Consider the following 220,450-nt stretch of genomic DNA (forward strand, 5'->3'; position numbering starts at 1 on the left):
CGATGTGCAAAACTGATAGAGACATACCCCAAGCGACTTACAGCTGTAATCGCAGCAAAAGGTGGCGCTACAAAGTATTAACTTAAGGGGGCTGAATAATTTTGCACGCCCAATTTTTCAGTTTTTGATTTGTTAAAAAAGTTTGAAATATCCAATAAATGTCGTTCCACTTCATGATTGTGTCCCACTTGTTGTTGATTCTTCACAAAAAAATACAGTTTTATATCTTTATGTTTGAAGCCTGAAATGTGGCAAAAGGTCGCAAAGTTCAAGGGGGCCGAATACTTTCGCAAGGCACTGTATATACTATCTTGTTAAGAATACTTAAATGAAAATAAAATAAAAGCAGTGATCCACTATACCGATAGCAACGCTAGCTTCAAATCAAATTTTTTATTTGTCACATACACATGGTTAGCAGATGTTAATGCGAGTGTAGCGAAATGCTTGTGCTTCTAGTTCCGACAATGCAGTAATAACGAGCAAGTAATCTAACTAACAATTCCAAAAAAAACTACTGTCTTATACACAGTGTAAGGGGGTAAAGAATATGTACATAAGGATATATGAATGAGTGATGGTACAGAGCAGCATAGGCAAGATACAGTAGATGATATCGAGTACAGTATATACATATGAGATAAGTATGTAAACCAAGTGGCATAGTTAAAGTGGCTAGTGATACATGTATTACATAAGGATGCAGTCGATGATATAGAGTACAGTATCAACGTATGCATATGAGATGAACAATGTAGGGTAAGTAACATTATATAAGGTAGCATTGTTTAAAGTGGCTAGTGATATATTTACATCATTTCCCATCAATTCCCATGATTAAAGTGGCTGGAGTAGAGTCAGTGTCATTGACAGTGTGTTGGCAGTAGCCACTCAATGTTAGTGGTGGCTGTTTAACAGTCTGATGGCCTTGAGATAGAAGCTGTTTTTCAGTCTCTCGGTCCCAGCTTTGATGCACCTGTACTGACCTCGCCTTCTGGATGACAGCGGGGTGAACAGGCAGTGGCTCGGGTGGTTGATGTCCTTGATGATCTTTATGGCCTTCCTGTAGCATCGGGTGGTGTAGGTGTCCTGGAGGGCAGGTAGTTTGCCCCCGGTGATGCGTTGTGCAGACCTCACTACCCTCTGGAGAGCCTTACGGTTGAGGGCGGTGCAGTTGCCATACCAGGCGGTGATACAGCCCGCCAGGATGCTCTCGATTGTGCATCTGTAGAAGTTTGTGAGTGCTTTTGGTGACAAGCCGAATTTCTTCAGCCTCCTGAGGTTGAAGAGGCGCTGCTGCGCCTTCCTCACGATGCTGTCTGTGTGAGTGGACCAATTCAGTTTGTCTGTGATGTGTATGCCGAGGAACTTAAAACTTGCTACCCTCTCCACTACTGTTCCATCGATGTGGATGGGGGTGTTCCCTCTGCTGTTTCCTGAAGTCCACAATCATCTCCTTAGTTTTGTTGACGTTGAGTGTGAGGTTATTTTCCTGACACCACACTCCGAGGGGCCCTCACCTCCTCCCTGTAGGCCGTCTCGTCGTTGTTGGTAATCAAGCCTACCACTGTTGTGTCGTCCGCAAACTTGATGATTGAGTTGGAGGCGTGCATGGCCACGCAGTCGTGGGTGAACAGGGAGTACAGGAGGGGCTCAGAACGCACCCTTGTGGGGCCCCAGTGTTGAGGATCAGCGGGGAGGAGATGTTGTTGCCTACCCTCACCACCTGGGGCGGCCCGTCAGGAAGTCCAGTACCCAGTTGCACAGGGCGGGGTCGAGACCCAGGGTCTCGAGCTTGATGACGAGCTTGGAGGGTACTATGGTGTTGAATGCCGAGCTGTAGTCGATGAACAGCATTCTCACATAGGTATTCCTCTTGTCCAGATGGGTTAGGGCAGTGTGCAGTGTGGTTGAGATTGCATCGTCTGTGGACCTATTTGGGCGGTAAGCAAATTGGAGTGGGTCAAGGGTGTCAGGTAGGGTGGAGGTGATATGGTCCTTGACTAGTCTCTCAAAGCACTTCATGATGACGGATGTGAGTGCTACGGGGCGGTAGTCGTTCACATCCGTCATCATGAAGTGCTTTGAGAGACTAGTCAAGGACCATATCACCTCCACCCTACCTGACACCCTTGACCCACTCCAATCATCATGTTGGTGCTAGCAAGCAGGCTAAAGAGTGCTAGGTATCAACAACCAATCCAGTAGGGGCTGGAAACAGTGAGCTTTGATTGGTCAATAGCAACGCGATCTTGTGGAGTACACAACAAAAGTTCAGCTTTCCCCAACTTTGGTCCCGCCCTGTTCACACTACTGCCCAACTGCCCCCAGCCTGCTTTACTTCCCTTCTTTGAAAATCAATGGGGCTCCGTTGTTTCATCTCCTCCAACGTGCTAAATGGATTTCTGCCGTAACTTTTGGAACGTGCCATTGAACTTTGACTGGTGCCGGACATTTAACACTGAGGACACAGCAAACAAACACATTGGATGAAAAATGTATATTGCGAATGTTCTTGTGCACTATAAATATTGCTCACACTCAGAGGAGAGGAAATTATATATTTATTTAATGAGGCAAGTCAGTTAAGAACAAATTCTTATTTTCAATGACGGTCTAAGAACACTGGGTTAACTGCCTGTTCAGGGGCAGAGCAACAGATTTGTACCTTGTCAGCTCAGGGATTTGAACTTGCAAATTTTCAGTTACTAGTCCAACGTTCTAACCACTAGGCTACCCCTAACTTACAACAACATAGTGTTGGCCTACCAAACATGAAACAAAAATGTCTAAAATGTTGTAGTAAACAGTAAGGGAATGCGATGGTTTAATGCTAGCGATTATTGTAATATTATATGGAATATTTAACAAACAGCATAAAACATTTTCAATACAGAAACAAAGCACTCTCAATTGGCGGGAGATCGGAGAGTGCACTAGTGGAGAGACTAGTGTAGTGAGTCTTCACCACACTCCAGTGATGCAGTAGGCTATGGTTGTGCCTGTGTATGTGAAGAGAGAGTTTATTGAAGTGTGTGTGTGTGTGTGTGTGTGTGTGTGTGTGTGTGTGTGTTACTGCACAATGATTAGTGTGTCTTTGTTTGTTGAAGAGCATTATTTAGTCACCCATGTAAATCCTGATGGGTAATTACATGGATTAGAATGGCTCTTTCAGAGTGCTGGTGGAGATGGGCCTTAAAGGTAAGGTAGCATAAATGTAACAACATGTAACATATGGAGTTGCATTAGAATACTCATCAAAAGTCCCAATGCAAAGTTACACCTCACTTTTCTATTTTTCGAAGAATGTCGAAGTCATGCCGGAAAAAACATTTGCGGGGTGTAATGTAGTATGGAGGACCCAGCAAGCCAGCGTATTCGCTATAATGTAAACTCGGACAAAAATAACTTCAAACGTATAACTTCAAATTAAACCAAATCATTTGCACTCATGACTACTGGTTTCAATGACATTTTCTGACAACTTACAAGCAAACCAGAAGCTAGCCAGAAGCTAGCCAGAAGCTAGCCAGTTTACTGGCTAACGTTAGTATTCAGCTAACCACAGATTGTGGTCATCAGCTATCCTTTAGCTCGAAAATCTATCGCCAGTTTTGTACAACGCGACTCAGACCAGAACATACCGACCCTATTTTTCTCTCCATATCCCTGGATTTCAATCGCAAGCTCTGGACATTTACACCTGGATCTCGCAGCTAGCTAGCTGCAATTCCGTGTGACTATTGGCTTACGTCGTTCCCGGAGCAAACATCAATTATTCCAGAGCTAGCCAGCTGAAGAGTTCCATCAGCCACTCCTGGGCTACAATGACCTATCCGGACCCGTTTTACAGCCGATACGGAGCCCCACCGGGCCTTCAGGCCTGGACTACCGACGTTATTGTCACGAATCCCGCTTCCTGAGTCTGTGTTTGCCTGTGTTTCTGTCCTGGAGTTTGTTTCCGGTGTCCTGGAACGCACCTTGTCTGGTTGCCGGGCGAATTAGCTTGTTGGGAGATCGATGTTCACCCGCACCTGTATCCCATCAGTAATCTGCACACCTGTCCTGATCATCACCTCTCCCCTTCAAAAGCTCTGACCTGACATCCATTCCCTGCCGGATCGTTAGCCATGAATAGTATGTTGTGCCATAGTATCAGCCTCAAGTTGGATAGAATTTGTTTTGTTGTTTTTTACGTATTGCTTGCCTTAAACTTACCTCCGTTTGTTCTGTCTTCAGTTACTCACCCGGATCATTCCCGCCTGGTCGTCGGAGGATTCCGCTACCCCATTGGATCCACCTATTTACTCCCATCAACTCACCACCGCTGCCCGCTACGCCACCTGGATATATCTACCCATTCACATTCACTTGTAAATAAATACTCACCTTCTTCCTACTCTCCTTGTCCTGGTCTGCTTCTGGGTTCAATTTTGAAAGAACGTGACAGTTATCTGCCCGAGGGAGTTATCCAACTGGCCCCTCCGTCGCGACGTTACCTGAAAGCCCATATATCTATTGGACAATTTTTCTTGGGTCACTATAACTATATCTATTTTGCCAATTGGATTGATCCCCTCTCCCACACGGAACCGCACTAATCTACCGATGGAAACGCACGAGGTGGCTAAAAACAGACCTCCATCCTATGCTAGCTTGCTACCGATGGCCCGACTAGCTGTCTGAACCGCCGTGACCCCAACCAACCTCACAACTCACTGGACCCTTATGATCACTAGGCTAAGCATGCCTCTCCTTGATGTCAATATGCCTTGTCCATTGCTGTTCTGGTTAGTGTTTATTGGCTTATTTCACTGTTGAGCCTCTAGCCCTGCTCATTATACCTTATCCAACCTTTCAGTTCCACCACCCACACATGCGATGACATCACCTGGTTTCAATGATGTTTCTAGAGACACTATCTCTCTCATCATCACTCAATACCTAGGTTTACCTCCACTGTATTCACATCCTACCATACCTTTGTCTGTACATTATACCTTCAAGCTATTTTATTGCCCCCAGAAACCTCCTTTTACTCTCTGTTCCGGACGTTCTAGACGACCAATTCTCATAGCTTTTAGCCGTACCCTTATCCTACTCCTCCCCTGTTCCTCTGGTGATGGAGAGGTGAATCCAGGCACTCCTATTCCCCAGGCGCTCTCTTTTGATGACTTCTGTAACTGTAATAGCCTTGGTTTCATGCATGTTAACATTAGAAGCCTCCTCCCTAAGTTAGATTTATTCACTGCTTTAGCACACTCTGCCAACCCGGATGTTCTAGCCGTGTCTGAATCCTGGCTCAGAAAGACCAGCCAAAATTCTGAAATCTTCATCCCTAACTACAACATTTTCAGACAAGATAGAACGGCCAAAGGGGGCAGTGTTTCAATCTACTGCAGAGATAGCCTGCAGAGTTGTGTCCTACTATCCAGGTCTGTACCCAAACAATTTGAACTTCTACTTTTAAAAATCCACCTCTCTAAAAACAAGTGTCTCACTGTTGCCGACTGCTGTAGACCACCCTCTGCCCCCAGCTGTGCTCTGGACACCATATGTGAACTGATTGCCCCTCATCTATCTTCAGAGCTCGTGCTGCTAGGCGACCTAAACTGGGATATGCTTAACACCCCAGCCATCCTACAATCTAAGCTTGATGCCCTAAATCTCACACAAATTATCAATGAACCTACCAGGTACCACCCCGAAGCCGTAAACACGGGCACCCTCATAGATATCATCCTAACCAACTTGCTCCCTAAATACACCTCTGCTGTTTTCAACCAAGATCTCAGCGATCACTGCCTCATTGCCTGCATCCGTAATGGGTCAGCGGTCAAGCGACCTCCACTCATCACTATCAAATGCTCCCTGAAACACTTCAGCGGCCTTTCTAATCGATCTGGCCGTGGTACCCTGGAAGGATATTGACCTCATCCCGTCAGTAGAGGATGCCTAGTTTTTAAATGCCTTCCTCACCATAAATAAGCATGCCCCATTCTCTCCAGACCTGACTGCCCTTAACCAACACAAAAACATCATATGGCATTCTGCATTAGCATCGACCAGCCCCCGTGATATGCAACTTTTCAAGGAAGCTAGAAACCAATATACACAGGCAGTTAGAAAAGCCAAGTCTACCTTTTCAAGCAGAAATTTGCTTCCTGCAACACAAACTCAAAAAAGTTCCGGGACACTGTAAAGTCCATGGAGAATAAGAACATCTCCTCCCAGCTGCCCACTGCACTGAGGATAGGAAACACTAACACTACCGATAAATCCACTATAATTGAGAATTTCAATAAGCATTTTTCTACGGCTGGCCATGCTTTCCACCTGGCTACCCCTACCCCGGTCAACAGCACTGCACCCCCCACAGCAACTCGCCCAAGCCTTCCCCATTTCTCCTTCTCCCAAATCCAGTCAGCTGATGTTCTGAAAGAGCTGCAGAATCTGGACCCCTACAAATCAGCTGGGCTAGACAATCTGGACCCTTTCTTTCTAAAATGATCTGCCGAAATTGTTGCAACCCCTATTACTAGTCTGTTCAACTTCTCTTTCGTGTCGTCTGAGATTCCCAAAGATTGGAAAGCAGCTGTGGTCATCCCCCTCTTCAAAGGGGGACACACTCTTGACCCAAACTGCTACAGACCTATATCTATCCTACGCTGCCTTTCTAAGGTCTTCGAAAGCCAAGGCAACAAACAGATTACCGATCATTTCGAATCCCACCATACCTTCTTCGCTATGCAATCTGGTTTCCGAGCTGGTCATTGGTGCACCTCAGCCACACTCAAGGTCCTAAATGATATCTTAACCACCATCGATAAGAAACAATACTGTGCAGCCGTGGCCAAGGCTTTCGACTGTGTCAATCATCATATCCTCATCGGCAGACTTGATAGCCTTGGTTTCTCAAATGATTGCCTCGCCTGGTTCACCAACTACTTCTCTGATAGAGTTCAGTGTTTCAAATCAGAGGGCCTGTTGTCCGGGCCTCTGGCAGTCTCTATGGGGGTGCCTCAGGGTTCAATTCTTGGACCGACTCTCATCAATGATGTCGCTCTTGCTGCTGGTGAGTCTCTGATCCACCTCTACATGGACAACATCATTCTGTATACTTTTGGCCCTTCTTTGGACACTGTGTTAACAACCCTGCAGACGAGCTTCAATGCCATACAACTCTCCTTCCGTGGCCTCCAATGGCTCTTAAATACAAGTAAAACTAAATGCATGCTCTTCAACCGATCGCTGCCTGCACCTGCCCGCCCATCCAACATCACTACTCTGGACGGTTCTGACTTAGAATATGTGGACAACTACAAATACCTAGGTGTCTGGTTATACTGTAAACTCTCCTTCCAGACTCACAAAAAACATCTCCAATCCAAAGTTAAATCTAGAATTGGCTTCCTATTTCACAACACAGCATCCTTCACTCATGCTGCCAAACATACCCTTGTAAAATTGACCATCCTACCGATCCTCGACTTCGGCGATGTCATTTACAAAATAGCCTCCAATACCCTACTCAATAAATTTGATGCAGTCTATCACAGTGCCATCCGTTTTGTCACCAAAGCCCCATATACTACCCACCACTGCAACCTGTACGCTCTCGTTGGCTGGCCCTCACGTCATACTCGGCGCCAAACCCACTGGCTCCAGGTCATCTACAAGACCTTGCTAGGTAAAGTCCCCCCTTATCTCAGCTCGCTGGTCACCATAGCAGCACCCACCTGTAGCACGCGCTCCAGCAGGTATATCTCTCTGGTCACCCCCAAAACCAATTCTTCCTTTGGCCGCCTCTCCTTCCAGTTCTCTGCTGCCAATGACTGGAACGAACTACAAAAATCTCCCTCACTAGCTTTAAGCATCAGCTGTCAGAGCAGCTCACAGATTACTGCACCTGTACATAGCCCATCTATAATTTAGCCCAAAAAACTATCTCCCCCCTACTGTATTTATTTATTTATTTTGCTCCTTTGCACCCGATTATTTCTATCTCTACCTTGCACATTCTTCCACTGCAAATCTACCATTCCAGTGTTTTACTTGCTATATTGTATTTCCTTCACCACCATGGCTTTTTTTTGCCTTTACCTCCCTTATCTCACCTCATTTGCTCACATTGTATATAGACTTATTTTTCTACTGTATTATTGACTGTATGTTTGTGTCATGACGTTGGCCTGGGAGTAGGTTTATGACAGTCATAAATACCTCTTCCCCCCTTTTTCCTCTCTCTACTCTACTGATGTTACATTTGCAAAACCCTTGGTTAACATAGCGATTCTGGGAACATCAGAAGGTGGGGGGAAATGAACTATATTCTGGTAATCCGACCAATTGAACATATGCGGTGGTACTTAATGAATATGATGTCAGTTCAGTTGTCATCTGAGACATTCTCATCAATGATAAGATGTCATAAACTCTACAGTGGAAAGTCTACACATCAGAGTTATCAGATTCACATGGATTTGTTGTTCAAATTAAATGTTTGAATATGAAACTATTCGTGATGGGATGAAATGTGATTTTAGCTTCTAAAATGTGAGATTTGGGTTTTCATAAGGTAGGGCTCTGCTCAATCAGTGGCCCGCCCCTGTGAAGGGACATGGGCTATAAAACTTTTCAAGCACGCCCTCCTCTCCCTTCCTATATAAAGCCTTGACGACAATATAACCTCCTGTTCCGAGGATGTGAGGATGACGGTCCGATGTCAGAATGGTTCAGATAATAACTACAGAACGAAGTCAACATCAGCGTGAGCTTTGGTTGCGAATGGTATGAACTTTGAACTCTTATTCACTACAGAAGTGATACCTCCTAGCCGTTAGCAACAGCAGCTGCAAACGCAGGTTAGGAAGGAACAGACGATATTACTACAACATATCCAATTTACCAGTAGAGACATTGTTCAAAGGACAAAGGACTCGGTTGGGCAACACAGCCTTCCATCTACCACCAACCTACCGAAGCGCAGCTCAGAGTAAATATTTATTGCATTTTCCTTTTCCAAATGGGCGGTAATTTAGAATGCATAAGATACTGTATTTACGATAGCACAGCTTCACCCTTTGTTCCTCAGTCTTCCCGCTCTTTCACTCAAACCCGCCCCTTTTACTTTGTGTAACAAGCTGTCATATCTGTTCCGCCCACTAGGGACGTTTTCCTTTATGACGTAATTTGTAATCAAGTTATGATTTAATTATGTGTATGTGTAATTCTGTGTGATTAGTTAGGTATTTAGTAAATAAATAATTAAACCCCATTTTGTATTGCTGATTCAACTTGTTAGCCAGGTTTCGTGCAGATAACCAAGAATTTACAACTTTCAGATGAGACTGAATTAAGATGACGATTAATATTGACTGCTATTGATGTAAAATATTACTAGGTCTTTAAGAGTTTATTCGGAAGATAACAGCTCTATAAATATTATTTTGTGGTGCCCCGACTCTCTAGTTAAATACATTTACATGAATAGCTCAATCGGGTAATATTAATTACGTAGAAATTATTTTATAGAATAGCATGTCATATCACTTAATCCGGCATAGCCAAAGACACAACATTTGTTTTACTCCATGTGTAACTCTGTGTTGTTGTATGTGTCGAACTGCTTTACTGTATCTTGGCCAGGTTGCAATTGTAAATGAGAACTTGTTCTCAACTTGCCTACCTGGTTAAATAAAGGTGAAATACATTATTATTATTTTTTAAATACTTTATTAATTTATTGTTACAAATCAGCTTGGAACGTTGCTAGCTAACTAGTCTGCCAGTGTTAGCCCTATTAGCTTAGCACTGTGTGAGTCAGCCAGTTGCTATCAACACCTAGCTTACAGCTACATTAAAGTAAGTTTTTAAGTTTTGAAAATAAATTAATGCCATGGTGGTTTATCTCCGTCACTGCTGACACTCACAATGTATTGGTAGGTCTGTAGGATATAGAGGTTACAGGCTTCACATTCGTGATCGGCACAGCACCTGGTTTCAGTCAGAGTCTAATTCCGAATCCTGCCTTCCACTGGTTATACTAAGCCATCGAAAGTCCTCCGGGGTGAAATGAGCATTGCATACAGTAGATTTGTGCATGGTTCCCATTCTCCAATCTGCTCGTTTCAACCGGACAAACCATTCCGACTTCAAAGCTTGCTACTCGTTTTTGGGCCACAAATAAGTAGTAACCCAGTCCTTGTGGGTATAACTGCACTATGTGGGTATTACTGCACTAGTTACAAACAACAAAACTACTACAACACTCACTCGCTCTTCTTCCACTATCAAATGCACAGGAGAGAAAGTTGCAGTTTTTCCGCATTCATTTATATGGTTTCTTCTTTGTGGATGTACATTGTAGTTCACCAGCGCCAACACTTGGTTTGGAATGTAATTACATGCTAGCATGGCTAGTAGTGAACATTAGCCAGCTGGGATTAGCTAGTTAGCAACGGTTCTTCATATGACTTTGAGAATGAGTTATTTGTGGGTAGTTCCAACAATATCTACTAGGTAACTATATAGATTGTGACTACAAATAAGTTACTAAGTCTTTGACCAAACTGTGTTGTTACGTTGGTGAGTAAAAACTCATGCTTCCTACTCTTCAATACCTGTGTGTCTGTGTGTGTTTACCACTTCCCTCCCAAACCACAACCCCAAGTCATGAGCAAACAAACCCAACTGTTATCATACGGATCAGTAGAAATCAGAGGTTTTCTTACGGCTTTACAAAGTGTTATTTAGTGTTGACACCAACAGCCTCTCTGCCTAAAGTCAGTCTACTCTGTGTTGACTTTTTAATAGACTAATTAAATACCTAGATGAAAGCCTCTACCCTGGGACCATCAGCGCTACATTCTACAGGCCTGTATACACAACAGTACACTAAACAAAGGAACAACTATTAACAATGCTGATGGTTACAGATGGATTCAGTTGATTTTGGTGTTAATGGTTATGATGATTGTAAACACAGGCCTAAGTGATATTAATGATGCAGGGAGCTACAGCAGAAGTATTTATCCTAGGCTCAGCCTCCATGGATTGATTTATACAGTATATGTGTGTGTGTGTGTGTGTATGTGTGTGTGTGTGTGTATGTGTGTGTGTGTGTGTGTGTGCGTGCGTGTGTGTGTTTGTGCACGTGTGCAAGATTGCTTGCCTATATCTGCATGGATGCATGTACATACAGTGCCTTCAGAAGGTATTTACACCCCTTGACTTTTTCCATATTTTGTTGTGTTACAAATTGGGATTAAAATGGATTTAATTGTGTATTTTTTTAAATGATCTACACAAAATACTCTGTAATGTCAAAGTGGAAGAAAAATTATATATATTTTTTAAGATGAATGAAACTGAAACACTAATATATCTTGATTAGATAAATATTCAACCTCCTCAGTCAATACATGTTAGAATTACCTTTGACAGCGATTACAGCTGTGAGTCTTTTTGTGTAAGTCTCTAAGAGCTTTGCACATCTCGATTGTACAATATTTGTCTATTGTTTTTTAAAATTCTTCAAGGTCTGTCAAGTTGGTTGTTGATCATTGCTAGACAGTCTTGCCATATATTTTCAAGATTTTAAGTCAAAACTGTAACTAGGCCACGCAGGAACATTCAATGTCGTCTTGGTAAGCAACTCCGGTCTATATTTGATCTTGTGTTTTAGGTTATTGTCCAACTGGTTGTCCTAGTGGTACTCAGTGATGTGTTGTGTTAGATTTGCCCTGAACATAATGCTTTGCATTCAGGATAAAAGTGTATTTCTTTGCCATATTTTTTGCAGTATTGCTTTAGTGCCTTATTGCAAACAGGATGCATGTTTTAAAATATTTTTTATTCTGTACATCCTCAGTTTTCTCTTATCACAGCCATTCAACTCTGTAACTGTTTTAATGTCACCATTGGCCTCATGCTGAAATCCCTGAGCGGTTTCCTTCCTCTCCGGCAACTGAGTTAAGAAGGACACCTGTATCTTTGTAGTAACTGGGTGTATTGATACATCAAGTCTAATTAATAACCTCACCATGCTCAAAGGGATATTCAATGTCTGCTTTTTTACCCATCTACCAATAGGTTCTCTTCTTTGTGAAAACCTCCCTGGTCTTTGTGCGTGAATCTTGAAATTCACTACTCGACTGAGGGACCTTACAGATAATTGTATACGTGGGGTACAGTGATGGGGTAATCATTCAAAAATCATGTTAACCACTATTATTTCACACAGAGCAGTAGGGGTGTGTGGGTAAAATCACTGGGGAAGACAAGCCAAGCCAGTAAAAAGGCCATATTACAACCTCTGTTGTGATAATTGTGTTGTTTGCTCTATAACCCATTCGTTCATACGCCACTGTGATACACCAAGGCCGAGACAACAAAAAGACAGTCACACAGAGGAGGAATAGATGTGTTTCTTCACAAAACCGGAGAGCAACATCTGTCCGGGGATGTCCACAAAGCAAATATTGCCTGTAACAAACAGTTACAGTGGGGCAAAAAAGTATTTAGTCAGCCACCAATTGTGCAAGTTCTTCCACTTAAAAAGATGAGAGAGGCCTGTAATTTTCATCATAGGTACACTTCAACTATGACAGACAAAATGAGAAAAAAAATCCAGAAAATCACATTGTAGGATTTTTAATGAATTTATTTGCAAATTATGGTGGAGAATAAGTATTTAGTCTGCCACCAATTGTGCAAGTTCTCCCACAAGACATGGAGCGGTGGGCCACCAGAAAGCCGGTGATGTCCATCGCCGAATGCCGCCCGAACAAGGAGAGGAGCCGACTTTGATGGAAGTCATGACAGTACCCCCCCTTGACACGCGGCTCCAGCGGCGCGCCGACACCGGCCTCGAGGACACCCCAGAGGACGAGGCGCAGGGCGATCCGGCCGGCGACGGTGAAACTCCCATAGCAGTTCAGGATCCAAAACATCTGCAACCAGAACCCAGCACCTCTCCTCCGGACCATACCCCTCCCACTCCACAAGGTACTGAAGGCCCCCCACCCGACGCCTCGAATCCAGGATGGAATGAATGATGTACGTCCAGGGCCCTTCGATGTCCAAATGGGGTGGAGGAACCTCCCGCACCTCAGATTCCTGCAGCAGACAAGCCACCAAGGCCTGAGGAGAGACACATGGAACGAGGGGTTAATGCGATAATCAGAGGGCAGCTGTAATCTGTAACATACCTCGTTCCCCTCCTCAGGACTTTAAATGGCCCCACAAACCGCGGACCCAGCGTCCGGCAGGGCAGGTGGAGGGGCAGGTTACAGGTCGAGAGCCAGACCCGGTCCCCCGGTGCAAACACTGGGGTCTCAATGCGGTGACGGTCCCCGCTGGCTTTCTGGAGGAGTCTCGGTCTGATGCTGATGCCATAGTGCCAGAACCGGCTGGTACCCCAATACGTACTGAAAGGGGGAGAGGTTAGTGGAGGAGTGGCGAAGCGAGGTCTGTGCCATCTTGGCCCAGGGCACGAACGCTGCCCACTCCCCCAGCCGATCCTGGCAATAGGACCCAGAAACCTGCCCACATCCTGGTTGACTCTCTCTACCTGCCCGTTGCTCTCGGGGTGAAAACCTGAGGTAAGGCTGATTGAGAACCCCAGACGTTCCATGAACGCCTTCCAAACTCTCGACGTGAACTGGGGACCCCGATCTGACACTATATCCTCAGGCACCCCGTAGTGCCGGAAGATGTGTTTAAACAGGGCCTCCACAATCTGTAGGGCTGTAGGGAGACCAGGCAGAGGGAGGAGACGGCAGGACTTAGAAAAACGATCCACAACGACCAGGATCGTGGTGTTTCCCTGTGAAGGAGGAAGATCTGTTAGCAAATCCACTGACAGACGTGACCAAGGTTGTTGTGGAGCGGGTAAGAGATGTAACTTACCTCTGGGCAGGTGTCTCGGAGCCTTACACTGGGCACACACCTTGCAGGAGAGACATAAACCCTCCCTTCCTTAGCCAAAGTGGGCCACCAGTACTTCCCAGTCAGACAGTGCATCGCCCGACCAATCCCTGAATGACCAGAGGAGGGAGACATGTGGGCCCAATAGATCAACTGGTCACGGACAGCAGACGGAACATACATACGCCAAACGGGACACTGGAGGGGGCGGGCTCTGTACCCAACGCCTGCTCAATGTTCTCATCCAGATCCCACACGACCGGCGCTACCAGGCAGGAGGCCGGGAGTATGGGAGTCTGATCCATGGGCTGCTCCTCTTATTCTGGGAACCTGGTCTGTAGGACAGGGTAAACACAAAATGGGTAAAGAACATGGCCCACCTTGCCTGACGAGGATTCAGTCTCCTCGCTACCCGGATGTACTCCAGGTTGCGGTGGTCAGTTCAGATGAGGAAAGGGTATTTAGCCCCCTCAAGCCAAGGTCTCTACGCTTTCAATGCCTTAACCACAGCCAACAACTCCTGGTCCCCCACATCATAGTTACGCTCCACTGGGCTGAACTTCTTCGAGAAGAAAGCACAGGGGCAGAGTTTCGATGGCGTGCCAGAGCGCTGTGAGAGCACGGCTCCTATCCCAGCCTCGGATGCGTCCACCTCCACTATGAATGCCAAAGAGGGATCCGGATGGGCCAGCACAGGAGCCGAAGTAAACAGATCTCTTAGCTGCCCAAAAGCCCTGTCCGCCTCAGCTGACCACTGCAACCTTACAGGACCCCCTTTCAGCAGTGAGATAATGGGCGCAGCCACCTGGCCAAAACCCCAGATAAATCTCCGGTAGTAATTGACAAACCCTAAAAATCGCTGCACCTCCTTAACCGTGGTGGGAGTTGGTCAATTACGCATGGCTGCAATGCGGTCACTCTCCATCTCTACCCCTGATGTGGAAATGCGATACCCTAGGAAGGAGATGGCCTGCTGAAAGAACAGGCATTTCTCAGCCTTGACATACATGTCATGCTCCATCAGTCGTCCAAGTACCTTGCGCACCAAGGACACATGCTCGGCGCGTGTAGCGGAGTAAATCAGAATATCATCGATATACACCACTACACCCTGCCCGTGCAGGTCCCTGAAAATCTCGTCTACAAAGGATTGGAAGACTGATGGAGCATTCATCAACCCGTACTCATAATGCCCTGTGGTGGTACTGAACGCTGTCTTCCACTCGTTTCCCTCCCTGATACGCACCAGTTATAATTCTACGTTAAATGTATACATAATTTAGTCATTATTCCTAAAAAATCCCATAACAATCCACACTTTGACTAAATATTATACTCACAAGCACATCTATTTTTATTAGATAACAATCCACACTTTGATTAAATATTAAAAATCACACCTATTTTTATTAGAAATATCTATTGTTATCCAAAATCAAACTAATAGCTACCAATATATGTAATTACATTGACTGTTCTAGGCCTAAATCAGAATCATAACTCTTCTTATCAGGATTTTTGTTATAATCTTCATCAAAGAAACAGTCTAAACATCAAAACAAGGAAACCTAAACATCAAAAATGGTCTCATCAAACATAGGCTCCTCGTAATTAAAAGACACAGAGCCTTCTCCTAGGCCTGGAAGTCTGTATTCTTCATCCCACTGGTCAGAGCTCGGAATCGGTCCGTATCTCACCATCTATTTCGTCATCGATTTCTTCAGAGTCCTAGAAATGAGAAGCTTTCTTACAACATCTGCACTAAACTAACACAGTCACACAGGTGAAGGTTGTGCAAAACACAGTGATCATGAAATGTTGTCATTTCCCAGACACACTATCAAACCTATTTGTTAGAGCATAATCTACTCCAGTTCTCTGCCAGGGCCCTGGTCACTGATCCGTCTGGAGTTGTGTTATCAGGGATGAAATTACAACATTCTGCTCCGAACCTCATACACCCCCCAACCTTTTCAGCCAGTAACATATCCAAGGCTATTCTGTCATCCCATCAACCTAGTTGCAGCTGTTATCACCAGAAGATGCTTGATTCCAATCCAGAACCAATCAACCATCCAACCCCCTTGGAACTCCAATGCTATCAATGTAAACTCTAGGGTCAAAAGATCCTGACGGAGCACTCCTTCTCTCTCTTCTACCTGGCTCTGGGTAAGGGTGAAGGGCATGCCTAACTGCACTAGTGCACAACTACCGGTCCAATTGGTGGGCAGGTTAGGCCAAAGCTTCATACCTCCACACTTTAAGCCTTTTCATCTGCCCGTCAAGTCCTTCATTGTCTTGTCGGTTGTAACATTCTCTGTCCTATTGCATGTTCTTACTTCCCCTACATCCCATCCGTGTGTGATGTAGCGAGCCATACAATAATAATGTCCTCCTGTAACTGTGAAATGGGGAATCTGGATCTCCTGGGTACATGGGGATATAGATAAAGCAGATCAATGCAACTGTCATTGTCAGGCTTCCCTGCCTTCATGAACAGCTTTACCATTCAGGCCATTCCCCTCAGTGTATCAATTCCATCAGATGGAAAGGGAATGGTTATCAACTGAGGTTTTGCTGTGGCGCAGGCCTAACATTCTTCTTTCGCTACTGATCTGGCTGTATACTGAATCCATTCTAACAATAGGTTAGATTCCCAATAACCCGTTTCCACCTCAATCACTTCCTTCAGATCTTTTGTCTGCACTATCCGCACCGGCCCTTGGCTTTGGACGACTCTGCTGTCAGTATCTGTTTTGTCTGGGACTCTGCTTGTATTCTGGCTGACTATAGTGCTATCATCTGCCTAACTTCTTCTACCCGGAATGGCACTAGGGTGTTAACTGAAACCTTTACCTTCACTACACTCCCTGTTTATTCAAATCAAGTGATCTTTTATGCTGTGTCCTATCCTAGGCCCCCCTAGGCCCCGTCCTATCCTAGACCACAACTTACCCATCGCCCCTTTGATACCTGGCTCTGCCCAGGTAACAACCTTGCCGCATCTCTAAACAATGAATTAGGTAAAATTAGTAAATATCCTTATGTCTGACATTATCATGTAGGAGCGCCCCTTTCACTCTCCACATGTCCAATTCTTCCTTCTTCCTTGTTCATGTCTATCCTGTATCAATTCTTTGTCACTCCTATCTAGCTCATTTCCTGGCCCCCCTTCTCCACCTTCTCCTCTCTGCTCTTAAACCTTCAAGGTCTCAGCAGTTCAGGGGAGGGCGCCTCCGTCTGCCTTTTCCCCTATCTGTCTGTAGCTCTTTCTCATAACAGTCAGTAACAACTATGTGTTGTTTCCAAATATTAACTAAGTGTCTCACTGTTTGGCTTTATCTGAACTCATGGATTTATAAAAAAACATGTCTTTGGTGGTAATTTCTAAATCCTTACATAGGTTATTTCAGGTTATTTCGATCCTATCAATAATCCTGAATCACCACAGATGTCATATATCCCTGCCCATTTAAATAAAAATCTTCTAATGATCAAATGAAGCCAAAACGAATGCTAACCATATCATATCCTTTCTGTACTAATGAAATCTCTCCTTCAGGAGTCCACTGTATTTTATCTAACAATAACATCAATAATTTAATATATGTTGCATAGTGTGGGATACAGTATCTACAGTAATTTACCATCCCTAAGAACAGCAACTTATTTATTTTCATTAATAATTTTAATACTTATAAAATCACTATTTTTCTATCTCAATGTATTTTCCTGCCCCATTGGCTTAAAGTATGTCCTGTCCAAACCTCAAAAGGACCATATCTTTCCTATTTATTATCGATTATAAATAGGATTTCTGTTCCTGTTGTAATACCAAATCAACCGTAGCCAATTCGAAACCTTCACAGTCAGTGTTTACAACAGAATCCTGAACCTCTTCCTCTTCCTCACTAGAGTTTATTCCCCCGCTCCCCATAATTTGTCCTGCCTCAATTCCACTTTCTCCTCTGTGTTTCAAACTACAATTATGTCAAAGAGCTATAAACTCCATCATAATTAAGTTACCTTAAAACCAGTATCACAAATTCATTATCCAAATGGCCCTCCCCTGAGGCTGATCAGAACACAAGGGAAAGCCATGATAAAGGTCAAAGGTTATACTACCCTTTTATAGTCTTGTTCCATACTATATTAGACATATTAACCTTTTGCGTGTAGGGGGCAGTATTTTCGTTTTTGGCTAAAAAACGTACCCATTTGAAACTGCCTATTTCTCAGCCCCAGAAACGAGAATGTGCATATAATTGTCAGATTAGGATAGAAAACACTCTAAAGTTTCCAAAACTGTCAAAATATTGTCTGTGAGTATAATAGAACTGATATGAAAATGCAATCAGGAAGTGCCTCTTATTTTGAAACCTCTCTGTTCCTATGCATGCCTATCCTCAATTTCAAGGGATATCAACCAGATTCCTTTTTCTCTGGCTTCCCTAAGGTGTCAACAGTCTTTAGACATAGTTTCAGGCTTTTATTTTGAAAAATGAGCGAGAAAGATCACATTGCGTAAGTGGGTAGGTGGGGGCTCTCAGAGTGAGTTTTGCGCAACAGAGTAAAGCGGCCATTGTTTCTCCCTGTCCTATTGAAAAACCTACACTCCCGGTTGATATATTATCGAATATATATTTTAAAAACAACCTGAGGATTGATTATAAAAAACGTTTGACATGCTTCTGTGGACATTATGGATATTATTTGGAATTTTCGTCTGCGTTGTCATGACCGCTCTTTCCTGTGGATTTCTGAACATAAAGCGACAAACAAACAGAGGTATTTTGGATATAAAAAAATATTTATGGAACAAAAGGAACATTTGTTGTGTAACTGGGAGTCTCGTGAGTGAAAACATCCGAAGATCATCAAAGGTAAACAATTCATTTGATTGCTTTTCTGATTTTCGTGACCTGATGCTCAGTGTACTTAATGTTTTGTCATGCGATCGATAAACTTACACAAACGCTTGGATTGCTTTCGAGGTAAAACATAATTTCAAAATCTGAGATGACAGGTGGATTAACAAAAGGCTAAGATGTGTTTTGCAATATTGCACTTGTGATTTCATGAATATGAATATTTTTAGTAATATTATTTGACCGGGACGCTATGCTATTCAGCGGTTGCTGATGACAATTATCCCGCTTAAGGGATGGGTAGCGTCAAGAAGTTAAAGAACCCTTTATCTAAAGAATTCACGTGTTTAATTAAAACTCAGGAAACAAAACTTCTAATATTTCCTATGTGAGTGTACCCCTTTAAGATATCATGTCTCTTGGAAAATGGAAATGTACTCCCTTCAATCATTAGTTTTAAATTTCCTCAATGTTTCATGTAACTCATTCAGGCTTTCTCCAAATAGTCTCCCCAAAATGCTTGATAGGAATACCCTGCCATTAGACACACACAACTGTGATTAATGTGCACTGTCCCTTTAAAATAAAATAAACTCAGCCTGCAATCCACTTTGCGGACCTTTCATTGTTCCCTCAGAGTGAATGGAAACAGATTATAATGTTAGTATACCTTAACTTCCTGTTAAATTTCACTGGTGTTACCTGAACAATCAAACCAAAATCAATAACCGGGAACTATTACAAAACTTTTACGATACATCTATTCAGACCTCCCTCTCTTATAGCCAAATATAGCACAGTGAGCGCCACCAACCAGTGATGCCCAGCTAGCAATTTTTTTGCTAAATTTAGCATCTTTTCAGACTACCCCGACAAATGTAGCTACTTTTAAAAATGTGTTTGGAACTTTTAGCAACTTTTGAAACGTGACTCAAAGCTATAATGCACGCATTTTCCATCTAAATGACACAAACAATTTTGTCTGTCACCCTCAGTCACAACATCATTCATTGCCTGGCTGCAAAAGTGCATTGTTAGTGATGTCAGCAACAGGCGCTCAGCCGGTGCCCAAGCCGCAGCAACTTCAGTGAATTGCAAATCATTGTTGGCTGACTGCAGCAGCAGAAGTACGGGTTCGACAAGCCAAACCCAATGAATATAGTTGGTCACATATGTTTGATCTTGAACAGAACTTAGAACATCAACCAACATCTCTCCATCTAAATTGTACTGCCAAAAGTACAGAAAAGAGTGAGAGTCTGTACCTGAACAACTGTCAAATCCATTTGACTAACGTTATTGTATATTCTATGTAATGACGCAGTTTTACGTTATCAAGCAATGTTATCACAACGTCATTTAGCAACAAATCAACCTTCCTCCAGCAATTTACCCTGAAAATTAGTTGACAACACTGCAACCAACCCTCTTGTTCCTGCCTCTAGGCAAAAATATACCCCCTACTCCAACTGAGTTCTGCTTTAATTCTATCGTAAGAGTAAAACCAAACTTTCCAACTTTCTCTACTCCAAAATTGAAAAGTACCATGTACTTCACTAAATGTATAATGTATGTGTCACGTTCTGACCTTAGTTCTTTTGTTATGTCTTTGTTTTAGTATGGTCAGGGCGTGAGGTGGGTGGGTTGTCTATGTCCTGAGCTGCCAGAGTCTCCCGCCTGTCCTGAGCTGCCAGAGTCTCCCGGCTGTCCTGAGCTGCCAGAGTCTCCCGCCTGTCCTGAGCTGCCAGAGTCTCCCACCTGTCCTGAGCTGCCAGAGTCGCCCGTCTGTCCTGAGCTGCCAGAGTCGCCTGTCTGGCCTGAGCTGCCAGAGTCGCCCGCTAGTCAGGAGCTGCCAGAGCCGCCCGCTAGTCAGGAGCTGCCAGATTCTCCCACCTGTCCTGAGATGCCAGAGTCTCCCGCATGTCCTGAGCTGCCAGAGTCACCCGTCTGTCCTGAGCTGCCAGAGTCTCCCACCTGTCCTGAGCTGCCAGAGTCGCCCGTCCGTCCTGAGATGCCAGAGTCTCCCGCCTGTACTGAGCTGCCAGAGTCACCCGTCTGTCCTGAGCTGCCAGAGTCTCCCGCCTGTCCTGAGCTGCCAGAGTCGCCCGTCTGTCCTGAGCTGCCAGAGTTGCCCGTCTGTCCTGAGCTGCCAGAGCCACCGGTCAGTCAGGAGCTGCCAGAGCCAGCCGCCGGTCAGTCAGGAGCTGCCAGAGCCGTCCGTTACTCCGGTGCTGCCGGAATGCCCTTCACTCCGGCGCTGCCGGAATCGCCCTTCACTCCGGAGCTGCAGGAGTCTCCCGCCTGTCCGGTGCTGCCGGAATCTCCCGTCCATTCGGGACCCGTTGCTAGGGTCCCCAGTCCGAGGTCGGCGGCGAGGGTCGCCGCTCTAAAGAGGCCACGGAGGCAGGTAAAGAGGCGGGCAATGACTATGGTGGAGTGTAGTCCATGTCCCGAGCCAGAGCCGCCACCGCGGACAGACACCCACCCAGACCCTTCCCATATAGTTTCAGGTTTTGCAGCCGGAGTCCGCACCTTTGGGGGGGGAGGATTACTGTTACGTTCTGACCTTAGTTCTTTTGTTATGTCTTTGTTTTAGTATGGTCAGGGCGTGAGTTGGGTGTGTTGTCTATGTTCTTTCTTCTGTGTTTGGCCTGGTATGGTTCTCAATCAGAGACAGCTGTCAATCGTTGTCCCTGATTGAGAACCATACTTAGGTAGCCTGGTTTCACCTTTGAGTTGTGGGTGATTATTTTTCCGTTTCAGTGTTTGCACCATTCGGGACTGTTTCAGTTTTCATTTGGATTATTTTGTTCTTCTGTATTTTGTATTCATTTTCCATTAAATCCCATTATGGATACATACCACGCTGCATTTTGGTCCTCCGATCCTTCCTTACTACTCCTCCTCAGAGGAGGAAGAAGAAACCCGTTACAGTATGTCAGTCAATCCATAACAATAAAAAACATTTGATGGGCACAACTCTATTGTAATTATCTCTCTGTTATTATTTAGAATTCATTAGATTTAGGTAACTGTCTCTTCTATGATTCAGTATTTTAAATACGACTCCATTCCCAATATGTTATTCCAGTGGACCATTTAGGCATGAACGTATTCCATCGAAATCGACTCGCTATTATTTAGAATGAATTAGTCTTTCAATTGAACCCAAACAAGCTATTACAACGTTCAGTTTATATCTTAAACAAACCCTAACAACCGTATCTCTCCCGGCAAAACATATTAATATTTGAATTACAATCAGAATTCATTTTAGTCTATCGGTGCCTAGGCTGAGATACGAACCCGAGTAGTAGGCAAGAGTTCCACCCCTCGACCACCATCACTATTGGAATGACGGAGCCTCCCCGCAATCCACCCTATTATTATAATTGTCTGTAGTTGCAAACTCCGGCACCGAGACAATTCCCAGAAAATAGCCCTAACTTAAAGGTCAAGGCATCTCTCCGGCGATGATTCTCCTTACTTTCTCTCTCTTCTATCAGAATTTAGGAGTAGTTACTATTGTGACTTTTGATTGAGTTATTATTGAGTTATTAGGTCTGACACGTGAGCGAATTATCGTTTCGACTCTCGACTGATTAATATATCTATCGCCACTTTTCATAGTCTCATACTACTTCCCATATACAATAGACTATTTAGGTCTCACACGTAAACGAGTTACCGCTTCTTATGACTCTTGACTTGTTAATAAACCTATCTCACACGCACCTCATTTTTCCCTTGCTGATATCCTTCTTTAAACTTACTCTCACCCTTTCTCTACTCAGTAATTTCGGTGGTTGCCTCCTACTCGGTCATAATGTTTACAGGGAGCCTTACACTCCCGGGCAACATGTCCTGTCTCATCGCAATTAAAACATTTTCTATCGTCTGATCCTGTCCTCTCTCTCAAATCAAATCAAATTTTATTTGTCACATACACATGGTTAGCAGATGTTAATGCGAGTGTAGCGAAATGCTTGTGCTTCTAGTTCCGACAATGCAGTAATAACGAACAAGTAATCTAACTAACAATTCCAAAAAAACTACTGTCTTATACACAGTGTAAGGGGATAAAGAATATGTACATAAGGATATATGAATGAGTGATGGTACAGAGCAGCATAGGCAAGATACAGTAGATGATATCGAGTACAGTATATACATATGAGATGAGTATGTAAACCAAGTGGCATAGTTAAAGTGGCTAGTGATACATGTATTACATAAGGATGCAGTCGATGATATAGAGTACAGTATCTACGTATGCATATGAGATGAATAATGTAGGGTAAGTAACATTATATAAGGTAGCATTGTTTAAAGTGGCTAGTGATATATTTACATCATTTCCCATCAATTCCCATTATTAAAGTGGCTGGAGTAGAGTCAGTGTCATTGACAGTGTGTTGGCAGTAGCCACTCAATGTTAGTTGTGGCTGTTTAACAGTCTGATGGCCTTGAGATAGAAGCTGTTTTTCAGTCTCTCGGTCCCAGCTTTGATGCACCTGTACTGACCTCGCCTTCTGGATGACAGCGGGGTGAACAGGCAGTGGCTCGGGTGGTTGATGTCCTTGATGATCTTTATGGCCTTCCTGTAGCATCGGGTGGTGTAGGTGTCCTGGAGGGCAGGTAGTTTGCCCCCGGTGATGCGTTGTGCAGACCTCACTACCCTCTGGAGAGCCTTACGGTTGAGGGCGGTGCAGTTGCCATACCAGGCGGTGATACAGCCCGCCAGGATGCTCTCGATTGTGCATCTGTAGAAGTTTGTGAGTGCTTTTGGTGACAAGCCGAATTTCTTCAGCCTCCTGAGGTTGAAGAGGCGCTGCTGCGCCTTCCTCACGATGCTGTCTGTGTGAGTGGACCAATTCAGTTTGTCTGTGATGTGTATGCCGAGGAACTTAAAACTTGCTACCCTCTCCACTACTGTTCCATCGATGTGGATGGGGGTGTTCCCTCTGCTGTTTCCTGAAGTCCACAATCATCTCCTTAGTTTTGTTGACGTTGAGTGTGAGGTTATTTTCCTGACACCACACTCCGAGGGCCCTCACCTCCTCCCTGTAGGCCGTCTCGTCGTTGTTGGTAATCAAGCCTACCACTGTTGTGTCGTCCGCAAACTTGATGATTGAGTTGGAGGCGTGCATGGCCACGCAGTCGTGGGTGAACAGGGAGTACAGGAGAGGGCTCAGAACGCACCCTTGTGGGGCCCCAGTGTTGAGGATCAGCGGGGAGGAGATGTTGTTGCCTACCCTCACCACCTGGGGGCGGCCCGTCAGGAAGTCCAGAACCCAGTTGCACAGGGCGGGGTCGAGACCCAGGGTCTCGAGCTTGATGATGAGCTTGGAGGGTACTATGGTGTTGAATGCCGAGCTGTAGTCGATGAACAGCATTCTCACATAGGTATTCCTCTTGTCCAGATGGGTTAGGGCAGTGTGCAGTGTGGTTGAGATTGCATCGTCTGTGGACCTATTTGGGCGGTAAGCAAATTGGAGTGGGTCTAGGGTGTCAGGTAGGGTGGAGGTGATATGGTCCTTGACTAGTCTCTCAAAGCACTTCATGATGACGGATGTGAGTGCTACGGGGCGGTAGTCGTTTAGCTCAGTTACCTTAGCTTTCTTGGAAACAGGAACAATGGTGGCCCTCTTGAAGCATGTGGGAACAGCAGACTGGTATAGGGATTGATTGAATATGTCCGTAAACACACCGGCCAGCTGGTCTGCGCATGCTCTGAGGGCGCGGCTGGGGATGCCGTCTGGGCCTGCAGCCTTGCGAGGGTTAACACGTTTAAATGTCTTACTCACTTCGGCTGCAGTGAAGGAGAGACCGCATGTTTTCGTTGCAGGCCGTGTCAGTGGCACTGTATTGTCCTCAAAGCGGGCAAAAAGTTATTTAGTCTGCCTGGGAGCAAGACATCCTGGTCCGTGACTGGGCTGGGTTTCTTCCTGTAGTCCGTGATTGACTGTAGACCCTGCCACATGCCTCTTGTGTCTGAGCCGTTGAATTGAGATTCTACTTTGTCTCTGTACTGGCGCTTAGCTTGTTTGATAGCCTTGCGGAGGGAATAGCTGCACTGTTTGTATTCAGCCATGTTACCAGACACCTTGCCCTGATTAAAAGCAGTGGTTCGTGCCTTCAGTTTCACACGAATGCTGCCATCAATCCGGGGTTTCTGGTTAGGGAATGTTTTAATCGTTGCTATGGGAACGACATCTTCAACGCACGTTCTAATGAACTCGCACACCGAATCAGCGTATTCGTCAATGTTGTTGTCAGAAACATCTCCCAGTCCACGTGATGGAAGCAGTCTTGGAGTGTGGAGTCAGCTTGGTCGGACCAGCGTTGGACAGACCTCAGCGTGGGAGCCTCTTGTTTTAGTTTCTGTCTGTAGGCAGGGATCAACAAAATGGAGTCGTGGTCAGCTTTTCCGAAAGGGGGGCGGGGCAGGGCCTTATATGCGTCGCGGAAGTTAGAGTAACAATGATCCAGGGTCTTTCCACCCCTGGTTGCGCAATCGATATGCTGATAGGTATGCTTAGGTCCCTTCCTCGCTTCGGTTAACCACATACGAGCGGTGTCGAGCCCTTCTGTCCGTTGCTTCTCTACCTTGTCCCAACAAACCCTATTTATTTGTTTTTCATTGATGTCAGTTTTTCTATATTTAACAGTCAGTCAAATTCGTACTTTATCCTCCAAATCGGGCCAAAATAGTTGTTCCTCTTATCTTTTCCCTGCATTATTTCTCATCTCCCGTTAATTCCGGGACCTCCTTTGAGGATTTACTGCCCAATGCTAGTTAACTTTGTAGTTACTATGCTTATTCTCCCTAACTAGGTGTATGTGCTTCTATGATTTATGTGTGTGCTTTTCACCGTTATCCAATTACTATAGTTTTGTCCTACGGTATATTCTCACAATCTACATATATATCTCCTTCCCGTTAGTTTCCCTAGGTTCACAAATAGTTTACATTCCTTTGCAATAGGCCCCTACATCTCATCTCTTTACTGACCCACTAATATACTCTTGATCAGGTTCCAACTTAGATCTCAATATTAATTAGTTTACATTGGTAGTGCAGATACCCTAACTCGTTTCGGACCTAAGTCACTGAAGACTTCTCCATTCCAAGGTGGCTTCTAAATCCAATTCCTGTCTTCCAATTGCATAGAATACTACCTATATCAGGGTTCTCTACACACAATTCTAAAGACAGGTCACCAGATTAGAATGCCCCATGGATTTTAAAAATCAACGTCTAAACCACACAAGAGTCATAAAACATATTTCTCCAAATGTAGCCCAAATGTCAATTCCCCAAATCCGCAAATAAAGTTTTACTGACCTTGTTTGTAGGCTGGGAAAAGCAATGTTCGTGAGATTCCGTCACCATCTCTGTCGGCCTTAGATATATACCGGCCTGTTCTTTGAACCCCAATTTCAGGGGCCAGGTCTTTAATTTACAGGTCAACGACCCGCCCGTGCACGGTTTTCGGCGTGCTATCTTCGGACGACAGGGACAGATTTTAGAAATCCGCTCGAAGGACCAAATTGTTCAGTAATTTTGCAATCAATGTTCATAAATTCCAATTATCTTTATCTGTCTGATACCCAGAGGTTGTACATTTCTGGTCTTAAATAAAACAGACAGAATTCCCAGCTCACAATTGATCAGATCCAGGTTTATTTGTGAGACCTCTCCCGTACATACACAAATACGTTCCTTTTATTAACATTCTAACCTATGCACATACATACACACCAACATAGGGATTTTCTCATGAGTCTCACCACAGTTTATAACCACTCAGCTAACAGTTCCAGTCTCCTCCAGATACTAGAGCTCTGGAGGGGCTCTCCCTGTCCTATCTTATCTCTCCAGAGTTACAGCCAGGTCGGTTCAAACGTAGGTTAATGCTACCCTTCATTCTCTTTCTACACCCACAAACATTCCTTTCTTCCTAGATCTATGCTATATAACCCCTTCCTAATGAACAAACATTATTTAACACTACTAGAAAGACAGGTTGGAATTCTGTTAGTTATAATTCTACGTTAAATGTATACATCATTTAGTCATTATTCATTAAAAAAATCCCTTAACACGAGCTCAAAACACGGAACATAACAAAAGTAAAGCGCGTAATAAAACACCACAAAAACATGAAACAATTACACACAAACATGATGGGAAACAGAGGGTTAAATACAAGTAGATTGATTGGGGAAATGAAAACCAGGTGTGTATGGGACAAGACAAAACAAATGGATATCTGAAAAATGGAGCGGTGATGGCTAGAAAGCCAGTGATGTCCATCGCTGAACGCCGCCCGAACAAGGAGAGGAGCCGACTTCGGCGGAAGTCATGACAATCACTCCAGTGTTAATTTGCTAAATTGTAATTACTTCACTACTGTTGGCCTATTTATTTATTGCCTTACCTCCTTACTCCATTTGCAGACACTGTATATAGATTTATATATAGATTGTGTTATTGACAGTACTTTTGTTGATCCCATGTGTAACTCTGTGTTGTTGTTTTTTGTCACACTGCTTTGCTTTATCTTGGCCAGGTCGCAGTTGTAAATGAGAACTTGTTCACAACTGGCCTATCTGGTTAAATAAATGTGAAATATTTGTTTTATTTGATTAAATTGTGTTTCTGTTGTTGAGTAAATGACTGGTTAATCAAGTGGAGGGAAACAAACACCAGAGGTCTGCTATACCTGTCTGTAATCTCTATCTCCTCACCCTAATCACATTGCACTCGAGGGACACTGCCTGTGTTTATACTGTGTGTGTGTGAGTCTGTGTTCAGCATTTGATTGTGTGCATGTGTGTGTGTGTGTGTGTGTCTTAGCCTCAGTAGAATGACTCTGTCTTAGATAAGGCTTAATTAACGTTGCTTTCTCCACAACAGGGAGGTGAGTCCCCCCCCTCTCTCTATCACTCTCTCTCCCGCCCTCTCTCCCTCCCTCTTTCCCCCCGTACTCAAGGATCTCCACTGTTAACTCATCCAGTTGTCACCCACAACACCCACATTCTCTGAATGATGTGTGTGTGTTTGGTGCATGTGCGTGCCTGTGTATAATGCCATCCCTGTGTGATATGAGGTCAGTGGTGAGCTCCTCTCGTCATCTCTGTATTTGGCTCTGCTGTGTCCTCAGATTCATGCTCCTCTCTTAGACCCCTGCCCTCCCCTGTCCCCCCTTCACTCCCTTAGCCCCTGGCTGTGGATAGAGTAACCCTCTCTTCACCACCCACACACACACACACACACACACGCACACACACACACACACACACACACACACACACACACACACACACACACACACACACACACACACACACACACACACACACACTTCTTAGCAGCTCTCTCTTTGCCTGGGCAGACTCTATAAGCCCTGAGCCCCAGCCAGGCTCTTGTTGCTGTGAAAAATAAATTGACACACTCACACTAAACCCCCCTCCCCCCTGCCTGCTGGAGCTAATGGGCTAACCCAGTGCTTCCTCTCTCCACCCCCGCTGCAGAGGGACAGATGGTACATACTGTTGGTGCTGCTCTAACTGCTCTGTCATTGATTCAGTAGTAACACAGTCGTCAGTCCACAGCCTGCCTGCCTGCAGAGAGAGAGCCAAAACAGGAAGAGAGAAAGAGAGGACACAAGGAGAGAAGTGAAGAGAGTGATTGTGAGAGAGAGAAGCAGGGAAAGCGTCCAGCCATCTTTCTGTCTCCAGTCTGAAAGCCACAGACGCCCTCTTTGTTTGGCGTCCCTGATATGACCCTGTTCAAAAGTGAGCACCACCGCAGCCCACGATGTGAGTATGCCAGGCTATAGATACCACTCTATGTGTCTGTGTCTGTATGTTTCAGTGTGTATGTATGCATCTCCTACTCAATCTCTTTCTGCTTATACCTCCCTTCTACCTCCCTCCCTGTTTTCGTCTCTCCCCGTCTATCCCTTTCTTCACCCCCCTTTTTCTACTTTTCACTCCCCTTTCTTTCACATCTCTTTTCTCCTTCCTCTCTACTTTCTCTTGGTTTCTCTCCCACTGCCTCTCTATTCCCTAAATCATCCGTCCTTATTTCCCCTCTCCTTACTCTATCCCCCCTTTCTCTCTCCCTCTGGTATTTCCTCATGCCGACCCATACGCCTGGCCAGGGATAACCCTGTCTAATGGAACGAGAGACAGAAAAAGAGAGAGAGAAGGAGTGAGTGAGGTAGTGAAAGGATCCCGAGTTGAGGTGACAGGAACTCGGCTGTTTACTCTCCAAACACAGCTGAGCTTAGCCAAGGACTGGAGAGGTGTGTTTGAGAGGACGTGGGCGTGATGACAGCGTGTTATGGGTCTGTCATTTATCTGGGTGTGGGTGCTTGCGAGAGAGAGAGAGATCGACAGAGAGGTAGAAAGAGATCACTTATGTGTGTCCACATACATGTTATAATAATATGAGCATGGGTACATGAGATTGCATTATGACAGATGTCCGCAACTGTGATAGTGTGTTGGCCAACAGAGTGGTGTTGGATTTAGACTCTCTGAGGTATCCGGCTGTGTGCTTGACAGGCTCTCCTGCAGTGCTAGACTGTGTGAATCGATCCTGTGGTTCAGCCAAGACTAGAGCAGCCCAGTAGGAAGAATAAGGGCACAGGGTCAGCTCTCTCTCACTGGAGCAGAGAGGACAGAGCGAGAGAGTCTTCAGGACGCGAGGACTAGAGCTGAACCTTCTACCCAGCTGAGCCTTCACTAGGGTTGTCAATAACTGTGGAGAGTGGGATTACATCGGTGCACAGGGAAAGATGCTATTTCTATTGCACGTCTTAGTAACTGCATGCGTATATGTAAAAAGAGAGAAAGGGCGAGGGGGGAGAAGACATTAAAAGCCCACTGCAGTCAAAAACATGATTTACCTGTGTTTTATCCAGAAAATTATGTCATGGCTTTAGAAGCGTCTGATAGGCTAATTGACATAATTTGAGTCAATTAGAGGTGTAGCTGTGGATGTATTTCAAGGCCTACCTTCAAACTCTGTGCCTCTTTACTTGACATCATGGGAAAATCAAAAGAAATCAGCCAAGACCTCAGAAAAACAATTGTAAACCTTCACAAGTCTGGTTCATCCTTGGTAGCAATTTCCAAACGCCTGATAGTACCACATTCATCTGTACAAACAATAGTACACAGGTACAAACTCCATGGGACCACACAGCCATCATACCGCTCAGGAAAAAGACGCGTTCTGTCTCCTATAGATGAACGTACTTTGGTGTGAAAATTGCAAATCAATCCCATAACAACAGCAAAGGACCATTTTCTATTTAACTAGGCAAATCAGTGAAGAACAAATACTTATTTTCAATAACAACCTAGGAACAGTGGGTTTAACTGCCTTGTTCAGGGGCAGAGTGACAGATTTTTACCTTGTCAGCTTGGGGATTCAATCTAGCAACCTTCCAGTTACTAGTCCAATGCTCTAACCACTAGGCTACCCTGCTGACCTTGTGAATATGCTGGAGGAAACAAGTACAAAAGTATCTATATCCACAGTAAAACGAGTCCTATATCGACATAACCTGAAAGGTTGCTCAGCAAGGAAAAAGTCACTGCTCCAAACCCGCCATAAAAAAGCCAGACAACAGTTTGCAACTGCACATGGGGACAAAGATCATACTTTTTGGAGAAGTGTCCTCTGGTCTGATGAAACAAAAATATAACTGTTTGGCCATAATGACCATCATTATGTTTGGAGGAAAAACTGGGAGGCTTGCAAGCTTAAGAACACCATCCCAACCGTGAAGCACGGGGGTGGCAGCATCATGTTGTGGGGGTGCTTTGCTGCAGGAGGTGCACTTCACAAAACAGATGGCATCATGAGGGATGGAAAATTATGTGGATATATTGAAGCAACATTTCAAGACATCAGTCAGGAAGTTAAAGCTTGGTCGCAAATGGGTCTTTCAAATGGACAATGACCCCAAGCATACTTCCAAAGTTGTGGCAAAATGGCTCAAGGACAATAAAGTCAAGGTATTGGAGTGGCCATCACAAAGCCCTGACCTCAATCCTATAGAAAATTTGTGGGCAGAACTGAAAAAGCATGTGCGAGCAAGGAGGCCTACAAACCTGACTCAGTTACACCAGCTCTGTCAGGAGGAATGGACCAAAAATCACCCAACATATTGTGGGAAGCTTGTGGAAGGCTACCCGAAACGTTTGACCTAAATTAAACAATTTAAATGCAATGCTACCAAATACTAATTGTAAACTTCTGACCCACTGGGAATGTGATGAAAGAAATAAAAGCTGAAATAAATCAATTTCTCTACTATTATTCTGACATTTCACATTCTTAAAATAAAGTGGTGAACCTAACTGTCATAAACATGGACTTTTAACAAGGATTAAATGTCCGGAATTATGACAAACTGAGTTTAAATGTATTTGGCTAAGGTGTATGTAAACTTCCGACTTCAACTGTATATATTTCCACACTATGATGTTGGAATGATACTGTGAAATTGTTAAAAATGATGATAATGCCATTCTAGTGTAAGAGCTGTTTGAAAAGACAGCCTGCAATTTCAGCCTGTTTATGTGGGATGGATTTTTGGCCTTCCATGGTGACATCACGATGTGGTAAATTAGTTAATAGACCAATAAAAAAGAGAATTCCAAACCTCTCTGCCAATAACAGCTAATTGTCAGTTTTCCCTTCCCCACTCAGACCATTCCCAGACAGTCCTAGAAAGATTCTTGCTTGAGAAATTGCCCTTTGCTAAGAAGCTATCTTTCTTTTTCACAATTTTAATTGAAAACCATCACAGTAACCAGGTTTCCATCTAACCATTTCATGCAGATGAATGACCTGATGCATAAATTCACGACAGGGATTATGGAAACAGCTCATTTCTGTGTAAAACTTCCAATGTCAACTAAACAAAATACGCTAGACAACGTGGGATATTTTTTTTGTCTGTAATATAGATTATGGACAGTTGCAGTGGAAAAGCTTTTATGCGCAAATATTGACAGAAAAGCCATAATGTCTCAGTAAACGTGCAGTCACGTGATGATGTTGTCGCCTACTACCACCACGACATGGAAAACAATGCAGTTTATAGGCAGATGAAATAATGAACATCAGAACTTCTTTCAGAACTTCGTAACTTATGGTGGTTAAGTGCCCTGATGAGCTTCGTGTAAATTTCCAAGAGATATTGAGGATAGGCTATCATTTAAATGATGCTGATGTCATGATGATCGGTGCTTGGCTGACAATTCTAAAAATAAAAAAGGATCTTGCTTTTATCCATATCATCATATTACCTACTCTGTCAAATTTATCAGCTAACTTTTGTCCATAGAGCCTGCACCAAAACCAGATTGAGCAAGTATGCTATTTTATCGCAACAAGTTTTTGTGACAAAACCATATGTAGTGTTAAAAATGCAATGGAAACACATTCAACTAGTTTTTTAATCAGGACATGAAAACTTCAATCAGATCCGCTTCTACAAATTTGTCTTGGCTGATTGCTTTTGATTTTCCCATGATGTCAAGCAAAGAGGCACTCCAAGCTGTTTAAAGGCACAGTCAACTTAGAGTCTGTGAACTTCTGATCCACTGGAATTGTGATACAGTGAATTATAAGTGAAATAATCTGTCTGTAAACAATTGTTGGAAAAATTACTTGTTTCATGCACAAAGTAGATGTCCTAACCGACTTGCCAAAACTATAGTTTGTTCCAAGAAATTTGTGGAGTGGTTGAAACATGAGTTTTCATGACTACAACCTAAGTGTATGTAAACTTCAGACTTCACATGTATTTGGCTAAGGTGTATGTTAACTTCCCGAATTCAACTGTATATACACTACCATTCAAAAGTTTGGGGTCACTTAGAAATGTCCTTGTTTTTGAAAGAGATGCATATTTTTTGTCCATTAAAATTACAGACGCCTCACTAGTCCTGAACTGGCATCTTCATTAAATTGTACCTGCAAAACACCAGTCTCAAAACTCCGGGATGCTGGCCTTCTAGGCAGAGTTGCAAAGAAGAATACATATCTCAGACTTGCCAATAAAAATAAAAGATTAAGATGGCCGAAATAACACAGACACTGGACAGAGGAACAGCACCCCTTAGTTGCCTCTTCACTGTTGACGTTGAGACTGGTGTTTTGCGCGTACTATTTAATGAAGCTACCAGTTCAGGACTTGTGAGGCATCTCTTTCTCAAACTAGACACTCTAATGTACTTGTCCTCTTGCTCAATTGTGCACCGGGGCCTCCCACTCTTCTTTCTATTCTGGTTATTCTATTCTAGAATATTCTATTCTGTTCTGTTATTCTGGTTCTATTCTGGCTATTCTGGCCATTTTGCGCTGTTCTGTGAAGGGAATTGTAGAGCTTGGATTGAATTGTAGAGCTCGGAACAGAGAAATACAATTGTTTAGTAAAATAACCAGAAAGCTAGAGAGAGACAGAGTGAGAGAATGAGGGAGGGAGGAAGAGTCCTCGGAGAGCGAGAAAGATAGAGAGAGACAGAGTGAGAGGATGAGGGAGGGAGGAAGAGTCCTCGGAGAGCGAGAAAGAGAGAGAGAGATCCGGAATACCTTCGTATACTAAGCACATGAATTTAGGACCCACTGGTCACAAACTGGTTGAAACAGCAATGTAATTTGTCAACATATTTTGACGTGGGATCTACTTGGATAATACATTGGATTTTTTTTTTTAAACATCAAGTTAAACTTGTTTTGAGGGCGATATTTCAACCACACCATTATACCATCATTGTAACCAATTTTCAACATAGACCAGCCTTGTGTAAAATATGTTGAACCTTTGAAACAACATTAGATCTTCAATGTTATATCCACTATCAGAAAAAAAAACTGTAGGCTGGGCAGCATCTCCTACTGGAGAGTTGATCTAAACCTATTCATTTGTTCTCCCATTCAGGGTTTTAACCAAATCCATATTTTCTATTTATCACTGACTACTACAAATGTGCTAACGTGAAAATGATTATGGCGAGATCTCTTAATAGCTAAATACATTCACTGTTTGTCTATAAATTAATAATTGATATGTTAGATTCATGTCTCCACTAGAACAATGAATTAATTGACATGTTTGATTCACATCCCCATCTCAACCCAAAATCCCCAAAGTTAAAGAAAAGGACTAAATTAAATCCAATCAAACTTTAAATGCAATTTAAATTAATTTAGTCATATTCTTTAACTTTGATTATTAGTTGAGATGGAAACATGAATCCAACAAATAATTATTAATTAGTAGACAAACTGGAATTAAAGCCAGAATAAGTCAGTGGTACAAAATACAAATCTCCTTCAAATGTTTATTTATAACCAAAAGCAATTCAATTACACTTTGAAATACTGTAAGTAGCCTATTAACATATCAACAAGTTAACAAATAGGCCTATGTTGGATTCACATCTCCAACTAAACCAAAAATAAAAGTTAAAGAATAGGATTAAGCCAGTGGCTCAGAATAAACTATCCAAGCATTAGATATAATTCAAATGTTGATGTTTGGTTGCTTTGTCATCCAAACACAATTCAATATGACTTTTGTAATACAGTAAATAGTCTAAAGTTAAGACATCTTACAAACTAATGTAACAGTATTTATTCAACCTTAAAATTAGTAACACATCCATGGTCTCATTTTAAAGTTACTGTAACTATAAATGTCTTCTTATGTCATCATAGAACGTGTGCATGTTCAAGATCGCATGCAAAGGTCGCAGGTCTGTTGAGATCTTCACAATTTCTATAATAATCTGTGCAGAGTCTTGAACAGCATTGATCACTGGCGCTAGGCCTATGTACTTTTAATGTAATCTCAACTACAATCCAGGTCATTTGGTTGTGCTGTTAGATGAAGCACAGTGATGACACATTAAGTTGTTGTACAAATACAAAACACCTGACATTATATTCCCATTTGAACTGTGTTGTGCTTTTAAATGGTTGAAAGCGCAGTGATAACACATTTTGATAACAAGTAAACAAAAAGCCTGTTTTTCCTTTGGAATTTGGTTGTGCTTTTAGATCAGGGGTAGGCAACCCTGTTCCTTGATTGCCGCAGGTACTGCAGGATTCTGTTCCAACTAGTCACCACACCAGACCAACTGAGCTAATTGATCAGTTCAGTGATTGCCTAAATTCAACACACCTTGTTGTCCAGGTCAGTTAAATCAAAAACATGAAGTGCCTGCAGAACTCCAGGACCAGGGTTGCCTACCTGTGTTTTAGATGGTTGAAAGCATAGTGATAACACATGGGGAATTCAACAAACTTCAGCCTGTCTTTTTGAGTGGGTGAATAAAGGTTGAAATCTCATTGATCAACGTCTCAACCAAATATTACCCAAATGTTGACGTTGAAATGACGTGGTGTGCCCAGTGGGGATACCACATATTCTATTCTCTCCTCTTCTAATAATTTATGTTCAATGAGGTTTTCTTCCATTTTTAAGTTTTGGCATATTCATTCCAGCACCATACATCTCACTGCTGGTTTGCTTCTGAAGGTAAGCACGGTCAGTCCAGATGAAGCTGAAAATAAACGTGGGAAAGTAAGTCACGTTTGTGGAAAAAAAATCATGAGGAAAAAATACATGAAAATGAACATGAAAATGAACGTTAACATTACTGGGCCATTTGAATAAAAGTTCACTGTAATGTGATACTCTTTGTAGTCTATTTGCAACATTAAGTCTTGTAATGTGTTTGACACTTCTTTTTTTTTGTGTGCCATGTTCATTTTTACACCACTTCCAGTCTCCCATCCAGGGACCAACCAGGACCAACTGTATAGCTTCAGAAGCAAACCAGCAGTGGGATGCAGGGTGCTCTGTTGCTGGAATGAATGTGCCAAAACTGAAAAATTGAAAAAAAGCAGCAACTGAAAAAAGGCAGCAAAAGCGAAGGCCAGGGCAACATGACCAAACATAGGGAAAATTGTCAGGAAAAAGGGAGCCGTTTTATTGAATTGCGTTATCATAACAAATGTTTCACTGCTACTGTTTTTTTTGTATCCATTTACAATTCATTTTTTATTATTTCCTTGTAAAATTTTGTTTTGCTCTCAATATCATTGTTTGTGTTTGCATAACTAAGAATGTTGTTGTCGACTTCAGAAGTTTTGCTTGATATTAATGACACAAACGTAACTCACTCACTATAGTATTATACCATATAATAACACCATTAGTCTATTAAAGGTGTTTAAAGTGGCAGTCCTTAATTGAAACCTTAACAAAGTGTTCTCCCCCGCACAATTTCAGTGAAAGCAGAGGGATGGGGCTGGAGAAATGCAACCACTCTGAAATCCATAGAATACACTGTTGGGCGCAAGGACTGACCATCCATGATATCAACATATATTATTTTTAGGCTATACAGTGGTTGTTTACATGTACTTTGTTTACAAACGTTGAAGTATATCAAGGTTATATTTTGGGTTCAAATGGGGTACGATAGCTGAACTAAGAATGAATTTACAGTGCCTTCAAAAAGTATTCAAACCCCTTGACTTATTCCACATTTTGTTGTGTAACAGCCTGAATTCAAAATGGATTCAATGTTTTAAAAAAGATCTGGCATATAATAACCTATGTCCATAATGACAAAGTGAAAACATGTTTTTAGAAATATTTGCAAATGTATTGAAAATGAAATATAGAAATATCTAACTTACATAAGTATTCACACCCCATAATTATTCACACTGAGCCGATCCATGTCAAAATCAAATTCGGCAGTGATTACAGCTGTGAATTTTTCTGGGTAAGTCTCTAAGAGCTTTGCACACCTGGATTGTACCATTTTTGCACATTCTTCTTTTTGAAGTTCTTCAAGATCTGTCAAGTTGGGTGTTGATCTTTGCTAGACAGCCAAGTCTTGTCAGATATTTTCAAACCGATTTAAGTCAAGACTGTAACTACGCCACTCAGGAACATTCAATGCCGTCTTGGTAAGCAACTCCTGCGTATATTTGACCTTGTGTTTAAGGTTATTTTCCTGCTGAAAGGTGAATTTGTCTCTCAGTGTCTGTTGGAAAGCAGACTGAGACAGTTTTTCATCTACGATTCTGCTTAACTCTATTCCATTTCTTTTCATTCCCCCACAAAACTCCCTAATCATTGCTGATGACAAGCATACCCATAACAGGATGCAACCACCACCATGCTTGAAAATATGAAGAGTTGTACTCAGTCATGTGTCGTGTTGCATTTGCCCAAAACATAACACTTTGTATTCAGGACATGAAGTTAATTTCTTTGCCACAGTTTTTGAAGTTTTACTTTAGTGCCTTATTGCTAACAGAATGTATGTTTTGGAATATTTTCATTCTGTACAGGCTTCATTCTTTTCACTCTGTCATTTAGGTTAGTATTGTGGAGTTACTACAATGTTGTTGATCCATCCTCAGTTTTCTACTATCACAGCCATTCAACTCTGTAACTGTTTTAAAGTCACCATTGACCTAATGCTGAAATCCCTGAGCAGTTTTCTTCCTCTCCCGGCAACTGAGTTAGGAAGGACGCATGTATCTTTGTAGTGACTGGGTGTATTGACACACCATCTAAAGTGTCATTTATAACTTCACCATGTTCAAAGGGATGTTCAATGTCTGCTTTAAAATGTTTTACCCATTTACCAATAGGTGCCCTTCTTTATGAGGCATTGGACAACCTCCCTGGTCTTTGTTGGTGACCTTATAGATAATTGTATGTGTGCGGTACAGAGAAGCGGTAGTCATTCAAAGGTCATGTTAAACACTATTATTGCACAAAGCGGGAGTCCATGCAACTTATTATGTGCCTTGTTAAGCACATTTTTAGTCCTGAACTTTATTTAGGCTTGCCATAACCAGTGGTGTAAAGTACTTAAGTAAAAAGACTTTAAAGTACTAATTAAGCAGTTGTTGGGTGGTATCTGTCTGTACTTTTCTTTACTATTAATATTTTTTACAACTTTTATTTTACTACATTCCTAAAGAAGATAATGTACTTTTACTCCATACATTTTCCCTGACACCCAAAAGTACTAGTTAATATTTGAATGCTTAGCAGGACAGGATGGTCCAATTCACACACTTATCAAGAGAATATCCCTGGCCATCTCTACTGCCTCTGATCTGACGGACTCACTAAATAAAAAAGTACTATGTTTGTAAATGATGTCTGAGTGTTAGAGTGTGCCCCTGGCTATCCGTAAATACAAATGAATTTTCAAAATCATGCCATCTGTTTTGCTTAATATAAGGAATTTGAAATGTGATACTTAATTCAATTTGAGCAATTACATTTACTTTTGATACTTAGGTATATTTAAAACCAAATACTTTTAGACTTTTACTCAAGTAGTATTTTACTGGATAACTTTCGCTTTCGATTAAGGTATCTTTACCTTTACTTAAGTATTTTTCCACAACTGGCTATAACAACGGGGTTGAAAGCTTATTGACTAAAGACATTTCAGCTTTAAATTAAAGCACATTTTTAAACATAATTCCACTGACATTATGGGGTATTGTGTGAAGGCCAGTGACAAAAAGAATCTCAATTGAATCCATTTTAAATTCAGGCTGCAACACAACAAGATGTGGAAAAAGTCAAGGGATGTGAATACTTTCTGAAGGCTCTGTATACTCCTATATTCTTCAGGAATCAATGGGTACATATCATTCATTTATAAGTCCAAAAATGTATGTAGCAACTGTGGATTGCCCCTTTAATAGGAAGTGACCTTCATACAGCAGAACCATGGCGCAATTTCAATGTGATCCATTAACCTGAAGCTCTCAGAGGGCAGAGTGTGCGGTGTCCTTACAGCATACAGTATACATGTATATTACTAGAAAAAGTCATATGGAATGTTGAATGAAGTATGTCTAAGAATGCGGTGAGAGAGGTACGGCCAGGCAGCTTGTATCAGAAACTCAGCCGCTCCAGTGGTTCTGCTCTTTGTGTATGCTGCGCTGCTATGCCCCTGAGCCAATGTGTGTGTGTGTGTGTGTGTGTGTGTGTGTGTGTGTGTGTGTGTGTGTGTGTGTGTGTGTGTGTGTGTGTGTGTGTGTGTGCGTGTGTGTGTGTGTGTGTGCGCCCATGGCTCCCTGTCTCTTTGTGAGCTGACTGACAGACTAACTGACTGATTGACTGACTGACTAATTGACTGACTGACTGACTCACTGACTGATTGATTGATTGACTGACTGATTGATTGACTGATTGACTGACTGATTGACTACGTTCAACACTAGGGTTAATAGCTGGGGCTATTCTATGGAAAAATGGAAGTGTTATTTATTGAATCTCAATTAACATAAATGATTAAAAGAGGAGACAATAGAATAGAGGCTGTGGTACATCCCCACTGGGCACACCACGTCATATTTGGTTGAGACGTTGATCAATGAAATTTCAACCTTTATTTACCCACGAAAAAGACAGGCTGAAGTTTGTTGAATTACATGTGTTATTACTATGCTTTCAACCATCTAAAGGCTCAACCAAATTCCAATGTAAAAAGAATGTCATATTCCTGGTTTAGTTGTCATCTAAATGTGTTATCACTGCGCTTTCAACCATTTAAAAGCACAACACAGTTCAAATGGGAATATAATGTCATGTCTTTGCATGCTATCTTGAACATGCACACTTTCTTTGATGACATAAGAAGACATTTATAGTTACATTAGGCTAACCTGAAAATGTGGCCATCAATGTGTTACTCATGTCCGAAAACCATGAAAATGTCAAAATAATAAGCAATTTATGTGATTTGTTCACACATGTCTGAAAATCATGTGTTTTTTTAATGTGATTTTTTAATGTGATGTTTTGTAAGGGCAATAATGCAACTGTCAGGATCGCTGTGATATACCTTTCTAACCTATACTATACTATCGCTCTCTCTCTCTCTCTCGCCCCCTTTCTCTCTCTTTTAACTGTCAGGATTGCTGTGATGTACCTTCTCTACTGTCGTTCTACCCTATACTCTCTCTCTCTCTCTCTCCCTCTACTCCCCTTTCTCTCTCTTTCAACTGTCTCTCCCCCGTATTTTTCTCCATCCTCTCTCTCCCTCTCTCACGCCCACTCCCCGTCATGCTGCTTTGTTAGGCCTATTTTTATGACAGTGATGTTGGTGGTTGCTCAGCTTGTGATATCGTCAGTAAGAAACCTGTCAGCAGACTCTGATCTGAGATCAAATGGACCAGGACTCCTGTCAGAGAAAGCAGATGGGAGTGATCCAGGAAGTCAGATCTGAGAACAGCACGATGGTAGAGACTTTGCATTGTGTGTCAGCATGATGTGAACAGGCAGGCAGGTGGGCTGTGCTTTAACAGTCCCGTTTGACAAACTACCCACTCTGCCACTGCAGAATGCCAGCCTCGTGTGTGTGATAGACGGTGCCACTTGCCAAAAACACACAGGGCTCCACGCTGTGCAGGATCCCCCACAATTCATCTGTTCCTGGAGTGCACAAAACTGCCAAAATGTCACTCCACTCCACAGAGTTCTCATTGCTCTCGTTACATCATATTTTCCACATCAGGGGCTTGACTCCGGGTTTAAGAAGTCACAGTATTTGCCTGAGTAAAATACTAATAAAAAACAAAGCCTAATTCCAAGTAAGATGTTTTTGCTTATGCATATCCTCCTCTCTTCCAGGTAATGTGATTAAGCTGGCTTTAGATATGAGCATTTACCATAGCTGGTGGTGAGGCAGAGTAGAGGTCGGTGGGAGAGGCAGGAGCCAACAGTCAGTCAGAACACGGTAGTAGGGATTATGGATTTATAATCCTGTGGTTATGATTACAACTCATTTCATGTGACCTTGGTTTTGGTCACACTGACAGAGTCACTGTCTGCAGCCGCTTGTTTGATGACGCATCTCTGTTTTAGTTTCCTGGTTTCGTGGTTGATTGGATTCTATACCGAGTCCTCCACCCTTTCTGGCCTCTTTGTCATCATGTTCACAGACTTCAACACAGAGATTGTGGAGATAAACTCATGAACAAGGGATCATCAGAATCGAGGTCAATGCATTGTTCATTTTGTCAGATTAGGAACTGAATTGGAATTTGTGTGTTTTCCATGTTACATCAATAGTGGGGTTGAAAAAGTGGAGTTAGTGTTTCTTACAATAGTTCATTCCTACCCCTGCTGTTGTACTTTAATCAGAAATTCCATAAGGAATTAAATAGAAAAATATGCATAGAACATCTTGTCGATGACTGTTTGTTTTTTACTGTAGACCTGTGTTCATGTTATGAAGTACCATCTCTTGTAGGCTTGAAAAATCCTAGGAACTTTGCAAAAATTCACTGTTTTTTTAGAAATCATGGTTGGAGGTTTCCGGAATTTCTGCTTATTCTCTCCTGATTTCAGGAATCTTTCAACCGGAATTTCTGCAAAACCACAGAATTTTGGGAAAGTTAGCGTAATTTTGCAACCCTACACGTGTTTGTGTGTCCATCCCACATCCTGACTCTGGGTTGATTAATCTGCTCAGGGTGCCTGGGCAACTCGTGTGTGCACTGGCTGCACTGTGGTGACGGTCCTATAGCCTCATCCATGTATGTGTATGTGATCACTTTGAGTCCCTTTGAGTCTGTTAGCATCCTCCCTGGTTTTTCCTTAATAGACTCTCAATCTGTGTATGTCCTCTGTGCAGGTGGGTCCTCTGTTCACAGACCCCTCAACACAAAATGCTCTTCCACCCCCATAGTGCTAATGCCCCCTCTGGAAGCCTGCCATTTAGACAACAACAACAGAACACATACATGTCAAAAATGGTCACTCTTGTCACTCTAGTCCTGTTCTATCCCCAGCAAACATTAAAAGCTTTGTGGTAGTGTTTTAGATGTTTTTAGTGTTGAGAGGCATCCTGGAATGTGTTTGGATTGAGATCACAGTGGGAAAGCTAATTGCATTGTATTGCTTTTGTTTCCTTTCATCTCTCCCTGTCATTGTTGTTGTTCCTTGAAACCAATTGAGTTTTATTGTCATATTGCATTTGACTGTGTTACAAGCCATTTATATATAGTACATGTTCTCATCGTAGCATTGGTTATGGAAGGCAAAATTACTCACATCATGTTTGACAAGCACACTTTGCATAACACCATTGTAGGTTGCCATCAGCTGAAAACATTGCAATGTCTGTTCTTACAAAATCAATAAAGATACAGAATATCTGAATAGCTAAATGCAGAGACGGAAGTGAGAAGGCGATCAGGGGCAACTTTTATCTTCAACAGGAAAAGTAAAATAAATCACTGGAGGACGTATTTTAAGAGACATGGTTTTTCTACAGTCAAAATATTACAACAGCCACAAGGCTGTTGACAACCAAAGCAGCCATGACTGCAGTTGTTTAACATAGCAGTCAATCAATTTCCTGTAGTTTTAAAATGATTAAATATTTAGTTTTATGTAATAAAGTTTTATGTAAAAAATTATTTCTACTTCAAATGGAGCACACTTTGTTAAAATGCAGTGGGCTAAATCAGGCTCACAGTGTTTCTTGGCAAATCTACTTTGAAACAAAAGTATACACCTCACACAGATGGTTATGGTCTTAAACAAAATAACACACCTGTACCATGTCAGATATACAGTTGAAGTGTATTACATTTTGAGATGCATCCCAATATTAGACTTTATATGCATCACAGAAGACTGAAATATAACAAAAGTGTTTGATATAGAAACACCATATTAATTATGGATTTATGAAAAATATTAATAATATTCCACCCATGAAGCCGCTAGAGGGCGATTTGGTCATTTGACTGCAGGAAAGGGAAATAATGTCATTCAAATAAGTTGACTCACCCACATAAGTACACCTGGATGCACATACATTTTAAAGACATCCTCCAGAAATGTAGGAACGTTTACTGTTAAAGTGATATCCCTAGTATAAATACTGTAAAGTGCAGACACTAAAGGGTAAAACATTTTTTGAGTAAAATTGTGCTTTTTAGACACAACTGTGAACTTCAAGGAGTAGGGCATTCAATGAGTTGTTCTGATGGGAACCCGTGATGTCATCGGCCTACCCCTTGCTTGAGGAGCAGTAGAGACAAAAGAGGAATGCCCCACCCCACCACTGCAATGTCATGACTTACCTGGACCACCTATTGATATGTGCATTTTGTTTTGTAAACAGTGGTGCGTATTAATGGATGCCAAGGGAAGCCAGGCTTCCCCTAAAAAAAAATGTATCAAGAAAAAAAGATAGATCTTTCGTCTCTCTGTGTTTCATAATTTTCCTTCAATTCGCAAGAGGCTGAATGTATATCACAGGAGAAAGCGCGCCTATGTCTCTATATGTGTAGGCCATCTATCTGATGCTGTCTGGTCCAAACAAGTATGACATTGTTGCCTTCCTCAGCATTGAAGGCAAGGGAAGCCAGCGAGCGTCTGGCCCCCCCATGACAAAAATAGTATACAAAATTTGCCAAACCGCATTGAGCTATACTGAGCGAGCTCAACTGTGAATGGTTCTGGCACACCAAAAAAAGTGTCAAGGGAAGCCAGCTTGGATTTGGCTTCCCTCCTATCAAATCCCATTGAAAGTAATTGACAGAAAATTGTTGTGTTTTTTAAAATCTTCCAGTGGCTAGCTATCCAGCTAGCTAAATTTGTCTCTTTCCTAAATCAGCCTTGGATGGAGATAGGGATATGGACTTGTGGTTTTCATTAATTCTCCATACTGGCCAATGATTATAATGGTGATTCTGATCCAACCATTAATTCATACATTGTTGTGCCCCTGGCCTGAGAGAATGGAAGTTCAACATGTAGCTAGTTGTAGAAGGTTAATGTTAACTAGCTAAAGTTGCCCATGAAAGGAAGTTAGGCTAGTGAGCAAGCATTTTAGCCAGGTAGCCTAGGACAACAAAAAATAAAAGCATGTACAGTCGTGGCCAAAAGTTTAGAGAATGACACAAATATTAATTTTCACAAAGTCTGCTGCCTCAGTTTGCATGATGGCAATTTGCATATACTCCAGAATGTTATGAAGAGTAATCAGATGAATTGCAATTAATTGCAAAGTCCCTCTTTGTCATGCAAATTAACTGAATCTCAAAAAAACATTTCCACTGCATTTCAGCCCTGCCACAAAAGGACCAGCTGACATCATGTCAGTGATTCTCTCGTTAACACAGGTGTGAGTGTTGACGAGGCTGGAGATCACTCTGTCATGCTGATTGAGTTTGAATAACAAACTGGAAGCTTCCAAAGGAGGGTGGTGCTTGGAATCATTGTTCTTCCTCTGTCAACCAAGGTTGCCTGCAAGGAAACACGTGCCATCATCATTGCTTTGCACAAAAAGGGATTCACAGGCAAGGATATTGCTGCCAGTAAGATTGCACCTAAATCAACCATTTATCGGATCATCAAGAACTTCAAGGAGAGTGGTTCAATTGTTGTGAAGAAGGCTTCAGGGCGCCCAAGAAAGTCCAGCAAGCGCCAGGACCATCTCCTAAAGTTGATTCAGCTGCGGGATCGGGGCACCACCAGTACAGAGCTTGCTCAGGAATGGCAGCAGGCAGGTGTTGAGTGTATCTGTACGCATAGTGTGGCGAAGACTTTTGGAGGATGGCCTGGTGTCAAGAAGGACAGCAAAGAAGCCATTTCTCTCAAGGAAAAACATCAGGGACAGACTGATATTCTGAAAAAGGTACAGGGATTGGAATGCTGAGGACTGGGGTAAAGTCATTTTCTCTGATTAATCCCCTTTCCGATTGTTTGGGGCATCTGGAAAAAAGCTTGTCCGGAGAAGACAAGGTGAGCGCTACCATCAGTCCTGTGTCATGCCAACAGTAAAGCATCCTGAGACCATTCATGTGTGGGGTTGCTTCTCAGCCAAGGGAGTGGACTCACTCACAATTTTGCCTAAGAACACAGCCATGAATAAAGAATGGTACCAACACATCCTCCGAGAGCAACTTCTCCCAACCATCCAGGAACAGTTTGGTTACGAACAATGCCTTTTCCAGCATGATGGAGCACCTTGCCATAAGGCAAAAGTGATAACTAAGTGGCTCGGGGTACAAAACATCAATATTTTGGGTCCATGGCCAGGAAACTCCCCAGACCTTAATCTCATTGAGAACATGTGGTCAATCCTCAAGAGGCGGGTGGACAAGCACAAACCCACAAATTCTGACAAACTCCAAGCATTGATTATGCAAGAATGGGCTGCCATCAGTCAGGATGTGGCCCAGAAGTTAATTGACAGGATGCCAGGGCGGATTGCAGAGGTCTTGAAAAAGAAGGGTCAACACTGCAAATATTGACTCTTTGCATCAACTTCATGTAATTGTCAATAAAAGCCTTTGACACTTATGAAATGCTTGTAATTATACTTCAGTATTCCATAGTAACATCTGACAAAAATATCTGAAGACACTGAAGCAGCAAACGTTGTGAAAATTAATATTTGTGTCATTCTCAAAACTTTTGGCCACGACTGTACTGCATGACAGTCATAGACCATTTCTTCAACATGAAAGAGAGGAGGATGGCATTGGCGTTTCTCTACAAGTAAGGTGAGTCAACATGTTTCTCTACTTGCACGGATGCTCATGCACACAAACACACATGCACAGAAATCAGAACCATGGACAGCCACATCATATTTAGCTTATGTTGATTGGACAAAATTATTTTTGGTATCTTTTTGTTGTCACTGTATTAGGCTAAGCATACTGTAGGTGATTTGATGATGTTGAAATGTTGAAGTTGAAATGGTGCAGGAATAGGGGAGGCAGCTTCTGTTTTCCTTGCGGCTTGCAGTAACTCTCTGTGGTTCTAAATCAATAGTTATTTAGTGGTCCGAAAATGTGGGAAACATTAACTTGCTTGACCATGCTGTAGATCATGCAACTGTCTGTTACTGTACATGCAATATGCTTTGTGGACTTCACTTGTCTTCTTATTGTCTCGGCCTTTAGGCCTATATATCACAGTCGCAAGGCATATGAATTAACAGGTTATGGGGGGGTGTGGCTTCCATAGTTATTTTACCCTGGCACCACTGCTGTTTGTAAATCAGGTGATAAATGAGGTGAAAAGCTGACTGGAGTGCCACTTTAAAACATGGTTTTGTTTGTTTGGGCTAATAGCTACGGTTTCTATCTGAGCACATGGCACGTGGTAATTGTCTGCAATTCACACCTCCCGTGTAGATGCCGATTATTAGCACAACACCCCCCAAACATTTATTTGTTCAATTTGAAGCCTTTTCCACTTCAGTCGGCAGTGTCCTTTTTTTTGTGGACAACTGTAACACTTTTGTTTAACCTAGCGTGAACTGGCAGGAATTCATCATTTGTTGATGCAATTTACCGACTTGGCAGCAGAACGCGCCCAGATAGTGCTCCCACTGATTGGCAGCTCCTGATGAGTGACAGTTGGTCTCGCTCGGAGGGAGGCGCATGCAGTGTGGTCAGCTGTATATGGCTCAGGAGTGTGGAAGACTTTTGGTATCTCAATTCAGATCCCCCCCCCCCTAATTGCTCTCTGGACTAATCAGATCAGCTCTGCAAAAGATCTGATATGAGAAGATCTGATGTGATTGGTCAAAAGACCAACCCCCAAAAATATCAGAACTGGGCTGCCTATGTAAGCACAGCCTTTTTGGTATTTTTGAGATGGCTGAGGAGTGGGTAAGATGGTTTGGTTGTCTGTAGATTGCTCAGGGGCGGGGAATATGGTTTGGTAATCTGTTAATGGTTCAGGAGCTGGGAATATAATAATATATGCCATTTTAGCAGACACTTTTATCCAAAGCGACTTACAGTTACACGTGTATTCACCCAGTTCAGAGCCTGTCTCATTCCCCCAGCTCAGAGCCTGTCTCATTCCCCCAGCTCAGAGCCTGTCTCGTTCCCCCAGCTCAGAGCCTGTCTCATTCCCCCAGTTCAGAGCCTGTCTAATTCCCCCATTTCAGAGCCTGTCTCATTCACCCAGTTCAGAGCCTGTCTCATTCACCCAGCTCAGAGCCTGTCTCATTCCCCCAGTTCAGAGCCTGTCTCATTCCCCCAGCTCAGAGCCTGTCTCATTCACCCAGTTCAGAGCCTGTCTCATCACCCAGCTCAGAGCCTGTCTCATTCCCCCAGTTCAGAGCCTGTCTCATTCCCCCAGCTCAGAGCCTGTCTCATTCACCCAGTTCAGAGCCTGTCTCATTCACCCAGCTCAGAGCCTGTCTCATTCCCCAGTTCAGAGCCTGTCTCATTCACCCAGCTCGGAGCCTGTCTCATTCCCCCAGTTCAGAGCCTGTCTCATTCCCCCAGCCCAGAGCCTGTCTCATTCCCCAAGCTCAGAGCCTGTCTCATTCCCCCAGCTCAGAGCCTGTCTCATTCACCCAGTTCAGAGCCTGTCTCATTCACCCAGCTCAGAGCCTGTCTCATTCCCCAAGCTCAGAGCCTGTCTCATTCCCCCAGCTCAGAGCCTGTCTCATTCCCCCAGCTCAGAGCCTGTCTCATTCCCCCAGTTCAGAGCCTGTCTCATTCACCCAGCTCAGAGCCTGTCTCATTCACCCAGCTCAGAGCCTGTCTCATTCACCCAGCTCAGAGCCTGTCTCATTCCCCAGCTCAGAGCCTGTCTCATTCCCTCAGCTCAGAGCCTGTCTCATTCACCCAGCTCAGAGCCTGTCTCATTCACCCAGTTCAGAGCCTGTCTCATTCACCCAGTTCAGAGCCTGTCTCATTCCCCAAGCTCAGAGCCTGTCTCATTCCCCCAGCTCAGAGCCTGTCTCATTCCCCAAGCTCAGAGCCTGTCTCATTCCCCAGCTCAGAGCCTGTCTCATTCCCCCAGCTCAGAGCCTGTCTCATTCCCCAGCTCAGAGCCTGTCTCATTCACCCAGTTCAGAGCCTGTCTCATTCACCCAGCTCAGAGCCTGTCTCATTCCCCAAGCTCAGAGCCTGTCTCATTCCCCCAGCTCAGAGCCTGTCTCATTCCCCAAGCTCAGAGCCTGTCTCATTCCCCCAGCTCAGAGCCTGTCTCATTCCCCAGCTCAGAGCCTGTCTCAATCACCCAGCTTAGAGCCTGTCTCATTCCCCCAGTTCAGAGCCTGTCTCATTCCCCCAGCTCAGAGCCTGTCTCATTCCCCAAGCTCAGAGCCTGTCTCATTCCCCCAGTTCAGAGCCTGTCTCATTCACCCAGTTCAGAGCCTGTCTCATTCACCCAGCTCAGAGCCTGTCTCATTCCCCCAGCTCAGAGCCTGTCTCATTCACCCAGCTCAGAGCCTGTCTCATTCCCCAAGCTCAGAGCCTGTCTCATTCCCCAAGCTCAGAGCCTGTCTCATTCCCCCAGCTCAGAGCCTGTCTCATTCCCCAAGCTCAGAGCCTGTCTCATTCCCCAAGCTCAGAGCCTGTCTCATTACCCAAGCTCAGAGCCTGTCATACTGCTGGTTATTTGAACTTATACAACCAGGTTCATGAGAGTGATAGGTTTCCTCTAGGCTCCATGTTGGTCTACTGTACTTCAAACCACCCACTCACCACTGGTCAGGTTGCTTACGAGTTGAAAAGTATCTCAAACAGCCAAACAAAAGAACACATCAACAGCAAAGTCAAAATTATTGGTACGCTAATCATGTTCTGTCCCCTGCAGACATTGAAAGCTTTGTAGTTGTATTTTTTAGCGTTGAGAGGCATCCTGCTTTGTGTTCCAATGGAGAAGGCAGTAGGGAAATCGAATTGCCATCCCTCTCTCCTGAGGCTGGTCCCCTGTAGAGCAGGATGCGTGGGCTCTGTCTGTCTGTCTGTAAAGACTTTATCGTGTAATCGATTAGCTCAGTAAACAAAACATGAGGTACACTATTCCCACAGCCTTGTTGTAGTCACTACTGAAGCCTGTGGGGTTAATGTTATAGTGATGCATCTCAATGCTACTAATGGCTTATTCTGACTTCGTTTTGATAGGGTATAGCTGTGGGCTTGGGGGGTGGTTTCAAATGCTCTTCTAAATGTCTCTTCAGAAGACATGAAATAGTTAGAAATGTCGTTCACCAAGGCATATTCCTACCAGCAGTGTGTATACTTTACTTGTTTGTGCATACTGTATCTGTCTGTAGGTGGTTGTTGACCCATGTGTGCCACTGGATGTGGACAGGAGGCAGCGGACGGCGGGGTACGTTGTCAAAATTCTGCAGACTGAGAGCCCATACATTTCCCTGTGACAGACGGAGGGCAATTAGGCAACACAGCTCCGTTTATCAGACATGCTGTCACTGTGGGAGGCGAGGCCGGCCCTGGGCCTGAGCTCCAGAGTACTGCCACTTTGCCAGCCTGACCCACCCTGCCAACCCCACCAGGGAGAGCCTGATCCGGGCCATGAAGGTGGAGGAGACCTAGGTCACACCCAGACCCTGGAGGACAGGCAAATAGGCTTGGTCAGGATATAAAAAAGGGGAGGGCAAACCTACACAAATGCACACACACACACACACACACACACACACACACACACACACACACACACACACACACACACACACACACACACACACCATATGTTTCACTATCCTTGTGGGGACCTAAAATGTATTTTAATTTAAAATCCTAACCCTAAACCTTACCCCAAACCTAACCCTAACTACTAACCATAAACCTAACCCCTAACCATGATTCTAACCCTAATTGTAATCCTAACCCTAAATCTAAAATAGCCTTTGTCCTCATGGGGACCTGGGAATTTTCCTTGTTTTACCATCCTTGTGGGTACTTTTGGGGTTTTCCAGTACCCACAATGATAATAATACAAGCCCACCACACACACAAAGATGCACACTCCCCCATCACATCTCTCTCTCTGCAGCCGGCTCAGTCATGCTTTAGTCCCCTCTCCCATCTGTCCATATTAGAATGGCCTCTCTTCTCTTCCCTCTTCTCTGAACCACCATCCCCTCTCACACGCCATAGAGGGAGAGCTGCTCTGGCATGTGCAATAATCAAGATGGCTCCTGTATAATTGAGCCACGGGGATGGTGTGTTTTTGTGTGATTTGTTTGTATTTGTTTGTTTGTGTGTGTGTGTGTGTGTGTGTGTGTGTGTGTGTGTGTGTGTGTGTGTGTGTGTGTGTGTGTGTGTGTGTGTGTGCGTGCGTGCGTGCGTGCGTGCGTGCGTGCGTGCGTGCGTGCGCAAATATGTGTGCAAGTCGGAATGACCAGTGCCATGTGTCTCAACGCCAGTGAGCTAATGTGCTGTGACAAGAGTCTCTTGATGTACAGACATGTTTGTTTCTGATGCTAAGTTGGTGCCAACAGAGACACAGTTAGTGTCAGTGTGTAGATAGACGGCATCGGTGCCAGTCTGTTTCTGCCAACCACTGTCGTTTTCATGCCACATGAAGACAACAACCAAGTCAATTGCTAGAGTAAAAACAGAAAAGATATGGTTGGTTAAAGCAGAAACAGCCTGGTATTCGTAGTGCTGGTGCGAGTTATGCCATACTGTGCCATGCCTTTTCACACCTGACTATGGTTGTGTTATTCTTTACAGACATTAGCATGAGTGGAGAGCTGAAGTCCAGCCGTTCCAAGACCGGCAGCAAGAGACCCAGCAGCAATCCATATGGGTGAGTCTCATATCAGTTTATACACGTTCACATCACTTTAGACTGCCAACCTGCGTGTCACACACACACCCACTCTTCTCTCTGTTATGTGTGCCCTACAGCAGCACCCCTGTTGCCGTGGTAAATATCCCAGCTGGTGATTGGTTGTGGGTAAAGCATTAAGGTTGCTGCTGGGTGTGTTTGCCCCTGTTGAAAAATGGGGATAAACCAGAGAAACACACACACACACACATATTTGCCAATGCAATATCTGTTACCCTATATAATCATTTATACCACTCGTTTCTGATTGGCTTGAAGGATATTTTAGAGCGTGCATTATTTCCCTATAAGGCACGGTATATTTGCACGGTAGAATTAAATGGCTTTAGTTCATTCTTACATGTTCTATGTTTGAAAGCAAAAGTCGCTTTGAAAACATTATTGGCATTGTTGATTTCGATTTTCCCGATAGCAAGCTAGGACTGATGGTTTAGTTGTAGCAGAATTTGGGGTGAGCTGTTGTAACTTCTCAAGGAACATTTTCTGTTTTGAACTGTGATGTTATGCCTTGCGTAGACTCCTGTTATGTCGACACCCTAACACAAGGCCATTGTGTTCTGGAACTGTTGCTCTTAGAAAATATCTGTTGCGTAAACAGTATGATTGTATTATGACCTCCTATTAAGAGACATGTAGCCATTTATTCTTTGAGTTGTTCCCTGTGGAATCAGAGATGGATCTCCAATGCAGCTGCTTGATTGAAGATTTTTCTATTATACAATTAAATAGTCTCTACCTTAATCTTTGGATCAAATTTTCCACAAAAGTTTAGTTCGATAAACTAGCAAGTCTGTTTGTTTGGTTACCAAGGCAACTACTGTAGCTATCTAGTAAACTTTCTACCTACTGCAGTGGAGATTGAACACATTTCTACCTGCAAATGAACACATTTTTAGCAGCAAATGTGTTAAATTATAGTCATGGTATAAAAGAGATAATCAAAGAGGGGCTATGCGTTCTCTGGAAAAGCATGCAACTCTGTGGAAGGTCAGTTCCACTCCGCTAACATGTTGTGGAGCATACCTTCTATCTGGGCTGTCTTAATCAATCTGTTGATAAAGTGCATGCATGTGATTGGATCTGATTATGGTTAACTGTTAGCCATTGGATAGGCAGCGCTGCAGCTACACTAGAGTTACTGTGCTGAGATAGCTGGAGGAATATACAGGTATGTCATATCAGGACAGCAATAGTATACAGTCATGGTCAAATACTGTATATTGCCACCCTTCACAATAGAGTGAAATGAAGCAGGATGTTCTGTTTTCTCTTTTTAAAACTGTCTGGATACTATGGTGATGCCAGTATTCCCTGTCCATCCCAGGGAGCTCCAGGGATCCCCCCAAGGATGGAAATCACCCTGGTGTATCGTTTGTGGTTATAGCAGGAATGTTCCGCCCACACCCTGCCCTTCAGGTGCCTTTAATCTGCATCACACCTCCCTCTTTCCGCTCTCTACCACACCCTCTCTGTCTGACCAGCCCTGTCCCCTAACCGCTAACACTAGATTCAAGTCCACATCCCAGTTCAACCCAAGCCTCAACCACAACTCTAACCGTAACCGTAGCTTCTTGTCCAACTCCCCGTGCAACCTTAACCCTCAACCAAAACCCTTACCCTAGCTTCATGTCCACATCCTGGATTCAACCCTAACCATAGCCTCAATCACAACCCTAACCCTCAACCCGCTGTCCTCTCATACCAAAGGAGCCCCTTTTCTTCCCATGCCCACCCCCTCCCACACTACCCCAGTCCCCTCCCCCCTGCACATGTCACCCTCACCTCTCTCCAACAGAGTGGTCTCCATTGATATGGACAAGACATGTAACACACCTGGGATAACAGACATAGACATGGCTTTGAACACAGCAAATGCACACTTCAGTGATGAAATGTAGAAGAGAGTAAGATAGCAGAGAGACACCTGACATTCAGGCAGGCAGCATTCCCACCATGACACAGCTCATACATGTAGTCCAGTGTGACACTTCAAATAGAATGGACATCAAACACCTAGCAACACACCTGGTCACACACATCACATCATATTATAGCCTCTATCTTTTTCTCTCTCTCTCCATCTCTCTCTTTTAATTAAATTCAAGGGCTGTATTGGCAAAGCAATGGCTCTCTGTCTCTCTCTCTCTTGCTCTCCCTCGCTCTCTCTCATCTGTCTCACTGAAGACAGTGCTCTTGAATGACCCTGACAGTGGATGGGTTTTGTCATCGTTTGTTTCCTCCAGGACTGCAGGCGGTGGCAGGGGCTATGTGGCTCTGCGTGGCCCAGCTGTGGGATGAGGGATGGGGGCACAGTTTCACACTGTTTGAGGCAGAGATACAGCTGCCATTGCACGTTCGCTCCAGTGCACCGCTACAAAAGCTCACGTTACTGTTTGTCCTGTACACAGAGACTCAGGTGCTATGAAAGGCCAACAGTCTCTCTCTCTCTCACACACACACACACACACACACACACACACACACACACACACACACACACACACACACACACACACACACACACACACACACACACACACACACACACGCACACACACACACACACATTCCCATGGCACACTGAGCTGGAAGTTTGAGGCAGCGCAGGGAGCATGTAAGCAGTAAATTATTGTATGAGCATACAGCTCTTCTCTCTAATTGTGCTTTTATGGAACAGCAGATGATTTAGTTAGTGAATTTATAAAGGTTGAGGAATATGGAGAGTATATTAAGACATAGTTCAGAGCCCTGAATCACTAGGATGAAACAACTGCCCAGGGGAGTGAAGACGAACTACACTCCAAATGTGTCCTTGTTTTTTGCATAGAGCCACAAATGTTGCTTATTACCTCTCCCTACTGGAAATTCACAAAATGAACATTTTCCATTTGCAATTCTAACATGTTCCATGGCATGTAACATGACTTGATAACTTGTTTCCAATACATTTGTAACGTCTTTAGGAACCACAAATGCTCCAAACTATAGCTTCTCATGTGTTTGTGAAAGCAAAGAAATGTAGAATCAATTTGTATTACAATCACATTTGTTATTGTGTAATTATTGTATATGCTATGAGTTTTAACATGGACATTTACAGTAATAATTCCCTGCCTTTTCATCTGAGCCCATAGGGAGTCACTGCAACTCTAAACCCTCAACACTCATCAGCACTCTTCTGTGGCCATGTAAGCATTCATTTGTAAATATGAAGGTCCAGCTTGGACCCTGGAATTACACCGGCCATTACTGTCTGCTCCATTTTCCCTCAGTGGGGAGAATGAGATGAGGCAGGAGAGGAGGGTCTGACTGAATGCAGGGCAGTGTGTGCTAGGCATCTGGTCATATATATTTTCACTCTGCTCTCCCTCTATGCGTTCCATTCCTCTACTGTGGCATCATCTGTGTTCATTACTAGGGGGGCTGGCCTTTGGATGGGGGGGGTAGTAATAGATCAGACCCATCTTTCACAGGCTCGGAAAGGGGAAGGGGTCAGGGGGTGGGCGCAAGGAGGGCATAGGGGCAGCTGCTGGGGCCGATGGCCCACTAAAATACTACACCGCCCTATTAGACTGGCTTGTTAGGGCCAGAGCTCTCTGGGAGGGCAGGGAGGGGGCACGGGGTAGGAAGGTGCCATGGGGGATTAGCGAGTGTGTTATTTGGGGATGAGGGTGGCCAAAAAAGGGAAGTAGAGGGGGCAGAGGAGGGTAGGCATGTGGTGGGTATAATATAATATAATATCTAGTGTGATATTAGGGAGGTGAGGGTGGTCACTCCCGGGATGAGAGAGAATAAAACCTTTAGTGTAATGAGGTGTCACATAGCGCTGGGTCCTGTTACTGTTCAGCCCAGGCCTGGTGTCCAGGTTACAGTCTGATTAATAGAGTGGTGACAGGCTCTTATAGAGGCACCCAGGTGTCGAGGTTCCATTTCCCTGCAGGGACTCTGGCTGCATGGGCAACCCAGCCAAGGGCACACGCACTGGGCTACGGCTCATGACATCAGCCCCATTCCCTGGTGGTTCACAAGCCAGGGGTGTAAGGTTAATCTCTGGGATTTGTTGTCTCACTTCTCTCCCTGTGTTTGTCTAGATTATGTATGGTCCTGACTGCTAACAGGGTTAGGTTAATGGGTAAATGAGGGCTCTCTGAGATCAGACAAGTGAACCATATCAGGTGGCCCAAACATTGTACACTACACTGCTCGGACACTCGTCTTCCTCCTCCTCTGTTCCATAAATGCAGCCTTCCTACTGTAATGTTCCACATCCTTAGACTGAGGGTAAAGGTCAGTGTTGTCTACAGTAACAGTCCCAGTCAGTTTTGTGGGTACCAGAGGTGGTATGGAGATAAGGTCAGATAGAGGGTCTAGTTAGAGATAAGGTCAGGGTCTAGTTAGAGATACGGTCAGGGTCTAGTTAGAGATAAGGTCAGGGTCTAGATAGAGATAAGGTCAGGGTCTAGTTAGAGATAAGGTCAGGGTCTAGTTAGAGATAAGGTCAGGGTCTAGATAGAGATAAGGTCAGGGTCAAGTTAGAGATAAGGTCAGGGTCTAGTTGGAGATAAGGTGAGGGTCTAGTTAGAGATACGGTCAGGGTCTATTTAGAGATACGGTCAGGGTCTAGTTAGAGATAAGGTCAGGGTCTAGATAGAGATAAGGTCAGGATGTAGATAGAGATAAGATGTGGTTCTAGTTAGAGATAAGGTGAGGGTCTAGATAGAGATAAGGTGAGGGTCTAGATAGAGATAAGGCCAGGGTCTAGATAGAGATAAGGTCAGGGTCTAGTTAGAGATAGGGTCAGGGTCTAGATAGAGATAAGGTCAGGATGTAGATATAGGTAAGATGTTAGTCTAGTTAGAGATAAGGTCAGGGTCTAGATAGAGATAAGGTCAGGATCTAGTTAGAGATAAGGTTGGGGTCTAGTTAGAGATAAGGTCATGGTCTAGATAGAGATAAGGTCCGGATGTAGATATAGATACGATGTGGGTCTAGTTAGAGATAAGGTCAGGGTCTAGATAGAGATAAGGTCAGGGTCTAGTTAGAGATAAGGTCAGAGTCTAGTTAGAGATAAGGTCAGGGTCTAGTTAGAGATAAGGTCAGGGTCTAGATAGAGATAAGGTCAGGGTCTAGATAGAGATAAGGTCAGGATGTAGATAGAGATAAGGTCAGGGTAAAGTTAGAGATAAGGTCAGGGTCTAGTTAGAGATAAGGTCAGGGTCTAGTTAGAGATAAGGTCAGGGTCTAGATAGAGATAAGGTCAGGGTCTAGATAGTGATAAGGTCAGGGTCTAGTTAGAGATAAGGTCAGGGTCTAGATAGAGATAAGGTCAGGGTCTAGATAGTGATAAGGTCAGGGTCTATATAGTGATCAGGTCAGGGTCTATATAGTGCTCAGGTCAGGGTCTAGATAGAGATACGGTCAGGGTCTAGTTAGAGATAGAGGAAGAAGGTTTCCATATGGTAATAACACTGGCCACTGGGCCAGAGAGTAGAGGCAGAGAGAGGGAATTAGAGGAACAGATGGGGTGAATGGATGGTGGGGTGGTAGGATGCAGAGATGGATGGGATGTATTGGTGGAAAGGATGGAGGAGTGGATATGGGGTGAAGGGAAGGAGGGATAAAGGGATGGAGATGGGTCTGTCCTGGGCCTGATGACTTAAGATAAGTTCAGAATGTAGTTGGGGTGACAGGCTAGGAGGTTGGCTGACCATGGTCACTTGGCTGGAGAGAATGGAACTGGCCTAAGCTATGTGTGTGTGTTTCTTTGTGCGTGTGTTTGTGAGGCCAGGGGGGTATCCATTCGTATTCTCTGTGGTCTGTGTGTGTGTACATTACCAAGCCAGATGAGTTATCTGTGGTGGCCTGAGGCTTATCACTCCACAGGAGCTGGCCCTGAGCTAATGGAGTCATTCCTACCCCTACTGCTCCTCAGTCTGCCTGACACACACATACACACCCCGGAAGAGGGAGAGGGGGGAGAGGAGAGAGAGAGAGAGAGCGAGAGAGAGAGAGAGAGAGAGATAGAGAGAAAAGAGCAATGTAGGAAATGGGGAGAGTGATAGAGGATGAGAAAAAGATAGATCAGAAGGGAGGGAGAGAGGGATGAGGAGAAAGGGGGGAGTGTGACGGGAGGTAAAGAAAGCAAGTAAGGGAGAGAGAGAGAGAGAGAGAGAGAGAGAGAGAGAGAGAGAGAGGTGTGTGCCGTTTGCCCCCTGGCGTGAACAATCCATCTCAAATTGATCTCCCAGCTCGGCCCAGCAGGGCATTCCGAATCAATCTCAAATTGATCTCTGTGCCAGAGGTCTGGAAAACTGTCAGCGGAGCTTATCAGAAATATAGTGGTGCTGGGAGGATCTGACAGAGAAACTTATCACACTGCACAATGGGAAATGGGCTCTGAAGCCCCAGGGCGGCAAGGGGACCCAACCAGCTCCCTGCTACACACACACACACTACACTGCATGCACACACACACACACACTTAAGTCAACGCGAGCGCACACACACATGATACACGTTGCTAAATGTTTCTCCATACATACAGATGTATATCTTGGCCCCTAATACAAACACAAACACACACACAAACACACAGTACACTACACACTATAACCCAAAAACGCACACACCCAGGCGAAACAGACATAGAATCTCTCTCACGCACACTCCCTTTCCAACTCCACAAACCAACAGGCACATACACAACCCTGTCATCTGTACCCAACCAAAGACTACTTCCTGACAAGTTAGCAGGAGCGCTACATATGGATTTATGATGAGTCAGACAGGTGTGATTTGAGACCTGCGGGCCTTAGTGTTGCTCTGAGAGAGGCCCCGGGTGCTTCTATTGTAGTATAACATGGAATATCAAGGGAAGGCATTGCACATAAAAGCCTGAAGATGAATACGTTCATACATCTCTCATTCATCGTTATGTCAAGGACAAGAAAAGGAGAGAAAAGACAGTCTAAACTTCCTGGGTTATAACAGCTTCGGGAGACTACTTCTGCTCCTGTTTGAACACTGTGGCAACAGCACCAGAGGAGGCTGGAGGAGCTAGAGGAGGAGGAGGAGCTAGAGCTTGTTTTGTCTTTGTTGTCAGATGTGCTTAGGTCACCAGAGTGGAGCTGACATGCTTTTTAAGAGTGCATGATCAGAAACGATAACACACTGAAAATAATGTCCAGTTCAATCCAGTGAGGGAGAGAGTGATGGAGGAATTGAGTAAAAGGGCAATAGAGGGAGGGAGAGAGTGAGACAGAGGGAGTTTGAGTGTGTCAGCGTTTGAGCAGCCTGTCCTGTAAAAGCTCCCAGTCAGCACAGTGGGGTAATGGGGGTGAATGTATGTGTGTGTGTTGTTGTGTGGTGCCAGTGACCCCATCAGAGATGCCAGGACTACAGTACTGACACCAGGGAAAAATCTAACCCTACAGGCAGGCACACACACACTCACACGCACACACACACACACACACACACACACACACACACACTGTCTTCTTTAATTACCAGATGCACACACAATTACCAGACGTGTGTGTGTGTGTGTGTGTGTGTGCATCTGGTAATTAATTCTGCAGGAAAATTAGGTTTGACCCCAGGTGATCTTTGGCCACCACAAAGGACACACACACACACTCTGTCTTCTCAAAGTCCCCCCCCTCCGCTCTCCTGCTTCACACTCCATTTATTCCCACTTACAGACCTGAGGTGCCTACCAATGAACACATAGATGTCCTTCAGACAACACACACACACTATGCACACTATCTGTATACCACTTGTACCCCCCGCAAAACCCCAAACAAACACTCATACACTCATATTTCTTCACAGTACATTTCCATATACAAAGGAAGAGCTGCAGTAGGGGTGGGCCATATCTGTGCCTTTAGTTCTGCTGCATTAGCCCTGAGACACTGTGCAGCTCTCTGTTAATGGCTGTTATTTGTTATCTGGCTCTGATAGCAGCAGGCCTCCTTGCTCCTCTGTATTCACAGCAGCTCTGTCTTTAAACCCACCCACCCCTTCTCTCTGTTGCTTTTTAGTCAGACTTCTCAGTGAAGGTGTGTTAGGACGTTTTGGCATTCAGTGGGTTTCTCTTAGCTCTAGGACTGCTTTTTATCTTAGTTCTAGGACAGACTTGTGGTGTGTGGTGTGTGTGTGTGTGTGTGTTCTGTGCTGTGCTGTGCGAAAGTGTATATGTATAAGACAGACGGACGGACGGACGGACAGACAGACAGACAGATGCAGCTTAAGACCCACCCTATCAACGAATTGGGACGGACGGACAGACAGACAGACAGACAGACAGACAGACAGACAGACAGACAGACAGACAGACAGACAGACAGACAGACAGACAGACAGACAGACAGACAGACAGACAGACAGACAGACAGACAGACAGACAAACAGACAGATGCAGCTTAAGACCCACCCTATCAACGAATTGGCGCGGGCACTAGAACAGTCTGCTGCACCCAGACTCAACCTACTAGAATCTGAAGTCAAATGTCTGCTGTTTGCTGATGATCTGGTGCTTCTGTCTCCAACCAAGGAGGGCCTACAACAGCACCTAGATCTTCTGCACAGATTCTGTCAGACCTGGGCCCTGACAGTAAATCTCAGTCAGACCAAAATAATGGTGTTCCAAAAAAGGTTTAGTTCCCAGGACCACATACAAATTCCATCTAGACACCATTGCCCTAGAACACACAAACATCAGCGCCACAGGTAACTTCCACAAAGCTGTGAACGACCTGAGAGACAAGGCAAAAAGGGCCTCCTATGCCGTCAAAGGAACATAGAATTCGACATAACAATTAGGATCTGGCAAAAAATACTTGAATCAGTTATAGAACCCAGTGCCCTTTATGGTTGTGAGATCTGTGGTCCACTCAACAGAATTCTGCACAAATATCCTCTATGTACAGTGTAAAACACCAAATAATGCATGCAGAGCAGAATTAGGCCGATACCCGCTAATTATCAAAATCCAGAAAAGAGACGTTAAATTCTTGACACATTGGAAAGAATTTGCAAAAAAACAGAGCAAACTAAAATGTTATTTTGCCCTAAACAGAGAGTACACAGCGGCAGAATACCTGACCACTGTGACTGACCCAAAATTAAGGAAACCTTTGACTATGTATAGACTCAGTGAGCATAACCTTGCTACTGAGAAAGGCCGCCAAAGGCAGACTTGGCTCTCAAGAGAAGACAGGTTATGTGCACACTGCCCATAAAATGAGGTGGAATCTGAGCTGCACTTCCTAACCTCCTGTCAAATCTATGACCATATTAGAGACACATATTTCCCTCAGATTACACAGACCCACAAAGACTTTGAAAACAAATCCAGCCTTGATAAAGTCCCATATCTATTAGGTGAAATACAACAGTGTGCCATCACCGCAACAAGATTTGTGACCTGTTGCCACAAGAAAAGAGCAACCAGTGAAGAACAAACGTCATTGTAAATACAGCCTGTATTTCTGTTTATTTATTTTCCTTTTTTTACTTGAACTATTTGCACATCCTTCCAACACTGTATATAGACATAACATGTCATTATTCTTTTGGAACTGTATAATGTTTACTGTGCATTTTTTATTGTTTATTTCACTTTTGTTTATTATGTATTTCACTTGTTTAGGAAATGTAAACATATGTTTCCCAAGCCAATAAAGCCCCTGAAATTAAATTAGAGATAGAGAGAGAGAGAGAGAGAGAGAGAGAGAGAGAGAGTGTCAATAAGTTTTGGGGAGCTCTTGGCCCAGGTGGATGTCTCCTCCTGTGAGGATCTCAGACTGCAGTGTGGGGTCGACTCAGCAAATGTCACACCTGTCAATCACAGCTAAACCCCTGACAGCTCTCCTGAGGTTGCTCTGATTGACAGCTTATTATTTGCCCTAGATGTTTTTTCCCCCCTTTTTCTCCTCTAGTGTTGAGCTGATGCTTTACTGTCCTTCTTAAAGGGTCAGGAACGGAAGGAGCCGGGCTGGTTTCTGTCTTAAATAGGATGTGTCCTGTGTAGAGGGGTTCACAGATGGGCTCTCACCCTCAGCAGTTCACAGTTTTCATTCTGTGTGTGGTTAGTAAGTCAAGTTAGGAAGAGTTTTTCACTTTTCAAGTAGTGCTTTCACATTTTTGACTTGTAGTTCACTGTGACAGATTTGGACATGGTCATAGACTAGGGTTGCTAGATCATTTGAGAACAATTTAGAGTGACATGAAAAAGATAAACTCTCCTTTGTCTGGGTATGCCATATTAAAAGGGCTAGTTGGATTAATTACAGACGCCAGTTTCTGACTACCTTTTAATTTAGCGTTTTTACTTTTACAGTGACATTTTAAGGTATCTCTAACAGAGAACATCCTGATCTCCCTGAACAGTATCCTCTGCTAGAGACAGAGATGTGGTGGGGGGGAAGGACACACACACACACACACACACACACCCTCCACTGCCACCCCCACTGTCACTCGTCACCTTACTACTGTCTAATGCTCCTAATTAACACTAACCATCCTAATGAATGCTGTTCATCTTTGAAATGTCCAATTACTGTTCTGCCCCTTGTTCCTGGGCTCAGACAGACGATAAAGGGACAAAGCTGTGACTGGGACTGGAGAGGAGGCTCACACACACACACACACTCATAATCTTCGCTGAAAATTATGAGGGTCATGTGTCACCATGGTTACAGCGGGGTCATACTATACCTGATTATTAAAAGTCAGTTGAATGTATGATGGTTTTGGACTGAGAATGTGGTGGTTAGGAGAGAGAGGTGGGTTGTGGGGGGGTTCTCGAGAACAAAGACCTTTAGGATGCCATCTGAGGTACATTGTTTAGGACAGACAAGCAGTCAGAGATGTTGTAGACTGTGCTCCTCTTCCAGACATAGGGGGTGTTTTAGTGAGATGAATCTGGGGCTATATCATTGTCAAATACAGTAATCATTCCACTTTCTCTCTCAGTGGAAGAGGGTACCGAAGCTCTGAGTGGCCAAAAAGCTCTCCTTCTTTGAATAAAGACGTCAACAAAGAGACTATAACTGGTCCCTCATTCGCTCTCTAGATTTAACTGTCCCTCTTCTGTGGCAATGAGCAAAAAATATTGGATTCTTTGCCAAAGTTAGATGAAATTTAGCTCAAAGTTAGATGAAATTTAGCTCAAAGTTAGATGAAATTTAGCTCAAAGTTAGCCCGAGGATGTTGTGGGTTCTGTCTGCAGATGTCCAGATGGTCTCTAGCCATGCAGTCTATACTGGCCCATCCCACACCAAACGGCCCTCCGCCTCCAGAAAGATGAATCTAGTCTGTGAAAAACCAAAAGAGGAATGTCTCTGATACAAACACACACACACACACACACACACATACACATACACACATGTCTTAAGATGTACTTCCTTTGTTGCGAGTGTTTAGAGTAAAGCACCCTCTTGTTTGCAGCCTCCTGTCGTCCTCTCCTGTTTCACAAAGAGATTAGTTCAATCTATCATTTAATCTGATTACCTGCAGGTGTTTCCACCAGGAAAAGGCAGGATGGTATGCATATATCCCCCCCTCTCTCTCTCTTTCTCTTCTCTCTCTCTCCCCCCCCCTCTCTCTCTCTCTCTCTCTCTCTCTCTGCCAGGAGCCTAAGTGAGTAATTATAATAATAGCGTTTGGTTGGTAATCACAGTAAACACCTGTAACCTGGGCTGATTTGAAAGGCAGATTAATGCTAATCTGTTGTTTAAACATGCCAGAGCTGTTGTTGCCCAGCATTCGTTCTCTCTCTCTAAAATATACTGTCATACACTGGACCACACTACTGCTTTGATACACACTATGGAGGGAGTCATTTGGACCTCTTGTTACCTCTTCTTCTCTCCTTTTTGATTTAATTGTTTCTCTCTTTTCTTCTCTTATGTCCTCCTCTCTTCCTCATCTCCTGTTTTCTTTTTCTATTCCCCGTTCTCTTAATATTTTACCTCTGTAAAAAGCATTTGTTACATTGATATCTCACAAATCATATTTTATTCTAATACAATTGCTCAGAGGAAGAGATTTTGTCAAACAAGTAATATGTTTTTTTCCTCAAAAAGATATGGGTCAAAATTATTGCCACCCCTCTTCCAATACCTTTCAATACCTCACCTTGCGGGGATAACGATACTGTTGTATGAGATTGGAGAACACATTGGGAGGGATCTTAGGCCATTCCTCCATACAGAATCTTTACACATCCTTCATATCCTTTGCTCTTATGGACTGCCAGTTCAAACCACAGGTTTTCAATGGGGTTCATGTCCGGAGACTGAGATGGCCATTGTAAAATGTTGATTTTACTTGGTAAAGTTCATGATATACCGTTGACCTTAACAGGGGCCCCAGGACCAGTGGAAGCAAAATAGTCCCATAACATCAAATATGAACCACCATATTTTACAGTAGGTACTGGTGTACATGGCCAAAGTGATTTATTTTTATGTCGTCTGACCATAGCACCGGTTCCAAGTGCCAATCCCGTTTAGCAAACTCTAGGCATTTACATTTGTTTGATTACATGAAAATAGAGCCCTTTGGCCACGCACACCAGTGGTGGGTTTTACGTGGAAATAAGGATACATAAGCAGTAATAGTCCTGCTCCCTCACAACACAGTAGAGCACAGCAGTGAACGGGGAGTGACTGGTGAGATAGTAGCAGGTGAATGTCAGAGGAGCAGGGGGCAGGGGCTACCACTATTAACCATCAATACTCAGACAGAGAGAGTGGACAACCTGACTCTCTGCACAAACACACACCCACACCACACTGGATGGTCAATCTCAGTTGGTTTGTCAGCTCATTCTCAGGAAACAGCAATAACCCCCCAGGGGGAGGTGTGTGTGCATGTGTGCGCGTGTGCGCGTGTGCGTAGGTGTGTCATGTGTCCGTGCTTGCTTACCTGTATTCTATGTTTAAGACCAAAACCCTACAGACAATCTCTTATCCTAAACTCTTTCCTTTGTTCCTATGTGTTCTGTCTGTCTTTCTGTCCCAGTCTCCTGTGTTCCAGTGCACAGCTGTCGGCCCTATCTGTGCTGCTCCAGGCCCAGCGTTTACTCTAGCTCCAATGCCTTATCAATGCAGCACACTCCCATTCCACTCTATCAACCTCTTTAACTTCTCTTTTAGTTGTGCTCTTCTAGTCAAACTGTGAAGGGGCATCAGTCAGGCCTACTCAGTACAGAGCAGTAGACACAGGGTGCCTTGAGGTTTCATTTCATTCACTCAGTCTGGCTCTGAGTAGCTAATGATGAATACTGCATTTATCCTGAATTAATACATCACTTGCCTCTTGTGGTGCACTCCCTTACTCTCTCAGGGATAAATCGTCTCTTCAGATCCATATCCGTGTCTCAGTCTTTTGCATCAATCATGCACTGATGTAACAGGGAGATTTGCACCATGTACTAGAAGATGCTGCTGTGATCGTCCAGAGCCGATGTTCAGCAGCCAGACCACCCTGTATCCCTCTGCTGCTGACCAGTGGGTCGGTCAGTAATGGATGTTGAGCACTAGATTACACGGCTCCCAAGTGGCGCAGCGGTCTAAGGCACCGCATCTCAGTGCTAGAGGCATCATCACAGACCCTGGTTCGATTCCAGGCTGTATCACAACCGGCCATGATTGGGAGTCCCATAGGGCGGCGCACAATTGGCCCAGCGTCTTCCGGGTTAGGGTTTGGCTGGGGTAGGCCGTCATTGTAAATAAGTATTTGTTCTTAACTGACTTGTCTAGTTAAACAAGGTTAAATAAATAAAAACATTGTGGCGTGTTCCATTGCTGATAGCTGTTTGTTCAAGTAGTGCCTCTCTCACTGGGAGTGGCTCAGACAGAGAGATTGAAAGATTTAAGGTTATGTCTCTCTCAGGACCCAATGTCTAGAATTGTAGACGTGCTGTGTCTCTGACTGTTCTCCTCAATATGGTGGGAAAATGTGTGTCTGGAGGAGGGAGGGATGAGAGAGAGTAAAGGAGAGAAGATGAGAGTGGGAGAGAGAGAGTGATTGAATGAGGGAGAGAGTAGATTAGCCTTGTCCGGAGGGTCTCCCCAGAGTGTGTCTGAAATCCCTTGCCTCACTGCTCTTTCCCTCCTCCTCCACCTATGTCTGGGTCATACTGACCTGTAGCTACCAGTATTTCATTTTCAGTATTTAGTTTTTTCTTCCTTCTTTCTTTCGTGTTTAGTTCACATAATGTACCAGCCTTTCTGCAGCAGCATGTTTAGTTCACATAATGTACCAGCCTTTCTCCAGCAGCATGTTTAGTTTACATAATGTACCAGCCTTTCTCCAGCAGCATGTTTAGTTTACATAATGTACCAGCCTTTCTCCAGCAGCATGTTTACTTCACATAATGTACCAGCCTTTCTCCAGCTGCATGTTTAGTTCACATCATGTACCAGCCTTTCTCCAGCAGCATGTTTACTTCACATAATGTACCAGCCTTTCTCCAGCAGCATGTTTACCTCACATAATGTACCAGCCTTTCTCCAGCAGCATGTTTACTTCACATAATGTACCAGCCTTTCTCCAGCAGCATGTTTACTTCACATAATGTACCAGCCTTTCTCCAGCAGCATGTTTACTTCACATAATGTACCAGCCTTTCTCCAGCAGCATGTTTAGTTCACATAATGTACCAGCCTTTCTCCAGCAGCATGTTTACTTCACATAATGTACCAGCCTTTCTCCAGCAGCATGTTTAGTTCACATAATGTACCAGCCTTTCTCCAGCAGCATGTTTAGTTCACATAATGTACCAGCCTTTCTCCAGCAGCATGTTTAGTTCACATAATGTACCAGCCTTTCTCCAGCAGCATGTTTACTTCACATAATGTACCAGCCTTTCTCCAGCAGCATGTTTACTTCACATAATGTACCAGCCTTTCTCCAGCAGCATGTTTAGTTCCATCTCCTTTTACCCATTTCATTCTTCATTCTATTTCATCCTTCATTCTATTTCATCCTTCATTGAAATAAATATCTAATTATTTTCTAAAGAGGGGACATTTATGTTCGCTTTGAGCAGGGACATCTCTTGGGTTGTGTCCACAATCCGTACTTGCATTCTCAATAGTAGGGTGATTCGGTGTTTGAAAATATTATGTTTTATTCTATGTCACATTTCGATTGAATATGCTTTAAATACAAGGATACCATACTCCTTTCAGGTTTGTATCTAGAATGAATTGCCTGCATGTTATTTGGGAATAGAATCGTCTTTTCAGACCCACGTGTGTTTGACAACAGCTGATGATCAGGTAAGGGGAGTGGCTGTACCAAAATGAACATATGGCGATAAAACAATGTAATTGTACATTAGAATACACATTCTCGGTATAGATGAAGCTAGTAAGTTGATATTTGTTGCTTACTACATATATTTTTACTAAAAAGTACATTCTAAACACTATTTAGTACGATTAGTACAGTTTTAGTAAGTACAGTAGTAGGCAAGACAGATTTTGGACACGGACTGAAGTCACTCTGTAACTCAGACACAGTCAGACAGAAGCATTGAGGTTAGTGTAGTATTTAAGGAGGGATTCTTTATCCCTTAGCATGCACAGTGCCCACTGATGTTCAACTTTCTGTCTATGTTAGAGAAAGACACTGTGAGAGAGACTCCGTGAGAGAGACTCAGTGAAAGAGACTGTGAGAGAGACTCTGTGAGAGAGACTCTGTGAGAGAGACTCAGTGAGACTCAGTGAGAAAGACTCAGGGAGAGAGACTCTGTGAGAGAGACAGTGCATATTACTATGATGACTGTATGAGATACAGAGCCTCTCTGGGAGGTTTTTCTCTCTTACCATTATCAGTCCATTTCCCTTGTGGTTTGATGTATGGTGTTGGACGAGATGATGGAGATGGATAGAGGCTGAGGATATGACTGATAGAGAGAGAGCCAGGGGCAGATATACCATCTGAAAGAAGGCAGGAGAAATTGTAAGCTGCACTGGCAGCGCATGGATTCCTTTTGGCTTTTTCTCTGAAATGGCAAAATAAGAGAGATATAGAGATAGAACGATTCAAACAGAGATTGGAGGAAAGCCGAGAGAAAGGGGCATATGAGGTGGGGTGGGGGAGGGTGGGGTGGGGTGGGGGGTGGGGTGGGGGAGAAAGTGGTAGAGTTTAGAGAAAAACATTGAGTTGTTAAGAGGGAGAAAAATGGAGGGCATGACAAAAAGGAGAGAATTACACAGAAAGCCCAGACTGAAAACACCTTGCCTTGTATAGCTCTGTAGCTGCATGCTTAGTTTAGTTGCAGCATGGTACTGATAATAATAGTGCTGGGCAGGGTGCACAGCCAGCACCACACAGAGCACTACCAGCTTGGGCCGGTCTCTTTCCCAGGGCTCACAGTGGGGGATCAGGGGCTTACGAGGGACCATTCTTGGGCACATGGTGCAAAGTTGGAAAGGCCACAGCAGCAAAACAACAACTTAGTCCTCTGGCTGTGGCTGATGATGCGGAAATGCCCTCCCCTCCACGTTTGCTGTATCTCTGCAGCTGTCTATCTCTGTGTGTGTTTGCCTGGAGTCTCTGGCTAGAATCAACAGATTATCAGATGAGTCAGTGTGAAATAGTTTGACTCTATTAAATGTTCTGCTAATCCAACTAGAGTCCATTAGGCCTGTCCCACAGAAAGATATGCTGCAGGGACCATACTTGGGGAGAGGACAGGAGCAGAGGAGAGGGGGACGGAATGAAAGGTGGATAGGAGAGGGAAAAGTAGGGAGAGAATAGGAAAGGGGAGGATTGAGAGGAGATCATAGAGAAGGGATAAGAGAGGGGAGATTCGTGGATGGGGGGCGGTGTTGGAGAGAGACGGGTAGGGAGAAACAAACAGAGTGGAGAGCTCTTATCTTTGAGCCCAACTCCGTATAGCTCTCACTGTGCTAAATTTGGCTTTTATCATACACAGAAAATGTGTGGGTGTTAAAAAATCTTGGTTTTAAAAAAAGTGGTCAAAAGTGTTGTGAGTGTTATATATGAGGGTGTTGATTCTAGTGAGGTTAACACCAGTGGGATTGAAATTGACACCACCTGCAGTGAATAAATTAAGTGTTATTTGAATCACAGTGGAATCAACACCACGTTACTTGAATGTGTTTACTTAATTTCCATTAACTCTCTGAGTGAAAAAGACATTGGAAGGGCCTCATTATCTTAATTCCCAGCATGCTTTGTTGCAGATAGATTTTTTTGAATATTTTGTCTTAACATCAATGTTTCTGCATGCACATTGATTGATTAGTTGATCTTATACTACACAAACATAAATAATATACATTTTTATAAACTTTTCCAATCTGTAAGCGGTTGGATTTATTTAACCTGTTATTGAGATGGTTCTTCCAGTTTCGATAGTTTAGGTAGTTGTCATGATGTTGGCCTGGGGGTTGGTTTATGACAGTCATAAAAACCTCTTCCCCCTTTTTCCTCTCTCTACCCTACTAAGGTTACATTTGCAAAACCCTTGGTTAACATAGAGATTCTGGGAACATCAGAATGTGGGGTGAAATGAACTATATTCTGGTAATCTGAACAATTGAACATATGCAGTGGTACTTAATGAATATGATGTCAGTTCGGTTGTCATCTGAGACATTCTCATCAATGATAAGATGACATAAACACAGGGGAAAGTCTATACATCAGAGTTATCAGATTCACATTGTTGTTCAATTTAAATGTTTGAATTTGAAATGATTTGTGATGGGATGAAATGTGATTTTAGCTTCTAAAATGTGAGATTTGGATTTTCATAAAATAGGGCTGCTCAATCAGTGGCCCGCCCCTGTGAAGGGACAAAGGCTATAAAACTTTTCAAACACAGCCTCCACTTCCTTCCTATATAAGCTCTTGACTACAACATAACTATCTGTTCCCATGAGGTAGGATGACGATCCTGTCAGAATGGTTCAGATAAAACTACAAGAACAAAGCCAACATCAGCATGAGCTTTGGTTGCGAATGGTATGAACTTTGAACTCTTATTCACGACAGTAGTGATACCTCCTAGCCGTTGAGTTAGCGATCGCAGCTGTAAACACAGGTTAGGAAGCAACAGGCAGAGTATCCCATCTACCACATAACGACGTTACTACAACTTATCCAAGTAAACACCAGAGACATTCTTCAAAGGACAGAGGACTCGGTTTGGCAACACGGTCTCCCATCTACCACCAACCTACTGAAGCGCAGCTCAGAGTAAATATTTATTGCGTTTTCCTTTTCCAAATGGGCGGTAATGTAGAATGCATAAGATACTGTATTTACGATAGCACAGCTTCGCCTCTGTTCCAGTGTCCTGCTCTTTCACTCAAACACCGCCCCTTTCCCTTTGTGTAACAAGCTGTCATATCTGTTCCGCCCGCTAGGGACGTTTCCTATGACGTAAAGAATTATCGCGGTATAATTAATTCTTTGTGTTTGTTATTCTGTGTGATTAGTTAGGTATTTAGTAAATAAATAATTGAACCCAATTTTGTATTGCTGATTCAACTTGTTAGCCAGGATTCTTGCAGATAACCAAGAATTTACAACTTTCAGAATATGAGACTGAAGTAAGATGACGAAAAATGTTGACTGCTATTGATGTAAAATATTGCTAAATCTTTAAGAGTTTATTTGGAAGATAACAGCTCTATAAATATTCTTTCGTGGTGCCCGACTCTCTAGTTAATTACATTTACCTGATTAGCTCAATCAGGTGATATTAATTACGGAGAAAGTATTTTATAGAATAGCATGTCATAGCAATTAATCCGGCAGAGCCAAAGACACGACATAGTCTAATTTCAAATCAAATCAAATTGTATTTGTCACATACACATGGTTAGCAGATGTTAGTGCGAGTGTAGCGAAATGCTTGTGCTTCTAGTTCCGACAATGCAGTAATAACCAACAAGTAATCTAGCTAATAATTCCAAAACTACTACCTTATAGACACAAGTGTAAGGGGATAAAGAATATGTACATAAAGATATATGAATGAGTGATGGTACAGAGCGGCATAGGCAAGATACAGTAGATGGTATTGAGTACAGTATATACATATGAGATGAGTATGTAAACAAAGTGGCATAGCTAAAGTGGCTAGTGATACATGTATTACATAAGGATGCAGTAGATGATATAGAGTACAGTATATACGTATACATATGAGATGAATAATGTAGGGTATGTAAACATTATATTAGGTAGCATTGTTTAAAGTGGCTAGTGATATATTTTACATCATTTCCCATCAATTCCCATTATTAAAGTGGCTGGAGTTGAGTCAGTGTGTTGGCAGCAGCCACTCAATGTTAGTGGTGGCTGTTTAACAGTCTGATGGCCTTGAGATAGAAGCTGTTTTTCAGTCTCTCGGTCCCAGCTTTGATGCACCTGTACTGACCTCGCCTTCTGGATGATAGCGGGGTGAACAGGCAGTGGCTCGGGTGGTTGTTGTCCTTGATGATCTTTATGGCCTTCCTGTGACATCGGGTGGTGTAGGTGTCCTGGAGGGCAGGCAGTTTGCCCCCGGTGATGCGTTGTGCAGACCTCACTACCCTCTGGAGAGCCTTACGGTTGTGGGCGGAGCAGTTGCCGTACCAGGCGGTGATACAGCCCGACAGGATGCTCTCGATTGTGCATCTGTAGAAGTTTGTGAGTGTTTTTGGTGACAAGCCGAATTTCTTCAGCCTCCTGAGGTTGAAGAGGCGCTGCTGCGCCTTCTTCACAATGCTGTCTGTGTGGGTGGACCAATTCAGTTTGTCTGTGATGTGTACGCCGAGGAACTTAAAACTTACTACCCTCTCCACTACTGTTCCATCAATGTGGATAGGGGGGTGTTCCCTCTGCTGTTTCCTGAAGTCCACAATCATCTCCTTAGTTTTGTTGACGTTGAGTGTGAGGTTATTTTCCTGACACCACACTCCGAGGGCCCTCACCTCCTCCCTGTAGGCCGTCTCGTCGTTGTTGGTAATCAAGCCTACCACTGTTGTGTCGTCCGCAAACTTGATGATTGAGTTGGAGGCGTGCGTGGCCACGCAGTCGTGGGTGAACAGGGAGTACAGGAGAGGGCTCAGAACGCACCCTTTTGGGGCCCCAGTGTTGAAGATCAGCGGGGTAGAGATGTTGTTGCCTACCCTCCAGCATTCTCACATAGGTATTCCTCTTGTCCAGATGGGTTAGGGCAGTGTGCAGTGTAAGAATCTTCCTTGGCAGTCTTTCTAATGGCAGATTGTGGGTGATTAAAAGTTCCAATTGTTGGATATCTGAACTGGATGGATTTCAATAGGAATTACAGTGCCTTCAGAAAGTGTTCATACCCCTTGACTTATTCCACATTTTGTTGCGTTACAGCCTTTTTTGAATCATCCAGCTACACACAATACCCCATAATGACAAAGTGAAAGAATGTTTTTCCAAAATTAAATACAGAAATATCTAATTTACATAAGTATTCACACCCCTGAGTCAATACTTTGTAGAAGCACTTTCTGAAGGCACTGTGAACCAGCAGTTTCAGACCACTGTGTTAGGGTAAAACTAGGCTGTCAAAGTATGATATTGTCAAAAAAAGTAATGTATTCTCATGAATAATAACATTTTTATGATAAAATATTAACTTAGGCACTCACCTGGTGAAGGCTACAGGACTGAAAGCCATCAAATACTAAAATTATGTCTCTGTCACTAGCAAACACTGTCATGGGTGGTACTGGTCCCTAGAAAATTAACTTAATAGGCAGCCTGGGAAATTATTATACAAATAAGGCATAACCACAGGTGTTAGAATCAGCTCTTATAAAGTGTTAATTTCAGTTGGAATTTGCAACACCCGTGGTGTTAGGGATCGAACACCCTCGTGGTGTTAGTTTATCAACACTCTGAAAAGTGTTACTTTAAAACTATTTTGGTGGGTTACATATACACACTAAGAAAGTGTTAAATGGAACACTGTGGGTGTTTAAAATTCTGATCTCAAATATTCTGTGTAGGAGCCTATAGAATGCACCCACTTGGACTGTGTTCAGTACTAAACTGTATACAGTGCAAAAATGTCAGTGTACTGTGCTTCACTGTGTGTACTGTGCTTCACTGTGTTTGACACTGCATGATACTCTGCCCCCTGCTGTGCACAGTCTAATCTCAGAGTGTACAGTACAGATAGTTGTGCCCCAGCCAGAGCGCAGAGGAGCCCTACTAAATCCCTCGTTTATCAGCGCAGGAGCGGTCAGCACTTTTCTTTAATAGCCCTCTAAACACAGCCCCAGTGGAGAGAGAGAGAGACATGGGGGAGGGGGGGGGTGTGTAAGAGAACACTCTCCCTGGTCTCTGAGGTAGTACTCAGGTAAACAGTCACACCGAAACAGTCAACAAGGGCATCACCCACCTCTCCCTTCTTCATATCCCTCTCTCCACCCCCCCCCCACCCGCCTTCTGGATTGGCACTGAGATGCCTTGACCACCCTTCTACTCTGAGATGCCTTGACCACCGTTCTACTCTTGAGAATCATGTGAATGTAGGAGTTTTCCCCCCCTTAAACAGCCAGCTGTAGTGTTTCCCCCAACTCTATAACCTAGCCTGCCCGTACAGCACTGGACAAGCCACGGCAGTGAGATTGATGTCTCTTACCTCCACTACATCCACGTTAGTAGCAAGAAGCGGAAATGTCCTGCACGGCCAGCAGGAAAGGCTCAGTACATCAAAGAGAAGTGTGAAGCTGGCAGAGAGCAGTGAGGAGCTACAAGCTCAGTAAAACACACCTGAGTTAAGGTTTCAGAGTGTTCCATTCCTCTATCACACTCTCCTTTCTGTGTCAGACTAGAGACTTGGACTGGGCTCTCTGGATGTTCTCTTGTAAGAGTTGAGTGTGAGCATGATTGTACGACTCTCTGACCGTGGGCAGTCATAACTCAGGGCTGATGCTCCTCCCCTGTGTTTAAGAGGCTAGTTTCATTCCCCTGCATTAGACTGATATGATTTACACCAGCACAGCACGGCTCAGGTCGGAGTGGGAACTTTATCAGAACATAAATCACCTGATACCTGCCTACTAGGGCCTCCGGGAGGAGAGGGATGAAGACAGCACTTCACAACTAATACACCAGGGAGGGAGGGGAGAGTGGGAATGAGAAAAGGGGAAGGAAGTGGAAGGAGAGAAGGAGGGAGGGAGGGAGGGAGAAGTGGAAGGAGGAGGTGGAAGGAGGGGGAGGGAGGAGGAGGTTGAAGGAGAGAGGGAGGAAGAGGTGGAAGGTGGGGGAAATGGAAGGAGGGAGGGAGGAGGAGGTTGAAAGAGAGAGGGAGGATGTGGTGGAAGGTGATGGGGGGGGTGGAAGAAGAGAGGGAGGGAGCAAACAGTGGAAGTTCTAAGAAATTAGTCCCTTTTGGGTAGTGTCACTTGGTGGGGGTAAATTTGTGTCACAATACAAATTAAATTGTTAAAACATTTCTAGCCTGTCTATGGGTAACAGGGTTGACGTGTTATGCTCGACCCACTCAGTTTTCCACCACATAACACCAGCAAATGGCCCAAAAGAGTCGAACCAGCTCACTGATTTTACACTAGGATCTGACTATTAGATGTTCAATGTTTCTTTAGATTTTTTTTTGAGGAATAGTTTCACCATGTTAAAACAAATCATTTCATGCAACTGTAAGGACCGACGCTGGAGATGAGAAGCAGTACAGGGAGTCAACATTTAATATAGCACAGACATTAAACAGGACAGGAACAGCATCGGCACTGTGTAACATAACGACATACGAACATTAACCCTGAAGCATTTGTATTGTGTAGGGATGTGTGAGTATATGCTGTGTGTCAACAGGGGGAAGTCTCAATGCTTACCACAGACAACACCGCCACCTTCCACATCTGCACGCACACACACATGCTATGCAACCAGCAAGGGGAGATGATTTGTAGCTAGCCATGTCTAATGGATTGCCGGGGCACTCAAGAAATAATGAAAATAAATGAATTAGCCTTTAGTGACCCTGCACTGCCTTTTAACACACACACAGCTGTAACGATGTACAGTACAATGAGGGTCGGGAAGCAAGTTCAGGACGTGAATACATTTAATAAATAAACAAACCCAACAAGAAACACGAACAGCGCGCCAACATGACAGAGGGAGTGACATATAAAGGGCAGGTAATCAAGGAGGTGATGGAGTCCAGGTGAGTGTCATTATGCGTAGATGCGCGTAACGATGGTGACAGGTGTGTGCCATAACTAGAGGCTGGAGGGGGAGCACACTGACAACAGCCCCTTCACTGAGCTTCCTCTCTTTCTCTTTCTCTCATGTTTCTACTCACAAACTCAGAGACCATTATGTCATTAAAGAGAACCAGTGTGTGATTGGTTTACTCAAGGTGGTTGTGTTGCTGTTGAACTAGGAAAAGAGACCCTTAATCTTAGACTTGGGACCACACAGCCACTCCACTGAATAGCAGGCTAATGATTGCTTTGCAATACTTGCAGTTAGCCACTGATTCCTTCCAAACCACTTATTGTTGAATTAGCGATTTCCAACTTGTTGTGTAATGTTTATGCCCAATGGCCTATGAGCACCGATACGTTGTATCTATAATTTCTCTTCATTATTTATCTTCATATGACAAGGATTGACAAGGATTAAAAAGGATTTGGCAGTAGTTTGTCGATTGGTTCATGATGATGACTGCTAGCTAAGATCAGTCCAATCAAAGCCACTGTAGATATAATGTGATTTGACGTCATTTTATCTGTGGCCAATGACCTTGAGCCTTCTTGGATGGGCGAGCTCTCCCTTTAGACTTGGTGGTGACGTAGTGTCTCCATGAGTGACAGAACACTGAGCCAATCACGGCGCAACGCTGTATTTTCTGTTGGCTTGCCCCACCACCACAGAAAGCACTGAGCTAGGCTGAAACACCTGCATTTTAGAGCTGCCTCACTCAAGAAAACAAAAAAGAGACCATGTTTGTTTTGCGGCTTTATTAACTAAATTATATATTTTTTGATGCTGCATTGTTGGCAAACTAATATGTGACACGTTTTTTTTTGTGCTAAATATGTGGGGCTCAAAACAGCCCCACCTGCCCTGAATGACGGGTCACCACTGTATGTGTAACAGGGTTGACGTGTTATGCTCGACCCACTCAGTTTTCACAAAACACCCAAAAATGTCCAAAAAGAGTGGAACCAGCTCACTTGCTTTTAAAACTAGGATTTGACTATTAGATGTTCAATGTTTCTTTTGATTAAATTGTTTAGAAAGGAATAGTTTCATCATACAGTATTAAAACAAGAGTTCAGTTCACATAACAGGGTTGACATTTTATACATTTTTACATTAACAAGAATCACTAATCACATGAAATAAATAATACTTTTCAGAAAGGACTTTGTCAGTGCAACAAAGCTTCCATTCCAGAGACCATTATGTCATTATAGAGACAATCCAGAGCGTGATTGGTTTACTCCAGTTGGTTGTGTTGCTGGATGAGTAGTGCTGAGCAATTAACCAACATTTTGCTAGGTATCTCTTTCTGAAAATACATGATATAAGTGAGTGATAGCTGGTATTCAGCAGTCATAAAAGTATGCCTTATTTACTTTGAAAAACTCAAAAATAGTGCTTTTGTCAGACAGCATAGGCAGCAGCTCTATGGAGATGAGAGGATGACTTGGAATTAAATAATAAAGTAATCAAATAAAACAAAAGTAATATGCACAGCTGAAATATTTTATTAAAGTAATGTGAATAAATGATGGTTAATAAGTGATAAGCAGTAAGTGGTCCTCACTACCATCATGGGACTTGTTTTATTATCTATTGTTACAGCATTCATCCCACATAACGCATAGTGCAATTAATGAAAAAATATATCATTTGAAACCGAAATCAAAAACGGTGATTTTTTTCTTCTTCATAGAATCTAACCAAAACCAAACCGACCTCAAAAAGCACTAATCGCTCAACATTATGTTGGTTCAGCGGGGACCCCATTTTTCAGCCAGAATTTCTGGGGACCCCATTCCCCCAAAATGTGAACCCACCCCACGCCAAATCTAACCTTAAACATTAAAACCTTAAAATTGGTACATTTAAAATTTTACATCAACAAATAACCTTCAATTCATTGCATTAAAAAATATATAAAAAATTGGCTACCCCATTGAAGTTCCCCCGTGACCCCACTAGGAGAATACCACTGATTTATGGTCTCACAGCAGTCATTTTGGTCATGGTGACCATTCTGGAGCAGGGAATCTGTCTTTTCACCAGGCAGGTGGTGTTGCAATCACAATGCCTCTCCGGAGTGCTCGGCTAAAAGGATGATGATACTGTAATGCACTATGTGGTCTCCTATGTTTTCAAACTGCAGAAAGGCACTAATACCTGACATGTCTGTCTGTTTGTCTCAGACTTGGTTGAAGAGTTTAGCCACTCTAATAACAGAAGATGGCTTGGATAATGGAAGAGGAAATGGAAATTGTTTTCTGTCCTGACTCTCTCTCTCTCCTCCCAGTGCTAAATGACACAGATTACCAACTAGAACATTGCTGCAGGGAGAGAAAATGATAGAGAAAAAGAGGGAGAAAGAGAGTTAGAGTGAGTCAGTCTGTCTTAGTTTTCCTGCTGTGAGAGTTTGGCAAATAGTTGTTATTTTCTTCCGCTCGAGTTCCCCATTAGGATACAGAGCCCCTCATCTGTGCCGGGGCCCGTGGCGCTGTTCTCTCTCCCGATTGCTCACGCCGTCTCTCCTCCCTGCCTGAGCACAGAACTTCTGTTGGCCTCCAGATCTGTTAGCTCATGGTGTTCTGCTGAGTACAGGGAATCTGCGGGTAGAGGTTGAGAGGTTGTGTTGTGTTCAGGTGGGTCCTATTAGCAGACTGAGTGGAAAGGTTCTGTTTGAGTTCAGTTTCAATGGTGGCTAAGTAGAACGGTTTTGTCAGGGTCTTGGAACTGCCTAAGTAGAGTGGTTTTGTTTTGGTTCAGTAGTACAACGCACATAAACCCTAATCCACACAGCCAACCCTGGACTGTGCAGACCCACACACACATTTGGACATGGAAAGAAACCTTCAACCAGAGTGTGCTCCCCTGCAGGGCATTGAGTTTCCATCATGTTGTCGTGTCTTTGGCTATGCCGGATCAAGTGATATGACATGCTATTCTATAAAATAATTTCTCCGTAATTGATATTACCTGATTGAGCTAATCATGTAAATGTAATTAACTAGAGAGTCAGGGCACCACGAAAGAATATTTATAGAGCTGTTATCTTCCGAATAAACTCTTAAAGACCTAGTAATATTTTACATCAATAGCAGTCAATATTAATCGTCATCTTAATTCAGTCTCATCTGAAAGTTGTAAATTCTTGGTTATCTGCACGAACCCTGGCTAACAAGTTGAATCAGCAATACAACATTGGGTTTAATTATTTATTTACTAAATACCTAACTAATCACACAGAATTACACATACACATAATTAAATCATAACTTGATTACAAATTACGTCATAAAGTAAAACGTCCCTAGCAGGCGGAACAGATATGACAGCGTGTTACACAAAAGAAAAGGGCTAGGTTTGAGTGAAAGAGCGGGAAGACTGAGGAACAAAGGGCGAAGCTGTGCTATCGTAAATACAGTATCTTATGCATTCTAAATTACCGCCCATTTGGAAAGGGAAAATGCAATAAATATTTACTCTGAGCTGCGCTTCGGTAGGTTGGGGGTAGATGGAAGGCCATGTTGCCCAACCGAGTCCTTTGTCCTTTGAAGAATGCCTCCGGTTGTCAATTGGATACATTGTAGTAATGTTGTTGTGTGATAGACGGAATACTCTGTCTGTTCCTTCCTACAACGGCTGTTGCTAACTCAACGGCTAGGAGGTATCACTTCTGTAGTGAATAAGAGTTCAAAGTTCATACCATTCGCAACCAAAGCTCACGCTGATGTTGGCTTCGTTCTGTAGTTATTATCTGAACCATTCTGACATCGGACCTTCGTCCTCACATCCTCGGAACAGGAGGTTATATTGTCGTCAAGGCTTTATATAGGAAGGGAGAGGAGGGCGTGTTTGAAAAGTTTTAAAGCCCATGTCCCTTCACAGGGGCGGGCCACTGATTGAGCAGAGCCCTACCTTATGAAAACCCAAATCTCTCATTTTAGAAGCTAAAATCACATTTCATCCCATCACAAATAATTTCGTATTCAAACATTTAAATTGAACAACAATTCCATGTGAATCCGATAACTCTGATGTGTAGACTTTCCACTGTAGAGTTTATGTCATCTTATCATTGATGAGAATGTCTCAGATGACAACCGAACTGACATCATATTCATTAAGTACCACCACATATGTTCAATTGGTCGGATTACCAGAATATAGTTCATTTCCCCCCACCTTCTGATGTTCCCAGAATCTCTATGTTAACCAAGGGTTTTGCAAATGTAACATCAGTAGGGTAGAGAGAGGAAAAAGGAAGTAAGAGGTATTTATGACTGTCATAAACCAACCCCCAGGCCAACATCATGACAATGTTAAATAGGGATAGCTGGAAACATAGATGTCTTCCATTTCACATGAAAGGCCTACCGGTATTTAGAATAATAGAAGCCTTTCTGCAAATTGATCAGACCTCGAGCTAAATCATAAAACACAGTTGGGGAAGAGCGTGATGAGATGTAAATGTTGACACTTATTACAGATTATTTGAAGATGGCAGAATATGGAGCTCAGAAAATCCAACTGTCTTCAGACGAGGGGAGAAAACCAGAAACATTTTGGGTGCGGGTAGCTGGAGGAGAATTCATTAGGAATTCACACACACCTCAGGTACACAAACACACACTTTTATACCAACACTGCTAGCTATCTCAACACTTCAGAGACAGGGTTGCTACATTCTGAATCACATTTACATACAGAGTGAGCAAAAGAAAGTGTGTGTGTATGTGTGTGCAGCACATCTGTCTGTGTGTACTGTATGTTTTTAGCTGTGAAAAAGGGTTACGTTTAGTCTCCTGCTGTACTTCCTGACATGTTTACTGATACATCACTTTCCTCCAGTCAACAGCATGATTACAGCACTGAGACTCACCAGCCCCCTGCAGAGACAGATAGGACAGAGGGGCTTTAGGTGTGTGTGTGTGTACGTGGGTGTGATTTTGTTTGTGTGTGTCATGTGTATGTCATGCATCTGTGTGTCTGCGTGTGTCTGGTTTGATCCATCTGTTTGAGAGAATGATGAACCATGCTGATACGATCTGTATCGCCCACGTACTGTATGCTACTCACCTTGAGGTGATCATGTATTACATTTAGTAGAGGCTATGCTGATCGTTCTATTTATGCAGTGTATTCATATACGAATTAGTATGGGTACATGAGTCACCTTTCAGGCACCTATAAATACAGTTCTTCTCTGGTTTAATGTTTTACAGAAAGCATAAGTGGAGGGTATTTGCTGTTTGTGTGTGTGTGTGTGTGTGTGTGCGTAGACTTCAGGGCTGGGGTATCAGTGGTCAGGCAGGGATTAAACACACAGAGAAATGCTGAGCTCTATTTAACTACACACCAGCGTATGAGCTACTTACCATCAGGCTTAGTGTCACTCCTCTCTCTGCCCTGGTCTGCTCTACACACCAAACCGTATAGGGTAATCTATAAACTACAACCTACAGCAAACTCTGCCCATATATTGTAGGCAAAGGTGTGAGCAATTTGAGTCTAATCAAACACACACAGAGATGCACAAACACACACACACACACACAGGCACATACACAGGTGGGTGCATACACACCAACAACTGACAGTCCAACTTCACAGTAAATGAGCTGGAATATGTAGAAGCACATAGAGTGCGCAGCCTGTGGTCATTGGTGCATAACACAGGACAATTTCTATGGATTTTCCACCTTGGGTGCTGTGGCACAACAATTCCAATGTCTTTTTCCAGCTGGCTAGAAATCATGAATAGCATATTCCTTCCAGTTGCCAGAGCCCTGCTCTAACTACGTACACACTATTCCAGCAGCCTGCTTACAGAGTGGAATATCTCTGATGGCACAGTATATTTAGCTCACCTAATAAGGAACAGATCTGAAAGGCTGCTTGTATCATAGATAGATGTTGTTTGATCTCTCAGTTTTTCATCAGCCTGTCTTAACGTTCTGCTCTCACAGGGGATGGATGACTTTGTGTGTGTGTGTGTGTGTGTGTGCACGCGTGTGTGTGTGCCGTGCGTGTGTGCGCCATGCATGCGTGTGCATGCATGTGTGTCAGTAACACCTCTGTCAGTCAGCTGTGAAGATAGTTGTGAGCCTTTGTGTCATGCCACTGTCAACTCACTGTCTCTCTGACTCTCTCCATCCCCCCTCCTCTCTCTCACTCTCTCCATCCCCCCCTCCTCTCTCTATCACCCTCTCTCTCTGCAGATCTGATTATGACCTGGACTATGAGTGCTATCAGGAGGACCTCTATGACAGGTACTGTCAGCCCGCTCTGCACAGCGCCTCTCACACAAACCCTGAATGTTCAGAGTCGGACAGAGGAAAAGTCTAAAAAACACACTTAACCCTCCTTGTGTCCCCTGTCTCCTGCTGGCCCTCTCCCTCCTCCCCCTCCCCCTGTCTGTCACTGAGCTGTCAGTCATGTGTCTCTGCTAACAGAGCTGCCTGTTACTGCCCACTAATCGTACCTTGGTAAATCTTCACTCCACTCGGCCTGGCAGGTGTTTGAGGCACACGTATATGAACGAACAAACACACACACACACACATACACTACTGTTCAAAAGTTTGGGGTCACTTAGAAATGTCCTTGTTTTTGAAAGAAAATGTAAAAGATTGTCCATTAAAATAACATGAAATTGATCAGAAATACAGTGTAGACATTGTTAATGTTGTAAATGACTATTACAGCTGGAAACGGCTGATTTTTAATGGAATATCTACATAGGCGTACAGAGGCCCATTATCAGCAACCATCACTGCTGTGTTCCAATGGCACATTGTGTTAGCTAATCAAAGTTTCTCATTGTAAAATGCTAATTGATTATTAGAAAACCATTTTGCAATTATGTTAGCACAGCTGAAAACTGTTGTGCTGATTAAAGAAGCAATAAAACTGGCTTTCTTTAGACTAGTTGAGTATTTGGAGCATCAGCATTTGTGGGTTCTATTACAGGCTCAAAATGGCCAGAAACAAAGAACTTTCTTCTGGAACTCGTCAGTCGATTCTTGTTTTGAGAAATGAAGGCTACTATATGCAATAAATTACCAAGAAACTGAAGATCTCATACAACGCTGTGTACTACTCCCTTCACAGAACAGCGCAAACTGGCACTAACCAGAATAGAAAGAGGAGTGGGAGGCCCCGGTGCACAACTGAGCAAGAGGACAAGTACATTAGAGTGTCTAGTTTGAGAAACAGACTCCTCACAAGTCCTCAACTGGCAGCTTCATTAAATAGTACCCGCAAAACACCAGTCTCAATGTCAACAGTGAAGAGGCGACTCCGGGATGCTGGCCTTCTAGGCAGAGTTCCTCTGTCCAGTGTCTGTGTTATTTTGCCCATCTTAATCTTTTCTTTTTATCGGCCAGTCTGAGATCTTTTTCTTTGCAACTCTGCCTCAATGAGGATCCCCAGTCCGGGGTCGGCGGCGAGGGTCCCCGCACCAGAGGAGGTGCCACCAAAGTGGGGCGAGCCAGCGGTGGAGCGGACCTGAGCCGCCGCGGATAGATGCCACCCAGACCCTCCCCAATAGGTTTAGGTTTTGCGGCCGGAGTCCGCATCTTTGGGGGGGTACTGTCACACCCTGATCATAGAGATCCTTTTTATGTCTCTATTTTGGTTTGGTCAGGGCGTGAGATGGGGCTGGGGGGGGATTCTATGTTTTGTGTTTCTATGATTTTCTATTTCTATGTTTTGGCCGGGGATGGTTCTTATTCAGGGACATTTGTCTATCGTTGTCTCTGATTGGGAACCATACTTAGGTACCCTTTTTCCCACCTGTGTTTGTGGGAAGTTGACTTTGTTTAGGGCACATAGCCTTTGAGCTTGACAATTTTTGACAATTGTTTTTTGTCGGCATCATTTTTATAATAAAAGAAAATGTACGCTCACCACGCTGCACCTTGGTCCTCCTCCTTCAACATCCTAGACACACACAGAGAGTTGCTGTGTGGCCTCTATAATGAAACCAGTCAGGTTGTAAGCCACTCTAACCCTAGCTGAATCTCTAATAATTATGAGTCAGCTTAAACTGTTCTAAGTGCAGCAGCTTACATTACAAGTTCCATTAAAGTTCAGGTTAGTTTTCTGTGGCTCACAGCAGATGTTGGGCCGTGGGTCAGGGTGGCTACATTACAGTAACTGAAGCATATAGAGAATTAACTGTAGGCTGGAAAACTGTCATTAAGTACCTGTTCACTTTCCAGCAGTACTGTACTGTAGATGGTACTGTGTTTTGACATGGAGCTGTGGGGTGTTTTCACTACAGCTCCAGCCGAGAGATCATGACCTCAGTTCAGATTCCAAGACAGAATTTGACAGTCAGTCCGGTTCAATACAATTAATTCAAGTTTAGTACGGCCCTGCCCAGTTCACAGTTGAATCCTGTTCAGTCCACTCCAGTCTTGCTCAATGACTTTCAGTCTAATGATCTCTGATCCCGTCGGATTCTGTCCATATCAGTCCGGTTTAGTCCAGTTCCGCATGGCTTAACCCAGGTCAGTCCTGTTCAGTCTGACTCAGTTTTGCCAAGTCCAGTTGAGTTCGGTTCTATCTGGTTCAGCATGGCTTAACCCAGCTCAGTCCTGTTCAGTCTGACTCAGTTATGCCATGTCCAGTTGAGTCCGGTTCTGTCTGGTTCGTCACCCAGGTCAGTCACTCAGGTAATTGCTGTGGGAGCTCTCCACCTCCCTCAGGCACACTGAAGGTGACATGGCTCATTCATAAACACAGCACTCAGCAAATCTGAATAAAGAGTGCTCTCTCTCACACACACAAACACACACTGAACAACCTTGTTGTCCTCTGTGTGAATGCACTCTGTGTGAGGCACTCCGATGCTGTAGATGTGAGCATGCACTGAAGAGTTGAGGACGTCCTCTGTGTTTGTGTTTCTATCCTCAGTTTAAACAAACATGCAGAAAGAAAATAAGAGAGTGTAAGGATGATGGTTAGAGAAACAGGCTGTCCAACATACAGATTACACCTCCATCTCTCTCTCTCTCTCTCACTCACACAGTATTGTACAGCTAACCTTTTGGGGACACACAATTCAGTTCCATTCAAAATCCTACTTTCCCTAACCCCTATCTCTAAACCTAACCATAACCCTAACCTGTACTCTTACCCTAACCCAAAAACCTAACCTTAATCCTAACCCTAAACCGTATCTCCTAACCCTAAAACTAACCATAGCTCCTAACCCTAATCCTTAACGTAATTCTAACCCTAACTCTAATTCTAACCTTAACCCTAAACCCCCTAGAAATAGCATTTGACCTCATGGACGAACAAGGGACGAACAAAATGTCCCAAGTTGGTAAAATATTTGTTTGTTTACTATTCTTGTGGGGACTTCACACACACACACACACACACACACACACACACACACACACACACACACACACACACACAGACACACACACACACACACACACACACACAGACACACGCACACACACACACACACAGACACACGCACACACACACAGACACACACACACACACACACACACACAGACACACACACACACACACACACAGACACACGCACACAGTACTGTAGCTGTGAGTTGACACTGTCATCCTTTCCTTGCACTTTGTTGTTTTGCCGTGCTCTGCATTTTTCTGTCTTCACAAAGGAAAAAACCCTCACCACTGATTTTCAATTTGCCTCAAACACGGTACATGATTTTGCCCTACGTGGCTGGCTAGCTCCATCAACAGCTTGTGTGTGTTAGTGTGTGTGTGTGTCTGCATCTGTTTGTGCGCATATGAGAAAATGTCTGCCACTACACACACAGATAACAGCTCTAGCAGAGACAAAGCCTCTCTTATAATATCTCTTCTAATCCACACACAAACACATGCACACGCACACACACTTACACAAACACTTAAACACACTCTCGCTCTGTTTTCTCTAATCCTCACACATCCACAGTCTCTCGTTGTGTTTCACGAGCTCCTATTCTCTGAAACTACACTTCAAAGTAGTTGTAGCAGCACGCTGTCTATCTCCCTCTGCAAACTCCACTAAAGGACTTTAAACTCCCATAAGTCTTTAGTCTCCCAGCGTCTCTGCTGAAAGGCAACGGTCCCAGCCCTCTCACTACGTTGGTGGCCAGTTGATATACTTCATGCACAGTGAGGTGGCTGTATCTGGTTATATACTGGTAATACATTCTCCTGAGACAAGGGAACTGAAGTGTGAGATAGATTTCAGTAAAGGGGTAACACACGTTCCTCAACTGAACACTAAAGTATTGTCTCTCTCAGCGACTTACAGCTCAATCACTGAACCCAAACTGACATCAACACCTCAAGGCTTCCCAACTGGCATCCTGTTTGCAGGTGGATTAAAGTGTGTTTCTCTCTCCTCAGCAGTCTGCCTGGAGCCTTACTGCAGAGACGGTGGCTATCTCCACACAGCCCTGCCTGTGTAAAGGCCATTCAGGCTTACTTAGACCTGTAAATAAACACTAACCAATATGTTCATGAGTCTCTGAGCACTGCTCTGCTGTAGGCTACACTCAGGGCACAGGAGAACAGGGCTATGGTTCCTGGTGTGGGTTTGTAGTGGTGCAGGATCTTCTTGGTGTGTATGGAGGGTGATGTGTCCTTCTCTCTCTTGCTTTCCTTCTTACTTTTTTTTCTCGAAACCTCCTTTTCCCCCTCCTCCTCCCTCTCAGTTTTTAAGAGCTGGAGCCAGTGCCCAGGTCTCTGTCTGTCTGGCTCTCAGCCCTAATTGCTCTCTGATGCTATAAGCAGATGCCATGTGAAAGGCATTCAGGTTGGAATGTGACTCAGTCAGTCCCACAGGATTGAATTAGGTGGCAGAACTTATTAAGAGGTTAGGATGAAAGCCCTTAAATACTGCAGACAGGAGCCAGGTAGGCAGTCCTTAAATACTGCAGACAGGAGTCAGGTAGGCAGTCCTTAAATACTGCAGCAGAGTCAGGTAGGCAGTGCAGACAGGAGCCAGGCAGTAAAGGCAGTCCAGTTAAATACTGCAGAGGCAGGAGCCAGGTAGGCAGTCCTTAAATACTGCAGACAGGAGCCAGGTAGGCAGTCCTTAAATACTGCAGACAGGAGTCAGGTAGGCAGTCCTTAAATACTGCAGACAGGAGCCAGGTAGGCAGTCCTTAAATACTGCAGACAGGAGTCAGGTAGGCAGTCCTTAAATACTGCAGACAGGAGCCAGGTAGGCAGTCCTTGTATAAAAGTTCCTGTACTTCATTTCAGAGTGGAAGACTTTCATTAAAGCTGTGGTTATAGGGCCTACAGGTTAACATAGGTCCCAGTCAAGCCGAGACTAAATTGACTTATGGTTGTTATCTGATTGGAGTGCTGACTCCTGTAAAGTGTGTGGTGTGTGTGATTGGCTAGCTCTGACCCCTCGGAGGAATCTGATTGGCTGACTGTGCTCCTGTGACCCTTTTCGGGGGTCTTATTGGTTAGTTTTTAGCCTTTACCAGTAGGTTGACATGTGTCCTTCCCCCTGGCTGATGATGGATGACCAGTGAGTGGTCAGGTCTCTCCAGGGAGGTAGTGGGGGAGGAGATCAATGACTCTCTTAATCAACATGATTAAAACACCACCTCTCTCTGTCACAGCCTCTGGCCTCTCCACACACACACACATAACATACACACACACATAATATACACTCTCCCATGTTTCTGTAACTGCTAAAAAGCGAGTGTGTGATACACTCTCTCCTGTCACCTGCTCCGCTGTGCTGCCAGAGAGCTTTTGATTGGCCCTGACAGAACCAATTAGATTTAGCTGTTGATAGGGATACGGAGCTAGGCGATGGGGGAACGAGGGAGGAGAGAGGAGAGAGGGGGACTGACAGTGGAGACTGATCCAAATCTAACTTCTGTCACATAGTAGATCTCTCCCCTCCTCCTCATCTCATCTCCTTTCCCATTTTCTCCTTCAATCCCTCCGTGCCTCTCCTCTCCTTCAATCACTCCATACCTCTCCTCTCCTTCCATCCCTCCATACCTCTCCTCTCCTTCCATCCCTCTCCTCTCCTTCCTTCCATCCCTCCATCCCTCTCCTCTCCTTCAAACCCTCCATACCTCTCCTCTCTTTCAAAACCTTCGTACCTCTCCTCTCCTTCAAACCCTCCATACCTCACCTCTTCTTCAAACCCTCCGTACCTCTCCTCTCCTTCAGTATGTTCAGTCATTAGTAGTCATTACACTCATTAGTCATTTGTAGTTTGTTTGTGTTTTGTCACATGATGTGGTGAGACTTCTATATCCAGTGGCACTGTTTTCTTCCTTCAAACCCTAATACTATCAAACCCTGGTTGTGTGAGGAGTACTAGGGTCTACAACCTGTAGGGTAATACTATAATGGTTGTGTGAGGAGTCACATGAGGGGTCTACAACCTGTAGGGTAATACTATAATGGTTGTGTGAGGAGTACCAGGGGTCTACAACCTGTAGGGTAATACTATAATGGTTGTGTGAGGAGTACCAGGGGTCTTCAACCTGTAGGGTAATACTATAATGGTTGTGTGAGGAGTACCAGGGGTCTACAACCTGTAGGGTAATACTATAATGGTTGTGTGAGGAGTACCAGGGGTCTACAACCTGTAGGGTAATACCATAATGGTTGTGTGAGGAGTACCAGGGGTCTACAACCTGTAGGGTAATACTATAATGGTTGTGTGAGGAGTACCAGGGGTCTTCAACCTGTAGGGTAATACTATAATGGTTGTGTGAGGAGTACCAGGGGTCTACAACCTGTAGGGTAATACCATAATGGTTGTGTGAGGAGTACCAGGGGTCTACAACCTGTAGGGTAATACCATAATGGTTGTGTGAGGAGAACCAGGGGTCTTCAACTTGTTCAACTTCATTCCCTATCTGAGAAATCCTCTGCCTCACCTTATCAGATACTATTTCTTCTTATTTTCTCACTTGTGTACACATTCTTTATGTGTGTGTGTATTCCCTCTGCTTGTCAGATCGTATTACACCATCCTGTCAACCCTCTCCCTCTGTGTCCTTCATCATAGGAGACATACATTCACAAATACACACACCCACGGACACATCCATCCAACCAGGTGATAGACATCACTGTCCATACACGCAAACACACACACATGCTTGCCTGCTCACACACTCACTCATAAACATCCTGTCACTGTACTTTTCTGACATGCGTACACATACACATCTAGTCACACTGACAATACTACACAAAGTACTGTGGTGTGTGGATGTTTCCCTCTTCAGGATGTATGACTACCAGCGTGTGCCAGCTTCCCTACCTCCCCTGTCCCAGGGACCTAGCCTGGCCAAACGACCCCGCTCCTCCTCCACTTCCTCTGGGCACAGACGCAGCCGAGACAGGCCCCCCTCCAAGAGCTCCAGAGCCCACTCCACCAGCTCCAACAGGGCCAAGTGTGAGTAATACACACACACTCACACACTACACTCAAGATGGTTCTTTCATTACAACACTTCTATAGCAGCCTCTTTCCTTAATGGATCCTAGCCAATCAGGTCGCATTATTAGCCCAAATCAACAGAGCAGAACCAATAGGCAGTGTGTATGCTGTTCTAATACCCACCCTCATCACCTTGATAGTCCTTATTACCAACACACTCACAGAAACTTGCCTTGGATCCTTTCCTTCCTTTTCTCCCCCTCTCTCATTCTCTATATCTCTCCTCCCCCTTCTCACTCCCTCCCTCAACCTCTCCCTACTTGTAGTGAGAATGGAGGAGCTGCAGGTCATTAAGAGGGAGCTGACTCTGATAAAGACACAGATTGACGGGCTGCTTGACAACCTGGACAGGATGGACACACAGAGGCAGGACCACACAGGTGAGACAACCAATCAGAGAAAGAGACAGAGGAGTGGACAGGTGAAATAGGAGTAAAGCATGATAGGGGAAGCCACAGTGTGTGCTTTCACCTGTCCGGTTCTTACGAATCAGCGAAGAAGAATGACAGTGAGAAGTACAGAGATGGCGAAAGAAGGCTTATAGGAGAATAAATACAAAGTCCTACAGGGAAGTGTTGTAGCTGCTGCTTCCCTCATGTGGCCACATGGACAAACTGCATCTTTGTCCTTTCTACGACAAACATACTGTACCGACAAATAAAAAAAGAAATGTGTGTGTCATCTCATCCTTTCTATCTCTTATCTGTACACGTTGCCTTTGGGTGGTTGACTGATCTCATCTCCGCATTCATTTATTCCAACGTAAATTATGATCCTCCTCCACTACTGTACCTCATCTCTCCTTTCTGTCTCCCTCTCCCCTCTCCTATTTCTCTCTCTATCGCCACATCTCTCCCTCATCCTGTCATTCTTGTTCTCTCCTCTCATCTGTCAAATCATGCATTGCAGTTGACCATCAATGGTTTAGATTGAAAGTAAAAACAGGCACACCAACACTGATCTGCCCTATAGAGGGAACTTGTGTTCACTCCTATTCACTCCCTCTCTCTCCGTGTTTTTTAGGGTCTCCCGTGAGGGAGGGCAGCCTGGCCGGGTCACCGTACTCCCCCTCCGCCAGCAGTGGTGAGCGCTCCCCCTCCCCCCTGTCCCCCCCACGCCGCTGCATCCAGAGAGAGAGCCCCGAACTGGGGGAGGCCAGCGACGATGATCACACGGTAACTGGCTTGATGTCTGTGTGTGGAGAATCTCTGAATGTGAGTGGGAGTTCTTTCTCCTTGTCTCTGAGCGACATGAAGGCCTAAGCATGTCCTATGGTTGGCTGTGATTTAGCAGCTGTCAGTGTGATTTGGCATGCAACAGAAATAGTGCTTATCTCCACACACAGAAACACACACAAACACAAATACACACAAAGAGAACACTGACAAGAGCATCAAATCCATAGCCATTTTGAGTAATAAAAACAAATCAATAGCATGACACTTGAAGATCTCATTCTGGGTTCATCTCACCCACACACAGTTCACACTCATAACTGACATGCAACTCAAACACACAAAGAAAATCTGAGAGTAAAAGCAAGAGAGAGAAAGAAAGAGAGACTGAAAATAGGACAAATGAAAGCTGGACAGGATGCTCTTACCCTGACAGATGAGTGGGTGTTTATATAGAAGACTATTATCCTCCAGACCTTCCTCATCACTGTGTATAATCACCCTGGAGAGGGGAGCCTTACCTGAACAAAACACTCTTTGGTGTTTTGACACACTGTTGCTGATTGAGCGTGTGTGTGTTACAGATGAATAACCACAGCTCTGACCCTGAGGACGAGATGTGAGGATGGAAACAGAGAAGAAACGGAGGAGCGTCAGATATAGAGGAAGAGAATATCTGTCTTGTCAAGAAGTTACCATGCCAACAACTGATTCAGAGGCCCCACTCCTGTCGAACCAACCAGTTACATTGTATTCTACATCCACATATACATCAAACAGAAATACACTACTACACACACCACTTTGTGTTCAGAGTTAGCCTCTTTAGGTTCTAAATCATCTATTCCTCCTCTCTCTGTCTGGTAAGGGCAGATATTGTATGTGTGAACAGCACACACACACAGACACACAGGCACACACACACACACACTGTAATTACAGTTTATCAGAAATCAACTCCATGTATCTCCCTTGGCTATTCCCCACTGAGATCAGCTCACCACACCACACACACACACACACACACACACACACACACACACACACATTTTATCTGTAGAGTGTAATTATTAACCAGAACAGGAAGGTGAAATAATTTCCATATTTATAATTTTCTTACGCTCTTTTTAGCACGTCTTCATATTTTCCTGAATAACATTCTGATTACCAATCCGTATAAATTTTACCTGCATATTGAGAGACTGTTTTTAAAAGAAAATGAGCATACTATAGATATCGCAATCATAATTTTTCAGTATCATATCACTACCAGAGCATGAATTCATCAGTTTATACTTGTCCATCAGTTAAAATCCCCCCTTATGTCTGTGTAATGTTATCTCCTGCTGTATTACTACCTGTCTGTATTAGGTATGAGGAGACAGAAGCCCATCTCTTCCTCTATGTACCTGGCGCTATGAGCTGAGGAGAGGCCCCGGCCCGGTCCATGTGTAATATTGTGTATTACTGTAAAACTTTACTGTATTAGGTCAGCTGTACGATTTTAATCCATCATTTTGTTTTAGGGTTTTTTATTTGTTAATGTTTTTTAAAGCGAGAAGAAAACAATAATTGTTTTATTATAATTCTAGTGGTGTTAGATGTTTTGTTAGTTCTGTTTGCATTCATGACGAAGCCAAGTGGAAACACTACTCACACTGTCACAGTAGTAAAGGTATTTTCATATTGATTAAAAACACCTCTGGGAGTGTTTTCTTTATCATTGTGTGTATGTGTATGTGTGTATGTGTTTGGTTTTACTATCCTTGTGGGGACCAGAAGGAAAATTTGGACAAGTGGGGACATTTCGCCAGTCCCCGCAAGAAAATAGGTTATTTTAGACATGGGGGTTAGGAGTCAGGTTTAAATTTATGGTTTGGGGTTAAGGGTTAGGGAAAATAGGAATCAGTTGCTTGGTTCCCGTGTCTGTGTGTGTAATAAAGGGAAACAGGATCAAAGGCAATGCTGTAGTGTGTGTAACTAATGCTGACTGAACAACAAACATTGTGAAGCTCAACATCAGACACAGCGGAACTTGTGTAAACTGTGTGTGTACAGTATGTGAGTGTTACAGAGAGGATGGGGAGAGCAAGATGCTTTTTCTCTCTTTATTCGCCAAGTACATTTACACAAACTCAGAACTTTACTTGATGATATGGTGCTGCAGCTGAAAGTGATAGACAACATTTAGAGACAGAATACAGACAGTGTGGTTTCAACAAGGTTTTACATAGAGTACATTTGGAAAGTTTTCAGACCCCTTGACTTTCTCCACATTGTGTTACTGTAACGGTTTTCTTGTGTCGAAGGAAAGGCGGACCAAAATGCAGCGTGGTTATTATTCATGGTTCTTTAATAAATAAACTATACATGAATAGACTAACAAAACCAATAAATGTGAAAAACCAAAACAGCCCCATCTGGTGCACACAAAGAGACAGGAACAATCACCCACAAAACCCAACACCAAACAGGCTACTTAAATTTGGTTCCCAATCAGAGACAATGACTAACACCTGCCTCTGATTGAGAACCATATCAGGCCAAACACAGAAACAGACAAACTAGACACACAACATAGAATGCCCACTCAGATCACACCCTGACCAACCAAAACATAGAAACATACAAAGCAAACTATGGTCAGGGTGTGACAGTACCCCCCCCCCCCAGGGTACGGACTCCGGCCGCAAAACCTGAACCTATTTGGGAGCGTCTGGGTGGGCATCTGTCCGCGGTGGCGGCTCTGGTGCTGGACTTGGCCCCCACTTCACCATAGTCTTAGTCCGCCCCATTGTCCGCTTGTGAGGCCTCCTAACCACGGCGACCCTTCTAAATGACCCCACTGGACAGAGGGGCGGAAGCTCGGGACAGAGGGGTGGAAGCTCGGGACAGAGGGGCGGAAGCTCGGGGCTGAGGGGCACTGGCGCCTCTGGGCTGAGGGGCACTGGCGGATCCTGGCTGACTGGCGGATCCTGGCGGCTCCTGGCTGACTGGCGGCTCCTGGCTAACTGGCGGCTCCTGGCTAACTGGCGGCACTGGTGGCTCCTGGCTGACTGGCGGCTCCTTGCAGACTGGCGGCACTGGCGGCTCCTTGCAGACTGGCGGCACTGGCGGCGCTGGGCAGATGGGAGGCTCCGGCAATGCTGGAGAGGAAGGCTCTGGCAGCGCTGGACTGAGTAGCTCTGGTGCCTCTGGAATGAGGGGCTCTAGCGCCTCTGGACTGAGGGGCGGGAGCTCTGGCAGCGCCGAACAGGCAGGAGACTCCGGCTGCTCTGGAGAGGAGGAAGGCTCCGGCAGCGCTGGACAGGCGAGGCGCACTGTAGGCCTGATGCGTGGTGCTGGCACTGGTGGTACTGGGCCGAGGACACGCACAGGAAGCCTGGTGCGGGGAGCTGCCACCGGAGGGCTGGAGGTGGAGGTGGTACTGGATAGACCGGACCGTGCAGGCGCACTGGAGCTCTTAAGCACCGAGCCTGCCCAACCTTACCTGGTTGAATGCTCTCGGTTGCACTGCCAGTGCGGCGAGGTGGAATAGCCCGCACTGGGCTATGCAGGCGAACCGGGGACACCGAGCGCAAGGCTGGTGCCATGTAAGCCGGCCCAAGGAGACGCACTGGGGACCAGATACGTAGAGCCGGCTCGATGCTCACTCTAGCCCGGCCGATACGCGGAGCTGGTATGTACCGCACCGGGTAATGCACCCGCACTGGGGACACCGTGCGCTCCACCGCATAACACGGTGCCTGCCCGGTCTCTCTCTCGCCCCCGGTAAGCACAGGAAGTTGTCGCAGGTCTCCTACCTGGCTTCGCCACACTTCCTGTGTGCCTCCCCCCAATACATTTTTGGGGATGACTCTCGGGCTTTCATCCACGCCGCCGTGCTGCCTCCTCATACCAGCGCCTCTCCGCCTTCGACCGCCTCTTCTTTGGGGCGGCGATATTCTCCAAGCTGTGCCCAGGGTCCTTTTCCGTCCAATTCGTCCTCCCATGTCCATTCCTCCTCGCGCTGCTCCTGCTGCACCTTGGGGCAGCGACACTCCCCTGGCTTTGCCCAGGGTCCTCTCCCGTCGAGGATTTCTTGCCAAGTCCAGAAGTCTTTATATCGCTGCTCCTGCTGCCGCTGCCTGTCACCACGCCGCTTGGTCCTGTTGTGGTGGGTGATTCTGTAACGGTTTTCTTGAGTCGAAGAAGAGGCGGACCAAAACGCAGCGTAGTTATTATTCATGGTTCTTTAATAAAGAAACTATACATGAATAGACTAACAAAACCAAGAAATGTGAAAAACCAAAACAGCCCTATCTGGTGCAAACACAGAGACAGGAACAATCACCCACAAAACCCAACACCAAACAGGCTACCTAAATATGGTTCCCAATCAGAGACAATGACTAACACCTGCCTCTGATTGAGAACCATATCAGGCCAAACACAGAAACAGACAAACTAGACACACAACATAGAATGCCCACTCAGATCACACCCTGACCAAACAAAACATATTGGTCCTCTGATCCTTTTCGCCTCTCCTCTTCGGAAGAAGAGGAGGAAATCCCTGACAGAATCACCCACCAACCAAGGACCAAGCGGTGTGGTAAAAGACAGCGACGACAGCAGCAGCAGCAGCAACAACAGCGGCCAGCATCACAGGACTCCTGGACATGGGAGGAGATACTGAACGGAGAGGGACCCTGGGCACAGGCTGGGGAGTATCGCCGCCCCAAAGCAGAGCTGGAGGCAGCGAAAGCTGAGCGGCGGCGATATGCGGAGGCAGCACGGCAGTGCGACAGGTACGAGAGGCAGCCCCAAAAAATGTTTGGGGGGCAGATGAGGTGTGGTACTAAGCCAGGTAGCAGACCTGAGCTCACTCCTCGGGCTTATTATAAGCAGCGCATTACTGGTCAGGCACCGTGTTATGCGGTTAAGCGCACGGTGTCGCCAGTACGTGCCCATAGCCCGGTGCGCTATAGGGCAGCCCCGAGAGTGCCATGCGAGTGTGGGCATCGAGCCAGGGCGTATGGTGCCTGCTCAGCGGGTCTGGTCGCTGGCACGCAGTTTTGGTCCAGGTTATCCTGTGCCGGCTCTGCGTGCTGTGTCTCCGGGGCGCTGGGAGGATGCAGTGCGTCCTCTGCCTGCGCTCCGCTCGTGCCGGGCAAATGTGGGAGTGGAGCCTAAGGGAGAGGTGCGTGTAGTGAGCACTAGATCTCCCGTGCTTACCCACAGCCCGGTTCAACCTGTGCCTGCACTGCACTCTGGAGGGTCCGGGCTAAAGTAGTTGTCCAGCCTGGGGAAGTGGTGCCAAGGTTGCGCACCAGAGCTCCAGTGCTCCCCACGGCCCGGTCCTTCAGGTGCCTCCTCCTAACACCAAGCCTCCTGAAGGTCTCCCCAGCCTGGTGGTTCCTGTGGCAGCCCCACGCACCAGGCTGTCTCTCTGTCTCCTCCCTGCAGGTGGTCCCGCCTGTCCGGCGCCGCTGCCGGAGCCTCCCGCCTGTCCGGCGCCGCTGCCGGAGTCTGAGGCGCCAGAGCCCCTCAGCCCAGAGGCGCCAGAGCCCCTCAGCCCAGAGGCGCCAGAGCCCCTGCCCCTCTGTCCCGAGCTTCCGCCCCTCTGTCCCGAGCTTCCGCCCCTCTGTCCCGAGCTTCCGCCCCTCTGTCCCGAGCTTCCGCCCCTCTGTCCCGAGCATCCGCCCCTCTGTCCAGAGCTTCCGCCCCTCTGTCCAGAGCTTCCGCCCCTCTGTCCAGAGCTTCCGCCCCTCTGTCCAGAGCTTCTGCCCCTCTGTCCAGAGCTTCCGCCCCTCTGTCCAGTGGGGTCATTGAGAGGGGTGGCCATGGTTAGAAAGCCAAGGAGGCGGACAATGAAGCGGACTAAGACAATGGTGAAGTGGGGTCCGCGTCCCGCGCCAGAGCCGCCACCGCGGACAGACGCCCACCCAGACCCTGCCCTATAGGTCAAGGTTTTGCGGCCGGAGTCCGCACCTTTGGGGGGGGTACTGTCACATTCTGACCTTTATTTCCTTTGTTTTGTATTTATTTAGTAGTATTTGTATTTATTTAGTGGTCAGGGCGTGAGTTGGGTGGGCAGTCTGTTTGTTTTTCTATGATTTGGGTATTTCTATGTTTCGGCCTAGTATGGTTCTCAATCAGAGGCAGGTGTCATTAGTTGTCTCTGATTGAGAATCATACTTAGGTAGCCTGGGTGTCACTGTGTGTTTGTGGGTGATTGTTCCTGTCTCTGGGTTTGCACCATATAGGGCTGTTTTAGGTTTTCACACGTTTCTTGTTTTTGTAGTCAGTTGTTCATGTGCACATTTATGTATTAAAAGAACCATGGACACTTACCACGCCGCATATTGGTCCTCTGATCCTTTTCGCCTCTCCTCTTCGGAAGAAGAGGAGGAAATCCCTGACAGTTACATTACAGCCTTATTCAAAAATGGATTAAATAAAACATTTCCCTCATCACTCATCACGCAATACCCCATAACGACAAAGCAAAAACAAATGTTTGTAGTGTCAAAGCTTGTAGTGTCATACCCAAGAAGACTCGAGGGTGTAATCACTGTCAAATGAGCTTCAACAAAGTACTGAGTAAAGGGTCTGAATAGTTATGTAAATGAAATGTTTTTATTTATTTTTGCTAACATTTCGAACAAAAACTGTTTTTGCTTTGTCATAATAGGGTATTGTGTGTTGATTGATGAGGGGGAAATCTAGGTAATCAATTTTAGAATAAGGCATAACAAAATGTGGAAAAAGTCAAGGGATCTGAAATCCTCTGAATGCACTGTACATTATATATATCTAGCTTCTAAACTGGATTGAAAGGAAAATCAAGCAACTCATAGAGCAGATGTTTTTAAGCTTGCTCCCCTGTGTGGAGCAGTGTTGGGATGTTTTTAAGCTTGCTCCCCTGTGTAGAGCAGTGTTGGGATGTTTTTAAGCTTGCTCCCCTGTGTAGAGCAGTGTTGGGATGTTTTTAAGCTTGCTCCCCTGTGTAGAGCAGTGTTGGGATGTTTTTAAGCTTGCTCCCCTGTGTAGAGCAGTGTTGGGATGTTTTTAAGCTTGCTCCCTGTGTAGAGCAGTGTTGGGATGTTTTTAAGCTTGCTCCCCTGTGTAGAGCAGTGTTGGGATGTTTTTAAGCTTGCTCCCCTGTGTAGAGCAGTGTTGGGATGTTTTTAAGCTTGCTCCCTGTGTAGAGCAGTGTTGGGATGTTTTTAAGCTTGCTCCCCTGTGTAGAGCAGTGTTGGGATGTTTTTAAGCTTGCTCCCCTGTGTAGAACAGTGTTGGGATGTTTTTAAGCTTGCTCCCCTGTGTAGAGCAGTGTTGGGATGTTTTTAAGCTTGCTCCCCTGTGTAGAGCAGTAGGCATATGTTATTCACCCTGACTGAAACGATGTTAGGCTACACAAGTATGCTAATAATGACATTTAGGCCTACAATCCTCACTTTTATCATTATTAAGGACTTATCTAAAGTGTGCTAAAACGCACTTTGACCCAAGCCTGTTTCCAAAAATGTTAAAAGGCCAATTGTTACTGGGATGTTTGCATACTCTTAACCATTAACAAATGCTGATGTCCCTCCCAACGAGACATGTAAATTACAACAGCAAACAGCAGCCCTAGTCATATGAATATCCTCGTGAGTTTTGAACTTGTGCTTAAAATCTGTTACAGTTAATTCACCGTAAATGTCATACTTTTCACTAGAGGGGGAAACTGGTTTGGGATGACTTTGAAATCAGCGCGCATGAGTACCAGCCGATTACAGCACATAAAGGATCATCTTTTGGACGAATACACGGTAGGCTAATATATTGCTTTTGATTTTCAGAAATAGTGTTTTAACCGAAATTATTGGCATGTGACATTCGTTTGTCTGCAGGATTGTAATGAAATTCAAGAAAATAATAAAGCGAAAGTAAAAGATGGGAAAATATAACAAATGTTGGGTTAGTTCATCTCATAGACATTAAGCGTTCAGCTAGGCCTAACTTCTATTTTAACCTAAATAATAAATAATTTATAGGCTACAGTTAGCCTACAGCTTTCTGTATATAGTGTGCAAAATTACAGTAGCCAAATGTCCATAATATTTACTCACTATGCTGTCGGTGTATGCGCTGTAGTGTGCAGAGATGGCAGCTCCATACAGCCCCCTGACCACTCACGTCCTGAACACCGGGATGGGCGTCCCTGGAGCCCACATGGCCCTCAGCCTGCATCGCATGGATCCCTCCACTTCACTCTGGAACCTTCTCACCACAGGGTAACCTCACCACAGAGAGTGCTGTAGCACCAGTTAACATAGACATAGAATGGAAATTAACACAATAATTTCTTAGCAGCTCCATAATAATCAATATAATAGACAAATACACATTTAGTAATTGTTTTATCAATTTCAGATTCACCCCTACAGCCTCTTTCAGTAGGGCTGCATAATATTATCAAATATGAATATATACCAGTAGTAATGTTAATGAGCCAAGGCTTATTTCAGGATCACATCAAACCAATGTCCACTGTATTCAGTATTGTATATAATTTTAAATAATTTCTTCTCAGGACTACTAATGATGATGGGCGCTGCCCAGGGCTCATCACCAGAGAAACTTTCACTCCAGCAGTGTACAAGATGCGCTTTGAGACGGGCCAATACTGGGGGAGTCTGGGAGAGACCTCTTTCTACCCATACGTTGAGGTTAGTTGAAGACAGTCTTCAATGCTTTTATCATAAAGAATGTGTGCATTTAAATGTATGACAGTTGGACATACGTATAAAGTTAGACATGAATGTGTCTTTATATCTACAGAATCAGCTTCTGTTTATTTCCTTGTCAGCTCTGCGAGTGCTAACTGAACGGTAAATGTTTCGGTAGCTCCGATTGATCGGCTGAGTGGTTACTAACACATTGGTGGTCTGTGTTTATCTGCAGATAGTCTTCACCATAACGGACCACAGTCAGAAGTTCCATGTTCCTCTGCTCTGCAGCCGCTTCTCCTACACTACCTACCGGGGGAGCTAGAGAGTCTGTCACTCACCCCCACTCACCATCTCTCACCTGGGCCACATTCAGTTGTCAAACGTTGTCTATTCTCGGTTAACCCAGAACTAATGTCTTGCGTAATTGTCAGATGCTTGATTAAGTTCCGGGTCCATATGTTTTAAGGGAAGAGATCGGAACCGGAACGAAGATCTCCACCCTTCTCTCTTTGCAAGTTACGGGCAAGTCTATGGTTTAAATATCCCCTCCCCTTCCAAAATTTGAAAGATGCTAACACCTGTGAAATCGTCATTAATCCAAATCACCTGAACTAATGCTGCTCATTATCTCACTCATCCCGTTTTATCATGCCAGATCTACAGAACCATTTATGTTTATGAAGTCTGTCCACGAGAGATTAAACATTGTTGAATGTTGCAGATAGAAATGCCATGACCAGAGTTGACATGATTCCTTGTTCTACATGTCAGATAGAAATATGTTATGTAGAATAAACATCTGAACGTTCCAAAACGTGGTGTCCTGCTGAACGCGCCCCTGGCTGACTGTGACCCGAGACCTGTCACCCGGGCCTATTCAGGTGGTTTAAAGTCATCCTTCAGTTATTGTAGGTAGAAATGTACCTAAGAAAGCACTCTTGTCTAATACTAGTTATACTGTTATAGTTATTGAGTACAGAACACAAGAACAGTATCCTTTATGTGGTACATTTCTACCAGTAACAGTTGTTATCCTGTCATCCAAGGCTCTCAGAGATCCCAGTCATTTGTTTCACTTGCCTTTTTGGACCAATCGATGATAGCAAACACTTGTTTTTAATGTTTGATCTGATATTAACAAAATGCCTAAGCTTTATTGGACAGTGGGGTTGTGATGTGTGCCATTACCTTCAGAATATTGATTACCCATTTTTGTGTCCTGAAATTCATTTTGGAAAATCTAGATAGCAAAATAAACAATTACAATCTTATGTTTATGTATGACTAATTTAATTATATTTTATGTTGTAAGTGTGACTGGTTGATGGACAGGCCTAAACTGTCCAGACAGATCATGTCTACGATATCATCCTTTTGTGGCTCGATTGCTTTATTCTGGATGCATATTGGATTATTCTGAGATCGATTACATTATACTGAAGCAGGGCCCGGCCCCTAACGAAACAGTTCCACAAGACTCGTGAAGTGACAGATTTTCTTATTTTACCATTGATAAGACCTATTTTCTATCTATTCGAACACAATGGCAGACGACGAATTGGAGGCTATCAGGCGGCAACGCATGGCCGAACTGCAGTCAAAACACGGGGTAAGGAGAGAGCCTGAGGGGACCAAAAATGCATAGTTCCGACCATATATGAAGATCCACTGTTCAGTCTGTCGCTAGCTAGCTAGTGTTAGCCTTATAGCTCAAGTTTAGAGTATTTTAACCTATCACCATCTTTAACGAATGTTCTAATACTGTTCATTGCATGTTTGCAGAGCAGCCAGATAATTCAGTACCTAGTTTACTAGCTAACGTAGTTACTTATAAGATACTGTAGATTGAGAGCTAGCTAACGTTAGCTAGTAAACTCATGCCATAGTGAGACACGAGTTATACTACCAGTAGCTAGTAAGCTATGTGATGTGATTTAATCAACATTTATGAATAGGCGAAACATACATTTAATTTATGAACAGGACAATGACTTCGGCGCTCGCGTCTCCCACTCCTCTGGGGTTGAGAATCTTGTGCCCGCTCTACTGCTCCCCTGGTGCGCATGCATGTGTTTTGGTGCACATGTGCGAGAGTAGTGTGAATGTCCGTTTTTCAGACCTAGTTTGAAGCAATCACTGAACATCATTGTTAGTAGCCCCACCCTCTGTCTGGATTATCTAGCAATCCTGCTTGGCACTGATTTCTAAAGCTTCATTAAGCAAAACACTTTACTGAATAGATATACCTAGATTAGCCCAATATTGGACTAAATGAGCCTAAAATCACTCCTTTTAGTCCAAGGACCTTACATGTTCTATTTAGAGGCGAGTTGGCTCTGGCAGCCAAAACAGCCATCAAATTTCAAATCAAATCAAATGTATTTATATAGCCCTTCTTACATCAGCTGATATATCAAAGTGCTGTACAGAAACCCAGCCTAAAACCCCAAACAGCAAGCAATGCAGGTGTAGAAGCACGGTGGCTAGGAAAAACTCCCTAGAAATGCCAAAACCTACAAAGAAGCCTAGAGAGGAACCAGGCTATGAGGGGTGGCCAGTCCTCTTCTGGCTGTGCCGTGTGGAGATTATAACAGGACATGGCCAAGATGTTCAAATGTTCATAAATGACCAGCATTGTCAAATAATAATAATCACAGTAGTTGTCGAGAGTGCAACAAGTCAGCACCTCGGGAGTAAATGTCATTTGGCTTTTCATAGATAATCATTGAGAGTATCTCTACCGCTCATGCTGTCTCTAGAGAGTTGAAAACAGCAGGTCTGGGACAGGTAACACGTCCGGTGAACAGGTCAGGGTTCCATAGCCGCAGGCAGAACAGTTGAAACTGGAGCAGGAGCACGGCCAGGTGGACTGGGGACAGCAAGGAGTCATCATGCAAAGCAGTCCTGAGGCATGGTCCTAGGGCTCAGGTCCTCCTCCTCCGAGAGAGAATTAGAGAGAGCATACTTAAATTCATACAGGACACCGGATAAGACAGGAGAAATACTCCAGATATAACAGACTGACCCTAGCCCCCGACACATAAACTACTGCAGCATAAATACTGGAGGCTGAGACAGAAGTGGTCAGGAGACACTGTGGCCCCATCCGATGATACCCCCAGACAAGGCCAAACAGGCAGGATATAACCCCACCTACTTTGCCAAAGCACAGCCTCCACACCACTAGAGGGATATCTTCAACCACCAACTTACCATCCTGAGACCAGGCCGAATATAGCCCACCAAGATCTCTGTCACGGCACAACCCAAGGGAGGGCGCCAACCCACTTGAATCGATTTTCAATTGCGGTATGGTTCTAGAAACATAAAGCCCTCAACTTTCATATCACATTAAAATACATTTTAAAACAGTTGCAGCTGACAGTATTTTTTCAGTGACAAAAGCTTTTGGTGTCCGTCTTCCGTTTACGCACAGGTGTTCGAAGCGCAAAGAGCTAATTAGTACAGCAAGCGCTTCTCAGATTTCTATCACCTGAAACATTCACAGAAGACAAAAATACATGCACGAGATGTGTGCGTACTTGCCGAGCTCGTGCATGTGTTTACATTGTTCTGCTCATGCTTCATGTGAGAATTCTGAACACATTACCAGTGCTTTGAAAAATGTATGTAATTATACTTTCCTGTGGATATATTGTTTCACATTACTACTGCCAAAAGGACCAACTGTACATACAACCGGTTAAGTACACTGTAATATTATTTTATTCAACATTCTGGCTTGTAGAGGTTGGTGGAGGAAACTTTCTTGACTGAAATGCACATTTCTGCCCAATGTAGGATTCAATGCAATTCAACGTCCGGTTTCCAGGCAACTGCACGACAGAGGTCAATGTATATCTATTGATGGCATTCAGTCTAATTTTCTTAACATAACCAAAGGAGTGCCACAAGGCTCAATACTAGGCCCTTTACTGTTCACTATTTTCATAAATAATGTTGGTTTGTCCCCGAATAATAATAAGTGGGGCTTACATCTCTATGCAGATGAGTAATTTATTAATGTGCCCCCTCAGTGCAGCAAGCCATTCATGACCTTCAGCTTGGCTTTGAGTCAATTAAAGAATTGATTACCGATCTTAAATGACCTCTTGAGCTTACTTGAGACGCAGACGTCCCACCTAGAGCTCTAGAAATGCACATGCGCGACGCTACACGCTAATAGTATTAGTTAAAACGCAAACGTTCATTAAAATACACATGTTTGGTATTGAAATAAAGCTACAGTCATTGTGAATCTAGCCACCGTGTCAGATTTTTAAAATGCTTTTCGGCGAAAGCATGAGAAGCTATTATCTGATAGCATGCAACACCCCAAAAGACCCGTAGGGGATGTAAACAAAAGAATTAGCATAGTCGGCGCTACACAAACCGCACAATAAAATATAAAACATTAATTACCTTTGACCATCTTCTTTCTTTGCACACCTTGATGTCCCATAATCAATACTGGGTCTTTTTTTGGATTAAATCGGTCCATATATAGCCTAGATATCGATCTATGAAGACTGTGTGGAAAACGGAAAAAAAGAGCGTTTCATAACGTAACGTCATTTTTAAAAGTTAAAAATTCGACGATAAACTTTCACAAAACACTTCGAAATACCTTTCTAATGCAACTTTAGGTATAACTACACGTTAATAAGCTATAAAAATCATCAGGAGGCGATGTAAATTCGATAGCCTGCCGTGTGGAAAAATGTCCGGAAAAACACAGAGACAATGCCTCGGGTCGGTGGTCGGAGAGAATCGGTTCCCTTTGGTCGGATCTACCAAGAATCAATTCAGATTCAAATGAGGAGACTCTATACACCCTGTGGAAGCTGTAGGTACTGCAAGCTTGGCCTCATATATTACGGTTCACCTTTAACAATTCATGGGAGTGGCGCATGGATATTTTTTTCCCATCTCCAGTGATCAGATTTTCCTGCGCTTTTCGATGAAACAGACGTTCTGTTATAGTCACAGCCGTGATTTAAACAGTTTTGGAAACGTCTGAGTGTTTTCTATCCACACATACTAATCATATGCATATACTATATTCCTGGCCTGAGTAGCAGGACGCCAAAATGTTGCGCGATTTTTAACAGAATTTCCGAAAAAGTAGGGGGAAGCTTAACAGGTTAAATGAATGTTGATAAAACCAAGTTTGTTTTTCTCCAGGTGTTGTAAAATTGATTTTAAAGACCTTGAGAGGAGCCCAAATTATGCTAGTTCTCCATTTATAAGTAGCTAGGCATTTGGATTGATGATAAGTTGGCCTTTAAAAAAACAAAAAGTTGCAAGTAAAGACTGATTTCCTTTATAACAGTGGCGATTTTAGCATGTAAATCTTTGTGGGGCAAACTCATTATTAGAGGTTGACCGATTATGATTTTTCAACGCCGATACTGGATTATTGGAGGACCAAAAAAAGCCGATACCGATAAATCGGCAGATTTAAAAATAAATAATATATATTTTTTTTAAATAGATTTGAAATTATAATAATAATAATTTAAAAATATATATTTTTTAAAATCTATATTTGTAATAATGACAATTATAACAATACTGAATGAACAATGGACACTTTTATTTTAACTTAATATAATACATCAATAAAATCAATTTAGTCTCAAATAAATAATGAAACATGTTCAATTTGGTTTAAATAATGCAAAAACAAAGTGTTGGAGAAGAAAGCTGCTGCATACCACCGCTCAGTCAGACTGCTCTATCAATTCATAGACTTAATTATAATAACACACTGAAATACGAGCCTTAGGTCATTAATATGGTCAAATCCATAAACTATCATTTCGAAAACAAAACGTTTATTCTTTCAGTGAAATACGGAACCGTTCCGTATTTTATCTAATGGGTGGCATCCATAAGTCTAAATATTCCTGTTACATTGCACAACCTTCAATGTTATGTCATAATTACATAAAATTCTGGCAATTAGTTTGCAACGAGCCAGGCGGCCCAAACGGTTTCATATACCCTAACTCTGCGTGCAATGAACGCAAGAGAAGTGACACAATTTCCCTAGTTTAATATTGCCTGTTAACCTGGATTTCTTTTAACTAAATATGCCGGTTTAAAAATATATACTTCTGTGTATTGATTTTAAGAAAGGCATTGATGTTTATGGTTAGGTACATTCGTACAACGATTGTGCTTTTTTTCCCGCAAATGTGCTTTATTAAATCATCACCCGTTTGGCAAAGTTAGCTGTCTTTGTTAGGAAGAAATAGTCTTCACACAGTTTGCAACGAGCCAGGCGGCCCAAACTGCTGCATCTACCCTGACTCTGTTGCACAGAACGCAAGAGAAGTGACACAATTTCCCTAGTTAAAAGAAATTCATGTTACCAGGCAATATTAACTAAATATGCAGGTTTAAAAATCTATACTTGAGTATAGATTTTAAGAAAGACGTTGATGTTTATGGTTAGGTTCACATTGGTGCAACGACAGTGCTTTTTTTTCCTCGAATGCTCCTGTTAAATTACCCGTTTGGCGAGGTAGGCTATGATTCAATGATAAATTAACAGGCACCACATTGATTATATGCAACGCAGGACAAGCTAGATAACTACACATGGTTGATGATATTACTAGTTTAACTAGTGATTATGTTAAGATAGATTTGTTTTTTACAAGATAAGTTTAATGCTAGCTAGCAACTGACTTTGGCTCCTTGCTGCACTCGCATAACAGGTAATCAGCCTGCCACACAGTCTCCTCGTGGAGTGCAATGTAATCGGCCACAATCGGTGTCCAAAATTGGTGATTACCAATTGTTATGAAAACTTTAAATCGGCCCTAGTTAATTGGCCATTCCGATGAATCGGTCGACCTCTATTACCAACCCCTATGCTCAATATTTTCTGCTGGCTGCCCTTCCACCACAGAAAGCACTGAGCTAGGCTGAAACACCTGCATTTTGGAGCTGTCTTAGTCAAGAAAGCAGAAAAGGGACCATGTTTGTATGCAGCTTTATTAAGTCAATTGTTTTTAACATTGTTTCCAAACTGATATGTGACAAGTATAAACGCCACTGCCTGTATAGAAATAAATTGTCTCACTTTTGAAGATAGGGGGAAGATTGTTCAAGCAACACTTCCCAGTAATTGACTATGGCGACTCAATCTTCATGCATACGGCAGCCTCTGTTAAAACCTCTAGATACAGTCTACAGCTAAGCCTTTCATTTTATCATTGGTGATCATTTCTGTACGCATCATTTTCTCTTATATAGTTCTGTTGGATGGGAGTCTCTGAGTAACAGAAGGACCCAACATTGGCTAATATTAATAAATAAAGCACTTCTCCAAAAACTCCCATACTACCTCATCTCACTTCTAAATAGGAAATCTGGTAAGTATAATACTCTGTCTCAAGACTGGTTGGTACTAGAGATTCCATGGGTCTCCTCTGAGTTAGGGAAGACTGATTTTAGTTACTATGCCCCTCCGTCCTGGAATGTCCAACAGGTCACTCTAAAACTTGATTCTTTGGTCCCAAAAGGTGAATTTATGGCTATAATAAAAAATGTGACCAATGAAAACTGCACTGGTTTTGATTGATTGTATATATTTGTTTCTACTAACCTTTTGAATGTAACAATTGATTTGAAATGTTGTAACTTTGTAGTGATCATGCTGGAATTGTTGTTCACATTGCTTGAACTGTTGTTCTCAGGGCACCATTGGAAATGAGACCATGGTCTCAATGAGTTCCCCTGGTTAAATAAAGGTTAATAATAAAAACATTAATTAAGGTGTGTAGTAATTTAACCTTTTATTTTGGGGGGGATTTATTATTATTTCTCGCATATATGAAAGACATGTGACTTATGTTTCCAAAACCGTACCGCAAGTAATGCGTTTTAACATCCGCAATGAGTGTCGGGGCTCTTAACAAAACTCCCCCAGCCAGAAGATACTATTGTCAATAGGCGCTAAAGGTAGTTAGTGTTTATGAATGAGTTATACCTCAATATGAGTGACATGATGACAGAGATTATCAATCAAAAGATTGGGAATGGGATGGACATAGTCACACTAGGAATCCTTTCATCCAACAGAGATATTGTCATTGAGTTTGAGTTGCTAATTTTTCAGAGTCTGTCTTGGAACCAAATGAGTCCGGTGGTAAGCTGCTGTACAGCTACTGTGTGATGCTACATTGTGCTACATTGTGTGATGGCGGTGACATGGCAAAAGGCTGTGTAATTAATGACCTGGACTGAGCAATGCAGCATGTCTGGCAGTTGTGTCTGTGCTCCTTGAGTAATGTGACCCAAGTATGTTTGCAATAAATGAATAGCAAAATGTTTGAATGCCAGAACCATGATGTATTGTGAATGGTTTGGGACATGGTTATCAAGCTTGAGTGAAGCTTATATGTTAAACTTAAAATAAAATAAAAAGTATTATTTTGTAAGCTTTGTATAAAAATATTTTCCAGAAACCTGTAAATATTAACTTTGTATTCTACTATACTACAGTTAATTGTGTCCCACTCCCTATCCCTGTCCCTCTTGAGGTAGGCTTGGTTTGAAGGAACTGGGCAGATGTAATCAATATGGGGATGGCTCCACCCAGTCTACCAATAGGCTCTTTCAGATCAGCAAACTCCAAAGGAGTAGGGATAGGGGAGGGGGCAACGGGTTGTTTTCAGGAACCACGTGTTGGTACAGTTTAAACTGTTGTTCAAAGATCTAGTCTCTTCGCCAAGGGTGTGAAATATTCACATCAATATTAGGCTGCACTTCAAGAGAGAGCCGATGTGTACGATGTGATACAGTAGCCTGTTGGCTGGTCTGTTCTCTTGTTGTTTAAAAATAAACATGTTTAAACAACTAAAGAAAGGAGTGGACTTTGACTGTCTCTTTTCTCCCCTCCCTTCCCAGGACTCCTCAAATGACCAGCAAGGGCAGCAGGAGGCCAAACAGAAGTTGGTCTTCATTATTTATCCATCTAAACTTTTATTCCCGTCATGCATTCACAACTCAGCGCTGAGTGTAGCTACATTTCAGAGACACAGATGTCTCCCCTGTTGTTGGTTTAGTTCACAGTAGTTTGCTAATGTTGCATGTCTTGACCTGCACTTTGCAGCTCTGGTTTATGAATAACTGTGTGACAGACTATTTATAAAGCTAGTCAATGTGATAAATCAATTGGCTTCATTTACACAGGCAGCCCAATTGGGCTGCATGTGTAAACGTAGCCATTGTGGCCTAACTATAATCTTCTGTACTGTCTTTTCACAGGGAAACAGAGATGAGGAACTCCATACTGGCTCAGGTTCTAGACCAGTCCGCCCGCGCCAGATGTAGGTCTTTCATATCCCCCTGGTTTAAATGAATCATTGATCTGATATTGGAACCTTCAGCACCTACGCCTGGTTTAGCAATAGGTGACTCCATTGCCTAAAAGCCTGCTATGTTTTGTTGCAGTGAGTAACTTGGCTCTGGTGAAGCCAGAGAAGGCCAAAGCAGTGGAGAATTACCTCATACAGATGGCCCGCATGGGCCAGCTGGGAGGAAAGGTGAGAGAACTGGACCTAAAGCATATGTGGACATATATCATTGAACGTACGTTTAAACAAAATAACATTTTAGAGGCCCCCATCTTGGCGGTGTAGAGAAATGTGTCCATTTTTAAGCCAATTTCCTGCAATTCTACAAAGTTCTCCATGGAGCTGAAATAACTTTTTGCAGTTTTAAAGCTAATTTCCTGCGATTTTACTTGTAAGTTTACATACACTTAGGTTGGAGTCATTAAAACTTGTTTTTCAACCATTCCAGAAATGTCTTGTTAACAAACTAAACTTTTGGCAAGTTGGTTAGGACATCTGCTTTGTCCCTGACACAAAGGGCAAGAAGGTAGAGACAACAATACAACATAGGGACTGCGTCCCCTCTCATATGAATAGCACACCTACACAATCCATGTCTCAATTGTCTCAAGGCTTAAAAATCCTTCTTTAACCTGTCTCCTCCCCTTCGTCTACACTGATTGACATGGATTTAACAAGTGACATCAATAAGGGATCATAGCTTTCACCTGGATTCACCTAGTCAGTCAGTTATGGAAAGAGCAGCTATTCCTAATGTTTTTTACACTCAGTGTATACTATATATATTTTTTTACACTGTTTGGACTTACGCGGCCCGAAAAAAAACCCACTTAGACAGCCTGACGGTTCTTTCTCTTCGCTAGTGACTGCATTGCCCCCGAGCAGTCATACGCAGGACCATATTTTGTCCTGTGAATTCACATGCAATTTTCAGATTTTTTTCTTGACCCATCTGCTATTGGTTCTTCCTTACATTTGGATTGTCTCTTTTCAGATTTCAGAGACTGGTTTGATCGACATCCTAGAAAAAGTTAGTCAGCAAACAGAAAAAAAGACAACTGTCAAGGTGAGTCCACGGATCAAATACAGTATCACAATCTCAGACTTTTAACTGACTGCATCCCCTTTCCTCCCCTCAGTTCAACCGACGAAAGGTGATGGACTCCGATGAGGATGATGATTGATGCGTTGAAAGGAGCTCAGGAACCAGTCAGACGGCTGGCTTAGGGCGGGATTCAGGACTGGATAGGTTGGAGCAGGGCTCTGTTCGTTGGCGGCCGTCTTTGACTTGCCAAAGGCCCTGCCTTAGTGATGCACCCAGGGTTATCACATCAGCCCCCGTGTGCATCTGGAACTCATTACTATATTCTCTCTTATATCCATTTTCACCACGTTTAACTTTTTCTCCACCACAAGAAGCAGAACAAAATTCAACTTAGGGTATATTGCTGCTGATGCATTTTTCTAGAGACTGCTTTGTGAATACTGTCTGCTGCTACTCAGTAAATAGTGAAAACATCAAATTGGACAGAGCACATGGGTATATTCATTCTTTTTTGTAACATTTTGCTGACCTGTATCCAACAGTTTTACATTTAAAAAATAAAAAAGCCTTACATTTGAATGCTTATTCCACAAATGATCAACAGCTTTATCGTGATGATACTTTGTCTGTGAGCTGAGTGCTTGAAGACTCATTGATTGGTCATATGGGTTTGCACTACATTTGCTTTCATTAAAAAAGTATAATCACTTAACTTAATGGTGTAAGAAAAATATAGTTCGTATTAAAATGTAGTCAATCTTCTTTACAAGGCCTCCTAGGTAGTGTCTTAGGCTATCCTAATGTATAGGCTGGCAATAGATAGTTGCTTTGACTCACTAGGTTCAAATACTCTGCTGAAATGTATGCAGTATGTGCATTAAGAGGCTGAGACATGTATTTGTAGCAGGATTTGTTAAATTATCTCAATCGTTAGTTTACAACAGCAATTAAAGAACTTCCTGCTTCACTCACATTGAACAGGTGTCTGGTGAGACCACAGATATATGAATGGTTGATTCTATTGTTCACCTGCCACAGGTAATACTCAATATCTGACAGTACATTGATGTTCTTACAAGCATGATGTTACTAAATATCTGGAGATAAATTCATGGGAGATTTGGTTTCATGTTCAAAGCGTTCACCCCAATAAATCAATGTCAGCATTGATAAAGCAGACAAGGAGTCATTCTTCTTGATCATAAAAACAAGTGTTCCTCTTATAATAACAATAATTATACACTAGATTACTGTTTTTTTTCTTTCCTCTGAAACCATAATTTCATATAAAAGAAGAACATAACACAAGAGCTGTTAATATACGGTATATGGTCAAATATACCCGGCACTATCATTCGTAATATCCAGTCACTACTGTATTTCTGCCTGCGATCAAGATACGCCCCCTAAATGTGGCTCTGGCCTCATTTTCGGACGACCGTGGTCTGATCAAAAGGATTGGCTGCCTTGTTTCAGTCACGGTACATGAGTGGCGCTGATTGGTGGGAGGTTTAGTCACGTGCTCTACCCCCTCCAATCCACAGACACGTTTTGTAAAGCTCTATGGTTGTGCAGACATTACTATATCAGTGGATCTCAAAATATTAGACAGTCTCGCGTTTATAGTATTTTTTGTTATTGTATTGCTCCTGATTTTACTTTATCAAAATGTCCGAGGACAGCGGCAAAAAGCTCACAATGGTAACATGCAGTGCGCCTGTGAATATCGCTGTCATCAAATACTGTGAGTATTGTATTTTCGTATAATCCACTACAGACATGTCAACCAAAGAACACTGTCAACCACATCTAGCTTAATGTAATGTAAAACTGTAACATTGATTGAATCAATGAAATGCTTGCTTGCAACACTGTAGCCACTTCTAGCCACGCTTTGGTGTGTGTGCATTGGTACATGACAAATGTATTGCCACAATGATGTGAAAGGAATGTTCTCTGTACAATCTTTGAAAATAACTATGTATTAAATTGTAAATGCTTTGTTGTTATTGCTGTTTCAAAGGGGGGAAGAGGGATGAAGAGTTGATTCTACCCATAAATTCATCTTTGAGTGTCACATTACATCAAGACCAGGTAAGACTAATACTGTACACCAGACACTCAGCAAGTGGCAAAATATTACTGTTTTGTTAAAACAACAAAAACTAACGATTTCTGCCTTGTGTCCTTATTCCTCCCAGCTCAAAACAACCACAACAGTGGCGTGCAGCAGGTCGTTCCAGGAGGATCGTATCTGGCTCAACGGCAAAGAGGAGGACATAACCCAGCCCAGACTACAGTCCTGCCTTAGGGAGAGTGAGTCACTATATGCAATGATATGATAGAGGGAGAGAGTAGAGGGGGAAGAGTAAGAGAGCAAAGGGGAGGACAAGAAATGATGTGTTGTTGTTGGTGGTTTCCTTCCTCAGTTCGGCGCCTGGCCCGTAAGCGACGTAGTGATGGGGAGGCTGATGTAGACACGGCCGGTTTGTCCCATAAAGTCCACATCTGCTCTGTCAACAACTTCCCAACTGCAGCCGGACTGGCCTCCTCTGCTGCCGGCTATGCCTGTCTGGGTAAGAAACTGTGTCCCGTCATAATGGTTTGTACCCAACACAGCATTAAATAGATCAAATGAAGTAAATGCTTGTGTGAAACTAGTTTTATGCTTTTTAAATGTTGGGAACTTAAGTACCGTCTCCATCTCCTCATCCCTCTTCTCCTTACTTTCCTTTTGTCTCTCCATCTTGTCTCCTCACTCCACTCTCCTGTTCCAGTGTACACCCTGTCCCGGGTGATGGGAGTGGAGGGGGAGTTGTCTGAGGTTTCTAGGCAGGGTTCAGGCAGTGCCTGTAGGAGTATGTATGGGGGCTTCGTCCAGTGGATTATGGGCCAGCAAGGAGATGGCAAGGACAGTCTGGCCCAGCAGGTGGAGCCAGAGACTCACTGGCCTGAGCTCAGGGTCCTTGTACTGGTGGTAGGTCTCTCTGATCATTACTAAAGATGGCTTTTTCTGGAGCAAATGTTGGCATATACATTTCTCCCATTTCTTTAATAATCTCAACACCCCCATCTCTCTGTCTCCCTCTCTCTTTTTAGGTCAGTGCTGAGCGGAAACCAGTTGGCAGCACTTCCGGCATGCAAACTAGTGTAGAGACGAGCAGTCTCCTGAAGGTACACACACACACACACACACAAAGTTATTAACCCTTACCCTTAACCCTTGTGCTCTCCCCCTCAGCACCGGGCAGACTCTGTGGTCCCAGCCAGGATGAAGGAGATGATTGAGGCTGTACATAAGAGGGACTTTACTGCGTTCGCTGAGCTGACCATGAAGGATAGCAATCAGTTCCATGCCACCTGCCTGGACACCTACCCACCCATCTTCTACCTCAACGACGTGTCGCGCCGTGTTATCAACCTTGTGCACCGCTATAACCGTCACTACAGGGAAACAAAGGTGAGCACCATCAGGGAGTTAGTTCTTTCTTTTAGTCATGGAAATGTGCTAGTCATATGGAACATTGACAGTTCTACAAGGGGTCTAAGCTAAGAAGCAGAACAAGTTGCAGTACTTGTTTATATTCTGAGATTATGAAATAGAGATATGAAACTGGTAGTATTTCTACAGTTCAAGAGGAATAGAAAATGTGTTAACAAGCCCAAGTATGGATGTGGTAAAGAAGTCAATGGATCTTGACCAAAACAGTGGAAATGCCAGGGAAAGATCCAGAATCTCCTTATTTCCCCTAAGCGAAATTAGCCTATATTTAGGCTGTTGTTTATGTGTATTTCACACAATGTTGTGGTAAAAATCAGAGTATAATGCTTGTATTGATGTCAATTTCAGTACATGTTCATGTCATCATCACCAATCAACTGCATTACAGTTAAAAAATGACTTTGACTACCACCACTGATGTCTCTATGCTACCAGCTTATATGAATGGGAGTTAGCATTTAGCAGTCACTTCTTCTAAACCTGAAATGTTATGCAGTGAAAACAGTATATCCAAATCAGACTTTGTAAACACGTTGTGGGCCTGTTAGAATACATTGATCATGACGGATTTGACGAATATCCACTTTGCTAGATCAGATTTGTTGTGCACCGATCTGGCATCCTTCTTCTATCCCCCATGGTCTGCGTTCTATTGACCTCTTTGCCGCGTCTATGACCTAGTACTTCTTCATGAGTCTCAGAGGACTAGTGCAGCATCACATCCCTCCTTCTGCTGACACTGTTATAACACTGCTGTAACAAAGCTATAACTTTGGTTCAGAGTTCTTTTCATGAGTATAAGCAGTGACCTGTGTTTTCTCTTCTCCACCAGGTGGCATACACATTTGATGCAGGTCCCAATGCAGTGATCTACACTCTTCAGCAGAATGTGGAAGAGTTTGTCCAGGTGGTCAAACATTTATTCCCACCAGAGACCAACGGAGGACAGTGAGTTTCTCACAAACACACACTCAGACAGTCAGACAACACTCCCTCCTGTGACTTTACCTGTCCCACGTCAGGTTTCTAAAGGGTCTTCCGGTTGCCCCAACAACACTATCTGAGGAGCTGAAGCAGGCCATTGGTATGGAGCCCATGGTGAAGGGAATCAGCTATATAATCAGCACCAAGGTACATACACACACACAGATACATACATACATACATACATACATACATACATACATACATACATACATACATACATACATACATACATACATACATACATACATACATACATACATACATACATACATACACACACACACACACACACACACACACATACACATAGGCAGCACCCTCCGGGTCCTTTGCCCGTTTCCTGTGCATCTCTGCGGGTTGGCGTAGTGGAAGGTTTTGCGGAGCGAGCTTGATGCTCTCTCCAACGGGCTTACAGGAAATCAGCAGGAATGCAGATCCTATAAACGCACACATTATGTATGGATATGATACATTTTGATGTGATATTAAGTTGGTTTGTCTGAGGGATTATTTCTGATTTGTGTATAAGGCTGGACCTGGACCTCGCGTGGTGGAGGACCCTAGTGAGCATCTGCTTGGATCTGACGGGCTGCCCAAGGAGAGTGCATGATACAAGCCAGCCTCCCAGCTGGGCAGAGACAGAACTCTTTGGTGAAAAGAAAGACCAGACATATTAACAATCAACAATTCCAATTCAATCAATTGGATACAAATGCAAAGACTTATTCATTGAAGGGGCAATCTGCAGTTGCTATATCAATTTTTGGACTTATAAATTAATTATATGTAACCATTGATTCTTGAAGAATATAACTTGTAAATACCTCATGAGCTTAGTTAAACTGTCATACCCCATCAGAACTCAAAATATCAGCTTGTTTTACTACAATGTTTGTAAACAAAGTAAATATAACCATGTTTTAAATGTTTGTTTATGTTTGGTTATAACTATAATTTTGATATCATGCATGGTCAGTCCTTGTATCCATAGTTCTGTCTATAATTTTGAGTGGTTACATTTCTCCTGCCCCATCCCTCAGCTTTTTACCAAAACTAAGGATTGCCCCTTTAACTGGAGCGAAACAACCACACACAGCTGAATACCTCTAACACTGTTGACTAGTGCTTCATTTGGACAATTTTCCTATTGCAAGTTTGGATTAAATGTTTTGTAATGTTAAAGATGAGGGGATGCCTTGTGAGAACGATCAGAAATATTCTAGTACTTTGATAACTGTAGAAAAATATTAGTAGATTATGTACATTTTACATAATAGTTTAACAGTCACCTTTAGAGTGAGTGAATCACAAGACAAACTAATTCAAATTAAATCCCTTAAAGGATTATAAATGACAGTATTGAGAACAATGTAGGTGCTTTAGTATAAGAGCTGGATATATAGCCTACATGTCATCTTCAAAGGTGGCACCACAGGTCCCAGAGTGGTGGGGACATTTTTCTTCTCTCCGGACGGTAACCAGGTAAAACTACAAAAACTCTACAACCTAGTTGTAGCAGGGACCTTAAGGGTTGCCCTGTTGCCTGGGGCAAGTGAACTGAGCAGTCGGGCAAGTTGAGTCTGCTCTAAAATTGGCCCAGCTAAAAATATTTTACTGAAAACAACGATACCGCAAGGAATTCCAATAGGCATAGCCTAAAACTGATCTTTCTGGTTCATCCCCCATTGTTTAAGTCAGGGTTTCCAAACATGGTCCTGTGCCCCTCTCCCCCAGCACTACACAGCTGATTCAAATAACTAACTCATCATCAAGCTTTGATTATTTGAATCCGCTGTGTAGCAGATTCAAATAATTTTCACCCAGTGGGGGCCCCAGGACCCAGTTTGGGAAACCCTGTTTTAAGTGCAAGTTGGACAATTTATATCAGCCGGGCAAGTTGAGCCTGCTCTATATTACAACAGCTGAACATTTACCCCTTTGACCAAATCATGTCAGGGTGCAAAGTTAGTTAAAGCAAAGATTATGGATAGACTAACAAGGGTGGCAGTCCAAACACTTAAAAGACACACCCTCGTCCACTTACCCTCGCCTTATGCCCTTGGGGGAATCCCTGTCGCCATCTTGGAGGGCGGTCCAAATGATTAGCCAAGCAAGGGACGTTTGCAACGTAAGCCCCTCAGCCCTCGTTTTAATCGGCTTTGCGAGTGTACAATTATGTTCACTCCGGGGCCTGAAACACCCCATAATTAAATTTGCGACGATTGTACGTCCGCTAAGAAAAGTCAGTGAAAACTTAAAAACAACATCAATGGAGAAGTTAACATACAAGTGTAAGTAAAAACGAATGCAAATAAGTTCGAAATTGTGCTAGTTTTTTATATTTCACCTTTATTTAACCAGGTAGGCCAGTTGAGAACAAGTTCTCAACAAGCACCCCCATAGAGACTGCAAGAGATCTGGACAACAGGCCCTCTGATTTGACACACTGAACTCTATCTGAGAAGTAGTTGGTGAACCAGGCAAGGCAGTCATTTGAGAAACCAAGGCTTTTGAGTCTGCCGATAAGAATGTGGAGATTGACAGAGTCGAAAGCCTTGGCTAGGTCGATGAAGATGGCTGCACAGTACTGTCTTTTATTGATGGTGGTTATGATATCGTTTAGGACCTTGAGCGTGGCTGAGGTGCACCCATGACCAACTTAGAAACCAGATTGCATAGCGGAGAAGGTACGGTGGGATTCAAAATGGTCAGTGATCTGTTTGTTAACTAGGCTTTCGAAGACTTTAGAAAGGCAGGGTAGGATAGATATAGGTCTGTAAAAGTTTGGGTCTAGTGTCCCCCCCTTTGAAGAGGGAGGTGACCGCAGCAGCTTTTCAATCTTTAGGGATCTCAGATAATACGAAAGAGAAGTTAAACAGGCTAGTAATAGGGGTTGCAACAATTGTGGCAGATAATTTAAGAAAGAGAGGGTCCAGATTGTCTAGCCCAGCTGATTTGTAGGGGTCCAGATTTCGCAGCTCTTTCAGATCATCAGCTATCTGGATTTGGTGAAGGAGAAATGGGGGAGGCTTGGGAAAGTTGCTGTGGGGTGTGCAGAGCTGTTGATATGGGTAGCGGTAGCCAGGTGGAAAGCAAGGCCAGCCTTAGAAAAATGCTTATTGAAATTCTCGATTATCGTAGATTTATCGGTGGTGACAATGTTTCCCAGCCTCAGTATAGTGGGCAGCTGGGAGGAGGTGCTCTTATTCTCCATGGACTTTACAGTGTACCAGAACCTTTTGGAGTTTGTGCTACAGGTTGCAAATTTCTGTTTGAAAAAGCTAGCCTTTGCTTTCCTAATAGCCTGTGTATATTGGTTCCTAACTTCCCTGAAAAGTTGCATATCGTGAGGGCTATTCAATACTAATGCAGTACCCCACAGGATGTTTTTGTGCTGGTCAAGGGCAATCAAGTCTGGAGTGAACCCAGGGCTAAATCTGTTCTTAGTTCAACATTCTTTGAATGTGGCATGCTTATTTAAGATGGTGAGGAAAGCACCTTTAAAGAACAACCAGGCATCCTCTACTGACGGAATTAGGTCAATATCCTTCCAGGATTCCCAAGCCAGGTCAATTAGAAAGGCCTGCTCGCTGAAGTGTTTTAGGGAGCGTTTGAGAGTGATGAGGGGTGGTCGTTTGACCGTGGACCCATTACGGACGCAGGCAATGATCGCTGAGGTCACTGAGATCCTGGTTGAAGCAGAGCAGTGGTGCATTTAGAGGGCAGGTTGGTCAGGATGATATCTATGGGGGTGCCCGTGTTTACTGATTTAGGGTTGTACCTGGTAGGTTCCATGATCATTTGTGTGAGATTGAGGGCATCTATCTTAGATTGTAGGAAGGCCGGGGTGTTAAGCATATCCCAGTTTAGGTCACCTAACAGTACAAACTCTGAAGATAAATAGGGGCCAATTAATTCACATATGGTGTCCAGGGCACAGCTGGGGGGTTGAGGGAGGTCTATAACAAGCGGCAACAGTGAGAGACTTATTTCTGGAAAGGTGGATTTTTAAAAGTAGAAGCTCTAACTGTTTGGGCACAGACCTGGATAGCATGACAGAACTCTGCAGGAGATTGCAACTCCACTCACTTTGGCAGTTCAATCTTGGTGGAAAATTTTGTAATTGGGGATGGACATTTCAGAATTTTTGGTGGTCTTCCTCAGCCAGGATTCAGACATGGCTAGGACATCAGGGTTGGCAGAGTGTGCTAAAGCAGTGAATAAAACAAACTTAGGGAGGAGGCTTCTGATGTTAACATGCATGAAACCAAGGCTTTTACAGTTACAGAAGTCAACAAATGATAGTGCCTGGAGAATAGGAGTGGAACTGGGGGCTACAGGGCCTGGGTTAACCTCTACATCACCAGAGGAACAGAGGAGGAGTAGGATAAGGGTATACGAACTGGTCATCTAGTGCATTGGGGGACAGAGAATAAAATGAGTAGATTTCTGGGTGTGGTAGAATAGATTCAAGGCATAATGTACAGACAAGGGTATGGTAGGATGTGAGTAGTGGAGTTAAACCTAGGCGTTGAGTGACGATGAGAGAGGTTTCGTCTCTGGAGGCACCAGTTAAGCCAGGTGAGGTCTTCGCATGTGCGTGGGGTGGGACAAAAGAGCTATATAAGGCATTTTGAGCGGGACTGAGGGCTCTACAGTGAAATAAAACAATAAGAACTAGCCAAGACAGCAGTAGACAAGGCATATGCACATGACGGCACAAATAAACTTAAAAAGTAAATCTGTTTTTGTTTGGTTATCTTTTGGAAATTGTAGAAAATAAAATACGTCATCAGAAGTGTCCACTTAATTTGAGGGCTGAGGGGATAGGGTGTGTCTTTTTAGTGTTTGGACCGTACTCGAGATACTTGTCTCTCTGCCCTAACAATGGAGTCGTTGTCCACAAAGTGCTACAGATTAATAAGCATAGTTGGCTGTCTAGTTTCTGCCTATCCTCTCTTTGGATTGGTGGATACATCTCATAATTTAAAAAACGTTTGAATATTAGATTAGGGTTGTTGACGTAAACCGCCTTTATTCAATGGAGAGAGAGATGCTGCTAGCTTCATGCATAACCATCTCGATACAAATCTGATATAAAGTTGCCGGGATGTCCTACTTATATCAGTACACTCATAACTTAATTAAGCATTACGATATTTCTATTTGATCAAATAAACCTCACGTAGCAAATAAGCCATTACATTTTTTTGTGGACCAAATTCAACACGCTTATTGGCCTCCAAACAACAACTTGGTGAGCGAAAGAAACGAAACAACGTCACCTGCTTGTATAATACATATTTTTGGCCGAGTTGGTGCTCTCGCTTCGCCTCTTCCTCTCTGGTTAAGGGTTACTCCTCCCAGGTCACATCCCCAACCTTTTTTCCTATCGCTCCGCTCAGACGTTACGAGACCGAGGGCCAGACCAGACCAACCACCTTTGTTCCTCCAAAACTTATACATTTTCACTTTCCATAATAATCGAACGTGACAACCGCGATCATTTGGATAACTTCCAAGCACAGAGAGGAGTTCTGTCGGTCCGAACGAAGACAGAATGGGGAAAATAGAATGGGCTATGTGGGCCAATGAACAGGCTCTGGCGGCTGGGCTCAGTGAGTAGAGAACTTTTGCCAAGTTTAGACATCGGAGTTTGGTATTTGTATAATGGTATCAACTGTTAAAGGAATGTGTAATCCCATTAGTTATGCGTTATTACTGTATATTAATATATGTGTTTTTCCAGTATGGTATGCCTAACAAACATTGGTCATTAAAACTGACCAAAAACAAAATGTATAAATTGTTCCAGACAAAAATATTATAAGTCATTAAATTGTATTGGTAGTGAGAATATTTAGAATATTTGAAAACATATCTGTATAAAACACTAAATCAAATCAACTTGGGGGGGTGTACAAATTATTTGGGTCTTGGCACATTTCGATTTGAAAGTTACATGATACAAAAAAATTTGTCTTCATCTGTGACTTGCAGGAACTGTTGATAAACTAAATATTTTCTTCTTCCTACTTCCTCATTTCAGTTCTCCTTACTGGTGGTATAGTGGGGGTGGCAGGCCAGTTCAGGGACTGGGAGTTTGCTGCTTATGCTATGTATCCTTTCACTGGCGGCAGAGCTGTCTCTTACAGTATAATTCCATGTACAAAATTGTATCTATTGTCGTGATTAAATGCTGATTTACCCTTGACACGTCACAAGGAAATGTTTGTAGATGCATTACAGGCATCTACACCATCATTTATCTTCTTTGTGCATTTATGTCCAGATGAGACCCAAATGTATATTTGCATTGTATAGTGAGGTCCACGTGTGCCTGTTGTTGTTGAGTAACCTTGACTGATGTGCCCAGAGCTGCAGGGGTGTTTGTCTGTCTACTAGAGTACCCGAGGGGCAAGAGAAACAAGGGCACCAGCGTAGAAAGGACGTGAGTACCCACATACACCATACCAAGCTAAAGTTTCTGTACAGTCACTCTAACAGTGATTGCACCAGTTGAAAGCAAGTCATAAGCAAGTCTTCATCACTGAAAGTTCTCAATAAATAACTCTTAATATTGTGATTCTTCCAGGGGTCAGTACTGTTTCACTGTCTGTGTGAAGTCATTCGGCCCACTGACCAGGAACTACTATGTCAGAGCGTTTCTACATGCAGCGTGAGTACATTCTGTGTCAGTCTAGTCAGATCTCTGGGCTGAGACAACATTCTTTTCCTTCACTGTCTCCTTCCAGCTGTAGCAGAGACAGGTTGTGTCATTGTGCACAGTCATTCTTGACACCATCTTCATTGTTTAAAAATCACATTGCATGTTATCAGTGCCTTGCCTTTGTAACACTCTTTTTCTGTGTGTGTCTGTGTGTATGTGTGTGTGTGTGTGTGTGTGTGTGTGTGTGTGTGTGTGTGTGTGTGTGTGTGTGTGTGTGTGTGTGTGTGTGTGTGTGTGTGTCTGTGTGTTTATAGGATCTGCGTTCCTGGTGGTTTCATCCTTGCAACTGTTCTTGGCTGTGTCTGCCTCGGCATAGCTAGCCTCATCTACCTTGCGGTTAGTATTTCAAGTATTTGAAAGTATTTGACTCAAGTTAGGTGGTCAGACAACAACAAGGTAGTGTTGTTGTCTGACCGCCATATGAAGGTAGTGTGATAAATCTAATTGGTGCAATATCAGCTGATGCTATCAGTTGATGCAACACTCAAGTTTCCTGTATGAACCAACTGCCCTTGATTTACAAGGAAGCGTTTGTTTGCCCTCTGGTATTTATCATTATGAGCTAGTTAAGAAACCCAGGCTGTCAGGGGAGTGACTTGGCTGTTATCACCTATTGTTGTTGGGAATTCACTGCATGCATGTCTGCATGCATGCTTCTAGAGATCAGCACCAAAACAACCCATTTATCTATGTTATTGAGGGAGCCTGAATGATCTTTCGTCTATTGTGTCTGTATGTCTTCCAGGCGGCCATCCGAGGGGAGCAGTGGGAGCCCATCCTGCCCAGGAAGGAGAGTGCCCGTAAGCCGGTGGGAGAGAGCATCAAGCTCCCTCCCCAGAACCCTCCACCACGCCCACCCGCAGAGATGCGCAGGAAACGGGCAGAGGACCTGGAGGCGGCTGCCTATGTCAACCCCATCACTGTCACTGCCAATGATGACTAGATCCCCTTACTTTCCTTCCTTCAGGCCTGTTGGGATAAGCTCACTCAGGTTAGCTTATGGTTCCACTGAGCCCCAACCGAAACAGATCTACAGTGGAGCCCCACCCAGGCCATGCTCTGTTCCGACTGCCATCGGCTGAGGGCTGAATTCTAAATTGAGATAGATAAGCTTGCATAACTTAGGTTTTGTGTAAATTGGGCATTGGCGTCAATGGGAATTTGTTATGGATTGGTATCAAGTTAGGAATCAGGCCTCGGAGAGTAGAGGGTTGTGGAGAGGACACACTGCTGCTGATGTTTGATGATGTATAAGGGATTGTATTGAACTGAGATGTGGCTGTGCCTTAGTTACTGCAAAAGGTTTGTGTCCTATGTCTCTGCACCACCTGCTACAACTCTTTCAGTTACAATAATTTTGGTCCCCAAAAGGCTTTGGAATGTAAGTGGCAAAGTTTGTATTCTTGTTGTGACAGTAACTTATTTTGTGAGTAATTGGATGAATAGATGTGGATGAGAATCAACCACATTTACTGGCACAGACATAATGAAATTATTTTAAAAGAGAATGAAGAGCTATTTATACATTTTGTATCCTCAAAATATACTGTAGTCTTTTACACTGGAATGTTAATTGTTTATAAGCAAGCACTGTTTTGCGTTATCTCTTTTTGGACGGTTTACTATGTCAGTGGTCAACTAGCTGTGTTATGGACAGTTGTGTATTCACCTCTCTACAAAATAATGTATGTCTATGTTTTATGCTTGTTATGCTTTTGATACAATCTGAAAATAAACATAGTTATTCTAGTTATTTAAAATGTGCATGTTTACCATATAACTACAATTAATGTTTCTGTCTGTTTCATCATTGATGAACTGTGGGTTTGGAATGACAATTACGTGTCATGTCTCAAGTTGTACATTTCCTCTTTTCTAATAGTTCCTATGAACCCTATGCATTTAACGGGTTCCTTCTCACAGCGCAACACACAAAGACGCTCACACACTTTATTACGACACATTGGAAGTTCCTGCACTAATCAGATCATACACAGCCACAGAGATGTCATACATTAGTTATAACAGATTATACAGATTATGTTTATACACCCTAATGACATTTACAGTTGTTGTGACATACACATACATTTCTTTTCTCCGTATGAAGCACCTTCTTCATTCCTATGGTCATAGGTGACCTTTACCTCAAGAATGAGGAATACAATGTGTGTTTCCTTGAGTGCTCTGGGTTTGGCAACCATTACATCATAACAGCAGCAGGAACAGGTGCAACTTCCTTATTTGTTTATCTCTCTAATTTATTAGTTATAATGGCCATTTCTTGACACCATAACACATAAAAGTTATTGATAGACCCAGGGCAACCCTTGTTAACAACACAATTATGCATTGGTCATAGGCTTTGAAACCATTAACTGACTTTACAGCAACAGCCTTGACAGTGGTTGCCGCTCCTCCAGTATGCAAATAATAGTTGAAATGTTGAAGGTTGTTAGTTCCCTTTTGTGTTAACTTAATTTCAGCCATTTCCAGAGCCTTTGTCCTTACGCACTACTGCTCCCTAGTGGTACAAAGGTTAACGGCAGCGAACTGTGATTATCAAAACGAAAATAGTTGGCATGCACCAAGATTGTCTACATGGAGTACCCGTAGAATAAACTCTTTGGCATGCGGATTTTGCTCTCATGTTGTTTATGGCTGTAGCTGGGTCAAATCCCAAATTAAACCATAGCCCATCTTCGTGACAACTCTGTCCCGGGAAGATGTCGAGTCGTGCTCTGAGGAGGTTGAAGGGGAAACAGCGGGGGCAGGAGGCCCTGGACCTCGGTGATCTTGTCCCAGGTGAAGGGCCAGAGCCAGAGGAGCAGGCTGCGGATGTTGAGGAAGAAGAAGAGGAACTGGAAGAAGCTGTTCTCCAGCCTGTTATTAAGAGCAGCATCAGAAAAACTAAGAAGAATAAGAAAAACTTGAGCAACATTTACGAACTGGTGGAGTGTTTCTCCTTTTCTAACACACATTGCAAAATGTTTACGAAATGTCTTGTTAACTGCCACGTAGCTCCACCCCCTAGGCTACATAACTGTGTGACATAGCTAGCTAGCTTGTTATGCTAGTCAATGAAAAAGCAGCAGGGCACATTGACATATGCAGACAGTGTAAACAAATCAAACCAGCATTTTACTGACTAACCGATTTTGCCTGGCCAGACAGGACTCATACAGTACACCCCCTTGCCTTGACCATATGAATGTCACTAGGATGGGTTGGAATCCCAATGGCTCCCGCAAGAACGTGAAAAAAAGGCAGAGACTGACCAAAGATGAATTAAAACTATGTGCCATTGTTGAGATTTAGTCTCTGATAGACAACCTTAACCCAAGCCTTTCTGTCCTTCTTGCTGGAACCATGTCGCTGCAGATATGTGATGCAGAGAAAGCCACGACGGATGAAGACACAGTGAAGCCAGAAGAACAGAATGGTGATGAAAGCAAGGAGAAGAGTGACAGCGGGGAAACAGAGAAGAGAGATGCACAGCCTGAGACGGGTGCTGCGAAGGTGAGGAGAGAGACGGACGCCCTTGATACACTGTAGCCTCCACAGTACTATGGGGTATTGTGAGCCCCTTCCTCTTCAGTCTTGTTGTTATTATGCATGATTGATCTAGTCAAAATGTTTTGAAGAGTTGTTTAATAGTTTTTATGTTGTCAGTCCGGAGATAAAGCGAGCAAGAAAAAGAAGAAAAAGAAGAAGAAAAAGAACACTACAGGAGATAAACAGGTATAAAGCATCAGTCCATCTTGACAAATCACTTCCACATATGTCCCCCAATGTGAGGGCACTGTTGTGCACATTGCCATATTAACCACTGTTGTGCACATATTAAGTGCTTTAGCAGCATTTTATTGTGTATTGATGCTATGGGGGTGCTGCCCTTACGCCATCTCACTCGGTCACATAGGCTGCTCTGTCTTATGTGTGGTTGTCAGGAGGGAGCTGGGGATGACATTGACGCGTTGCTGGAGACCATAGAGCAGTCTAATGGACTGACCCTGCAGAGTGAGGGCTGTGGAGGCTCAGACAACAGGCCTGTACTCTATGTGGAACACAGGTGAGTAGGTGCACAGCACAGCACAACATCAGGACACTCAGTGGGGTGACATCATCCAATCAGAATAAACATAATTTATGGCAGTCATTTATCAGTGATAGATTTTACTGGGACTTACCCTCTTTTGTTTGTTAGGAACCTGAATCCTGAGACGGAGTTGAAGAGATACTTTGGAGCTCGAGCAGTTCTTGGAGATCAAAGGTAAGATCTTCACAGAACTCCTTATCTGTGGGACTACTACTATTAAAGGTTACAGTGTAAGGCCATCTCTTCATTCTTTCCTCAGACCTCGTCAGAGACAGAGACAGTTCCATCGCAGCACCTGGATGACCATCCCTAAAGACACCTGGCCACGCTTCAGTCGCCCAGGTCAGACCTACACTCAACCTCTCACACTCGGGCATCGCTCAGAATGCTGAAAGCCTTGTGAATATACAGTGGGGCAAAACAGTATTTAGTCAGCCACCAATTGTGCAAGTTCTCCCACTTAAAAAGATGAGAGGCCTGTAATTTTCATCAAAGGTACACTTCAACTACGACAGACAAAATGAGAAAAAAAAATCCAGAAAATCACATTGTAGGATTTTTGATGAATTTATTTGCAAATTATGGTGGAAAATAAGTATTTGGTCACCTACAAACAAGCAAGATTTCTGGCTCTCACAGACCTGTAACTTCTTTAAGAGGCTCCTCTGTCCTCCACTCGTTACCTGTATTAATGGCACCTGTTTGAACTTGTTATCAGTATAAAGACACCTGTCCACAACCTCAAACAGTCACACTCCAAACTCCACTATGGCCAAGACCAAAGAGAGGTCAAAGGACACCAGAAACAAAATTGTAGACCTGCACCAGGCTGGGAAGACTGAATCTGCAATAGGTAAGCAGCTTGGTTTGAAGAAATCAACTGTGGGAGCATTTATTAGGAAATGGAAGACATACAAGACCACTGATAATCTCCCTCGATCTGGGGCTCCACGCAAGATCTCACACCGTGGGGTCAAAATGATCACAAGAACGGTGAGCAAAAATCCCAGAACCACACGGGGGGACTTAGTGAATAACCTGCAGAGAGCTGGGACCAAAGTAACAAAGCCTACCAGCAGTAACACATTACGTCGCCAGGGACTAAAATCCTGCAGTGCCAGATGTGTCCAGGCCTGTCTGAAGTTTTCTAGAGAGGATTTGGATGATCCAGAAGAATATTGGGAGAATGTCATATGGTCAGATGAAACCAAAATAGAACTTTTTGGTAAAAACTAAACTCGTCGTGTTTGGAGGACAAAGAATGCTGAGTTGCATCCAAAGAACACCATACCTACTGTGAAGCATGGGGGTGGAAACATCATGCTTTGGGGCAGTTTTTCTGCAAATGGACCAGCCTGGTGCAGGTCTACAATTTTGTTTCTGGTGTCCTTTGACAGCTCTTTGGTCTTGGTCATAGTGGAGTTTGGAGTGTGACTGTTTGAGGTTGTGGACAGGTGTCTTTTACTGATAACAAGTTCAAACAGGTGCCATTAATACAGGTAACGAGTGGAGGACAGAGGAGCCTCTTAAAGAAGTTACAGGTCTGTGAGAGCCAGAAATCTTGCTTGTTTGTAGGTGACCAAATACTTATTTTCCACCATAATTTGCAAATAAATTCATTAAAAATCCTACAATGTGATTTTCTGGATTTTTTTTCTCATTTTGTCTGTCATAGTTGACGTGTACCTATGATGAAAATGACCTCTCATCTTTTTAAGTGGGAGAACTTGCACAATTGGTGGCTGACTAAATACTTTTTTGCCCCACTGTATACCATTTATGCAACATTTCATGGAAATATTTTTGTGGATGCAAATGTAATTAAGTATCTCCCGTGACAAAGTCACAAAACATCGGTCGACCAAGAGTCGTCTGTTCTTTCGACAAATCGATTGGTCGAAATTTGAAAACGTGCATTTATCCATATATTTTGGGCTCCCGAGTACACAGCGGCCTAAGGCACTGCATCTCAGTGCTAGAGTCATCACTACAGACACCCCGGTTCAAATCCAGGCTGTATCACAACCGGCCTTGATTGGGAGTCCCATAGGGCGGTGCACAATTGGCCCAGCGTCGTCCGGGTTTGGTTGGTGTAGGCCGTCATTGTAAATAAGAATTTGTTCTTAACTGAAGTACCTAGTTAAATAAATGTTAAAATATACACTGCTCAAAAAAATAAAGGGAACACTAAAATATCCTAGATCTGAATGAATGAAATATTCTTATTAAATACTTTTTTCTTTACATAGTTGAATGTGCTGACAACAAAATCACACAAAAATGATCAATGGAAATCAAATTTATCAACCCATGCAGGTCTGGATTTGGAGTCACACTCAAAATTAAAGTGGAAAACCACACTACAGGCTGATCCAACTTTGATGTAATGTCCTTAAAACAAGTCAAAATTAGGCTCAGTAGTGTGTGTGGCCTCCCCGTGCCTGTATGACCTCCCTACAACGCCTGGGCATGCTCCTGATGAGGTGGCGGATGGTCTCCTGAGGGATCTCCTCCCAGACCTGGACTAAAGCATCCGCCAACTCCTGGACAGTCTGTGGTGCAACGTGGCGTTGGTGGATGGAGTGAGACATGTCCCAGATGTGCTCAATTGGATTCAGGTCTGGGGAACGGGCGGGCCAGTCCATAGCATCAATGCCTTCCTCTTGCAGGAACTGCTGACACACTCCAGCCACATGAGGTCTATCATTGTCTTGCATTAGGAGGAACCCAGGGCCAACCGCACCAGCATATGGTCTCACAAGGGGTCTGAGGATCTCATCTCGGTACCTAATGGCAGTCAAGCTACCTCTGGCGAGCACATGGAAGGCTGTGCGGCCCCCCCAAAGAAATGCCACCCCACACCATGACTGACCCACCGCCAAACCGGTCATGCTGGGGGATGTTGCAGGCAGCAGAACGTTCTCCACGGCGTCTCCAGACTCTGTCACGTCTGTCACGTGCTCAGTGTGAACCTGCTTTCATCTGTGAAGAGCACAGGGCGCCAGTGGCGAATTTGCCAATCTTGGTGTTCTCTGGCAAATGCCAAACGTCCTGCACGATGTTGGGCTGTAAGCACAACCCCCACCTGTGGACGTCGGGCCCTCATACCACCCTCATGGAGTCTGTTTCTGACCGTTTGAGCAGACACATGCACATTTGTGGCCTGCTGGAGGTAATTTTGCAGGGCTCTGGCAGTGCCTCTCCTGCTCCTCCTTGCACAAAGGTGGAGGTAGCGGTCCTGCTGCTGGGTTGTTGCCCTCCTACGGCCTCCTCCATGTCTCCTGATGTACTGGCCTGTCTCCTGGTAGCGCCTCCATGCTCTGGACACTACGCTGACAGACACAGCAAACCTTCTTGCCACAGCTCGCATTGATGTGCCATCCTGGATGAGCTGCACTACCTGAGCCACTTGTGTGGGTTGTAGACTCCATCTCATGCTACCACTAGAGTGAAAGCACCGCCAGCTTTCAAAAGTGACTAAAACATCAGCCAGGAAGCATAGGAACTGAGAAGTGGTCTGTGGTCACCACCTGCAGAACCACTCCTTTATTGGGGGTGTCTTGCTAATTGCCTATAATTTCCAGCTGTTGTCTATTCCATTTGCACAACAGCATGTGAAATGTATTGTCAATCAGTGTTGCTTCCTAAGTGGACAGTTTGATTTAACAGATGTGTGATTGACTTGGAGTTACATTGTGTTGTTTAAGTGTTCCCTTTATTTTTTTGAGCAGTAAATATATATTATAGACACATCTTATGTGTTTTAATCAAATCAACTATATGCACTGAGCTTGTCTGATGCTTTAAGCCAACTGTTTCATGAAATATTTAAAACACACAAAAGACACACATCAACAGTGTGTTGCTGAAGCCATTTCTGACTGAAAAGTTATGTTACAGAAATCCCTAATTTGTTTAGGAAAAACATTCCCTATTCCCTCAACCCTTTCTATCTCTAAGTGACACATGTATGCTTCGCATGCACGTGACCAATAGGGCCTGACCTGTAGCATATCATCATCCATATATCCCCCCCAAAAATAATCAAATGTATTTATATAGCCCTTTGTATATCAGCTGATATCTCAAAGTGCTGTACAGAAACCCAGCCTAAAACCCCAAACAGCAAGCAATGCAGGTGTTGAAGCACGTTGGCTAGGAAAAACTCCCTAGAAAGGCCAGAACCTAGGAAGAAACCTAGAGAGGAACCAGGGTATGAGGGGTGGCCAGTCCTCTTCTGGCTGTGCCGGGTGGAGATAATAACAGAACATGGCCAAGATGTTCAAATGTTCATAAATGACCAGCATGGTCAAATAATAATAATCACAGGCAGAACAGTTGAAACTGGAGCAGCAGCACGGCCAGGTGGACTGGGGACAGCAAGGAGTCATCATGTCAGGTAGTCCTGAGGCATGGTCCTAGGGCTCAGGTCCTCCAAGAGAGAGAAAGAAAGAGAGAATTAGAGAGAGCATACTTAAATTCACACAGGACACCGGATAAGACAGGAGAAATACTCCAGATATAACAAACTGACCCTAGCCCCCCGACACATAAACTACTGCGACATAAATACTGGAGGCTGAGACAGGAGGGGTCAGGAGACACTGTGGGCCCATCCGATGACACCCCCGGACAGGGCCTAACAGGAAGGATATAACCCCAACAATACAATATTACAATGTGTGTGTGTGTGTCTCTTCACAGTCCATGTTGTGCTGTGAGGTGTTTTATGTTTTTGAAATCTGATTTTACTGCTAGTTTGGGTTACCTGATGTGAGAGAGTTCAATGTAGTCTTGGCTCTATGAAGTACTGTGCGTTTCCCAACCTCTGTTCTGAACTTAATGCACGACTCTACAACCCTGTTCCTGGAGAGCTAACGTCTTGCAGGTTTTCACTCCAACCCTAATCTAGCACACCTGATTCTAATAATTAGCTGGTTGGTAAACTGAACCAGCTTATTTACAACTGGAGTTGTAAATGGAATGAAAACCTACAGGAGGGTAGATCTCCAGGAACAGGGTTGGAGACCCCTGCCTTAGGGACTGTGAAGAGACCCCTGGTGGCAAGTCTTGTAGGATATGTATAGGTATCTGAGCTGTGTTAGCTGTTGAACAGACAGTTTGGTGCTTTCAACACATCCATACCTCTCACAAAGACAAGTAGTGATGCAGCCAGTCTCTCCTCTGCTTTGAGCTAGGAGTGATTGACAGGCATGTTTTTGAAATGAGCTCTCTGTGTAATGTACATTTAAGGGCCAGACACGCTATAGTGTAGCTCCAGTTCTCTGAAATACATTTTGAATGGCCAGTTTCTATTTATTAGGATTTAATCAATTATGCTAAATTTAACCCCCGTCTCCCCGGGCTGGCGCCTCTGTGTTGAACAACAAGGCAACAGTGTCTCTCCATTATCACATTTGGAATTCTCATCGGACTCTAAGAATCCTGGTTCAGTTTGGATAGCATGTAACCAATCGAGTTGCAGCAGAAAAAAAGTGCATGTTAACAGCAGTGGGCAGCCTGAAGCCTTGTTGACAGAGACAGCTTTTCTGGGTAGGATCACACTAAAGGCTGTGTTCTGTGGCTTTAAATGTTGCCCTATGACGTCTTGTTAAAAAAACAGTCCAATCACCACATATCGTTAATCAAATGCTGCCTAGCCCTCTGGCTCAAAGACTCTATTGATGTTTGGGAAAGACTCCATTGATGTTTGGGTCCATAGTGCCCCTGGTGTTGTGGGATACTGGGTTGTTTAACCCAGAGCTGAAGTTGGAGAAGAATCAGAGTCTCTGTTATGTCAGTGTTAGCTACTCCTCAGGGTGTTAAAGCTCCCCCAAACTCAAGGCTTATGCAATCACCTGACTGGAGATTTGGTCTGGGAAATATCATTTCCCTCCCAAAATATAGATGGGTCATTTTTAAAAATATTTTTCCTCTCACTTTTTGAGTAGTCTCGATGCCTTAGTTTGTATGTGGTACACCATGACTGCTGTGTCACCATGAAATGCTTCCCTCTGATTTTTAGAAATGTATTGAAAATAAAAAACAGAAATACCTTATTCACATAAGTATTCAGACCCTTTGCTATGAGACTCGAAATTGAGCTCAGGTGCACCCTGTTTCCATCGATAATCCTTGAGATGTTTCTACAACATGATTGGAGTCCACCTGTGGTAAATTCAATTGATTGGACATGATTTGGAAAGGCACACACCTGTCTATATAAGGTCCCACAGTTGACAGTGCATGTCAGAGCAAAAACCAAGTCATGAGGATGAAGGAATTGTCCGTAGAGCTCAGAGACAGGATTGTGTCGAGGCACAGATCTGGGGAAGGGTACCAAAACATTTCTACCATCAGGCTTTTATGGTAGAGTAGCCAAATGGAAGTACATGATAGCCCACTTGGAGTTTGCCAAAAGCCAACTAAAGACTCTCAGTCCATGAGAAACAAGATTCTCTGGTCTGATGAAACTAAGATTGGCCTGAATGCCAAGTGTCATGTCTGGAGGAAACCTGGCACCATTCCTATGGTGAAGCATTCTGGTGTCAGCATCATGATCTGGGGATGTTTTTCAGTGGCAGGGACTGGAAGGCTAGCCACCGGAAAAATGAACGGAGCAAAGTACAGAGAGATCCTTGATGCTCCAGAGCACTCAGGACCTCAGACTAGGGTGAAGGTTCACCTTCCAACAGGTCAATGACCATAAGCACACAGACAAGACAACACAGGAGTGGCTTCGGGGGCAAGTCTCTGAATGTCCTGTAGTGGCCCAGCCAGAGCCTGGACTTGAACCCAATCAAACTTTTCTGGAGAGACCTGAAATTAGCTGTGCAGCAACGCTCCCCATCCAACTTGACAGAGCTTGAGAGGATCTGCAGAGAAGAATGGGAGAAACTCCCCAAATACAGGTGTACCAAGCTTGTAGCATCATACCCTAGAAGACTCGGCTGTAATCGCTGCCAAAGGTGCTTCAACAAAGTACTGAGTAAAGGGTCTGAATACTTATGTAAATGTGATATTTCTAAAAACCCTGTTTTTGCTTTGTCATTATGTGGTATTGTGTGTAGATTGATGAGGGGGAAAACAATTTAATCCGTTTTAGAATAAGTCTGTAATGTAACAAAATATGGAAAAAGTCAAGGGGTCTGAATACTTTCCGAATGCACTGTATATCTATATCGAATTGACTTGTATTGAAGTCTTGTATTGACTGTATTGAAGTCACCGCACAGCCATCTTGGTACTCCTCCTAAATTGTAAAAATGTTGGATTTTGGAAGCTATAGAAATGCATTTATTATTGTCTATATTCGTTTCTGATTTATTCTAATATAGACACTTTAATGCATACTTTTAAGTTGTATTATGTGAGCTAATACAAAAAAATGTAAAAAAATATATAACATTTTCCTTAAAGCATTTTTCTCCACTACAACAACCAAATATTTAAATACCTGTCATTTTGTCCTTTTAATTGAAATAGTGTAGAATTCCATTCATTCCTGTGGAGGACTGCTCCTACTAGGGAAGGCCAATATGGCTGACTGGTGGCTTCAAATCACATTTTATTGGTCACATACACATGTTTAGCAGATGTTATTGCAGGTGTAGCGAAATGCTTGTGTTTCTAGCTCCAACAGTGTAATAATATCTAACAAGTATATATAACAATTTCACAACAATACAAACAAATTAAAGGAATGGAATTAAGAATATATACATGTCAGAGCAGCATAGACTAAGATACAGTAGAATAGAATACAGTATATACATATGAGATTAGTAAGCAAAATATGTAAACATTATTAAAGTGGCCGGTGATTTCAAGTCTATGTATATAGGCAGCAGCCTCTAATGTGCTAGTGATGGCTATTTAACAGTCTGATGGCCTTGAGATTGAAGCTGTTTTTCAGTCTATCGGTCCCAGCTTTTATGCACCTGTACTGACCTCGCCTTCTGGATGATAGCGGGGTGAACTGGCCGTGGCTCAGGTGGTTGTTGTCCTTGATGGTCTTTTAGCCTTCCTGTGACATTGTGTGCTGTAGGTGTCCTGGAGAGCAGGTCGTTTGCCCCCGGTGATGCATTGGGCAGACCGCACCACCCTCTGGAGAGCCCTGAGGTTGCTGGCGGTGTAGTTGCCGTAGCAGGTGGTGATACAGCCCGACGGGATGCTCTCTGAGAGATTATTTTCCTGGCACCATACTCCCAGAGCCCTCACCTCCTCCCTATAAGCTGTCTCGTCATTGTTGGTAATCAAGCCTATTGCTGTTGTGTCGTCCGGAAACTTGATGATTGAGTTGGAGGCATGCATGGCCACGCAGTCATGGGTGAACAGGGAGTACAGTAGGGGGCTGTGCACGCACCCTTGTGGGGCCCCAGTGTTGAGGATTAGCGAAGTGTTGTTTCCTACCTTCACCACCTGGGGCCGGCCGTTCAGGAAGTCCAGGACCCAGTTGTAGAAACTTAGCCTCTGAATGGGCAATAGATAGCATCAGTAATCCAGGGTTTATATACGTCATTGCATGTAACTCACATAGAATAATACTGTCCGTAATATTTCCTCCCTCAGGTATCTCAATGACCCTACTGGAGTCCAGGGATGGTCTACAGTACTTCACCTTCGAGCACAGCCGAGACTACCAGCAGATTCAGTTCAAATTCCTGGACTCAGTGGAGTCCATGGATCCCAACAACATTGTGGTAAGGCTACACCCACGGTCTCAGGGAGATTGATCAGCAAAGCCGTGATGCGCGTCTCAAATATCTAGGACAATTGATATGCATGAATTTAGATTCTAGATAAATCCTGACTAAGATTATAGGTCACGGCATGAGAAACTAGAGGTAAATTCAGTTGAAATTTCAGGTTGAGGACATACATGGTTTCTAATGTTTAGACAAACAGTGATCCTCCCCCCTGTGCCCCCCATAACTCCCCCACCCGTCTCCCTGTCTTCCCCACCTGTCCCCCCCACCCTTCTTCCATCACCCCCACCCACCCTTCCCCTGTCCATCCCAACCTCCCCTTCTCCCCCACCCTCCCCCATCTCCATCACCCTCCCCGTCTCCCCTACCCTCTCCCTGTTTCCCCATCTCTCCCCCATGTCCCCCCCTGCTCTCCCCAACCTCCCCATCTCCACAACCCCCCCCTCTCCCTGTCTCCCCTCCCTTTCTCCCCCACCCTTCCCCATCTCCCCCTGTCTACCTCAAACTCCCCTTGTCCACCCAACTCCTTCCCTGTCTCCCCCACCCTGTCTCCCTCTCCCACCTCCCCATCTCCACAACCCCCCTCTCCCTGTCCCTCTCCCTTTCTCCCCCACCCTTCCCCATCTCCCCCTGTCTACCTCAAACTCCCTTGTCCACCCAACTCCTTCCCTGTCTTCCCCCCCCCCTCCCTGTCTCCCCCGCCCTGTCCACCCCACCCTACCCTCTCCCACTGTCTTCCCTGCCCTGTCCACCCCACCCTACCCTCTCCCCAGGCCCTGCTACAGATGAATCCCTACCACATTGACTCCCTGCTGCAGCTCTCTGATGTCTGCCGCATACAGGAGGACCAGGAAATGGCCAGGGACCTAATCGGTGAGTATCAGGGACCTGATTGGTGAGTAGGACTCCTGTCTTTGCTCTGGTTGGCAAGGAGGGTCATACTCAAAGCTCTGATTGGTTAGTTGGGGATCCTCTCTGCTGTATCCTCTTGCTCAAGGTTTGTAAATGTGTCATGAGACCCCTTTGGTATGTTTCCTTGGACCCATATACAATTGAATCTAGGTCCCAGATAAATAGTTGGAATAAGTTTATGCAACATTATTCTTGATAAACATCGGTGTCCTCTGGGCAGTACATGTTTAATAGGTTATTTCATACACAATACCTATACCACACACTGCTCTAGTATGTCATATATTACCCGATGCCAGGTTTTCTTCAACTAAGCTTTGGAACCCGAAGTAGGACCTGAGCATTTCTCGTTTGGATCTCGAGCTGAAAAAGCTTAAGAACCTCTGCCTTATGCAATTGATCTAGATAAGGTTTAATAGTTAAATTGAGTCATCTGTATCCACAGCATGTTTATTCTCTGAAAAACTCTAAATTGGAAGAAAAAAAAGAACAAGGGACCAGCATGCAAAGTAGTGTATTTCAGATTCCTCAGGTAATGCATTTAGGCAGGAAATGTTACCATACTGTTACTCCAAGCCTGTCGCTACTAGCCTGCTAACATCATCTATAAATGAGTTGATAAATACAGTTAAGGTTTGAGCAGAGCTTTGGTCAGGGCTAAATCACATCAATACAGAGGGCAAGCAAAAGCAGCTTCCATTTACAGTGACTTCTCTCTGACCTCCAAGGTGAATGTACATTTTCAACCACACGTAACTGAATTGAACCCATCTAAAATATTTATTGGTTATATAGCCACGTGTTTGCACTGTACACAATACATTCAAACAACCAACAGATTGTTCCGATATAGTCACTGAAACTGCATGTCAAGATTCTTGTGGGTGTAGCCCCTCTCATCCTGTCAGCTGCTCCTGATCATGCTAATGAGGTCCTACTCAAATCAACTCATTACAGCAGCTCTGGATTTTTTTTATACAGTTGTATAATCTTAGTTTGCAAGGGCTTAGTACATTGGGAGCCTACCCGTGTTTTGACCAATGAGAAATGCTGCAACCTCTAGGTAGCTAGTCTTGTTGATGTAGTATTTGACACTGGAACTTGCAAGGGAGAAAGTGAGTGGTTTCACTTAAAGCTGTTTTCATGCCTTCCAGCAGAGGGAGACATTTATGTTTTTACAAAAGACAAACAGACAGGTGGAAGGAGCCTGGAGGAGGGTATGGTGATCTACCAATTGAGAAACACTGAGACTTGAGCAGCCAGGTAGTGCTGGCTAAAGTTAGATATTTTCACTTGTCTTTGATAAATTACTGTGTGGTGTGTGTGTGTGTTTCAGAGCGCGCCCTGTACAGCTTTGAGTGTGCATTCCACCCTGTGTGCAGCCTGACGTCAGGAACCAGCAGGCTGGACTACCTGCGACCAGAAAACAGGTTAGATAATACATCTCTGCTATACAGGTCAATCCACAAACACTGTTATGCAAGGGCCTTTCTCTTAAATTTCCTTTGAATTTATAATTTTACAGGGTTTATAATAAGTCTCTCCTTTGTCTGTATATTTATCCTCTCTGCAGGGCATTCTACTTGGCTGTTTATAAGCACATGATGTTCCTGGAGAGGAGGGGATGCCCCCGGACAGCCCTGGAGTACTGCAGACTCATCCTGAGGTACATGGGAGACTGTGTGTGTATGTGTGCGCACAGTGTGCACCCCAGGTGTCCGGGTTAGAGGGAAGGTGTGAATCGCATAATGGAAAGAAGTATAGCGATGGACTGTTTTTATTTATTAGCACAAGAAAGATGAATAGTGCAGATAAAGACAAAAAGTGTGTGCATTTAATTATTTTTTTATTTTTATGTATGTAGATTAGGGCCTAATACATTTATTTCAATTGACTGATTTCCTTATATGAACTGCAACTCAGTAAAATCTTTGAAATTGTTGCATGTTGCAACAGGTGTATAAAACTGAGCACACAGCCATGCAATCTCCATAGACAAACATTGACAGTAGAATGGCCTTACTGAAGAGCTCAGTGACTTCAACATGACACTGTCATAGGATGCCACTTTTTCAACAAGTCAGTTTATAAAATGTCTGCCCTGCTAGAGCGGCCCCGGTCAACTGTAAGTGCTGTTCTTGTGGAGTGGAAATGTCTAGAAGCAACAACAGCTCAGACTCAAAGTGGTAGGCCACACAAGCTCACAGAACAGGTCCGCCAAGTGCTGAAGCTGCTATGGGTTTCCATAGCAGAGCAGCCGCACACAAGCCTAAGATCACCATGTGCAATGCCAAGCGTCGGCTGGAGTGGAGTAAAGCTCATGCCATTGGAGCAGTGGAAATGCGTTCTCCGGAGTGATGAATCATGCTTTACCATTTGGCAGTCCAACAGACAAATCTGGGTTTGGCGGATGCCAGGAGAACGCTACCTGCACCAATGCATAGTGCCAACTGTAAAGTTTGGGGAAGGAGGAATAATGGTCTGGGGTTGTTTTTCATGGTTCGGGCTAGGCCGCTTAGTTCCAGTGAAGGGAAATCTTAACTTGCTTCCAACTTTGTGGCAACAGTTTGGGGAAGGCCCTTTCCTGTTTCAGCATGACAATATCCCTGTGCACAAAGCGAGGTCCTTACGTAAATGGTTTGTCGAGATCGGTGTGGAAGAACTTGACTGACCTGCACAAAGCCCTGACCTCAACTCCATCGAATACCTTTGGGATGAATTGGAATGCTGACTGCGAGCCAGGACTAATAGACCAACATCAGTGTACAATCTTACTAATGCTCTTGTGGCTGAATGGAAGCAAGTCCCTGCAGCAATGTTCCAACATCTAGTGGAAAGCCTTCTTAGAAGAGTAGAGGCTGTTATAACAGTGAAGGGGGGACCAACTCCATATTAATTCCCTTGATATTGGAATGGGATGTTTGACAAGCAGGTATCCACATACTTTTGGTCATGTAGTGTGTTCAATCAGTTAAATTAAATATATTAATTATGTGATATTGGTAGTTTATTAAATGGCACAAATCTGTGTGCTAATCTGTGCCCGATCCCAATTGTTATCTTAAGATTTCCTCTTAAAAAGATTCCTTCTCATATATTATAATAATAAAGGTCTTACCACACTTCACATCAACTAAACAGACATAAAACCTGAGTCAGATGTCCATATCGTACCCAGGAATGACTCTTCTAAATGGACCAGGGTGACTGCATTCCATTACTTGTCATTAAACCTGTCTAAGCAGTATGACAGAACAACACCCATGGGACAGGCCACACACTATTATTACACATTCACCTGCCTTCGCCCTGTGTCTTAGGCCTTTAGCCTTTATCTTATCTAGGATGTGGTGGTCATGGTGTACAAAACATTATGAACACCTGCTCTTTCCATGACATAGACTGACCAGGTGAAAGCTATGACCCCTTATTGATGTCATTTATTGAAGGGGAGTAGACGGGTTAAATAATGATTTTTAAGCCTTGAGACAATTGAGACATGACTTGTGTGTGTGCCATTCAGAGGGTGAATGGGCAAGACAATATATTTAAGTGCCTTTGAATGGGGTATCATAGTAGGTGCCAGGTGCACCTGTTTGAGTGTGTGAAGAGCTGCAACACTGCTGGGTTTTTCACATTCAACAGTTTCCTATGTGTATCAAGAATGGTCCAACACCCAAATGACATCCAGCCAACTTGACAAAACTGTGGGAGCATTGGAGTCAACATGGGCCAGCATCCCTGTGGAACACTTTCAGCAAAAGCGGGTGCAACTCAATATTAGCAAGGTGTTTCTACTGTTTTGTATACCCAGTGTATATCTCTGATTTCCGTCAAACACTGGCTTCCTCCCCTCATGGTGGTGTGTGTCTGCTCTGTATAAGCATCCAGGGTGGAACACGTTGTGACGGCTGTCCCTCTCAGGCCTGCTGTGTTATGATCAGGAGGACCTTATCTCTGCTTCAGTAGATGACTGATAGGAATACCAGATGAACAGCCCTGCCGCCCGCAGCAGCTCTGTCATATACCACATAGAGGGCCCTGCTTTTTGTTGCGGAAATGGACGCACTGTGCTTTTACCGATATTTCCAGTGTTATCCAATAGTCTTGGAGGTAGAAAATCTTAGGAAATGTTATTTAATTGACACAAGCTGTCTCCAATCAATATCTGAATGGGACTCGAACCCGGGTCCAGCGACTGCCAAGCCAACCCCTTCACCTGTTACTCCCAAGAGGTCCGAACCCCGAACCTCTTGATGAGCTCACTAGGTGTTGGGTTATTGTTGCTTCACTACCCCCTTCCTTCGGGAGAGCATGTCCCCAAGCTATACCAACTCCCTCACAAGTACATGCCACTCGGATGGCCTCATGGGCACCATCCCACTTCTGACACCAATGTAGTGAATTTGGAGGGTAGCCCCAACCGGGACTCAAACGCAGATCCACAAACCCAGATCCAGTGACTGTCAAGCCAACAGGTGTTGATTTTATAGTCGCTGGATTCGGGTTTGAATCTGTTGGGGCTACTACCCCCCAAATTACATACAGTGTATTTCAATGGTTGGTTTCATTTAATCAACCCTTTAACTGCACCCAATTTACCAATTTTTAGCTACAACTTCCAAGTCTGTTGGAGAGGATCAGCTTGAGCAAAATAAGGTGTAGAATCACTGATCTACAAATAGAATTCCCTGCCAAATGATATCACACGCACAACCAGACATTGATTGATTGGAGACGGTGTCAATTAAATTACATTTCCTAGGATTTTCTACCTGCAGCAACACTAGTGGATAAAGCTTGAAATACCAGTAAAAGCACAGTGCCTCCACAGTGCCTCCACAGTACTTCCATTTCCATTATGTATAGTGTCACTGTATTTAGGATCCCCAGGATAGGATATTGAGTGTTTCCAGCAATGGCACAGATTCTGGTCACAGGTTGTCATGGGTCCACTTTTAATAAAGAAACCATTTATTTTATTTCTGTAATGTTTATTTATATAATAGTTATGTGGTCTTAGTTATGTAGGCGAAACTGAATGAAGTATTCATTGAAGAAGAGGAGCTGTTGTGTGCTTTATTCCGTCATCTCCTTTCTCTCCCAAGTCTGGACCCCGACAGCGATCCCCTCTGTATGCTACTGCTCATTGACTTCCTCTCCCTGCGCTCACGAGAGTACAACTTCCTCCTCCGGCTATACCAGGATTGGGAGGTGAGACGAGTGTGTGCGCCAGATATTCCCTGTGTGTGTGACCTCATACCAGTGTGTGTGTGATTTCTGTGTGTTTGTGTGTATTGTCTGATTCCTGTGTGTGTGTTTCCCAGGTGCACAGGAACCTGTCCCAGTTGCCAAACTTTGCCTTCTCTGTGGCTCTGAGCCACTTCCACCTGAGTCAGGAGGATCAGACTGAGTCAGAGGAGAGGGAACGGCTCAAACACAAGGCTGACCTGCTGCTGCAGGACGCTCTCATCATGTTCCCTGGAGGTTAAAGTCACACACACACACAGGCCTGAGAGGGACAGCCACCAGAATGTGTTCCACCATGGTTGCTTATATAGAACACACACACATACACAGGCCTGAGAGGGACAGCCATCAGAATGTGTTCCACCATGGTTGCTTATATAGAACACACACACATACACAGGCCTGAGAGGGACAGCCATCAGAATGTGTTCCACCATGGTTGCTTATATAGAACACACACACATACACAGGCCTGAGAGGGACAGCCATCAGAATGTGTTCCACCATGGTTGCTTATATAGAACACACACACATAAACAGGCCTGAGAGGGACAGCCATCAGAATGTGTTCCACCATGGTTGCTTATATAGAACACACACACATACACAGGCCTGAGAGGGACAGCCATCAGAATGTGTTCCACCATGGATGCTTATATAGAACACACACAGACAGACAGACAGAAAAGAGACCTATGCCTGATATCTGTTTGTTTGTGTTCCCCAGTGTTGATGCCTCTGTTGGACCTGTGCACAGTGCAGCCAGACGCTGCTGTATCGTCACATGACTTCTTTGGACCCAGAAGCCAGTTGGGGTAAAACATCTGCTTCAACCGAGGCATCATGTCTTCCTGTCTGTCATGTCTTCCCTTTATGCACATCTTCTGTGTCAGTCAGCCTAATGGAATTGAATCATGATTTATTGGCATGAAATTGTATTAGAGTGACAAATTTAATTGTTCCTTCCTCCCATCTCTTTCCCTCTTTCTAGGCAGTCTCCTGCCCTGGCTGAACTGGTGTCTCTGTACGTGGGGCGGACGCACACCCTGTGGAGGGAGGGAGGGGTCCTGCTGTGGCTGGAGGAGTGTGTGAGGGAGGTGTTACGACGAGTCGACGCTAAAGACCCTCTGGTGGAGGACTGCCAAAACAAGTAAGAGCCCCATGGACTCTAGATCACTGGCATTATTACCTTTCCAACCGGGCAAACTGTTCCTCATTAACCCATTCACCTCTATCCTCAAATTCGCACTGAGTATTTCTGTTCAATAAGTAATATTCATTGATTCAGTGGAGCAATGTTCAGTGTGGATTCCAGGCTAGTTCACCTCCAACATTCCGTGCCTAGTGAAGGTCTACTTACCCTTTACACAGTTTACAAATTTTGCAGCCTTAAAATTAATTACAAAAATAGATTACATAGTTTTTCTACCATTGTTCACAACCTACTCTACACTTCCAACGTGAAAGAAAAATTATAGAACATTTTCCAAATTAATAAAATAAAAATAAGATGTCTGGATTGCATATGTCTTCACACCCCAGGGTTAATACTTGGTGGAAGCACATTTGGCAGCCATTACAGCTGAAAAAAAACATTTGGAATAGGAATCTACCAACTTTGCACAGATGTTAGAGCAACATACAGTGGGGCAAAAAAGTATTTAGTCAGCCACCAATTGTGCAAGTTCTTCCACTTAAAAATATGAGAGAGGCCTGTAATTTTCATCATAGGTACACTTCAACTATGACAGACAAAATGAGAGAGAAAAAATCCAGAAAATCACATTGTAGGATTTTTAATTAATTAATTTGCAAATTATGTTGGAAAATAAGTATTTGGTCACCTAAAAACAAGCAAGTTTTCTGGCTCTCACAGACCTGTAACTTCTTCTTTAAGAGGCTCCTCCTGTTGAGGTTAGGGTCAGTGTTTGTACTGTATGTCTGTTAACCCCATGTTAATCAGAGTCATCTGACTGACCCCTCACGAGTGGAGAAGAGAGAGGTTACATGGAGAGGTTACATGGAGAGGTTACATGGAGAGATTACCTGGAGAGGTTACCTGGAGAGGTTACCTGGAGAGGTTACATGGAGATGTTCCATTTTTTACACCTTTATTTAATATTTTTTCAACTAGGCAAGTCAGTTAAAACACATTCTTATTTTCAATGACTGCCTAGGAACGGTGGGTTAACTGCCTTGTTCAGGGGCAGGATGACAGATTTTTACCTTGTCAGCTCAGGGATTCAATCTTGCAACCTTACGGTTAACTAGTCCAATGCTCTAACCACCTGCGCCACGAGGAGCCCGCCTGTTACGCGAATGCAGTAAGAAGCCAAGGTAAGTTGCTAGCTAGCATTAAACTTATCTTATAAAAAACAATCAATCATAATCACTAATTAACTACACATGGTTGATGATATTACTAGTTTATCTAGCGTGTCCTGCGTTGCAAATAATCGATGCAGTACGCATTTGCGAAAAAGGACTGTCGTTGCTCCAACGTGTACCTAACCATAAACACCAATGCCTTTCTTAAAATCAATACACAGAAGTATATATTTTTAAACCTGCATATTTAGCTAAAAGAAATTCAGTTTAGCAGGCAATATTAACCAGGGGAAATTGTGTCACTTCTCTTGCGCTCATTGCACGCAGAGTCAGGGTATATGCAACAGTTTGGGCCGCCTGGCTCATTGCGAACTAATTTGCCAGAATTTTATGTAATTATGACATAACATTGAAGGTTGTGCAATGTAACAGGAATATTTAGACTGATGGATGCCACCCGTTAGATAAAATACGGAACGGTTCCGTATTTCACTGAAAGAATAAATGTCTTGTTTTCGAGATTATAGTTTCCCAGATTCTACCATATTAATGACCTAAGGCTCGCATTTCTGTGTTATGTTATAATTAAATCTATGATTTGATAGAGCAGTCTGACTGAGCGATGGTAGGCACCAGCAGGCTCATAAGCATTATTTCAAACAACACTTTCGTGCGTTTTGCCAGCAGCTCTGCTGTTTATAACTTCAAGCCTATCAACTCCAGAGATTAGGCTGGTGTAACGATGTGATGTGAAATGTCTAGCTAGTTAGCAGGGTGCGCGCTAATAGCGTTTCAAACGTCACTCGCTCTGAGACTTGGAGTGGTTGTTTCCCTTGCTCTGCATGGGTAACGCTGCTTCGAGGGTGGCTGTTGTCGTTGTGTTCCTGGTTCGAGCCCAGGTAGGAGCGAGGAGAGGGACGGAAGCTATACTGTTACACTGGCAATACTAAAGTGCCTATAAGAACATCCAATAGTCAAAGGTATATGATGGTACAAATGGTATAGAGAGAAATAGTCCTATAATTCCTATAATAACTACAACCTAAAACTTCTTACCTGGGAATGTTGAAAGGAACCACCAGGAACCACCAGCTTTCATATGTTCTGAGCAAGGAACTTAAACGTTAGCTTTCTTACATGGCACATATTGCACTTTTACTTTCTTCTCCAACACTTTGTTTTTGCATTATTTAAACCAAATTGAACATGTTTCATTATTTATTTGAGGCTAAATTGATTTTATTGATGTATTATATTAAGTTAAAATAAGTGTTCATTCAGTATTTTTGTAATTGTCATTATTACAAATACATTTTAAAAACCGGCCGATTAATCGGTATCGGCATTTTTTGTCCTCCGATAACCGGTATCGGTATCGGCGTCGAAAAATCATAGTCGGTCGACCTCTAATAGATAGTTTTTACATAGAGACGTTACATGGAGATTTTACGTAGAGAGGTTACGTAGAGAGGTTACGTAGAGAGGTTACGTAGAGAGGTTACGTAGAGACGTTACATAGAGTTTACATAGAGACTTTACATAGAGAGTTTACATAGAGACAGGTCATAACGTGCTCTTTGCGCTCCAGGGGTCCTAATGTTTATGGGTTGTTTTCTCACTGTCAGAAGTCCTGATCCCTATACTACAAATGTAGTTTGAGGAGTTGGCGAGGTAACTTTGGTCTGAGTTCAATTTGGGATTACCGGTATCACAAATGTGGCTTACCTTTTAGCCAGGTACATTTCTATGGCAACGAATCCTTCAGATCTAACTTGCTCCGAGGCAGGCTAACTCAGGGCTAACTACATTTATCCTGAATGGAGTGTCTGAGCTGCAAGTTGAGGACCAATTAAATCAGATTCCCTCCCTCTCTCAAAGATTACTTCATCATTCACTTCATTTGAGACAGACAACTAATTAAAGATTTTATTCATCAAATGTGTTTTGTGTGTGAAAGAAATAGTAATGGTTAAAATACCTATCACATTACACATAGTAATGACCGATGCATTCGAAACTTCACGCACAGTAAAACTTTTGTATGACCCAATACAGTTGTTTTATTATAAGAGGAAAAAGATGCTCATGCATTGGTAACCACACCAAAGTAATTCAATAAAGACTGCACTTAGAAGTCTATTTCGCACCATAGCCTGCTGAATTTGCCAGATAACTTCTCTTTCATTTTGATTTATGCACAAATGAAAATGTGGCACTGACTTGCCCATGGATTGATGTTTCAGTATTGTCTCAATGAAGAGTTGGGCGTTCGACTAGCAGATTACCCCTATTCCTTAGATTAAATTGCATGCTTTAATGGAGAATCTCCTTGGAAAGTGCTTTTTAGTCTAGGAAAAGGCTTAATCTAGGTCTGAGAAACCATCCATAAGTCTACGACAAATCTGCAAAAGTTATTGTTTCATAATAAGTGTTGAGGCAACACTTTTAGATTAAATATAGCAATGTTACATTTCGATGTCAGGAAGAAATCAAAGGAGCCTCCTGATATGAGGCATATTGGCTTATGTCTCTTTTTATTCGATTATTATTATTAATATATATTTGTTGTACTTTTACCCCTTTTTCGTGATCCCGGCCGGCCGGCCAACCCCTCCCCTAACCCGGACGAAGCTGGGTCAATTGTGTTCCGCCTCATGGGTCTCCCGGTCACGGCTGGCTGTGACACAGTCTGGATTCGAACCCGGGCCTGTAGTTACGCCTCAAGCACTGTGGTGCAGTGCCTTAGACTGCTGCACCGCTCGGGAGGCCCTGGCCTATGTGTCTCTGACTTTGGTTTCCCCTCCTGTCTCCTCCATCCCCCTAGGAGGAAGCAGAGGTACCAGAGTGCCCCCCTGAACATCCATCGCCACGTCATCCTGTCTGAAATCAAAGAGGCCACCTCCACTCTACCGCTGGTGAGAGACTCAGGCAACAGCCACTCTACTATACCCTGGTCACCAGTTCTGTTTCTGATTTAGCCCAGTAATCCATTGTCATGCTGTTTGTCATTTGTTCAATCAGAAACAGATTTGGCAACCAGGTTTACTCTATTATTAAGTCTGTGTCTCATATAGCACCCTATCCCCTTATATTGCATGACTTTTGACCAGCCATAACCCTGGTCAATAGTAGCACAGAGTATATAGGGGAATAGAGTGGCTTATCTAATCATAGTATAATTTCCTTACTGCTTTATCACATGATCATGAATGGTTGTATTCATTCATTATGTACACTGTATATCCTGTATCTGTATAACATGAAATGTCCCAAAGAGTAAATGTGGTTTGCAGGAGAGTAGCGTACACATACACAACCGCTACAGTACAGAGCATGCCAAATTATGCTGAGAATGTAGTCCTCTAATTCAAAGAGATAAATAACAACTGGCATACGGCTTCCTTATTGGTTCCATGAAGAACCCAATCAAATATAATGATTGGACCTCCTCATCGAGAGGTCCTCATAACACAAACGAGATCAACTTGATGTTTTGGATGCATGACAATTACAACAGTAACAGAGTTTTAGTGAGGATAGGCCTTCAATATGTTTACTGTAATGGTGAATTGTGTGTGTTCCTTCCCAGGAGGTGACCACTCAGTCGGTGATGGGGTTCGATCCTCTCCCCCCGCTGGACTCAGTGGTCTCATATACCCGGCCTGAGAGGTAACCCTCCAAACATGTCCTAACTTGTGTCATTATACATATCTTGTGCAAGGTAGGGTATGTACCAGTGCAGGTTTTTACATAGTACACTAAATATAAACACTACCGTTCAACATTTTGAGGTCACTTAGAAATGTCCTTGTTTTTTAAATAAAAGCACATTTTTTGTCATTTAAATAACATCAAATTGATCAGAAATATAGTGTAGACTGGCAGCTTCATTAAATAGTACCCGTAAAACACCAGTCTCAACGTCAACAGTGAAGAGGCGACTCCGAGATGCTGGCCTTCTAGGCAGAGTTCCTCTGTGTTCTTTTGCCCATCTTAATCTCTTCTTTTTATTGGCCAGTCTGAGATATGGCTTTTTCTTTGCAACTCTGCCTAGAAGGCCAGCGTCCCGGAGTCGCCTCTTCACTGTTGACGTTGAGACTGGTGTTTTGCGGGTACTATTTAATGAAGCTGCCAGTTGAGGACTTGTGAGGCGTCTGTTTCTCAAACTAGACACTCTAATGTACTTGTCCTCTTGCTCAGTTGTGCACCGGGGCCTCCCACTCCTCTTTCTATTCTGGTTAAAACCAGTTTGCGCTGTTCTGTGAAGGGAGTAGTACACAGCGTTGCACGAGATCTTCAGTTTCTTGGCAGTTTCTCGCATGGAATAGCCTTCATTTCTCAGAACAAGAATAGACTAACGAGTTTCAGAAGAAAGTTCTTTGTTTTCTGGACATTTTGAGCCTGTAATCAAACCCACAAATGCTGATGCTCCAGATACTCAACTAGTCTAAAGAAGGACAGTTTTATTGCTTCTTTAATCAGCACAACAGTTTTCAGCTGTGCTAACATAATTGCAAAAGGGTTTTCTAATGATCAATTAGCCTTTTAAAATGATATACTTGGATTAGCTAACACAACGTACCATTGGAACACAGGAGTGATGGTTGCTGTAAATGGGCCTCTGTACGCCAATGTAAATATTCCATAAAAAATCTGCCATTTCCATTTACAACATTAACAATGTCTACACTGTATTTCTGATCAATTTTATGTTATTTTAATGGACAAAAACTTGGCTTTTTTTCAAAAACCCCCCAAAAAAACAAAGTGACCCCAAACCTTTGAACGGTAGTGTACATATATTATATATACAGTGCATTCGGAAAGTATTCAGAGCCATTGACTTTTTCCACATTTTGTTACGTTGCTGTTCTAAAATTGATTAATATATTTTTTTCCTCGTAAATCTACACACAATACCTCATAATGACAAAGCAAAAACAGTTTTTTGACATTTTTGCAAAAGTATTTAAAAAAAAAAAACTGAAATATGCTATTTACATAAGTATTCAGAACCTATACTCAGTACTTTGTTGAAGCACCTTTGGCAGTGATTACAGCCTCGAGTCTTCTTGGGTATGACGATACAAGCTTGGCACACCTGTATTTGGGGAGTTTCTCCCATTCTTCTCTACAGATCCTCTCAAGGTCTGTCAGGTTGGACGGGGAACGTCGATGCACAGCTATTTTCAGGTCTCTCCAGAGATGTTCGATTAGGTTCAAGTCCAGACTCTGGCTGGGCCACTCAGGGACATTCAGAGACTTGTCCCGAAGCCACTCCTGTGTTGTCTTGGCTGTGTGCTTAGGGTCGTTGTCATGTTGGAAGGTGAACCTTCACCCTAGTCTGAGGTCCTGAGTGCTCTGGAGCTTCAAGGATCTCTCTGTACTTTGCTCCGTTCATTTTTCCGGAGGCTAGCCTTCCAGTCCCTGCCACTGAAAAACATCCCCACAGCATGATGCTACCACCACCATGCTTCACCATAGGGATGGTGCCAGGTTTCCTCCAGACATGACGCTTGGCATTCAGGCCAATCTTGGTTTCATCAGACCAGAGAATCTTGTTTCAAATCATGTCTAATCAATTGAATTTACCACAGGTGGACTCCAGTCAAGTTGTTGAAACATCTCAAGGATGATCAATGGAAACAGGATGCACCTGAGCTCAATTTGGAGTCTCATAGCAAAGGGTCTGAATACTTGTGTAAAGAAAGTTTACTTTTTAATTTTTTTAAATAATATATAATGTGCAAAAATGTCTAAACCTGTTTTTGCTTTGTCATTATGGAGTGTAGTGTGTCAATTGATGAGGAAAACAATTAATTTAATCCATTTGTGGAAAAAGGTCAAGGGGTCTGAATACTTTCCGAATGCACTGTAGCTAGTTAAAGAATGTGGCTCCTTCAGGGCCTCCCGGGTGGCGCAGTGGTCTAGGGCACTGCATCGCCCAGGCTCTGTTGCAGCCGGCCGCGACCGGGAGGTCTGTGGGGCGACGCACAATTGGCCTAGCGTCGTCCGGGTTAGAGAGGGTTTGGCCGGTAGGGATATCCTTGTCTCATCGCGCACCAGCCACTCCTGTGGCGGGCTGGGCGCAGTGCACGCTAACCAAGGTCGCCAGGTGCACGGTGTTTCCTCCGACACTTTGGTGTGGCTGGCTTCTGGGTTGGATGCGCGCTTCGCCTCTCCCGAGCCGGTACGGGAGTTGTAGTGATGAGACAAGATAGTAATTACTAACAATTGGATACCACAAAAAGGGGGTAAAAATGTTTTTTTTTAATTAAAAAAGCATATGGCTCCTTCAGATTGCTAGGTTCTTCTCTATAGGTCTACTTGGATCAGCAATCCTGTCAGTGCCTCTGGACTGAAAACCAAGAGTCAGGACAGTATCTGCTTGTGTTTTCCTAAGCAGAACCAATACAGCTTGGTTTGTTTCAGTCTACCTAAGGCTGTCTGGCCCACTGGCCACTGACTCCATTGAGGATCTCTAATGAAGGTATATTAGAGTACAGTGTAAGGGGATGGGGGTGATCCATTTGTAATGTTCAGGAGTGTGGACATTGGAAAGGCACACGGTTATGTAGGCCGGGGGAGGTGAATTAACCCTCTCTCTGTCTTTGCCAATGGTGACAAACGCCATTGATGTACATTTGGCATAAAGAATAGCCTTGATTTCACCAGCTTGCATCTCTCCTCTTAATGGTCTATCCCTGACACACCCTTCCTTCTCTGCCTCCCTTCTTTCTCTCCCTCCCACCTATCCCTCTCTTCAATCTCTCTCTTCTCCCCTCTCGCTGTCATCAGTTTCTCTGAAATAGCATGTGGTTACAGGAGTGTTGTGGGTTCCTGACTGAGGCCTCTTTTCCTCCCATCTTATAATAGCTGTTAACCAGCAGAGTCAGTGGTGGATGGTAGGGAGGCATCAAACCATCAGAGAGGCGAATACGGTGACAACGAATAATATGACATTGACTCCTAGTCAAGGGAAAGTGTAGCATTTGTTTTAAGTGGGGAAGACCTAATTTTCTGAGGGCTGTTGTGTGGAGCACACTGTACATACTGTACCCTGTCCTGATGATCTCTGGTGAGAATTACTTAGAATGACAGCCCACCCATGTCTGAGGACAGCCCACCCATGTCTGAGGATAGCCCACCCATGTCTGAGGACAGCCCACCCATGTCTGAGGATAGCCCACCCATGTCTGAGGACAGCCCTACTATTTCTGCCTGATGGTTGCTTGTTCCTCACAAGCTTTACCAACATGGCCACGGAGAAGTGTTTTGATTGATAAAGAACTGGGGGTGTGTAAGTGGTTGAAGTAATGATTTTTATTAATGGGTGGGGGGTTACTGGTCACAATTTAGCACTGGATCTGTAACCGCAACATAAAAGACCATTCTTTGGGTTCAGAAAAACTATTGGACCTACTTATAATGATCTACAGTGAGGTCCAAAAGTACTTAGACAGTGACACTTTGTTGGAATGGTTAATAACACATTATCATGTATTTCTATTGGGCACACATAATCTGAAACACAACCAAAACTAACTGCAAATGCATCCAACAAGTTTGGAGTATTACAAGCTTGTTGTAGTCGGGACCAAATATATGGGACCAATTACTAAACTTTTGACTACTTTAATACACATATAGGTACATTTGCCCAATACTTTTGGTTCTCTAAAATGCGTTGACTATGTACACATTCCAAAGTGCAGGAGTACAGAGTGAAAACAACAAAACACGGACCTCACTGTATATGATGGTTGATATAATTTATGGTCATGGGAGAATCCTTATCAGCAGAAGAGTATCAGAAACGTATTGTATGCTTGTGTTATCTTGTTAGCTTTCTCACTTGTCTCTGTGTTTGCAGGCAGAGTGTGGGAGCCTCCAATGAGAGCACCCTGTCACTGTTCTTCCGCTCTCTGCTGCCAAACTTCAACTTGCAGGTAAGTGAGTGAGCTAGGCCAAGGGGGAGCTACAGAAGACCAGGGGTATGCAACCATGGTCCTCGGGAGCTGCAGTGTCAGGCAGATGGCTTGGGTTCTTTCATTCAAGTCCGTGTCTGATTATTTAGATCTGGAAAATTCTGATTCCAATCAGTGACATTAATGGATATGGATTTGACAAAGAAGTAGCAGAGGAAGAGGACATCAGCAGACACTGTGGTCCCTGAGGACAGAGCTGCATGCCCCCAAGCGTGGCAAATCTAAGAAAAGGTCCTCTGCATCATAGAACATCATGACTGCTTGTCCTTTGACCCCAATGTCCCATCTCCTGTTATTGACCTCATAAACCAACGTGTGTGTGTGTGTGTGTCTCTGTCTGTCTGACTGTATTGTGTGTTTTTTAACATAGGGCAGGGACCTTGAATAAGATGGCATGTGAAACACAGCCTCATAACGATAATATAGTTAGCATCTCCACTGTGCCTTTCCCAATGGGAGACCAATAGGGAACATCAGCTGTTGAGGCATATGACCTCCCCACACACGGAAGAGTGTAAAAACAAATATATAAAGATCACAGGATATTTCAGTTGGCATGTTGCTGCAGCAGACAATGAAAACATTCATAAAGTGTACCGAGAGTCAAAGAACCTGGTCTGTCGCCTCCTCAGGGCTCCCAGATTCCTCACATACACTAGCCCACGCTGTTGCTAGGCCACGGTCAGCGGGATGAGACGTCATCATAATAATCTCAAAACATTTGTGGGAGTGCTGAGCTAATGGAGACATCCTGGGCTACTGTTGGGCTGAGCTAATGGAGACATCCTGGGCTACTGTTGGGCTGAGCTAATGGAGACATCCTGGACTACTGTTGGGCTGAGCTAATGGAGACATCCTGGACTACTGTTGGGCTGAGCTAATGGAGACATTCTGGGCTACTGTTGGGCTGGAGACAGCTAATGGAGACATCCTGGGCTACTGTTGGGCTGAGCTAATGGAGACATCCTGGGCTACTGTTGGGCTGAGCTAATGGAGACATCCTGGGCTACTGTTGGGCTGAGCTATGGAGACATCCTGGGCTACTGTTGGGCTGAGCTAATGGAGACATCCTGGGCTACTGTTGGGCTGAGCTAATGGAGACATCCTGGGACACTACTGTTGGGCTGAGCTAATGGAGACATCCTGGACTACTGTTGGGCTGAGCTAATGGAGACATCCTGGACTACTGTTCCTGAGCTAATGGAGACATCCTGGGCTACTGTTGGGCTGAGCTAATGGAGACATCCTGGGCTACTGTTGGGCTGAGCTAATGGAGACATCCTGGGCTACTGTTGGGCTGAGCTAATGGAGACATCCTGGGCTACTGTTGGGCTGAGCTAATGGAGACACTGTTGGGCTGAGCTAATGGAGCTGGGCTACTGTTGGGCTGAGCTAATGGAGACATCCTGGGCTACTGTTGGGCTGAGCTAATGGAGACATCCTGGGCTACTGTTGGGCTGAGCTAATGGAGACATCCTGGGCTACTGTTGGGCTGAGCTAATGGAGACATCCTGGGCTACTGTTGGGCTGAGCTAATGGAGACATCCTGGGCTACTGTTGGGCTGAGCTAATGGAGACATCCTGGGCTACTGTTGGGCTGAGCTAATGGAGACATCCTGGGCTACTGTTGGGCTGAGCTAATGGAGACATCCTGGGCTACTGTTGGGCTGAGCTAATGGAGACACATCCTGGGCTACTGTTGGGCTGAGCTAATGGAGACATCCTGGGCTACTGTTGGGCTGAGCTAATGGAGACATCCTGGGCTACTGTTGGGCTGAGCTAATGGAGACATCCTGGGCTACTGTTGGGCTGAGCTAATGGAGACATCCTGGGCTACTGTTGGGCTGAGCTAATGGAGACATCCTGGGCTACTGTTGGCCTGAGCTAATGGAGACATCCTGGGCTACTGTTGGGCTGAGCTAATGGAGACATCCTGGGCTACTGTTGGCCTGAGCTAATGGAGACATCCTGGGCTACTGTTGGGCTGAGCTAATGGAGACATCCTGGGCTACTGTTGGCACAAAGGGTTCTGACAGGATGGAAGGGAACATTGATTAGCTGGAGTTTAGGTAGATATTCCCTAACCCTCTGGAGGTTTCTGAATGGATTAACCATACGACTCATTTCATGCCTATTTGCTCCGTGGCCAAGCCTTAGAAAGTGCTTCTGAGTAGCTTCCTATTCCACTAGATCTACTGCAGATTATCCACATTAAGTCTACAGTAGTGTAACTTTGCCACAGAAAAACGGGTTCCTATGTTGGAACTAACCAATATGGCCCATGAAGAACATGCTCTTGAAATAGTGTTTTCTGGTGCGTTTTGGACATGTCCGAACAAAGTTGACCCATTGACGATGTTATGTAGTGTCTGACTCTGACCTCTATCTGATGTCCGATAACACAATCTGATCACAATCTACAACCAACACTTTGTGACAGTTGGCATCGGAGGCCTAACAAAGTTTAGCTTCATCATTTGATACAGCACAGATCGTGGAGAAAGATTGACGAGGCAAACTTGGCTTTTGGTACAAGAACTCTTGATTGACTCCGTGTTTTGCATGGGCTAACTTGATTTGAAACCATTTACTGCTATGGACTGGCTAACATAGCCTCTCTTTGATGCACTGTTTTTAATGGTGCGTTACTTGAGTCCTGTTGAAGCAGAACAGACAACTGTTGCATTTCAAGAGAGAGTCTTGATTCCTCTGACTCAGTGTTGTCCATGGCAACCAATGAGAGGGCATGTACTGTCTGCCCCATTGCCCCCTGCTTCTCAGGCAGAGTGGAGAGGAGGTAAAGAGTGGGCAGTGTCACACAGGGTGAAATACACAAGAGACAGATTGTGACAAACACCCCTGGAGAGGAGAGGATAAGCACTCAGCAGCCTGGCACCAGCAACCAGAGGATAGCCTATATTTACACATCACATTGTCTCTCGTCATGTTGACCTACTTCAGAACATTCCTGCGTCTATAAAAAAAGATCCACATGATCAAAACATCAATGGACAGTATACATGTGTGGGAGTGATTTTTTATATTTGATGAGGTGTCCCACACTGACTGGCAGTGTGTTGCCATGTAACCTTGTGCAGTGAGATGCAACGTGGTGTGAAGGAAGCAAAGCATTGTCTCCTATTATAGTTACTCTCCAATGTCCATGCCAGTTCGGAGTGTAGCTAGCCACGCTAGTGATCAGAGGACATGTGGCTAATTGTAAAGATAATCACTAATGTGGACCACCAACCTGGGCGCTCCAGTGTCCTCAGGTCGTCCTGTGCCACAACTGGCCATGCAAGTTCCAGAAACACCCACTGACCAAAAGCGTTTTAACCAAGAGGGACCACCTTTTTTTATGCAGCTACTTTTAAACCATCTTCAGACTTATCTGATTAGGAAGAGGAAGAGATGCAATTACGATAAGAATGAGACAGTTTAGGAGGAAGAGATGCTGTCTGCTTTCAGTTGTTTTATTGCATTGTTAGAATAGCTAAAGTGTTATCCAACAGGTCTGAAATCACAATTTAGGTGTGTTGGAAATTAAATGAATCTAATAAATGTATGTTCTGTGTGAAAATCCCCAAAAACTTAGACACAAAACACTGACATACTTGTATGTCACCTAGGGTCGTACAAAGCTCCTGTCTCTTAAAATTAATTTGTTTACGCGTGATACCTTATTGCAACGTTTGAAACATTTTGAACCTGAGTGAGACAGGAGAGAATAATGTGGTGTTCTTAAGAGATGGTATTGTGCTTTTCCTGGTGAATTTAAGCAACACATACAGTGTATTCGGGAAGTATTCAGGCTCCTTGACTTTTTCAATTTTGTTACATTACAGCCTTATTCTAAAATGGATTAAATACATTTTCTACACACAATACCCCATAATAACAAAACATTTTTGTTGTTGTCATTTAAAAATATATATATATTCTGACCCTTTGCTATGAAATTGAGCTCAGGTGCATCCTGTTTCCATTGATCAGCCTTTTTAAAAAAATATATATATTTTTTATTTTTTTTACCCTTTTTCTCCCCAATTTTGTGGTATCCAATTGGTAGTTACAGTCTTGTCTCATAGCTGCAACTCCCGTACGGACTCGGGAGAAGCGAAGGTCGGGAGCCGTGCATCCTCCAAAACACAACCCACCAAGCTTCTTGACACAATGCCCTCTTAACCCGGAATGTGTCGGGGGAAACACAATACACCTGGTGACCGTGCCAGCATGCACTGCGCCCGGCCCTCCACAGGGGTCGCTAGTGCGTGCTGGGCCAATTGTGCGCCGCCCCATGGGTCTCCCGGTCGCGGCTGGCTGCGACCGGGAGACTAGTGGCACAGCTGGCACTGCGATGCAGTGGTTTAGACACTCGGGAGGCCCCTCCATTGATCATCCTTGAGATGTTTCAACAACTTGGAGTCCACCTGTGGTAAATTCAATTGATTTAACATGATTTGGAAAGGCACAAACCGGTCTATATAAGGTCCCACAGTTGACAGTGCATGTCAGTGCAAAAACCAAGCCATGAGGTCGAAGGAATTGTCTGTAGAGCTCCGAGACAGGATTGTGTCGAGGCACAGGTCTGGGGAAGGGTAGCAACATTTTTTTGCAGCATTGAAGGTCCCCAAGAACACAGGGGCCTCCGTCATTCTTAAATGGAATAAGTTTGGAAACACCTAGACTCTAGAGCTGGCTGCCTGGCCAAACCGAGTAATCGGGAGAGAAGGGCCTTGGTCAGGGAGGTGACCAAGAACCATCAGGCCTTTATGGTAGAGTGCCCAGACGGAAGCCAATCCACAGTAAAAGGCACTTGACAGCCCACTTGGGGTTTGCCAAAAGGCAACTAAAGACTCTCAGACAATGAGAAACTAGATTCTCTGGTCTGATGAAATCAAGACTGAACTCTTTGGCCTGAATGCCAAGCGTCACGTCTGGAGGAAACCTGGCAGCATCATGCTGTGAAGGTGTCTTTCAGTGGGAGGGACTGGGAGACTAGTCAGGATCGAGGGAAAGATGAACGGAGCAAAATAAAGAGGTCCTTTATGAAAACCTGCTCCAGGGCGCTCAGGACCTCAGACTGGGGTGAAGTTTCACCTTCCAACAGGACAACGACCCTAAGCACACAGCCAAGACAATGCAGAAGTGGCTTCGGGACAAGTCTCAATGTCGTTGAGTGGCTCAGCCAGAGCCCGACTTGAACCCGAGGTATACAAGTGTACCAAGCTTGTAGTGTCATTACCAAGAAGACTCGAGGCTGTACTCACTGCCAAAGGTGCTACATTAAAGTACTGAGTTAAGGGTCTGTAAATGTGATACTTAAAAAGATATATAACTTTTTTTGCTTTGTCATTATGGGGTATTGTGGTTAGATTGATGAGGGGGGAAATGATTTATTCCATTTTAGAATAAGGCTGTAATGTAACAAAATGTGGAAAAGGGGAAGGGATCTGAATACTTTCCGAATGCACTGTATACACACACACACACACACACACTTCCGTATTGTCATGTTCAGTGATGATTAGAATTACTGCTCACACTCTAGTCACTGTCTCTGCAGGGTGAGCCGATGCCGCAAGATGACCTGGAAGTAGCTCAGGCAGGTCGGGAGCTGAACCAAGAAGTAAATCGTCTGATGGTGGCCATGAGGGACATGCTGGCCAACATCCAGTTTCAGGAGCCACCTAGAGAGGACAACCCTGACAGAGACGAGGGGGAGTGGGACTGAGATGAGGAGGATACAGAGAGAGGTGGAGTGAGACTTGAGGGAGAGGTACATAGAGCTGTGAATGGATAGAAGAAAATAAAAGGTTGATTAAGATGAATGGAGTTGGAGTACAGCAGGGTGGTAGGAGGATGAAGAGTGAGTGAGGGAATAGATTCAGTGAGGGTAGCAGTAACAGATGTACTGTAACCTTAAAGAAAGAAATGGTAGGTCATCTATATGACCCAAACATCAAACAAACTCTCCCTTTCTGATATAGGCACAGTAGTATCACCTCTTCCTCCTGTCATAGTCAGTCAGTCCATCAGCCCTCTCTCCTTCCTCATGTCATAGTCAGACAGTCCATCAGCCCTCTCTCCTTCCTCATGTCATAGTCAGTCAGTCCATCAGCCCTCTCTCCTTCCTCATGTCATAGTCAGACAGTCCATCAGCCCTCTCTCCTTCCTCATGTTGTCCCATTCTCTTTCCTCAGGACAGTTGTTCTTACTGATCGAGAAGATCAGGAGGCTGCGTTCATCAAGAAAAAAACTCCCTCCGTTTTTTTAAAAGAATATTGCTTATCAAAAAAATGAATATTGTGTTTCATCAGAAGGATAATGATGCCCTCCTGCTACAGTATATCTGAAGTGGAATTATTTATGATTGAATAAATCCCTATGGTGTTGTCTTAGCAACTAAACATCGTACACACATTGACAGTCTACTGCCATACGAGTTGATGAGAGTCAGGATAAAGGTTAATGAGTGTCTGATAAAAGTCAGAATTATACAGTAATTCACCTTGTGAGTGGAACAAATGAACTTAACCTCTTATTCCATTTTTTAATATTGGCCATAACAACTTTGATTTTTAACTTCAACTCCCAATTAACCCTGTTCATCATTGAATATAAAATGTTGTCTTAGAAATCTGATTTTGAGGATAAAATTCAAACTGATCAGGATATTTTTCTGTTGTGGTTCTCTATAAAGAGGTATTTTTAACCTTACCTGAAATCAATTCTAGGCTGTTTATTAACTAGGGCCCGAAGTTGGTCCCAATGAGGTCATGTTGGCAGGAAAAACTACTGGCCCAAGTCATCTGTTAATGTCAGGAAAGGATTGCATGATATCCAACCCACTACTGTAAATACTCTGCTTAGAAATCATTTATTACACAAGCTAATGTAAAGACAATAAACTTGATGTTCATATGGTTCAATACTGACTTGAGTAAAAATACATATTTCATAATTAATCTCTTTCCAGGCCAATAGGGGGTTCATTCTGTGTCTTGGCCTCCCAAGCCGCCTGATCATGAGTGTTTGCTGCACGGTGAGTGGTAATCAGTCTAGAAATTACAAGGCTATCTGTGTCTACCATCCAAAAATAAATGTCCTTTCACTTCTCTTGAAGTCTTTGATGCTGAGAAGATTAACTGGTAGGTGTTATCTGATATGTAGTCAGTCAGTTGTTGCTAATGCATCTGCCATTACTCCATCTGAGGACACTGCCTCTCAGGTTCCCGTTAAAATAGAGCATTGTTTCCCCAAACTTGGTCCTCGGCACCCCAAGGGATGCACATTGTGGTTTTGCCCTAACACTACACAGCTGATGCAAATTATCAAAGCTTGATGATTAGTTGATGATTTGAATCAGCTGTGTAGTGCTAGGGGGAAAAACTAAACGTTCACTCCTTGGGGTCCCGAGGACCAAGTTTGGGAAACCCTGCAATAGAGAGTCTTACGTACAGTTGAAGTAGGAAGTGTAAACTTCTGACCCACTGGAATTGTGATACAGGGAATTCTAAGTGAAATAATCTGTCTGTAAACAATTGTTGGAAAAATTACTTGTGTTATGCACAAAGTAAATGTCCTAACCGACTTGCCAAAACTATAGTTTGTTAACAAGAAATTTGTGGAGTGGTTGAAAAACGAGATTTAATGACTCCAACCTAAGTGTATGTAAACTTCCGACTTCAACTGTATGCTCTTGGTGCTTGTTCCAATATCAGTTTACTAGGGAAATGACTCTCTACCCCTAGTTACCCTGGAATGACCAGGATATTTATTAGGCATATTTTGCCACCCTGCAATCATGAGCACTATTTCTCTGTCTGGTCTCGTGCGGGTCAAAAGTTGTTTTGACAGCATTGCTTTGATCTGGTTGGTGACCTTAACTAACCTGTTTCTAATGGAATATCTGTCCACCGAAGCTTTATGATATTCAGTATTAACTTCATTAGTTAAAATGTGGTGTGTTGTATTCAATCATTTATCATGAATTTAAGATGCCACGTGTCCTCCTTTAGCTGGCTCCACTCCTCATTTGGGGGGAATATTCTAGATTATTTAAAACCAAACGTTCTCTCTCCCAGTGGTGGAAAAAGTACAAAATGTCATACTTGAGTAAAAGTTAAGATGCCTTAATATAAATTACTCAAGTGAAAGTCAGAGTAAAACACTACTTGAGTAAAAGTCTAAAAGTATTTTGTTTTAAATAAACTAAAGTATCAAAAGTAAATGGAATTGCTAAAATGTACTGAAGTATCAAAAGTGAAAGTATAAATTCAAGCTCCTTATATTAAGAAAACCAGACGGCACAAATGGAGCATGGTCCAATTCACACACTTATCAAGAGAACATCCCGGGTTATCCCTACTGCCTCTGATCTGGGGGACTCACTAAACAGAGAACATCCCGGGTTATCCCTACTGCCTCTGATCTGGGGGACTCACTAAACAGAGAACATCCCGGGTTATCCCTACTGCCTCTGATCTGGGGGACTCACTAAACAGAGAACATCCCGGGTTATCCCTACTGCCTCTGATCTGGGGGACTCACTAAACAGAGAACATCCCGGGTTATCCCTACTGCCTCTGATCTGGGGGACTCACTAAACAGAGAACATCCCGGGTTATCCCTACTGCCTCTGATCTGGGGGACTCACTAAACAGAGAACATCCCGGGTTATCCCTACTGCCTCTGATCTGGCGGACTCACTAAACAGAGAACATCCCGGGTTATCCCTACTGCCTCTGATCTGGGGGACTCACTAAACAGAGAACATCCCGGGTTATCCCTACTGCCTCTGATCTGGGGGACTCACTAAACAGAGAACATCCCGGGTTATCCCTACTGCCTCTGATCTGGGGGACTCACTAAACAGAGAACATCCCGGGTTATCCCTACTGCCTCTGATCTGGCGGACTCACTAAACACAAATGTTTCGTTTGTAAATTATGTCTGAGTGTTGGAGCGTGCCCCTGGCTATCCGTCAATAAAAATAAGAAAATGGTGCTGTCTGGTTTGCTTAATTAATATAAGCAATGTGAAATGATTTATACTTTTACTTTTGATACTTAAGTATATTTAACACAATACTTTTACTTTTACTAAAGTAGGATTTTATTGGGTGACGTTCACTTTTACTTGAGTCATTTTCTATTAAGGTATCTTTACTTTTACTCAAGTATGACAAATTGGGTACTTTTTCCACCACTGTTCCATATTACTTTTGATGTTTTATTTCCTCTGTATTTTTGTTGTGTGTTGTTGATTCTTCCAAGTAATTTGATAAGTGATATGTTGCCCAGGGGTTTAAAAGAGTCCAAGTTATTGTTCTTGAAAGACCATCTGGCAAAAAGAAGAGACCATCCCATGATACTCATTTGCGTAATTGCCTAGTTTTCATTCCCTTGAAATAGTCCAGGAATATGCTGGGTCCTATCAGAGGATGTATAAATGAAAGCAGAGTGAAAGGGTACAAAGCCGCTCACACACACTCAAAACCGTACTCGCTTAAAAGACACCCACATCAACAACACACATACATCCTCTCTCTACTGTTTTTGAAAAGAACCACATGGTGTAATGCTGTGGGTGCAGTTGGTAAACTGCTGTTCAAACGAGGGCCTTGTTCCAGAGTTTACCTGCAGCTACTGCAGTGCCTGGGTCACGAGGGGTGTTCATGTGAGGTCTACCTTCTTCCCTGCTAAGACTTATCCCCACGAGCAAATGGTCGGTAGTGTTCACTGTGATATGAAGTACATTCCCAGCTCTATGTGAACCTCGGTGTCAGAGGAGGATGGGACTATCAGCGACATATACTACTCTTCAAAGGTTTCGGGACACTTACAAATGTCCTTGTTTTTAAAGAAAAGCACATTTTTTAACCATTAAAATAACATAAAATTGATTACAAATACAGTGTAGACAGTTAATGTTGTAAATTGCTATTGTTGCTTGAAACAGCTGATGTTTAATGGAATATCTACATTGGCGTACAGAGGCCCATTATCAGCAACCATCACTCCTGTGTTCCAATGGCACGTTGTGTTAGCTAATCCAAGTTTATAATTTTAAGAGGCTAATTGATCATTAGAAAACCCTTTTGCAATTATGTTAGCACAGCTGAAAACTGTTGTGCTGATTAAAGAAACAATACAACTGGCCTTCTTTAGACTAGTTGAGTATATAGAGCATCAGCACTTGTGGGTTCGATTACAGGCTCAAAATGGCCAGAAATATTTCTCTACTGGATTAGATAAACTACAGAACATTCAGAACTGTAAATAACTAAATCATGAATTATAAAGTTAAAGCTGGTAGTTTTGCCTGCTGGGATGTACTATTACATGGTTAGTTCAAAGCCACTGTAAAATAACTATATTTGGTTATGAGACATTGCTTTAAGAAACACCCTGTGAAACAGCAGGTGCATTGGTCAGCACTTGTAATAGACCTTTAACAATGTATTGAGGTTGAACTGGGGTTAATGTACCAGTCAAAAGGTTTAGAACAGCTTCTCAATCAAGTTTAAAAAAAATAATTTTTACTATTTTCTACATTGTAGAATAATAGTGAAGACATCACAAATATGAAATAACACATGGCATCATGTAGTAACCAATAAAGTGTTAAACAAATTCAAATATATTTTATATTTGAGATTCTTCAAATAGCCACCCTTTGCCTTGATAACAGCTTTGCACATTCTTGGCATTCTCTCTGTGCTGTGCTCACTTGAACAGGAAGGTTGCGAGGCGGTCCTTCGTGGGCAAATTTTGTCATTAAAGTCTGACATTCTCTGGATTATTGGTGCTTTCAAGACAACTGGGAACTTGAAAAAAAAACAGATTGAATCATGATGACGTCAGTGATCTTCAGGTCGGAGCTCTAGAAAGGGGCCCGAGTTCCCGACATGCAATTCCGAGTTGGATGACCGTTCAAAGCGTTCAAAGCAGAATTCATTATGGATTGACAGCATGGCCAATGTTGAATGTTTATCCTTTTAAGCTTGGAAAAGAGCTACTGGATGGGCAATTCTAATGTAACTCTATGGCAGCACCCAAGGGGGTTGAATTTTCGAGCTCTCCCCGAAGATTTTGTGGTGAAGTAGTGTCCCCATGAGTGACAGAACACTGAGCCTATCACAGCTCAATTAGAGAACATTACCAACCCCTAAGTTCCATATTTTCCGCTGGCTGCCCCACCACCACAGAAAGCATTGAGCTAGGCATTTTGGAGCTGCCTTCCTCAAGAAAGCAAAAAAGAGACCATGTTTGAATGCAGCTTTATTAACTCAAGTATTATTTTTTCTTTCTTTTTTTTACATTGTTTACATTTTTACATCGTATTAATGCCAAAATAACATTCAAAACAGGCAGGGCTCTGCTCCACCTGCCCTAAATGACAGGTCGCCACTGGCCACATCACTTATCATCTGTCCTATTGGGTCCCCCCTACCCCATCCAACCCCTCTTGTGTCTCTCTTTGACAGACAGAGTGACAGTCCAGACACACATATGGTAGTTGGATGCCCCTTTTGCAGACTGTGTGTGATAGGCCCAGATGTTGAGTCGGTCTGGTCAGGTCTGAAGTTGTAGTCCCAGGTAGGAGTGGTGCTCCTCAGCTAGAGGCTGATACAGATGTGTCTGGCCCTGAGTGAATGGAGGATTCTCACACTATCACACTCGAACTATGGACAGTCTGGCTGCTTACAGTTGACACTGCTGCTCTCCACAGGTGAGAGAATGCTGCCTTTTGCACAAACTGCAGTTTGTGTGTGTTATATCTCCCATGTAATCGCTAGAGGAAGAGGCTGGGTATGCAAGCACTGAGAAGGATTGTTTCAAAGGCTGGAGCCATAACACTTGGCACTTTGTTCAGAACTCTGTATGTGGTTTCCTCCAGCAGTGAGTATTCACTTCTCAGCTGTCACAAGTTTTAACAAATATATCTTGTTTTGGACATATTTTATGAACATTGTCAACTAAATTATATATTTAATTTTGTTATGGTTTAGGTTTGGTTTGGTTTAAAGTGATGTTGCTTCATGAGTCCAAAGTCTGTCCTGAATGGATCACTGTGTATTGTTATTGGGTGGCTGGGATGAGGTTCAACACTCGAACTCAATTTGTCCATGTGTAGGCAGGCTACTGTAGCCTGCGTGGGTAGCTTCTTGCGTCATCATTAACCTGAGGCTCCGCTTGAAGTGTTGCGAAGGGTTTCTGAAGTTGGAAAACGCTTTCTTGGTGGCTCAACTACACGGTATAAAAACATTTAATCAAATAGAGATTGTAAGGAAGAAGAAAAAAACATCCGATTCAATGCAGCGGAGAAAAGAGCCCGTCCTTCTGTTATAATCGTCTCGGGACGCAGGACAGGTAGTCCCCCCCTCACACATACACACACAAAACCTGTCAAAATGCCAAGTGGCTCTGCTACAACTAGGTCACTACAAAAACCCTCATGCGTAATGGACCAACCCATTCAATCGGGTTTGTCTATCCAAATCCCCTCCCATTTGTCTTGGGTAATAGCTCACGTTACCGCTGTTTTGGTAGACAACAAACATCATGTTTGCGAGCCTTTACAATCTTTATTGTAATTACAAATGTATTTCGCAATTATATCAAAGAAGAAAAATACAGCAACAGTTTGAGCCATAATCATGAATTAATTTACAATTGTGCACTGTGCGTAAAGTTCCCGTCCAAATACAGATACATGAGCGCAGCGTGTCATTTTTTAAATTAGCTGATCATTGTTGTCGGTTGCCATTAAGAATCCCTTTCCTAATATTGAGTTGCACCTCCTTTTGCCATCAGAACAGCCTCAATTCTTAGGGGCATAGATTTTACAAGGTGTCAAAAGCGTTCCACAGGGATGTTGACTCCAATGCTTCCCACAGTTGTCAAGTTGGCTGGATTTCCTTTGGGTGGTGGACCATTCTTGATACACACGGGAAACTGTTGAGCGTGAAAAACCCAGCAGGGTTGCAGTTCTAGACACACTCAACCTGGTGCGCCTGGCACCAACCACCATACCCGCTCAAAGGCACTTAAATATTTTGTCTTGCCTGGTCAGTCTGTCTCATGGAAAGAGCAGGTGTTCCTAATGTTTTGGACACTCAGTGTAGACCATGACCATCACATCCTAGATAAGATACAGGGCTGAGGCAGATGCATGTGTAATAATAGCCCTTCCATGGTGTCTGGAGTGTCCCATGGGTGTTCCTAATGTTTTGTACACTCGTGTATTTGAGGCACATGAAGTATGCATTGTCTAAATCAATTGGTCACATCAGTTGTGCACAGTGCGCGGTAAATTCCATTTTAGTGCTGGGGAACATGTTCTCAACTATGTATTTCAATGACTTAATTCATTATTATTATGCTCTGCTCAGGCGATTAGTAAGTATATCAATACTACACTCTCTCCATCCATTTTACTCCCGAATCTTGTTAAATACTTCCATGCGGGATCACGCGTTCATTAGAGTTTGTGTCAGTCTGAGAATCATGCGGTTGGCTTTCGCTATGAGAAAGGAGGAGTTAAAAAGGCGGTGGACCCTTTTAAGAACCCACTGTCACTTTATGCGCCTGAGAGCTCACTTGGATAGGCTTCAGTTCACGCATTATGATTGCTTGGAGCCTACTTGGACGTCCAAATGGTAGAGGATTTTCTCTCATGCGATCCAGCACCAATGAGCTGTTTTGAGACTCAGACTAGGATTCTCATCACTTGGAAATACCATATATGGACTATGTGCAAAATACAGTTGGATAAACCTTTGAATCTAAACAGTTACTTGGGAAAGAGACGATTTCACATGGATGATTCTCCACTGTGAGCATCTGGGCTCTTCACTCTGTGTTAAAGTTCGTTCTGGAGACCTCCGTTTGTGGGAAAACATCACTCCAATTTCAGGGTTGCGACATAAACGTGAGCTAAATTACCTTCACCTCACACATTCTGTGCTCTTTTTTTCCTGCGGTCACAGTCCAGTTGAAAAGGATAGATGTCTATAGAATAACTAGTTAATTCTGTTACACTATAGAGACCACAAAGAAAATATTTTAAGGCTTTTTCTTTCCACCTCATCCAATAGCCTACAACAGCAGAGAGCAGCAGACATGATGGACAACACGTCTCAACATAACTTCATCATGCACCACCACATGGAGCTGAGCACCCTCACTATGTACAGTGAGAACAGCACCAACAACACCGGCGCCAGGGAGCAGAACTCTACGACGTGTTCGCTCCGCATTCCACAGGAGCTGTTCCTGACGCTGGGCCTCATTAGTCTGTTGGAGAACATTTTAGTGGTGCTGGCCATCATCAAGAACCGCAATCTGCACTCGCCCATGTACTACTTCATATGCTGCCTGGCCGTCTCCGACATGCTGGTCAGCGTCGCCAACGTAGTGGAGACCATAGTCATGTTGCTCACCGAACACGGGCTGCTAGTGGTCACACCTGAAATGCTGCGGCACCTGGACAACGTCATCGACATCATGAACTGCAGCTCGGTGGTGTCATCACTGTCCTTCCTGTGCACCATCGCCGCGGATCGATACATCACCATCTTTTACGCGCTGCGTTACCACAGCATCATGACCACGCAGCGCGCCGTGACCATCATCGCGATGGTGTGGCTGACCAGCATTACCGCCAGCATACTTTTCATCGTCTACCACTCGCACACCGCCGTCATTGTATGCCTCGTCACCTTCTTCTGCATCACTCTTGTCTTCACCGCTGTGCTCTACATGCACATGTTCATCCTGGCGCACGTGCACTCGCGGCGCATCATGGCCATCTACAAGTCTCGCCGCCAGGGCACGAGCATGAAGGGCGCCATCACGCTCACTATCCTGCTAGGGGTCTTCATCCTCTGCTGGGGACCCTTCTTCCTCCACCTTATTCTCATCCTTACCTGCCCCACGACCCCCTTCTGCACCTGCTTCTTCAGCTACTTCAACCTCTTCCTCATCCTCATCATCTGTAACTCGCTCATCGACCCACTCATCTACGCCTATAGGAGCCAGGAGCTGCGCAAGACACTCAAGGAGCTGCTCTTCTGCTCCTGCGTCACCTTTCGATGCGATTCCATACTTGAGTGTCTATTTCCATGGAAGTTCACGTGACTGCAGGATTTGTTCAGGAATAACAGATTATTTGATATTTGCGGCACTATTAGGCGAATGCCTGCCATTGCTGTTGAATTAACTGAAATACATAGTTAATAAACTATGAGACCTCAGGTTGGATTGCGCAAAACGACACAGTGCCACGTATGGGACATTTTACCAACCCCTGGCCTCTTCCATGTTGCAGGCCAAGCCATACATATATGCCATACTTGCGTGTTGAACAAATGCTTGAACCATAATCTAAAGCATCTATATCTAATTATACACAGCAAATGTGTGATCAGAATTGTAACTCCCACAGTGTTAAATGGCCTAGTGTTAAACTAACACCTTTAAAAGTGTTGATAAACCAACACCCCAAAAGTGATTGGTCCCTAGCACAATGGGTGTTGCAAATTCCGACTTAACACGTGGTGTTACAGTAACTCATTTGGAGTTGTTGTTTTAACATTTTCGGGTGTAACTACTGCTCATTTATTTCCCAGGGTTACTTTTTTGCTGTATGTTTGTTAGTGACAGAGACATGATTGTTGCATTAGATGGCTTTCAGTCATCTAGCCTTCACCAAGTGAGTGACTAAGTGAATATTTGATTTGATCCCACCAGAATCAACACTCAGATATAACACTCACAACACTTTTTACCTCAACACCGTGATTTTAACACCCTCAAATTTGCTATTTAGTTATCATCTCCATATATCAGCAACTGACATAACTTTCTCAAAGATGCCAATGTGTGTAAAGGCTGCGGGTCCAGTTTTCTCAGGCACCAAGAAACTTTGGTTTAACAGTACATTACTGTAACCTTTACAGTAATGTACTACAGTAATGTACTGTTAAACCAAAGTTGCTTTGGAATTTACAGTAACATACTGTACATTTTTTACAGTAATTTACAGGTAAATGGCTGCCAGTAAATTAGCATAAAAACATGATTATTTTACAGTGTACTATGTAGGACAAATAGTAATTTGTGCTTTAATTGTATAGCCGACACTGGAAATAGACTTTAAATAAGATATAGCAAGTGTTCTGTCTAAAATAGGAATGAATTTCCCAGAATGTTGTTGGGATGAGGATGTTGTTTGAAAGAGGTTATTGTTGAAGAAAAAAATCAATGGGCATACTGATATACACTAGCCCTAATGCTTTGTATGGAGTCAAAGAAAGATGCACAAATATGAGAGTCATTAAGTTGTGTTTTGTACAAGAAAACAATTCTGTCACGTTTTGATTAAATAAATGAGTGCATTGTGAAGTCCAATAATAGCCTAATTGGTCTATATAGAGAGTTGCATTTTTATTTATTCACTCATTATTTGTTTACATCCAACTTCCAAAGACGTTTCACAGGCCTAACTTAGCCCACTTAGGCCTTTGACAAAAATGACCTATAAATTGAAATAAAACTTTTGGAATACAACTATTTACATGAAATCCAATCTTGAAACAGATCAGACATTTTAAGATTATCCTCACCATTTTAATGCAAATAATAATGTATGCATAGACGGAAACAAAATGTTTATTTCAATGTTTATTTTACAAGTAGCCCATGTAATGTAGACTAGCCATGTTTTTTAATTGTGTTATGTATGTACTGAATAATTTGAATGTTTCAACATATTTATAACATTTTCAAAAGCCTCAAGAGGGTATCAATATTCATCCCTTTAAACAATCCATGCTATTTTATGGCTGTGTGTCAGAACCAAGGCTCAAACTTCTCATTGTAAATGTGTACATTAGATGACTTTTTACTGTATATCAACATATTGCTATGGTCAAATTGTACTAATATATACTGAACAAAAATATAAAACGCAATATGGAACAATTTCAAAGATTTTACTGAGTTACAGTTCATATAAGGAAATCAGTCAGTTGAAATAAATTCATTAGGCCCTAATCTATGGATTTCACATGACTTGGCAGGGGTGCAGCCCACCCACTTGTCATCCAGGCCCACCCACTGAGGAGCCAGGCCCAGCCAATCAGGGGTGAAGCCATAGGTGGGCCTTAGAGAGCATAGGACCAACCATTTGCCAGCCAGGCCCAACCACCACCCAGGCCAGATGTGGAGGGGTTGGTGTGGTTACACATGGTCTGCGGTTATGAGGCCGGTTGGACATACTGAAAAATTCTCTAAAACAACGTTAGCGGCAGTTTATGGTAGAGAAATTGACATTAAATTATCTGGCAACAGCTCTGGTGGACATTCCTGTAGTCAGCATGCCAATTGCATGCTCCCTCAAAACTTGAGACATCTGTGGCATTGTGTTGTGTGACAAAACTGCACATTTTAAAGTGGCCTTTTATTGTCCCCAGCACAAGGTGCACCTGTGTAATGATCACGCTGTTTAATCAGCTTCTTGATATGCCACACCTGTCAGGTGGATGGAATATATTGGCAAAGGAGAAATGCTCACGTACAGGGATGTAAACAAATTTGTGCACAACATTTGAGAGAAATAAGCTTTTTGTGCATATAGAACATTTCTGGGACTTGTTATTTCAGCACATGATGGTGTATTATTTAATAACAGCATCAGTAATGAGGACAGTGATAGTACGCATGATAACAATATAATTATAACACTATTGTTGTCATGATATCATTTGTTGCTATAATATTGTTGTAATATTGATAATTAATAATTACTATTATTATTGCAATACTAATAATAACATAATTAATCCTAAAATATTTATTGTTCTTGTTATTTTATGTACAGTGTACATATTGCATGTCATACATTTCTTAATCATGTAATGTTTGTTGATGTCAATCCTCATTTCTTTTAGTCAGTATGTGATCCTGTGGATAAAAATGTTTTTCATAAAAAACTATTTTGGTCCAGAAGTGTAATTTCAACCTTTCTCATGCCACAAGTGATGTTATGTGAGAATTAATTTAGTCCCCTCTTAAATACTGTATGTGTCTCTCTTGTCCATATAAAGGCCCACAAGCTCTCTGTCCTCAGTGTAACCTGGGCTGACCATCTGTCTAACTGCCTCTTCTCTCAGACAAGAGGAGAGGTCTCTATCGAGACCTACAGTCCACTGCTCTTCTAAGTCCTCCAAATAAAGTTTCAATCACTTTTAATATATTATTAAATCATTTTGAAAGATAATAATTACTTCCTTTTTCTATTTCAGGTATCAATATATTTGAAGACACTATTTTGAATACAAGAATACAATTACAGTGGGGCAAAAAAGTATTTAGTCAGCCACCATTTGTGCAAGTTCTCCCACTTAAAAAGATGAGAGAGGCCTGTAATTTTCATCATAGGTACACTTCAACAATGACAGACAAAATTATTTTTTTTAAATCCAGAAAATCACATTGTAGGATTTTTAATAAATGTATTTGCAAATTATGGTGGAAAATAAGTATTTGGTCAATAACAAAAGTTTATCTCAATACTTTGTGATATACCCTTTGTTGGCAATGACAGAGGTCAACCGTTTTCTGTAAGTCTTCACAAGGTTTTCACACACTGTTGCTGGTATTTTGGCCCATTCCTCCATGCAGATCTCCTCTAGAGCAGTGATGTTTTGGAGCTGTTGCTGGGCAACACGGACTTTCAACTCCCTCCAAAGATTTTCTATGGGGTTGAGATCTGGAGACTGGCTAGGCCACTCCGGGACCTTGAAATGCTTCTTACGAAGCCACTCCTTCGTTGCCCGGGCGGTGTGTTTGGGATCATTGTCATGCTGAAAGACCCAGCCATGTTTCATCTTCAATGCCCTTGCTGATGGAAGGAGGTTTTCACTCAAAATCTCACGATACATGGCCCCATTCATTCTTTCCTTTACACAGATCAGTCGTCCTGGTCCCTTTGCAGAAAAACAGCCCCAAAGCATGATGTTTCCACCTTCATGCTTCACAGTAGGTATGGTGTTCTTTGGATGCAACTCAGCATTCTTTGTCCTCCAAACACGACGAGTTGAGTTTTTACCAAAAAGTTATATTTTGGTATCATCTGACCATATGACATTCTCCCAATCTTCTTTTGGATCATCCAAATGCTCTCTAGCAAACTTCAGATGGGCCTGGCACTGCAGGATTTGAGTTCCTGGTGGCGTAATGTGTTACTGGTGGTAGGCTTTGTTACTTTGGTCCCAGAACTCTGCAGGTCATTCATTAGGTCCCCCTGTGTGGTTCTGGGATTTTTGCTCACCGTTCTTGTGATCATTTTGACCCCACGGGGTGAGATCTTGTGTTGAGCCCCAGATCGAGGGAGATTATCAGTGGTCTTGTATGTCTTCCATTTCCTAATAATTGCTCCCACAGTTGATTTCTTCAAACCAAGCTGCTTACCAATTGCAGATTCAGTCTTCCCAGCCTGGTGCAGGTCTACAATTTTGTTTCTGGTGTCCTTTGACAGCTCTTTGGTCTTGGCCATAGTGGAGTTTGGAGTGTGACTGTTTGAGGTTGTGGACAGGTGTCTTTTATACTGAATAACAAGTTCAAACAGGTGCCATTAATACAGGTAATGAGTGGAGGACAGAGGAGCCTCTTAAAGAAGAAGTTACAGGTCTGTGAGAGCCAGAAATCTTGCTTGTTTGTAGGTGACCAAATACTTATATTCCACCATAATTTGCAAATAAATTCATTAAAAATCCTACAATGTGATTTTCTGGATTTTTTTTCTCATTTTGTCTGTCATAGTTGAAGTGTACCTTTGATGAAAATTACAGGCCTCTCTCATCTTTTTAAGTGGGAGAACTTGCACAATTGGTGGCTGACTAAATACTTTTTTGCACCATTGTATATACAACTGTATTAGCTTGGCTGATACAAGACCAGGAAGAGAGGAGGACAATTTGATTTGAGCCAGGCTATACAGCTGTATACTTGCTATCATGGGATTGACAAATCATGTTTTCAAGAGATTTTAAATATGGAGAGATATGTATGCAAAATGCATTTATTTTTAGTTAAGCTGCCCACTGAGACACAAGGTCCATTCAACTAGCTGACCCCGGAGTGCTTTTTAATGGGAGGAGACATTTTTAAACTGATGGGGAAAATTAAAAGCTGTTTATGGGCATCTTAATTAAGTTGGATCATTTTCTGATCCCCGTTTTAAAATCAAAGCCTTTGAACCATAACCTTCACAAATCACCTAGTGAGCTTTCTAGATTTCTGTTGCACTATTGTTTGTTGAATGACTTCAATTGGCAACCAAAGTCAACCAAAGCCATATGCTGTATGCAAAAATGTGACAGGAGCTTTCTATCAAATAAACAGAAAAGTGATTGAGCAGCATCTGAGATTGAGAGTGCACTGATGATACTGTAACCTTTGGAACTTTGTGAATTTGTTTGTTTGGATGGACATAGTATCCTAACATCCTCATTAGAAGTAGGAGACAGAGCCAGAGGGCCACGGACTTCAGCCTGCCCTCCCCCCGTCCACCCCCGTCCACCACGTGGTAGACGGTCGTTGTGGGCCCTGGGGTAGGCTGTTTATTTTTGGAGGACTGAGCGCCTGGAATGCACTGTAATAACAGAGGGCTTTCATATCAACAAACATTTTCTTGTTTTGTCCCTTTATTAGGCATCAAATAGGAATTCCTGTCACTTCACTGAAGCAATAGGGTGGAGGGGGCTGACACTCAACTGGTGTCTTCTCCATTAGCTCTGCTGCACAAAGCTGCTCTGTTCACATCTTCCACTGCTTTGGTTTGAAGAACCAACATGCTTGCCCTCATTGTTGCAACCCAAGGGAGGAAACTTAAACCCTTCTTGACAAAGGAGTCAAGATAGATTAAGATTATTTCCTCTACAAACTCAAATTCATCATAGTGCTTTATAATAGTTTTGGTTTAGTACAATGTAGTACATGATGAAGTCAATGTGGACATAGTGTACCCTCAATCATGCCCCTGTTGACCTTGCGTGCGTTCCAGGTACACAGGTTCTATGCAGGTCTGTGCAGATTATCAATACAATGACAGTAGAAGTGCAACATTTCAAGAACCACATACAAATTATATAAGGGTCTATGCAGAAAACTGCTCAGAAAATGTGTATCTGGAACACACCCCTTATGTACGTGTGTCTCTGCATGCACACAGTCACCCTGCCATGCCTCTGAGGTCACCACATCCAATCAGAGAACATCGATAGAGGCGATTAGGCATGTAGGGGTTATGGATGGATGACTGAGGTTGGAATGAGATGGGTGCAGTAATCACTTAGTGGCTGGCATCCAAATGAGAGCTTGAAATCCTGACAAGGACCTGATTGTACAGGCTCCATTGTACGGCTCCATACTGTGCGTGTTTTCCCCAAGAAAGTCTGGTCTGAGCCCAATGTCTCCTAGTCACACTGGAATCAAATTAGGTAACCAACATTCTTACTTGCCTGTTGATGCCTTCTGCCTAACCCTGTATAGGTTATATTTTCAACAATGGTCTATACAATGAACTGTACATAAGTATGAACTGTACACTGTATGACACAGCCCCAATCAAAACAATAGCACAAGTATTTCTGTGCATGGAAGCTTCCATGAAAATCTAACTACAGTATTCTCTTCAGCAATATGTTCATTTGAAAGTGAGACATTACTGAGAATTGCTGAAATTAGCTCGTATGCTCATTTTTAAAGAGAGGTTAGATAAAGGGCAGTTTGAAAGACTTAGGAAGACAAAACGTTAGGTATGGGGTCATACCAAGTGCCCAGTTTAATTGTGTTTGTGTGGGTTTCAAAAACTCCACATTCAGTCTCTTTCTGAGATGAGAGGTTGTTTCAGACCTATTGGTTTAGAATTTATTTCCCTCCGGACATTCAAAATACTTCTCAGAAGTGATTTTGTCTAGAAGAAGAGAGGTCCCGACCAACAAATTAAGTGAGTCGTAAACTCACTTAAGGCCTTTCAAATATGGATACTGTCTCGTCAACAGTGCTTCATGATGTGAACTGCCATTTTATAATGGTTGACCAGATAACCCTGTCATCAAGTCAACTGGTGCCATGTGACTCATCATGGCAATCCTCCTCTCTAATCTTACTGGCATAATGCAGAGTCAGAGAAGGATAGATAAGTTATGAGATGCATGATTTAATCATTTTGAAGGAGGGTTATATGCATCAATTTGATCAGCTTCACCACACTCTGTGCCACTATTGGGGCCCTTTACATCAAACATGTTAGAGAGGCTCTGGCAGTTTCTGACCACTAGATGGCCATATTGGCTTTGAGACATGGGAAGGGCGGACAAGCAACTCTTGACCAGTGCTGGCAAAAAATATAGCTTCAGTTTTTGTCATTACCCCCAGAATTGGCAGTGAATAGGCCAGTGTTCTACAGACCCACAGGATGTGGAGACTTTGGGGATTTTATTTAACTAGGCAAGTCAGTTAAGAACAAATTCTTATTTTCAATGATGGCCTAGGAACAGTGGGTCAACTGCCTTATTCAGGGGCAGAATGACAGATTTGTACCTTGTCAGCTCAGGGATTTGAATTTACAACCTTTCAGTTACAAGTCCAATGTACTAACCACTAGGCTACACTGCCAGACTAAAGAACAGTGACATAATCCATGATTCAACTCTCATTAAATCCTCAACAGAGTCATAGCAGACTACCAGTAACCCAGAGCAGTGAGAGTAGGACTACTATTCACAATGTCTAATTAAAGTATCAACTCGGAATTTTCTAACCCAGTGAGATTCCATACATAATCCCTCTAATCTAGTTTTCCACTCCCAAGTCTATGGCAGTGTGGTCAATAGCGTAATCATTGGTGTTAGTGTCATCTTTAGAGGGACACTATGGTTTATTGATGTTCTAACAGGTGAACGCCCCTCTGCTAAAGCACAGTTATCTCAGCTGTATTAGCAGACGAACAGGAAATCAACAGCTATCCCACACTGTGTGGCTGATTAGCGATGGAGGCTCGCTCACATTGTGTAGATCTAGTTGCTAAGCAGCAGTGGTTGGCAGACACTGAGGGGGCAGAGAGGAGGGGGTTGTGGTGGCTGCCTCATACTGGTTTCTGTGCTCTGAGCAGAGGTTCCTCAGCTGTTGGTTTCACGGGTGTTGGCTTGTCATCCTCTCCACAGGCTCCGTGTGAAGACAAAGCAGGCCCAGACATCCAAAGAGACTAATGGCCCATCACAATCGTGTTTCTGGAAATCAGAACACACGGCTACTGGAACAGACGCAACTTACAGTGTGAGATGTACTGTATGCATGTACTGTAGATGTCTCATACACACACGTGCACACACACACAAACAAATACACAAACAGGACCTGCTTCATAGGCAGACCATCTGTCCATGAGGAGCGCCACTGGAGTCTTCCTCAGAGCACTTAACCACAACTGCTACCTGACTCAGCAATCAATACATATCTCAGCGGGCAGAGACTGCAGAGAGTTGAGGCATAGATAAAACATCCTTGGACCAGACTATTCACTGTATAATGATTGCAGTGTTCATGCTAATAAGGGCCACAGCAAGGTTGTGGTCATCAGTGTTCAACGTGCTCTACTCTTCTTCCTCCCTGAATCTGCTGATACTGAATCATAATGTTTCTGAGATTACAAATATGGGACTCACTTTGGGAAAAAAATATTTTGCTGTCAGAAATTGTTCATCTCTGTCATTAAAATATGTAGGTGTGAGTGATCTCCTAGTCTATAGAAAAAATGCACCATGCCACAAGACTATGTGCACACAGAAAAATAATCAGTAACACTGTTCAGTGTTTAAGATCATTTTCTCTCCTCTCTCATCTCCCTGACATCTAACTAAGCTGTGTTGTTGCTTTCACGTGACTCTGGGATTTTTCAAATGTTGGTGGTTGTGGTCGTAGTGTTGGTGGTGGTGTGGTGTGGTGTGGTGTGTCTGTGTGTTTCTGACCAGCATCCCTTTGACAGCCACGACTAGCCAAAATCTATTACTGACCCTTACCACCTCTTAAGGATCCACCCCTTTTTTTTCCATTTTCACCTAAAACTACACACCCAAATCTAACTGCCTGTAGCTCAGGAGATGAAGCAAGGATATGCATATTCTTGATACAATTTGAAAAGTTAACACTTTGAAGTTTGTGGAAATGTGAAATTAATGTAGGAGAATATAACACATTAGATCTGGTAAAAGATAATACAAAGAAAAAAACAACCATATTTTTTGGTACCATCTTTGAAATGCAAGTGAAAGGCCTTAATGTCTTATTCCAGCCCAGGCGCGAATTTAGATTTTGGACACTAGATGGCAGCAGTGTATGTGCAAAGTGTTGGACTGATCCAATGAACCATTGCATTTCTGTTCAAATGTGCCTAATTGGTTTATTAATACCTTTTCAGATTCATAACTGTGCACTCTCCTCAAACAATAGCATGGTATTCTTTCACTGTAATAGCTACTGTAAATTGGACAGTGCGGCCTATGTCCTGGGAAATGTTCTTGTTACTTACAACTTTAAGAGGTTTTTACCTTTACCAAATTTGAACCAGTTCGAAAATGAAATATCGGTCTGCAAGTCAGCCACGTCCCGTTAGTTTTCCCCTGACTCGCACTGGGATGCACTGCCGCAGGTGTCTGCCATTGGTCAGCAACCGTCTCTCTCCAGAACATAGATTACGTCAGCAATTGGTGGAAGGAACAGAGTACCCGTTTCGCCACACAGCAGACCTGCGCAAGATAAAACCTCCACTCAGCACAAAACACTCCCTTTGCTTCCGTGTGCGACTGGGACCAGCGCCCTCTCCAACTCTCTCACATCCGCAAGAAGACGTACATAACACACAGAGGACAGGATGAGGGAAATCGTTCACCTTCAAGCCGGCCAGTGTGGCAACCAGATCGGAGCCAAGGTATAAACAAAATATGATTATTTAAAATATTTTTACGCAAGTGCTATTGTGCCATTTTAAGCCTTGTTGTGTAATTTAAGCCTTGTTTTTAATGTAATGCATACGTATATTTTTTTGTTACACCGAAGTTGTGGGGCGGCAGGTTTATTCGGTAACGTTAGGTTAGTTGAATAGTTTAGAATCCCCGCCTGTGTCGCAGATTGCGAAAGAGATGAGTAGATGGAACTGAACTCTGAGACGGAAAAGGAAGAGGCGCATTTCACACTCTCCTTTTTTCTGGTTCATACACCGTCAACAGAGTAAACCGGGAGAGCCCACACCTTAACCAGACCGGAACTGTGACCATTTGTTTTAATGGTTAATGGACAGAGATCCAGCATCTTTTATAAACTGCGAGTGTATCATGCACAGAAAGGCGTGGTGAGACACTGTTGAAAACCACCACACCCTCGGGTGGACTGCGGGGGGGTGGGGGCAGACAGACAAAGGCTCGGACTATTGGAGCTTGTCCAGCTGCGCAAACACTCCACTTAGGGCCCAAACACAATTTACAGACCAATGTCACAATGACAAGTATAGCTCTCTTTCTCAAAGCAGCTTCCAGTAGATGTAGTAGTTGATAGCCTATATAGATAGACATGTGACCTATTTGACTGGATCAGTACATCAAAGTTGTATTAATGGAGGATCAAATGATGATACCTGGACATAAGTTACCACTGCAAATAGCCTACAATCGCACTGACTAGTGGTTTGGGTTGCTCTCCGTTTTGATGGTTTATTAGACAGTGAGTCTTCAGGAAGGATATTGCCTAAATGCTGAAAGCTTTTCTGTCTAAAGCTGTAATGCAGATTTTACAGTGTGTGAATGTTTTTTTTAGCCAACAGTAGACAGCTTTTTATTTTGTTGCTGCTCTGTTTTGGATGGCTTTGCCTGCACTTACATTACCTGATTGGCTGGCTGTATGTGACCATCTAAAACTAAACCGGTCTACAGGTCTTCTTCTCTTTTGTTGTGTTTTGACCATCTGGGGATAGCCTACATTAGTTCACTATGATCTGTGAGTCTCTACTGGAGCTGGAGACGATTTATCATGGATTTGTTCAACATGGTGGATCATAAATTGAAATCATTTCAGAGTGAAAGACATAGAGGGGTAATGATACTGTCTCATCAGCCTGATGGGACATGTATTATTCATAACATGTAAGGCAGCCTTTCCTGAGCCTCAGGTGCCTCCGTAGTGATTTTGGACAGCTACGTAACCTCCTCCTCATCATCGTAATCAGCCGCATCACCATAATCATCATTACTCAGAACCAAATCTACAACTACAGCATCAGCTGAAACATACTTGTTTGACCACAGCTGAACAAGTGAACGTGTCATGTGTCCACTTTTCTTCACTCCCCTCTGGAGTATTTCACTAGTGACTCGGCTCTTTTGCTGATTCTGACCACCGTTTCTCTAATGGGGCAGTTGTTGGGAAAATGACTTGTTCATAATGCTCAGGTTACTCCCAACAAAGAGAGACCCAGAGAGATGGGGGGGGTGGTGGGACTTTTTGTCGTCTGATATACTGCAATGGTGAGCTCATTCTGATGCTCAACTATGATATGGCAGTATTTCTACTAGCACCACACATCTGCCATTGCTAATGCAGTACAGGATGAAGTCCGATGACGACGGAAGAATTCTACACTTTTGCCAGTGTAGCGATAGTAACTAAGAATGAGAGCAGAAATTCCCTACAGACTCTTTAGTCATCTAACTCTGTATTTCTCTATCGCTGTCTAGCGGTTTCCCTTTAATCTCTGTCTCTCCATTTCTTATTTATTTTCTGTGTCTTTGTTTGTCCCCTAGAAGAGATATTGCCAGATTGAGTTACAGAGCCATAATTAAGGAACAAGAGGAACTCCTAATTACTGATTTAGATGGCAGGGGACATCTGTTTGGGACAGGATAGATAATTAGAGAACTAAGGAGTATCTTCTGCAGAGGAGAGGGAGGGAGGGAGGGAGGGAAATGAGGGAGTACAGCACTTGGAGAGAGGAAGAGGGACACCATTGTCAGAGCTCAGACATAAGATGGTCTTCATACTGGGTGTGGTGCCCTTGGTCACAGCAGTCTGGACAGAGGGATAGAGGAAAGGTTGTTTTTGTCAACACACTGACACCATATGGGATTAATCTATAAATCATTGCTTATCATCTATAAGTCTTTGCTAGGTAAAGCCCCGCCTTATCTCAGCTCACTGGTCACCATCGCAGCACCCACCCATAGCACGCGCTCCAGCAGGTATAGTTCACTGGTCATCCCCAAAGTCTATTCCTACTTTGGCCGCCTTTCCTTCCAGTTCTCTGCTGCCAATGACTGGAACGAATTGCAAAAATCACTGGCTGATGACTCATATCTCCCTCACTAACTTTAAACATCAGCTGTCAGAGCAGCTCACAGATCATTGCACCAGTACATAGCCTATCTGTAAATAGCCCATCCAACTACCTCATCCCCATATTATTTTTGTTTTTTTTGCTCCTTTGCACCCCAGTATCTCGACTTGCGCATTCATCTTCTGTACATCTCACTTCAGTGTTTAATTTCTAAATTGTAATTACTTCACCACTATGGCCTACTTATTGCCTTACCTCCCTAATCTTACCTCATTTGCACACACTGTATATAGACTTTTCTATTGTGTTATTGACACTGTTTGTTTATTACATGTGTAGGTCTGTGTTGTTGTTTGTGTCTCATTGCTTTGCTTTATCTTGGCCAGGTTGCAGTTGTAAATGAGAACTTGTTCTCAACTGGCCTACCTGGTTAAATAAAGGTGAAATAAAACATTTAAATGTCACTTCATCTGTCTGGCTGTTGAGTGACACAAATATGGGATTAACACACTGATACCAATATGGGATCACTATGGGGCTTTTGAGTGACCATTGTTATTGTGTACAGTATCTGTTTGCCGTTTTGGTCTGCTTTTAGTGAATGCCCAGATGGTGTTTTTTGCTCATTAAAAGGAGAACCACACTTTGCACATAAGGACCTTCTATTGCATAGTAATGAGAAACTGTAAAATGGACAATATCTAATCTGTGACTTGATATGGCCACTTGGCATCCTCCTTCCAACTACGTGTCCTGTGTTTGCCCTTTGCCCTTGCTGTCTGTGTGGGCCTGCGGTGGTTTGTCTGTGTTCTATTTTAGACTTTCATAGGGCTCTGTCTGTCTCTCACTCTGTCTGATAAACACACACACACACACACACACACACACTGGCCTATACACTCAGTGACCGTATACATATTTGAAGTGATCAAGGGGACTTCATTAGGCAGTGCACTCTTTTGTCTCTTTACCTAGCAACACACTGTGTGTGTGTGTGTGTGTGTGTGTGTGTGTGTGTGTGTGTGTGTGTGTGGTGTGTTGAGGCAGAGAGAGCCTCTCCAGATGGAGTCTGTCCCCTCTGAGAGGGCCTCTACCTCAGTATGAGTCTAGCGGCCCAAGGGCCTGGGGGAGGGTGGAGACAGCTGGACTAACTGTTGGCTTAAATGGGGTCATGGATCAATGAAGCAGAACCCAGGATGGATGACAGACAAAGCCTAGACGCCCACTATCCCAACTTACATTGGCCCCCACTCCTCTAAGAGTTTTTACTAGAGCCCCCCCATTAATTCACCTCCAAGTACCCAGGTGATAGTTCAATATGGTCCCGACTATAAATCTGCTGAGAAGTTTCCATCCACTTTGCTTGTATAGAACTATGTTTTACTGGTAATGTTTGTCTTTTTGCTCTGCAGTTCTGGGAGGTGATCAGTGATGAACATGGCATCAGCCCTACAGGGAACTATGAGGGCGACTCCCCACTGCAGCTGGAGAGGATCAGTGTCTACTACAATGAGGCCTCATGTGAGTCTGATACTGGAACTAAACACACATCTACACAAGCCCAGAAACAACACAACACTAAAAGCCCTGTTGCTCAAATATTTGTGATGACCTGTTTCAGTTGAACACTCTCTCACTCTTTGGGGTTTATCTAGCCTTAAGAATATCCACTTTAATCCTATTGTACTGAACTTGACTGTGATATACAGTAGTATTTTTTTAGGGCGTTGCAGGTAACCTCATCTGCTGTCTCTCCCCAGCCTCTAAGTACGTCCCCAGGGCCATCCTAGTAGACCTGGAGCCAGGAACTATGGACAGTGTTCGCTCTGGGACCTACGGACAACTCTTCAGACCAGACAATTTCATCTTCGGTCAGTATCTGTCCAACGTGGGTTAAATATGGCTGCAGTGCTTAGTGATTGCATTAGAAGAGTGTATTGGCAATAACAGTCAATCTGCCATTTACAGTCTCTTCTGCCATTAACAATATAAATAGTCTGTAATATTTCCTTTAAAGACATTTGCTTTCATTTACTTACAGTAAATGCTCCCAAATGTCATTAAAACAATGTAGATGTGTAGCTCTTGTACAAATCCAGCGTTGATAACTGCTGAAGCTCTATCTTGAAGTGTGTTGTTGCCCTATAGGTCAGAGTGGAGCTGGTAACAACTGGGCCAAGGGCCACTACACAGAGGGAGCAGAGCTGGTGGACTCTGTACTGGATGTAGTCAGGAAGGAATGTGAGAACTGTGACTGTCTCCAGGGCTTCCAGCTCACCCACTCCCTGGGAGGGGGCACAGGCTCTGGCATGGGGACCCTGCTCATCAGCAAGATCCGGGAAGAGTACCCTGACCGCATCATGAACACCTTCAGCGTGGTGCCCTCCCCTAAAGTATCAGACACAGTGGTGGAGCCCTACAATGCCACCCTGTCCATCCATCAGCTGCTGGAGAACACAGACGAAACCTACTGCATTGACAATGAGGCGCTTTACGACATCTGCTTCCGCACGCTCAAGCTCCCCACGCCCACCTACGGAGACCTCAACCACCTGGTGTCGGCCACCATGAGCGGTGTTACTACCTCCTTCCGCTTCCCCGGCCAGCTCAATGCTGACCTCCGCAAACTGGCTGTCAACATGGTGCCCTTCCCCCGTCTGCACTTCTTCATGCCTGGCTTCGCCCCCCTCACGGCGCGTGGCAGTGCGTGCTACAATGCACTGTCTGTGCCCGAGCTCACCCAGCAGTTGTTTGACGCCAAGAACATGATGGCCGCTTGCGACCCGCGTCACGGACGCTACCTGACCGTGGCCATGGTGTTCCGAGGTCAGATGTCCATGAAGGAGGTGGACGAACAGATGTTGGCCATCCAGAGTAAGAACAGCAGCTACTTCGTCGAATGGATCCCCAACAACGTCAAAGTGGCCGTCTGTAACATCCCGCCCCGCGGTCTCAAGATGTCCGCCACCTTCATCGGGAACAACACGGCCATCCAGGAGCTGTTCAAGCGCATCTCCGAGCAGTTCACCGCCATGTTTCGCCGCAAGGCGTTCCTGCACTGGTACACCGGAGAGGGCATGGACGAGATGGAGTTCACCGAGGCAGAGAGCAACATGAACGACCTGGTGTCAGAGTACCAGCAGTACCAGGACGCCACCACCGAGGAGGAGGGAGAGATGTATGAAGACGACGAGGAAGAGTCAGAGAGTCAGGCCCGGTGAACACCTTGGAAGAAGAGCCAAGCTTGTGTAAACCCAGCTGACAGAGCTTTGTCTGTGTAGCAGGGTTATCTGCCTCATGTACACTGTACTGTATAACCCTCCCTCCCTATACCCCCCCCTGCTCTCACTGTGTCTTTGCTAACTGTTAGCCCCACCTCCCTTAGCCCTCTGACCAACTCATAGCCTCCTGTTGATTTATCCTGTTGATAAAAACCTCCCAGACAGACCACTAAGTTGAATGGGTGAAATAAAGTGTCTCATAAACAGATGACGAATAGCCCTTAATTTCTTATAATAAACATGTTCAAGCCTACTTTGTAATTAGCTTTTTCTGACTTGTTTGGGGATATTAAACATAAATAATATTATACACCATCTTGTTTTGCTACACTGTGTTCAGTGTTTCTGAGGTTGTTTTTAGTGGAAACAGGAACAGTGTATTACAGTACAATGACTAGGGGTCTTTCTTCTAGAAAAATAGGATAAAGCAGCGCCTTGTTGAACTTGGACTACACTGCATGACTGTCCCATGTGGAGGTGACCTAGATGCTGGATAAAAATACTGGATCTCAGTCCCCTGGAGGTTGAGGCACACCTTGGGCAGCATGGGTTGAGTCTGGATAGAACATGCTGTGAGGAGCTAAGATGGATGATCTACAACATGTGTCAAACTGATTCTACAGAGGGGTCGCGTGTCTGACTTTTTGCTCCTTCCTTGGACTTAAGGTCACTGACTAGTAAGGAACTCCCCTCACCTGGTTTTCTAGGTCTTAATTGAAAGGAAAAACCGCAGACACTAGGACTAGGCCCTAATGGAATGAGTTTGACACCGCTGATCTACAAGATGGAAGGCCTTCAGCAGGCTAATTACATATCTGTATGGTCTAAAATAGCTTGGCGGTCCTGGAGTTCTGCAGGCACTTCATGTTTTGCATTTAACTGACCTGGAAGACCAGGTGAGTTGAATTTAGGCAATCACTGAACTGATCAATTAGTTTAGATGGTCAGGTGTGGTGCCTTGTTGGATCAAAACCCGGTTGCTTACCCCTGTTCTAAAAGGAGGCAGACACTAGTGCATACGGTTAGAGCCAATTGATTTGCAGGACAAGGAGGAACAGGTGAAATGTGGAGAGTGCTGCGAATTTGACACATTCAAAAATGAATCAATCCCAAGAGAACACCTGCACTTCTTGAAGAAACAGGAAGAGCAGTGACTAGCTCGCTGGTTAGAGAGAGATGGAGGCTGTTTGTGCTCTCTCTTCTACAATGTATGGGGACAGTCGGCTGGGTGGATCACATGCTGGCGATGCCTCAGCACTTAGGGCCTGTGGCAAGGGACCCTGGACAGAGCAGCTCTTTATACAGTATCACAGAACACACAGACCCTGTCATAGCCTCTCTAATCTCAAAGATGCATCCCCACATAACACAGGAGGACTGCCACCTCCAGCTTCCTCATGCAGTAAATAAACTGCATGAGGTAAAAATAAAAAAAGAAACGTCTCACTGTCAACTGCGTTTATTTTCAGAAAACTTAGCATGTGTAAATATTTGTATGTACATCAGATTCAACAACTGCGACACAAACTGAACAAGTTCCACAGAAATGGGGCTGCAGGTAGCCTAGTGGTTAGAGTGTTGGACTAGTAATTGAAAGGTTGCAAGATCAATTCCCTGAGCTGACAAGGTAAAAATCTGTAGTTCTGCCCCTGAACCAGGCAATTAACCCACTGTTCCTAGGCCATCATTGAAAATAAGAATTTGTTCTTAACTGACTTGCCTAGTTAAATAAAGGTAAAATAACATTTTTTTAAATGTGACTAACAGAAATGGAACAATGTGTCCCTGAACAAAGGGGGGGTCAAAAGTAACAGTATCTGGTGTGACCACCAGCTGCATTAAGTACTGCAGTGCATCTCCTCATGGACTGCACCAGATTTGCCCATTCTTGCTGTGAGATGTTACCCCACTCTTCCACCAAAGCACCTGCAAGTTCCTGGACATTTCTGGGTGGAATGGCCCTCACCCTCCGATCCTACAGGTCTCAAACGTGCTCAATGGGATTGAGATCCAGGCTCTTCGCTGGCCATGGCAGAACACTGACATTTGTGTCTTGCAGGAAATCACACACAGAATGAGCAGTATGGCTGGTGGCATTGTCATGCTGGAGGGTCATGTCAGGATGAGCCTGCAGGAAGGGTACCACATGAGGGAGGAGGATGTCTTCCCTGTAAAGCACAGCGTTGAGATTGCCTACAATGACAACAAGCTCAGTCCGATGGTGCTGTGACACACCGCCCCAGACCATGACGGACCCTCCACCTCCAAATCGATCCCGCTCCAGAGTACAGGCCTCGGCAGAGTACAGGCCTCGGTGTAACGCTCATTCCTTCAATGAATCCGACCATCACCCCTGGTGAGATAAAACCGCGACTCGTCAGTGAAGGGCACTTTTTGCCAGTCCTTTCTGGTCCAGTGACGGTGGGTTTGTGCCCATAGGCGATGTTGTTGCAGGTGATGTCTGAGGACCTGCCTTACAACAGGCCTACAAGCCCTTAGTCCAGCCTCTCTCAGCCTATTGCGGACAGTCTGAGCACTGATGGAGGGATTGTGCGTTCCTGGTGTAACTCGGGCAGTTGTTGTTGCCATCCTGTACCTGTCCCGCAGGTGTGATGTTCAGATGTACCGATCCTCTGCAGGTGTTGTTACACGTGGTCTGCACTGCGAGGACGATCAGCTGTCCGTCCTGTCTCCCTGTAGCGCTGTCTTAGGCGGATCACAGTAAGAACATTGCAGATTAATCACCCTGGCCACATCTGCAGTCCTCATGCCTCCTTGCAGCATGCCTAAGGCACATTTCCGCAGATGAGCAGGGACGCTGGGCATCTTTCTTTTAGTGTCTGTCAGAGTCAGTAGAAAGGCCTCTTTAGTGTCTTAAGTTTTCAGAACTTTGACCTTAATTGCCTACCGTCTGTAAGCTGTTAGTGTCTTAGCAACCGTTCCACAGGTGCATAATTGACAACTTAGGATAGAAAACACTCTAAAGTTTCCAAAACTGTAAAGATATTGTCTGTGAGTATAACAGAAATGATATTGCAGGCAAAAGAATGAGAAGAATCCAATCAGGAACGCAGCCGTTTCTAAATAAGAGTCCCTTCCTATGCTTCCCTATAGAGCAGTGAATGGGATATCAACGAGATTCCTTTTTCTATGGCTTCCTTAATGTGTCTAGTATCACAAGACGTAGTTTCAAGCTTTTATTTTGGAACATAAGCGTGTACAACAACATTGCGTCAGTGTCCACCTGATGGCCCTTTGTCTATTTCTCTCACAAAAGACAGAGGTAGCCATTTTTCCACCCGGTCTTACTGAAAAAAGCACCCACCTGTAGCAAATGCTCCAGCAGGTATATCTCTCTGGTCACCCCCAAAACCAATTCTTCCTTTGGCCGCCTCTCCTTCCAGTTCTCTGCTGCCAATGACTGGAACGAACTACAGAAATCTCTGAAAATTGGAAACACTTATCTCCCTCACTAGCTTTAAGCACCAGCTGTCAGAGCAGCTCACAGATTACTGCACCTGTACATAGCCCATCTATAATTTAGCCCAAACAACTACCTCTCCCTCTACTGTATTTATTTATTTTGCTCCTTTGCACACCATTATTTCTATCTCTACCTTGCACATTCTTCCACTGCAAATCTACCATTCCAGTGTTTTACTTGCTATATTGTATTTACTTTGCCACCATGGCATTTTTTTTGCCTTTAACTCCCTTATCTCACCTAATTTGCTCACATTGTATATAGACTTATTTTTCTACTGTATTATTGACTATATGTTTGTTTTACTCCATGTGTAACTCTGTGTTATTGTATGTGTCGAACTGCTTTGCTTTATCTTGGCCAGGTCGCAATTGTAAATGAGAACTTGTTCTCAACTTGCCTACCTGGTTAAATAAAGGTGAAATAAATAAACAAAAATAAATGGTAGAGGGAAAGTATTTGACACTGTTAGCAAAGTAAAGGCCATATCTAGTTCTATTAACACATTATAGAGGAGCGATGAGAAGAGCTACTTGAGAAATGGCTCTATAATGACCACCAACACAAAAGCAAGATTGATCTTTTCCTTTCTTGCACTGGCATTCATGAGCTGATGCCCCGGTTGGTTTAAAACAAGCAGATAAAGACTGAATCTTCACCAAATGCTACTCAGATTTGTGTAGCTCATTTTTGAGGCGTTAAGCCAGAGCTAGTGATACAAGAAACAAAATGCCACGTTATACAGGTTGATTTATGAATGTTGTATCATGCACGCATGCATCAAGTGCATACCAATACTGCCTGCAAAAACACCAGTCATGGTTGCTGTTACATAAACTGCCCGCGAGGTATCGCTGCAGAGCAGTAATTCCTGCGCTGACACATCCAGAGAAAACATTGGAATCATTCTGTGTGAAGCTGATGACAGAGAACCCAAGAAGGATACAGGATATATTTGCGAATAAAACTGAATGCACGGCGTTTGAAGTGTCCAACATCAATCATATACGGATGAAATACTGTTGTTTGGAGGTCGACAATGGGGTAAGTATACCTGTCTAGGGAATTTTAGCTAGCAAGTAGTCTAGCTAGCTAAGCTAACGACAGTTTTGCTAGCTAGCTAGCTATTAATATTTACAGTGATTTTAGTTTTCATAGCTAACATTGCCGTTTAAAGTTGCTGGCTGCCTGGCTTATGCAAGTCTTCCAATGTGTTAAAACTCGGAACCTTCTTACGTGCTACCCTTTCGTTTTGTAAGTAACGTTAGCTAACTAGCTAGTTGAGATACTATTACATTACTAGATAGAGGGCTAATGTCAGAAATCCTTGAAGTTCCAGAATGTAGTGATATGGCAGCCATATTGGTCAGGGAGATATCCAAAACAGTCTAAATTGAATAAACGACAGTAGAGGCATACTCCCGATTTTAGTTACGTAGAAAAATAAAAGTAAGGCATGTGATATCAAAAATGGTTCAATATAATTATTTTCAACCTAAAATATTGTCATACGAGTTGTATACGAATTTTCTGTATAAAACAAAGTCGTGGACTCAGTCACATGACTTCGACTCGAGTAACACATTTGATGACTTGATATAAAAGAAAATGACTCTACTTTGACCTGAGATTCATTAATTAAAATTATCTGGCCAGGTTTTGTAATGTTTTGTGGCACAGAGTATACGTGGATTGACTTCCACAAGCAGCCAGAGACAGTAGCCGCAGCATCGCCCTTGCAAAAAATTTGCAACAGATTGGCTAGTGAAACGCACACGCGGCACTCTGTTTGGACTAGCAAACTGTCAATCATCACAGGTCGGGTGAGCTAGCGAAGCGATTGATGATTTGCTGTGAAACTATACGATCGAGTGCAGCGCAAACGTCTAATTGTAGGAAGAGACGATTGCCATAATAAATATGCAGCTCCAAAAAAATGTGGTGATCAAGAATATTAACACTTTACTTTGTAAACTTACCAGCAATGGGGGCAAGACTTATTATCATAGGCCTACTGGTGTTTTGGTATGTAACAATTGCTTGAAATTGGTAATTTACTTATGAAGCTGGCATTTGGAATTTGTTGTTAAAATGTATTATTGTGGCGAAGACGCACCATAGCCTCCTGCGCGGATTTTCACTTGCGCTCTCCAAACGCCTGCCAGTGAAGAACGTTTTTTTCCGGGTGGGTATAATTTGTGAAACGTTCCAACAGGAATCTGTTCCAACAACTTCGTAAATTACAAGGTTGCCAACAAACAACGCGTACAATGTTGTATAGCGGCAGAATAAGATACCGGGTAGGGAGTGGGCTATTTCATTACGTTTTGCACTCACCACGTTTTATTCCGAAAAATGTATGTCTGGTAGCCTATGGACAAACATTAAGAATAAGTTACGTGGTGAGTTGACGCCTATTCGGAAGCTAGTTAGCTAGGTGAATTGATCATGCTACTTTGTATGCGTTTGTTGGCAACCTTGTACTTTACGAAGTTTTTGTTACAGATTACTGTTGGAACGTTCTCACAAATTATACCCATCACGTTTTCCTGTTGTTGAAGCATTTGCTGTTGCTTTCAGACGTTGAAATGCATAGGCCCTATTAGGTAAATATATATTCCATCGAATACTAAAATAATTGCTAACGTTTCATAATTCTATCCCCATAAGGTTTATTGCAACACGTAGACATTTCTGTTTCTGGTTTGATAAACATACGATCGATATCATTTCATTTAGCCAAACATTCATGTGCACTATACACATCGCGCGATGTGTATAGTGCATGTGAACGTTCGTAAGACTCATGAGGTAGAAGAAATGTTTATTTAAATGTATAGTTTCCTTTGTTCATAATTCCCTGATTATGTCGGAGTTCCGTGTATCTGTGTCTTATGTCTGTCATGTTTGTTGTGCGTGAACAAGCGATTGTTCCATGAATGCATGGTGTTGAAATATGAATAATCATTAAGTCTGATTTAAGACTGATGTGGAAATTTTCCTTTTACATTTTAGAACCAGTTTATTGGTTGTAATTGCTAATTGTATGGTCTTGGGTGCCAAGTGCTTATATAATGTAGGTCTACCTGTTTGAGCTCCTGTTAGATTCCCTTTGCTTTCTCAGGGGGAGGCTGTACAGTCTTACTACCTGTGTCTGTTCAGATAGGACAGGTTCAGCCTGATACCGAGGCTATTGCCGGTGTATATTAGGTCAATCTATTTGTATGTTTTGTATGATATGGCGCTTTCACCATTGGATCACCAAGGTGTAAATAGGTCTACACTCTGAGCATGTTGAGTGTCTTCTGCTGATGTCACGCCCTTATGACTGCTGCAAGGTCCCTATTTTACAATTACATCATCAAAATGTGCTGTAGACAAAATAATCCAAAGGTATGTCTGGTAGACCCAATAAATAAAGATTTGTAGTTGAACAAGGCGTTGCATGTATAGTTTAAAAAACATGTTAAACTTGAGACTTGACTTAACATTGTGACTGGAATTGACTTGCTCTTAGAATGCACGACTTGTACTTGACTCGAGTCTTGAACCGTTCTACTTGGGACTCGACTTGAGGCTCATCTTGTGACTTTACACTTGCTTGTGACTCGAATAATAGTGACTTGATCCCACCTCTGATAAAATAGCTTCTAAAATGCATGTAAAATTATAAACTAGTATTTGAGGACATGTTTAAGTCAAAGCAAAAACAGTGACAACCCTCTAAACTATTAATTTTAATGGGAGTCTTGCTTGTTTTCAGACAGTGTGGGTGCTCATCTGAGCTGATCCTGCAGCTCTGACGACTGTGCTAAGGTTATGTGTCTGTGATAATGCATATTACGTGTCAATATCTGATCCCTACAAGACATCATAACATGGCATATCAACAATGCCTGAGTACCAATTCTCTGTACCCATATCCTCATGCTTATGGTAGCTCACCTTCATCTATAAAACCGGGAAGATCAACACTCACATTATCAAATACCAAAGCAATAAATGTCAATGCAGCCATATTGACTGGATATAAAATATCCACTTTGTCCTTGAGGGAGTGTCAAGTGAGAGCCCCCCCCCTTTCTCTTGAGGCTTGGCTTGGTGGAACGTAGCCTAGTCCGTGTGTCTCTCGTCCTTCTGGTTCATGACTGACCATGTGTTGTGTCTTCCACAGATGTAGCCTGTGAGATGGAATATCATGAGAGACCTGCTTCTTTTCGCCAAGCCCGCCTCAACCCCTTTGACCGGGGGGAGGAGGAGGAGGGCGGAACCCCCCCTCAAGATGGTGAGTTTGACTGGCGCGTTGGGTAGTAGTTCATTGATGGGTCCCAGTATACATGTGAAATGAATTAACACCCGTGCTGAATGTGATTGCCATGTGATGAGAAGAGAATACAGAGGCAGATTCTGTGTGTTTTGCTCATCTCAGCAAAGGCCTGGAGAATGGATGGGCCGACAACCTGATGACACTGTAGCAGTAGTGCAGTAGCCTGGTGTGAAGTCAGTTCATGTTGTCTGTGCAGCCAGGCTGCATCTGCAAGATTAGAGCTGCAACCTGTACCAGAGCAAGCATTGTCTGCAGAACTATAGTCTGCAAGAGATGGAACAATCTATACATTTTGAAATGATGTGACTGACTGACTACAGCTGAGCAACAGTATAGACTGAAAGAGGAAGAAGGCTGCTGTTTTTTCCATCTCTGTTGCTTAATATCTGATTTAGTACCAATCTTGCAACAGCGCCCTAACCATTATGAGCTCATCAACAACACCAACTGACCCTGGATCTGTAGTTGAGGGCCAAAAGTAATGAGAGGAACTGAGACAGGAGCATTAGGTAGTACTGTGGTTCAGAACGATTCCTGTAATCATATGCCTACACTTAGCTCAGTTCACTAGAACACTGCCTAGGCTTCAGCTGCATCTGTCTGCCTCTCCAGCTCTCTCTGGCAGCCAGCGACTCAGGATATCTTGTCTCTCGCTACCATGATGTCATTTGAGGTGTATGCAGGTACAAACAATATGCAGGCCTAGATAGGGAGATTAGCTATGGGTTTACTTGATACAGGCTAACTTGAGACTACTACCTGCGGAATTTTGTTTGTTTGTAATGATATGTTCTGGCTTTAGGTCTATCTGATGAACTAGTCAATTGTTAGACACCCAAAATGCTTCTTGCCAAGGGTAGACATCTGTTTGTGGTCCAGGCTAACTGTTGATGTAATTGCAAATGTCATGTAGCATCTCTGTATTTTTATATATATATATATATATATATTTTATGATGATTGGAGGGGAATCTTGTCCCTCTGGATCTTTAGGCCTAATTGATCGGTTTCTTACTATGTTGAGGTGTCTTGCAGCCAAAAGTAAAAGCTTTGGGAAGCAGCTTTTTATCAGGAAGTGGTCTTTGGAGATGTAGAAGCTTAGAGTTTCAAAGAGGCTAGCCCTCAGCCAATATCTTGTACTGTGTACCCTGGCACAAAACCACACAAAATGGCTTAAAGCCTCTCTCTGGTTCCTCTAAGTCTTTAAATATTTGATCCGTTTACATGCCCCCAAGCCTACCAGCACTCCCTTTGATTTAATGCCTGAAGAGCTGAACTGTGTATGCTCTGGTGCTGAAATTGGGAGCCGAGCTAAACCAAGGAGAACTTTCTTTATCAGAATGCTTTGATCTGTGTGACTAGTCTGATAATACAGCAACCCACATTTGAGTTGGTGTCAGAGAATAAAGCTCCTATCTGCCATGACTTGCCTTTGTACTATAATTCTAAGTTCTTTGTTGTCAAACACTTTAATGAAGTAGCATAAACGTGTCCCAAATAATTTTACGAAGAAGAATAAGATTATTGCATATCACGGACGATAGCCTTTGTTAAATCCAATAGGTGAGGTGGAAATTGTGGGAGCATAAACTGATGTCTGGCCCACATCCGTACAGTGGGACTGTTAGGTTAACCATATCTTCCTGTTAATCTTGAGGCTGTATAGCCTTAAGTCTGTTACCTAGCAACCTTTAGCACTTCAAAGGCAGTAGTCCTTCCCTGTTTCCCTCTGGTTTTAAACAGAGCACGTATTTGTATAAAAACAGTATCTTGTGACTGCTTTATCCACTCAGAGGGTGAAACTCCTTTTAGACAAATGTGTGTTCTGTAAAAGGTTGTGTGTGTGTGTGTGTGTACGAGAGAGAGAACAATGCTTACAGTACTTCTTGTCTGTCTTTTCTCAGAGCTGAGACCTGAGCTCTTCTCCTCTGAGAGCCGAAGCCAGAGTTTGGACCGAGCCATGGACCTGGGACTGGCAGAGGACCACTTCTCTCGACCTGTCGTAAGGACAATCCTTATACGGCCATTTTGGATGTTGGTGAACCACTGACCAGTCGGTGTGGTTGCATGAAAAGTAATTCATATTGAAAACACGACTGTGATGGATACATTTGTCTATGTGCAGTTTAAATGGCAATCAGTATGTGTTAATGTGAGATTTGGTGCCCCTGTTTGCCCATGCATGGACTTCCAGTGGGGCAAAAAAGTATTTGGTCAGCCACCAATTGTGCAAGTTCTCCCACTTAAAAATATGAGAGAGGCCTGTAATTTTCATCATAGGTACACTTCAACTATGACAGACAAAATGAGTGAAAAAAATCCAGAAAATCACATTGTAGGATTTTTTATGAATTTATTTGCAAATTATGATGGAAAATAAGTATTTGGTCACCTACAAACAAGCAAGATTTCTGGCTCTCACAGACCTGTAACTTCTTCTTTTAAGAGGCTCCTCTGTCCTCCACTCGTTACCTGTATTAATGGCACCTGTTTGAACTTGTTATCAGTATAAAAGACACCTGTCCACAACCTCAAACAGTCACAATCCAAACTCCACTATGGCCAAGACCAAAGAGCTGTCAAAGGACACCAGAAACAAAATTGTAGACCTGCACCAGGCTGGGAAGACTGAATCTGCAATAGGTAAGCAGCTTGGTTTGAAGAAATCAACTGTGGGAGCAATTATTAGGAAATGGAAGACATACAAGACCACTGATAATCTCCCTCGATCTGGGGCTCCACACAAGATCTCACCCCGTGGGGTCAAAATTATCACAAGAACGGTGAGCAAAAATCCCAGAACCACACGGGGGACCTAGTGAATGACCTGCAGAGAGCTGGGACCAAAGTAACAAAGCCTACCATCAGTAACACACTACGCCGCCAAAGACTCAAATCCTGCAGTGCCAGACGTGTCCCCCTGCTTAAGCCAGTACATGTCCTGGCCCGTCTGAAGTTTTGCTAGAGAGCATTTGGATGATCCAGAAGAAGATTGGGAGAATGTCATATGGTCAGATGAAACCAAAATATAACTTTTTGGTAAAAACTCAACTCGTCGTGTTTGGAGGACAAAGAATGCTGAGTTGCATCCAAAGAACACCATACCTACTGTGAAGCATGGGGGTGGAAACATCATGCTTTGGGGCTGTTTTTCTGCAAAGGGACCAGGACGACTGATCCGTGTAAAGGAAAGAATGAATGGGGCCATGTATCGTGAGATTTTGAGTGAAAACCTCCTTCCATCAGCAAGGGCATTGAAGATGAAACGTGGCTGGGTCTTTCAGCATGACAATGACCCCAAACACACCGCCCGGGCAACGAAGGAGTGGCTTCGTAAGAAGCATTTCAAGGTCCTGGAGTGGCCTAGACAGTCTCCAGATCTCAACCCCATAGAAAATATTTGGAGGGAGTTGAAAGTCTGTGTTGCCCAGCAACAGCCCCAAAACATCACTGCTCTAGATGAGATCTGCATGGAGGAATGGGCCAAAATACCAGCAACAGTGTGTGAAAACCTTGTGAAGACTTACAGAAAACGTTTGACCTCTGTCATTGCCAACAAAGGGTATATCACAAAGTATTGAGATCAACTTTTGTTGTTGACCAAATACTTATTTTCCACCATAATTTGCAAATAAATTCATTAAAAATCCTACAATGTTATTTTCTGGATTTTTTTCTTCTAATTTTGTCTATCATAGTTGAAGTGTACCTATGATGCAAATTACAGGCCTCTCTCATATTTTTAAATGGGAGAACTTGACTAAACTTTTTTTGCCCCACTGTATGTGTGTGTGTTTTTACTGTATGTCCCCGTGCAGGGCTCGTTTGTAGCGTTGGACATTGAGCAGCTGAAGATGGCCATAGAGGAGTGTAAGAGATTAATCCTGGAGCTGCCTGAGCATTCAGAGAGACAGAAGGACACTGTGGTCAAACTAATCCACCTACGCCTCAAACTACAGGAGCTCAAGGTAAGACCAGAGGGGAGGCTGGAGGGAAGTATTGAACTACCCAGAGACCGTGAGTTAAGGGGGTAAGAAATTAGTCATGGGAGGTAGATGGCAAGAAGGTAGTTGTATCTACGTAGAAGAGTCGAACCAACTTTTTTTTTTTTTTCCCCCAGAGCACTTGTGAACTGTGTATGCATGAAAATCATTCACTACCTCTTGAAATGTTAATACAATATTAGTGTGTAACATACAGTGCTTTCAGAAAGTGGTCACACCCCTTGACTTTTTCTACATTTTGTTTTATAGCCTAAATTTTAAATGTATTAAATTGAGATGTTGTGTCACTGGCCTACACACAATACCCAATAATGTCAAAGTGGAACTATGTTTTTAGAAATATTTACAAATGAATTAAAAATGAAAAGCTGAAATGTCTTGAGTCAATAAGTATTTAACCCCTTTGTGGCAAGCCTAAATAAGTTCAGGAGTAAACATTTGCTTAACAAGTTACAAGTTGCATAGACTCAATAATAGTGTGCAATAATCGTGTTTAACATAATTGTTTTAAATGACTACCATATCTCTGTACCCCACACTCACAATTAACTGTAAGGTCCCTCAGTCGAGCAATGAATTTCAAACACCGATTCAACCACAAAGACCAGGGAGGTTTTCCAATGCCTTGCAAAGAAGGGCACATATTGGTAAAGAATACATTTAAAAAAGACATTGAAATATCCCTTTGAGCATGGTAAACTTATTAATTACACTTTGGATGGCATATCAATACACTCAGTCACTACAATGATACAGGTACCCTTCCTAACTCTGTTGCCGGGGAGGAAGGAGACCGCTCAGGGATTTCACCATCAGGCCAATGGTGACTTTAAAACAGTTACAGAGTTTAAAGGCTGTGATAGGAGTAAACTGAAGATTGATCAACAACATTGTAGCAACTCTACAATACAAACCTAAATGCCAGAGTGAAAAGAAGGATGCCTGTACGGAATAAGAATATTTCAAAACATGCATCCTGTTTGCAGTAAGGCACTAAAGTAAAACTGCAAAAGATGTGGCTAAGAAATTGACTTCATGTCCAGAATACAAAGTGTTATGTTTGGGGCAAACACATCACTGAATACCCATCTATATATTTTCAATCATGGTGGTGGCTGCATCATGTTATGGGTATGCTTGTCATCGGCAAGGACTAGTGAGTTTTATTCAGGATAAAAATAAACGGTATAGAGCTAAGCACAGGCAATATCCTAGAGGAAAACCTGGTTCAGTCTGCTTTCCAACAGACTCTGGGAGACAAATTCACCTTTCAGCAGGATAATAACCTAACACACAAGGCTAAATATACACTGGATTAGCTTACCAAGATGACATTGAATGTTCCTGAGTGGCCTAGTTAGTTTTGACTTAAATCAGCTTAAATCTATGGCAAGACTTGAAAATGGCTGTCTAGCGATGATCAACAACCAACTTTATAGAGCTTGAAGAATTTTAAAAAGATTTTACAATCCAGGTTGCAAAGTGCTTAGACTTACCCGAAAAGACTCACAGCTGTAATCACTGCAAAAGGTGATTCTAACGTGTATTGACTCAGGGGTCTGAATGCTTATGTAAATTAGATATTTCTGTATTTCGTTTTCAATATATTTGCAAAACTTTGTAAAAGCATGTTTTCACTTTCTCATTATGGGTTATTGTCTTTAGATGGGTGAGAGAGGAGAAATCAATTTAATACATTTTTCATTCAGGCTGTAACAACAAAATGTGGAATAAGTCAAGGGGTATGAATACCTTCTGAAGGCACTATAAGTCTTGTTTTGGTCTTCGTGTCCTTGTTTCCTCTTTTTTTGTCAGACTCTCTGTGGTTGTCACATCTAACTTAAAAAATAACATGTGAAACCACCCCTTATAGCTCATGAAGTGTCTGGATTCCGCTGGGATTGCCTGAATTGTTTTAAATATGGGTTATTTTGGTGTCATTCACACTGAGAATGAGTGTGTTGAAAGTGCTGCAGTGAACTCGTTCAGTTGATTAATAACAGACTGTAGTGTAGGCCTTTGACACAATGCTGTGCTCTTGTGCTGGGTTCTGATTGGCTCTGCTCGTTGTCACTCAACAGGACCCTGAAGAGGATGAGCCAAACCTGAGGGTGCTGTTGGAGCATCGTTTCTCCAAGGAGAAGAGCAAGAGTGTGAAACAGACGTGTGACAAGTGCAGCACTATCATCTGGGGCCTCATCCAGACCTGGTACACCTGCACAGGTGGGAGTGCATTAAAACTAAGTCAAAATGTTCTCAGTAGTAAAACCTCATGGACACTGAACAGTTGCAGCTGTATGGCTGAATTTGGGTAAACATATAAAAGAGAGAGCATTGCTAAGTAACCAAAACTGAATAGCGCTCAGTTGCTAGGCAACACTGCCCTCTTGAGGCCTTCTATTGGTCGACGTTGGCCCTGATTAATTAATTGAGTTGGGGAGAGAGATTGAATGAATTGGTGTACTGTATGGCCAACTTTCTCTCCAAAATCTTAAGTCATATATTGAATTTTAAAACAGTAGTTAGCTGTTGACTAATCTCTGTCTCCCTGTTCCTCTCACAGGTTGTTACTACCGTTGCCATAGCAAGTGCTTGAACCTCATCAATAAGCCCTGTGTGAGGTCAAAGGTCAGCCACAAGTCAGAGTACGAGCTCAGCATCTGCCCAGAGATCGGGCTGGACCGGCAGGACTACCGCTGTGCCGAGTGCCGCACGCCTGTGTCACTAAGTGAGTGTTCAGCCTTTATGAGACCGACTTGATAGCCAATTAGCAGTCAGCACAAATTGAAATATATGGGCATGATGTCTATGGACCCTTGTTGTTTTAATAACACAATCACAGTTATAAAAGCAATGCCTAACCTCTGGGTCAATGGCCTTTAGGGCTGTGTGGACATTCTTCTCCTCTCTCAGACTAATGTGACTAAACCTACTGTACTTTACAAGATAAACCTGGAGCCCAATAAGTGTTAGTGTTCCTCTGTGGGGATCTAAAGAGATTTAGCTAGAGCATTTACTACAACTCAGCATAGCTGAGAATGACTCTCATTAAGCATTTAATTATGTTGTGATTAGGAAAAATATTTGTTCTCTTGTGTGACAGTGTTAGTTACATGATCAGTGAGTTGTGTGTGACTGTGAGAGTTGTCTCTGAGACAGTTACGTCAGTGAGAGTTGTGTGGCGTGGTGTTATAATCACTCACAGAGCCCCATGCTGCACTGTGTTGTCCTGTAGGGGGCGTGCCCAGCGAGGCCAGGCAGTGTGACTACACGGGCCAGTACTACTGCAGCACCTGCCACTGGAATGACACCGCTGTCATCCCTGCACGCGTCATCCACAACTGGGAGTTTGAGCCACGCAAGGTACCAAAGAGAGATGCTAATAGCACACTGTTTTTCACACAGCGAGGCACTTCAACAAACTCTACATTATATTACATGATGAGCAGCTGGTAAGAGAATGCACTGCTGTTTCCTTTGCTGACCGTGTAATGGATAAAAATCACTGAAGAACCAGGCCTGAAGCCAGGAATAATAATGTTGAGCGCATAGAACCCTATCACAGTGAATCACATGGAAACAGAACACATTAAAACACTGTTTTCTTAATGTCTGTGTTTGACTATTTGCATTCTGTGCAGTTCTATCTCTAACAGTGTCCCCTGCTCTCTGGTCAGGTATGTCGTTCCTCCATGCGTTACCTGGCCCTGATGTTACCTCGGCCTGTATTGAAACTGAGGGAGGTCAACCCACTGCTCTTCAACTTTGTGGAGGAACTAGTGGAGATCAGGGTAGGTGACATATCAGCGACAGGGATTATTTTTGTGCCATAAATTCATTAAAATGTGTTTTTGTCTTTTTGTACAGTTTTTGGTTTGCCCTCTATTTCCACTCCATATAAACTGGGATGAAGTCTGGGTTTGCTATAGAACTTGTTTTGGTAGCTCTTCCTTGTCTGTACTATCAAACAGTAGACCAGGCCTTTATTTTCAGCAGATTCTCACCGGTCAGCAGTTCAATTTGTGCCAGTGTGTTTTGTGGTGAGGGATTAGAATACTGAGGGAGATAGACAGCTGTTTCTGTCAATGGGCAGATTGTCGGGCCAGAGAAGGAAAAACACTTGCTTATGGTATATAAAAAAAATAGTTCCATGAAATTAGAAATATGGGGTGGGGTGCACATTCAAAAGCGATTTCCCAAAGAACATGTTGTGTCTGACATTGGCCCATGGAATCAGGGTGTGACTGATGGCTTGTGTGTGAATGTGTTCCTCCCTGCAGAAGCTCCGTCAGGACATCCTACTGATGAAGCCCTACTTCATCACCTGTAAGGAGGCCATGGAGGCACGGCTGCTACTGCAGGTCAGCAACATCCCCGCAATATCAACACATCATCCCAACACCCCCACAACATCATAAAGGGCATTGCATTTGTGTCCAGTGCCTTGCATAAAGGTCTTGCAGCAGTATTTATTTTTAAACAACCCAGAGGAACCAATTTTTGCTGAGGTCATGGCTGATAGTATGGGCTGCAGCAGCGCCACCCTCTGGCCTTTTATTAATAACATACTGATATGAGAATCAAATCAAGTTTAAATTATCACATGCTTCGTAAACAACAGATGTAGACTAAGTAAAATGCTTACTTATGGGCCCTTACCAACAATGCAGAATACAATAAAGAAAAAGAAAGAAAGAAAGAAATATATATACACACACTACCAGTCAAAAGTTTTAGAACATCTACTCATTCAAAGGTTTTTCTTTATTTTTACTATTTTCTACATTGTAGAATAATAGTGAAGACATCAAAACTATGAAATAGTACATATGGAATCATGTAGTAACCAAAGTGTTATATAAAATGTATTTATTTGTTTTTGAGATTGTTCAAATAGCCACCCTTTGCCTTGATGACAACATTGCACACTCTTGGCATTCTCTCAACCAGCTTCACCTGGAATGCTTATCCAACAGTCTTGAAGGAGTTCTCACGTGCTGCGCATTTGTCTGCTGCTTTTCCTTCACTCTGCGGTCCGACTCCTCCAAAACCAGCTCAATATGGTTGAGGTCGGGGATGTGTGGATGCCAGGTCATCTGATGCTGCACTCTATCACTCTAATTATTGGTCAAGTAGTCCTTACACAGCCTGAAGGGTCATTGTCCTGTTGAAAAACAAATGATCGTCTCACTGAGCCCAAACCAGATGGGATGGTGTATTGCTGCAGAATGCTGTGATAGTCATGCTGGTTAAGTGTGCCTTGAATTCTAAATAAATCACAGACCGTGTCACCAGCAAAGCACCTCCTCCTCCTCCATGCTTTACGGTGGGAAATGCACATGCGGAGATCATCCGTTCACCCACACCACGTCTCACAAAGACACGGCGGTTAGGACCAAAAATCTCCAATTTGGACTCATCAGACCAAAGTACACATTTTTACCGGTCTAATTTCCATTGCTTGTGTTTCTTGGCCCAAGCAAGTCTCTTCTTCTTTTCGGTGTCCTTTAGTAGTGGTTTCTTTGTCGAAATTCGACCATGCAGGCCTGATTCACGCAGTCTCCTCTGAACAGTTGATGTTGAGATGTGTCCGTTACTTGAACTCTGTGAAGCATTTATTTTGTCTGGTAACTCTAATGAAATTATCCTCAGTGTCTTCCATTCCTGTGGCGGTCCTCATGAGAGCCAGTTTCATCATAGCGCTTGATGGGTTTTGCGACTGCACTTGAAGAAACATTCAAAGTTCTTGAAATGTTCTGTACTGACATATTTTACCAAATATGGCTGTTTTCTGTATACCCCCCTACCTTGTCACATGCATTCCAGGTGACTACCTCATGAAGCTGGTTTAGAGAATGCCAAGAATGTGCAAAGCTGTCAAGGCAAAGGGTGGCTATTTGAAGAATCACAAATATAAAATATATTTTGATTTTTTTTTTTTTAAACTTTTTTTGGTTACTACATGATTCCATGTGTGTTATTTCATAGTTTTGATGTCTTCACTATTATTCTACAAAGTAGAAAAAATAAAGAAAAACCCTTGAATAAGTAGGTGTGTCCAAACTTTTGACTGGTAATGTACATGTTTATAATAATAGAAAAAAACAATTAACACAAGGAATAAGTGCACAATTATAGATTGGCTATAAATACGGAACATGTAAAGTGTTGGTCCCATGTTTCATGAGCTGAAATAAAAGATCCCAGAAATTGTCCATGTGCACAAAAAGCATATTTCTCTCAAATGCTTTGCACAAATGTGTTAGTGAATATTTCTCTTTTGCCAAGTTAATCCATCCACCTGACCGGTGAGGCATTATCAAGAAGCTGATTATTACACAGGTGCACCTTGTGCTGGGGATGATAAAGGGCCACTTTAAAATGTGCAGTTTTGTCACAAAACACAATGCCACAGATGTCTCAAGTTTTGAGGGAGTGTGTAATTGGCATGCTGACAGCAGGAATGTCACCCCAGAGCTGTTGCCAGAGAATTTAATGTTAATTTCTCTACAATAAGCCATCGTTTTAGAGAATATGTCCAACTGGCCTCACAACTGCAGACCACATGTAACTTCGCCAGCCCTGGACCTCCATCTGTGCGATCATCTGAGACCAGCCATCCAGACAACTGATGAAACTGTGGGTTTGCACAACCGAAGAATTTCTGCACAAACTCTCATGAAACCATCTCAGGGAAGCTCAGCTGTGTGCTCGCCGTCTTCACCGGGTTCTTGACCTGATTGCAGTTTGGCATCGTAACCGACTTTGATAGCCACTGGCATGCTGGAGAAGTGTGCTCTTCACAGATGAATCCCGGTTTCAACTGTACCGGGCAGATTGCAGACAGTGTGTATGGCGTCGATTGGGTGAGTGGTTTGCTGGTGGCGGTGGGGTTATGGTATGGGAAGGCATAAGCTATGGACAACATTTTCCAGTTCTTCATGGCCTGCATACTCACCAGACATTGAGCCTGTTTGGGATGCTCTGGTATGACGTGTACAACAGCATGTTCCAGTTCCTGCCAATATCCAGCGTTTTTCGCACAGCCATGAACTGATTTCTTTATGTACTTTAACTCAGTAAAACATTTGAAATAGTTGCATTTTGCATTTTTATATTTTTGTTCAGTGTATATGGATTACAGAGTCGATGTTCAAGGGTACGGGGAAATTGAAGTAGATATGTACATATAAACTCAACAGAAAAAGAGACGTCCTCTCACTGTCAACTGTGTTTATTTTCAGTGAACTTAACGTGTAAATATTTGTATGAACATGAGATTCAAAAACTGAGACATAAACTGAACAAGTTCCACAGACATGTGACAAACAGAAATGGAAAATGTGTCCCTGAACAAAGAGGGGTCAAAATCAAAAGTAACAGTCAGTACCTGGTGTGGTCACCAGCTGCATTAAGTACTGCAGTGCATCTCCTCATGTCCTGCACCATATTTGCCAGTTCTTGCTGTGAGATGTTACCCCAGTCTTCCACCAAGGCATCTGCAATTTCCCGGACATTTCTGGGGGAGGGGAATGGCCCTAGCCCTCACCCTCCGATCCAACAGGTCCCAGATGTGCTCATTGGGATTGAGATCTAGGCTCTTCGCTGGCCATGGCAACACACTGACATTCCTGTTTTGCAGAAAATCACTCACAGAATGAGCAGTATGGCTGGTGGCATTGTCATGCTGGAGGGTCATGTCAGGATGAGCCTACAGGAAGGGTACCACATGAGGGAGGAGGATGTCTTCCCTGTAACGCACAGCGTTGAGATTGCCTGCAATGACAACAAGCTCAGTCCGATGATGCTGTGACACACCGCCCCAGACCGTGATGACCTTCCACCTCCAAATCGATCCCGCTCCAGAGTACAGGCCTCGGTTTAACACTAATTTCTTCGAAGATAAACATGAATCCGATCATCACCCCTGGTGAGACAAAACCGCGACTCGTCAGTGAAGAGCACTTTTTGCCAGTCCTGTCTGGTCCAGCGATGGTGTCCGTCCTGTCTCCCTGTAGTGCTGTCTTAGGTGTCTCACAGTACTGACAATTTATTACCCTGGCCACATCTGCAGTCCTCATGCCTCCTTGCAGCATGCCTAAGGCACGTTCACGCAGATGAACAGGGACCCTGGGCATCTTTCTTTAGTGTTTTTCAGAGTCAGTAGAAAGGCCTCTTAAGTGTCCTAAGTTTTCAGAACTGTGACCTTTAATTGCCTACCGTCTGTAAGCTGTTAGTGTCTTAACGACCGTTCCACAGGTGCATGTTCATTAATTGTTTATGGTTCATTGAGCAATAATGGGAAACAGTGTATAAACCCTTTTACAATGAAGATCTGTGAAGTTATTTGGACTTTTACAAATGACCTTTGAAAGACAGGGTCCTGAAAAAGGGAAGTTTTTTTTTTTTTTGCAGAGTTTAGGTAGGGGTAATGGTCTTGGTAATGCTAGGCCACATAAATGTCAATATGCAAGTTATGTGAGTTAATGGGTGACCTCGACGTTACACAGCTACTGTACATTCTGACATGCATACAGTCGTATGTAGGCTTAGTTGTGAGCAGTTATGGTGTAGGATACATACAGCACCAGAGGGGATTATTCTAGTTCATATGCAAATGTAAAAATAAATAAAAGTGTTAGAAAATATTGTCCCAAGTAAGGGTTTGTTTTTACAGTGAAAGGGGCTCAAATTTCACGCAATGCTTTTAGTTATTACATTCTGTTAATTAACATTCAGTTGGTCAGTTAACCTAATTTAATTGATATGGAAATTTTTCAGCTCTCTCTCCTGCTCTCTCTCGCTATTTATTTATTTATTTATTTGAATGTCCCTTCCCCTCTTAGCTCCATGATCGCCAGCACTTTGTGGAGAACAATGACATGTACTCACTGCAGGATTTGATTGACATCTCTAGTGGCAGACTCAGCTGCTCTCTCACAGAGATCCACACTACCTTTGCCAAGCACATCAAACTGGACTGTGACGTGAGTTGTATACAGTACTTGTCTGTCACAAAGGTGAGGAAGAACCCGACTCATTCTGGGGAGAAAACCAATGGAACAGAGCAGGCAGATGTTTTGTTGACGCTGTAGAGACCTGTGATACTGAGCTGTGCTCTGTCTTTTGCCCTCTCCAGCGGTGCCAAGCCAAAGGCTTTATGTGTGAGCTGTGTAAGGAGGGAGACATCCTGTTCCCGTTTGACAGCCACACCTCAGTGTGCCACGACTGCTCTGCTGTCTTCCACAGGTCAGTCCCTTATCTGTGGACACCAGAGGAGGCTGATGGGAGGAGCTATAGGAAGACAAGCCCATTGTAATGAATGGAATAAATGGAACGGTATCAAACACATCATACATATGGAAACCACATGTTCGACTCTGTTGCACTCATTCCATTCCAGCCATTACATTGAGTCAGTCCTCCTATAGCTCCTTCCACCAGCCTCCACTGGCAGACACGTTTATCAGACATATGTAGTGTTCATGTATAATATCAGTGATTGGCTGACACTTGGCTATTTCCTGTGTGCTGTTTCTCTTTAGGGACTGTTTCTATGACAATTCCACAACTTGCCCGAAATGTGCCCGGATGACCGAACGCAAGCACGACGATCCGCCGTATCCGAAAGACACGTAGCCCTGTCGATCTAACCCTGTCACTGTGACTGACCACCTGTAGGAGCGACCATGGCACTTTTTCTTATGTTGAGGACCATCAAGACATTTTTCTGACACAAACATGACTAGCTTTCCCTCTTGCTCTCGCTCTCTTTTTTTGTGGGGATGTTTTCAAGTTACTTTGTTCCAGTTCAGTGGACTACGGAAGATGGTAGCAGGATACTAGAATTTTATATGATCCGGTAATGAAGTGTTATACTCTGAGACTGGCTGCATTGTATAGCCCACAGAAACACTACGCCAATGTTGTTCAGTATGTGTGTTACTGTGTGAGAGTACTGTATGGGCATCATGTTGCAGGCATGAATTGCAATGTGGGTCACATAACTGTCTTTATCTCTTAACAATCTATATCTTTAACTACCCTGAAGTAGGTGTTAAATTCCAAATTCATCTTAAGAAATCAATTGAACAAAAACTACCATTCACCTACAGGCCTTAACTGGCATTGAAAACAAGAGCCAGGTATTTCTAGTGAGGTTAGGTCATAGTTCTTCAAACCTACTTCCCTAGGGGCATGAGGTATTTCACCCCCCTGTTGTGAAACAATGTGTTACGTGATGGACAATGACACTAAAATTGTTTTTGATTTATTTGTGTGAACACCACAAAACTATCTGCCTGAAACACTTGAGAAGAGAACATGTGGTTTGTATGTTATGTCTTAGGGAACTTTAACGCAGTACTTTTTCACAGAATTATTGGGCAGTCATGTAAACAATGTCAAGAGGGTAAAGTCAAGGAGAGCTCATTATGATGTGCTGATTAACTATATCTTAATTTGACATTGTGTGCTGGAAATCTAGTTGAACACTGTGTGCATTTACCCATTGATCAAGTCATCTATTTAACAGTATTGTTGTGGGGTGGTTTGCAGCCTGCCTCAAAGTATGGCACATTCCTTGAGCTGACCAATGATACTTCTGGACACACGAGCGTGTTAATGTTTATGTTGACAAATTATTTGTTTTAAAATAATGCGTGTTTGGCTGTGTTATGTTTTTCTCTGCATAATGTTCTTGATAACATGCAAGTGTAATGTTCCATGTGTTAGTGAAAATCCAGATATAAACATGAATTGTAAGGTCATGTGACATTAAGCATGAATAATGTATTAATGAATACTGTTGTGAGGAGTTGTTTTTGCTGACACTGTGGCAGCCTTTGCCAATGTAGCCCTTGGCTCCAAGCCTGTGGCAGAGGCTAATGCAAACATTACTATGTGCTGTGGCCATACTAAATGCTGTTTTGAACAGTGTACCAACAGTAAACTGTGTATAAAGATTGTTTCTGTCTGATCATCGTGGAAAATGTGACCAGTGAATGAAGAGATTCAATTATCTGGCCCGGGTTACCCTGGTGGCAGTAGTTTGGGCAGGTGTGCGTTCGTTTTGGAACCGGGCTTCCTCCTTGGGGTGAGCCAGGTGCCCCCCACCTCCGTGGTTCAAAGCCCACGGTGAAGTAGGCTCCAAAGAAAAGTGACATAGCCTAGGCTACATCAAGCACGTGGAGTAAAGAGTATGAGTCGGTATTTTCACATGCACATGTGATTTATTTTTTTAATAAAAATACTTTATCTGCCTTCCCATCCCAATGAAAACTAGTTCGAAAATTCGAACATATGTGTGGACAGGAAATGTACATTTATGGACCTTGCTACCTTGTTGACAACCTTACAGATTACTGTAAATTTTGAGAAGGGCGCTCCACCGCGTTTGATCGTTCATAGACATGTGCACTGCGGCTCGGGTTAATAGAACGCCCTCATTTTCATAAACTTCACTTATTGTTGTTATCGTTCCATGCATTTTTTATTTTTTTTTCGTTCCACGCATATTGACCAATCGCAATGGAGCGGTCTGGTCCTTCGAAGGACCCGATGAGGTCGTGGGAATGCACGAACATAAAAACAATAAAATGTGAATACTTTAACTAAAATTAATCGAATTTCCTTATTGTACAATTCACAAAACGAATGATTGACAGCAATGATAGATTCATAGATACGTATTTGTGAATGTTATTTTTTGTTTACATTATTTTACGTCAGGCTTATATATGGTTGATGACTTGGTTTATCTCATTCTGTGTAATCGTAGCTAGTTTTAAACAGTTGAGGCTCGGGAGTCGATATACCGCAACAGGGGGATACTCTGCTTCAGCCGAAATATGGTTCGCATGATGGGGCTGCTTTCAGTGAGTGTTGTGCCCCTGCGGAACGGGGTGCAGGCTTGGGGCAGAGGCTGCGCCACCATCCCTGCAGCTTTTCGCTACAGTAACGTTAGCGCATTATCGAAGGTAGGGTGTCATTTCTTGAAATAATTCCGTCTGCCGTCAACTTGCAAAAGAACCATGTAATGATATCACACATTAATTGCCAAATGTACAATATATTTACAAATGCATGATTAAGCCGTGTTTGCCTTTACTTGATGAACTTTGTCATAAAGAGTTTCTTACATAAAGATCCCTTCCTTGCTTATGAAACTTTTTTTCCTCTCATTCATTTCATAACATCGAGTTGCTGCGTTCTGTGGGGAAGTTCGTCTCCGCTGCAGCACATTATGGGTCATGGCTAGAAGGGACCTCTCCAGTTTTGATCAAATTAACGTCAGATTTGACTTTTCGTAGCAGGTTAGGAGCATTATCGTAATATTTTATGATAATTTGGTTAAAGTTAGGACAATTTGTTAGGGTTAGATAAAATGCAAAATAAGTCTACTTTTGACGTACATTTGACAAACTGCATTCCGTCGCAACGGTATCGGAGCCTTTCGTATTTTTCTAGCCTTGACCCAAATTGCGTGACACATTCTAGGGCCTTTTGCCAAATCGATGCTTTTATAGCCTAACAGTTCAATGAGTTAATCTGTTTATTAAGGACTTTTTAATATTATTTACTATAATAAGAATCAGTTATTATGATGTGTTGTATATTCAGTGAATAGTAAAAGGGATAAAAAATGATGCACACCCCAAAATGTTTTGTAGAGGGGCTGACTAACAGAGAGTAAACTATAAAAAGTAAGTCTGCTGCTCTACCCATTTAAATGTTTGGGAGCATAATTAGAATATTCAGTGAATAACGAATGAATTGTCTTCAACTGTGTATCGTTGAATATCAGTAGCCTAATGCAGATATGTTAACCCTTTCAAATATGAGATTCAAGGTAGGCTGTGTTAATCCAATCCTGCTCTCTCCTCAGTGTTCCACATTAAAAAGAATCAATCCCATGGGATTAAATCAATGCATTTACACATTGGCTCGATTGCTCAGTTCCAATCCCCCACAAGGTAAATCACTCTAACACCAGGAATGTGTTGATGTTATCATCTATGCATGTAATGACCATGGAAATTACAGATGACTGTGCAATTCATTTTTGTTGTTGTTTGATTGTGTCCTACATCTTTAATCCCTATGCTAATTCCATGTTTTAATTGCTTCAGGATTTGAGAAGTTCTTCCCAAAGTGTGAGGATACTCCTGGAGTGAACAAATCATCTGAAGAGACCGGAGGTATGACTGATGGCCTATATCCTGTCTCTCTACTGGCCCACTGTTAAAACACTGGGATGTCAATGATGGACAGTCAGTTGTCTGTGATTTCATTACTTGTGTCATTTTGCTTGTTTAGATGAGAAGACCGAAGAGCCAGAATCTCAGGGCGGAGGAGAAGGGGGACCAAATGCAGGTGGCGAGAGAGAGAGGAGGAGAGGCGGAAGGAAGGATGAATCAGACTGGTGGACACGCTTCCAGGTCTGTTTCAAAGCCTCCACTTTCTACAGAGCAGACATGTAAACAAACAAGATGTGCCTGTTTTCTCCACAACAACAGCACTCTGTCATCATTCATGTTTGATTTTCCACCCCTTTAATCTACCTGATCTGAACCAGAGACGCTACATAAACACGTCAGTCAATAATGCCTTGTTTGGCAGCCTGTTATGTAATGGAAGAGAGAGGAAAGTAAAAAAAGTTGAGTTCTATTTCTAAAGGACTGCTGTGTAAGAGGATAAAGGGTCACCTTTTATCATACTGCTAAAGGGGGAGTTGACAGTTTGCATGAGAGGGAGGCAGACGGTGGCCAGAGCCCCACTCTGCCTGCTTCCACTCAGACACTGTGTCTGTGTGTGTTCGCTTGTGTGTTGTGTTGATGAGACGGTCTTCTGTATACATAATTTCCACCCTGTTTCCCCTCATTGTTTTCTCTGAATCTGACAGAATGATTTCCCCTGGGATGAGAAGACCACGCGCAATGTCGCAATCGGATTCGCCGGCATGGCCTCTGCTTTCCTGTATTTCTACTTCCGAGAGACTGGGAAGGAAGTCTCCTGGAAGGACTTTGTAAATAACTACCTGGCTAGAGGACTGGTGAGAGACAGGGGCTATGTTTACTTTTCTTCACTAGTTACTATGTAATAACGTTTTATAAGACCCATAAGTAAAGTATTATTGCATGTGTTTTCATGCCTGGAGCTGTTATGTCATTGTTTGTGTGTGGAACAGTGAGTCTGAGGTCTTCATTCTTTGATGTGTTCTCTGTACAGGTGGACCGTCTGGAGGTAGTCAACAAACAGTATGTCAGAGTCATCCCAGTGCATGGAGTCAACACGTCAGAGGTGGTATGGACCAAATAATCGCAGGGGAGACATTTGGGAGTCTTGTTTTTTTTGTGTTTTTTTTACACTATCGATAGGTCCCCTTTCTTTGGACTTCAAGACATGTATAGAGTTTACTAGTTAGTAAGATAAGCATTTGGATTTAGATGTATTCTTTAGTCTTATGTGGTTACGTTCCATAATGTTTTGCTTAGAATTCAACCAGTGAGGAATGCCAACAGTTATAAGTGTGTTCACATCCCCTTGTCTCTCTCTGTGTCACAGAGCTACCTGTGGTTCAACATCGGCAGCGTGGAGACGTTTGAACGCAACCTGGAGCTGGCCCAGCAGGAGATGGGCCTGGGCTCTACACACAGAGTACCTGTGATCTATGGAAGCGAGAGCGACGGGTGAGACATCATGAGGTCTAGGCCATGGGATGGGTGGAGAGCTGTGGGAACAGGAAGACTTTATTTGAATGTTTTTCAGATTAGGAGCTGTGGGGTTGAAGCTCATTTGAAGGTCCTCTCTATCATGCTCTCACTGACCCTAGAGATGTTGATAGATTGATTGGCCCCTTAATGATCTCTCCTCTCTTTTATTTATATATAGTACTTTCCTGATGAGCATTCTTCCAACCCTGTTGCTGGTTGGCTTCCTGCTCTTCACCATGCGCCAGGGACCAATGGCAGGAGGGCGTGGCGGGGGGCGGGGCAACCCCTTCAGCATGGGCGAATCCAAGGCCAAGATCATGAAGGACAACATTGACGTGAGATTTAAGGATGTGGCGGGCTGCGAAGAGGCCAAGCTGGAGATCCTAGAGTTTGTCAACTTCCTGAAGAACCCCCGGCAGTACCAGGACCTAGGAGCCAAGATCCCCAAGGTAACTCTTTCTTTAGATACCATACCAGCATCTGAAACACTACTCGGATTAACCTGTTGTTCAGGATGATGCTCACCAAGAGAAAAAATAGCAGTGTGTTGGATTTCATGGCCATGTCAGGAAAACACTGTGCAGTTGAATTTGTCTATGCAGTATGAAGAGCTGAGATTATAGTTAATTGGCTGTTTGTTTGCATAGACATTTGCATCTCAGTCACCACTGCACTCTAACCTCCAAGTACTCACAAGAGTGCCCACTTATACCAGCTATGACCATGTGCTTCCCAGGGTGCAGTGTTGTCGGGTCCCCCCGGCACAGGGAAGACCCTGCTAGCCAAGGCCACAGCCGGAGAGGCCAATGTCCCCTTCATCACCGTCAACGGATCTGAGTTCCAGGAGATGTTTGTTGGCGTGGGTCCAGCCAGGGTGAGTACTACCCCAGGGGAGAGGGGAGGAAGAGGGACAGTTGGATAACCGGGTGGATTTCTGTTAGCTTTTCCTCTCTTTGTCTAAATATTTGCTTTGAGGTCACGCACTTGTTTCACTCCTCTATGGGAATAAATACTTGACTCTCTGAATCACTGTATTGACATGTGTTTTATACAATAAGCATGATCAACTTTGCTAAAGTGTTGATTTGTTGTGCTGTGGACCCACCCAGTAATGTAACCCATTCCTTTTCCAGGTGAGGGATATGTTTGCCATGGCCCGTAAGAACGCTCCCTGCATCCTGTTCATCGATGAGATAGATGCCGTGGGCAGGAAGAGAGGCAGAGGGAACTTTGGGGGACAGAGTGAGCAGGAGAACACACTCAACCAGCTGCTAGTGGAGATGGATGGTAGGTCTGGTTTGGTCGTCTTACACTGGTTAAATCAAGGTTAAATGAAGCAAAAGGGAAATGATTCCCAAAGACACTCAATGAATGTGCCATGTTTAATTAACCATAGTTATGTGTCCTGTTTATTATGTGACCCTTCCATACAATCTCAACTGTTTTTTCCCCATCACTTCTCTGTTGGTTCTGTAGGGTTCAACACCAGCACTAACGTGGTCGTCTTGGCTGGAACCAACCGACCAGACATCCTGGACCCAGCACTGATGAGACCTGGGCGCTTCGACAGACAGATTTACATAGGTACGGTACAGTCAGTCCACGCCATAAATAGCATCTGTGTGGCCTGGACCTGTTTATTTCTGTCATAGCTCTACATTATGTCAATGATCTAAATACTGTAGTAGGTACAGATAGTCTAACTTTAGCAGGGCCTAATCTGTCCCTACCTGTCGCCACAGATCAACACAGCCATTGTTACAGACTATCAGACAATTCATTGGCCCCTCTTTCAGAGTCCAACTCTATCAGTACCTCACATATACAGTGCATTCTACATATACGTCACAGTATGTGGAGTTGGGTAGATGCTGCTACCTAGCTGCTATAGGGTATACACAATGATGTTTATTTCTACAGTTAAAGCTACTTAAAAAGTGCTTTATCAGTGTGTTCAGTACTGTGACTCAAAGAGCGTAGTTCACCTGGATTAAACATGGTTTACCTGGAATAGAGTCCCCTGTATTAACGTGGCATTAGCCTTGCTTTCTTTGCTCTGATGTTCTGGCTCTGCTCTCTTGACAACTCTTCCTCTCTGGTCAACACAGCCTACAAACAGAATGAGTTTTTTGCCCTGTCATTGGATTAGCATCTTCAGCGCAGTCTATTGAAAAACCCTACGCTATAAATTCTAACTAGAGCCCAGAGTTTTTCGCAGTTGGGTCATGTGGTCAGTGAAAAACTCCTGGTCTATCTATGTTAGACCACTGTCTAGTCTCCATATTCTAGTCCCATACAGCCCTGGCTGAAATGAATGTGATTAAGACCATTTTTGTCCTCTTTCCCTGGGTAGTGAAACCACTCCCTAGAGCCCTTGCCGACATGATTACAGTTTGACATTACCCCATCTCAGCAATGCAGTAAAAGCTTGCCTGTGGTTTTTGTACTCGCAATTAGTCCTTGTAATCAAGCCATTTTAGAAGTGAGAACTTTAAGTGCACAGACATATTTTTGGTCAAATTCTTGGCAAAAGCACTGACTGCAAAATGTTTTTGCCATTATCAGTGATATCATAACTTGCCTAATTGCCTTATCTGTGTCGATAGCGGTCTGATTTGAGCTGTGCCCAACATTGCAGTAACATGTTATATCATGTGGTTGTACTCTTTGTGAGTGAGATGAGATGGCTGATCTAGGCTATTTCTGACAGCTGGGATCCATTTTCCCCAAAGTCCAGTCCAGCTGTACAATGGTAGGCAGCTCTGGCCTGGCCTCACTGGCCTGGCCTCACTGGCCTGGCCTCACTGGCCTGGCCTCACTGGCCTGGCCTCACTGGCCTGGCCTCACTGGCCTGGCCTCACTGGCCTGGCCTCACTGGCCTGGCCTCACTGGCCTGGCCTCACTGGCCTGGCCTCACTGGCCTGGCCTCACTGGCCTGGCCTCACTGGCCTGGCCTCACTGGCCTGGCCTCACTGGCCTGGCCTCACTGGCCTGGCCTCACTGGCCTGGCCTCACTGGCCTGGCCTCACTGGCCTGGCCTCACTGGCCTGGCCTCACTGGCCTGGCCTCACTGGCCTGAATTCTTCTGTCTGTCATGGAAACTAATTGCAGCCTGAGCGAGAGCTTCTATATACCAAAAGGTTATGTATCCGGAGGACAGTAGCCATTAGGGATAGGAGGCAAGCTGCTCAGCTGGGCCTTCTGACTAGGGTGTCAATGTTTTCCCTCTTCCTCTCCTGCCTGGGCCAGTCATCCGTTCCCATAAATATATTACACTTCCTCCCTGTCAAACCCGATCCCCCTTCTTTTTCTCTTTCTATCCCTACACTAATTCAAATTCTCTCTTTCTCTCTCTCCCATCTTCTCCTCTCAGGTCCACCAGACATAAAGGGCAGAGCGTCCATCTTTAAGGTCCATCTGAGGCCTCTGAAGCTGGACTCCAGTATAAACTCTGAAGCTTTGGCCAGGAAACTAGCTGCCCTCACACCTGGCTTCACTGGTGAGTGCAGGGCCAGGTGTGTTTGTCTGTGTGCACGTTGACAGCTAGCTGTGTAAGGGATGGTTCGGATTTTGGAAATGAGTCAGATGAACTCATGGATACCATTTTTTATGTCTCTGTTTCCAGTATGAAGGAAGTTAGAGGTGGCTTTGCAGGCCAAAGCAAACTAGCATTAGCGAGACTTCGTCTTTGCGCTAGCTTTACCCAAATACTTCCAGTCTTTGCGATACTCTAGTTAGAATTTGCTCGTCAGGGAAGTAGATAAAGGGATTTTCCAAAGTCCCAAACTATCCCTTTAAAAGTAATGACGAAATTAACACAGTACATGGTTCTGTCAACATACAGGAGCTGATATTGCCAACGTGTGTAATGAGGCGGCCCTGATAGCAGCACGCTACCTTAACGAGTCTATCATCGTCAAGCACTTTGAGCAGGCCATAGAGAGGGTCATCGGAGGTAAGCTACTATCACTGACTGGGGGATGGTGGGGAGAGTGGATGTCAGGGCTCAAACGGGGAGTTCATCTTTGGAATGTAACTGTCAGGCTGACTGGTGTTGACCTTTCTGCCCTGTCTGTCGGCGCCAGTGAGGCCACTCTTTTACTCCTGAACAAGTAACCAAGCCCCTTCTCCTAACACCACAAAAGTGCAGCCTTGAGACATGAAACTCACACACACTTTGTGGTTGTAAACATGCCCTCCTTTCCCCCCAGGTCTGGAGAAGAAGACCCAGGTACTACAGGCAGTAGAGAAGACCACTGTAGCATACCACGAGGCTGGTCATGCTGTGGTAGGCTGGTACCTGGAACACGCTGACCCTCTGCTCAAGGTGTGTGGCCATCTCCTCCCCTCTTCCCTCCTCAATAGCATTCTCTCCTCTTCTATCACCTTTTTATCCCCAACCACTGTCTCTTCTCTGTCCTTACTGTCCCTGTTCTACCTATCCCTCAATTTCACCCTGAGCAGAATGTAGGATCTTACCTGTTGGTTTCCTCTCCTGTCCCAGGTGTCAATCATCCCCCGGGGGAAGGGTTTGGGGTATGCTCAGTACCTCCCTAAGGAGCAGTACCTGTTCACGCGGGAGCAGCTGTTTGACAGGATGTGTATGATGCTGGGGGGACGCGTGGCAGAGCAGGTCTTTTTTGGGAAGATCACCACAGGGGCACAGGATGACCTCAGGAAGGTCACGCAGTCTGCCTACGCACAGGTAAACACACATGCGCGCGCGCGCGCGCACACACACACACTCTAATGAACCTCTCTCTCCCCCTCGATCCTTCTCTCAGGTGGTTCAGTTTGGGATGAGTGAGGTGGTGGGCCAGGTGTCTTTTGAGCTCCCCAGGCAGGGAGAGATGGTGATGGAGAAGCCTTACAGCGAGCCCACGGCCCAGCTCATAGACCAGGAGGTCCGCTCACTCATAGACGCTGCCTTCCAACGCACACACCAGCTCATCACTGAGAAGAGAGATGTGGTGGAGAAGGTGAGGGGGAGGGAGGGGGTAAGAGAGGGGTATGTAGGAGAGAGATGGTGACAGAGGAGTGAGATATCGAGAGAGGAGGTCCAAGTCTCTTAACCTTTCTGGCGCGGGCGTTCCACTAGCGACCCACCTCGACAACATCCGGTGAAATTGCAGAGCGCACAATTCAAATTCAGAAATAGTCATATTTAACTTTCATGAAAATACAAGTGTCATACATCAAAATAAAGCTTAACTTCTTGTTAATCCAGCCGCTCTGTCAGATTTCAAAAAGTCTTTACGGCAAAAGCACACCATGCGGTTATCTGAGGACAGCGCCCCACACACAAAAGCATTAAAAACATTTTTCAACCAAGTCAGAAATAGCGATAATATAAATGCCTTACCTTTGAAGATCTTCTTTTGTTGGCACTCCAAAAGGTCCCAGCTACATCACAAATGATCCTTTTCAGACTTACAGCTGTAATCGCAGCAAAAGGTGGCGCTACAAAGTATTAACTTAAGGGGGCTGAATAATTTTGCAAGCCCAATTTTTCAGTTTTTGATTTGTTAAAAAAGTTTGAAATATCCAATAAATGTCGTTCCACTTCATGATTGTGTCCCACTTGTTGTTGATTCTTCACAAAAAAATACAGTTTTATATCTTTATGTTTGAAGCCTGAAATGTGGCAAAAGGTCGCAAAGTTCAAGGGGGCCGAATACTTTCGCAAGGCACTGTACTTTGGTGCGAAAAGTGCAAATCAATTCCAGAACAAATGCAAAGGACCTTGTGAAGATACTGGAGGAAACAGGTACAAAAGTATCTATATCCACAGGAAAACGAGTCCTATATCGACATAACCTGAAAGGGGCGGTGGTTAGAGCGTTGGACTAGTAACCAGAAGGTTGCAAGTTCAAATCCCCGAGCTGACAAGGTACAAATCTGTCGTTCTGCCTCTGAACAGGCAGTTAACCCACTGTTCCTAGGCCGTCATTGAAAGTAAGAATTTGTTCTTAACTGACTTGCTTAGTTAAATAAAGGCTAAAAAAAAAGGCCGCTCTGCAAGGAAGAAGCCACTGCTCCAAAACCGCCAATTAAAAGCCAGAGTATGGTTTGCAACTGCACATGGGAACAAATATCATACTTTTTGGAGAAATGTCCTCTGGTCTGATGAAACAAAAATAGAACTGTTTGGCCACTGTTTGGAGGAAAAAGGGGGAGGCTTGCAAGCCGAAGAACGTCATCCCAACTGTGAAGCACGGGGGTGGCAGCATCATGCCCTGGGAGTGCTTTGCTGCATGAGAGCCTGGTGCACTTCACAGAATAGATGCCATCATGAGGGAGGAAAATTATGTGGATATATTGAAGCAACATCTCAAGATATCAATCAGGAAGTTAAAGCTCTGTCACAAATGGGTCTTCCAAATGGACATTGACCCCAAGCATACTTCCAAAGTTGTGGCAAAATGGCTTAAGGACAACATAGTCAAGGTATTGGAGTGGCCATCGAAAAGCCCTGACCTCAATCCTATATAAAATTTGTGGGCAGAACTGAAAAAGCGTGTGCAAGCAAGGAGGCCTACAAACCTGACTCGGTTACACCAGCTCTGTCAGGAGGAAGGGGCCAAAATTCCCCCAACTTATTGTGGGAAGCTTGTGGAAGGCTACCCGAAACGTTTGACCCAAGTTAAACAATTTAAAGGCAATGCTACCAAATACTAATTGAGTGTATGTAAACTTCTGACCCACTGGGAGTGTGATGAAAGAAATAAAAGCTGAAATAAATAATTCTCTCTACTATTATTCGGACATTTCACATTCTTAAAATAAAGTGGTGATCATAACTGACCTAATACAGGAAATGTTTACTAGGATTAAATGTCAGGAATTGTGGAAAAACTGAGTTTAAATGTATTTGGCTAAGGTGTATGTAACCTTCCGACTTCAACTGTAGAACATGGTTGAAAAGTGGTCTAACCTCCATCCGCTCCCTTGTGTCTCCCTTCCAGGTGGGGAGGCGTCTCCTGGAGAAGGAGGTTCTGGACAAGGCTGATATTCTGGAGCTGCTGGGTCCTCGCCCCTACGAGGAGAAGTCTACATATGAGGAGTTTGTTGAGGGGATGGGGGCCATGGAGGAGGACACCTCCTTTCCCGAGGGCCTCAGGAACTGGAACAAGGACCAGGGGATGGAAGAGCCCCCCCAGGAGCAGCAACGCAAACAGGCTCTTTACCTGTAGACTGACACCACGTCTGACCTGGCCCCCACCCAACCAGGCCACTGGAGGGACATGTTGAGACTTCATATGGCGAGAGGAAGGCACTTGACATGACCCAGACAGACTGATATCAGGAGAGGGTGTCAGGTTTAAGAAGGCACCATGTCCTGTGTGGTCATTCTAAGGCCCTAGAGACCATGGTCGTCACATCTTTGTCACAGGGAAAATATATTGTTTTTATAAACTCAGCAAAAAGAGAAATATCCCTTTTTCAGGACCCTGTCTTTCAAAGATAATTCATAAAAATCCAAATAACTTCACAGATCTTCATTGTAAAGTGTTTAAACACTGTTTCCCATGCTTAAACAATGAATGAACATGCACCTGTGGAACGGTTGTTAATAACAGCTTACAGACGGTAGGCAATTAAGGTCAAAGTTATGAAAACTTAGGACACTAAAGAGGCCTTTCTACTGACTCTGAAAAACACCAAAATAAAGATGCGCAGGGTCCCTGCTCATCTGCGTGAATGTGCCTTAGTCATGCTGCAAGGAGGCATGAGGACTGCAGATGTGGCCATGGCAATAAATTGCAATGTCTGTACTGTGAGAAGCCTAAGACAACGCTACAGGGAGACAGGACGGACAGCTGATCATCTTCGCAGTGGCAGACCACGTGTAACAACACCTGCAGAGGATCGGTACATCCGAACATCACACCCGCAACAGGTACAGGATGGCAACAACAACTGCCCGAGTGACACCAGGAACGCACAATCTCTCCATCAGTGCTCAGACTGTCCGCAATAGGCTGAGAGAGGCTGGACTGAGGGCTTGTAGGCCTGTTGTAAGGCAGGTCCTCCCCAGACATCACCGGCAACAACGTCGCCTATGGGCACAAACCCACCGTCGCTGGAGCAGACAGGACTGTCAAAAAGTGCTCTTCACTGACGAGTCGCGGTTTTGTCTCACCAGGGGTGATGGTTAGATTTGTGTTTATCGTCGAAGGAATGAGCTTTACACTGAGGCCTGTACTCTGGAGCGGGATTGATTTGGAGGTGGAGGGTCCGTCATGGTCTGGGGCGGTGTGTCACAGCATTATCGGACTAAGCTTGTTGTCATTGCAGGCAATCTCAACGCTGTGCGTTACAGGGAAGACGTCCTCCTCCCTCATGTGGTACCCTTCCTGCAGGCTCATCCTGACATGACCCTCCAGTATGACAATGCCACCAGCCATACTGTTCGTTTTGTGCATGATTTCCTGCAAGATAGGAATGTCAGTGTTCTGCCATAGCCAGCGAAGAGCCCGGATCTCAATCCCATTGAGCACGTCTGGACGTCTGGGACCTGTTGGATCGGGGGGTGAGGGCTAGCGCCGTTCCCCCCCAGAAATTTCTGGGAACTTGCAGGTGCCTTGGTGGAAGAGTGGGGTAACATCTCACAGCAAGAACTAGCAAATCTGGTGCAGTCCATGAGGAGGAGATGCACTGCAGTACTTAATGCAGCTGGTGGCCACACCAGATACTGACTTGCTTTTAATTTTGACCCCCCTTTGTTCAGGGACACGTTATTCCATTTCTGTTAGTCACATGTCTGTGGAACTTGTTCAGTTTGTTTCAGTTGTTGTATCTTGTTATGTTCATACAAATATTTACAGATGTTAAGTTTGCTGTTAATAAATGCAGTTGACAGTGAGGATGTTTTTTTGCTGAGTTTAGTTGTATAGTATTCATTGTTTGACCTTTTCATTGTGTGTTGGATGAGTATGTCTGACAATTTTTGTATGAATATGTGATCATGTACATCAAGGATGGGTTGCTGTCGGAAGCCCCCATTTTGAAGGCCCTTGGGTCAATCCCCGCCCCAACTTACTGTTGTGAGTTAAAATACACCAGGTGCAATTTCTACATTTGGTTGCGCATCAGTTTTTCTGTTATGTTAGTTAGTCAATTAGCAATTTTCTTTAGATTTATGGAGTTAGTTTAGTGGCTAGCTATCTAAACTTGTTATGGTCGAAATACCGGCCGGGAGGCTCCCAACGATTTTGTTCGTCAGTCTCACTCCGATATCATATTAAAAACTGCAAAAATGTTTCTCCACCCTGTGGCAAACTGTGTAGAATTGCAAAATGTTTCTCCACCCTGTGGCAAACTGTGTAGAATTGCAAAATGTTTCTCCACCCTGTGGCAGACTGTGTAGAACTGCAAAATGTTTCTCCACCCTGTGGCAAACTGTGTAGAATTGCAAAATGTTTCTCCACCCTGTGGCAAACTGTGTAGAACTGCAGAAATGTTTCTCCACCCCGTGGCAGACTGTGTAGAACTGCAAAATGTTTCTCCACCCTGTGGCAAACTGTGTAGAATTGCAAAATGTTTCTCCACCCTGTGGCAAACTGTGTAGAACTGCAGAAATGTTTCTCCACCCCGTGGCAGACTGTGTAGAACTGCAAAATGTTTCTCCACCCTGTGGCAAACTGTGTAGAATTGCAAAATGTTTCTCCACCCTGTGGCAAACTGTGTAGAACTGCAAAATGTTTCTCCACCCTGTGGCAAACTGTGTAGAACTGCAAAAATGTTTCTCCACCCTGTGGCAAACTGTGTAGAATTGCAGGAAATTAGCTGTAAAACTGCAACCTTTTCTCTCCACCCAATGGCAAATTGTGAAGAATTGCATGAAAAATGTTGATGTAGGTATGCAGACCCGTGAGCAACTGTGGCCCGTCATGATGAGATCCGTTTTTTTTTGTGGCCCCCACCCCCATCAAAATGACCCGTCTCTGGTGTAAATCAAAATCAAATCAAATCAAATTTTATTTGTCACATACACATGGTTAGCAGATGTTAATGCGAGTGTAGCGAAATGCTTGTGCTTCTAGTTCCGACAATGCAGTAATAACGAACAAGTAATCTAACTAACAATTCCAAAAAAACTACTGTCTTATACACAGTGTAAGGGGATAAAGAATATGTACATAAGGATATATGAATGAGTGATGGTACAGAGCAGCATAGGCAAGATACAGTAGATGATATCGAGTACAGTATATACATATGAGATAAGTATGTAAACCAAGTGGCATAGTTAAAGTGGCTAGTGATACATGTATTACATAAGGATGCAGTCGATGATATAGAGTACAGTATCAACGTATGCATATGAGATGAACAATGTAGGGTAAGTAACATTATATAAGGTAGCATTGTTTAAAGTGGCTAGTGATATATTTACATCATTTCCCATCAATTCCCATGATTAAAGTGGCTGGAGTAGAGTCAGTGTCATTGACAGTTTGTTGGCAGTAGCCACTCAATGTTAGTGGTGGCTGTTTAACAGTCTGATGGCCTTGAGATAGAAGCTGTTTTTCAGTCTCTCGGTCCCAGCTTTGATGCACCTGTACTGACCTCGCCTTCTGGATGACAGCGGGGTGAACAGGCAGTGGCTCGGGTGGTTGATGTCCTTGATGATCTTTATGGCCTTCCTGTAGCATCGGGTGGTGTAGGTGTCCTGGAGGGCAGGTAGTTTGCCCCCGGTGATGCGTTGTGCAGACCTCACTACCCTCTGGAGAGCCTTACGGTTGAGGGCGGTGCAGTTGCCATACCAGGCGGTGATACAGCCCGCCAGGATGCTCTCGATTGTGCATCTGTAGAAGTTTGTGAGTGCTTTTGGTGACAAGCCGAATTTCTTCAGCCTCCTGAGGTTGAAGAGGCGCTGCTGCGCCTTCCTCACGATGCTGTCTGTGTGAGTGGACCAATTCAGTTTGTCTGTGATGTGTATGCCGAGGAACTTAAAACTTGCTACCCTCTCCACTACTGTTCCATCGATGTGGATGGGGGTGTTCCCTCTGCTGTTTCCTGAAGTCCACAATCATCTCCTTAGTTTTGTTGACGTTGAGTGTGAGGTTATTTTCCTGACACCACACTCCGAGGGCCCTCACCTCCTCCCTGTAGGCCGTCTCGTCGTTGTTGGTAATCAAGCCTACCACTGTTGTGTCGTCCGCAAACTTGATGATTGAGTTGGAGGCGTGCATGGCCACGCAGTCGTGGGTGAACAGGGAGTACAGGAGAGGGCTCAAAACGCACCCTTGTGGGGCCCCAGTGTTGAGGATCAGCGGGGAGGAGATGTTGTTGCCTACCCTCACCACCTGGGGGCGGCCCGTCAGGAAGTCCAGTACCCAGTTGCACAGGGCGGGGTCGAGACCCAGGGTCTCGAGCTTGATGACGAGCTTGGAGGGTACTATGGTGTTGAATGCCGAGCTGTAGTCGATGAACAGCATTCTCACATAGGTATTCCTCTTGTCCAGATGGGTTAGGGCAGTGTGCAGTGTGGTTGAGATTGCATCGTCTGTGGACCTATTTGGGCGGTAAGCAAATTGGAGTGGGTCAAGGGTGTCAGGTAGGGTGGAGGTGATGTGGTCCTTGACTAGTCTCTCAAAGCACTTCATGATGACGGATGTGAGTGCTACGGGCGGTAGTCGTTTAGCTCAGTTACCTTAGCTTTCTTGGGAACAGGAACAATGGTGGCCCTCTTGAAGCATGTGGGAACAGCAGACTGGTATAGGGATTGATTGAATATGTCCGTAAACACACCGGCCAGCTGGTCTGCGCATGCTCTGAGGGCGCGGCTGGGGATGCCGTCTGGGCCTGCAGCCTTGCGAGGGTTAACACGTTTAAATGTCTTACTCACTTCGGCTGCAGTGAAGGAGAGACCGCATGTTTCCGTTGCAGGCCGTGTCAGTGGCACTGTATTGTCCTCAAAGCGGGCAAAAAAGTTATTTAGTCTGCCTGGGAGCAAGACATCCTGGTCCGTGACTGGGCTGGGTTTCTTCCTGTAGTCCGTGATTGACTGTAGACCCTGTCACATGCCTCTTGTGTCTGAGCCGTTGAATTGAGATTCTACTTTGTCTCTGTACTGGCGCTTAGCTTGTTTGATAGCCTTGCGGAGGGAATAGCTGCACTGTTTGTATTCAGTCATGTTACCAGACACCTTGCCCTGATTAAAAGCAGTGGTTCGTGCCTTCAGTTTCACACGAATGCTGCCATCAATCCACGGTTTCTGGTTAGGGAATGTTTTAATCGTTGCTATGGGAACGACATCTTCAACGCACGTTCTAATGAACTCGCACACCGTATCAGCGTATTCGTCAATGTTGTTGTCTGACGCAATACGAAACATCTCCCAGTCCATGTGATGGAAGCAGTGTACATGTCTCATATGAGATGTTTTCTTTTAGATTTCATATTGGATCATGAAGGTCTACGTGAGTGTGTGTTGCACCATTGTAATAATTAGGTGGGTGCTTATTTGCCCCTCTTTCACACATGTACAAGTGTGTATTAATTCCCCCTGAGGCACCCTCAGAGAGTGGGGTCACAGCCAGGGTCTGCCATTATCAACGGCGACCCTGGAGCAATTAGGTAAGTGCCTTGCTCAAGGGCACATTGACAGATTTTTTTTTTCACGTTGTCGGCTCTGGGTTCTAACTAGTGACCTTTTAAGTTACTGTCCCAACGCTCTATCCGCCAGGCTACCTGCCGCCCTGCGTGCTGATTTAATCTTCAATGTTTTTGCTACCTTCTGACCTTGTTGAATTTCAGCGACGTTTTCATGTTCCCATGTCTCTCTTTAGTCATTGACACTTGTTAACTAAACAGCCATGTGACTGCAGAGGGTTTTCAGAAAGCTCAGCAGAAATCCAGTCCATGTAGATCAGACTGTAACAGTGGGACAGTGTGACATTTACATTGAACCTCCACCAGAAATAGGATAAAATACAAACTGTTATCAGGTCTAATTGAAGAAAACACGTCTTCTAAATGTCATTTTTCAGTCTTTTGCGAAAAACAACAGCCACACCTCTACCTGCCCACTTTCCCCCACAGGAAAACAGCTTCTGACAAGCTCTATTTCTGAGTACAACTAGTGTACACTACCTCACCTCTTATGCTCTCTCAATGTTGTAAGTCAACTGACAACAGATGAACTTCAAACATCTTTTGTGAAGTATTGAGATATGTGTGTATACCGAACAAAAATATAAACGCATCAATTTTTCTGAGTTACAGTTCATATAAGGAAATATGTTGATTGCAAAAAAATCATTAGGCCCTAATCTATGCATTTCAGGTGACTGGGCAGGGGTGCACCATGGGTGGGCCTGGGTGTGCATAGCCAATCAAAATGAGTTTTTCCCCACAAAAGGGCTTTATTACAGACAGAAATAGTCCTCCGTTTCAAAACAATGGAATCCTGTAGTAACCAAAACACAATGTATTTTTATATTTTTTTGGTTACTACATGATTCCATATGTGTTATTTCATAGTTTTGATGTCTTCACTATTATTCTACAATGTAGAAAATAGTAATAAAAAAAACAACTTTTAACTGGTACTGTATATCTCCATAGTGATGCCAGCTGAGCCGTGCTTACTCCCACACCCCCGAGAAACCCTGTAGAGGGGTTTTGGTATTCACTTTTCAGAATAGATGGTTTTGGGAGAAGAAATGAGATGATGTTGTACCGATCTGCATTGCATTTCCTGAAGGTTGTTTTTAACCTTTTACTGCTGAAAATAAAGGTGTCACTACCTCACTCAATCTCAGTATTTCTGACAGTTTTTGGAACTCTGCAATTACCTACATTGATTCATGGATTTATACATAAAATTTTATACATAAAATTGTATTTCTTATGGATCCCCATTTATCTGCTGCCAAGGATACCATTCACTCCATTTCAGCCATTATTATGAGCTGTCCTCCCCTCAACAGCCTCCTGTGGTTCCTATATACATGGTTCCTACATGTTGCTACTTTCCTGCTATTCTGGCTGTACTTTTTGACGTGACTGTAAAGTAGCTGTAGTTGGCTAGCTAGCAAGCAAGGGATATGAACGTTGCGAGCCAGTATGGCAATGGAACATTTAGAATGAACGACTGGGTCACGTTCATAGATACAGAACAAAAATGCTGAATGACTGAGTTGCGTCTCTGGCAACCGAACCGATAGAACGAACGACCATCCGGCTTGGGTAGCAACCCTAGATTTGTGACAGGACTATATCTTGTGGAAGGATGAAATATTATGAATAAATTAATTAAAATAAGGTTTTTAATGAAATTGACAATCATTTATGTGAATATCAAATCAAATTCTATTGGTCACTTACACATGGTTAGCAGATGTTATTACGAGTGTAGTGAAATGCTTGTGCGTTTAGTTCCGACAGTGCAGCAATAGCAACAACAATCTAACAATTCCACAACAACTACCCAATACACACAAATCTAAGTAAAGGGATGGAATAAGAATATGTACATATAAATATATGGATGAGCAATGACCGAGTAGCATAGGCAAGATGCAATGAAGGGTTTAAAATACAGTATATACATATGAGATGAGTAATGCCAGATATGTAAACATCATTATTAAAGTGGCATTAATCAAGTGACTAGTGATCCATTTATTAGAGGGGACACTGATTTGAAGTTCTCTATGTAGGCAGCAGCCTCTGTGTTAGTGACAGCTGTATCGCAGTCTGATGGCCTTGAGATAGAAGTTATTTTTCAGTCTCTCAGTCCCAGCTTTGATGCACCTGTATTGACTCGCCTTCTGGATGATAGTGGCGGGAACAGGCCGTGGCTCAGGTGGTTGTTGTCCTTGATGATCTTTTTGGCCTTCCTGTGACGTCGGGTGCAGTAGGTGTCCTGGAGGGCAGGCCGTTTTCCCCTGGTGATGCGTTGTGCAGACCGCACCACCCTCTGGAGAGCCCATAATAGGTTGGTAACCCGTTGTATAAAAGTGATAATGCCCGAGAAGCCGGTGTTTAGAGGATATATTGGCACGGTTCGCCGGCCCTCCACTTCGTCTCGGGCCTAACAGCACCTGTACCAATATATCCTCCAAACACCAGCTTCTCGGGCATTATCACTTAAATAATGCACGCTCGAGAATGTACTTCAAGCCAATCAGAAACGAGTATTCAACAATGCCATGGTATAAAGCTGTTTATGGATATGTGTATGACT

At 43.7% G+C, this 220,450-nt stretch overlaps 10 protein-coding genes across 17 annotated transcripts; all 10 read left to right on the forward strand.

The window, feature by feature from the left end:
• The first annotated feature begins 28,321 nt into the window (after positions 1 to 28,321).
• On the forward strand, positions 28,322 to 90,143 carry LOC112263753 (RNA-binding Raly-like protein). Its single transcript, XM_024440312.2, has 7 exons — positions 28,322 to 28,625; positions 50,374 to 50,449; positions 79,978 to 80,028; positions 87,034 to 87,203; positions 87,515 to 87,628; positions 88,272 to 88,423; positions 89,008 to 90,143. The coding sequence occupies exons 1-7, from the start codon at positions 28,586 to 28,588 to the stop codon at positions 89,044 to 89,046; spliced, it is 642 nt and encodes a 213-aa protein (XP_024296080.1). The 5' UTR covers positions 28,322 to 28,585; the 3' UTR covers positions 89,047 to 90,143.
• A 5,851-nt stretch (positions 90,144 to 95,994) lies between these two features.
• On the forward strand, positions 95,995 to 98,396 carry uraha (urate (5-hydroxyiso-) hydrolase a). The gene is made up of 4 exons (XM_024440664.2): positions 95,995 to 96,222; positions 96,548 to 96,687; positions 96,987 to 97,122; positions 97,358 to 98,396. Exons 1-4 carry the CDS (start codon positions 96,148 to 96,150, stop codon positions 97,445 to 97,447), a joined length of 441 nt encoding a protein of 146 aa, XP_024296432.1. The 5' UTR covers positions 95,995 to 96,147; the 3' UTR covers positions 97,448 to 98,396.
• Positions 98,397 to 98,540: 144 nt separating this feature from the next.
• On the forward strand, positions 98,541 to 108,120 carry LOC112263755 (programmed cell death protein 5). Of its 2 annotated transcripts, XM_024440314.2 has the most exons (7): positions 98,541 to 98,734; positions 105,257 to 105,286; positions 106,048 to 106,091; positions 106,408 to 106,469; positions 106,594 to 106,685; positions 107,491 to 107,562; positions 107,636 to 108,120. In XM_024440314.2, the coding sequence occupies exons 1-7, from the start codon at positions 98,669 to 98,671 to the stop codon at positions 107,678 to 107,680; spliced, it is 411 nt and encodes a 136-aa protein (XP_024296082.1). In that variant the 5' UTR covers positions 98,541 to 98,668; the 3' UTR covers positions 107,681 to 108,120. The 2 variants fall into 2 exon arrangements, with proteins under 2 accessions (XP_024296082.1, XP_024296083.1); XM_024440315.2 differs by lacking the exon at positions 105,257 to 105,286 and having other exon boundaries at positions 98,542 to 98,734.
• A 960-nt stretch (positions 108,121 to 109,080) lies between these two features.
• Positions 109,081 to 112,959, forward strand: mvda (mevalonate (diphospho) decarboxylase a). Its single transcript, XM_024440316.2, has 10 exons — positions 109,081 to 109,285; positions 109,565 to 109,635; positions 109,743 to 109,857; positions 109,971 to 110,117; positions 110,319 to 110,518; positions 110,641 to 110,715; positions 110,783 to 111,001; positions 111,876 to 111,991; positions 112,066 to 112,174; positions 112,560 to 112,959. Exons 1-10 carry the CDS (start codon positions 109,210 to 109,212, stop codon positions 112,638 to 112,640), a joined length of 1,209 nt encoding a protein of 402 aa, XP_024296084.2. The 5' UTR covers positions 109,081 to 109,209; the 3' UTR covers positions 112,641 to 112,959.
• Positions 112,960 to 117,275: 4,316 nt separating this feature from the next.
• Positions 117,276 to 120,513, forward strand: LOC112263759 (cytochrome b-245 light chain). The gene is made up of 6 exons (XM_024440320.2): positions 117,276 to 117,648; positions 118,080 to 118,149; positions 118,407 to 118,481; positions 118,626 to 118,709; positions 119,015 to 119,096; positions 119,506 to 120,513. Exons 1-6 carry the CDS (start codon positions 117,591 to 117,593, stop codon positions 119,701 to 119,703), a joined length of 567 nt encoding a protein of 188 aa, XP_024296088.1. The 5' UTR covers positions 117,276 to 117,590; the 3' UTR covers positions 119,704 to 120,513.
• Positions 120,514 to 121,342: 829 nt separating this feature from the next.
• LOC112264212 (transcription factor 25) lies at positions 121,343 to 154,977 on the forward strand. 2 transcript variants are annotated; one of them, XM_042319590.1, is made up of 19 exons: positions 121,343 to 121,711; positions 122,142 to 122,279; positions 122,433 to 122,501; positions 122,711 to 122,832; positions 122,968 to 123,033; positions 123,119 to 123,201; positions 131,431 to 131,561; positions 132,341 to 132,440; positions 133,816 to 133,909; positions 134,053 to 134,145; positions 137,588 to 137,693; positions 137,807 to 137,966; positions 138,457 to 138,544; positions 138,721 to 138,879; positions 142,882 to 142,972; positions 143,647 to 143,726; positions 147,931 to 148,006; positions 153,612 to 153,824; positions 154,249 to 154,977. In XM_042319590.1, the coding sequence occupies exons 1-18, from the start codon at positions 121,487 to 121,489 to the stop codon at positions 153,777 to 153,779; spliced, it is 2,049 nt and encodes a 682-aa protein (XP_042175524.1). In that variant the 5' UTR covers positions 121,343 to 121,486; the 3' UTR covers positions 153,780 to 153,824; positions 154,249 to 154,977. The 2 variants fall into 2 exon arrangements, with proteins under 2 accessions (XP_042175524.1, XP_042175523.1); XM_042319589.1 differs by having other exon boundaries at positions 153,612 to 154,977.
• A 6,615-nt stretch (positions 154,978 to 161,592) lies between these two features.
• Positions 161,593 to 165,355, forward strand: LOC112263758 (melanocyte-stimulating hormone receptor). Its single transcript, XM_024440319.2, has one exon. The coding sequence runs from the start codon at positions 162,175 to 162,177 to the stop codon at positions 163,189 to 163,191; it is 1,017 nt and encodes a 338-aa protein (XP_024296087.1). The 5' UTR covers positions 161,593 to 162,174; the 3' UTR covers positions 163,192 to 165,355.
• A 7,498-nt stretch (positions 165,356 to 172,853) lies between these two features.
• On the forward strand, positions 172,854 to 178,975 carry LOC112263757 (tubulin beta-3 chain). The gene is made up of 4 exons (XM_024440318.2): positions 172,854 to 173,047; positions 176,854 to 176,962; positions 177,202 to 177,312; positions 177,590 to 178,975. The coding sequence occupies exons 1-4, from the start codon at positions 172,991 to 172,993 to the stop codon at positions 178,660 to 178,662; spliced, it is 1,350 nt and encodes a 449-aa protein (XP_024296086.1). The 5' UTR covers positions 172,854 to 172,990; the 3' UTR covers positions 178,663 to 178,975.
• Positions 178,976 to 183,067: 4,092 nt separating this feature from the next.
• def8 (differentially expressed in FDCP 8 homolog) lies at positions 183,068 to 201,504 on the forward strand. Of its 5 annotated transcripts, none has more exons than XM_024440323.2 (12): positions 183,068 to 183,250; positions 186,381 to 186,491; positions 188,438 to 188,535; positions 190,352 to 190,501; positions 192,619 to 192,760; positions 193,101 to 193,265; positions 193,773 to 193,900; positions 194,215 to 194,328; positions 194,818 to 194,898; positions 199,384 to 199,524; positions 199,677 to 199,786; positions 200,083 to 201,504. In XM_024440323.2, exons 2-12 carry the CDS (start codon positions 186,395 to 186,397, stop codon positions 200,174 to 200,176), a joined length of 1,320 nt encoding a protein of 439 aa, XP_024296091.1. In that variant the 5' UTR covers positions 183,068 to 183,250; positions 186,381 to 186,394; the 3' UTR covers positions 200,177 to 201,504. The 5 variants fall into 5 exon arrangements, with proteins under 5 accessions (XP_024296091.1, XP_024296092.1, XP_024296093.1 ...); XM_024440324.2 differs by lacking the exon at positions 183,068 to 183,250 and adding an exon at positions 184,074 to 184,231; XM_024440325.2 differs by lacking the exon at positions 183,068 to 183,250 and adding an exon at positions 184,635 to 184,812.
• Positions 201,505 to 202,045: 541 nt separating this feature from the next.
• Positions 202,046 to 212,760, forward strand: LOC112263762 (AFG3-like protein 1). Of its 2 annotated transcripts, none has more exons than XM_042319612.1 (17): positions 202,046 to 202,515; positions 203,424 to 203,511; positions 203,668 to 203,736; positions 203,855 to 203,976; positions 204,441 to 204,590; positions 204,767 to 204,841; positions 205,103 to 205,227; positions 205,430 to 205,700; positions 205,988 to 206,125; positions 206,385 to 206,538; positions 206,728 to 206,835; positions 208,625 to 208,750; positions 209,096 to 209,206; positions 209,463 to 209,578; positions 209,756 to 209,956; positions 210,036 to 210,230; positions 212,217 to 212,760. In XM_042319612.1, the coding sequence occupies exons 1-17, from the start codon at positions 202,387 to 202,389 to the stop codon at positions 212,442 to 212,444; spliced, it is 2,406 nt and encodes an 801-aa protein (XP_042175546.1). In that variant the 5' UTR covers positions 202,046 to 202,386; the 3' UTR covers positions 212,445 to 212,760. The 2 variants fall into 2 exon arrangements, with proteins under 2 accessions (XP_042175546.1, XP_042175548.1); XM_042319614.1 differs by having other exon boundaries at positions 202,046 to 202,851; positions 212,217 to 212,759.
• The last annotated feature ends 7,690 nt before the right edge of the window (positions 212,761 to 220,450 follow it).

Source organism: Oncorhynchus tshawytscha, unplaced genomic scaffold (assembly GCF_018296145.1).
Source record: "Oncorhynchus tshawytscha isolate Ot180627B unplaced genomic scaffold, Otsh_v2.0 Un_scaffold_4_pilon_pilon, whole genome shotgun sequence".
Classification (NCBI taxonomy): domain Eukaryota; kingdom Metazoa; phylum Chordata; class Actinopteri; order Salmoniformes; family Salmonidae; genus Oncorhynchus; species Oncorhynchus tshawytscha.

Coding starts and splice junctions, on each gene's coding strand:
- def8 (XM_024440323.2), top strand. CDS start 186,395: ATGGAATATCATGAGAGACCTGCTTCTTTTCGCCAAGCCCGCCTCAAC. Junction 193,266..193,772: donor CCGCACGCCTGTGTCACTAA/GTGAGTGTTCAG, acceptor GTTGTCCTGTAG/GGGGCGTGCCCAGCGAGGCC. Junction 199,787..200,082: donor TGCTCTGCTGTCTTCCACAG/GTCAGTCCCTTA, acceptor GTTTCTCTTTAG/GGACTGTTTCTATGACAATT.
- LOC112263753 (XM_024440312.2), top strand. CDS start 28,586: ATGACCCTGTTCAAAAGTGAGCACCACCGCAGCCCACGAT. Junction 28,626..50,373: donor GCACCACCGCAGCCCACGAT/GTGAGTATGCCA, acceptor TATTCTTTACAG/ACATTAGCATGAGTGGAGAG. Junction 50,450..79,977: donor CCCAGCAGCAATCCATATGG/GTGAGTCTCATA, acceptor CTCTCTCTGCAG/ATCTGATTATGACCTGGACT.
- LOC112263758 (XM_024440319.2), top strand. CDS start 162,175: ATGATGGACAACACGTCTCAACATAACTTCATCATGCACCACCACATG.
- mvda (XM_024440316.2), top strand. CDS start 109,210: ATGTCCGAGGACAGCGGCAAAAAGCTCACAATGGTAACATGCAGTGCG. Junction 110,118..110,318: donor TGCCGGCTATGCCTGTCTGG/GTAAGAAACTGT, acceptor CTCCTGTTCCAG/TGTACACCCTGTCCCGGGTG. Junction 110,716..110,782: donor AGACGAGCAGTCTCCTGAAG/GTACACACACAC, acceptor TCTCCCCCTCAG/CACCGGGCAGACTCTGTGGT.
- uraha (XM_024440664.2), top strand. CDS start 96,148: ATGACTTTGAAATCAGCGCGCATGAGTACCAGCCGATTACAGCACATA. Junction 96,688..96,986: donor TGGAACCTTCTCACCACAGG/GTAACCTCACCA, acceptor ATTTCTTCTCAG/GACTACTAATGATGATGGGC. Junction 97,123..97,357: donor CTTTCTACCCATACGTTGAG/GTTAGTTGAAGA, acceptor GTTTATCTGCAG/ATAGTCTTCACCATAACGGA.
- LOC112263755 (XM_024440314.2), top strand. CDS start 98,669: ATGGCAGACGACGAATTGGAGGCTATCAGGCGGCAACGCATGGCCGAA. Junction 105,287..106,047: donor GGAACCAAATGAGTCCGGTG/GTAAGCTGCTGT, acceptor CTCCCTTCCCAG/GACTCCTCAAATGACCAGCA. Junction 106,686..107,490: donor TGGGCCAGCTGGGAGGAAAG/GTGAGAGAACTG, acceptor GTCTCTTTTCAG/ATTTCAGAGACTGGTTTGAT.
- LOC112263762 (XM_042319612.1), top strand. CDS start 202,387: ATGGTTCGCATGATGGGGCTGCTTTCAGTGAGTGTTGTGCCCCTGCGG. Junction 203,977..204,440: donor ACTGGTGGACACGCTTCCAG/GTCTGTTTCAAA, acceptor TGAATCTGACAG/AATGATTTCCCCTGGGATGA. Junction 206,126..206,384: donor TTGGCGTGGGTCCAGCCAGG/GTGAGTACTACC, acceptor TTCCTTTTCCAG/GTGAGGGATATGTTTGCCAT.
- LOC112263759 (XM_024440320.2), top strand. CDS start 117,591: ATGGGGAAAATAGAATGGGCTATGTGGGCCAATGAACAGGCTCTGGCG. Junction 118,150..118,406: donor GAGTTTGCTGCTTATGCTAT/GTATCCTTTCAC, acceptor TGATGTGCCCAG/AGCTGCAGGGGTGTTTGTCT. Junction 118,482..118,625: donor GGCACCAGCGTAGAAAGGAC/GTGAGTACCCAC, acceptor TGATTCTTCCAG/GGGTCAGTACTGTTTCACTG.
- LOC112264212 (XM_042319589.1), top strand. CDS start 121,487: ATGTCGAGTCGTGCTCTGAGGAGGTTGAAGGGGAAACAGCGGGGGCAG. Junction 123,202..131,430: donor GCCACGCTTCAGTCGCCCAG/GTCAGACCTACA, acceptor TTCCTCCCTCAG/GTATCTCAATGACCCTACTG. Junction 138,545..138,720: donor GGACCCAGAAGCCAGTTGGG/GTAAAACATCTG, acceptor CCCTCTTTCTAG/GCAGTCTCCTGCCCTGGCTG.
- LOC112263757 (XM_024440318.2), top strand. CDS start 172,991: ATGAGGGAAATCGTTCACCTTCAAGCCGGCCAGTGTGGCAACCAGATC. Junction 173,048..176,853: donor GCAACCAGATCGGAGCCAAG/GTATAAACAAAA, acceptor TTTGCTCTGCAG/TTCTGGGAGGTGATCAGTGA. Junction 177,313..177,589: donor ACCAGACAATTTCATCTTCG/GTCAGTATCTGT, acceptor GTTGCCCTATAG/GTCAGAGTGGAGCTGGTAAC.